This window comes from Bombyx mandarina, chromosome 05 (genome assembly GCF_030267445.1).
Source record: "Bombyx mandarina strain Sakado chromosome 05, ASM3026744v2".
Classification (NCBI taxonomy): Eukaryota; Metazoa; Arthropoda; class Insecta; order Lepidoptera; family Bombycidae; genus Bombyx; species Bombyx mandarina.
The window spans coordinates 5,474,246-5,762,603 of NC_143212.1; the positions used below are offsets into that span (position 1 = coordinate 5,474,246).

The 288,358-nt window shown below is 38.9% G+C and overlaps 9 protein-coding genes and 2 long non-coding RNA genes across 16 annotated transcripts; 7 read left to right on the plus strand and 4 right to left on the minus strand.

Annotated features, from left to right (window-relative positions):
* The first annotated feature begins 425 nt into the window (after positions 1–425).
* Positions 426–4,443, plus strand: LOC114241355 (general odorant-binding protein 56d). The gene is made up of 2 exons (XM_089727587.1): positions 426–584; positions 3,990–4,443. The coding sequence occupies exons 1-2, from the start codon at positions 528–530 to the stop codon at positions 4,344–4,346; spliced, it is 414 nt and encodes a 137-aa protein (XP_089583713.1). The 5' UTR covers positions 426–527; the 3' UTR covers positions 4,347–4,443.
* Positions 4,444–10,067: 5,624 nt separating this feature from the next.
* Positions 10,068–11,680, plus strand: LOC149502919 (uncharacterized). Its single transcript, XR_016323117.1, has 3 exons — positions 10,068–10,652; positions 10,895–11,046; positions 11,403–11,680. It is a non-coding gene; the product is annotated as an uncharacterized LOC149502919 (long non-coding RNA).
* Positions 11,678–13,056, minus strand: LOC149502920 (uncharacterized). 2 transcript variants are annotated; one of them, XR_016323116.1, is made up of 3 exons: positions 12,516–12,860; positions 12,185–12,432; positions 11,678–12,080 (listed from the first exon to the last, which is right to left on the minus strand). It is a non-coding gene; the product is annotated as an uncharacterized LOC149502920 (long non-coding RNA). The 2 variants fall into 2 exon arrangements; XR_016323115.1 differs by having other exon boundaries at positions 12,185–13,056.
* A 7,619-nt stretch (positions 13,057–20,675) lies between these two features.
* Positions 20,676–24,788, minus strand: LOC114252237 (general odorant-binding protein 56d-like). The gene is made up of 2 exons (XM_089727583.1): positions 24,630–24,788; positions 20,676–21,129 (listed from the first exon to the last, which is right to left on the minus strand). The coding sequence occupies exons 1-2, from the start codon at positions 24,684–24,686 to the stop codon at positions 20,773–20,775; spliced, it is 414 nt and encodes a 137-aa protein (XP_089583709.1). The 5' UTR covers positions 24,687–24,788; the 3' UTR covers positions 20,676–20,772.
* Positions 24,789–26,643: 1,855 nt separating this feature from the next.
* On the plus strand, positions 26,644–35,808 carry LOC114250107 (B1 protein-like). Of its 4 annotated transcripts, none has more exons than XM_089727584.1 (2): positions 26,644–26,725; positions 35,355–35,808. In XM_089727584.1, exons 1-2 carry the CDS (start codon positions 26,669–26,671, stop codon positions 35,709–35,711), a joined length of 414 nt encoding a protein of 137 aa, XP_089583710.1. In that variant the 5' UTR covers positions 26,644–26,668; the 3' UTR covers positions 35,712–35,808. The 4 variants fall into 4 exon arrangements, 1 of the variants encoding a protein (XP_089583710.1); XR_016323114.1 differs by lacking the exon at positions 26,644–26,725 and adding an exon at positions 31,638–34,266 and having other exon boundaries at positions 35,355–35,443; XR_016323112.1 differs by lacking the exon at positions 26,644–26,725 and adding an exon at positions 31,638–34,269 and having other exon boundaries at positions 35,355–35,442.
* Positions 35,809–54,725: 18,917 nt separating this feature from the next.
* Positions 54,726–56,905, plus strand: LOC114250110 (uncharacterized). Its single transcript, XM_028183847.2, has 2 exons — positions 54,726–54,880; positions 56,511–56,905. Exons 1-2 carry the CDS (start codon positions 54,806–54,808, stop codon positions 56,862–56,864), a joined length of 429 nt encoding a protein of 142 aa, XP_028039648.2. The 5' UTR covers positions 54,726–54,805; the 3' UTR covers positions 56,865–56,905.
* Positions 56,906–69,366: 12,461 nt separating this feature from the next.
* Positions 69,367–75,182, plus strand: LOC114250103 (uncharacterized). Of its 2 annotated transcripts, none has more exons than XM_089727586.1 (2): positions 69,367–69,484; positions 74,704–75,182. In XM_089727586.1, the coding sequence occupies exons 1-2, from the start codon at positions 69,410–69,412 to the stop codon at positions 75,058–75,060; spliced, it is 432 nt and encodes a 143-aa protein (XP_089583712.1). In that variant the 5' UTR covers positions 69,367–69,409; the 3' UTR covers positions 75,061–75,182. The 2 variants fall into 2 exon arrangements, with proteins under 2 accessions (XP_089583712.1, XP_028039643.2); XM_028183842.2 differs by lacking the exon at positions 69,367–69,484 and adding an exon at positions 71,967–72,122.
* On the minus strand, positions 75,174–83,967 carry LOC114242254 (adenylyl cyclase X E). Its single transcript, XM_089727491.1, is given in 14 exon segments — positions 75,174–76,114; positions 76,220–76,344; positions 76,426–76,687; positions 76,770–76,948; positions 77,241–77,604; positions 77,701–78,019; positions 78,114–78,284; positions 78,535–78,665; positions 78,738–78,815; positions 78,887–79,031; positions 79,139–79,288; positions 79,678–79,814; positions 80,251–80,395; positions 83,837–83,967. Coding segments are annotated over 14 exon segments (2,712 nt in total). The 3' UTR covers positions 75,174–75,739.
* A 1,127-nt stretch (positions 83,968–85,094) lies between these two features.
* Positions 85,095–90,254, plus strand: LOC114242181 (uncharacterized). Its single transcript, XM_089727589.1, has 2 exons — positions 85,095–85,228; positions 89,774–90,254. Exons 1-2 carry the CDS (start codon positions 85,163–85,165, stop codon positions 90,131–90,133), a joined length of 426 nt encoding a protein of 141 aa, XP_089583715.1. The 5' UTR covers positions 85,095–85,162; the 3' UTR covers positions 90,134–90,254.
* Positions 90,250–112,227, minus strand: LOC114250118 (adenylyl cyclase X E). Its single transcript, XM_089727588.1, has 21 exons — positions 112,112–112,227; positions 107,493–107,675; positions 105,484–105,630; positions 104,484–104,649; positions 103,471–103,673; positions 100,032–100,181; positions 99,704–99,822; positions 96,630–96,774; positions 96,054–96,190; positions 95,518–95,667; positions 95,266–95,410; positions 95,117–95,194; positions 94,914–95,044; positions 94,491–94,661; positions 94,078–94,396; positions 93,623–93,986; positions 93,152–93,330; positions 92,808–93,069; positions 92,602–92,726; positions 91,938–92,496; positions 90,250–90,626 (listed from the first exon to the last, which is right to left on the minus strand). The coding sequence occupies exons 1-20, from the start codon at positions 112,121–112,123 to the stop codon at positions 92,122–92,124; spliced, it is 3,561 nt and encodes a 1,186-aa protein (XP_089583714.1). The 5' UTR covers positions 112,124–112,227; the 3' UTR covers positions 90,250–90,626; positions 91,938–92,121.
* Positions 112,228–126,773: 14,546 nt separating this feature from the next.
* Positions 126,774–211,889, plus strand: LOC114250115 (uncharacterized). Its single transcript, XM_028183851.2, has 3 exons — positions 126,774–126,991; positions 186,777–186,856; positions 209,763–211,889. Exon 3 carries the CDS (start codon positions 209,791–209,793, stop codon positions 211,519–211,521), a length of 1,731 nt encoding a protein of 576 aa, XP_028039652.2. The 5' UTR covers positions 126,774–126,991; positions 186,777–186,856; positions 209,763–209,790; the 3' UTR covers positions 211,522–211,889.
* The last annotated feature ends 76,469 nt before the right edge of the window (positions 211,890–288,358 follow it).

Sequence of the window (288,358 nt, forward strand, 5' to 3'; positions counted from 1 at the left end):
TCGCTATAACAGTACAATTGAGTCTTAAGGCGAATTGAAGACACACGGTGATCGTGAGTAGATTCAATTCAGAAAGAAAAACAACATCAATTCTTGCGTGATACTTGAGGAAATAAAATAAAAAAAAAACATTTAAAATTTGACATCCCTCCGCAATCATTAGTGTACTCTTTACGCTTAACGGTTAAATCTAGTTAAACTGGAAAATCGAAAAATTTAAGACAATGAAAATACCATACAATAATTTTCCGGTTTAATTACATAATTAAAACATTATCGAAAACTTGAGAATTTCGTTTAAAATAATCACTTATTTCTCTGAAGTAAGTACGGAACCACGAGAATTTATTAATCAATTTTTATAAAAATACACGAGACTCATTGCCCGATCGACAAAAGTAGCCGTCAACAGAATAGATTGAATCCTTGCAAAAAAAAAGCGGCTTCTAAACCAGATTTCCTTCGTGTTGAACTATAAAAGCGAGTTGTCATCTTGCATTCGATTACTAAATAGTATTCTTTGCAGTATGAAGTCAGTTGTCCTGATATGTCTGGCGTTCGCCGTCTTCAACTGCGGAGCCGATGTGAGTGTATTTATTTTGTCGTTTCTTATACAATATAAGTAAAATAGCTTGTCGTTAACACTTATAAGCGAGAGATAGTCAAATCAAATATTTTATTCCTTGACCAATAATTAAAATGTCGCTTTCCGTAATCATAAAACTTTCGTTGAAAATTATATGCGTTCGATATTTATTTGAAGATCAACATCTTAATTATTAATTATAAATTTAAATTTATTATAAATAAGATGTTGATTTTATTTATAACTAGCTGACCCGGCAGACTTCGTAGTGCCTCAATCGATAAATAAAAGACCTAAAATTCTGTATAAAATAAACTTAATACAAACAAAAGGAATCCGTCCGACGGGGGACACATTAAAGGGAAAGCAGCATTGTTATTTTTATTTAATTCTGAGCATTTTCATATTTATCTACCTTCTAAACCTTCTCTGGACTTCCTAAAATAATTCAAGACCAAAATTAGCCAAATCGGTCCAGCCGTTCTCGAGTTTTAACGAGACTAACAAACAGCAATTCATTTTTATACATAGAGATAAATAAATAAGCTGTGTATATATTACCTATAAACATTGTCTATAATATAGTGTATAATAAATATTGTGTTAATTTTTTACTTTGGGACTAATATTGATTCAAAACAAAAAAAAAACAGTATTGTATCTTATATGTTATATGTATTGCTATTAGAGTCCATAGACATGACACAATGAATACCGCCACCCATTTTGAGATATGAGTTGGTTGTCTCAACAGTATTAACAAGTCATAAGCAGTATTGCTATACTGTTACAAGTTACCCAATCAATGAATTAAAATTTGTCGTAACTAAAATTAAAATTAGCTCAAGTTATGAAGTGGATATTCAATTCGGGATGAATAGTAAATTATGCAACTAGAACGTTCGACGAGGACAGTTATAATGAAACTACCAGTTTATTTGCAAAGCTGTCGATGTTTCACTGGTGTTACTTATAAGCGATTTTAAATTATATTAGTTTTGTTTTTGAATTTTATGTAATCGAATGGTTGAACTTGGTTTTTTTTTTCATTGTTTATTTGGGTGGACGAGCTCACAGCCCACCTGGTGTTAAGTGGTTACTGGAGCCCATAGATATCTATGACGTAAATACGCCACCCACCTTGAGATATAATTTAAAGTTCTAAGGTCTCAAGTATAGTCACAACGGCTGCCCCTTCCTTCGAACCGAAACGATTACTGCTTCACGGCAGAAATAGGCAGGGTTGTGGTACCTACCCGCGCGGACTCACAAGATGTCCTACCACCAGTAACAAATAATAACCAGTAATAATACCTTTTTGTTGTTACATAGATATTATTTAGTAAAAAAAACCCACTAGATACTAATACTGCTACCACCTTAATATTGCCATATATGGTGCACAAGGTCAAAGAATCTCACATGATACTAATCCGCTCAAATGTCTCCTCCATTGTTGTTTGTCCTTAGGGACCTTAAATGAAAAACAATTCTACTATTAGAATTGTACATATTTTATTTAAAGTCACTTAAATGTCTTCGAGTCAGGTATAATTGCGTTTTCTTCTTTTTTTGTTTATAGTTTCGTTAATTTTAAAAGAATAACAAAAAAAACTAAAATTGGAATAGAAATAGAAATTTGACATTTAAAAAATTGAATTTTAAGTTAAAAATCTACATATATAGGTAGTGACATATACCTAGCTATTGTTCTAGAAAATGTTAGAGTACTATAAAAGACTGAGTTTTGACAGATATTTTTTGATGTTAACCCAGCTTAAGAATTTTGAACGGATGCATAGATGAAAATCGGGTGCAAAGTCAAGACTATATAAACTTAACAACTTCTAGACTTCCCAACGAAACTCTCTTAATATTATCTGGAGCTAAAGATATGTGTAGTCTGGCATTATCGTGTTAAAAAACCACATCCTTTCTCTCCACTTCTTACTTGAGGCTCTCATTTGGCGCCGGCAGTGGAGTTTTGAGACGATGATTTTGCTCGGCGGTCAAAGCTTACAATGAACGATGCTCTATCCATCCCATCACACACATTGCATCACTTTTTTGCGAATTAATTCAGGTTCCGCAATAGTCTATGGAATTTGACAGGCCTTTGGCCATAATTATTTTTATTTTATTTTGTACTAGTGTCCCGCTCCGGTTCTGCTCGGGTCTTTAACAAAAAATTCAACGATATTTGACGTTGTTTTAGTTACTTAAATAAAAGAACACTTATTGCGGCATAACTATAAGTATAATAGTTAGATATATGCTGTCGCGACACTTTTTGTAATTAAGAATGTGTTCTACAAATTCGGAGGAAGTACATTCTTTTATTCTATCAATAGTTTTCGTAGGGCACGCCATATAAATAATATTTTAATAAATTTTTTTACACCTTGGATTACATTATTGGAGTTTTAGTAAAGATCCCAATTTTTTTTCATAAAAGAAGCCAATGCCACTCGCGAATAGCTTAACTTCCAAACAGTGAAAGAATTTTTCAAATCGGTTCAGTAGTTTCGGAGCCTATTCAATACAAACAAACAAACAAATCTTTCCTCTTTATAATATTAATAGATAATAGATTATAGGTTACTCGCTTTTCATCACCGGTGTTGATAAAAAAAAGATTCTATTCCATTACGTTTCAATAGACTATCGCAAATACGTACCCGATTCATTAGGCTTCTTTCAGTGAACCCTCCTGGTACCTAAATATCGTGCATTTTTATACATCCATACACTTTAAAATGGGTTAAACCTGATTTGTGGTCAACCATTGATGTGTAATGTGGCAATATTATCATATAAAGTTCATATTTATAAATATTATATTTTTTTAACCGATATGTACCGAATTTTGTCTACCTGATGGTTGTCTGGAGAAGATCGTTGTTAGCCATTATCCTTTTTTTATTTAATGTTTTTAATTTGTGCTTATTTTAGTGTACAAACATACTGTACTGTACTCTACTATGCTCAACCCCTAACTCTTCATTTATTTTGTAATCAATACATAAACAGAGTGATGTCCCTCCACTTTTTTTAAAATTGTACTACTGTTTAATTTTTTTCTCACTATGAAAGAATCGCGAACACTATATATTTCTGCCTATTAAATTTAACTGGTGCTATTTACCTGATTCTGTTGTTAGGCTAGTAATATTAGTTTTGCGTAGGTCATAAACAAGTTCGGAGTTTTTTGACACTAGTTCATTGATAAACTTTATTTTCATTTGTATCTCTCGGTTTATTACTAACTAATAGTAGTACTAGTATTGATTAGGTCTCGATTACCAACTTTTCAAGTTTCCTAATAGTATAGAACAAATTAGATTACGTACAGGGCAATGTTTCTAACACAATACAAATGATAATTATTTTATCATATTCACAGAACGTCCACCTTACTGAAACTCAAAAAGAAAAAGCTAAGCAGTACACCTCAGAATGTGTTAAAGAATCTGGCGTGAGCACCGAAGTGATAAATGCAGCGAAGACTGGACAGTACTCCGAAGATAAAGCTTTTAAGAAATTCGTGCTTTGCTTTTTCAACAAATCCGCAATCTTGAACTCAGATGGTACATTGAACATGGATGTTGCGCTAGCAAAACTTCCTCCTGGTGTTAATAAATCTGAAGCCCAAAGCGTACTAGAACAGTGCAAGGATAAGACCGGGCAAGACGCAGCCGATAAAGCCTTCGAGATCTTCCAATGCTACTACAAAGGGACCAAGACACATATTTTATTTTAATTAATCTCGAAATAAGGAACTATATTGGTCATTCTAAATTACTACACACTGTTTTGAAATAATTTAAAATGTCACTAAAGTAATATTTCCTTTATAACTGTCGTTTCAATTCCTTTAATATTAATCATATTTAAAAGACTAGTGGTGAGCTTTTTTGCTTTGAATTAGTTGATTTTAATCACAGCTAACCCCCATCACTATGGTTTGATGCATTATAAGTTTATCTTTGAAATATCCAATCACACTTGACACGTCCCACGCCACCCATGCTTACCTCAAAATTTGGTGAAGTCGAATTGAAACAAATGTTGAATAATGCGGTATCTATTGGGCGCTATCTGTGATTTTAATAGAGTATGTTTATTGCTAAGCAGCCCTTGACAGAATAAATTATTTCCAAATGATTATCATTTAAATAAGATAAATAGCTATTGAAGTCGTCGTGGCCTAAAGGATAAGACGTCCGGTGCATTCGTATTTAGCGATGCAAGGGTGTTCGAATCCCGCCGGCGCCGGGTCGATACTATGAGTGTAGTGACTTAGGGACCAACTTTGTTTTTTTACATTTTTCTTTATGTAGATAGATAGAGCTCGTTAATCTAAATAATAATTGTTTTAGGCAAAAATTACAAAAACTTTATAGTTTGGTCAGAAAAATGTGTTTTGTGATTTTTTGTATGGAGCGGGTCACATTAAATTAAATTCCTGCTAAGTACCGCGAGGTCCCGCTTTGAAACTTTATTTTCCTTATAACTCGTCTAGTCTACTATCACTTGATGCTATGAACATTTGCATAAAGTTGCAACTCTGCCAAATAAATGGATCGAAAAAAATGAATAAATACATAGAATAAAAACCTTTATATTTTTTTTCGTAAGTGCTTTTAAGTTAAATTTGATATGGATTAGTAAGTAAAAGCACGTAATGATACCCATAATTACATAATACCTAACAACAATACATTTAGTAGGTCTCTAATTAAGCAATCTCTCTAAGTTTTATATATTTTGTTTCACCATTCGATCTTTGGGCCAGAAGACAAAAGAAGATATAAAATATTCTCATTAGTCGACGTTCTACTTATTTTTCTAGAAAGCAACTCTCTGTATATTTCCGAAAATCTTTATTGAGAGCTTCCGCTGCCCCTTCCGAGAGCTTACCTATTTAAATCCACCGGCACCAAAGTCCTTCATTATTGTATATCACCGCCATGAGCCAACAATTTATAGATACAGGAAGGCATATAATACCAGGGATATAAATTAACATACAATTCTGCAGTATATCTACAAAATTCGGAAAAATTGGAAAGGTCCACGCGCTCTCCAGATGCAACAGTCTGAAGAATCACGTGAAACCTCTCTATTCAATCTTTACGTATTCCTGTTATGCGGGCTGTTCCTTCTGCATCCCTGAAAAATCTTCTGGCAATATTGCCATCATTGGTTGTTCCTACTTCTTGTTTGACAACATCTATAAGTAAACCGCATTCTTTTTTAAACGCTTGCTGTATAGCGCTCTTTCTGATTGATATTTTTTCTTTGTCACCCCCCCTTGCAACCCCATTTCTTGAGCTCCAAACGATAAGACGCAAACAAAAAAGTGTCATAAAAAATAATCTCACAGGAAACTACATACGATGAAAAAAATTGTGAAGTAATAAAATTATATTTACCGATATGAAGTAAGCACTCCATGCATCTTATCCAGGCATGTAAAGATGGCATTCCATACTGGAATATTTCTTCATTATTTTCTCTTTGACAAGCAAGTGATTCCAAAAAACTCTGATAGTTTTGCTTTGCAAATATCACAGACAGCAGAAAATGTTTCTGACAAATATGAGGTTATTTTGCCGTCTATCATCGTCATGTGCAATTGATGATTCACTTCAACTTGTTTGATTTTTGATGGCTGAAGTCTTTCTATTTCTTCTGTTATGCTAGCTTTTATAATTGCCACTGTTGACTGCGTTTCTTTTGTAAATTTAAACATTATTGGACGGCAATAAAAAGTTGATTAGGGTAGATGGTTTTCCCAAACAACTGTTCCATCAAATTTCTGAAGCCTTATAGGAAATAGACTGACCATGAAAATAGATGAATCATCAAACTCTGTTTCAGTTTTCTGTTTATAATTACTTTGACCTGGGACTCTATCAAAGCCTATTTGCTTATAAGCAGTAGCTCTCTTGCTGAGTCCAAATTCGAAGTAATCACATCTAAAAGCCTATATAGCGCCAAGTTTAGTAATGCTTGCATTTTAATAGCAGCTCCTTCTTCAGTAATAATTACCTCGTCTTTCCCTGGATAACATTTGGTCTTTTCTTGCTTAATTTTATATTAAGAAGGGTATAAATCAGACCCATTTTCAGTTGCTGCTTTTCTTAGGTTTATATACTGCCACTTACTTAATTTAAGTGAAACTAATAGTGCCTTATCGGGAGAATATGTACTACTTTTCACTTTACTTGTACTTAAACACTCCTTAACTTTTTCTAAATCTTCGGAGTGATTTGACAAGTGGTTCATTATTTCTCCTACATCTTCATTTTCAGTGTTTCGCAAACTAGCAATTGTAGTAGCTTTCATTTCATCCATGGATAACGAAAGCGATTGGTAAATTTGTTCAATGCGTCTTCGTTTTTGCCTGGATCCCAATTCTTCAAAAGGTTTTCGAGGTGTAAAAGTAGATGTCGAGGCTTCTGTAGTACATTTGAGGGTGGTACATTTTCAACATCTTCATTATTAGAAATCTCGAGCCTTTCCTGTGCAGTGTTGATAGCTTCAGGTATCATTCCTACGGGCCAGTTTATTGCACCTTCTAACCAATCACATTTTTTTCTTATAAACTGTGCTAACATCCGACTACTTCGTTTTCATATTGCACTTATATTTGAACAAAAGTACGTACAGAATTTTTGGAGCTCAATACTTTTCTCTTCGGTCACGTTTATTTGATTTTGTAGGAATTGAAAGAGTTTTTTATTATCAGACAGCGACTGTAGTTGCTCTCTTAAAATCATAAATAATTCTAAATTGTTAACAAAATTATTCATTATAACGGAAAAAGGAAGATCACAACGACAATCACGAGATGTTAGTAGTAGTACGAATAAACGAACACTGGTTAGTATATAATAAACATGGTCACTTTATATTCCAGAGACAAACAAATATTTACTATATTTTCTACTACCCAGTAATGGCTGCTTAACTAGTTATCCTCATTAAATAATGTTAACTATCCTAATAATTAGAGAGATTGCTTAATTAGAGACCTACTAAATGTATTGTTGTTAGATATTATGTAATTATGGGTATCATTACGTGCTTTTACTTACTAATCCATATCAAATTTAACTTAAAAGCACTTACGAAAAAAAATATAAAGGCTTTTATTCTATGTATTTATTAATTTTTTTCGATCCATTTATTTGGCAGAGTTGCAACTTTATCCACATGTTCATAGCATCAAATGATAGTAGACTAGACAAGGTGTAAGGAAAATAAAGTTTCAAAGCGGGACCTCGCGGTACTTAGCAGGAATTTAATTTAATGTGACCCGCTCCATACAAAAAAATCACAAAACACATTGACCAAACTATAAAGTTTTTGTAATTTTTGCCTAAAGCAATTATTATTTAGATTAACGAGCTCTATATATCTACATAAAGAAAAATGTAAAAAAACAAAGTTGGTGCCTAAGTCACTAAAATCATAGTTTCGACCCACTGTGCGGCGCGGCGGGTACCAATTTTTCTGATGAAATACGTACTTAACAAATGTTCACGATTGACTTCCACGTAAATAATTAAAAATTAATTTGTAAAAAGATACTCATTTGACTACCATTATTCTTGAATTTTATCCTCCCGGGTAAAAAAAATTATATATTAGATAACTATGTATAATTAGGTAGGCAGCGGCTTGGCTCTGCCTCTGGCATTGCTGAAGTCCATGGGCGACGGTAACCACTCACAATCAGGTAGGCCGTGTGCTCGCCTACAAGGGCAGTAAAGTTTTTTCATACGAAATCGAAAAAAATCGTTACATATAATTATATACATAGTGCCAATTTCCATATATAATTGGATTCATTATTTACCTGATTACGGTATGACGTACGGATGACGGTAACCACTCACCATCAGGTGATTATTGGTTATTACTGGTGGTAGGACCTCTTGTGAGTCCGCGCGAGTAGTTACCATTTATATTATTTTAAACCAAATACTCAAGTTTACGATAATGTTCTAATTGTGTAATTAAACCGGAAAATTATTGTATGGTATTTTCATTGTCTTTAATTTTTCGATTTTCCAGTTTAACTAGATTTAACCGTTAAGCGTAAAGAGTACACTAATGATTGCGGAGGGATGTCAAAGGACAATGCCCAAAAGTGGGCCAACTTTATGTCAAAACTATTTGTACTTGAAAAACTATGCCTTATTTTTTCACGTTGTTTAGTTTATGTATCAACATTTCTTTCAACCCGGCATTGTTTTCCAAAAAAATAAATTACTTAATTGATAACATCCCAAAACTATCCATGCCATAGTTTTTAAATTCGCCAATAGGCAAAGGGCTTAGCCCATACAGCCTTATAGCAAACCTATATGCTGTCAAACGAAAGAGTTGTTTGTGACTTCAACTTGAAGGCTTCTTAGTTTATTTTTGTTCAATTAAATATTTATTGTAATAATAATTATTACTTAAAACCATGAATTATTTAATATTTTTAGATATTAATGATTCCATTAGTAAAAATATCGATGGCCTACCATTACTCTTCTTATTATATACTAGCGACCCGCCCTCGCTTCGCTTCGGAAACATTAAAACACACATGAAACCAAAAAAAAATAAAAAATAAAATAAAAAAAGTAGCCTATGTTCATCAGGGACAATGTCGGCTTCTAATGGAAAAAGAATTTTTCAAATCGGTCCAGTAGTTTCGGAGCCTATTCGAAACAAACAAACAAACAAATCTTTCCTCTTTATAATATTAGTATAGATGACCAGAGAGTTTTGGCAGCAACCCGAGTGAAGCGTCACTTGAATTTTTATTTTAATGTTTTTTTAATAGTTTATTGTGTAATTTGTATTATTTGTATTTGTAATATTGTGTATAAAAGGTCTGCGTAAGCTCATGCTCAGTCAATGTGGTATTCGTCGAGTTGACGTCAAAACTCCCAAAAAGCAATAAAAAGAGATACACCGGCTTTTTATTGACATAAAAAATATATAACTTCGACAGACTAGGCTGTATAGGCTACGCTCTTTGCCTGTTTATTGGTGAATTTAAAAACAACAACAACAATATCGTTGCCGGCTTCCGGATTTCATTTCATTTTATTATTATGATGAGGATATAATAATAATAAAATGTACGTAAGGGCTTATTTCTAGCAACATTAACCACAATTAACTTATTTAATACTGTAAATAATTATGAGAGCGATTATTGATTTCAAAGAAAACAATTAACAACTTAATTTTAGCTGCAGAAAAAAACAGATTTCTCTTAAACCTGGGTGAGAATATAAAAATCGTTTTCTGAATTTGAAACGATATTTCTTTGTTTATCAAATTAAGTTAAAACCATCATGACAGGACAACTTTTTTTAGGGGCCCAAACGCCCATAGAAAATGGGCATTGTCCTTTTAATTGTTTATTTTCGTATATTTTATTTTTTTACGATCGTTCACCAATGAGTACCTAAATGTAATTGATTCACTATCGGCCGTTTTCAATAACCTATCTATCCCTAGTTTCGGTTACTAAAGATAGACAAATCTATATTTTTGTCCTTACTTACGTTCCAATAACCTATCGACGGGCAGCAGTTCCTATCGGATTTATCTATCCATCGTCGGGAGGACGGATAGCCTGCTAAAGATAGAACGCTCATACAAATTGTGCTTACTTCCGTTTCAATATGAGTTTTAAGTAACTCTCCGGTAGGCGGCGCTATCTCTAGTATGGGCATTCGCTTATCTGTCAAAATCGGCCGGTTACATGTTTATCTTTCGAAAGTAAATCGCTATAATTTAATAATTGTTTCTCTTCATATTGGCATATTGTAGCAGTGATGATAGTGATATGGAATTATTTCAAATGATAATGGATTGTGATGCAGATAGTGATAGTGAGGCCGATATCATATGGTTAGGAAAATAAAGATCGTCTGAATTACATGGCGAAGATCAATAATTACGAATTTGACTATAGATTTCTGAGCAAAGGTGTTGTGAATGAATTGATTAATTTAATGAGACCATATTTGAGTGTAACGTCAAAAAGGTAAGATAAATTTTAACCATAAAAGTACTCGTTATTACAACTTATATTTGTTTATAGCAATTGCAAAATTATACCTACTTTTTGTTGTGTTACAAAATCACACTCAACAGGAATTCTATAATACTGCTGGATTCCCATGGTGCCCTAAATGACATTCATATACTAATACAATAACCTGGTAGGCTATTTACCTTCATTCTTATTACACACTAATACCTCTACATTTTATATTTGTGTTACAGATTCAAATATAGGAGAGGAATTTAGAAATAGAAAAAGAGTATTTTGAATGTGTAATTTGTGTGCAATGCATCATTGATGTTTCAAAATGTTGTTGCTTGATGGCCTGGGTCTACTCATGATACAACTATAATTAACCATTCCGATTGAAAAGGTATTTCTTATTTATATTACCTTATTTATATTATTATTATATTTTTATTTATTTATATTATATATTTAGGTGTTTATATGAATTTAATATGACACTATTATAATAAATTATCTACATATCAAGAGAACATTGATAACAAGGTGGACTTGGAAATTGCTATTTGCTTGCCGATAGAGGCTATCCCCACAACCCTATCTTTTAACGTGATTAATTAACCCACATACTCAATCGGAACGATTTAAAATGAATCACATATTAAAACAAGAAATACTATAGAGAGGTAATCTTTTTTTTTAGTTAAGAGCTTGTTATACTATATTGTAAAATAATTTAAGCGAATAATGTATAATTTTCAGATGCATTGGTGTTTGTAAAAGAAGACTCCCTGTATATCATTGAAAAGTAGATTAAAACTAGAAAATATGCAAGCTGTTATTATAGCTGCCATGCTGCATAATATCGTCAGAAGTATGAATTTAGAAGAATTAGAATCAGAAATTTCAGTCGCAGATACATTACAGGAAAATAATATAATTGTTCATAACAATTTTTCAAAACTTACATCTGAAATACAACTATGTACTTATAAATGATTGCTTCCAAAGATAATTTATAAAATAAACTTCAAAGATAATTTGACTATTTTTTATTTTCCAAAATGATAATTACATGGTAGTTAGTACATGCAAGATATTTAATTTAGAATTTGTACATATACTTAAAAAACTATCTAACATAAAATTATTATTGCCTACTTAATTTATGAAATTTAATATTCCTTTTAAGTAATTTTTAATTTTTTAAATTATCTAAATCTAACTTAACTTTTGCTACCCTTTTCTTTATTTTCCAAGTCAAGTCTCTTTTTTGCTATTAGATATTCTGCTAATGCATTGTCCCTATGCTAGCCTTGCATTTCTTTTCTTCCATCTTGTTTCCGCTTGGCTGTAAAAGTGTTAAAAATATTATATGTGACCTACAACAATGTGCATGCTTTATCCAAAATTTCATCTGCAATCCTTACCACCTCCAGCCTGTAACAAAGAGCATAATTATTTCAAATACTACGGCAACCTGAAGAAAAAATCATGTTTATCAATGTGTTATTAGAGACAAACAATCAACTAATTATACTAACCTTACTAAGGTTGTTTCTTATGTTGCCGTAGCGTTCTTTAAGTTTTCCCATTTTAGTCGAAGCTGCGATGGAGTTCGTGGGAAACGACGAATCGACGAATTAAAATCATTTACAAGGGTTTGCCAAGCCTGCTCCTTCAATTTATTGTTTGTGGCATTTGTTGCCTTATTATTGAAATGTTTTTTCGCCGCCACAAGTTCTGCTAGAATCATCGTCTCATCTTTTGTCATGGGTGCTGCCTTTCTTGACTGAAAAAGATATATTTTCTAAACTTGAACTCAAAGTTTTCAAAGTAAAATTATTATTATCAATGTAGTTCATAGATACTTACAGAATTCATTTTATTTCACTGTAACTCTTTAATTATAAACACACTTAGAATTATAAACGAAAGTTTTAAAGCGTTTTGGAGGTAAGTCATCATCTAATATAGTAGGTAAACAATAGAAAAACAAACAAAAGAAACTGATCACTGCTTATTGGCAAACGGACTGTCAAAACGTTTCGTTTCATAATTTCGACTAGGATAAAAATAGCAATACGTCCAATTTAAAAAAATCTACATATGTTTTTATTACTTTTTGTTATAAACAAATGTGTTTATGATAGTCTACAATATGCTGGTTAAATTATAGTTATAATTTAGAATAAAATAAAATAAGTCTTGATCTTGATGTTGTTTCGTATTTGTAGTAGAACGAAACGTATCAAGAGGCTCAGATAAATCAGAGGGAAGAAGCTATCTACTGTTGGTTAAAGAGAGATAGCACTTATCCGTGATTGTGAAACGCAAACTAAGGATAGATACGCTCTTGCTGATATTCGGAGATAGCTATCTATCCGAAAACTCAGATACGTTATTGAAAACGGCCGTATATCGGCAAGTATCACGCAAGAGTCGATGTTGTTTTTCTTTCTGAATTGAATCTACTCACGATCTCATAGGCCAACTTATACCAGAGCCCATAGTCATCACCGCGTGAATTCCATTCGCTTTTTTTTTTTTTTTTTTTTTTTTTTTTTTTTTTTTTTTTTTTTTTTTTTTTTTTTTTTTTTTCTTCCTACCTATGCTGATAGCCTTGAGAGGCTATTTCAGCTTCGCCCTAACGTTAGTAGGTGAGCTCGCGGGGCTCAACCGGAGAGTTGCTAACACTGACCCTAGCAAGAGCAGTGCTTCGCAGAATCTACCACCGGATCGGAAACGCGACCCACTGAGAAGATCCGGCGAGAAACTCAGTGGGCTGTGTCTATGGGTTAGTTCGCTCGTCGAACCCTTCGTCGCAAGCGACGGGTTCGACGAGGACGGTGACCGGTGCTTGTGGTGCCTAAAAGCACCGTTAATGGATCAGGAGGATCCGTAATGACGTGCTTTGGGCGACGTCGACGGTTTACCATTCGGTCTACTGGGTCGGGTATGTAATTTCCAGCGGCTACGATGAGAGGGTTCTCATGTCGTGCCGCCTTCTCAAAATGGCGCAGCGATGCCGACTGTAGATACTTACTAAGGGAGTCGAGCTCCAGGTCGTCGTGGAGATCCACATTCCTAAGGAACCAAGGCGCTCCGACGGCTATCCTGCAGAATCGTGATTGAATAACCTGAAGGGATTTCAAGTTGGTGCGGGCTGCGTGAGCGAACACTACGCTTGCATACGTCATGACGGGGCGTATACAAGTTTTGTAGAGAGTTACCTTATTACGGAGGGACAGTTTGCTTCGACTACAAAGCATTGGATAGAGTCGTCCTAGAATAAACGCGGCGCGGTCGCGTACCGTTTTTATATGGGGACGGAATGTCATCCCTCTGTCGAGGGTGACGCCTAGATATTTGACCTTCGAGACCCACGGAATGGGCTGGCCAAAGAGAGTGATGGGACTAACGGCGGAGGTGTTTGCGCGCCTACTACGGAGTGGGATGCTCGAAGTGATGTTCGGAGGGCGACCCCTTTTGAAGAGCACCGCTGCGCTTTTCGTGGGGTTGATGTCTATTCGCCACTTCCGGAACCACTGTCCCATGGTGGCTACTGCGATCTGGAGTCGCCGATGAAGCAGCGACATCTTCCTACACGAGTAGTAGATAGCCGTGTCATCGGCGAAGAGCGCTAGATGGGTCTCCGGAGACCGGGGTATATCATTGATATACAAACTAAATAATAACGGGGAGAGCGCGGAGCCTTGCGGGACTCCGGCGGTCAGTTGACGGGGACGAGAACGAGTTCTCTTCGTTTCTCTACTCGATATCGAAACGAACGGTTCGACAAGAAGTCTCGTATGATGAGCACGAGTCTGTCTGGCACTCCCATGTTGTACAGTTTATAAATTAAACCGTTGTGCCAGACTTTGTCGAACGCCTTCGCGATGTCGAAGAAGAGGGCGCCGGTCGGGATTTGTTTTCGCCTATTTAGTCCTATCAGAATGTGCTCCGTGAGGCGGTGCACTTGTTGTACGCACGAGTGTTTTGAGCGGAATCCGAACTGTTCGTCTATGAGAATTTTGTTCGCGGTAACAAAATCCCAGAGGCGTTTCCTAAGGAGCCGTTCGTAAATTTTTCCTATCGTCGAGAGGAGACTAATCGGACGGTAACTAGAAGTTTCGTTTGTCGGTTTGCCCGGCTTATGTATTCCGATAACGTCCGCTTCTTTCCACACCGCGGGAAAGATGCAGTGCGTCATAGCGGCATTTAAAATTGTAGCCAACATTGCTATCAGTTGGACTGGCAAGAGTTTAAGCGCGCGGTTGTGGATGCCGTCGGAGCCGGGTGCCTTCCTAGGTTGTAGGTTGTGGATCGCGTCTCTAACTTCGTCAGTGGTAATGGGGGGTAACGCGTCCGAGGGCGGCAGGGAAGCTCTGCGCTCGACCTCCCTGTCGACTAACTCGGTGTGTTCGGGGTCCGCGTGTTGAGTGCTGGTGGTGCACTGCTCTTGCAGTGCATCGGCCAGCAGCTCAGCCTTGTCATCGTCATCGAATGCCGGTGGTTGGCCTGAAGGGCGTACGAGGGGAGGCATAGTAGCGGTAGTTTCGGATTTGAGAGTCCTAGCTAGTCGCCAGTATGCTTGGTGGGAGGGCGCGAGTTGTTCTAAATAACTATGCCAATTATCGTTACGCGCGTCGCTTAAGCGGGAGTGGACTTCGCGTTGTAGACGACGCATCCGAATCCGGTTTGAATGCGTGGGAAGACGATCGTAGGCCCGGATTGCCGCGTTCCTAACTCTTAAGAGATTCCTAAGATCGGGGGACAGTCTGATGCGGTGGAAGCTGTCCTCCACATCGACTTCTTTAGAAGATCTAATGATCGCGGAAGATATGTGATCGGTAATGATGTTTATGGATTCGACGGTGTCCTCGGGGGATAGATTCGAATCCGGGCCGTAAGGGAGGATTGGCGGAGCGATGTCGGCTAGGCACGTGCCCAGCTTATTCCAATCCACCATGGTCCTCGTAACAGTGACTGGGTTGTGGGGGCGACCGAGCTGCATAACGACAGGTCGGTGGTCTGAGTCGAGCTCTGACATTGCTTCGATGGAACGCAAGCGCAGAGTTACGTTCCTAAGCAATGCCAGGTCTATAGTGCTCGGACGGAGCGCGATGTTATATGGATAACATGTTGGAGTTGGGGGACCGACTATTTCAAAGGTGAGGTCGTCTATAAACGCGTCGAGACGCCTACCGTTAACGTTTGTACGATGGCAGTTCCACCTAGTGTGGTGGCAATTTAAATCGCCTGCCAGGATGACGGAGTCTCCCATGCCGAACAGTGACTCGATGTCACTGCTCAGAAGGGGCTTGTCCGGGGGGAGATAAACGGATGCGATGACGATCGGCTGGTGTCCCGTCAGCGAGATACGGCACACTGACGCCTCGATATGTGAGAGCGAGGGAGTATCGAGAGGGACAACGTGCAGGGCCCGCCTATAGTAAATGGCAGTCCCGCCTTTGGAGGCGGTGAGTCTGTCATTCCTAACCATGACGTAATTCGCGACTTTCGGGTCGCGACGCGAGGGCTTCAGACAGGTTTCCTGCACTAATAGAATATCTACAAGATTATCGCGGAGGAATTCGAAAATTTGATCGCGTTGCCGCGCGAGTCCGTTAGCATTGTAGAATGCTAACGTAAGGGAATACGGTTTTTCTCTACCTTTTTGCGCCATTGGTTACCGGTAAAGATTTTATAACGTACGCGACACGGACTCGTAAACGTCCATGTGATCGAAAGCGGCCGCGAGCCGCTGTTCGGGGGTTACCGACCTACGGATAGCGTCAGCGAACGATCGCAGACGGTCGAAGTTGACCGCGGTGACGAAGTCACGCACGAGCGCGAAGTCGTTGGCGGCAGAGGGTTGCGGGGGACGGAACGCGGGCGCGGGGCGAGGTGCGAGCAGGGGCTGGGGCGCGGGGCGTGTCACGAGCGGGGGCGGGGGTGCGGTTTCCGTTCCCGCCTTCGTATACAGCAGCGGTTTTTTCCACGCCGACACCGTGGGAACTGCAGCCGGCACGAAGGCGGGTTTCGGCACTGAAGGCGCCGAAGTCTTTGGGCCGACGGTTCGGGGGGCTGGGTGGGTCGGACGTTTTCGCGGAGCCCTAGGACATCCACGGTAGTTCGCGGGGTGCCCTTGCTTAAGGCATAGGACACAGCTTGGAGGTTCGGTCGCGGTTTCCCTAACACGCGAGCAATCTAGTGTGGCGTGGTCGCCGAGGCACTTTACGCAGCGGGGGCGCGCGTGGCAATTACGAGCCGAGTGGCCGTAAAGCTGACATCGGTAGCACTGCCCGGGAGTGCCACGCTTATGGGGGGCTTCGATCGAGATCCCGGATAGGCCGCAAATTGTCGTGAGACATGCGATCTTTTTTTTGGCCTCCGGGGTGGGTTCTAACGCCACGAGTATCATATTATAGGGCTGTTTGCCCCGCCCGCTGTGCATCCGGTGCACACTAACTATCGGGAGGGCCTGAGCGGTCAGATCCTCCTTAACATAGTCTATGTCCAACTCCTTGGGGACTCCGCGTACTACTACGCGGAGCTCGCGGTCCTCCTGAAGAGCATAGGTGTGGAAACCTATGTTCTCCTTTCGGAGGTATGCTGAGAGGGCCCTATGGTCGCCCGGCGTTGCGACCTTAATCTGAATCCCATGCGCGACGTTACGCGCATGGGTGTAATTAATTTTATTTGCCTGAAGGGCCTGGGACACGCGATTCCACGCTGTCTTCTCTTGAAGTATCAGCGGGGGCGGGGCAGCTACTTTGGGAGCGGGCGCGGGCTTGGGACGCGGCGGCGGGGTTACGCGGCGAGCGGAGTCCGACTCCGGTGTCACGACTACCTGCGGGCGGGAGGCGGTCGCGGATTTAGTTTGCTTCGTCGTGGAGCTCCGGGACTCCACGGCGCGAGTACGCTTTTTTCCGCGCGTTACGGTTTGGAACCCATCCGAAGTTCCAGGCTGAGGGCTTGACGCGGATTCGAAATCCATCTCCGATTCGGTATCGGAGCCTGAACTCGAAACGATCGAGGTCGCGACGGATGAAGCGCGCGATGACGTAAACGACGCGGGCGCGGGGTGGGGGTAGCGTTAGGCGCTACGTGAGCCGCATCGTGGGAACGTGCGCTCGAACTTGACGCGGCGGCGGGGGGCGCGCGGCGTGCCTCCGAGGCACGTTTGAGATACGCGGCGACGGACGCGGGGGGGGAGGGATTGCCACGGGCGGCCCTAAACTCTAGGTACTCGGCCCTAATTGACGGGTACCTATCCCGGAGGAACCCGACAATATCACTAACGTCTTCTTTCTCCATTCTTCGGTCTTCTTGCCCGGGGGGGGCGGCCCCGGGACTTTTGTTGAACTCGCCGAAAGGCGAGGCCCCGGATAGGATTTGTAACCCCCCTGTGCTGCAGGACAGCAAGGAGCAGGGGGGGGAATGCCTATGCCGTGAAAACGGCAATCGGCGGGGAAAAGGAAAGGAACCCGCTCGGGCTGTATAGTGCTACAGCAGGCAGAATCGCGAGCGGGGGTCTAGTCTTGAAAAAGACTGTTGTTTTTGGGAAGGGTTAGGAAATCGCTAGCCTGTGAGTGCCACAGGAAGCTGAACGTAGCGATTGGTTTTGCCTTGAAAAAGGCAGTTGGTAAGGGTGGGTTCGCGGTTACAAAACTTTAGCGCACAAAAATGGACCTCGATACGCAGATCGCAAGCGACCAACGGATCGGCACGTCCGCACTACTGAATTGTACGCACGATGTATTCACGGTCACTACACTGTCGAGCACAACTGTGAGTTCAGAGACGCAGCTCGCAAGCGTCCATTCGCTTTAAAACTCAATTGTACCGTTATAGCAATTGTCGAACCTTTCGAACCAAGTAAATAGTGCAAGGCACAATTGGGTTGACATAAACACTGGATTACAGTTTATGTGACTATAATAAAAAATAAAATACAAAGACAACGTAAATCTACAACGTAAATGCGCCACTTACCTTGAGATATAAGTTCTAAGATTTCAGTATAGTTACAACGGCTACCCTACCCTTCAGACCGAAACACATCACTGCTTCACGGCAGAAATAGGTAAGGCGGCGGTACCTACTCGCGCGGACTCACAAGAGGTCCTACCACCAGTAATAACCAATAATCACCTGATGGTGAGTGGTTACCGTCATCCGTATGTCATACCGTAATCAGGTAAATAATGAATCCAATTATATATGGAAATTGGCCCTATATACTTATAATTATATGTTATGATTTTTTTCGATTTCGTATGAAATAATTTTATTGCCCTTATAGGCGAGAACACGGCCTACCTGATGGTGAGTGGTTACCGTCGCCCATGGACTTCAGCAATGCCAGAGGCATAGCCAAGCCGCTGCCTACCTAATTATACATAGTTATATAATATATATGTTTTTTTACCCGGGAGGATAAAATTCAAGAATAATGGTAGTCAAAAGAGCATTTTTTTATAAATTAATTTTTAATTATTTACGTGGAAGTCAATCGTGAACATATTTGTTAAGTACGTATTTCATCAGTAAAACTGGTACCCGCCGGCGGGATTCGAAAACCGTTGCATCGCTAGATACGAATGCACCGGACGTCTTATCCTTTAGGCCACGACGACTTCAATAACTATTTATTGAGAAAATCCGGCGAGAAACCCAGTGAGCGGTGTTTGAGGAGCCTAAGAGCACCGAGAGTGGATCCAGGGGATCCGACAAGACATACTTCGAGCGACGGCGGCTTTGCGTTGCCCCTTCGCCTGGGTCAGATAGGAATTTGTCATATATAAGTTTTTTTTTGTTCTACTAACAAATGATTATGATTTGGAAATAACTTATTCAGTCAAGTACTGCTTAGCAATAGACATACTCTGTTAAATTCACAGATAGCCCCCAATAGATACCGCATTATTCAACATTTGTTTCAATTCGATTTTACTTTTTTTTTTTTTTTTTCCTACCTAAGCTGATAGCCTTGAGAGGCTATGTCAGCGTAACCTTAACTTTAGTAGGTGAGCTCACGGGGCTCAACCTGACGATGTTGCTAACACGAACCCTAGCAAGAGCCGTGCTTCGCAGAATCTACCACCGGATCGGAAACGCGACCCACTGAGAAGATCCGGCGAGAAACTCAGTGGGCTGTGTCTGAGAGTTAATTTACTCGTCGAGCCCTTCGTCGCAAGCGACGGGTTCGACGAGAACGGTGACCGGTGCTTGAAGTGCCTAAAAGCACCGTTAGTGGATCGGGAGGATCCGAGATGACGTGTTTTGGGCGACGTCGACTGCTTTCCATTCTGTCCGCAGGATCGGGAATGTAGTTACCGGCGGCCACGATGAGAGGGTTCTCGTGTCGTGCCGCTTTATCGAAGTGGCGCATGGACGCCGACTGCAGATACTTACTGATGGACTCTAAGTCCAGGTCGTCATGGAGGTCGACGTTCCTGACGAACCACGGGGCTCCGACGGCTATCCTGCAAAAACGGGATTGAATGATTTGAAATGATTTTAAGTGTATGCGGGCCGCATGAGCGAACACTACACTTGCATAGGTCATGACGGGGCGTATGCAAGTTTTGTAGAGTGTCACCTTATTTCTAAGGGACATTTTACTTCGCCTACATATCATCGGGTAGAGACGTCCTAGAATGAAGGCGGCACGGTCGCGTACCGTCTTAATGTGGGGGCGGAATGTCATCCTACTGTCGAGGGTGACGCCTAAGTATTTGACCTTCGGGGCCCACGGTATGGGCTGGTCGAACATCGTGATCGGGCGAACGGCGGGGGCGGGGGTATTGACGCGCCTAGTCGGGAGGGGAGATTTTACCAAATTTTGAGGTAAGCATGGGTGGCGGGGGACGTGTCAAGTGTGATTGGATATCTCAAGGACAAACTTATAATGAATAAAACTATAGTAATGGGAGTTAGCTGTGATTAAAATCAACTAATTAAAAGCAAAAAAGCTCACCACTAGTCTTTTAAAATTGATTAATATTAAAGGAATTGAAACGACAGTTATAAAGGAAATATTAGTTTAATGACATTTTGAATTATTTCAAAACAGTGGGTAATAATTTAGAATGACCAATATAGTTTCTTTTTTGGAGATTAATTAAAATAAAATATGTGACTTGGTCCCTTTGTAGTAACATCGGAAGATCTCGAAGGCTTTATCGGCTGCGCCTTGGCCGGTCTTATTCTTGCACTGTTTTAGTACGCTTTGGGCTTCAGATTTATTAACACCAGGAGGAAGTTTTGCTAGCGCAACATCCATGTTCAGTGTACCATCTGAGTTGAAGATTGCGGATTTGTTGAAAAAGCAAAGCACGAAGTTCTTAAAAGCTTTATCTTTGGAGTACTTTCCAATCTTCGCTGCATTTATCACTTCGGTGCTCACGCCAGATTCTCTAACACATTCTGAGGTGTACTGCTTAGCTTTTTCTTTTTGAGTTTCAGTAAGGTGGACGTTCTGTGAATATGATAAAATAATTATCATTTGTATTGTGTTAGAAACATTGCCCTGTACGTAATCTAATTTGTTCTATACTATTAGGAAACTTGAAAAGTTGGTAATCGAGACCTAATCAATACTAGTACTACTATTAGTTAGCAATAAACCGAGAGATACAAATGAAAATAAAGTTTATCAATGAACTAGTGTCAAAAAACTCCGAACATGTTTACGACCTACGCGAGAGTAATGTTACTAGCCTAACAACAGAATCAGGTAAATAGCACCAGTTAAATTTAATAGGCAGAAATATATAGTGTTCGCGATTCTTTCATAGTGAGAAAAAAGTTAAACAGTAGTACAATTTTAAAAAAGTGGAGAGAAATCACTCTTATTATGTATTGATTACAAGATAAATGAAGAGTTAGGGGTTGAGCATAGTAGAGTACAGTACAGTATCTTTGTACACTAAAATAAACACAAATTAAAAACATTAAATAAAAAAAGGATAATGGCTAAAAGCGATTTCCTCCAGACAACCATCAGGTAGACAAAATTCGGTACATATCGGTTGAAATAATATAATATTTATAAATATGAACTTTATAATGATAATATTGCCACATTACACATCAATGGTTGACCACAAATCAGGTTTAACCCATTTTAAAGTGAATGGATGTATAAAAATGCACGATATTTAGGTACCAGGAGGGTTCACTGAAAGAAACCTAATGAATCGGGTACGTATTTGCGATAGTCTATTGAAACGTAATGGAATAGAATCTTTTTTTTTACCAACACCGGTGATGAAAAGCGAGTAACCTATAATCTATACTAATATTATAAAGAGGAAAGATTTGTTTGTTTGTTTGTATTGAATAGGCTCCGAAACTACTGAACCGATTTGCAAAATTCTTTCACTGTTTGGAAGCTAAATCATTCGCGAGTGGCATTGGCTTCTTTTTTTAAAAAAAATAGGGATCTTTACTAAAACTCCAATAATTTATAATGTAACCCAAGGTGTAAGAAAATGAACTAAAATATTCTTTACATGGCGTGCCCTGCGAAAACTATTCATGATAGAATAAAATAATGTACTACCTCCGAATTTGTAGAACACATTATTAATTACAAAAAGTTTCGCGACAGCATATATCTAACTATTATACTTATAGTTATGCCGCAATAAGTGTTCTTTTATTTAAGAAACTAAAACCACGTCAAATATCGTTGAAATATTTGTTAAAGACCCGAGCGGAGCCGGAGCGGGACGCTAGTACAAAATAAAATAAAAATAATTATGGTCAAAGGCCTGTCAAATTCCACAGACTATTGCAGAGCCTGGATTAATTCGCAAAAAAGTGATGCAATGTGTGTGATGGGATGAATAGAGCATCGTTCATTGTAAGCTTTGACCGCCGAGCAAAATCATCGTCTCGAAACTCCACTACCTTCGCCAAATGAGAGCCTCAAGTAAGAAGTGGAGAGAAAGGGTGTGGTATTTTAACACGGCAATACCAGACTACACATATCTTTAGCCTTCGGATAATATTAAGAGAGTTTCGTTGGGAAGTCTAGAAGTTGTTAAGTTTATATAGCCGTGACTTTGCACCCGATTTTCATCTATGCATCCGTTCAAAATTCTTAAGCTGGGCTAACATCAAAAAATATCTGTCAAAACTCAGTCTTTTATAGTACTCTAAAATTTTCTAGAACAATAGCTAGGTATATGTCACTACCTACATATGTAGGTTTTTAACTTAAAATTCCATTTGTTAAATGTCAAATTTCTATTTCTATTCCAATTTTAGCTTTTTTTTTTATTCTTTTAAAATTAACGAAACTAAAAACAAAAAAAGAAGAAAACGCAATTATACCTCACTCGAAGACATTTAAGTGACTTTAAATAAAATATGTATGTACAATTCTAATAGTAGAATTGTTTTTTATTTAAAGCCCCTAAGGACAAACAACAATGGAGGAGACATTTGAGCGGATTAGTATCATGTGAGATTCTTTGACCTTGTGCACCATATATGGCAATATTAAGGTGGTAGCAGTATTAGTATCTAGTTGTTGTTTTTACTAAATAATAATTATGTAACAACAAAAAGGTATTATTACTGGTTATTATTTGTTACTGGTGGTAGGACCTCTTGTGAGTCCGCACGGGTAGGTACCACCACCCTGCCTATTTCTGCCGTGAAGCAGTAATGCGTTTCGGTTCGAAGGATGGGGCAGCCGTTGTAACTATATTTGAGATCTTAGAACTTATATCTCAAGGTGGGTGGCGCATTTACGTTATAGATGTCTATGGGCTCCAGTAACCACTTAACACCAGGTGGGCTGTGAGCTCGTCCACACAAATAAACAATGAAAAAAAAAAAACCAAGTTCAACCATTCGATTACATAAAATTCACAAACAAAACTAATATAATTTAAAATCGCTTATAAGTAACACAAGCGAAACATCGACAGCTTTACAAATAAACTGGTAGTTTCATTATAACTGTCCTTGTCGAACGTTCTAGTTGCATAATTTACTATTCATCCCGAATTGAATATCCACTTCATAACTTGAGCTAATTTTAATTTTAGTTACGACAAATTTTAATTCATTGATTGATAAATCAGATTGTCAAATTTTAATTCATTGATAAATCATTGAAAGATTACTGGTGGCTCGAAGGCCTTTCCAGTTTCACCAGGACAGGTGGGCGAGCAAAGGCTCAGCCAGGAGAGGTGGGATTTGCTAACAACTGCTCGAGCGCCTCCGAAGGAGACCTGACAACTCAAGAGCAATTGCTTCGCGAATGAATCTACTACCGGATCGGAATCGCCACCCGCTGAGAAGATCCGGCGAGAAACTCAGCGGGCTGATGCATGGGTTAGGTTGCACGTCGACCTCTTTGTCGAGTTCGACGAGTACGGTTACCGGAGTCCCTAATCCTGTTCCTAGTATTAGAACTGAAGGCGTCTAATGCAAAGGTTATTGGATCTGATGGATCCGTAAGGACGTGTCTAGGGCGTCGAAGGTGACTGGCTCCTGCATGATCAGGATTCGGGGAAGTTAATACTATTGATACAACCAACTCATATCTCAAAATGGGTGGTGGTATTCACTGTGTCATGTCTATGGGCTCTAATAGCAATATAACATATAAGATACAATACTGTTTTTTTGTAGTTTTGAATCAATATTAGTCCCAAAGTAAAAAATAAGGAGACAGTATTTATAGGTATATATACACAGCTTATTTATTTATTATAAATAAAATCAACATCTTATTTATCATAAATTTAAATTCATAATCAATAATTAAGATGTTGATCTTCAAATAAATATCGAACGTATATAATTTTCAACGAAAGTTTTATGATTACGGAAAGCGACATTCTAATTATTGGTCAAGGAATAAAATATTTGATTTGACTATCTCTCGCTTATAAGCGTTAACAACGACAAGCTATTTTACTTAAAATGTCTAAGAAACGACAAAATAAATACACTCACATCGGCTCCGCAGTTGAAGACGGCGAACGCCAGACATATCAGGACAACTGACTTCATACTGCAAAGAATACTATTTAGTAATCGAATGTAAGATGATAACTCGCTTTTATCGAAGGACGATTTAACACGAAGGAAATCTGGTTTGGGAGCCGCTTTTTTTTTGCAAGGATTCAATCTACCCTGTTGACGGCTACTTTTGTCGATCGGGCAATGAGTCTCGTGTATTTTTATAAAAAATGATTAATAAATTCTCGTGGTTCCGTACCTACCTTAGGGAAATAAGTGAATATTTGAAACGAAATTCTCAAGTTTTCGATAATGTTTTAATTGTGTAATTAAACCGGAAAATTATTGTATGGTATTTTCATTGTCTTTAATTTTTCAATTTTCCAGTTTAACTAGATTTAACCGTTAAGCGTAAAGAGTACACTAACGATTGCGGAGGGATGTCAAATTTTAATTGTTTATTTTCGTATACTTAATTCGTAATTCGTATATTAACTACCTTACCTATTTCTGCCGTGAAGCAGTAATGTGTTTCGGTCTGAAGGGTAGGGTAGCCGTTGTAGCTATACTGAGATCTTAGAACTTATATCTCAAGATAAGTGGCGAATTTACGTTGTAGATGTCTTTGGTCTCCAGTAACCACTTAACACCAGGTGGGCTGTGAGCTCGTCCACCCTTCTAAGCAAAAAATAAATAAAATAAAAACTTTTTTTAGACTAGCATACGGCCACCATGTAAGTCTACAACGGTAGGTGTTATTTTTATTTTATTTTTTATTAAAGTCACATAAACTGTAATCCAGTGTTTATGTCAACCCCATTGTGCCTTGCACTATTTATGGAATTCACGCGCTGATGACTATGAGCTCTGGTATGAGTAAAGTTGGGCTATGAAGTCGTGAGTAGATTCAATTCAGAAAGTAAAACAACATCGATTCTTGCGTGATACTTGAACACTTATGTATTGAGGAGTTCATACACATTACAACATGAATGGAAGCGATCAACTGGAGACCCGATTTATTTCCTATAGTGAATCATTACATTTAGGTACTCATTGGTGAACGATCGTAAAAAAATAAAATATACGAAAATAAACAATTAAAATTTGACATCCCTCCGCCATCATTAGTGTACTCTTTACGCTTAACGGTTAAATCTAGTTAAACTGGAAAATCGAAAAATTAAAGACAATGAAAATACCATACAATAATTTTCTGGTTTAATTACACAATTAAAACATTATCGTAAACTTGAGTATTTGGTTTAAAATATTCACTTATTACCCTAAGGTAGGTACGGAACCACGAGAATTTATTAATCAATTTTTATAAAAATACACGAGACTCATTGTCTGATCGACAAAGGTAGCCGTCACTAAAATACGTATAGATTGAATCCCTGCAAAAAAAAAAGCGGATCCCAAATCAGATTTCCTTCGTGTTGGACTATAAAAGCGAGCTGTCATCTTGCATTCGATTTTCCAAGTTATTCAATCCCGTTTTTGCAGGATAGCCGTCGGAGCCCCGTGGTTCGTCAGGAACGTCGACCTCCATGACGACCTGGACTTAGAGTCCATCAGTAAGTATCTGCAGTCGGCGTTGATGCGCCACTTCGACAAAGCGACACGACACGAGAACCCTCTCATCGTGGCCGCCGGTAACTATATTCCCGATCCTGCGGAAATAATGGAAAGCAGTCGACGTTGCCCCAAACACGTCATTTCGGATCCTCCCGATCCACTAAAGCTGCTTTGTACCTCAAGCACCGGTCACCGTTCTCGTCGAACCCGTCGCTTGCGACGAAGGGCTCGACGAGTAAATTAACCCTCAGACACAGCCCACTGAGTTTCTCGCCGTATCTTCTCAGTGGGTCGCGTTTCCGATCCGGTGGTAGATTCTGCGAAGCATGGCTCTTGCTAGGGTTCGTGTTAGCAACGTCGTCCGGTTTGAGCCCCGTGAGCTTACCTACTAGGCTATCAGCTAAGGTAAGAAAAAAAAAAACATTCGATTACTAAATAGTATTCTTTGCAGTATGAAGTCAGTTGTCCTGATATGTCTGGCGTTCGCCGTCTTCAACTGCGGAGCCGATGTGAGTGTATTTGTTTTGTCGTTTCTTATACAATTTAAGTAAAATAGCTTGTCGTTAACGCTTATAAGCGAGAGATAGTCAAATCAAATGTTTTATTCCTTGACCAATAATTAAAATGTCGCTTTCCGTAATCATAAAACTTTCGTTGAAAATTATATACGTTCGATATTTATTTGAAGATCAACATCTTAATTATTGATTATAAATTTAAATTTATTATAAATAAGATGTTGATTTTATTTATGATAAATAAATAAGCTGTGTAATATATAATATATAATAAATAATATAAATATTGTCTCCTTATTTTTTACTTTGGGACTAATATTGATTCAAAATAACAACAAAAACAGTATTGTATCTTATATGTTATATTGCTATTAGAGCCCATAAACATGACCCAGTGAATACCACCCATTTCGAGGTATGAGTTGGTTGTCTCAATAGTATTAACTAGCCTTAAGCAGAATTGCTATACTGTTACAAGTTACACATTCAGTGCGGATTTATTAATCAATGAATTAAAATTTGTCGTAACTAAAATTAGATTTAGCTCAAGTTATGAAGTGGATATTCAATTCGGGATGAATAGTAAATTATGCAACTAGAACGTTCGACGAGGACAGTTATAATGAAACTACCAGTTTATTTGCAAAGCTCTCGATGTTTCACTGGTGTTACTTATAAGCGATTTTAAATTATATTAGTTTTGTTTGTGAATTTTATGTAATCGAATGGTCGAACTTGGTTTTTTTTTTCATTGTTTATTTGGGTGGACGAGCTCACAGCCCACCTGGTGTTAAGTGGTTACTGGAGCCCATAGATATCTATGAAGTAAATGCGCCACCCACCTTGAGATATAAGTTCTAAGGTCTCAAGTATAGTTACAACGGCTGCTCCATCCTGCGAACCGAAACGCATTACTGCTTCACGGCAGAAATAGGCAGGGTGGTGATACCTACCCGTGCGGACTGACAAGAGGTCCTACCACCAGTAACAAATAATAACCAGTAATAATACCTTTTTGATATTACATAAGCGGCAATAACTGCTTTGTACATAAATGATAGGCAATAGCAATATTCGATGCGCAAAAAAATATATTTCAAGGTCTATTAAAATCATTTCAATCCTACAGCTAGATTCATTAAAATATATATTTTTTCAGGTATTTCAACTTTAAATTAGTCTACTGTAAAGTTCACGCATTTTCGCTAAGTCACGTTTGCCTTTCAAGCGTCGATATGTAGGTAGTGACATATACTTTTTTTTTTTTTTTCTTTTTTTTTTTTTTCACAGGAGAAAATCGCCGGATCCCCATGTGGGATGTGGGATGTGGGAGTTGAACCTCACTAAAAACTCCTGCCGCTCACAACCGGCGCCCTAACTCGGACCGGGCCAGAGCCCAGTCGGGGCTATTAAGACGGCGGGACAGGGTTGACGCAGAGCACATTACATCCATCCCACCGTCCCACGGACGCCGGACCGGCGGCCACCAGCGACACGACCACCGGTTCCCTCGTTCAGCGGGCCGAGAGCCCGCCTTGATGGCGCCGCGTTACACCTTCCCCCAGAGCGGTCGGGGGAACGCGGTCTACCATCACCCGGCTTCCTACTGCGGGTGAGCGTGCAAAGCACGCCACCCCACGTCTGGGTCTTTCCCCGCACAAAACGGGTGGGACCCTTAGCTCTTAGGGGGCCAGGTCACGGATACTACCCCGGTCCCGACCCCCAGTGACATATACCTAGCTATTGTTCTAGAAAATTTTAGAGTACTATAAAAACTGAGACAATTAGTTTTGACAGATATTTTTTGATGTTAACCCAGCTTAAAATTTTTGAACGGATCCATAGATGAAAATCGGGTGCAAAGTCACTCCCTATATAGACTTCACAACTTCTAGACTTCCCAACGAAACTCTCTTAATATTATCCGGAGGCTAAACATATGTGTAGTCTGGTATTGCCGTGTTAAAAAACCACACCCTTTCTCTCCACTTTTTAGTTGAGGCTCTCATTTGGCGCCGGCAGTGGAGTTTCGAGACGATGATTTTGCTCGGCGGTCAAAGCTTACAATGAACGATGCTCTATCCATCCCATCACACACATTGCATCACTTGCGAATTAATCCAGGTTCCGCAATAGTCTGTGGAATTTGACAGGCCTTTGACCATAATTATTTTTATTTTATTTTGTACACTAGCGTCCCGCTCCGGCTCCGCTCGGTTCTTTAACAAATATTTCAACGATATTTGACGTTGTTTTAGTTTCTTAAATAAAATAACACTTATAGCGCCATAACTATAAGTATAATAGTTACATATATGCTGTCGGGACACTTTTTGTAATTAATAATGTGTTCTTTTTTTTTTTTTTTTATGATTGAAAGTTTACTGGTGGCCCGAAGGCCTTTCCAGTTTCACCAGGACAGGTGGGCGAGCAAAGGCTCAGCCAAGAGGGGTGGGATTTGCTAACAACTGCCCGAGCGCCTCCGAAGGAGACCTAACAACTCAAGAGCAATTGTTTCGCGAATGAATCTACTACCAGATCGGAATCGCGACCCGCTGAGAAGATCCGGCGAGAAACTCAGCGGGCTGATGCATGGGTTAGGTTGCACGTCGACCTCTTTGTCGAGTTCGACGAGTACGGTTACCGGGGTCCCTAAGCCTGCCCCTAGTATTAGAGCTGAAGGCATCTAATGCAAAGGTTATTGGATCTGATGGATCCGTAAGGACGTGTCTAGGGCGTCGACGGTGACTGGCTCCTGCATGATCAGGATTCGGGGAGTAGTCAGCGGCGGCAACGATAAGGCGATTATCATGACGCATAGCCTTATCGAAGTATCGTTCCGACGCTGACTTCATGTATTTCCGAATTGATTCGAGGCCCAGGTCGTCGTGTAGGTCACCGTTCCTCACGAACCACGGAGCCCCGACAGCTAACCTGCAAAAGCGGGATTGTAGGGATTGGAGGGTGTCTATGTGTGTGCGGGCCGCGTGAGCGAACACCACACTCGCGTAAGTCATGACGGGCCTTATGCAAGTTTTGTAAAGTGTCACCTTGTTCCGAAGGGACATTTTACTCCGCTTACAGATCATGGGGTAGAGTCTACCGAGAATAAACGCGGCACGGTCACGGACTGATTTTATATGCAGGCGGAATGTCATCGATGCATCCAGGGTAACGCCCAGGTACTTGACCTTCCTGGCCCAGGGTATGGGTTGTCTAAAGAGAGTAATCGGGGGTGTGAGATTCCTCCTCCTAATCCGGGAGGAAATCCGTGTGGAGCTTCCCCTCTGAAATAGCACCGCAGTACTTTTCGCTGGGTTGATGTCTATGCGCCATTTTCGGAACCACTGTCCTAGGGCTAGGGCTGCGCTCTGAAGCTTCTTCGCGATTAGGGACTTATTTCTACTAGAATAGTAAACAGTCGTGTCGTCGGCGAATAAAGCTAAATGGGTCGGCGGCGACCGGGGAATATCGTTGACGAATAAGTTAAATAGGAGGGGTGAGAGGACAGAGCCTTGCGGGACTCCAGCTGTGAGAGGTCGTGGGGAGGAGCGGGTTCCCTCGACTCGATATCGAAAAGAGCGGTTCGACAAGAAGTCCCGTATGATGAGCACGAGACTATCCGGCACGCCCATGTTGAATAGTTTGAAAATCAAACCATTGTGCCAGACTTTGTCGAACGCTTTTGCGACGTCGAAGAAGAGAGCTCCCGTGTATAACGGTTTTGGTCGATTAAGCCCCACAAGAATGTGCTCCGTGAGGCGGTGCACCTGTTGAACGCATGAGTGATTTGTACGGAATCCGAATTGTTCATCGATGAGAATGCCCTTGGATGAGACGAAATCTCTGAGGCGCTTGTAGAGCAGACGCTCATACAGCTTGCCTAGAGACATGAGGAGGCTAATCGGGCGGTAGCTCGTCGGATGATTTTTTGGTTTACCGGGTTTATGTATGCCGATAACGTCCGCTTCTTTCCACACCGCGGGAAAGATACAGTTCGCCATAGCGGCATTGAAAATAGATGCCAACATCACGATGAGTTGGACGGGTAGAAGTTTAATAACGCGGTTAGATATACCGTCGGAACCGGGAGCCTTGCGAGGACGTAGGTCTTTGATCAAGTGTTTAACTTCCATCGGGGTGACGGGTGGTAACGCATCCGAGGGTGGCAAGGAGGCTCTGCGTTCTACCTCACTGTCTACTAATTCTACATGAACAGGGTCCACGGATTGAGTGCTGGGCGTGCACTGGGTTTGCAATGTATCGGCCAGCAGCTCTGCTTTTTCGTCATCATCAAAGGCCGCGAGTCGGCCTGAGGGGCCTACGAGGGGGGGCATAGTTACTACCGTATCCGATTTGAGAGTACGACCTAAGCGGTAGTAAGACCTTTGGGAGGGCCCGAGTCCTTCTAAGAAATCAGACCATCTGGCATCTCGGACTTCGGCGATGCGAGACTTTACGTCGCGTTGTAGGGCACGCATTCGAATACGATTTTCCGCGGTAGGATACCTGTCGTAGGCGCGTATCGAGGCGTTCTTAGCTCTAAGGAGTTCCCTAATATCGTCGGACAATTTGAAGCGGTGAAGGAAGTCCTCCGCTACAACTTGTTTCGATGACCTATCTAATGTCGAGGTGATGTGTGATGTTAAGATGTCTATGGCTTCAGCGGTATCCTGAGGAGACGGGGTAGAGTCCGGGTTAAACGGGAGCGATGGTGGATCAGATTCAGCCAGGCTGATGCCCAGCGTGTGCCAATCCACCACAGTCCTCGTGACGGGAACGGAATCGGGAGCGCGACCGAGCTTCATAACGACGGGACGGTGGTCTGAATCTAACTCTGAAACTACTTCGATCGAGTGTAAGCGCAGAGTTACGTTTTTTAATAACGCTATGTCGAGTATATCCGGGCGATGCGCGATATTTAGCGGGTAGTGAGTCGGGGTTAACGGAGCGACGATATCGAAGGCGAGATCATCGACTAACGCGTCAAGCCGCCTTCCATTCGGGGTTGTGGTGTGTGAGTTCCACCTGATGTGTTTGCAATTTAGGTCGCCCGCCAGAATGACAGAGCTCCCCATACCGAGCAGCGCCTCGATATCACTGCTTAGAACGATCTTATCCGGTGGAAGATAAACGGACGCGATAACGATCGGCGCGTGTCCCGTCAGTGAGATTCGGCACACTGATGCTTCGATATTAGCGAGCGCGGGATGATCGAGCGGGACGCAATGCAGGGCTCTTCTATAGTAAATGACGGTACCACCACCACGGGCAGAGAGCCTGTCGTTCCTGACCATGTTATAGTTCGCGATTTTAGGATCACGGCGCGCGGGTTTAAGTAGGGTCTCCTGCACTAAAAAGATATCAATTTGATGGTCACGCAAAAAGTCAGAAACCTGATCACGTTGATTTGCGAGACCGTAAGCGTTAAAAAATCCTATCGTCACGGATAGGGGCTTTATTCTACTTATATACGCCATTGATTACCGGCGGAGTGAGGGGAGGACGTACGTATTTAATGACGCGTATACGTCGGCGTATTCCTGCACAACGGCGATAAAGTGTTGTGCAGTGGAGGCAGCGCGAATGGCGTCGCCCAAAGCGTTAACGCGCTCAAAGTTGATAGACTGAAAGAAGTCGATCGCTAAAGCGAGATTTTCGGACGCGGTCGGAGGGCAAGTCGCGGGAGAGGGACGAGTCGCGGGGGCTGGACGAATCGCGGAGGAGGGAGTTGTAACCGTGTTCGTGTACGGCAGCGGTTTCGCCCAGGCCGAGACACTGGGCACCGCCGCCGGAACGAACGCTGGCTTAGCCTGCGACGCAGAGGGTGCCGAGGCTTTGATGTCTGGGCTGGAAGCTCGGAGGCGGTTTTGGCGGGCGACGCGGCGATTTATTTTCGGGGCTCGAGGGCATCCGCGGTAATTTGCGGGGTGACCCTGTGTTCGACACAGGACGCAGCTAGGCGGTTCCGTCGCGGTTTTTTGATCGCGAGTGCATAGGGCCGTGGCGTGATCGCCTAAACATTTGACGCATCGGGGGCGCGCGTGACAGTTACGGGAAGAGTGCCCATACAATTGACAGTTATGGCACTGGCTAGGAGTGCCTTTTTTATGGGGGGCTTCGACAGCGATACAAGAGAGCCTACAGACGGTCTCTGTGTTAAAGATTTTCTTACCCTCGGGGTAGGCTGGAGAGCGACTAGAACCATATTATATGGCTCCCTACCGCGACCGGTGTGCATACGGTGCACAGAATTCACTGGTAGGCCTTGTTCTAACAGGTCGACTTTTACGAGCTCTACATCTAACTCTTTAGGGATTCCGCGTATTACAACGCGGAGTTCGCGCTCCTCCTGAAGCGTATAAGTGTGGAAGCTTATACGCTCCTTACGGAGGTAAGAGGTGAGGGCCCTATGGTCATCAGATGAATGCACCTTTATTTGGATGCCGTTCGCGAGGTTACGGGCATTCGTGAAATTGATATTTTTGGCCTTAAGGGCCAGGGAAACTCGATCCCAAGCTGCCTTCTCTTGAAGGATTACCGGAAGAGGGGACTGGGTTTTATTGTGTGCCACCGGATGCGGTGACGGACTGGCACGGGCTGGAGGTGCAACGGGAGTCTGGGGGCGGGGGCGCGACGCGTTCGCGGCTTTGCTAATTTTAGCGGCCGCGGGAGCTCGAGACTCCGCGGCACGCTTCTTACCCTTTTGTACCAGGGTAAATCCATCCGTCGATGAGGCGGGGGCGAGGTCGACCTCCATCTCCGAGTCAGAGTCGGAGGACGAGGAGGCGGGCGCAGGTGACCTACGAGCAGGTGTTTTGGAGGGCGCGACGGAGGCCGCGGATGATCGCACAGCTGTAACGGTGGCCACGGCGGACGACGCAGCAGTTTTACTCGCCAGTATAGGCGACGCGGGAACGGCAGGCACGACGGTGGCTGCGGTGCTCGATGTAGAAGCTTTGCACGCAGGTACAGGCGACGCAGGAGCAGCGAGCACGGCGGAGTCTTCGAGAGAGCTCGCAGTGTGATTGGCCTTGAAAGCCAGAAACTCTGAGGCGAGCTGTGGATGACGAAGTCGGAGGAATTCCGCGAATACAGCGTCCATGATCGCTGAGTGCCCAGGTGGGGCGGCCCTGGGTCTTGAAAACACTCGCCTTGCGGCGAGGCCCCAACTTCTCGGACCTGAGCGGTTCTATTGAACACAGGTGGCGATGCGGCGCGATTACTACAGGACAAAGAAAAAACACAACAAAACGAAAATAACAAAAAGAAACAAAACAATTAAACACTTCCAGGAAAGCAGTTTGTCGGCAGATGTATCACGAACACAGAAATAACGAAAGGAAACAAAACAAATAAAAACTTCCAGGAAAAACACTTGGTCGGCAGATGTACCACGAACACAGGCCGCGCGAACAATGGCCGGGCTAACAAAAGCCGGGCGAACAAAGGCCGGGCGATCGAGTGGTCGATGGGCACGTCCGCACGTGACGGGTGCCTCTATCGGAATGATGTGTTCTACAAAGTCGTAGGTAGTAGGTACATTATTTTATTCTATCATCAATAGTTTTTGCAGGGCACGCCATGTCAAGAATATTTTATTTAATTTTTTACACCTTGGGTTACATTATTGGAGTTTTAGTAAAGATCCCAATTTTTTTTTCAAAAAAGAAGCCTATGCTACTCGCGAATAGTTTAGCTTCCAAACAGTGAGAGAATTTTTCAAATCGGTTTAGTAGTTTCAGAGCCTATTCAATACAAACAAACAAACAAATCTTTCCTCTTTATAATATTAGTATACATTATAGGTTAGTTAGTAGCTTTTTATCACCGGCGTTGGTAAAAAAAAGATTCTATTCCATTACGTTTCAATAGACTATCGCAAATACGTACCCGATTCATTAAGTTTCTTTCAGTGAACCCTCCTGGTACCTAAATATCGTGTGTTTTTATACATCCATACACTTTAAAATGGGCTAAACCTGATTTGTGGTCAACCATTGATGTGTAATGTGGCAATATTGTCATTATAAAGTTCATATTTATAAATATTATATTTTTTCAACCGATATGTACCGAATTTTGTCCACCTGATGGTTGTATGGAGAAAATCGCTTTTACCCATTATCCTTTTTTTATTTAATGTTTTTAATTTGTGTTTTTATTTTAGTGTACAAACATACTGTACTGTACTCTACTATGCTCAACCCCTAACTCTTCATTTATCTTGTAATCAATACATAATAAGAGTGATATCTCTCCACTTTTTTAAAATTGTACTACTGTTTAACTTTTTTCTCACTATGAAAGAATCGCGAACACTATATATTTCTGCCGATTAAATTTAACTGGTGCTATTTACCTGATTCTGTTGTTAGGCTAGTAACATTACTCTCGCGTAGGTCGTAAACATGTTCGGAGTTTTTTGACACTAGTTCATTGATAAACTTTATTTTCATTTGTATCTCTCGGTTTATTGCTAACTAATAGTAGTACTAGTATTGATTAGGTCTCGATTACAAACTTTCCAAGTTTCCTAATAGTATAAAACAAATTAGATTATGTACAGGGCAATGTTCCTAACACAATACAAATGATAATTATTTTATCATATTCACAGGACGTCCACCTTAATGAAGATGAAAGAGAAAAAGCTAACTGGTACACTGCAGAATGTGGTATAGAAACTGGCGTGAGCACCGAAGTGATAAATGCAGCGAAGATTGGAAAGTACCCCAAAGATAAAGCTTTTAAGAAATTCGTGCTTTGCTTTTTCAACAAATCCGCAATCTTGAACTCAGATGGTACATTGAACATGGTTGTTGCGCTAGCAAAACTTCCTTCTGGTGTTAATAAATCTGAAGCCCAAAGCGTACTAGAACAGTGCAAGGATAAGACCGGCCAAGACGCAGCCGATAAAGCCTTTGCGATCTTACAATGCTACCACAAAGGGACCAAGACACATATTTTATTTTAATTAATCTCCAAATAAGTAATTATATTGGTCATTCTAAATTATTAGCCACTGTTTTGAAATAATTTAAAATCTCATTAAACCAATATTTCCTTTATAACTGTCGTTTCAATTCCTTTAATATTAATCAATTTTAAAAGACTAGTGGTGAGCTTTTTTGCTTTTAATTAGTTGATTTTAATCACAGATAACCCTCACTACTATGGTTTGATGCATTATAAGTTAATCATTGAAATATGCAATCACACTTGACACGTCCCACGCCACTCATGCTTACCTCAAAATTTGGTGAAATCGAATTGAAACAAATGTTGAATAATGCGGTATCTATTGGGGGCTATCTGTGATTTTAATAGAGTATGTCTATTGCTAAGCAGTATTTGACTGAATAAGTTATTTCCAAATGATAATCATTTGTTAGTAGAGCAAAAAAAATAATGACAAAATCCTATCTGACCCAGGTGAAGGGGCAACGCAAAGCCGAAGTATGCCTTGTTGGATCCCCCGGATCCGCTCTCGGTGCTCTTAGGCTCCTCAAACACCGCTCACTGGGTTTCTCGCCGGATTTTCTCAATAAATAGTTATTGAAGTCGTCGTGGCCTAAAGGATAAGACGTCCGGTGCATTCGTATCTAGCGATGCAACGGTTTTCGAATCCCGCCGGCGGGTATCAATTTCTCGAAAGAAATACGATATGTGCTTAACAAAATGTTAACGATTGACTTCCACGGTGAAGGAATAACATCGTGTAATAAAAATCAAACCCGCAAAATTATAATTTGCGTAATTACTGGTAGTAGGACCTCTGGTCCGCACGGGTAGGTACCACCACCCCGCCTATTTCTGCCGTGAAGCAGTAACGCGTTTCGGTTTGAAGGGTGGAGCAGCCGTTGTAACTATACTGAGACCTTAGAACTTATATCTCAAGGTGGGTGGCGCATTTACGATGTAGATGTCTATGGGCTCCAGTATTAGCAAATTCTCTTAGGTTGAGCCTGTGAGCGCACTCGCTGGTCCGCGAGCAGTTGGAATAACCCCGTGGGTTACGAACGATTAGGTAGGGAACAAAAAAAAGCAAACCATTATCTGTAACAAATAAAATAAATAAATAAAATAACATCCAATATACTTAAGAAGATTAACTTATATACTTAATTAATACCTTAATTCTTTGACTTAGAGAAAACAGTAAGTTCTTGACAGAAAGAAATGCTTGGAGCAAATTCAAATTATTGAATGTGGAGGTTTAATAGCTTTATATAATGTATTTTACTCATTCAGTTCGTGACCTTACGTTTCGTGCTCGGACTTTTATTTTGAGTATTTATCACACATAACTATTATTTAAGAATATTGAACAGTCTATTGATCATGAATACCATTAAAAGTAAAAGTCCGTCACGTTTGTCTATTTGAGTTTCCGCCATTTTTTTTCTTATATGTATTACTAAAAGTGATATTTCTTCTAAATATATATTTGTTGGCACAGGTCAGGGATGGCTGAGCGGTAGTTTCCGTCATCACTCGTATTTGGTTGAACTCAGTTTATAAAAAGTGAATAAAACCTTTTGAATAATAATTATTGAAACTCAACACACACAACTTTCACAATGACAGGATAAACCGACAGTTTCGTTGCACATACCGACAGACCGACTGACTGATTGACTCACTGACTGTTAGAAACTCACTGACTGAGACGGACGGAATGACTGTCTGACACGGAATGCCACGACTCTGTCCACGTACCGCCATTTTATACTGTGGCGTTACGGAGTCTACCCTTCATTTTGTGATATTTATCAAAACAACATTTCATCATTTAAAATAATAATCAAAACCACCGTCTTAATGTTACTAATAGTCGTTATCCACGACAACTAAAAGTCGTTATCCACGACACGGCCATTCTGACACGTCACACGTCCCTGTGTGACGCTCCTGCAAGGAAAACAACCTTTTGCAATATCAAACAGGTTTCGTCTCGGCCAATCCTGATACATTCACGATTGAGGATTGGGATTCCTTTCATTACAAACCATAACGTTAGCTCTCAACAAGATCTTTAACAGACTATGTTAACCTGTGTGAGTAGATAACTTAAGTACCTAATTATTAGTGATACACTATACAACTGAAAAATTTCATTAATGCTCAATAAGCATTAGAAACCCGAGTTATTACAAAACAACTCAATCTGAGCAGTATTTCATCAGTATTCTGTATCAACCACAAACTATCGTTACAATTACTTCCATCTAGTGAGAGTAACTCATGCCACCTATATCGAGTGACGATAACTCAATTCAAGTGCCACCTCCATCGAGTAGCTCTTGACCACTTATTGCCTCCATCCGGCAAATAAGTGGGACCTCCATCCGGTACCCAACTTCAACTCAAAACACTAATGCCTGTATATGTGCAATGCATTTTTATGTTAGACGTATTCAAATTCAAAATTCAAATTCAAAATCATTTATTTCAACTTGGATGTCATCAAAAACACACTTGTTGAATGTCAAAATGTAAAAGAAAATGTTAACTCTACCACCGGTTCCAAAAAAGCCACAGTCCTGAGAAGAACCGGCGAAACAAACTCAGCGAGCTTCTTTTTTTTTTTTGGATTTTATCAAATATTTTCTTTTTTTTTAAATAAGAAAACATATTTACATTATACGAAAAAACAAGTCAAGTCAAAAAATACAATTCAATAAATAATAATAATAATAATAAAAAATGAAAAGGCCAGGAGCGAACGCCTCATTCCCACGTAGTGCCATCTAGTAAAAAAAAAAACACATGCACATTAAGCAGGTCCCTCAGTGAGAGAAAAACTGCTTTGTGCAGTGGCGTAGTTGAAGATTCAGCGCTTATAAGCCATGCCACCCGATATAATAGAAAAAAGATTTTAGTTACATTAATATTATATAAAATATGTATAAAGAAATTGTACAGGATTTTATTGTGAGCTAAGAATGATCAAGTACGACCAACCGAGTTTTGTTTATTAGGTAGGTAGGTTGAGGGTCATAAAAGCAAAGTAAAATTGGGCATCAGATGGTACGGCTTGCGCCGCCCCTCGCAGCCTGCCTCGGGGCTTAACCCTTTTAGCCCTAGGGTTGATATGTCCATGCCTTTGTGCAAGTTCCGATATTGATACCCTCCATTCAGAGTTTGTTTATGTCTTAGACTAGGTATAACACTCTCTTATTAACTGTCAACCATGTTTTTATCAGGTACATCGTGATAAAGTAACCAACCTAGCATTATTTGAAGAAAAAACCATTGAGGGATCTGTCAACGTTCAGATTCATTTTCATTTAAATTAAATTAAATTTCGTATTTTTTTTATCTCTAATGAATATCTATTAATTATTTAATAGCTTTCCGGTTTAATTATCCAATTAAAATATTATAGAAAAGTTGAGAATATCGTTTAAAATATTCACTTATTTCCCTAAGGTAGGTACGGAACCACGAGAATTTCATTAATCAATTTTTATAAAAAATACACGAGACTCATCGCCCGATCGACAAAGGTAGCCATCAATAGAATACGTATAGATCGAATCCTTTAAAAAAAAGGCTCCCAAACCAGATTTTTATTTTGTAAGTTATTTTATTGTTTATAGTTAGTTTATTGAGTAAGTTCAATTTGTCATTTCTTAGACTAGCTTGACTTGTCTTATAAGATAAATTCTGAAAAAATTACAATACTTGTACAATAATTAGAATAATTAATATTACTTTTACGGTTCGATATCGCGTTTTTACTGTCGTCATATTATTATAATATTTCCAATGTTCCGAATACTTGACAGTTTTCTTGATCACGGAGTAATCCGTGAAAGCAGCTTAAAACTCACGCGCGAAAACCGTAATACCCAATCAAAATGGCTCAGTCCGTAGTTCTAAAACATTAGTAATTTAAAATTTTAAATGAATAAAATGTGATATTTTTATCATTTTGGTATTCGAAAATCAAAATGTTTGTGTAAATTACTACAATAATAAAATGCAAATCATAGAAACAAAAAACCAGAAAAAAAAGAAGAAAAAAAGTCCCCTCCCTAGGGCATGATGCAAAGGATGCTGGTTTTACCTAGTCAGGTCATAAATTATGTCACATGTTTAATGTAAAATAATTGAAACAAGTTTATTCATTATGTAACCATTCATATACCAAAATGAACTTAACAAAACATAGATTCTTATGACACTAAAGTTTATTCAAAATGACCTCCGTGATTTTGAATACAGGCCTTCAATCTGCGCGGCCAGTCGTCTATCGCAGCACGAACGAGGTCCATGTCAATATCGGCGGCTGCCTTAATCAAGGATGTCTTGAGTGACTCCAAATTGAGATGAGGCTTTGAGCACGCCTTTTCCTCCAAGTGTTGCCATATCTTGTAATCTAACGGATTCAAATCTGGACTGGAGGAGGGCCAGTCTTCGTGCTGGATGAAGTCGATTTCACGCGCCGCCAGCCAGTCTTGTGTGCTCTTCGCTCCATGAGCTGGCGCCGAATCTTGTTGGAATACCTAGTGCCTGTTATTGAACATGGTATGAGAAACAGGTTCCACAAGGTTCGTCAGGACTGTATTTTGATACACAACTGCATTCGTTTTTACACCCTTCTACGGTAAAAAATTTTTCATCCGAAAAAAGAATTTCCCGATATTTTTTTCCCGCGTACCGCTTCCAGAAAGCGTGGCATCTCTTCAGTCTCAGGTCCATTAGACGAGCATTCAAACGATGTCCTGTTTTTCTTCGATATGCCCGAAGTCCTAAGTCTTCATTTAACACCGTGGTTCTGCTTAACCCCATCTGAAGGGCCAACAGTTTCTGCTTACGTTTGGGATTTCTTTGAATTCGCGCCTTCACAGCTTTTATCACTGCTGGAGTCCTAACAGACCGAGGGCGACCACTTCTTGACCTGTCATCTACACTAGAGTCTTCATTGTATCGTTTGATGGTACGATAAACGAATCTTTTGGTTATATTCAAATTTTTCAGTATGTTAAAAATTTTAATTGGCGCGTAACCGCAATGATGCAACGCAATAACTGCAACACGTTCTTCTTTAAGCGTCCACTCCATATTTAAAAATGAGTAAAATTCTAAAAGTATACATTTTTATTTTCATGAACAATTCGAAATTCGAATTCAATAAACTTTTTTGTGGCCAGCATTCTAAAAGAAAAGTTTTTACTGTGTGACAATACGACCTGACTAGGTATTAGGTCTACGGCGTATAATCGGTTGCTAAACTATAATAGATCCGAGCTTGTGTTTTGACTCTAGTTTATTGACAAAAAATTAGGCAACGCTTAAATCACAACTTTCTGAACTTTGCTAAAGCATAAAAGGAATTTGAGTAGGTAATTATGAAAAGGAAAAATTTTTCGCAAACAATATAAATTACATATTATGTTTTATAATGTCTACAGATCGAGCATCTTACTGAAAGCCAAAGAGAAAAATCACTAACGATATTTTCTAATTAAGCTTACTGTCTGTTGGTCTACCGAGCAATTTTACCCACTCGGTGGAAAATCTTTCGTTTGTCGATTATTCCCAAATATCCAATGATCATTTCTTTTATTAAATTTTAAAGAAAATCTGCGTATAAGCTTTTCTTTCAAATAGATCGGGTAACAACCAAACGGTCTACATATTTTTATGTGGTTACCGGAGTCCATAAACATGACGCAGTGAATGCCGCCACCTATTTCGAGACATAAGGGGGGCGTCTGAATATATAGTCTGTCAGAGTCTCAATAGTATAGTATAGTTGCAATACTGGGCAGATTTAATTAGAATTATAATGCTATTGCAAGTCCTTTGTACTGTGTGGACTTATAGATCAATTAATTATAAATTGGCGTATCCTAAATTAATTGAGCTAGAGCGGTGGAAGCGTATGTTTAATTCGGGATGAACCTTAATTTATGCCTCCAGAACGATCAACGAAGACAGCAGGTAGTTAAACTAAGACCAGTAATTTATTTGCAAAGCTGATTATGTTTGTTTTGGTTTATAAGCAAAGGGAGTCTATGTGTGTGTGGACCGCGTCACCGAATAAGACTCGAATAGGTAATTGTTTGGTGTGGGAATGTGGGTAATTCTGCCGAGGAAAAGATCGACGTAGTTGCAGAGAATCCTTATGGACACCCTCATATTTGACCTTCCTTGGCCAAGGTATTATGGCCAAGGAAGGACTTTAACATGGTCGCATCACCTAAATACCTGGGCATATCAATCAAAATAGGGAAAGCGGTATCAGGTTGCTAGGTGTAGAGGACATGGAATGGTAAGTGCTACTAGAGATTTAAGCAGTGAAAATACTGATGAACTTAATAAATTTGAACAGTTTGTTTGTTTGGACAGATTTTTATCGTTAATAACTGTGTTAATGAATCTAATTAATTTAATTAATTTAAGTGGTTTCAAGTACTTATTGCATATAGAGTTCGCCACGATACTAGGTTTAGCAGTTAAACAATAGATGATTATGTAATGAAGATGAGCTTCAAATCAAACTAACTGAATTCGGAACACGTGCAGTACAAAAATCGAAAAGTCAATTTAACTATTTTTACCCATAAAATGTTACTTAATTATGTTCATTGAACTATAATAGTTGTGTTGTTAGGATAGTAACATTAGTCTAGCGCGCATCATCGATCATTAACCCGTCAACTGCCGTGTAGGTCACCGGTGCCCTACGCGGCGCACTGAAGTAATTATGTCAATTCCTCTCTTCGATCTTTTTACTAAGGCATCGGAATGTCAAGTAGACTCTAGGACGACGAACCTGAAGCTACTAAGAATGAAGCTATTTCTAAAAGACTAAAACGTACGTTAACAAACAAAAGAAGGCAAAGTTAGGCAATCCAGGAGCTTAGAAACAAAAATCGACATGATTACTTCAATGCGCCGGCAGTTAACATGTTAAACAAGCTCAATGCTTTTGAAACTAGTTAGTTCATTGACTAATTTTTTGTCGGATACCACGTAGGAAGTTCGGCCACCTGGCCGAAAACAAAATTTATTCATTTAGCTGATTCTATTGTTAGGCTACTAATATTAGTCTCGCGAGGTCCCAAAACATGTTCGGAGTTTTTTGACACTAGTTTATTGATAAACTTTATCTCCATTTGAATCTTTTGGTTTATAACTGATAGTAGTAGTAGTAGTGGTAGTATTAGATCTCGATTAAGAACTTTCAAGCTTTCTAAAAGTATAAAAGAAAATAGATCATGAACAGTACAATGTTTCCAACACAATAAAAAATAGTATGTTTTATTATGTCCGCCTTACTGAAAGTGAAAGAGAAATATCTAAGCAGTACATCTCAGAATGTGTTAAAGAAATTGGCGTGAACACCGAAGCACTAGCTGTACTGAAGAATGGAGAGTTGTCCGAGGATGAAAGTTACAAGAAATTCGTACTTTACTTTTTCAACAAATGCGGAATGCAAATTTGATGGATTTATAAAAAAAATTGTAGTATCTCCAAGGCATCGATCAAACATAGTTTTTGAAACCTTAAGATGGGGAGAATAATTCTGGGCCTATTTTGGATTAATTGGCTCTGAGAACTCTAAATCAGATTGTAATAAGGCAATCCTTCTCATCACAGCGATTAATTACATCATCTATCGAAGTGAACTATCATGAAGCAAAAAAGGTGTAGGGGCAAGAGGAATTTGGGAAGATGAAGGTAATTGAGTGACGAGTTAAAGGAAATACAAGTTAATGGGGTCTGGGGTCGCCTGATAAGTTGCTTGACAGACTCATCATTTAGGATCCTATCTCATAATATCTACTGCAAAATAATATTTCAAGTTTTATTGCAAGCGCAAGTGAATTATCATACCATACCTTTCGTGCGGTAACAAGTAAACCAGTGTCCAACTAAACTATTTAAAAAAATAAGCGGACTTCCGCTTATATAACTTTAGCGCTTTTGGGTAATGTAAAGAATACCAAATATGTGTTGTTAAACTCACACAGATCACACTTGGGTAATGTTAATCTTTAAGCAAGTTTCAATCGGTAAATCAATGTCATTTACACGCAGTGTTACCGAAACGTCACATTACTAATTACTACTTAAACTTATTAAGTTTATGATTATTTATTACTATTATTATTAACTTATTAATTAAGAGGTTCTGTATTTCAAGACCAAAATATATTTTAAAAACAAAAATATGAGTTTATGTAGACGGAACAATTTATGTAAATATTTTTATATGTATGTATATGACAGAGAGACCGGGGCCATGTCGTTTTTCAAAATGGTGACGTCAGCCACGCTTCGTCACGTCACGTTACTATTTTTAATTTAACGTTAAAAAACTCGCACTAAGCACACAGAACGCCCAATCGCCTCGCAACAGATGTAAGTAGTACACACCGCTCAACCGCTTGACCGCTTGTAAGTCGTCATCATCGTTCATGAACAATAAAATTATGTAATTAAACCAGTGTTTCCCAAAGTGGAATCCACGCTCAACAAGGGGGACAATTTGATAATTAAGAGAGGAAATCGCACTAAATTAATATAGAAAATCTGTAGAGAAAGAGAGAGAGAACATGCTCTATTACACACCAAAACACAATTAACATTACAAAACAGTCAACAAGCAGATACATTTGTACAATAGGCGGTCTTATCGGATGCATAAAGCATAAACAATAAACAAAACTATAGGTGGATAAAGAATGTTCCATCACCATTCTTTTAAAGCAGTTTAAAATTGGGGCACTTTTCACTGCATAGAAAATTTGTATTAAAATTATTTTGAATTTGAGGAGTGCAAGTTTGGGATGGTATGGACATGTGATGAGACGGAATGAAAATGAGGTTGTTAAGAGAGTGTTAACTATGAATGTGGAAGGATTTAGAGGAAGAGGTAGACCTAAGAAGAAATGGATGGATTGTGTGAAAGACGATATGGGTAGGAGGGAGTGAGCGAAGAAATGGTATATGATAGAAGAGTATGGAAGGAGAAAACATGTTGCGCCGACCCCAGGTGACTGGGAGAAGGGCAGGATAATGATGATGAATTTGAATATCTGTTTTTTATTATAATTATGTTTTGAAATATTACTTACTGTGTTTTGATATCAATTTATCATTTATGTTTCTTAAATGAACAAATATCTTTTTTAATATTAAAAATTATGTATGGGGGGTATAAAAATTTTAGAAATGTTTCAGTGGGGCATCGCACAAAAAAGGTTAGGCAACACTGAAACAAGCAATAGCAGAATTATAACCAAGAATCTATTTATAAATATTTAATTTAGATTACATGTATGTGTTTGGGTTACATGGCTTTGTTAAAGCATAAACGGTAGTTAAAGGGTTCATTTTTTTCCCCTACCCATTTGCTGGCATCCTAAGGGCCTATTCCAACTACGCGGACGGGTAGGTGAGCTCACGGGATCAACCTATGAGAGTTTGCTGATGCTAGCCCTAGCAAGAGCAGTGCTTCGCAGAATATACCACCGGATCGGAATCGCGACTTACTGATAAGATCCGGCGGGAAACTCAGAAGCTTGTGTCTATGGGTTAGAGGGTTCATTAGAGTACGGCCAGCTTTTTTTTTCCTACCTAAGCTGATAGCCTTGAGAAGCTATTACAGCGTAGCCTTAACTAGTAAGTGAGCTCACGGGGCTCAAACCTGACGAAGTTGCTAACAAGAGCCGTGCTTCGCAGAATCTACCACCGGATCGGGAACGCGACCCACTGAGAAGATCCAGCGAGTAACTCAGTGGGCTGTGTCTCTGGGTTAATTCGCTGACCGGAGGCCAGCAACACCCTTTGACCATTATGTCAGCGAATTTCGAATACCAAGCGGCATTTACTGATAGTACTGGGCATATTGTAAGCTCGTACGGCTAGATAGCACCACCCTGCCGATTTCTGCTCTTAAGCAGTGATACGCTTCGCTTTGAAGAATGATACAGGCGTCATACAATCCAATCGAGACTTCGGTCTTATGTCTCAATGCGGGTGGCGGCATTCACGTTGTTCATGGCTATGAGCTCTGGTAAGCTTTTATCATCACTAAGATTGTGAATTCGATCAGCTACATATCTACGCAACACAAAAATGAATTCAGTCTTAATGATATGCAAATTGTTCTCATCTTAGATTCAAATTAGGTAGATAGTTACGCGAAAATAATAATTGGCGCGTATAGTTGATATATTTCTTCGAGAAAGAATTCTTAATGGCTTGTATTGTTTCACGAGAAATTATTATAGTAAAAAAAAAACTGAACAATAAATGATGATCATGATGAAACTTTGAAGCTGTAATTATAATTGCAAACAATTGCAATTGGTTTCGTGATTCGCACATATTATTTATTGCCGGAAGACCGTTCAAGGCTTTTTCAGAGTGTTTCTTAAGAATTCTGACAGCATAATATTGATAACAAAATTTCAAGGTCTCATACAAAAAAGTGTTCATTATTAATAGTTAGAGAATTTGATTTGTGCTATTTTAAAAGGTAATGTAAGTAACTTGTCGGTTTTTTATGATAAACTAACTGACCCGACAGACTTCGTAGTGCCTCAATCGATAAATAAAATACCTAAACTTTTGTATAAAATAAACTTAAAACAAACAAAAGGAATCCGTCCGACGTGGGACACATCAAAGGAAAAACAAAATTGTTATTATATTTTTATTTAATTTCGAGCATTTTCATATTTATCTACCTTTTAAACCTTCTCTGGACTTCCACAAATAATTCAAGACCAAAATTAGTCAAATCGGTCCAGCCGTTCTCGACTTTTAGCGAGACACGAACAGCAATTCATTTTCATATATATAGATAGTTCATTGTGTAATTAAACATTAATTAAAAAACAGGAAAGTAATCTAAAAAAATAAGTTGAAACTTGACCACGCTAGGCTATCTATCTTTCAGCACACGCATATTCATTGCCACAACGATCGACCCTGCGCTGCTTCACCCAACTCCCCAAACTACGGGTTCCGCCAACCTTCAATAGGTCGTCAATCCATCTTATGGGAGCCCTACTTACAGTAAATTACGCTAGGCTATGACCAACTTTAATTTATATGTATAGGAGAAATACCAGTTTGTTGAAGTTAGTGACGTGTGTCACTAGTCTTAAGGTAATGGTACTTAAGCAGAAACCGGCAACGTAAATCCACTTTACAATACACGTATCATGAACAATCAAATGAACGACTTAGTAACTCACAGGGAACGAACATAATAAAAAAAATCCTTAAGTATGTTTATTAATATAACATGCGTACCTTACACGGATATAACGATTTTTTTACAAGCTGTTTGTTGGTTGTTTCGAACATCACGCAAAAACTATTGGATCGATGTCTACAAAACCTACGGTAGGTAACAATATATTATCAGATAAAAAAATCGTTAACATTGCAAATAATAACAATGACCATTTTTTATTGCTTTAAGAGTTAATTAACCACATAAAGCATCTAGGTAGATTCATTAGAACCAATAGATATCACAAAAATATATCCCCGTTCATTTCAGGATATAAGATGAAGAGGTGACGCGAGAAACTCAATATAGTAGCAGTGCGACTAGCCTTTAAATCGCACAGAAATGTAGGAAAGCATCCAATAAATAGTGGCATTCATATGTGCCACCTTCCCATATGTCTTAAATATGAAATTGAGTGGAAATTAGGAACAAAATTTACTTGCCTATATCCCCCAGTTAATTAATGAGACAGACTATTATATTAACTGCCAATAGACAATGGCATAATAAAGCCCATTAAGACTGCTTGTATTTAATACGCTATTTTAAAGTGCTATTTATAACAAATTTAATACATATAAGGAGACGTGTCATGCGGTTTCATCGCATATGCGGTTTCATCATTATTTGTCAGGAAGAAATAAATGTTTCATTTTTCAAGAATCATTTTTTGCTCTAAAAGCTACCGTATATAGCAACCATAATATAATTTGGTATCCGTATCTATTGCTAATACGTATGCGATGTAGACGAATCTATTCTGGATGAGATTTATTAATTTTTAATTAATAATATGTAGTGTGACCACTGTTTAGAAAAAAATCGACTACAACCTGTATTGCAGTGGCGGCATTGTCAAGACAATCTCCTCTGAATAGTCCAATTTCCGAACAACGACATTAGGATCGTTGGTTTATCGTTCTAGTGTAATTCAATGGCTCGTCTAATGTAAGTAAGAAATGTAATATAATAAAGCACAGCAACTTTAGTTTTGGTAAGCCAAACTTAGTATCGTTGGAGAATTAAGGAGTGTTGTGTAGCAAGAGTTCGTTCCATTATCCAGTCTGCCAAAGTAAACATGCGATCTTGTTTGAAAAGTGCATAGTTGAGATTTCCACCTTAATTGTCAAGGTTGATGGTGGTTTTCACGTCGTTATTTGTATGGGCTTAAATAACTATATAACACCAGGTAAAATAAAAAAATACAAGTATAAAGCTGGTATCATGCGATCGTCGTGATTATATTACAAAATACCAGACTGAAACAAATAAACTTTAACTACTGATTTAAATAGAGATAGCTTGTTTATGGATTTGCCTAAGCTATATAACTTGAAATTATGTTAAACAGTCACATGCTAAAGCACACCGCTAAATATTGTCTAAGGACACAAGCGCTTCATACGAAAACTTCTCTCATACTGGCCGTTTTTATTTAAAAGTCTGACGCTCCTTGAATTTGATTTTGATAGCCGTCGGAGCGCCATGGTTCCTTAGGAACGTGGATCTCCACGATGACCTGGAGCTCGATTCAGTTAGTAAGTATCTGCAGTCGGCATCGCTGCGCCATTTTGAGAAGGCGGCACGACATGAGAACCCTCCATCGTAGCCGCTGGAAACTACATACCCGACCCAGTAGACCGAATGGTAAACCGTCGACGTCGCCCAAAGCACGTCATTACGGATCCTCCTGATCCATTAACGGTGCTTTTAGGCACCACAAGCACCGGTCACCGTCCTCGTCGAACCCGTCGCTTGCGACGAAGAGCTCGACGAGCGAACTAACCCATAGACACAGCCCACTGAGTTTCTCGCCGGAACTTCTCAGTGGGTCGCGTTTCCGATCCGGCGGTAGATTCTGCGAAGCACTGCTCTTGCTAGGGTCAGTGTTAGCACTCTCCGGTTGAGCCCCGTGAACTCACCTACAAACGTTAGGGCGAAGCTGAAATAGCCTCTCAAGGCTATCAGCATAGGTAGGGAAAAAAAAAAGAAAAATTTGATTAGAATTTTCGTATAAAAACTATTTAGATTTTTCGCAAAAAATTGAAGTTTGATGTATCTGTAGTGATAATATATCGATGTATCTGTATCTGTTTGAAACGCAGGACTTTTCATAGGTTCAGTATCATTATCATAGGTACACTTAATATTTGACAAAACCATAACAATAATGAAGAGTTTGTCTGTAGTTGTAGTAACAGTTTTATTTTTCCAAGTGGAAAGGCAAAGGTGCTTTACCATACAGCCTAATCTTTTATTTATATATGTATATGAAATGAAATTTGATGATATGGAATGAAATATAATCTCAGTAAAATGGTGGTCATTTACTGAGACTTTTTCAGTGGGATTTTAGAGGATCCCGAAAAATTACGTCCAGCGGCTTTGTTTGAGTTTGTCTGTACGTTTTTAGGGGTAAGTGGACTACAGATTAACTAAATAAGTCTGTTATGCTTTTTGTTTTTAGAAACAAATAAGGTTTCTTTGTAATTTTTAGAGAATACAAAACAGGAAAAACTTTAAAGAAGAAATAAACTTTAAATTCGAACAGTGAAGCCGACATGATCAACTGGTACGACAGCTTTTTTTGAAATGAGGGTCGTGATAGCCCGTGCTATTTTTTGTAATGACGTCATTTTTATTGATTTCTTATTGATTTTATGATTGCTAATGCAAGGATAAATCTGCTTAAATATAGAATGTTCTTTTAAGTTTATTTAAGAATCGGTTTTATTTAAAACCGATATGATAATTTAATCAACAGTACAATCTAGTGTTGACCAAAAGCGTTTGTTATTCATTCAAATGAAATACATAATATATCTTATGTCCTAGAATTTAAATATCACATTGTATTGCATTAAATTGTAATGTCTCATCTGGCGGTTAGTTTAGTCAAATGCTTTCTCAAGTAGATTATCTACTTTACAATACATTGAGTTAAGGTAACAAAATTGTGAATAGATTTCAGTGATTTCATAAATTAGCTGAACAATCAGGATAGTGGATCAGGACATTTAAAGTGTTTCTCGAAACATATAGCCTTCCTGATGCACTGAAATAACCCTTTAGGCTTCAAGCGAATAAGTAGGGAAAAAAAGTAACATCTTGGTAGTTCCACTTATCCTGTGCGCCTTCTAAACATCTCATGTTCTAAAAATGGATCTATCATCTAAAATGGATATTCACTCTCCGGCCCAAAAAAAAGATTCGTATATTGAAATTATGTTAATATTTATTTATTTAATCCATGAGAACCAACAATCAACTAACATAGTATAATAATATAACAAATAACAGAAACAAAAAGACAATTAAAGGTCCTACCCAATATAAACAAATTAAAAACAATAGAGAAACAAAGAAATTAAAAACAATCAGCAAGCAAGAAACAACATAAGGAAAGGAGGAAAACACCAGGCTAATTTAAACTTACACTTATGTATAAAAGTCACGTCGATATTAATGTCAAGTCAAGTCGATATTAATGACAATCCGAAGAACTTCTTCTGTGTGCATTCAAATGGCAGTAGCTGGTATTTGGGAGCCCCGGCTATAGGTGGAAGCAGTACTCTAAGCGAGACCGGACTTATTCTTTGTATAGCAAAAGGTGTATAGTAACGCTTCGCTCTGTTGAGAGCTCCCAGCATTTTTGACGTCAATTTGGCTTTGCCATCCAAATGACTCCAATACTGGACATTGCTCGAAACTTCGACCCCAAAAATCCCAATGCTTGTGGAAGGTTGCAGGGACATTCCTATCTTTGGGTGCCATCACAAGCGGGTGTTTGAAGTGAAACCGCAAATATGTCTTCAACAGGTTCAATTGCATGGGAGTTATCCACTGCAAACACAGGATTTGATCAAGTTTCCCCTTTCGTGCTGCGAGGGAGAGCTCTGATGGTCGATAGCTCGCATCTCTCGTGCTGTCATTCGCATAGCAATGCATTTCTTCCATAACTTGCATGTCTTCCATAACTTATATCCAGAATGAAAAGTGTATAGAAGAGCACCGAACCATGTGGAACGCCATCATTAATGGTCAAGGTATTGGAGCAGCAGCCATCTTCACCTATCCAAAAGCTAACGCCCGTTTTGAAATCCCTTTGGGTATTTCGTAAGCTGGTAACTTCAATAAAAGTGTCCTATGCCGAAGCCTGTCGAAGGTCTTCGCAATATCTCTCTCTCGACCAGAGTGAGAGCCTCATCCTTGCTCTTACTTCAGTCTACCTGTGAGTAAGGTATACAAGAAGATCAAGACAAGAAGCTACAAGCTAAGCGACCGTGATCAAAAGCGGACTCTCGGTTAGTGATTAGCTGGCGATGATGTACAGAAAAACATATGTAGATAATTAGTAGGTAAGTAGATATGTTTTTTATTGAATCGTATTTATTATAATAAAATTCTATTTAAGCCACTGTAATTTATTACATAACAACGAAATGTACTTAAAAACCGTGTTATTTCGCTATCAATGAGCAATTTTTCAGATTTGACGGTAATTTATGCAAATTTGAAATAAGAAAAGCCTCATTGATAATAAAAATGTCATAAATCTGTTGGTAATATATTATTTTATTAGAAGTCGGCATATACACTACTTGATGGTATAAATAAACTCATTTCGAAATTAGATTAAAATGCAGGGAAGTAATTTTTATATAATTTTATGTTTATTGATGATGCTCTCCATGGTTCACACCGATAATAAAGTAAGTCTACATAAATAAAATAACTATTTTGTATTCATAAAATATCGACCTTTGCTATAAATTTACAATTTTTTTCTATTGTTTTTCTTTTGATTATGACCTTATGAATATATATTGGTGTGACAAATAAGACAACTTTTTTTATTTTGTATTAGGCGGTTCTTTTATTAAAAATTTTATTTCTACAATTTTCGAAAGCTCTTTCCGCAAATAAAGATTTTGCCTCGAGAAATTTCATTCCTTGAAACCCTAGATTGAGGTGCTCGAAAGAGGGGGTATTCTTTTGAGGTTAAGTATTAAATTTAGTAGAGTTTTCTCAGTAATCGAAATTCAACCATAAACACTGGTGTCTCATGACTTAGATTCATATTATGTGCAATTTTTATTTTTTTTATTTGCATATTTTCTTGTTGAGGTACGAAAAATCATTTTCCATTTTATTTTCATTATAAACCTTAAACTACCTTTAAGCTTAATCTGCCTGTCTAATAGTAATAACTACCTGTAGTTAGCACAATCTTCAAATGTCGACGTATAACAAACATCTAAGTAGTTCGTGAATACGAAAACTGTAAATTTAGTTTTAATTCTGTCTGCGATTAGCGAAAGCCGAAAATAATAATGAAAAATAGATTATCACTGCAGAGAATAAAAAATATATAATACAAAATATGTATTTGATTTTTATTTAGAAATAAATATTTAGTTTTTAATATAAGGTTTTCATTAAATATCATTATGAATGTTTAATTTAATAACATCTATCATTAACTAACATATCGGGGTCATGTTGGTGTCTGTGGATGTTTGGACATACCATAGACAATTTGGAATAATGATACTTATACATATTTATATACATGACATCTAAGCTAAACATTTTAATTTTCTGTCAGTGAGGTCATTAACTCCTATATTACATAAAATGCTGTATTGTTATATAATTATTAAGTCATTTGTATAATAAATCCCTAAGTATAAGTTTTATGATAAATATCTCTAGTCCTGCACGAATAAAATTGAATACGAAAACCAGTACCTTAAGTAGCTTGATTCCTAAAATAATCACGTTTATTGTTTAGTAGCGATGTTGAGTGCTTACAGACGCACGTAAAAAGTATTTTTTCTTTTAAGCGATATAAGGGCTTCTTCACAATGCCGAGATTAAAATAATTACTGGTGGTGGTTATTTTTGGCGTGAAGCAGTAATGCGTTTCGGTTTGAAGGGTGGGGCAGCCGTTGTAACTGTACTGAGACCTTAGAACCTATATCTCAAGGTGGGTGGCGCATTTACGGCCCAAGCTAGGACGGTCAGCTGTGTTATGGGTAATAGAAGTCCACATATGTGTATAGTTGAAGAAAAGTTGATACTCCGACCGGGAATCGAATTCCTTGATATAGTAGTCTTTTGATTTATAACTTCATAATTGTCTTCTGATAGTTTTTGTTGGATTTAACTTATGAAAGGACTTAAGAGTCAACATATAAGTTGGTAGTAGAGTTCCAACTGAGTCACCTTTTAGCACCAAAAACTACTAATGGATTGATGCAAAAAGTAATTAAAAGTATTAAGTCATTCCAGTAATTTCCAGAAAGTTTGTCATTAAGTATAACAAGAATTGTTCTTTAATGCAATAAAAATAAGACATACATTACAGGTAGATTTAAAAAATATATGTTTCTTTTTTTTTCAGATATATTCTAGATACGCTATGGCTGATGGTGATGCAAATTTTAGAAACATGATGGAGGAGTTGTTTCCTGATTATCCGCAAATCATTACATCACTACTAGATTGCTACAGGGAATCGCTGCATTCAGTAGCAACCTTAAATAATTTTGCTAAATGCATACAAGAGAAAACTCAAGTTAAGCTTTTGATTCACTGAACTAAATTCTGTAATAATTGAATAAAATAAATATTAATTCAAAATTCCTTTGTTTTAAATTCATCAGGTGAACACGTAAATTCCCTGAACAATGTTGTATTTATGTAAATGAATGATTTATCGGCGTTGGCTGAATATCATAGAACAAAAGATAATTATTTGACAGTTGCCTGAATCTGGCTGACGACATTTTCAAGATAAGCTTGCATATTTCTAAATTCCGAACAACATTCGCATCGTCTAGCTCGTCCGATTACGCTGGTGTAAACCTATTAGTTTACCAGCTTAGGTGGAAAAAAAGACTGTCTACCGTACTATTTCACCCACTCAGTGGAAGATCTTCCCTTTGTTCCCTCAGTGGAAGATCTTCCGCTACTCCCAAATATTCTGTTAGATATTTTTTTTTTAATATTTTCATCTTAGCTAAAATGTTTGTATGTGGGTGGACAAAAAGAAAATATGCAATAGTATTTGTTGTTGATTAATGAATAATTCTAAATCTTAAAAATCTTATAATTGATCCAAAAACTTCAGACGATTGGCTAGTAATAACTAATTTTTTTCTGTTGAAGGATTCGTAAAGGAATTAATTAACAATTAATTACTTGACATTATTTCTTTTTCGTAAAATTAAGTAGCTTAAAGTAAAACTAGACAAACGTGTTAATATTTTGAACAGTAATGTTTTAGTATAAAACATATTGCTCAGTTTTACGAAACGACCTTCATATTTTGCATGCATTCGATGAGATAATATAAAGTTCAAAATAATTTAATTGCTTCTATTTTGATTATGTTCTGAACTACCTAAAAGAATTTTTTGTGGGTCCACCAAATGGTATTTAGTCGTATGGATTCGATAGCTAACTCCAAATATCATGACATAGTTTCGGCTTAAATTTAGTTTTTGTTCGTGGTTCTGGATCTTAAAAAGTGGTTGTATGAAATATCTCTACGAAATATTATAATAGATATTTTTAAATATAATATAATAATATCATAAGCAGTGTGAACGCATGCGCTTAATACGCTGTATTGTTAAGCTCATCTATTCAAGCTTGTTGAAGTATATGCACACATATCTGTTTTTATGAAGATTTATTTATAAATATAGACGCCGCATTTAGTATAAATTGACTTGCCAATATTATTTTACATTAGTCTGCTATCTGACGCGGTAAAGATCCCAACTAAATTCACAATGACGTCTAAAGTATTATTGTCCTGCGTGGTTCTCGCAGTGTTGGCTACTACAGCTTTAGCAGAGGATTCCAGGGTAAGTGTAAATTCATTATGAACTTAATAAGTCTACGCTACTTTGTTAAAATACTTCATTGCATAACAATTCATTGCACTTAAGTACATCAAAATAATGACACGAAGCACCTAAATAACGACAATTTACAGAAAAAGTGAATGAGAAAAATTAAAACTAAAAAGGCCTACAGTGGGCGAATTTATTGCTAAAGCGATCTATCTCTTCCAGTCAACCTTTGAATAGAGATGATTTGGAAATTGGATAGGTTGGATTGAGGAAATTAAATAGAAAACTTGCATAAATACAAAATATATTCGTATCATAAAAAAGGAATATAAATAAATGTTTTTAGAAATTTACCAATATAATACACATATGAAAAAAGAACATAATGTTCACAATATACTTAATGTTTATTAAGATGACCTTGATGTTGCCAATATGTTACCGTTCTATTTCTAAAGCTGTAAATGAGCTAACAAGCTCATAGCTCACACAGTATTCTGTTTGATGAAGTTGATAGACACAACTTAAAATGCAAATTCACCTTGTGACGTAGGACTCATCCCTCAATTTTACTATTACACGAGCTTCTTCGTCAAACCGAAACGTGTTGAAAGTTTTGAAGTTGAAACGTATTGGACCATGTTTAAAAAGTCGATCGTCGTTGGTCATCGACTATCGCCTCGACGACCCGTCGGTTGGGCGTCCTCGGGGTGGCGCCGCGTGTCTGGTTGTAGGGTTGACCGCGGGAAACCCCTACTCTGACCGGGTTTTGACCCCGGACGGAGATCGGACGTCGGGTGTAAGAGTGCAGGGGAGTCGTTTAGTGGGTGGGCCCTAAAATCCTTGGGCCCGCGGTCTGCTCTCAACACCTGCAGATCGTTGAGTCTCACATACCCCGCGCGCCCCCTAGGCGCGGGGACCTCGTAGGAGGTTCGGCCCCCGGCCCGGAAAAAAATTTGTTTAAAAAGTCGATTAGTTAAGAAAAGTAACAAAGATGGGATTGACGTAAAAAAGTATAGTACACACACAATATTATAGTACACGTAAGGAGGTCCATATCATATTTTCGCAACTTTTGATTGATAAGCCTGATAAAAAGCTTGTTTTTTATAGCGTAAATTAGTGAACAATATTACGACCCACCTAGTGTTGAGGGCTAGGGAAGCTTATATATGTCACATCGTGAATGCTGTCATCCACTTGCGACATGAGGTTTAAGTCTCAATTGTATAATATAACGGCTCATCCTTCAAGCCTTGACTACTTTGCCGCAAAAATAACCATGGCGGAGGTAATAACCATGTAGGCCCTACCACAAATAAAAAGCTTACATTAATTATATTTTTTTATTGCTTAGATGGGTGGACGAGCTCACAGCCCACCTGGTGTTAAGTGGTTACCGGAGCCCATAGACATCCACAACGTAAATGCGCCACCCACCTTGAGATATAAGTTCTAAGGTCTCAGTATAGTTACAACGGTTGCCCCACCCTTCAAACCGAAACGCATTTCTGCTTCACGGCAGAAATGGGCAGGGCGGTGGTGCCTACCCGTGCGGACTCATAAGAGGTCCTACCACCAATTACTAATCAATGTATCGGATAAAACATCTAGTCTAAGGTAAACATCGATTTGTTTGCAGAAACTCGTCAGTTTCGCCCCGGAGGTGGCTAAAAAATTGAAAGTCCTGATTCAGGAGTGTTTGAATGAAAACGGCTTGGGTGAAGACGCGATAGAAGTAATACGTGCCGGTGAATATAGAGAGGACGAACCATTCCAGAACTTAGTTTATTGCGCTTACAAGAAATTCGGAGCGCTCGATGAAAATAATCGAATCATCAGTCAAGTTGCAGCTGCGTCTTTCCCGAAAGACATAGACGTGGTCACTGTTATCGAGAGCTGCGGAAAGGAAGATGGAAATACCCCGGTAGAGCAAGTGTTCAAATACTTCAAGTGCTTCCAGAAAAACTCGCCTGTGCGCATGCAACTGTATTAGTAACAAAATAATTCTGCAACATAATAAAGTGTTTGACGTAATCGTTTTTTTTTTATTCAACTTATTTTTTTTATTGTTGTCTATTATTTCTATTAGGTATCACATTCATGGATCAAGATAGACTAAGCACATTACAATAATATTTTTTATTTTATTTATTGCTTAAATGAGTCGACGAGCTCACAGCCCACCTGGTGTTAAATGGTTACTGGAGCTCCTATAGACTTCTACAACGTAAATGCGCCACCCACCTTGAGATATAAGTTCTAAGGTCTTCAGCAATGCCAGGGGCAGAGCCAAGCCGCTGCCTACCGCTTAATACTCTCCACAAGCCTCTTTTGAAGAAGGATATGTCATAGCGCTCGGGAAACACCGTGGAGGGGAGCTCATTCCAAAGCCGGATGGTACGTGGCAAAAAAGATCTTTGGAAGCGCACTGTAGATGAACGCAGTGGCTTCAGGTAGTATGGATGAACTCTATTCCGGTGCGATGGTAAAAACGAGATGGTGGTATCATCTCAAACAATTGTATCCCATGCGGATAGATGTCATCATCCTGCCTATTTCTGCCGCGAAATGGAAATGCGTTCTAATGTTCTTGTGATGTTTATGGACTTTGGTAATGAGCTAAGTCGAGATTCGCTCGCTTCTGTAATAAATAAAAAATAACAAAATTAAAACGAGTCGTGATTTATAATGCTATTGTATTCGTTTTTATTTCATGTTTTGTTAGCAAATTAATCTACTATTTGCAAACTATAGCTAATAAATGAGACGACGTAGGTAATGTTTTATAAAACTCAACTTGATCGTGATTCTTAAATTAACAAAGAAATATACGGCGATATTTTAATGCTCTAATGCTTACAAGAGCCGTTTTAACGATACAGGCTGATCTATAGTCTCCGACTGACTTATTAAGAAAATTACGAGCCGATTTTTTTTTTGCCGAATGGGATAAATGCGCTCACGGCCCACTCAGCATTAAGTGACTACTAGATCCCATAGTCATCACAATTAAAATACCACCACCACCCAGCATGAACATAAGGTCAAAGTCGCAACTATTTTGTAAAAAAGTCGTCGTGGCCTAACGGATAAGACGTCCGATGCATTCGTGCTGAGCGATGCACCGGTGTTCGAATCCCGCAGGCGGGTACCAATTTTTCTAATGAAATACGTACTCAACAAATGTTCACGATTGACTTCCACGGTGAAGGAATAATAATAATAACATCGTGTAATAAAAATCAAACCCGCAAAATTATAATTTGCGTAATTACTGGTGGTAGGACCTCTTGTGAGTCCGCGCGGGTGGGTACCACCGCCCTGCCTATTTCTGCCGTGAAGCAGTAATGCGTTTCGGTTTGAAGGGTGGGGTAGCCATTGTAACTAAAACATGAGACCTTAGAACTTATATCTCAAGGTGGGTGGCGCATTTACGTTGTAGATGTCTATGGGCTCCAGTAACCACTAAACACCAGGTGGGCTGTGAGGTCGTCCACTCATCTAAGCAATAAAAAAGATTAAAAAAAACACACGAAGTCGCTATCGCCTATTTATTAATGGCCATTACGTCACATTATTTATCCTCTCTTCCACACAATAGTTCTCTTTTAATATATAATTTCAGCTTTATCCTAATCTTTTCAATAAAAGAAAACATACTACTTATTTGTATATTGAACTACATTGATTCACTAAATTTAAAAAAATGTCATTAGTCGATTGTAGAATGTTACGTCAGTAAACAGTAGATCTTATTTCTAATCAAGCTGGCCACCCCTGCCCTAAAGGATAAGGCGCCCGATGCATTCGTATCCAACGATGCGACAGCGCCGGTATACGAATCCCGTAGACAGATACCAATTTTTCGCAATTCGTTCTGCCACCAGAAAATGGTGGTTAAAGATCGTAATATGGTGGTAAAATATCCAGAGCATACTGCGAGCCATTAATTGTGAATCTGCCTTTATGACACCCACAGGAAGAGATGGTGTGGTGCTATAGAGCGATAACTACACAGCTCGACCAGAGAGCCGAAATCTTAAATGGGAATTATTATTATAACACAAACAGTGTAATCTGTGACTTAATATACAAAAGCCTTTTTAGAATATTGAACTATTCAAGCACGATTTTATTGTATTAGAACATTTGTGCAGTTTTAGATATTTTAGTTAGCAAAAACTTACATAAATGTGTATGGATATAAAATTCAGTATGAAATGACTTACCAATATAATTTAGCGTCAGCTTAGTAAAGGTTCTGAGGAAGGTAAAAATGTCGTTCAAAATATCAGTCTTGTGTAGTTCTTGAGGTATGGGCCACTATAACTTTGGCAGATGATTCCAGGGTGAGTTTGATTTAAAATAATATGTTATGTTGTGATATTTGTGGTGAAATTCATGATTAAAAGGATACAGAAAATCATATTGAGACCTTTGTTACGAAATTACTTGTTACTGGTGGTAGGACCTCTGGTGAGTCCGCACGGGTAGGTACCACCACTCTGCCTATTTCTGCCGTGAAGCAGTAATGCGTTTCGGTTTGAAGGGTGGGGCAGCCGTCGTAACTATACTGAGACATTAGAACTTATATCTCAAGGTGGGTGGCGCATTTACGTCGTAGATGTCTATGGGCTCCAGTAGCCACGTAACACCAGGTGGGCTGTAAGCTCGTCCACCCATCTAAGCAAAAAAAAAAAAGAAATGTTGACAACGTTATTAAATCTAAAAAATGCAAACTTAGTTTTATGAAATATTAAGAAGACATGCGCATTTATTCAGTTAATAGTTTTCCTAAATTTTCGTCACTTCTAGGGTCCCATGTTCCAATACCATTCAGTTTGTTTGTTAACTCCTTCCATTTGGACTGTATGAAAAGGTGATCAGGCCTCAGAGGGCTTCAGTTTAAACAAATCTTCATTCTTAAATAGATATAGCAATGCACATTGTATATTTCATTGTTTAACAAATTGAAATAGAGTTATCTGATACAAATATAACTTTAGTACTCACGCTTCCATAAATTCAACCATAAATACGTATGGCGTACGACGTATCAAACATAATTTAAAAGGGCTTGGTCTCATATTTAAAATTTGAACAAGAAGTAAAACAAAAAAGAAACTAAAATAAATATTTCGCGCTGTTGCACTCAAAATAATAATAAACAAGCTTGACCATCGTTTGGCAGTGTTTTTGTTCAGAAACCATAAATAATATAGGTTTTTTTTTAATCTACAAAGTTGTTTTATGTCTTTGAATATAATTTCCATTGTCCCATTGTCTGGCATAGCTGCTTTTGTATTTCTTATTAAGTCTATGCATATTCTAAATTTGATTTCCAAAAATGAAACGATTAATAAAAAAATCAAAATACGATTAATAAAACATTCAATTACGCAGAGATGTGTACGGACACATCTCTGCGAACATTAAGCTGACGTCACTAATCTAACCGTCGTCGTAACAAAAGTCCACAGAATGTGCTTCGTGCTACCGTCATAGATATCACACTTCTTAATGCTCCGTTTTCGAATCGAGGACTCGATACATTTAATTTACGAATATCGAGAGCTTTTCGTGATTAGCGCACAGTTTAATATTAAAAATCGATATATTTGCAGAAACTTTTCAGTTTCGCTCCAGAAGTTTCCCAGAAGTTGAAAGTCAATTCAATTGAAAGAAGTAAATTGAAATAATTCAAGATTGTCGGGCTAACAGCTGCGTGGGCGAAGACGCGGTAGATACAATTCGACCAGGAGAATATAGACCGGACTTTTCAGAACCTCGTTCATGGTGCCTACAAAAATTTCGGAGCTTTTGACGAAAATGGTCGAACATCAGTCAAGTTGCAGCTGCGCCTTTCCCCAAGGATCTGAATATTGTCTACATGATTGAGAACTTTGGAAAAGAAAGTGGAAATAACGCGGTGGAGACATTCTTCGTATTCTTCAAGTGCTTCCAGAAAACTTCCCCTATACACATGCAGTTGTATTAATTACAACGTCTACTATTTCAATGAACTCCATTATGAAGTATCTGGTATAACTGTCATTGTTTTATTTCACACTATATCATTACATTTAATGAAATAGTGTAAATAATGCAGTTAAAGAAGCTGCAGGCGTAAAGCGATCCCCTCGCTGGTTCTCTTCTTTGGAATCTCGAGGCCGAGGTATTGGTTACGGTATACCGGCGCAGGACATAGTCTCTAGTCGGCTGTCGGGCGGTGGAGGCGTACTGCGCGTCATTTGGCGTACGCAAAGTGGAGGGAGCGGTTGCTGGAAGAATTTAATCGAACCTCAGTCACCCGCCGGCGCACCCTCGAGGCCCTAGTGCCCGTGCTGGAGGCATGGTCAGATCGGCGACGGGGGGGCTCTTCTTCCGCCTTACCCAGGTCCTCTGGGGGCATGGCTGCTTCGGGATGTACCTGTGGAAGGTCTGCAGGAGAGAGCCACATCCGGGTTGTCACCAGTGCGGGCATCCGGATGATGACGCTCAGCACGCACTCGAAGCGTGCCCGCGTTGGGAGCACCCACGGCGAGATCTCATCGCGATGCTGGGGAGGGACCTCTCCTTGCGGGCTGTCATCGCCCGCATGCTAGAGGACCAGAGTTCGTGGGAGGCCATGGCCAGATTTTGCGACCTGGTCATGGCGTTCCGCAAGGCTGAGGAGCGCGAAAGGGAGTGGGATTCTTCCTCGGCTCCTCAGCGAAGAAGGCGGGTTGGGCGACGCGGGCATGATGCTCCCGTTAATCTCCCGTAGGGACTGTTGGGTACCAGGTGTGGGGGCGCCCGGTGCTCTACTGTCGGTTCCGTGGAGAGGCGGCGCAAGGTGGCTCCTGTACGCCGCTCACGGTGTGTCTCAAGAGACGACGTCCTGCGGGATCTTCCCGGGGATGGAATCTCGTCCTATTGTCAGGACGGGTACCGGCGACGGCGTGCCTTCGGCGCGCACTGTGCGGGACCGTGGGCTTTGTGGAGTCGGAGTGGTGGAGCTCGATGGGGTTTAGTCGGTAGTCGGTTTTGTGGGGCGGGTCCTGCGTGGTTGACGCCGCGCAGCGCCTCGCGCACCTTTCTCAAGGTGTAGTCTCCCGGTAGGAATTTGAAGAAGCGGAGGACTTTGGCGTTCCTCTTCTCCCTCTTCTTCTCTGGAGGCACCGGAGTCCGACATAACCCGGTCTGTTACCCCTCTCGACCGGGTATCCGTAAACGGATTCCCCAGCGTTAAAAACAAAAAAAGGCGTAAAGCGACCATTGTACCAAATTGACTGAAACTTTATTCTATGTCTCAAGAGCAATTGTATTCTCGCGGTGGTGTGTTACCAAGAACATAAAACATACAATTGACTTCTAAGCTCTCGTTCAATCTGTGGCGAAAAAAAATTATGTTCGCATCACATTAAAGAAAAGCGATGTCTCTGTAATAAGAGAAAACTTTTAATGAATATAAGGTTTTAATAAGCTAAAATTAACAGTAAGAATGTCTTTGGTTACATTAGATACATTAACAAAAACACTAATAAAACAGATTGACAGTAACATTAACTTAGTTTGAAGTAAGAAGTTTACATCATTCTCCTATCATAAAACATTTGGCAAATACTCCGACAAACGTAAAAGCTATGGATTAAAATCGTCCGTGACCACGAAAATCGTAAAATATTACAAATCAGGGATATAATGTAAATAAACAAGGGCTAAAGCGTAAAAATAGTTTTAATAAATCTATCAATTACCAACAATATATTTATGATTTTGGCCTTAAGATCAAATTACCTTGTGATTGTTTAATAGATACTTCTGTTTAATTGGTACAGACTGGTGTTAGAATCTTCTAGTTTGAGATTCCAGTAGTGTTCTTCATTAAAAAACTATTATCTATAACTTTTACTATTTATTATCTTTATTATCTATTACTTTTACTCGAACAAATAATTTGCGATCGTCAGTCCTACGGCATATATGGCCAGCCCACTGCCACTTCAGCTTGCTGACTCTTTGAGCTATGTCGATGACTTTAGTTCTCTGTCGGATAATCTCATTCCGGATTTTATCCTTCAGAGAAACTCCGAGCATGGCTCTTTCCATGGCTCGCTGAGCGACTTTGAGCTGACGGACCAACCGTACTGTGAGTGTCCACGTTTCGGCTCCGTAAGTCATTACCGTTAGGACGAACTGGTTAAAAACTTTCGTTTTCAGGCACTGTGGGATGTGCGATGAAAAGACTCCACGCAGTTTGCCGAACGCAGCCCAGCCCAGTTGGATCCTTCTCTTGACTTCCCTCTCCATGCTGTGTTTACCCATCTGCAGCGTCTGCCCGAGGTATAAATATTTATCAACAGCTTCAAGCGGGCAGCCCTTCACGACGATCAGACCCGGGCTAATGTAACCATTGAACATCACTTTGGTTTTATCCATGTTCATCCGGAGTCCAATTCGTCGCGAAGAATCTGCTAAGCCGTTCAGCATCTGCTGCAGATCTTGCAACGATGCCGCCATGAGAACTATGTCATCTGCAAACCGCAAGTGTGAGATGTACTGGCCCTTAATGTTTATACCCATCTTTTTCCAGTCCAGCTTCTTAAACATATCTTCCAATGCGTTAGTAAACAGTTTCGGGGAAACGACATCCCCCTGTCTCACTCCCCTACGCAATTGGATAGGGTTAGACTGCTGATTCTGTACTCGAACATTCATCGTGGCACAGTCGTAGAGGCATTTCAACACCTGGACATAGCGATGGTCTACTTGGCATCGCCGCAGAGAGTCCAGAACAGACCAAGTCTCGATGGAGTCGAAAGCCTTCTCATAATCCACGAATGCTAAACACAGGGGCTGATTATATTCTGTGGTCTTTTTTATAATCTGCCGCACTGTGTGTATGTGGTCTATGGTTCCATAGCCACTCCGAAACCCAGCCTGCTCTGGGGGCTGAAATTCGTCGAACCTTCTTGCCAGGCGATTTGTGATGACTCGTGAGAACAACTTATAGATGTGGTTCAGGAGGGAGATTGGTCTGTAGTTCTTTAAAAGAGTTTTGTCACCTTTTTTGAAAAAAGGACCACAATACTGTTGTTCCACGCCTTCGGAGTTCTCCCGCGAATGACGTGGCTGAAGAGCTTCTGTAGCTCTACTAAGAGAGGTGTTCCTCCTGCTTTCAATAGCTCAGTTGTTATACCATCATCTCCAGGGGCTTTTCCATTCTTGAGTTGTCTCAGAGCCCATCTTATTTCGTCCACACTGACGTCCGGCAGCTCATCGGTGAAATGGCGCGTGAGTGGGGCTCTACAATCGTGACAGCTCTGTACAGGACGGGTGGTGCAGGACTCGTACAGCTGACCGTAATATTTTCAATCTCAGCGAGAATTCCCATCTGCGACATAATGACGTTACCATCGGAGGTCTTGAGTTTCGATAAACGACTTTTTTTTTTTTTTTTTTTTATTGCTTAGATGGGTGGACGAGCTCACAGCCCACCTGGTGTTAAATGGTTACTGGAGCCCATGGACATCTACAACGTAAATGCGCCACCCACCTTGAGATATAAGTTCCAATAGTTCAGTATAGTTACAACGGCTGCCCCACCCTTCAAACCGAAACGCATTACTGCTTCACGACAGAAATAGGCAGGGCGGTGGTACCTACCCGCGCGGACTCACAAGAGGTCCTACCACCAGTGAACATGGCAATATGGAGACTGAATTAGGAAACAACATTTTTATAACCTGCAACATAAAGTTCAATTTTGTTAGGTGTGATTAAAACAAAAATTGCATAATTACTGGTAATAGGGCAAATTTTAAGCTCGTACGGGTAGGTACCGACTTGTCTATTTCAGATTACGTTAGAATTTGAAACTTTGACCGCATGTCTTAATAAGGGGGTTGGGTTATCTTCCCTAACCATTTAACATCAGGTAGTTGTTACGTCTGTGTAATAAATAAATATAAAAATGTGGGTTGCACCAATTCAAGTGGGACCCCATCATCGCTTTTCGCTAATAGATAATTCTTGAAGTTGTCCTTACGGATCCATCAGGTCCAATAACCCTTGTATTAGACGCCTTCAGCTCTAAAACTAGAAGCCGGCTTAGGGACTCCGGTAACCGTACTCGTCGAACTCGGCAAGGGGTATGTCGTGCAATCAATACATTTTTCTCGCCGGCTCTTCTCAGGGGGTCGCGATTCCGATTCATCCGCGAAGCAGCTGCTTTCGAGTTGTTAGGCCTCCTTCGAAGGCGCTCGGGCAGCTGCTAGCTAATCCCACCCCTCCTGGCTGAGCCTTTCCTCGCCCACCTGTCCTGGTGAAACTGGAGAAGCCCCAGAGCCACCAGTAATCCTTTAATCATGAAAAAAAATTTTAAGGTAATGTCGATCGAAAAATATGTATAACGTGTCTGTGTCTGAGGGTGCCCCTGGGTATGCCGATGTTACATGAGGCCCAGTCGCGTCACTCCCCAAAGGGTGGTCTATGGGTCGAAAGCCACGGGGCCGAGTCGCACCACTTCTTGACACGTTACCACCGGTAGACAACCGGTGAACAGGAGATTCTGTGAGGAGGATCTCAGGGCGCCACCACTTACCGCTCTGGGAGACTTGAACCAATAAAATAAACTAATTAAAATTAACAAGATTGTATTTATTAGACACATAAAAAAGAAAAAATGAGTTAATCTACAATAATAGTTATAAGATACTAGTGAGAGGTTAAGATCGTTACAATATTGAAGTTAATAAAGAAGATGTGTCGGTAGATACACCGAACACTCAAGAAAGTTACACAAACAAAATTAATATAAATAAAAGAAACCGAACCGAGGTTGCTGTATGCGAGCGAGGCCGGGAATGTGGGTATGTCCTGTTTCTACCGTAGTCAAGCAGCCTTCCTTGGACCGAGTTGCTAGAGCTCCCCGCTTCAAACAGCGTCCATATAGGAAAGTGCTATGGGATTCCGAAGGTGATCAGAAGGTCACGCTCCGCACCCTAACTGAAGTACATATTTGTACCAGTTATAAGGACCCTGGTTTAACACACGTCACCAAGGATTAATAAAACTGACTTTGGTAAAGCAATTAACATAATCACCTCGCAGCTCGAGAGATGTTACACGAAAGAGCGCTAGACGAAGTAAACTTGTCCTTCTATAATAATAAGGTGTCGTTTCTCGAAGATTCTGCATGCCAGAGATGTGAAAAGTTTGTCGTCGAATAATCGATACAAAATCGCACAGTCACGACATGCAGTGTCGAGTAACCGAACTTATTTGTGTATTAAAAAGAAGGTATTGAATTCTCCACACTGCGCCACGTGCTCTGTCATTCTGGCGGGTGACCTAAATTGTAAACACGTCAGGTGGAACTCACACACCACAACCCCGAATGGCAGGCGGCTTGACGCGTTAGTCGATGATCTCGCCTTCGATATCGTCGCTCCGCTAACCCCGACTCACTACCCGCTAAATATCGCGCATCGCCCGGATATACTCGACATAGCGTTATTAAAAAACGTAACTCTGCGCTTACACTCGATCGAAGTAGTTTCAGAGTTAGATTCAGACCACCGTCCCGTCGTTATGAAGCTCGGTCGCGCTCCCGATTCCGTTCCCGTCACGAGGACTGTGGTGGATTGGCACACGCTGGGCATCAGCCTGGCTGAATCTGATCCACCATCGCTCCCGTTTAGCCCGGACTCTACCCCGTCTCCACAGGATACCGCTGAAGCCATAGACATCTTAACGTCACACATCACCTCGACATTAGATAGGTCATCTAAGCAAGTTGTAGCGGACGACTTCCTTCACCGCTTCAAATTGCCCGATGATATTAGGGAACTCCTTAGAGCTAAGAACGCCTCGATCCGCGCCTACGATAGGTATCCTACCGTGGATAATCGTATTCGAATGCGTGCCCTACAACGCGACGTAAAGTCTCGCATCGCCGAAGTCCGAGATGCCAGATGGTCTGATTTCTTAGAAAGACTTGCGCCCTCCCAAAGGTCTTACTACCGCTTAGCTCGTACTCTCAAATCGGATACGGTAGTAACTATGCCCCCCCTCGTAGGCCCCTCAGGCCGACTCGCGGCGTTCGATGATGATGAAAAAGCAGAGCTGCTGGCCGTTACATTGCAAACCCAGTGCACGCCCAGCACTCAATCCGTGGACCCTGTTCATGTAGAATTAGTAGACAGTGAGGTAGAACGCAGAGCCTCCTTGCCACCCTCGGATGCGTTACCACCCGTCACCCCGATGGAAGTTAAAGACTTGATCAAAGACCTACGTCCTCGCAAGGCTCCCGGTTCCGACGGTATATCCAACCGCGTTATTAAACTTCTACCAGTCCAACTCATCGTGATGTTGGCATCTATTTTCAATGCCGCTATGGCAAACTGTATCTTTCCCGCTGTGTGGAAAGAAGCCGACGTTATCGGCATACATAAACCCGGTAAACCAAAAAATCATCCGACGAGCTACCGCCCGATTAGCCTCCTCATGTCTCTAGGCAAACTGTATGAGCGTCTGCTCTACAAACGCCTCAGAGACTTCGTCTCATCCAAGGGCATTCTCATCGATGAACAATTCGGATTCCGTACAAATCACTCATGCGTTCAACAGGTGCACCGCCTCACGGAGCACATTCCTGTGGGGCTTAATCGACCAAAACCGTTATACACGGGAGCTCTCTTCTTCGACGTCGCAAAAGCGTTCGACAAAGTCTGGCACAATGGTTTGATTTTCAAACTATTCAACATGGGCGTGCCGGATAGTCTCGTGCTCATCATACGGGACTTCTTGTCGAACCGCTCTTTTCGATATCGAGTCGAGGGAACCCGCTCCTCCCCACGACCTCTCACAGCTGGAGTCCCGCAAGGCTCTGTCCTCTCACCCCTCCTATTTAGCTTATTCGTCAACGATATTCCCCGGTCGCCGCCGACCCATTTAGCTTTATTCGCCGACGACACGACTGTTTACTATTCTAGTAGAAATAAGTCCCTAATCGCGAAGAAGCTTCAGAGCGCAGCCCTAGCCCTAGGACAGTGGTTCCGAAAATGGCGCATAGACATCAACCCAGCGAAAAGTACTGCGGTGCTATTTCAGAGGGGAAGCTCCACACGGATTTCCTCCCGGATTAGGAGGAGGAATCTCACACCCCCGATTACTCTCTTTAGACAACCCATACCCTGGGCTAGGAAGGTCAAGTACCTGGGCGTTACCCTGGATGCATCGATGATATTCCGCCCGCATATAAAATCAGTCCGTGACCGCGCCGCGTTTATTCTCGGTAGACTCTACCCCATGATCTGTAAGCGGAGTAAAATGTCCCTTCGGAACAAGGTGACACTTTATAAAACTTGCATAAGGCCCGTCATGACTTACGCGAGTGTGGTGTTCGCTCACGCGGCCCGCACACACATAGACACCCTCCAATCCCTACAATCCCGCTTTTGCAGGTTAGCTGTCGGGGCTCCGTGGTTCGTGAGGAACGTTGACCTACACGACGACCTGGGCCTCGAATCAATTCGGAAATACATGAAGTCAGCGTCGGAACGATACTTCGATAAGGCTATGCGTCATGATAATTGCCTTATCGTTGCCGCCGCTGACTACTCCCCGAATCCTGATCATGCAGGAGCCAGTCACCGTCGACGCCCTAGACACGTCCTTACGGATCCATCAGATCCAATAACCTTTGCATTAGATGCCTTCAGCTCTAATACTAGGGGCAGGCTTAGGGACCCCGGTAACCGTACTCGTCGAACTCGACAAAGAGGTCGACGTGCAACCTAACCCATGCATCAGCCCGCTGAGTTTCTCGCCGGATCTTCTCAGCGGGTCGCGATTCCGATCCGGTAGTAGATTCATTCGCGAAACAATTGCTCTTGAGTTGTTGGGTCTCCTTCGGAGGCGCTCGGGCAGTTGTTGGCAAATCCCGCCCCTCTTGGCTGAGCCTTTGCTCGCCCACCTGTCCTGGTGAAACTGGAAAGGCCTTCGGGCCACCAGTAAACTTTCAAGCATAAAAAAAAAAAAAAACTGCGCCACGTACAAGCGCTAGAAGGCGTTGCCAGTAATTTAGAAAAAGGTTTAATTAACGAAAATGAAATATTCTGGCGTTACATATGTAGACATATTTTTTACTGGTGGTAGGACCACTTGTGAGTCCGCGCGGATAGGTACCACCGCCCTGCCTATTTCTGCCGTGAAGCAGTAATGCGTTTCGGTTTTAAGGGTGGGGCAGCCGTTGTAACTATACTGAGACCTTAGAACTTATATCTCAAAGTGGGTGGCGTATTTACGTTGTAGATGTCTATGGGCTCCAGTAACCACTGAATACCAGGTGGGCTGTGAGCTCATCCACTCATGTAACCAATAAAAAAAATTACGTTCGTCCGTATGTGAAAATAAAACTAACTTAAAGGTACATCCAACTTTTTGTCATCAGCGATGTTATCGTCCGTGTAATTAATCAAAATTTAAAACAACTATATAAGAGATGATCTAACATAATCAAATACTTAGTGTGTTAAAACCAAGCTCATCAAAATGTTAAAAGTGTTCGTCGTTGTCGTGTGCACGTTGGGCGCATCTCAGCTCTGCGCTGCATTATACACGCAAAAGGTATGTTGAAATTGTAATTTTACATTTTAATTACTGTAAACGGAGGATAAACTCGGTTAAGGATCAGATTCAAGCTTGCAGAAAATATTTCGAATACTTCGAGGTCGTCGTGCCCTAAAGGATAAGGTGTTCTGTGCATTCGTATGTAGCGATGCAATGGTGTTTGAATCCGGCAGGCAAGTACCAATTTTTGTAATGAGTTACGTACTTAACAAATGTTCACGATTGACTCCGCACGGGTAAGCACCACCGTCCTGCTTATTTCTGCCATGAAGCATTCATGTGTTTCGGTTTGAAGGGCAGCCGTTGTACTGTGAAACTGAGACTTGGAAGTCATTTTTCAAGATGGGCGGCAGCTGGTTGATGTCTATGGGCTTCGGTAGCCACTTAACATCAGATGTCCACCCAACTACGCAATAAAAAAAAAAACTGTTTTGAAAAATAAGTCGTTCTAAACAATAGCAACCCAAGTCGAAATTTAGGGCCCATGTTGGATTTTATAAAGTCGGATCTATTTCGGACTTCGACGCTCAAACTAGTCTGCTTTAAGGTAAAAGTAAGCCGAGCTTTGGTCCCCCAAGTGTTACAAATTTTGCGTTTTCAGCACTTCAAGGTTCAAGATAGGATATGATGAAAATAAAAATTAGGTCCTATTTTAAGCCTTATTTTATTGTAATAATTATCATATTATTATTATTTATTTATATTTATTTAAAATCTTATTAATTACATTATATTTTTTAAAAAATATATTAAAAATACAATTTTTAAAAAACACTATATAAAAATAGATTGCCGCTAATGGCGGTGTTTACGACAAAAGCCACCAGTGATTAGGACTCCAGAGAGAGAAACCTCGTCACAATGCGTGCAGTATCGAGGATAACTGCTTTCTGTATTAGGCCCTTAACCCAACTGGATAACGAAAGTTTCTTAAGATGTTGATCGAAACTTTTCGCTATCAAGCCATGTACCGACACAACTATTGGAACAATGGTGGTTGAATCAACATGCCACATGGCGGTAGTCTTGTGGGCCAGGTTTAAATATTTTATTAATTTGTCTTTTTCTGCCTTCACGAGGTTCTCGTCATGAGGAATAGTAACATCAACCAACACTGCTCGACGCGCAGATCGATCTACTATCACAATATCAGGCTTATTGGCAACAATATACCTATCCGTGATAATAGATCGGTCCCAGTAGAGCGTAACATGACTATTATCAAGAACTGGTTGAGGTTGGTATTGGTAATAAGGTACAGCAGAATCAAGAAAACCATATTTCAAAGCAAGTTGTTGATGGATAATCCTAGCCACTTGGTTATGTCTATGTAAGTACTCGCCGTTAGCAAACCGAGAACAGCCAGAAACAATATGTATAATAGACTCTCCCGGACGGTGGCATGCCCGACAAATGTCGACCGTCCCATCCTTTAGTATATATTTCCGGTAGTTGTTCGTCATGATAACTTCGTCCATAATTGCAAAGATAAAACCTTCAGTTTCCCCAAAGAGGTTACTGAATCGTAACCAGGCTACGGAAGCTAATTGGTCTACATCAGGCCCCGTGAGAGCCCGGTAGAACCTACCGTGTAACTCCTTGCTCCTCCATACGGCTATGCGATCTGAAATACAATCTACCTTCAGCCTCTTCCAATTCCCGTTAGCTAAGGATAGTGGAGTTAGCCCCTTATCAACTGCAACCACATCCCGATACATATAATAGAATAGAAAATCAATTCTACATTGGTGACGCATGCATTGTTGTGTTGTGAGTTTTAAATATTAACATGTTCCGATTCATCTTAAGACAGAATATTGAAATCTCAATTTATTTGCTTAACAACAGTTATAGACTCTTCAAACAAGAGCGCATGACTGCTTCTTTACAGAGATAGGCAGAATGGCAGTATCTACTCGTGTGGTATTAGTACTAAGAACACTTGATAGGCAGTAATTACACAAAAATTTATATTTTGTGGATTCAATTTTCATTATACAATATGATAGTTTCCGTAGAAGTTATTCTTTAGAACAAAATGGTACCTTCAAAAGTTGAAAATTCATCTGTACTAATAGTGTAATCATGAATTGGCCGAGATAAGAAGAAAGATAAACATGCTGCAGGACTTAATTAAAAACCATTTGCCTATACGGGCCTGCCTATTTCTGTCGTGGCAGTAATGTGTTTCGATTTCTAGGGTGGGGCAGCCGTTGCACTGTTAAAACTTAGACCTTTGAACTCATGTCTCAAGGTGGGTGGCAGCATTTACGTTGTAGGTGCATATGTGCTCTAGTAATCATTTATCACCAGATGGGCCGTGATGTCGTCCACACATCTAAGTAATAAAAAAAAATGTTTTTTTTTTTACGGATCTCTAAAAAGATTCAAACTCGTTCCCACCAATGAGTAAATCTATTAAAACAATGAACATAGTAAATGACATGGTTTCCCAAGGCCTATAATTACTATAAAAGAAGAACAGAAACAACCATACCACAGTCAGATATAAAATACCTAGTAATCAAACCGCGTGTTAATCAAAATTGTTTAACAATAAATCATCGAAATGTTAAAAGTATTTATTGTAACTTTTTTTGCTTTTCAACTCAGCGCTAGTTCAAACGGACAAAGGGTAAGACTAAAGGACAATGCCCATTTTCTATGGGCGTTTGGGCCCCTAAAAAAAGTTGTCCTGTCATGATGGTTTTAACTTAATTTGATAGACAAAGAAATATCGTTTCATATTAAGAAAACGATTTTTATATTCTCACCCAGGTTTAAGAGAAATCCGTTTTTTTCTGCAGCTAAAATTAAGTTGTTAATTGTTTTCTTCGAAATCAATAATCGTTCTCATATTTATTTACAGTATTAAATAAGTTAATTGTGGTTAATGTTGCTAGAAATAAGCCCTTACGTACATTTTATTATTATTATATCCTCATAATAATAATAAAATGAAATGAAAATCCGGAAGCCGGCAATGATATTGTTGTTGTTGTTTTTAAATTCACCAATAAGCAGGCAAAGAGCGTAGCCTATACAGCCTAGTCTGTCGAAGTTATATATTTTTTATGTCAATAAAAAGCCGGTGTATCTCTTTTTATTGCTTTTTGGGAGTTTTGACGTCAACTCGACGAATACCACATTGACTGAGCATGAGCTTACGCAGACCTTTTATACACAATATTACAAATACAAATAATACAAATTACACAATAAACTATTAAAAAAACATTAAAATAAAAATTCAAGTGACGCTTCACTCGGGTTGCTGCCAAAACTCTCTGATCAAATAATAATAAGAATAGAGTAATGGTAGGCCATTGATATTTTTACTAATGGAATCATTAATATCTAAAAATATTGAATAATTCATGGTTTTAAGTAATAATTATTATTACAATAAATATTGAATTGAACAAAAATAAACTAAGAAGCCTGTGAATTATAAGACCTCTAAATTCCAGGAATTCGTTCGTCAACCTAGTTGCCCGTTTGCAAGCGAACGGCTGTGTGCCGCAATTAATTGCGATTATCATAAACTTGGGGCCTCGCCGTAAGGCGAGTGTGTTTAAAGCCCCTGGGCACACGTCTATGATAATTAAGTCCACGGTCGACCTGTTCGCGGAATTCCTTCGCCTGAGGTATCCAACTCTATCGGTAGAATTCTTAGAATTCAAGATTCATCAGGTCGCGAACTCGCCCGCAGTTTCCGTCGCACCCGTCGCTTTTGCGTCGTCCATCGCGGCCTCCGTCGCACCCGCGTCGTACACCGCGGCCTCCGTCGCAACCGCCGCTCCCATGTCCCCGATACTCGCACCCAAAACTTCCACGTCAACCGTTGCAGTTTCCACCCCAACCCTGCGTTCGTCCGCGGCCTACGTCGCATCTGTGCGTTCATCAGCGGCCTCCGTCGTGCTAGCATCGTTCACTGCACCCGCGCGATCTTTCCGGGCCTCCGTCGCGCCTACCACCTCCACGTTTGCTAAAACACTCGGTTGCAGGTCGCACGTGCCCTCCTCCTTATCCGACTCGGAGTTGGACATGGACGTCGACACTTCCCCTGCCACCCCGACTGATGGATTTACAGTAGTCCAAAAGAGTAAGAAGCTCGTCGCAGAGCTTTAATTGCCGCGCTCCCACGGCCGCTAAAGTAAGCCGCGAACGCGTCGCGTCCCCGGCCTCCGATCCCCGTCGCTCCCCCGGTCCGTGCCACCACGTTCAAAACCTAGAACCCTTCCCCCCTAAAATCATTCAAGAGAATGACGTGGCACCGAGTTTCTGCTGGACCTTAAGGCCAAAAAAATTAATTTCACCAGCACCCGCAATTTCGCGAACGGCATTCAAATAAAAGTGCAATCACCCGACGACCATAGGGGCCTCTCTTCTTACCTCCGTAAGGAGCGTATAAGTTTCACACTTATACGTAGAAACCCCCCACAAAAAGGCACTCCGAGCCAGTGCCATAAGAGCCAACTGTACGGGCACTCTTCCCGTAACTGTCACGCGCGCGCCCGATGCTTCAAGTGTTTGGGCGATCACCCCACGGTCCTATGCACTTGCGATCAAAAAACCGCGATGGAACCGCCTAGCTGCGTCCTGTGCCGCACACAGGGTCACCCCGCGAATTATCGTGGATGCCTCTGAGCCTCCAAAATTAATCGCCGCCTTGATCGTCCAATCCGCTTCCGCGCTTGCGGTCCTGACATCAAAGTTTCGGTACTCTCTGTGCCGAAGGCTAAGCCTGCCTTCGGTGCCCATTGTCTCGGCCTGGGCTAAGCCGTTGCCGTACACGAACACGGCTGCAAATCCGCCCTGCGATTCATCCCGCCGTTATTTTTGTATTAAAAACTACGAATGTTTTGGTCCTGTTTGGAACTGCAATTAATAGTTATGTTACTTAGGTAGCTAATACAAAAAATTGTGGGCATATGTTCACATTTGTAACCACAGCATCTAATCATAGGGTATAGGGTAGCACATTACAACATTTTTCAAAAAAGTTAATGTAACTTTGAAAAAAAAAGAGGGATTTTTTTTAAATTATTTTTCCATGGGTAGCTATTGACCCGACCATACACCGGTACAGAGTTATCATTGAATTTTGGGACACGCTGTATATATATTCTGAAGTCGGATATAGTACATAGATTTAGTTTACTTCTTGACGTATTACTATGATCTAAAAAACGTCCAACATTATCTTGTTTCAGGTTGCAGTGTCCTTTCCTAAGGATAAAACGACAATAGTTGTGGAGGCCATGAAAAGCTGTATCGCGAAGACAGGAGCGAATCCGAACGTTATAGAAGTGATCAGAAGCGGCAAGGTATCTGAAGATGAAAAATTCAAAGAATTCTTTTACTGCGCTTGCAATGATATAGGGGTTGTAAATCCTGACGGACACATAAAGGTTAAAGAGTGTATTGAGCTCTTCCCAAAAGAAACACAGCCACTGGTTGAACCTGTCATTAAGAATTGTGACAAAGAAGGGGTCAATAAATACGATACACTTTTTAAATTTTTAAAGTGCTTTCAAGAAACGTCTCCAGTTCGTGTTACGCTAGCATAAATCGTAAAAGTTTCTAAATTTGCGGATTCCTTTTAAAATATATCAAATTATGGCCTGTTTAATTTATGAATAATTGCAATAATTTATTAGAGCCAAAACACAAAATAAAAGCATTACTTTCATATAATTTATTTTATTTTAGTTGTTAAGCATACTCTAATTGGGTTAGAATCTAATTACTTGATAAGCGTAATTTTTTTTGCGCATACTTATTATTTTTTTTTAACTATAATTTTTTTTCTTGCGCGTGTAGTTGAACAGGCTCACGGCCCACCTAGTTTCAAGTTGTTATTGGAGCTCATATAAGCTTAGAATGTCGTCACACACCTTGAGACATGATCGAAGTCTTAAATATATTTTATAATGGTTCTCCCATTGTTGGAATGGGATAACTTTGAGGTAAAAATCGAGAGGATGGTGATACCCACCCGTGCTGGCTTACGATACGCCCTACCATGTATTCCAGTTCGTGACCGCCCTACGCGGGTATTATACATAGTATAGTATACTCAGATAGCACTATTGTCTCCCGTCAATCCTTTAGTTGCTTTTTATGACACCCGGGACAAGAGATTGTGGTGTAAGGCTGACCGTTCACAGACGAAGCCATTATTTCCATGAACATGTTTGCTTATGAATCTTACATGTTGTATATAATACAAATTAGAAAAAACATAGATCAACATCGAGTTTCAATTATTTCGTCATCTTTAGTAGAAGAGCTTCTTCTTGAAATATCGTTCAATTCAACACTAGAATTGTCACTAAGAATACTAAGATCTCTAACACTAAAAGTAGAATCGCAAGTTTCTGATTCAATATTGTCATTATCTGAATAAGGTTCTTCAAAGTTCGTATTCCTAAGGTTATAATAACGATTCCTATCTTCTAATCTATAGTAATGTAGACTTTGATCCTTTTTTATTAAATTGAAATTTTCATCAAGTGGAACATAATATGTTTTGATGTATCCTGCTCCCTTGACGAAAGTCTCTCCTCGGTAAGTCGTAAGAATGTCACATTCGTCCAGTAATATTGCTGTATTTTCGGTAACCTGAAATGATTTTGTATCAATTATAAATCTTCGAATGGTACTGCTGAGCCACAGGCAAATTTCAGATGTAGGAAATAATGATGAGAGTGAACGGACAGAACTTACTTGAATTTTACCAGTTTGTCCAGTCGAATCCATTCTTGAAGCCATGTTTACTGCATGTCCCCAAATATCATAAAGCGGCTTTAAAGACCCCACCACGCCCGCTGCTACTTCGCCGTGTGAGATACCTCAAGTTTTAAAATGAATTGTTTTACTATTTTGAAATAGTTATATCGTATATGTATTTACAACTAATAAAACTAGCTCACCTATTCTTAAATTGAGTCCTTCAAAGCTTTGAAACGACCCTCGATTAAAATTTTGAAGTTGCATCATCATAGCTGCAGCGAATTCAACCATGGTTAACACAACGGATTTACTATATGGACTGTTATTTGGACTGTTAGATGTACGAGACATAGCATCTGGTGATTCGCGTCTATTTGGATCTAATCCGCATGCAGCCATATAAGTCCAACCTGCCATTTTAATTTTTTCAACTCTATGAGCCGATGTTCCTGTTAGGAGCAACTGCACAAAAAACAATTGGTTTATGCAAGTAATAATTAAAATAAGCGTTTACTTTCACGTTCATGGAATTGTTAATAATTACCCGGTCGAAATCTGAAATTACTTCATCTAATATGCTTAACACAAATTTATCACTCATATCTGCGTCACCTTCTAGGCCCAGTTTGTAGTCAGTGAGGGAGGCGAACATTACTGCCACATTGTCATACTTTTCATAATACAACTCATCTATAGACCTATTCAAATTTAAGTACACCTGAACTGAAAAACAATTTTAAATGAAGTTATTGCATACATGATAACGACTATAGGGATTGTTTACTAAAATATAAGTCTTAAAACATCATCTTAGCTTCTGTTATGTTCAGATATTCATGCTTTAACAATTACAATCCGGTTTGAAGTACGGGGCGCTCATTACTCCAATGCTGTCAAGCCTTTGGCCTCAGATCTACAGATATACGTTGTAACATCTATCGATATCTGGAGATCCGTCATTTGTCGTGAAGTCATTTACCAAAATAGAAAAATCGAAAGTATTCAATTTACTTACCTACATGAGCAGGTAAAATATTCTCCAAAAGCATATTATTAACTTTAAGCATAGTTTCAGCTTCTTGTTGCTCCTCACTTAGTTGCAATTGCCATAAATGGTCTAATCGGTTTCTGTGTTCAGTTGTTCTATCGATAAAATATAAAGTAATTGTAATGAATACAACTGAGAGAGTATGAGATATTCTTGGATCTAATCCAACATTCCATGTTGCATCTTCAGCAAAAAGAGAGGTTTTGATTTCCCAAACAACCCATAGGTAGAACACTGTCATTCCACCCGCAACGATCCACTTAAATATGAAAAAAACTCTGCTGAGTAGGAAATTCAACAGGAGCGCCAGCCCCCAAGATTGTGTGACGTGCTAAAAATGAAATTTAGATAAGCATTATTGACGTAGTTTACATTATTAATAAAAATTATATTATAGCTGTATTAAAAGTATAATGTAATTAATTACCCATGATGGTACACAATTGGATAATACTGATTCAGCATCCACTAATTCTACTTCTACAACAGAACATCCAACAACTGTAATTACTGAAGTCGCAGCCAGACCTAGACTTATCAATAAATACATTATTGTTCTTATTTTAGCAGATCTTATTATATTTGAAGAAATGTCATATATATATCGCAAATATTTGTTTTTCGGTTCATCGATTCCTTTGTATTTTGTCCATAAAAAGTGGAACCACGTGAAGGGTTGCATTATAATTAGTCCGATAACAAGGAATCCAAAAAGCAGCCAAGTAACCCAATGGAAATCATAAAGCCTGAAAGTAATAATAGTACATTGTACTAAATATATGAAAAAAAAGTAGAGTTTTGCTAAAAATAAATTTTCATATTATTAGTTACAGTGCTCACCAATTTGTAGTTAATCCATTGATCAATAAAATCAAGCATAAAATAATAAGACAGCATGTTATGTAATATTTAAATAGAGGGTCCGACAGCAAAAGGAACATTTTTTCAAGACGGAAGTCTTTGAACATTAGCGAACATCGATTCAAGTTTGATTCTTTCTTGAAAAATTCTCTGAAACCAGGAAGGAAGAACAGTTTGTTATTATTGTGCATTGGTTGATTTTAATCGAATCTGTGATTTTTTTGCCTCTGATTGTTTCTGCAATTATTATTTTTTTGCGTTGCTTGGATTACATCTGACAGTTTCGAATCGGGTGGAGGTCAGAACAAGTTCATGTTTATTATACTGCTATTTACATTATATTTGATGCATTATAATAATGTTTTGAGTTTATAGTGTTAAATAAAATGCGAAGGCTTACTTTCCCTTTGTCATTTCTTCGAACTCCTTCGCCATCTGCGCGTCAGCAGCCTTCAACATTTGCTGATATTCCACCAAGTTCTCGTCCATGAACGTTGTTGTTCGTCTCGTTGAATTTCTGTTATCCGATCGCTACTGGAAATACAAAAAAATATTGTAAATTACATACAAGCGTGTCAATGCGACAACGATCTTATCACTTACTCTAGACGTTGAAGTTTTAGTTGTAATTATCTTGTTAAATCCAACGGACGCTCTACGGAAGGGTTTTTATTCTGGAGGCTGAAAATTAACAAAAATATTTGATAATTCCTTGAAATGTTCCTCGATATTACAACTTCACTGTAACTTACTCTGGCTGGTCGTGACAGAAGAAAGGTTTCCAATTTATTTTTTGTGATGAAAAGATCATTTTGAGATTCAAAATTTGGTTCAATAATATATTCTCTTGCAAAATCTATAAGGAGTTCTAGCGTTTGCTTGGTTACGTGAACTTTTCTGAAAACGAATTTGTTTTATTTATGTTTTATCTATAACTTTATTGCTGCACGCTTCAATTCGTTATCGGATTTATACATAAAATTAGTCATATCTATTTATCATACCCAGCTTTTCCGGTGGATTCCATTTTGTTTGCTATGGTAACGTCTTTTGACCAAACATCGTATTGCCATTTTCTGATACCTATCAAGCCACTCAGAATTCTCCCGGAATGTACACCTATCCTCATATCTATGTTTAAGGAGCGTTTTTCTCTGTAATACAATATAAAAATATCTGATGCACTATTATTGGTACATATGAATGGGTAGGGTATTTTGTGAACGTATAGGACTACCCTTCTTATTTTTGCTGCAAAAGAGTAATGCGTTCGGGTTTTATAGGGTCGGGACAGCGGTTGTATTATTCGAGACTTAGACCTCATGGCTCAAGGTAGATGATCACATTCACGTAGTAATGTGTACAATTTCTGTTAACAACTTAACATCAGCAGGATCACTCGTCGAAGCCAAAAATAATATTTTTGTCTTTCTAACCAAACGCTACTTTGGAAATTTCTTTGAATTAGTAAATCAGATTTGGATCTGATGTATGGATTATATTAGAATTAAGGTGAAAAGTTTTGTTTAAGATAATTTCCTACCTGACATCTTTGATGATATGAATCATTTCCAGTCCTAAATCAACGCAGTTTTTCGCATGATAAACAGAAGGCTTAGGAATCCCACTGACGCAGTAGTAACAGTCACCAAGGAATTTTATCCGTAGTACATCGTATTCCTGATCAAATTTGAAAAATATTAAGGTACAGTGTTATGTTTACCAATCGATGGCATAAAACATTGTATTAAAGCTAAATGGTTCAAAGAATGGCTGGATAGAAATATATAGTTAGTTTAATTAATCTCGCTTTTTTTTATTGTAAAATATATCCGTCGAATACTTCATTACAGCTACGAATACAGTTTTCGTGATTAAGGACCACGACAACCATGATAATGATCCTGAGGTTTAGCTTCAAGATTGATAATGGTTTCCAAATTAATAACATATGTATCGTGTCAAACATGGCATTGCTAGCCACTGATCACTAGCGTTGGGTTAGCGTTTGAAAATAGTATCAAATGGCGTATTGTGGAAAAATGTTGCTTCGTCGTGCAATTTAACTATGGATATTATTTTAACGATAAAATTGTTTGAATACGTAGCATTATACCTCTGAAGCCTCGTCAAATCTTCCGAAAAGTTCTTTCAGTAATTCCACCATTCTCATGGGAGATAAACTTGTTGATATCATTGTGTAATTAACGACATCCGCATAAAGAATACTGACATTTTCATGTTCTTCGACGTATAACTGACTAAAACAAAAACAATTATTAACTAATTATTATAATTATTCACAATTTTTACATAATTTAATATTTAAAAAAAATTTAAGCAGCAATTTTTTTTGCTTCCTTTTTTGCTTCATGTGTTAAATATTGAGACGTTTTAATGCTAAGGTTTTCTGAAGAGCTATAAAACTCCTAACGTAAATTTTTAACGAGGTAATCAATCGTACCTATATCTCATCATCATCACTTATATCTCAAGGTGGGTGGCGCATTTACGTTATAGATGTCTATGGGCTCCAGTAACCACTTAACACCAGGTGGGATGTGAGCTCGTCCACCCATCTAAGCAATAAAAAAAATCTTCGACTGCAAAAACACTCGAATGGAAAGTCTTTTTTGCAAGAAGCTTCAGTTGGTGGTTACTGAAATGTCCTCGCACCGCTAACCCTGACCTCCTATCGTTCAAATTGGAGTATAAAAAACAGGTTCAACGCCGCGCAAAGTAAAGTTCTGTCGTGGCTAATATGTATCAGTTTGACGAAGAGTCTGAAGTGTGATTTAGCCCACAAGACACAACCGGATAAGTTTATCTCCGGATCTTCTCTGTAGGTTGCAATTTGGGCGGTCAGGAAAGCACTGCTCTGACTAGAGCAGATGTCAGCAAATTCTTTCAGAATGAACCCCGTGAGCTCGCCTACCAGTCACGGAGGAGCTTGAAGTCATCGTGGACTAAAGGATAAGACGCCCGATTCGTTCGTATCAAGAGATGCAACGGTGTTCGAATCCCGCAGGAATGTACAAATTTTTCTAATGAAATACGTGCTTGGCAAATGTTTACGATTGACTTTCACGGTGAAGGATTAATATCCTGTAATAAAAATCATATCCGCAAAATTTTAATTTGTCTTGTGAGTCCGCACGGGTAGATGTCACCACCCTGCCTATTTCTTCTGTGAAGCACTAATACTCTTTCGCTTGAAGGGCGGAGAAGCCATTGTACTGTTAAAACTGAGACTTTATTTATTTCATTTTATTGTCTATATGTGTGTACGAGCTCACAGCCCACCTGGTGTTAAGTGGTTACAGGAGCCCATGGACATCTACAACGTAAATGCGCCACCCACCGTGAGATATAAGTTCTAAGATCTCAGTATAGTTACAACGGCTGCTCCACCCTTCAAACCGAAACGCATTACTGCTTCACGGCAGAAATAGGCTGGGTGGCGGTACCTACCCGTGCGGACTCACAAGAGGTCCTACCAGTAATTACGCAAATTATAATTTTGCAGGTTTGATTTTTATTACACGATGTTATTCTTTCACCGTGGAAGTCAATCGTGAACAATTGTTAAGTACGTATTTCATTAAAAAAATTGGTACCCGCCTGCGGGATTCGAACACCGGTGCATCGCTATATACGAATGCACCGGACGTGTTATCCTTTAGGCCACGACGACTTTACAACTCATGTTTCAAGGTGGGTGCGGCATTTATGTTATAGATGTTTATTGGCTCCGGTAACCACTTAACCAGGTGGGCCGTGAGCTCGTCAACCTATATAAGCAATAAAATAAAATAAAAAAGAAAGTTAAAGCTACTGGCAGATAGGTAGATAAAATAAAAGACGGTCGTAGTGGAAGTGATACCTTTCTCAATCGACATTTGGCGACAGTGTTGGTACTGCAGTGACCTTTTTAATAATACATAAAACAGTACGAAACTCAAAACTGCTGCCCAAAATTACCTTTACCTCTAAAAAGTTTTGTTCTAGTTAAAGTAATGTTAAGATTTTTTTTTTTTTTCTTCTACCTATGCTGATAGCCTTGAGAGGCTATTTCAGCTTCACCCTAACGTTTGTAGGTGAGCTCGCGGGGCTCAACCGGAGATTTGCTAACACTGACCCTAGCAAGAGCAGTGCTTCGCAGAATCTACCACCGGATCGGAAACGCGACCCACTGAGAAGATCCGGCGAGAAACTCAGTGGGCTGTGTCTATGGGTTAGTTCGCTCGTCGAGCCCTTCGTCGCAAGCGACGGGTTCGACGAGGACGGTGACCGGTGCTTGTGGTGCCTAAAAGCACCGTTAATGGATCAGGAGGATCCGTAATGACGTGCTTTGGGCGACGTCGAGGGTTTACCATTCGGTCTACTGGGTCGGGTATGTAATTTCCAGCGGCTACGATGAGAGGGCGGCTCATGTCGTGCCGCCTTCTCAAAATGGCGCAGCGATGCCGACTGCAGATACTTACTAACTGAATCGAGCTCCAGGTCATCGTGGAGATCCACGTTCCTAAGGAACCAAGGCGCTCCGACGGCTATCCTGCAGAATCGTGATTGAATAACCTGAAGGGATTTCAAGTGGGTGCGGGCTGCGTGAGCGTACCAATCAAAGTAAAGGTACCAATCAATCAACCAATCGAATGTATTAATGGAAGATAAAATTTTATTACAATGCATTCGAAGTCACGAACAGTTGTTTTTAATAATTTTTTTAATGCTTAGACGGGTGTTAAGTGGTTACTGGAGCCCATAGACATCCACAACGTAAATGCGCCACCCACCTTGAGATATAAGTTCTAAGGTCTCAAGTATAGTTACAACAATGTTTTATTTAACTTTTCTAAATTAATTACCCCTTAAAAGGAAGTTTTATTTATTTATTGACAATGAAACTATTGTTTGAAATATTCAAATCGATCGAGATTATGCGATATCGATGACGATAAAATAACTATTGTTTTTTTTTTAATTGACACCGTTATTGAAGTGAAACTGTTTGTTGTTTTTACTAGGGTATATCATTTATTAAAGTTTACTATATCATCTATACATTATTTTCAGTGCAGCCTTTATGATGTCGACCTCCTTACTGTGTATTTCATCTGAGGTAAACCGTGTTATAAGCCCACAGTACCACCATCTTGTCTGCTTCTGCCGCGAAACACTCATGTGGTGGAGACTTAGACATCATGATCCAAGATGAGTGACATCTTCTTAGCAACAAAAATACGCGATACATACCCATGTGAGCTCACAAAATCCCTTACCGCCATTAATCTTAATTATACGTTTGTGGGTCACTGTCATTACGCAGAATTCATGGTCTGTTTACTTACACTACTGTTTTTTTATCTTTTCGCATTTTTGTTGATAATAAATACATATAAATAGGCTATAATAATTGGGTGTTAGGAAAATTCCATTCTTCGATGACTAGTTTGTTTTGATGATGATAGGACACTTTGTGAGCCCGCAAGGATCTAATAGGCATCGTAGACCGATACATGGGCCAGCCTTTTATTAAATAAAACTTAGTCTTCGATGTAATTCCTTAAGGGGATAGCTCACATTTGCCTTGTAATATCCGGGAACCGCTGGGTATCAGGTGGACAGCAGCACGTTCATTCAGTTGCTTGGCCGTATTTGACAGCCGTTGAATTTCTACGGCAGCTTCGAACTGAACAAACCAGAGTCGCGTTTGGTCTGCCCAGAACTCCGGTATCCGTGACGAAACGCTGATGCTTTCCAGTATTCTCTCACTGCCATCGCCTCTGGTCTCTGCTCTCGCGTCACCATCACATGGCGTTTGAGGGTTCATTTTATGAAAAGCTTAGTTAAAAAAAATTCAATGCGTTCACTCACGGGGTCACCACTTTAGGAGTTATTTTAGTAGTGGTCAATAATGGTTCAGGGCGTTGTCGGAAGTGAGATAATTAAAAAACACAACTGTTTAATCGGAGCGTTTATTCGCAACCGAACTTAAAAAATAAAAAGCAACGGAGCTTGCGGGCGCAGCCGCATGTTGTGACTACGAACAATTTTGTTTACATAACAAACTGTGTCCCTACACACTAGATAGTTTTACGTTGGAAGGAAACCTTTCACATACAATGTTAATTTTGAATGAATTTAATATAACATCAATGTCTAATGAAGTTAAGTGCATTTATTTATGGACTAGTCCTATTGAGTTGTTGATTTCTTTTATTATTATTTTTTGTTTAGATGGGTGGACGAGCTCACAGCCCACCTGGTGTTAAATGGTTACTGGAGCCCATGGACATCTACAACGTAAATGCGCCACCTACCTTGAGATATAAGTTCTAAGATCTCAAAGAATAGTTATAAAGGCTGCCCCACCCTTCAAACCGAAGCGCATTACTGCTTCACGGCAGAAATAGGCAGGGCGGTGGTACCTACCCGCGCGGACTCACAAGAGGTCCTACCACCAGTATAAAATATGTCTACATATTTTTCGATCGACATTACCTTAAGAAATTTCTTCATGATTGAAGGATTAGTGATGGCTCTGGGGCTTCTCCAGTTTCACCAGGACAGGTGGGCGAGGAAAGGCTCAGCCAGGAGGCGTGGGATTAGCCTGCCTATTTCTGCCGTGAAGAAGTACTGCGTTTCGGTTTTAAGGGTGGGGCAGCCGTTGCACTGTTAAAACTTAGACCTTAGAACTCATGTCTCAAGGTGGGTAGCGCATTTACATTGTAGATGCCTATGTGCTCTAGTAATCACGTAACACCAGATGGGCCGTGAGGTCGTCCACACGTCTAAGAAATAAATAAAAAAAATTTTTTTTTTTTTACTGATCTCTATAAAGATTCAAACCCGTTCTCACCAATGAGTAAATCTATTAAAACAATGAACATAGTAAATGACGTGGTTTCCCATGGCCTGTAATTACTATAAAAGAAGAACAGAAAAAACTATACCACAGTCAGATATAAAATACCTAGTAATCAAACCGCGTTTTAATCAAAATTGTTTAACAATAAATCATCGAAATGTTAAAAGTATTTATTGGCACTTTTTTTGCTTTTCAACTCAGCGCTAGTTCAAACGGACAAAGGGTAAGACTAAATTTCATTCATTGAAGTTTTATATTTTAATTTTTGATTTTTCGCACACAAAGATATCTATTTCAAATTTTAATTAAAAAATACAAGTGATACGCGACTTAATGCCGATGCATAGTTATTTGAATCAATGGAGCAGTTCTTATGTTTAAAATTATATATTTTAATATATTCGATAGTTAAACAATTATTAACTTTTAGCTAGTAGTCGTAAACTCATTCCGATATAAGCATCCGTCGCGTTTTTTTTCCTACCTAAGCTAAGAGCTTTGAGAGGCTATTTCAGCGTGACCTTAACTAGTAGGTGAGCTCACGGGGCTCAAACCTGACGACGTTCCTAGCAAGAGCCGTGCTTCGCAGAATCTACCACCGGATCGGAAACGCGACCCAATGAGAAGATCCGGCGAGAATCTCAGTGGGCTGTGTCTGATGGTTAATTTACTTAGCTCTTCGTCGCAAGCGACGGGTTCCACGAGAACGGTGACGGAACACGGATGACCGGTGCTTGAGGTACCTAAAAGCACCGTTAATGGAACGGGAGGATCCGAAATGATGTGTTTTGAGCGACGTCAACTGCTCTCCATTCTGTCCGCAGGATCGGGAATGTAGTTACCGGCGGCCACGATGAGAGGGTTCTCGTGTCGTGTCGCTTTGTCGAAGTGGCGCATCAATGCCGACTGTAGATACTTACTGATGGACTCTAAGTCCAGGTCGTCATGGAAATCGACGTTCCTGACGAACCACGGGGCTCCGACGGCTAACCTTTTTTTTTTTTTCGGGTAGAGGGCCGAACCTCCTACGAGGTCCCCGCGCAAAAGGGGCGCGCGGGGTATGTGAGACTCAACGGTCTGCATGGTGTTGTGAGCAGACCGCGGGCCCAAGGATTTTAGGACCCACCCACTAAACGACTCCCCTGCACTCTTACACCCGACGTCCGATCCCCTCCGAGGTCAGAACCCGGATGAGGTAGCGGGGCTACCGCGGTCAACACTACAACCAGACGGCGCGGCTCACCCCAAGGACGCCCAGCCGATGGAGCCTTCGAGGCGAATCGAAGGCTCTAAAACGTCGGCCGTCTCGGTACGGCAGCCCGTCGGGCCGCCCAGACGATGCCGCTGGTGTCCCGGAATACCCCGCTGGACCAGAACCAGCCTGCCGGGGCGGGACGCGATACACCGTCGACCGGTCGCTCTATTCACTCCACGGCAGCGCGCTAGAGTGCTGGTAGCGCGCCGCGCGGCCTCACCCCCTCAGGTCGCCCCTTGACCTTCACCGGGGGGAGGCCGCTACCTACAGGGGCCGGGACGTACGGGCGTATTCCCGCCTCAGGCCCCCGGCTCGACGGCGACGGATCGGTGCGGAAAGGGAAGAGCTCTCCCTCTCTCGCTCCGCCGCCTCCTTCTGCGAGATGGTGGACTCGCAGAAGTCGAGCATCGCCTTCCAGGACGCGTCGCTGCCGAGCATCGTAGCCACGACGCGCGGCAGCGAGAGGTCCTCTCCTATGACCGCGACGAGGGCGGCGCGTTGCTCGTCGCGTTTCGCGCAGTGGTGGTACTGTGCCGTCGGTTCCCTTCCGGCTATTTTATGCAAGTACCGGCCGAAACAACCATGGCTGGTAAGCATCTGCGTTAGCCGGAAGGTGAGGCATCCGCGGTCGCGGCCCACCCAGTCCATGAGAACTGGGCGGATCGCCTCGACTGTTCGGAGGCCGGCCGACGGGTCCGCCAAGCGGCGAGACCATGCCTCCAGCACGGACCGCCGAGAATGGAGCCTCCGCGCTCGAACTACACCTTCGCCGGGGCGCCCTTCCCCCCTAGAGCGGAGGTCGCTACGCCACCTGTAATCGGCAGCGAGCGCCTCCGCCTCCAGGTCCCAGGGTGGCGCCCCGGCGAGCAAGCACGCCACCTCGAAGGAGACGGTGCGGTATCCTCGGATCGCCCTGACCGCGATCGCGCGCTGCGGACGTCGCAACGCCGCGACGTTCTTGCGGGTCAGGGCGTGGCATCATACGGGAGCGCCGTATAGTGCCATTGACCGCACCACCCCCATGTAGAGGCAGCGCGCCACCTGATCGGGACCCCCGACGTTTGGAAGAAGCCTGAGCCGGCCGTCGCCATCAGTCGAGGGCCCAACTTCTCAAAGTGAGCGCGGAAATTCCACCGACCATCCAGTTCGAGGCCGAGGTACCGAAGACCGGTCACCCCGACCCCGACGCGGACGCCTCCGATCACGAGGTGGGCACCCAGAGGCGGCGCTCGTCCCGGCCCGTGAAACAACAGGGCCTGGGTTTTGTCAAGCGCCACCTCGAGTCCCAACCGTCCGACGGCTAACCTGCAAAAACGGGATTGAATAATTTGGAGTGATTTTAAGTTAGTGCGGGCCGCGTGAGCGAACACTACACTTGCGTAGGTCATGACAGGGCACATGCAAGTTTTGTAGAGTGTCACCTTATTTCTAAGGGACAATTTACTGTGCCTGAAAATCATCGGGTAGAGGCGTCTTACTATGAAGGCGGCACGGTCGCGTGCTGTCTTTAAGTGGGGGCGGAATGTGATCCTTCTGTCGAGGGTGAGGCCTAAGTATTTGACCTTCGGGGCCCTAGTCGGGAGTGGAATGCTCAAAGTAGTATTCGGAGGGCGACCCCTTTTGAAGAGCACCGCAGTGCTTTTCGTGAAGTTAATGTCGACGTCGCGTGCGAACGTGCTCATCGACCGTTCGATCGCCCGACCTCGGTTCAAGGCACATCTAGCGGCCAAGTCTTGGCTACTTGTGCTAATTGCGTCGCACCACCATCTGTGAGCGGGCAGACCTCTAAATTCCAGAATTCGTTCGTCAACCTAGTTGCCCGTTTGCAAGCGAACGGCTGTGTGCCGCAATTAATTGCGATTATCATAACCTTGGGGCCCGTAAGGCGAGTGTGATTAAAGCCCCTGGGCACACGTCTATGATAATTGAGTCCACGGTCGACCTGTTCGCGGAATTCCTTCGCCTGAGGCATCCAACTCTATCGGTAGAATTTTTAGAATTCAAGATTCATCAGGTCGCGAACTCGCCCTCAGTTTCCGTCGCACCCGTCGCTTTTGCGTCGTCCATCGCGGCCTCCGTCGCGCCCGTGTCGTACACCACGGCCTCCGTCGCAACCGCCGCTCCCATGTCCCCGATACTCGCACCCAAAACTTCCGCGTCAACCGTTACAGCTTCCGCCCCAACCCTGCGTTCGTCCGCGGCCTACGTCACTTCCGTGCGTTCGTCAGCGGCCTCCGTGGTGCCAGCATCGTTCACTGCACCCGCGCGATCTTTCCAGGCCTCCGTCGCGCCCACCACCTCCACGTTTGCTAAAACACCCGTTTGCAGGTCGCACGTGCCCTCCTCCTAATCTGACTCGGAGTTGGACATGGACGTCGACCTTTCCCCCGCCACCCCAACTGATGGATTTACAGTAGTCCAAAAAAGTAAGAAGCGCGCCGCAGAGCTTTAGCGGTCGCTAAAGTAAACAAAGCCGCGAACGCGTCGCGTCCTCAGCCTCCAATCGCCGTCGCTCCCCCGGTCCGTGCCACCACGTTCAAAACCTAGAACCCTTCCACTTCCTTCCTAATGACGTGGCACCGAGTTTACGCTGGACCTTAAGGCCAAAAAAATCAATTTCACCAGCACCCGCAATTTCGCGAACGGCATTCAAATAAAAGTGCAATCACCCAACGACCATAGGGGCCTTTCTTCTTACCTCCGTAAGGAGCGTATAAGTTTCACACTTATACGTAGAAACCCCCCACAAAAACGCACTCCGAGCCAGTGCCATAACAGCCAATTGTACGGGCACTCTTCCCGTAAGTGTCACGCGCGCCCCCGATGCTTCAAGTGTTTGGGCGATCATCCCACGGTCCTATGCACTTGCAATCAAAAAACCGCGATGGAACCGCCTAGCTGCGTCCTGTGCCGCACACAGGTTCACCCCGCGAATTATCGTGGATGCCTCTCAGCCTCCAAAATTAAACGCCGCCTTGATCGTCCAAGCCGCCTCCACACTTGCGACCCTGACATCAAAGTTTCGGTACCCGCTGTGCCGAAGGCTAAGCCTGCCTTCGGTGCCCAGCGTCTCGGCTTGGGCTAAGCCGTTGCCGTACAGGAACACGGCTGCAAATCCCCCCTGCGATTCGTCCCGCCGTTATTTTTGTATTAAAAACTACGAATGTTTTGGTCCTGTTTGGAACTGCAATTAATAGTTATGTTACTTAGGTAGCTAATACAAAAAAATGTGGGGATATGTTCACATTTGTAACCACAGTATCTAATCATAGGGTTATCACATTACAACATTTTTCAAAAAAGTTAATGTAACTTTGAAAAAAAAAGAGCTGGATTTTTTTAATTATTTTTCCATGGGTAGCTATTGACCCGACCATAAACCGGTACAGGCTTATCATTGAATTTTTGGACACGCTGTATATATATTCTGAAGTCAGATATAGTACATAGATTTAGTTTACTTCTTGACTTATTACTATGATCTACAAAACGACCAACATTATCTTGTTTCAGGTCGCAGTGCCCTTTCCTAAGGATAAAACGATAATAATCGTGGAGGCCATGAAAAGCTGTATCGCGAAGACAGGAGCGAATCCGAACTTTATAGATGTGATCAGAAGCGGCAAGGTATCTGAAGATGAAAAATTCAAAGAATTCTATTACTGCACTTGCAATGATACAGGGTTTGTAAATCCTGACGGACACATAAAGGTTAAAGAGTGTATTGAGCTCTTCCCAAAAGAAACACAGCCACTGGTCGAACCTGTCATTAAGAATTGTGACAAAGAAGAAGGGGTCAATAAATACGATACACTTTTTAAATTTTTAAAGTGCTTTCAAGAAACGTCTCCAGTTCGTGTTGCGCTAGCATAAATCTTAAAATTTCCTAAATTGCGGATTCCTTTTAAAATATATCTAATTATGGCCTGTTTAATTTATGAATAATTGCAATAGTTTATTAGAGCCAAAAAACAAAATAAAAGCATTACTTTCATATCATTTATTTTATTTTAGTTGTTAAGCATACTCTAATTGGGTTAGAATCTAATTACTTGATAAGCGTAATTTTTATTGCGCATACTTATTAATTTTTTTTAACTATAATTTTTTTCTTGCGCGTGTAGTTGAACAGGCTCACGGCCCACCTAGTTTCAAGTTGTTATTGGAGCTCATATACGCTTAGAATGTCGTCACACACCTTGAGACATGATCGAAGTCTCAAATATATTTTATAATGGTTCTCCCATTGTTGGAATGGGATAACTTTGAGGTAAAAATCGACAGGATGCTGATACCCACCCGTGCTGGCTTACGATACGCCCTACCATTTATTCCAGTTCGTGACCGCCCTACGCGGGTATTATACCTAGTCAGGTCATAAATTCTGTCACATGTTTAATGTAAAATAATTGAAACAAGTTTATTAATTATGTAACCATTCATATACCAAAATGAACTTAACAAAACATAGATTCTTATGACACTAAAGTTTATTCAATATGACCTCCGTGATTTTGAATACAGGCCTTCAATCTGCGCGGCCAGTCGTCTATCGCAGCACGAACGAGGTCCATGTCAATATCGGCGGCTGCCTTAATCAAGGATGTCTTGAGTGACTCCAAATTGGGATGAGGCTTTGAGCACGCCTTTTCCTCCAAGTGTTGCCATATCTTGTAATCTAACCGATTCAAATCCGGACTGGAGGAGGGCCAGTCTTCGTGCCGGATGAAGTCGATTTCACGCGCCGCCAGCCAGTCTTGTGTGCTCTTCGCTCTATGAGCTGGCGCCGAATCTTTTTGGAATACCCAGTGCCTGTTATTGAACATGGTATGAGAAACAGGTTCCACAAGGTTCGTCAGGACTGTATTTTGATACACAGCTGCATTCGTTTTTACACCTTTCTCACAAAAATGTACCTCTGTTAAGCCCCAATAAGAAACTCCCAACCATATCATGAGCGAGGATGGAAAATGACCTCGTTGGACACGCGGAATACGGTTGCTCGCTTCTTCACTACTGTGTGCGTACACCTTATCATTTTGTTTGTTGTAGCTCTCTTATAAGGTAAAAATTTTTTCATCCGAAAAAAGAATTTCCCGATATTTTTTTCACGCGTACCGCTTCAACAAAGCGCGGCATCTCTTCAGTCTCAGATCCATTAGACGAGCATTCAAACGATGTCCTGTTTTTCTTCGATCTGCACGAAACCCTAAGTCTTCATTTAACACCCTCTTCACCGTGGTTCTGCTTAACCCCATCTGAAGGGCCAACAGTTTCTGCTTACGTTTGGGATTTCTTTGAATTCGCGCCTTCACAGCTTTTATCACTGCTGGAGTCCTAACAGACCGAGGGCGACCACTTCTTGACCTGTCGTCTACACTACAGTCTTCATTGTATCGTTTGATGGTACGATAAACGAATCTTTTGGTTATATTCAAATTTTTCAGTATGTTAAAAATTTGAATTGGCGCGTAACCGCAACGATGCAACGCAATAACTGCAACACGATCTTCTTTATGCGTCCACTCCATATTTAAAAATGAGTAAAATTCTAAAAGTATACATTTTTATTTTCATGAACAATTCGAAATTCGAATTCAATAAACTTTTTTGTGGCCAGCATTCTAAAAGAAAAGTTTTTGCTGTGTGACAATACTTATGACCTGACTAGTTATACATAGTATAGTATACTCAGATAACACTATTGTCTCCCGTCAATCCTTTAGTTGCTTTTTATGACACCCAGGATAAGAAATTGTGGTGTAAGGCTGACCGTTCACAGACGAAGCCATTATTTCCATGAACATGTTTGCTTATGAATTTTACAAGTTGTATATAATACAAATTAGAAAAAACATAGATCAACATCGAGTTTCAATTATTTCGTCATCTTTAGTAGAAGAGCTTCTTCTTGAAATATCGTTCAATTCAACACTAGAATTGTCACTAAGAATACTAAGATCTCTAACACTAAAAGTAGAATCGCAAGTTTCTGATTCAATATTGTCATTATCTGAATAAGGTTCTTCAAAGTTCGTATTCCTAAGGTTATAATAACGATTCCTATCTTCTAATCTATAGTAATGTAGACTTTGATCCTTTTTTATTAAATTGAAATTTTCATCAAGTGGAACATAATATGTTTTGATGTATCCTGCTCCCTTGACGAAAGTCTCTCCTCGGTAAGTCGTAAGAATGTCACATTCGTCCAGTAATATTGCTGTATTTTCGGTAACCTGAAATGATTTTGTATCAATTATAAATCTTCGAATGGCACTGCTGAGCCACAGGCAAATTTCAGATGTAGGAAATAATGATGAGAGTGAACGGACAGAACTTACTTGAATTTTACCAGTTTGTCCAGTCGAATCCATTCTTGAAGCCATGTTTACTGCATGTCCCCAAATATCATAAAGCGGCTTTAAAGACCCCACCACGCCCGCTGCTACTTCGCCGTGTGAGATACCTCAAGTTATAAAATGAATTGTCTTACTATTTCGAAATAGTTATATCAAAAATGTATTTGAAACTAATAAAACTAGCTCACCTATTCTTAAATTGAGTCCTTCAAAGCTTTGAAATGACCCTCGATTAAAATTTTGAAGTTGCATCATCATAGCTGCAGCGAATTCAACCATGGTTAATACAACGGATTTACTATATGGACTGTTATTTGGACTGTTCGATGTATGAGACATAGCATCGGGTGATTCGCGTCTATTTGGATCTAGTCCGCATGCCGCCATATAAGTCCAACCTGCCATTTTAATTTTTTCAACTCTATGAGCCGATGTTCCTGTTAGGAGCAACTACACAAAAAACAATTGGTTTATGCAAGTAATAATTAAAATAAGCGTTTACTTTCACGTTAATGGAATTGTTAATAATTACCCGGTCGAAATCTGAAATTACTTCATCTAATATGCTTAACACAAATTTATCACTCATATCTGCGTCACCTTCTAGGCCCAGTTTGTAGTCAGTGAGGGAGGCGAACATTACTGCCACATTGTCATACTTTTCATAATACAGCTCATCTATTGACCTATTCAAATTTAAGTACACCTGAACTGAAAAACAATTTTAAATGAAGTTATTGCATACATGATAACGACTATAGGGATTGTTTCCTAAAATATAAGTCCTAAAACATCATCTTAGCTTCTATTATGCTCAGACATTCATGCTTTAACAATTACAATCCGGTTTGAAGTATGGGGCGCTCATTACTCCAATGATGTCAAGCCTTTGGCCTCAGATCTACAGATATACGTTGTAACATCTATCGATATCTGGAGATCCGTCATTTGTCGTGAAGTCATTTACCAAAATAGAAAAATCGAAAGTATTCAATTTACTTACCTACATGAGCAGGTAAAATATTCTCCAAAAGCATATTATTAACTTTAAGCATAGTTTCAGCTTCTTGTTGCTCCTCACTTAGTTGCAATTGCCATAAATGGTCTAATCGGTTTCTGTGTTCAGTTGTTCTATCGATAAAATATAAAGTAATTGTAATGAATACAACTGAGAGAGTATGAGATATTCTTGGATCTAATCCAACATTCCATGTTGCATCTTCAGCAAAAAGAGAAGTTTTGATTTCCCAAACAACCCATAGGTAGAACACTGTCATTCCACCGGCAACGATCCACTTAAATATGAAAAAAACTCTGCTGAATAGGAAATTCAAAAGGAGCGCCAGCCCCCAACATTGTGTGACGTGCTAAAAATGAAATTTAGATAAAAATTATTGACGTAGTTTACATTATTAATAAAAATTATAGCTCTATTAAAAATATAATGTAATTAATTACCCATGACGATACACAATTGGATAATACTGATTCAGCATCCACTAATTCTACTTCTACAACAGAACATCCAACAACTGCAATTACTGAAGTAGCAGCCAGACCTAGACTTATCAATAAATACATTATTGTTCTTATTTTAGCAGATCTTATTATATTTGAAGAAATGTCATATATATATCGCAAATATTTGTTTTTCGGTTCATCGATTCCTTTGTATTTTGTCCATAAAAAGTGGAACCACGTGAAGGGTTGCATTATAATTAGTCCGATAACAAGGAATCCAAAAAGCAGCCAAGTAACCCAATGGAAATCATAAAGCCTGAAAGTAATAATAGTATATTGTACTAAATATATGAAAAAAAAGTAGAGTATTGCTAAAAATAAATTTTCTTATTATTAGATACATTGCTCACCAATTTGTAGTTAATCCATTGATCAATAAAATCAAGCATAAAATAATAAGACAGCATGTTATGTAATATTTAAATAGTGGATCCGACAGCAAAAGGAACATTTTTTCAAGACGGAAGTCTTTGAACATTAGCGAACAACGGTTCAAGTTTGACTCTTTCTTGAAAAATTCTCTGAAATCAGAAAGGAAGAACAGTTTGTTATTATTGTGCATTGATTGATTTTAATCGAATCTATGATTTTTTTGACTCTGATTGTTTCTATAATATTTTATTTTGATGTTTTTTTTAGTTTTTTTTTTACATTCGAATCTGGTGCTGGAGGTCAGAACCAGTTCATGTTTATTATACTTTTATTTACATTATATTTTCTGCATTACAATAATGTTTTGAATTTATAGTGTTAAATAAAATGCCAAGGCTTACTTTCCCTTTGTCATTTCTTCGATCTCCTTTGCCATCTGCGCGTCAGCAGCTTTCAACATTTGCTGGTATTCCACCAAGTTCTCGTCCATGAATGTTGTTGTTCGTCTCGTTGAATTTCTGTTATCCGATCGCTACTGGAAATACAAAAAAATATTGTAAATTACATACAAGCGTGTCAATGCGACAACGATCTTATCACTTACTCTAGACGTTGAAGTTTTAGTTGTGATTATCTTGTTAAATCCAACGGATGCTCTACGGAAGGGTTTGTATTCTGGAGGCTGAAAATTAACAAACATATTTGATAATTCCTTGAAATGTTACTCGATATCACAACTTCACTGTAACTTACCCTGGCTGGTCGTGACAGAAGAAAGGTTTCCAGTTTATTTTTTGTGATGAAAGGATCATTTTGAGATTCAAAATTTGGTTCAATAATATATTCTCTTGCAAAATCTATAAGGAGTTCTAGCGTTTGCTTGGTTACGTGAACTTTTCTGAAATTAAATTTGTTTTATTTATTTTTTATCTATAACTTTATTGCTGCACGCTTCAATTCGTTATCGGATTTATACATAAAATTAGTCATATCTATTTATCATACCCAGCTTTTCCGGTGGATTCCATTTTGTTTGCTATGGTAACGTCTTTTGACCAAACATCGTATTGCCATTTTCTGATACCTATCAAGCCACTCAGAATTCTCCCGGAATGTACACCTATCCTCATATCTATGTTTAAGGAGCGTTTTTCTCTGTAATACAATATAAAAATATCTGATGCACTATTATTGGTACATATTAATGGGTAGGGTATCTTGTGAACGTATAGGATTACCCTTCCTATTTTTGCTGCATAGGAGTAATGCGTTTGGTTTTTATAGGGTCGGGACAGCGGTTGTACTATTCGAGACTTAGACCTCATGGCTCAAGGTAGATGATCACATTCACGTAGTAATGTGTACAATTTCTGATAACAACTTAACATCAGCAGGATCACTCGAAGCAAAAAAGAATATTTTTGTTTTTCTAACCAAACACTACTTTGTAAATTACTTTAAATTAGTAAATCAGATTTGGATCTGATGTATGCGTTAAGTTAGAACTAAGGTGAAAAGTATCGTTTAAAATCATTTCCTACCTGACATCTTTGATGATATGAATCATTTCCAGTCCTAAATCAACGCAGTTTTTCGCATGATAAACAGAAGGCTTAGGAATTCCACTGACGCAGTAGTAACAGTCACCAAGGAATTTTATCCGTAGTACATCGTATTCCTGATCAAATTTGAAAAATATTAAGGTACAGTGTTATGTTTACCAATCGATGGCATAAAACATTGTATTAAAGCTAAATGGTTCAAAGAATGGCTGGATAGAAATATATAGTTAGTTTAATTAATCTCGCTTTTTTTTATTGTAAAATATATCCGTCGAATACTTCATTACAGCTACGAATACAGTTTTCGTGATTAAGGACCACGACAACCATGATAATGATCCTGAGGTTTAGCTTCAAGATTGATAATGGTTTCCAAATTAATAACATAATATGTATCGTGTCAAACATGGCATTGCTAGCCACTGATCACTAGCGTTGGGTTAGCGTTTGAAAATAGTATCAAATGGCGTATTGTGGAAAAATGTTGCTTCGTCGTGCAATTTAACTATGGATATTATTTTAATGATAAAATTGTTTGAATACGTAGCATTATACCTCTGAAGCCTCGTCAAATCTTCCGAAAAGCTCGTTCAGTAATTCCACCATTCTCATGGGAGATAAACTTGTTGATATCATTGTGTAATTAACGACATCCGCATAAAGAATACTGACATTTTCGTGTTCTTCGACGTATAGCTGACTAAAACAAAAACAATTATTAACTAATTATTATAATTATTCACAATTTTTACATAATTTAATATTTAAAAAAAAATTAAGCAGCAATTTTTTTTGCTTCCTTTTTTGCTTCATGTGTTAAATATTGAGACGTTTTAATGCTAAGGTTTTCTGAAGAGCTATAAAACTCCCAACGTAAATTTTTAACGAGGTAATCAATCGTACTTATATCTCATCATCATCACTTATATCTCAAGGTGGGTGGCGCATTTACGTTATAGATGTCTATGGGCTCCAGTAACCACTTAACACCAGGTGGGATGTGAGCTCGTCCACCCATCTAAGCAATAAAAAAAAAATCTTCGACTGCAAAAACACTCGAATAGAAAATCTTTTTTGCAAGAAGCTTCAGTTGGTGGTTACTGAAATGTCCTCGCACCGCTAACCCTGACCTCCTATCGTTCAAATTGGAGTATAAAAAACAGGTTCAACGCCGCGCAAAGTAAAGTTCTGTTGTGGCTAACATGTATCAGTTTCAACGATGCGACAGTTGTATTGACGAAGAGTTCGAAGTGTGATTTAGCCCACAAGACACAACCGGATGAATTTATCTCCGGATTTTATCTGCAGGTTGCAATTCTGGCGGTCAGGAAAGTACTGCTCTGGCTAGAGCAGATGTTAGCAAATTCTTTCAGGATGAACCCCGTGTGCTTGCTCACCGATCACAGAGGATCTTGAAGTCCTCATGGGTTAATTGACAACACACCTGGTACGTTTGTATCAAGCGATGCAACGGTGTTTGAATCCCGCAGGAATGTACCAATTTTTCTAACGTGAAGGATTCATTTCGTGTAATAAAAATCATATCCGCAAAATTTTAATTTGTCTTGTGAGTCCGCACGGGTAGATGTCACCACCCTGCCTATTTCTGCTGTGAAGCACTAATACTCTTTCGCTTAAAAGGCGGAGAAGCCATTGTACTGTTAAAATTGAGACTTTACAACTCATGTTTCAAGGTGGGTGCGGCATTTATGTTATAGATGTTTATTGGCTCCGGTAACCACTTAACCAGGTGGGTTGTGAGCTCGTCAACCTATCTAAGCAATAAGATAAAATAAAAAAGAAAGTTAAAGCTACTGGCCGATAGGTAGATAAAATAAAAGACGGTCATAGTGGAAGTGATACCTTTCTCAATCGACATTTGGCGACAGTGTTGGTACTGCAGTGAGTGACCTTTTTAATAATACATAAAACAGTACGAAACTCAAAACTGCTGCCCAAAATTACCTTTACCTCTAAAAAGTTTTGTTCTAGTTCAAGTAATGTTAAGATTTCGAAGGACATGGAATTTAATCGAAAAATAATTTTCCGTACCAATCAATCAACCAATCGAATGTATTAATGTAAGATAAAATTTGATTACAATGCATTTGAAGTCACGAACAGTTGTTTTTAATTAAATTTTTTTAATGCTTAGACGGGTGTTAAGTGGTTACTGGAGCCCATAGACATCCACAACGTAAATGCGCCACCCACCTTGAGATATAAGTTCTCAGGTCTCAAGTATAGTTACAACAATGTTTTATTTTACTTTTCTAAATTAATTACCTCTTAAAAGGAAGTTTTATTTATTTACTGACAATGAAACTATTGTTTGAAATATTCAAATCGATCGAGATTATGCGATATCAGTGACGATAAAAATAACTATTGTTTTTTTTTAATTGACACCGTTATTGAAGTGAAATTGTTGTTTTTACTGGGGTATATCATTTATTAAAGTTTACTATATCATCTATACATTATTTTCAGTGCAACCCTTATGATGTAGACCTCCTTACTGTGTATTTCATCTGAGGTAAACCGTGTCATAAGCCCACAGTACCACCATATTGTCTGCTTCTGCCGTGAAACACTCATGTGGTGGAGAATTAGACATCAGATCCAAGATGAGTGGCATCTTCTTAGCAACAAAAATACGCGATACATACCCATGTGAGCTCACAAAATCCCCTACCGCCATTAATCTTATCTATACGTTTGTGGGTCACTGTCATTACGCTGAATTCATGGTCTGTTTACTTACACTACTGTTTTTTTTATCTTTTCGCATTTTTGTTGATAATAAATACATATAAATAGGCTATAATAATTGGGTGTTAGGAAAATTCCATTCTTCGATGACTAGTTTGTTTTGATGATGATAGAACACGTTGTGAGCCCGCAAGGATCTAATAGGCATCGTAGACCGACACATGGGCTAGCCTTTATTAAATAAAACTTAGTCTTCGATGTAATTCCTTAAGGGGATAGCTCACATTTGCCTTGTAATATCCAAGGGCTCCGGGAACCGCTGGGTATCAGGTGGACAGCAGCACGTTCATTCAGTTAATCTCAATTATTGTTGTAACAAAATTAATAATATAACAAAACCCGAAGAAGAAATTTTGAGAGCCTGCAACGGTTGATAGTGACAGAGAAAGTAGAGGGATAAACGCAAAGAGGTTGGAGTACAATACGTTGGACGGATCACATATCCCACCAAATATAATTGTCGGCGTCATACTTTAAGAGGATCATAATAAATCTGGTCTATAAAATAGAGAAATACTGATTACAGCACCAACAAATGCTTAGTCGCTAATAGTTTTATTGGGTGTCGTACTTTTTAGGGCACGGATATAAATTCTTTCTTTATTCCTAAATTTAATCGAAATCACATTCGGAAATGCATGACTTTCCATAGCACCGGTTGCTCTTGTGGGAAACAAAAGCGCTTAAACCATTAACACTTCTCAAGAGTCCGCACACAGATCCGTAAACTGTCCTAAAGAGAGCCTTTGGATATGGTCGAATTAAATGCAAAAATGTTTTCATAATATTTTATTATGTTTTCAAACATAATAAAATTATGTAATTATGTTTTCAAAATATATGAAATCAACACTTACTTGAATGATCTCATAGTGTAGCTTAAGTCGCGAGTGTGTAGTCCCAAAAACATATTTCTAATGTCCTGTCTTACTTTGGATACGATGTGCTCTGGTAAAATACTCATCATCAGCCGTTCCTACAAATGAAAATAATATTGTTAAGTAATCTATTTGGGAAGACGGTACATCTAAGTACACAGCACATAGGAACGGAAAGCACCTTAGCGGTAGAAAGAAATGGTAAAAAAAACCTACACGTATATGATTAGAATACGTGTTAGAGTTTTTAATAATATTCAGTTTATTATACATTGGTTTACATAGTCTAAATTAAAAATACTCTTACTTCTTGATCCTTAACGAATTTCAATCTTAACGTACTCTCCACACAGGCTCTTCTGTCCAAAAAGGACCGTCTTGTAATTATTTCGTTCATTAGCCTAAAGTACACGCCCATTAGATTTACGCCGATCAGATAAATTATATCTGATGCTACCTGAAAGTAGTTTAGGTCGTTAGTTAATCAATGGTTGTGTGAAGACCGTGTTTTGATTTCTAAAAGACCTTTAGGTACTTATGATTCTTTTGCGGGGAATTTGTGTGTTTTTGTTCGAATGGCAGAAAAAATATTTGGTGGATTGGCACACGCTGGGCATCAGCCTGGCTGAATCTGATCCACCATCGCTCCCGTTTAGCCCGGACTCTACCCCGTCTCCTCAGGATACCGCTGAAGCCATAGACATCTTAACGTCACACATCACCTCGACATTAAATAGGTCATCGAAGCAAGTTGTAGCGGAGGACTTCCTTCACCGCTTCAAATTGCCGGACGATATTAGGGAACTCCTTAGAGCTAAGAACGCCTCGATCCGCGCCTACGATAGGTATCCTACCGTGGATAATCGTACTCGAATGCGTGCCCTACAACGCGACGTAAAGTCTCGCATCGCCGAAGTCCGAGATGCCAGATGGTCTGATTTCTTAGAAAGACTCGCGCCCTCCCAAAGGTCTTACTACCGCTTAGCTCGTACTCTCAAATCGGATGCGGTAGTAACTATGCCCCCCCTCGTAGGCCCCTCAGGCCAACTCGCGGCGTTCGATGATGATGAAAAAGCAGAGCTGCTGGCCGATACACTGCAAACCCAGTGCACGCCCAGCACTCAATCCATGGACCCTGTTCATGTAGAATTAGTAGACAGTGAGGTAGAACGCAGAGCCTCCTTGCCACCCTCGGATGCGTTACCACCCGTCACCCCGATGGAAGTTAAAGACTTGATCAAAGACCTACGTCCTCGCAAGGCTCCCGGTTCCGACGGTATATCTAACCGCGTTATTAAACTTCTACCCGTCCAACTCATCGTGATGTTGGCATCTATTTTCAATGCCGCTATGGCGAACTGTATCTTTCCCGCGGTGTGGAAAGAAGCGGACGTTATCGGCATACATAAACTCGGTAAACCAAAAAATCATCCGACGAGCTACCGCCCGATTAGCCTCCTCATGTCTCTAGGCAAACTGTATGAGCGTCTGCTCTACAAACGCCTCAGAGACTTCGTCTCATCCAAGGGCATTCTCATCGATGAACAATTCGGATTCCGTACAAATCACTCATGCGTTCAACAGGTGCACCGCCTCACGGAGCACATTCTTGTGGGGCTTAATCGACCAAAACCGTTATACACGGGAGCTCTCTTCTTTGACGTCGCAAAAGCGTTCGACAAAGTCTGGCACAATGGTTTGATTTTCAAACTATTCAACATGGGCGTGCCGGATAGTCTCGTGCTCATCATACGGGACTTCTTGTCGAATCGCTCTTTTCGATATCGAGTCGAGGGAACCCGCTCCTCCCCACGACCTCTCACAGCTGGAGTCCCGCAAGGCTCTGTCCTCTCACCCCTCCTATTTAGCTTATTCGTCAACGATATTCCCCGGTCGCCGCCGACCCATTTAGCTTTATTCGCCGACGACACGACTGTTTACTATTCTAGTAGAAATAAGTCCCTAATCGCGAAGAAGCTTCAGAGCGCAGCCCTAGCCCTAGGACAGTGGTTCCGAAAATGGCGCATAGACATCAACCCATCGAAAAGTACTGCGGTGCTATTTCAGAGGGGAAGCTCCACACGGATTTCCTCCCGGATTAGGAGGAGGAATCTCACACCCCCGATTACTCTCTTTAGACAACCCATACCCTGGGCTAGGAAGGTCAAGTACCTGGGCGTTACCCTGGATGCATCGATGACATTCCGCCCGCATATAAAATCAGTCCGTGACCGTGCCGCGTTTATTCTCGGTAGACTCTACCCCATGATCTGTAAGCGGAGTAAAATGTCCCTTCGGAACAAGGTGACACTTTACAAAACTTGCATAAGGCCCGTCATGACTTACGCGAGTGTGGTGTTCGCTCACGCGGCCCGCACACACATAGACACCCTTCAATCCCTACAATCCCGCTTTTGTAGGTTAGCTGTCGGGGCTCCGTGGTTCGTGAGGAACGTTGACCTACACGACGACCTGGGCCTCGAATCAATTCGGAAATACATGAAGTCAGGGTCGGAACGATACTTCGATAAGGCTATGCGTCATGATAATCGCCTTATCGTTGCCGCCGCTGACTACTCCCCGAATCCTGATCATGCAGGAGCCAGTCACCGTCGACGCCCTAGACACGTCCTTACGGATCCATCAGATCCAATAACCGTTGCATTAGATGCCTTCAGCTCTAATACTAGGGGCAGGCTTAGGGACCCCGGTAACCGTACTCGTCGAACTCGACAAAGAGGTCGACGTGCAACCTAACCCATGTTCAGCCCGCTGAGTTTCTCGCCGGATCTTCTCAGCGGGTCGCGATTCCGATCCGGTAGTAGATTCATTCGCGAAACAATTGCTCTTGAGTTGTTAGGTCTCCTTCGGAGGCGCTCGGGCGGTTGTTAGCAAATCCCGCCCCTCTTGGCTGAGCCTTTGCTCGCCCACCTGTCCTGGTGAAACTGGAAAGGCCTACGGGCCACCAGTAAATTTTCAATCATAAAAAAAAAAAAAAAAAAAAAAAAAAAAGAAAAAATATTATAACACTAAAATATACTTGGACGATCTTGTATATACATTACAGACATTAGAAAATTAAATATGTCATCAATGAATTTTGTGTGCCAATGAAAAAGTCATCGAAAGGTTAGAAACAGTATTTTATTATGGCAATAAAAAACTTAAAAGTAGTTTTAAAACAAAATCTTTGCGAAAGAAAAAAATAGTTAGAAAGCCTTTAAATACATAATATATTATTATGTCACTACGAACTTTCAGCTCGACAAATGGCAGTTCAGTAGACAATATTAAGAAAGAAAAAATCGCATTGAAACATGCATCCATGTCATTTACCTTTAATTTTATCACGAAACAAAGTACGAATAAAGGAATGATTGATTGTAAATTCAAGAATAATTTTCAAATCCGTTTTGGATAATCCCCTTTGATAGATAACAAATAAAATGTGCAATATAAAACATATTCAGCAATTCCGAATATGCTCAATTCCGAATATACCCAAGCTCTCTAAGTAGTCGATATCCTGCCTATTTTATAACATTTTACCAGAACTGACTGTGTGCTACTGAAAAAAGTATATTAATAAATGTATATAAAAAATAGGTTGGAAAAATGAAATTTTCCCGAAATATACATGAGTATTAATGGATTGTTTTGTTGAATTTAGAATTATGTTTATCATCGTGAAAGTGCAACTGAGAAGGCATTAGGTTTTCTCATGCAAATAATAAAATATAACTTACGACAACACCGATCTGTGGGTTCTGCCGATAAGTGAACAAAGCAAAGATCAGTACATAGATGGCGCTGACCAAAACACCCAGTATTATCACCAGGAAATTGTTTCTCATAGGTAAAAATATGTAAATAGACAGCAAAGCCATCGTTGCGTATGCTGGTCTCAACGATATCCCCTCGAACGAACTGTAGATGCACACAGCGATATCTGTAAATTTAATTAGAGGCAACTCAGCTTTTTGGATTGCATTTGATCTGTTGTTGGTGGATGATAAAAAACGTTACAAGTCTACTGTTATCTTCGAAACCGGGTTATAAATAAGATAATGTGATACTCAAATAATTTTTCAGCGCGTTATGGAACACACAAAGCACGGTCAGAATTAATGCATCTCAGCATATATTAATCACTTTTTTTTTTTAAACTAGGCTTTTACACTAGGTGATTTAAAAAAAATATTGGCGATAAAAAATTCGCATTTATTTTTCAATCTAAACATTTGTTTTTTTTATCATCCTAGAACCATGAGAAAGGTCATTATCGATCGTAATTATCGATTTATGCGTAATCGGATAGAATTTAATATATGAGTCTTTAATATTAGAAAACGTTTGAAACACAATGTATGTATCTATCTATCTATTCGGTATTCTTAGTATTTCAATGGGAGTTTATCTAAAACCTCAGACTATCGCTCGAGATACCGTTATAATTTGAATTAATCGATTTTCGGGGGATTCACATGTAGATTAATTTAAAATAGGATGATTTTACTTTGTTTATCGTAATCATGACAAAGTAAATGGATTTTTAGGAGATTGATTGAAATATACGTAGTGTTTGTGTTTAAGCGGTTATTGTTTTGATTTTTGTTTGTTAAAATAAGACTAGTTGAAAATTGAACTAAAATATAATTTTAAGGATTATCACACTTGTACACATATAAAATAATCATTATAATTTCAATCACATCAAATATAAACTTTAGTAACTTTTAATAGCAAATTTTAAATATACCTGTTAAAACTAAGTGCAAAGTAACAAAAAATGTAATAAATATCGGCATCCAATTGCACTTCTTCTTCAAGGGCTCATATACCTTCTTGCAAAGTGATAGAGCTGGTATTGCAATACGCAAAACGTACATTCCCATTGTTAAGTATGTTGACTCTGACTGTATTTGCTGAAAACATTTCTAAATAATAAATTAAGTAAGCCATTATAAATAAAATAAGTAGCTATCATTCGTTTATGCAAAAAGTCTTGAAGATCTATCGCTTAACTGCTATGAACAAAAGTATAAACTGATAAACTAATTTTGACATTCATAAGTTTAAAAACATTCAACAATAAATAGCCAAACGTATTGTAACATTCATCATCACTATCATTTTTAATATATTTTTTCATTTATTAATTTCATTTTTATTGAAAACAATAGTTTTTTAAATTAAACAGGTAACACGTGAACAGGATCGTATGGAGACTACAAAATTTTGGGATTTAATTATTGGTTTCTTATTTATGCTTGTTGGACAACTAAAGTGGCGGATAAAAGGCGCACAGAGATGCGAAGTAACGATAATGGATAGAATACGGAATGAAGATGTTAGAGGAAGCCTGAAAGTGACACCTGTGACAGAGAGGCTGAGAAGTGCGCGTTTGGGATGGTATGGACATGTGACGAGACGAAATGAAAATGAGGTTGGTATAAGAATCTTAACTATGAATGTGAAAGGATATAGAGGAAGAGGTAGACCTAAGAAGAAATGGATGGATTGCGTGAAAGACGATATGGGTAAGAGGGGAGTGAGCGAAGAAATGGTGTATTATAGAAGAGTATGGAAGGAGAAAACATGTTGCGCCAAATCTAGGTGACTGGGAGAAGGACAGGATAACGATAATTGATTTCTGATTTATGTAAGATTTTTCTTCAAAGATGTAAATTTTTTGTCTAAATGTATATACAGTAAGTATAATGTATGTAGATTATTATAGAAAATGATGTTTAGTTCACCTCTGAAAATGTAGATATCACAACTAAAACGATGTGTACAGTCGTAAAGAATACTAGAAGAGATACATAAATATGAATTAATACATCTCTCAGTTTGTCATCGTATTTTCTGTAGAGTCCTTCTAAATCTTTTTGATCAAATTGATCCTGAAACAATAAAGCTAGAGTTATTTGAATTGCCCAACTACAGATACAGTGACCATTGCAAATGAGGGGGAAAATGCTGCGTTTGATTTTTTTTAAAGTGATTTTTTTAAACCCCAAATCTCATTTTCAGATACTTTGTAAATCTCAACGTCCTTGTTTTGTACATACCTTACTATATAAAAAAAAAAACAAAGCTTTATCACCACTTATATGGACAACTTTAACTCACCGCGAGAATGAATGGAGAAATTAAGTAAAATTATTCCCGTGTTTAATAGGTGATAGGTATTGTAGAAATATCATGTCGACACAACTCTTGTTAATGAACTGATGAATAAAATAATCATTACGTTTTCAGTGTCTGTACATTAAATTTAAGAAAAACATTTCGATTTTTAAATGAAATTAGTATAAAGCGTTGTGGCGGTAGCCATCACAGAATACAAGATATATGACAGATGTCTGAATCTCGCTTACGACATTTTCAAGATAAGCTTGCATATATACAAGTTCCGAACAACAACATTTGGACCGTCGGTCTACCGAGCAATATCATCCGCTCGGTGGAAGATCTTTTCTTTGTCGCATACCTAAAGCGTGTTTCAAACCTTGCAAAAATTGGTATTTAAAGCTGCGCCAATAAAGAAACGAATCTAAAATGGCGGCGGCATTCATGCGCTCTCACTCTAAACTATTGTTGTCTTTAGTCGCACACGCCATTTTCGATTCCTTGCTTTATTGACGCGGCTTATATTAAAATATATATTGGTAAAAAATAATAAAATAATAAAATAAATTTCAATGTCATTCATTTAAAATGTATACTAATTTTTATCTAAGCTGTAAAGATTATTTTCCCAAGCAATAGCATTGTTCGTCCTTTTTTTGTTTCATCCATCATTTGATTTGTGTGGAACGAAATGATTAACACCGAGCAGTCTTATCTGTTTCCGAGAATTTGATTAAGTTCGACATTTAATTTAACAATAAAGATGTTTTCCAACATCCAAATTTTGGTCTACGTAGGTTAAACGAATGAATAAATTATAAACAAAATAATAATAATAAACGGGGACACTCGATCTTCTGGCCCCAAATTTAGAATTCTCCCCTATACTGTGTGAGCCAGAGACTGGTAAACCTACTTATAATCGTTAAATATTTCTTCATATAGAAATTATTTACCCAGATAAAGAGCAAACAAACCTGTTGTTGAACAAATGTTTACCCGATGTGGGTATCGAACTAATGACCATCGAATCCCCTTCAGCAGTCAAAAGGGCTAATCACTGTACCAGAATGACTATACCTAAAGCACTTAGAACTGCCGAAGGTGGTGGCTTCGAGGTGGGTGGCGCATTTACGTTGTAGATGTCTATGGGTTCCAGTAACCACTTAACATCAGGTGGGCTGTGAGCTCGTCCATCCATATAAGCAATAAAAAAAAAAAAGGTAGAGACATATGGAGAGAAATTGTGCAACGGGCTATGATAATGATGAGAGAACGGTCATCAGTCTAGATACGACCTTCAGGAATGAAGATGCCGACTCAGAAGAAGAATAAAATGTTACCTATGGTCTGGTAGGCTGAGAGCTTGTCTACTTTAGAGAATAAGAAAATAGAGGTATGTGCTTTGTTTTTTTTCGCTAACCGCTGCTGACAAATGAAAATATTTTCAATTCTTTTTGGTACTCTTATAGAAATAATAATAATATAATCCATTACTTTTTATTTCATCTTTTGTAATGTTCTAAGTTTCGAATACTGTATAAATTTGTGTTTGGCACAATGTTAATAAATTAAATCAAGTCCTTTTAAAAATATAAATGATACTTCATTTTTATCTTTGATCTCATCTTACCCTTAAATACTTCCAATTCCACTGTTTCCCACCAGCCAATTCAACTTCTTGTGTTCTGAATTCATGTAACGATGAGAGAACGCTGGTCGCTCTCCCTGAGTTCGTTGAATACCTTGCTAAGAGCTCTAAAGCGCCTACTTGAAGCACCACAGAGCCCATTGTTCGCGATAAGTCGCGATCCTCCTATTAATAAAAGAAAAATGTTATTGTTAATGAGATTTTTTTAGTAGCTAAGACTGATAGATTGCTTAATGTTACGCTATCACTGCATAGATACTATAACGTGAAATCAATTATATATAATATAATATTTTGGAGTCGTCGTGGCCTAAAGGATAAAACGTCCGGTGCATTCGTATGTAGCGATGTACCGGTGTTCGAATCCCGCAGGCGGGTACCAATGCTACTAATGAAAAACGTACTCCACAAATGTTCACGATTGACTTCCACGGTGAAGGAATAATATCGTGTAATAAAAATCAAACCCGCAAAATTATAATTTGCGTAATCACTGGTGGTAGAACCTCTTGGGAGTCCGCACGGGTCCACCACCTCGCCTATTTCCGCCGTAAGCAGTATGCGTTTCGGTTCAAAGGGTGTGGTAGCCGTTGTAACTATACTGATAACTTATAACTTATATCTCGAGGTGGATGGAGTATTTACGTTGTAGATGTCTATGGGCTCCAGTAACCAATCAATATCAGGTGGGCTGTGAGCTCGTCTATCCACCTAAGCAATAAAAAAAACCATATTGAGACATAAGATTGAACACATAAGTATACTTGGTGTGCTGTTATAATCAATGCTGAGGTTGGTAATGATTATCAAACACTTTTCGTTAGCGATCGTCCATAGGCAAGTTCGATCGTCAGTTGCACAGATAGCCTCGAAGATTTGGATTTCGAGATAAGATTTCGATTTCTGGGCCTCTTCTTTTCGATATCGTCGATGGGTATTTTTTTTTTCAAATCATCCCTCTTTTTAGGTTCAGGAGGCTAACCTGTGCCTGAGATTTCTACTTCTGCGTTGGGGAAAATTTGAAGGGGCAGTTAGAGTTGAATCTAAGAAAACCTTATGCCACTCAAAAACTTGCTTTCGAGCTTTGAATGAGAACTCTATAATGACAGACTGGTGGCAAGATAACATGATTCACCCAAAGTACATTCCTCCCGTGCGTGTAGCGTCGCGAGACATCGAAACAGCCATTGTCAGTGTCATGTTCATCGGAACTCTTGTCGGTGGACTATACTAAGCCTGGCTAAGACTTGACTTCTGACAATGTGTTCCAAGGTATTCAAGAATTTTGCCCAAGCCTGTAAAGTACTGATTTGCAAAGGAATTTTAGGTTATTTTTTCTTATCCGAACGATTAATAGCTTCCTTATTATTAGCGTTTTATTTACGTCTGTCTCAGGTATTTATAATTTCACCTAGGACGGCAGTAGTCCACGATGACTTGATATTATGGTTCAAAAAGTCCGATTCAGCAGACATAAAAAAAAAAAGATAATCGTCACAAGTCTAGAATCTTCGTATGATAGTCGTCTGTTGGGACATAATAATTGCTACTGAAATCTATGAGTAATATTTAAAAGTATGTCAATAATCTGATTGTGTGTTTTGGTCGTGACCCTGAATAACGCGATTGATATATTTCCGATAAAAAAAGGTATGCAAATAAATACTATTATAAAAAAAAACTATATAGTATAAGAGATAATATAAAATTAATATAATTAAATGTACAATACAATAGGTTAAATAGTTAAAATATTTTTATTTTATTGGTTAGATGAGTGGACGAGCTCACAGCCCACCTGGTGTTAAGTGGTTACTGGAGCCCATAGACATCCACAACGTAAATGCGCCACCCACCTTGAGAATAAGTTCTAAGGTCTCAAGTATAGTTACAACGGCTGCCCCACCCTTCAAACCGAAACGCATTACTGCTTCACGGCAGAAATAGGCAGATGGTTGGTACCCACCCGCGCGGACTCACAAGAGGTCCTACTACCAGTAATCATTTTTATTACACGATGCTATTCCTTCACCGTGGAAGTCAATCGTGAACATTTGTTGAGTACGTATTTCATTAGAAAAATTGGTACCCGCCTGAGATTCGAACACCGGTGCATCGCTCAACAAAACTGCATTGGACGTCTTATTCGTTAGGCCACGACGATTTCAAATAGTGTGTTGTAAGCCCGAATAGATATCGTCCTAGACACGTCCTTACGAATCCATCAGATCCAGTTACTCTTGCATTAGATGCTTTCAGCTCGAACACTAAGAGCAGGCTTAGGGACCCCGGTAGCCGTCCTGGTCGAACTTGGTAAAGAGTTCGACGTGCAATCTAACTTAAAAAATCAACCCGCAGAGTTTCTTGTCGGATCTTCTCAGCGGGTCGCGATTACGATCCGGTAGTAGATTCACTCGCGAAGTAACTGCTCCTGAGTTGTTAGCTGTCATTTGTTAGCTCGGGTAACTGTTTTGAAATCCCATCCCTCCTTGCCGAGCCCGTGCTCGCCCACCTGTCCTACTGAAACTGGAATGGCCTCCGGGCCACTAATAATCCTTCAATCACCAACCAACATCCTATCACAATAGTGTTGAGACTTCGAACTCGTGTCTCAAGATGGGTGGTGGCTTTCACCTCATGATTGTGTGAAACAACATCAAGTGATGTTAAAAATCCAGACACACGTGATATGCGTGTAATATGAATAATATTATAATTATATAAATGCGTATTATTATTACTATAAATAAATAAAAATAAATCCTTGTGTTTGTATCCTCTATTTTTCCTAAGTCATTATTAATCTGATTGAGATAAAATTTGGTATATTTGTTGTTGGCAATCTCGGTAAGGTTTCTGTTAAGTGCGATAAGTGGTATGTGTTTAGTTTAGTAGTTTCAAGAAATCAACGATTTTTTAGACAATTAGCAATAGTCATGGTGGAGCGAGACTAGTAGTACACTATACCATAAATTATTTTGTGAAAGACGTCTAAAAAGGTTTAAATAAAAATAAATTCTTCTACAAGAGATAATATATAAAAATAAAACAGACAGAGAGTATTGAACTTTTTTATTATTTAATTCTGATTTCTCAGTTTCTTGTTTCGGTGGTATTTAAAAATTATTCTCACGCATATAAGCGATTCGAGATTTTATTACTGCGTTTTTTGTAATTTTGACGTCAGAAAACGGATTTTCCCTGTACAGCAAATGTTTTTATAGAAGATTAATGATAACAATTAAATTTCCCACTCACTGATTTTGTTAATTAATTTTAGTTTTTTTTAAGTATTTGGGAAACACTTTATCGAGGAAATGGTTAGAATAGTTATGTTGTTGGTGACTGTTTTAAAGACTTTAAAAAGATTAACAAAAGCATAAGTTTTAAGGTAGTTTTTTTGCCTTTGTTTTTTGCTTAGACTTTGCGGGATTCGAACACCGTTGCATCGCTATATACGAATGCACCGGACGTCTTATCCTTTAGGCCACGACGACTTCTGAACAGAAATCGTACATCAGAACAGAACATAGCTTTTACTGTATTATTTAGTACGATCAATCGATAGTAGCGTATCTTTGATATATGAAATACATTAATTTATAGAAATACATAATGTGTATATGTAAAAATGAGTAAATTTTAACTCGCGACAGATTCGTTACGGCTAGAGAGAAAAGATACAATTTAGAAAGAGCGAGAGCGAGCATATAGACAGAGCGTCTCGCCAACCACTCGACCGTGGAGAAAGGGAAAGGACAAACCGAGCTGGGTCGTTTTTCTTATACACAGCATTTCCTATTACAAGAGAAATTTGATTTAAGGATGAAAAATTAAGAAAATCACAATACTAAAACGGCAAAAGGAGTTTTACTTCTTTCACGAGCACCAAGTTGCACATGCATCATTTTTTTTTTTTTTTTTATTGAGTTTAAATAAAGAATAACTTTGTACATTAAGAAAAGTCTGATGTCATCGATGACGTCATCCGATTTAAAAACCGAACAGGGTTTTCGCCTCTCTGTAATTCATTAGACGCGTCAGGAGTATTTACATAGACAGGTGCCACTGTCCTATAATTTTAGTATTCGATATTTACATCTCAAGCGACATTCGCGTTGTCATCCTAAGTCGACGGGTCCGATAACGACTTAAGCCAGGAAGGCCGTAAACACATCGGGCCATCGGGAGGAATAAAAATAATTGCAAAATAAACGTATTCTGAATTAGCGTACATAGGACGGCTACTTAATGTTTATCGATTACTAGAGTCTGTAGACGATGCAGCGGAATCATGCGTGAATGCCGTCATCCACTATGCAGCTCGAGGTCGAGCTGTCAATTACGGTGGAACAATGGTCATTCTGCTCTCCGTACTGGAATAATCGTGATAATAATTAGCAATAAAAAAGTTGATTATTAAATCGGAGCGTCTGTCTAGAGATGAAGAGAACTCGTAAATTATCGCACCGAATCGAATTAATGTGGTACGGTAATCGCACACCTATGTATTTTGTATTGAAATTTAGCTGATGAAACGTAATGGCATTTTCCTTGTGAGATGAAAACATGTGAGCTCTAGAACTTGTTCATTCACTTACCATGACAGTCATCGGAATGTTTTCATAATTCACGTACAAAAATGAATAGGTAAATAAACAAGTGAAATTGTGACCGTTTCACAACAAACACAATAGTAAACTGTCGCGTATCGATGATAATATATTGAGGTGATTAATATTGATAAACGCCACTTAAAGAACACGCAGATTACGAAATCGATTAAAATATTAGCGACTTCGAACCGGGCGAATTAAAATTAAATCAAACTTTGGATATCAACGGAATCGAGATGTTTGTCATTACCACGCAATCGAACATCCATAAGTTTTGTTTACATCAATCGTGAATTACATTAAAATTTGTTTTTATATTTGATTTTAAAATTGTCTTTATCTCGAAACGTCTTCAAATTAAATATAAAGCCTTATTTATGAACCAACTTGAATATTTAGGTGTACAATTAACGAACTTACTCCGATAACTGACAGGTCTTTGTAAAATATTGTAATCATTAAATTGCGCTAACTGACGATGTGTAAATTGCGGTCAATGAACATTCGTGATTTACGAAGTTCTATTTACTAATATACCCCTTCCTATATGCCATCTGTCTAAACGTTTTCGTATATTGTGGTAATTTATATCAAACAGTAGACCTGAAGCTTGCTAACATCAGCTCTAAAAAGAGCAGTGCTTCGCAGAATCTACCAACGGATCCACAACGTGACCCACTGAGAAGCACCGGCGAGAAGCTCAGTGGGCTGTGTTTGTGGGATAATTTACATGACGACACCTTCGTCGTATTCGATGGGTTCGACGAGAATGAAGCCCGGTGCTTGAGATGCCTAAAAGCACCGGGGATGGATCGGAAAGATCCATGGTTTGGGCGACGGCGACTGTTTGTCTTTTGGTCTTCTGGATCGGGTATGTAGTTGGCGGCCACCACGATAAGACGGTGATTGTGTCACGACCGCGCGAGCCGCTTTTTCGAAATGGCGTTCCGACGTTGTCTTCAGATACTTAAATAAATCTAGAGCGATAGCGCGATCTTCGAATTTTGTCAAATCTTATTAAATTGCTTGGCACCACTGTTCAGATCTTCAGAGTAGGTACTGTTTACAACCGTGATGACATACGCCAGTGTGGTGTTCGCTCCCACGGCCCGCACACACGTAAACACCTTCCAATGACCTTTTTGTAGGTTAGTCGTCGGAGATCATAAGGTAATACGTCATAAAAATCGCCTTATTTTTGTCGTCGCTGACGAGTCCCCGACTCCTGCATTAGCAGCAACGTTGATACTCCAAACACATCCTTACGGATCCATCAGATCCATTAACCTCAGCACTAGACGCCTTCAGCTCTAACACTAGGAGCAGGCTTAGAGACCCTGGTAACCGTACTCGTCGAACTCGGTAAGTAGTTCGATGTACAACCTAACCGACACGTCAGCCCGCTGAGGCTCTTGCTGGATCTTCGCAACGGGTCGCAATTCGGATCCGGTAGTGATTCATTCGTGAAGCAGCTGCTCTTGAGATGTTAGGTCTTCTTTAGAGACGCTCAAGCAGCTATTAGCAAATCCCATCTCTCTTTGCTGACCTTTTGCTCGCCTACCTGTCCTGGTGAAACTGGAAAGGCCGGGTGATATTCATGAATGACTTTGACCGTGGACGCGTCGCGGGAATCGAAGCGATCCATTCTCAGGGTCACATTCCGGCTCCATACAAATGTCCCGTATAGGACCATCGTCAGCACAACCGTGTAAAGCAGCGCGTGACCAATTACGCTCCCCAAGACGAGCTGGATGAAATGGTACACGCATTAATCCCGACTTCAATCAGGATGACTAGAACAATGTGGATGTCGTCCAGTCCCACTATGCCACGTTCCTAAGTTTTTTCTTTTACTTCAAGCTCCTGCCTACAATCAAAACGATTTGAAGCCAGTTTCAGGTCTTCAAAAACACCCGTGTGAATTATAAGACTCCCAAATTATAACATGCTTCCTAATTGTCCGTGAAGTTAACTTATTCGTAGCATGTTAACGGTTGTACTTAATTTAATTGTTGTAAGTGTAAATTGAACGTGACCATTTCGTAGGTAGGATGTCAAAATTAGTGGCTATCCAATGTCTGTTCTAAACTTTCACTGGTCAGCGAGTTTTATTGTCATTCTTCATTGTTTTTATTTTCTTATTAGATTAGATAGGTAGATGAGCTTATCGCCAACCTGGTGATTGATGGTAATGGAATAATACACGTATGAACGGAATGTGTGGATGAATGACAGTAATGGAGCATTACTTGCTGCAGTGCTTCTGAGAATCTATCATCGGATCGGAAACGTGACCCGCTGAGAAGATCTGGCGAGAAACTTAGTGGGCCGCGTCTGAGGGTTAATTTGCTCGCTGAACCGACGGGTTTGACGAGAGCGGTGACCGGTGCTTGAGGCACAAGCACCGATAGTGGATTGGGAGGACCTGAAATGGCGTGTATTCAATAGCAAATTAGGATAAAGTAGAAAGAAAAATATAAAAATTCATATAATAACCTGCAAGTTTTATTTTTTTTAACCCGCCATCTCGTAGTACATAGTGGTACTTATACGTTAAAAATTATATGCCTATGTATTTCACTAGAGGGCACTGTTAATAAGACTACATGAGTAGCGTCACTAAATGATATTACTGAATTAGATATTAAATTAACAAAAATAAATTCGATAATGTTTTAGAGGGACAGTACTTATATTATATTAGTGGTTCGCGAAGTAATTCCATGGTTTTTGTTAAGCTCAGAGGTGCTATCTATCAAGTATTTTAGAAAATAGCTCAAGAAATACCAAGCAACGTGGTACTCAATTTCGCAATAAAATAGTTATAGAAGTGACATGTAGATGGCGGGTTTGTAAATTTTCTTAAAATTAGTATGCTAGTAATTTCTGTGTAAAAATAGTGCATAGGACCTAGAAACGGTCGCTTATATAATAAATACACTTAAGACAGTCGCCTAAGATGGTCATTGTTGTTGGTTGCTAACGATCCTAACGCTAAGTAGGTTCATGGTAGCTGTGCTCGAGTTTGTATACCTTTGTGTTATTTTGGCTGTCATAAATAATCGAATTGATTAATAGGGCTTCCTTAAGACGCAATGCAAATACTGAAACAATTATAGCTCACTAGTTCATGTATCATCGGAGTAAGAGGCGTCCTCCGCTTAATAGACCTCTTGATAAGTCTCTGGGATCAACCATCTAGCAGATAAATTACCGATTTGGAAATTTCACTAACTTCTCTACATGCTTTGTGCATAAAAGGTCTTCTGTTACGTTTTGCAGTTTGTATTTATTTAACTAAAATTTGATTTCTCAATTTTGTATTTTTGCGGAGTCTTCTACTTTCAGTTGCGTACGTTATCGATGCTTATTAATGAGCAGTTTATTACTTTTGGTTATTCGTGAATTCAGTGGTTCATGGGCACCCCTTAAGATTCTTCTTCTTTTTCTCCACCTTATCCCCCTTGGTGGGGTCGGCACAGCTAATTTTTCTCTTCCATTCTCTTCTATCAGCCGTCATCTCAACACTCACTCCTCTCTCTCTCATATCGTCATTCACACACTCCATCCATGTCTTCTTCGGTCGACTTCTTCCCCCTCTACCTTGCACTACCATTTCCATACATCTCCGCCCCTTAAGATTGTAAATGAAAATTTTAAATTAAAAATATGTAAATTTTATCTGCTTTTCTACTCGATAGATCACTAAGGAGTTTTTTACACGAGGGCACGAGAATAACTTCGAATCGTGACAAATGGCGTGAGGTCATGCAGCCAGTAACATCTGCCCCTGACAGCATAAGTAGTTGGCCACGACACCCTACAAGGAGCTCAACGACTGAGGCGAAGAAGAGAGATCCTTAATTTAGGACTCATTGACGGATTGACAATGGTACATAGGTGTGAAGAGAGAGATAGAAGTCATTTTTGTCAAGAGAAATTATGAAAAGGATACAACAGGTAGGTATTTTATTTTTATTTATTTATTTAGACACACCAACAGCAATACACACAAAACATTCAAGCTTAAAATTAACATGTATATAATTAAGTATGTTGCGATGTACTATTTATTATACATACGCTTTCCATGATTTCACGGTTTCTGACAGCTTTAACAAAAGCACATTTAAATAAATAATGTTCTCAAGACAAATATTTTTTTATTAGAAAATAGTTTTTATGACTTTCAAAAAAGTATTACGATTGTATGAATCCACCATGAAAAAATAAAAAGGCTCATTCCTAATGGAAACTCTTTACGACTACGCTAAACTAATCATACAAAACGAAAATTTGTAATAGCTCCATTTCCAATCTAACTTTCTTAAACAAAAACAATTGAACTTTTTTTTTGTCTAAGTTGTTTACTGAAATTAAATTACAGAAAAATTAAATTAACTTGAACTGCGACAACGAATTGCATGAATTCTCAGAAAATATTAAACAGCCGGTGTTCATTGTCCTTTAATTTAATATAGTTCCAAGTACAAACGGTTAACTTTTTTTATTTTATTGCCTAGATATGTGGACGAGCTCACAGCCCACCTGGTGTTAAGTGGTTACTGGAACCCATAGACATCTACAACGTAAATACTCCACCCTCCTCGAGATATAAGTTCTAAGGTATAGTCACAACGGCTGCCCCACCCTTCAAACCGAAACGCATTACTGCTTCACGGCAGAAATAGGTGGGGCGATGATACCTACCCGCACGAACTCACAAGAGGTCCTACCACCAGTAATTACGCAAATTATAATTTTGCGGGTTTCATTTTTATTACACGATGTTATTCCTTCACCGTGGAAGTCAATCGTGAACAATTGTTAAGTACGTATTTCATTAGAAAAATTGGTACCCGCCTGCGGGATTCGAACACCGGTGCATCGCTACATACGAATGCACCGGACGTCTTATCATTTAGGCCACGACGACTTCAACTAACGTTCCCACGCATGCAGAATATCGTCAGAGAAAATATTAAACATGTTTCGTTTTATCATATAATGAAAACTAAAGCTAAGTTGTTTCGCTAGTAACACATAAAAGGCACTACAAACAACGAAAGCCTTACTGGTGAATTACTGGTGGTAGGACCTCTTGTGAGTCCGCATGGGTAGGTTACCCTGCCTATTTCTATCGTGAAGCAGTAATGCGTTTCGGCCTGAAGGGTTAGGCAGCCGTATACTGAGACCTTAGAATTTATATCTCAAGTTGGGTGGCGCATTTACGTTGTAGATGGGCTCCAGTAACCACTCAAAACCTGGTGGACTGTGAGCTAGTCCACCTATCTAAGCACGAAAAAAAAAGAGACACAAACTCAAATCGACAAGAAATTAAATAAATTCATATCTTTCATGGCGAATGCTGTCATTATTCTTTCGAAAAGCTAATCAAATCTCTTTGTACTGAATAATGAATAAATTTTCTATGTTGCCCTGTAATTAAGTTTACTTTCAAAAACCGTACTTACAAAGCAGATCCTGCAAAATAGATAGCCCGATATTAATAACGAAATAGTCTAAGAAGTATTTATGCTAATTAAACAGAACTGGACAGGCTGGCAAGGCAGAGGTATTCGTGAGCAGATCCTAAACATCCGACAATTAGTAGAAATCTTGTTATCTTGTGCTTCGTTGACTTGAGGAAGGCGTTTGACTGCGTTGGCTGGAATTGCTTATGGTGGGTCCTTCAGGAACTCGGAGTACCCATGCACCTTATAGCTCTTCTCCAATCCCTATACTATGGCAGTCAGGGCACTGTAAGGGTCGACAGCACTATATCAAACCATTTTAATTTCAGAAGAGGAGTTCGCCAGGGGTGTATTTTGTCACCCGTTCCATTTAATATATACGGCGAATACATCATGCGTAAGACCCTAGAAAACTGGGATGGAGGCATAAACATAGGTGGTGTCAGAGTGACGAACCTGCGCTACGCAGATGACTCCACTCTGCTTGCCACAACAGAAGCAGAGATGACAGAGCTTCTGAACAGGATGGAGCACATAGGGTTGGAGATGGGACTCGCCATCAACAGATCCAAAACTAAAATCATGGTCGTTGATCGCAAAAAAAAGTTGGAGCTTAGTGGAACACTAAACCTTGAGCTTGTTGACAACTTTATTTACCTAGGCTTCAACATTAACAATACTGGATCCAGCGAACCTGAAATACGACGGCGTATTGGAATGGCAAAGGGAGCCATGACCCAGCTCGGTAAAATCTGGAAGGACCGTAACATTACCCAGAAAACAAAGATAAAACTGGTACTCACCCTGGTCTTTTCTATTTTTCTATACGGAGCGGAGACCTGGACCCTTAAAGCGGCTGATCGCAAACGCGTGGCCTTGAGATGTGGTGCTGGAGAAGAATGCTCCGGATACCTTGGACAGCGAAGAGAAGCAATCTGTCTGTCTTAGATCAACTGCAGATCAAGACTAGACTGTCCACACTCTGCCTTCGCCGCGCACTCGACTACTTCGGTCATATTGCTCGGAAAACACCGGATAGCTTAGAGAAACTATTCGTGACAGGGAAGATCGAGGGAAAGAAACCGCGCGGGCGCAGCCCGATAAGGTGGTTCGACCAAATCCGCACCACACTAGAGATCCCATTCCACGACGTCCTTCATGCGGCCAATGACCGGAGGCGCTGGCGGGACATTACAAGGAGTAAAATCATGTCGAATTATAATGGTCACGATCCTCAGCAGTGAGGAAACGATGCGAGGAGGAGGACATGCTGAATTAATGTTAAATAGGAATAAAAAGAAAAGAAAAAAACCATAGGCTTTATACTTATACAATAATAAAAAAAAGCATATATGCGTGTGTCTCCATTACATGGTAGGTTTTTGCGAAGTGGTCTCCATTGGCTGCAATACAGTCCTTTAAACGTTGAGGCCAGTTATCAATAGAAGCACGCACTCTTTCCATGGGAAAAAATTTCACTGTCAATCGTACGGATTGTTTTTGGGACTCCGAATTATCATGGCGTTTAGAACAAGCCATACTCTCTAAAACTGACCACAAATCATAATCCTGCGGATTAAGGTCGGGACTAGACGACGGCCAGTCTTCAGCTCTGATGAAGTCCGAAACGTTCGTTTCCAACCAAGACTGCGTAGACCGAGCTTTATGACCTGGCGCCGAGTCTTGCTGGAAGGACCATTCTTGATTATTGAACACGGTGTTGTTAAAGGGGTTCACTACCTTCTCAAGAATGGTATCTTGATACACTTGTGCCGATGTTTTGATACCTTTTTCACAAAAGTATCGCTCAGTCACTCCTTCACAGCTAATACCCCAACAAACCATCACTGAAGTCGGATAATGCCCACGTTGCACTCTGTCGACTAATTGGGAAGCTTCCTTAGAGCTTTGAGCATAAACACGGTCATTTTGTTTGTTAAAATGTTGCTCAATTGTAAAAAAATTCTCAGCCGTAAACAAACATTTTCTATGACCTCCCTTTGCGTACCGCTTCAGTAGTTGTTTCGATTTTACCACCCTATTCTCTTTTAAATTATCAGTTAAGAAATGTCCAGTACATCTCTTATAGGCTGCAAGTCCTAAGTCATCTTTTAAAATACGCGACATGGTTCTAGGTGCTATCTTCATCGCCCGAGATAAAATCTTTTGCTTTCGGACAGGATTTCTTTGAATTCTTTCCGTTAGTACTTTGACCACCTTTTTCGTACGAACACTACGTGGACGGCCAGATCTTTTTGTCACAAACAGAGGAGGTCTCATTGCACCTATTAATAGGCCGGTACACAAACATTTTACTAATACCAAGCGTATTGAGAGTTTTAAAAATCGCATTTGGCTCCATACCTACTTTGTGTAATGCAATCACAGCGATTCGGTTCTCTTTACCACCTCACTCCATTTTAATAACGCACAATATTGTACAATGTATTGGCGCCAAAATGAGAAAAGTCAATGAGCAATCATATAAAAATGGCATATTCCAAATTCAAATGTAATATTTTGTTTATTTTTAATTGTAACAGTATTTATGGCCAGACTAAGTATAATCAAAATTGATACTAGCTATTTTGGCATTATGATTAACTTTAAGAGGAATCGAGTCAATAAGAAACGAAATTTCGTGATGTTTATCTTTATTGAGAATGAAAATAACAGAAGCGAAAAACGAACTCTGAGTAAATTTTATTGAAATTAAACCGACACAGTACAAAATCGTTTCGACGGCGTACACTCTAGTGTTTTTACATTTTTCAAGAGCTATCTGTCGCGTGGAATGGACGTAAAACTCTCTGAACCGGTCACGGAACTCTATCAATAAACTCTACATACAGTTTATTGATAGAGTTCCGTGACATTTCGATGTTATTTTTGTTAACGCTTTGAACAGGGGGCCGACCGTGAACACTAGTGAAGATGTTTCACATTTTATCATGCTTTTGATTAATTAATTATGTATGCAGGACAAAAAATTACTCACACCATTTCAATTGTTAAATCTACCTACCTTAGTTCAATACATGACCTCAATAAGATGACAAGTTATAATAATCGAAATTATTATAGTAATAACTTGTAATAATACCTAACTTATAATATAAGTACCATCCGACTTTGGAATGAAATCCCCTCCACGGTGTTCCCCGAGGGCTATGAGATATCCTTCTTCAAACGAGGCTTGCGGAGAGTACTTAATGGTAGGCAGCGGCTTGGCTCTGCCCCTGGGATTGCTGACGTCCATGAGCGACGGCAACCATTTACCATCAGGTAGATTGCATGCTCGTCTGCATAATAAGGCAACAAAAAAAGAAAAAAAATATATAACTTGTCAAAAAAAAAACCTAATCTTAGTGGCGAGTACTGTGTGACGTCATATTGAACGGAAATAAAAAAAATAAGGAGTCTGATCACAGTGCATCGAATCTAGTTGTAAATCTATAGTAATAGTAATAATATTATAAAGAGGAAAGATTTGTTTGTTTGTTTGTATTGAATAGGCTCCGAAACTACTGAATCGATTTGAAAAATTCTTTCACTGTTTGGAAGCTACACTATTCTCGAGTGACATACGCTATAATCTATTTTGAAAAAAATTAGGGATTATTACTAAAACTCCAATAATGTAACCCAAGGTGTAAAAAAATTACCTAAAATATTCTTTACATCGCGTGCCCTGCGAAAAGTATTGATGATTGGATAAAATAATGTACTACGACTTTGTAGAACACATTATTATTTACAAAAAGTGTTATAGTTATGCCCCAATAAGTTTTATTTTATTTAAAAAAATAAAACAACGTCAAATATCGTTGAAATTTTTATTACAGACCCGAGCGGAGCCGGAGCGGGCTGCTTGTCTAAAATAACCTGGGATCAAACCACCGCAACACACAAAATAATATATCAAAATGGGTCCGGCCGCTTGAGAGGACTTCAGTGACAAACATACGTACGGGAAAATTATAATTAAACTAGCTGACCCGTCAAACTTCCTACTGCCTAACAGTCATGGTTGTGTTAAAGATTAGCTAAACTAAATATCGCTTTTCCATTACGGTAGCACAATCCAGGCGTATAGTAGCTAGATATATTATTATAATGTATATTATTTAAATACGTTTTTATAATTTGAAGGGAAAGCTTACCGTATCGAAGGGATGAACATAAAATATTTGACAGTTACGAAACTCGAAGTTTTGAATTCGTTGTGGCCTAAAGGATAAGACGACCGATGCGTTCGTATCTAGCGATATACCGGTGTTCGAGTCCCGCAGGCGGGTACCAATTTTTCTAATGAAATAGGTACTTAACATATGTTTACGATTGACCTCCACGGTGAAGGAATAACGTCGTGTAATAAAAGTCAAGCCCGCAAAATTATAATTTGCGTAATTACTGGTGGTAGGACCAGCTGGTGTGAGTCCGTACGGGTAAGTACCACCAACCTGTCTGTTTCTGCCGTGAAGCAGTAATGCGTTTTGTCTTGAAGGGTGAAGAACTTATATCTCAAGGTGGGTGGCGAATTTCCTTTGTAAATGTCTATGGACGCCAGGAACCAGGTAGGCTGTGAGCTCGTCCACCCATTTAACCAATAAAAAAAGTTTTAAGTTATCCTCTATTCGGGACGGTGACAAACACAACAGATCAAAAACTATGAAAATCGGTTCAGCCGTTCTCGAGTTATAAGTGTGCGAACAAATTTGACTTTGTTTTATATATAATAAATGTATAGTTATAGATATATAAATAGTCACAAGACAAACAAAATCAAAACTTGTCGGATCGGAGGATCACGTCAAAACGAAGATCCTGAATAACTAAAAAAAAGTCTCTGTAATCAAGAATCGACATTTAAAATAGTGACTTAAAAATTAAATAATAAAAACTAAGTAAAATGATGAGGCTATACATTTGAATACTTCCTTTCCTTACGAGATATTTTCTACAAATCAATTCTTACCGCAAGGCGCGGTAAGTAACTAAAGCTAAAGCTAAATACTTATATAACATAATATTAATATGGCATGTAAATATGTGTATATTAATATTAATACATTTATTACCTTAACAATGTAGAGCTACTGCTTAAGTTTGAACCTTAAAATAACTGCCATGTAAACTTTACGGCATCTTAATCTAATCGCAGCTTGTGCTTTTTTGAAAGATGCAGCCACTGTGGCCATTGCTGAATTCACATAAAATTTGTTAGTGACCGCGAGGCGTTGATCTTCGACAGGTTCTATCTTATTAATTTATGTATTAACGAATTCATTTAATGTAGTACCTATTTAATTTTATTTTTGATTTATTATTGACCATTTGAAAAAAAACTATCCCTAAAAATGTGGTTAGCGTAAAAATAAAACAAGAGAAAGGAAATAGGTTGAAAATCAGAGCAAATAGTAGTTAGCTGTTTTGTCTTTGCCTATTATAATATGATACTAGTGTTCTCCCAATAAATTAAATTCAGCTACAATGACACCTGAAGATTACAATATTATTAACTATATATTCCTTTTTGTATTGTTATTAACACTTTGAATAAAAAAGCGAATTATTTCAAAAAGCTTAATGATATCACTAACCCTCGACCTCAATAGTTACTAAGCAAAATAAAAAGAAAATCGGTTGGCAAACAGAGGAGAAAATAGTATTTAGCTACATATTTTGTTTTTCTCCAATCTATTATATATTAATACGTGAAGCAAAAACTTTGTATTCCTTTTTACGAAAATTACGCGGACTTGGAGTATGAAATTTTCCACACTTATAGAGAATATAGAGAAGAAGTGCACAATGCTAATATTTTCTTAAAATAATGCATAAAAGATACATGAAATCAATAAAGAAAACATTATACACACTACATACCATGTATTTGACGCACACACGCATGCATACTATTTATTGTCAAACTTTTGTTCTTGACGTCTGTTGTCAAATTGAGAATAGATTAAATATTTTTTGTCTTTGTTAATATTTTTAGTGTAGTCTTGGCGAACTTTGTGATTATAGAAGTATAAAATACAACCATAATAGTGTACAAACTTACAATTCCAATTAATTATAGTCGAATTTCGACTACTGCGGGACCTCTAGTAAATTATAATAATATAGACTATAGTTATACAGTACCCTATTTGTGGTTGTAATTTTCTCACTTTACTTTACCTATCCAAATTATTTTTGTGGCCTAGAAATCGGGTATTCACATCTGGGACAAGATAGAATTTTATCAAAGAATTTCAGATAAGACCTCAGGATTCGAGGCTTGCTTCGGAAGTCACGTTGTACTTAACGTGCCTTGGAAGCTTTAAATCTAGGCAGCGGTGAGGTCCTCTGTCTATTTTATGGTATTAAAAAAACTCAACTGACGAGTATGCACGTATAAGACTAATGTGGTTCAAATACGCTACATATGTGCTTCGAGTGCAGACCCACCTGGTATTTACCATTACAGGTGGTAGGACCTCTTGTGAGTCCGCACGGGTAGGTACCACCACCCTGCCTATTTCTGCCGTGAAGCAGTAATGCGTTTCGGTTTGAAGGGTGGGGCAGCCGTTGTAACTATACTTGAGACATTAGAACTTATATCTCAAGGTGGGTGGCGCATTTACGTCGTAGATGTCTATGGGCTCCAGTAACCACTTAACACTAGGTGGGCTGTGAGCTCGCCAACCCATCTAAGCAATAAAAAAATAAGTCATTACTAGAGACCGCAGACACCACAAATTTGCCGCTGCATATCTTGAGACAAGTGATCGAAGTTTTAATTGTATTGTAAATGTACTCTTCCATCGTTCAGATCGTAATGTTTCGCTGCAGATAGAAGGTGGTACTCACCAGTGCGAGCTGGCTGTACAGTCTACGAATGTTAATATTAAGGACTGGAATTAAAATTTTGTTTTATGTCTTTGTTTTATGGCATTGTTTAGGCGAATTATCTTGAAAGTTGTTATGTCATGGATTATCAAATCGTCTTATGATCGAATTTCGTAAACTATATTCGGAAGTTTTTATTTTCTTCAATGAGAATTTTCTTCAATGAACTTGTAACGCATATATGTACAAGTACCTAATCATAATGTGAACATATCAAAGATTACCTACATGCGAATTTTTATGAATGAAAATTGTAGTAAATGCATTTCAGTAAATTATTAAGTAACATTTATTATTCGTTTCTTATTTGCTTTTTTTTTTCAAAAATACAGTACAATGTAACTACGGTGCTGCGAAGATTTCTGGCTAAAGTCCAAACAGGAGAGTGGCACGTAGAACATGATAAAGAATGATAATGACTCTAGCGATCTGTGTAGTTCATGGACAATATATAACTTTGAAATAGTTCAGTTATGTAAAGCATAAAAAACACTTACTTTTTGATTTGCCTCTTTTTAACATTTGCTATGACAGTAGGGTGTAATTTGAATCTAGTCCGAGCTCTCTTCATTATCCAGGATATTTTTATGACGATTCATATAATACGTTCCGGTCTCAATCATACGATTGAGTTTGATTGGGGCGAGACATAAGAATCAACTTCTCAATGCTTAAATATTCTACCGGGATGAAGGGTGGTATGGGACAGGTGTGAAATATTTACATTGCTACTGCGGATAAGCATCTTAATGGTCGGCACGGAATATCTCATTCGGATACCTTCGGCCTGGAAGTTGACTGTGGCTAAATGATGCGCCCTATAGATGTTATATGGCTGCTATTCGAATTATTGTATGGCGGTGGAAGCCCAAAAGGGCCCAAAGTATTTATTAACATGTATATCATTAAAACAGTCAAGTTATCAAGTTTGTGAATTGTCCTGTCTCTATAATAATAAAATATGTTCTTTGAAGTCTTGTAGTAGAGTTTGAATTCTTGTCCAATAGCATCCCGGAAAGTCTATACGCATTAAACACCCACGCCGCTGTTGAATGGCCAAATCGGATACATAAGAACGACAAAGGGATTTAAGTTAGCTAGGTTCCAAGATCTCAAGTATAGTTACAACGGCTGCCCCACTCTTCAAACCAACGCATTACTGCTTCACGGCAGAAATGGGCAGAGTGGTGGTACCTACCCGCGTGGATTCATAAGAGTCCTACCACCAGTAATTACGCAAATTATAATTTTGCGGATTTGATTTTTATGCACGATATTATTCGTTCACCGTGGAAGTCAATCGTGATCATTTCTTAAGTATAATAACATTAGAATAATTGCTGGATTCGAAACCCGGCACAGTTGCATTGCTTTAGGCCACAACGATTTCTAATTACTTCTTTTTGGAATTTACTCCTCAAGGATCGATTTGATTAAAGCCCCTCTCACTGAAGATTTACCTGCAGCATAATCGGACTTTAAAAAATAATATTGGAGGCAAATGTGAATCAAAGTAAACTTCATTTAATCTTTGAACTGAATTTCATAAATCTGATAAGAAATGAAAGAATATTTATGTGATATGAATTTTGTAGAACTTTTTATTTTTTCCTATCTTTTCTTCAGCAACAATTGTGTAAAAATTTAAAGAATAAACTACAAACAAACAATCACGGGTTGGAACTGATACGCAGATTTTGTCCGATTTTTAATAATTTATATTTATAGTCAAGCTCTACGAAATACCTAGAGATGTAGGTAGCGTTTTTAACGTAGAACAAACTAATTTACAACTCGATGACTTTGATTTGGGGATATGACTTAAATAAGTTTATATTGGTTTAAATATCGTGTTTATTCTCATTGTAATTTAAATTCTTTTCATTATTCTTTAGATCGCAATAGTTTAACAATATGCGTTACTATATTGAAAGAGTGTTCTTTTCTAATAAATTGTAGAGCTTTACAATTTCTTAATAACTTAGAATCAAAAACCCATCAAGAAATTTTCAATTTATTAAAAATAATTTCTTGAACACAACATTAGACCCTTGGCATCTCGTCCAATAAAAATCCTCATTGAACTTAATGAAATCAAAACGTGTGCACCCGTGGCAGAGATACAGTAAAAACAGCTTTTGACAGCTCGGCTTCGCAGCTTATGCGAAAATTTATAGAAAATTGCATGGTATGAGCGTTGCGCTCATAGGGTGCGCGGAAACTCTGGGGGTGGATAGGAGCGTATTTAGAAATAGTAACTACAGCCACTGACTACTGCCAGTCTTCGCTTGGTGCGCGTTCAGTTAACACGTGTCCCGTCTTCCCTTGCTCCGACGTACTCGATCGTAATAAATTGAAATTAATTAATACACTCGTGTGTTCTGTGCATCGAACTGGATTTTTATGTTCCGTGTGAATGTTGAACTGTGGCTTTGGCTCGCTTCAACGCTGAAGGACTGTTTTTGAATGTTAATCGTTTAGTGGACTTAAGGTACGTACTTATGGTTTGTGTTGGTTTAAATTTTAATTAGTAGCACAACGAATATCAAAGGGAATGTCCAGGCTCATTCGCACTCGATTTTATTAGGAAATATTAAGTGTTTTTTTTTTTATAAAATGTAGAAGCTTCGTTTTTGTTACGCTTTAATTTTTAAATAAAAAATTTAATTCTGGCGTTTATAGGATGAAACAACAACATTGTCAAAGTCCATACGAAAACCTGTTCAATTAAAATTTAACTTTGTGCAATTGACCTTTATGAATAGTGTCAACCTTAAGGTCGAATTTAACACGCAATTAATTTCACCTCTACATATTTTGTACTTAACCCAATGTTAAATTAAAAGTTTATTAACACCGTGCACAGTTTTTCTCATTGGAATACGATATTACCCAATGTTGTATACTCATAAGTGATTGCGTGTTATTTTAGGCTTCTTTACATATTCAACGCGATAAGAAAGTTGATACACAGTTGAAGGCAATTTATTATTTCAATAAAACACTCGGAACATCAAATATTAATGAATTATTGCGTCTCGCCGATAAAACGCTGTCTTTAATGTTATTTCATGCATCTTATCTATAACACATTTCCCCTACTACAACATCGTTAAGCTCAAGATCCAAAATATTGGTTACAACTAAATTGATATTCAATTTTACCTTGTTTTTTTTTTAAATCGCTTTTTATAAGTTTTAAAATATTACTTATAAGTTGTTACAATTCCCTTATTACGTCTAACCAGATTTAGTCTATTTGCAAGGAAGATAATTTTATTCTTATTTTTTCTTAGAAGCTTGGTTTCAAGTTTCGTCTTAAATTTCTGTTTAACAGATTATAGATTACCGTCTAGATATTTAAAAGAATATAAGATTGACTGTTCTTATCTAGGGCTGTTTCTAACGTCCAGTTTGTTGCTATTGAGTCCTTAACGTAAATAATTGGTCGTTTCCTGCGGAAATGATATCCTTTTTGGGTTAAGCTTTACGTATTTTGTGCGTCACCATTATTCGATTGGCCATTCAACGATTTTAAGCATTAATGTAATTTAAAATGTTCGAGTATTAAAACAAAATTTACACCAGTTCGCGGAAGATTTATGAGATCTTCATGGGAATTGTCGGTCTCAGAGCTTTAACATACGCGTTAAGTCAACGAGTGAAAATCTATTTCTTCCTGTCTGCTAACTGTAAATCAGTCTTGTTTTATATCGATTTTAACATACTTTTTTTCATGGTTTTAATTGTGAAATCGTAACATTCACACAGAATTTTGTAATGAACGGACAGACGGTCCGTGATATTTATAGTCGCGATAATAAATTAAGTTAATAAGTATGTATTGCTGAAGTCATTAAATGATAATAAGTTTATACGCATCAATGTAAATATCTAAAGTCATAATTAAATAAATAAAATCTTCTAGTACACTAAGCTTTACAAAGTTCGTAAAGTTTTTGAAATAGTTGTTAAGTAGTTTATTTCAAATATTTATCGAACATAAAAGAGCTTTGAGCGTCATAGGACCAACAAGGACCGAATTGTAATATCTGCCCTAATTTATAGAAATTTTTACTGAAAAAGAAGTGCACACGAAGGAAAATAACCCTTTATCAATTTTAGTTTTAGCGATAATTAGTCAACCATGATTCATGCGTTTCTAGACGTTCAAGGCAAGTTAAATAAATTCTAATTAGTTCTTGAGTTCGTTCGAGAACCCACTATAGGGGTATCTCGGCATTGTTTGTTTACATTTTACAACAGTATCGGGGGAGCAGTATATTTCATTACACCACATTTTCTAACGCAATAAATTAAATTATTTCTAATACAGGTGCTTCTTTTTTACGGAAATACATTTTAAGATTATACTGTTTAATAATGTAAGTTCCATATAATTGTTATTTACGACTTCAATACAAAACGTGTTGCCGACAATAATAACTAGATTGCGTAAGAGCGGAGATAATTTAAGTGTGTTTTTTTTTGTTGGGCATGCGGCATGCCCGCTAACACGTAGCTTTCTGATAGATTACATACGAGTAACTAATACAGTGAAATGAAGAAATTTAGGTTCAACTAAGATTAGTACTAGTCGTACTGTTGTATTTATTAGTATGATTATATCTAAAATAAGTAAGTAGGGATAATAACTAAAAAAAGGGTGCGTGTACTTATGTACGCGCGTAAAAAGTTAACTTTATTTTTATAATTTTTTTTTTAATAATAAATAATTAATAGTAAATATTTAACGTTAATAATTTAATAATATTTAGTATGAATTATATTAAATTATAATTTTGTCATTTATAGTAATTACTAAATAATACATACGGATTCTTCTTCTTCTTCCAGTGCCTCTTCAATCCTGAAGGTTGGCCGTTAGCTTTCTGTATTCCTTTCTGTCAGCAGCCAGCTGGAACATCTGTTCGACGGAGGCAATACCGGTCCACTCCCGGATATTCCGGAGCCATGACTTTTTTCTTCGGATTCTTCATACGGATAGTTAACCTCAATTGTATTGGAGCACTTGTGGGCCACTTCATTTCTGTTAATTTTATGTCACGGTGCGCGCAGATCGTAAAATTTCACTCATAAATTTTTTATAACGCGCCTAAAGAAGTATAACTTCAAAAATTCGCTGTTGAATCTTTTTTTTTCTGTTATAATAGCCACTGTACGCAGGTGAACATACGGCCCATCTTATGGTCACCAGCGCTTACGGACATTAGCAACGTTATGGTCAAAGACAAGCCGTTTCCTACTACTTACCTTATAACTAATGGGATACATATTATATTGCCAGAACTACCGTGCCAAATTCACGATTCAAAACTTCTGATCCTTAAAAGACAATTCTATCATCATTTGTCATCGTCTAATTCCATTTCATTGCGATCCGCAATTCAGTTTACTATGAAACAAAATACCATTAGTCATATAGTTAAAAAGTATCACAAATAAAACCGGAAAGAGCCGTATCGACAGACATTATTAACCGGTCAACTAATACGGGAAGGTCACGAAACTTCGTACAAGCCGGCGTCTTGTTTATTGGCTAATGTTTTTCCATGTAGAAACATTAGATTTTCGGTCACCGAACTTTCATATGGCGGAAATACGCAAGGAATTTCCTGTTTGAGTGGTCGAAGTAAAATTTCGTGTTCCGACAGCCTTTGATACGTTTAAGAACATACGAGATTCAATTTGTAAGCAAGTGTGCATTCCTGGCTTAACCAGACCGTACGATAGATTCACTGTTTCACATACTCGGAGATAGATTTACCTATTGCTTTGTCTCGCAACATTGTTTGTGTTACTACTAGTCTGTGGAGTACACTCCTATAACGTTTTCAATGAATCGTGCAGAGTTTAGTTCCGTTGATACGTTTATCAAACCTTATACACCTTTTATTATTCATAAAACAATAAAAAAGTGAATTGTTTTATATTAATTTAATATTACTTAACAACGGCCGTCTGGTGTAGTGGTAAATGACATGATCACTACACAAGGGGGTCGCGGGTTCGAATCCCGCCAAGAGAAGATATTTGTATGATAAATATAAATGTCTTTTCCAGGGTTATGGATGTATATTAAATATATGTATGTGTATAATAAAAATCTTACATTTATATCCGTTGTCTGGTACCTGTAACACAAGTTCTTTACGAACTTATCACGGGACCAGTTAACGTGGCGTGATTGTTAGTAAATATTTATTTATTTATTAATAAAATCTTCAAAATTCAAAATTATTAAATATTTGTTTCAAATGTCTCCAATGTTATAAATAACGGAAATATGCAAATACATTTTAAGTACAAAGTCACCGATAGTCCAAATTCTCAATGTCTTTAAATAAGCTTTAGATTCCAACCGGGAATATAATATGAACCCCATGGTACAGTGGACAGAATCACTAACAACTGAACCAACGAGCCAGTGAAGTCAAATTTCGAAGTAGCCGTCAAATCACTGAATAAATAGCACGATGTAATTCAAAATTAAAAAGCTTATTAAATATTGAGTATTACCCATTATCATAATACAATACGTTATGTTTGTATATCGGTTAAACAAACTAGCTAACTAGTTTTCCAATTAAAATTTCAAAGCGACGAATACGGTAAAACTTTATCGATGAACAAACATGTACGTATAAAATTTCCCTTGAACATTTTGTGGAACTAACTTAATTAAGTCATTGGAAATGCGAAAGAAACGACGCCCATAGCAAACACCGACAAGCAATTATGAAGCAGATTCAAAGTTTCCGTCAATGTATTTATTTTATAATCAATAACAATAAGAAACAATGCATAAAGATTCGTTTAAAGACAAAATTAATCGGTCTAAAATTATAATATTAGTTATAGTTTTATTTGTGTCTTGATTTTTTCGTGACAACTTGAAAATTTCTCACGTGTCACGTCACGTATGTATGTACTATGTACAACACCCATCCCACGTATATCATTTTTAAATACTTGTGGTAGGACCTCTTGTGAGTCCGCGCGGGTAGGTACCACCACCCCGCCTATTTCTGCCGTAATGCGTTTCGGTTTGAAGGGTGAGGCAGCCGTGTAACTATACTTGAGACCTTAGAACTTATATCTCAAGGTGGGTGGCGCATTTACGTTGTAGATGTCTAAGGGCTCCAGTAACCACTTAACACCAAGTAGGCTGTGAGCTCGTCCACCCATCTAAGCAATAAAAAAAAAAAAAAAATACTTTCCCAACACCAAGCCCATGCTTCTTTTATGAACTAAAATCCTGCATTTTTTAACAGTAACATTGAATTTAAATAGAAACCAACGGACGAAGGCAGTTCTCTATTGTACACCATAAAAATACCACAATCTTAAATCACCAATATTCAGAAACCCGAAACCACTTAGATCCAAAGTGGATTGATTCTAAACATTCCCTAATAAAACAACTTTTACTGCCCGTATGTATATCATAGTTTCTATATCGGTACTATAAAAGCCAGTAAGATGCTTTATAACTGTGCTATTAGCGCCAATTAGTCGACTTGAAGCGGTGCGTTTGATGGGCATTTGTTGTAAATAAAATTGACCGATTCGGAACGATCTCCGAGGGCGGGCGCGGTATCAATCTTTAACCTAACATAGTTCAATTTTATGTTTTCTAATTATTAATTAAACGTTATGAATATTTGATGGTTTATCATAGATTTCTTGTTTTTTTTCAAAGTCGTGTCACTGAATTGTTTCGTTGTTACGTCGCTACCAATGAAATTATATTAAATCCTTATTATTTCGATGTGTGCTGTTTGGATGTGACAACTATTTTATTAAATAGCTTACCGAAATTGAGAAAAACAATAAATTAAAAACTATTACAATCTTATTTTGTCAGCATACTTAATAATACAAATTATAAGCAAAGCACCAATAAAATTAAATGTAATTACATTTACAATGTTTTTGTACATTATCTTTTGAATAAATTACATTAAATTTCATAAGGTAAATTACCCTTACAATGCCAAATGCAATTCGATTTGCATTTAGCGAAAAGTCACGTACAGATCTATGCGAAAACACTAAAGCGACTTGGTAACAAAACTACAAAATAAAGCACCTTAAACTGCCCATCCGGTTGGTCCGTCAGCTCTAGGTCAGCGAGGCATGGAAAGAGCCATGCTCGGAGTTTCCCTGAAGGATAACATTCGGAATGTGGTTGTTCGACAGAGAACTAAAGTCATCGACATAGCTCAAAGACTCAGCAAGCTGAAGTGGCAGTGGGTTCGCTATATATGCCATAGAGTTGACCATCGCTGGAGCAGACGGGTTCTCGAGTGGAGACCGCGCAGCGGAAGACGTAACGTGGGACGCCCCCTGGCTAGGTGGTGCGATGACTTCCGAACGATGGCCGGCAAGAAGTGGATGAGGAGAGCCGAAGACCGGGCTCAGTGGTGTGGATTGGGAAAGGCCTATGTCCAGCAGTGGATGACTGTGAGCTGCTCATTATGACACTGCACATCCACTAGTATCATCACGTAGTATCAGGTAGTTGTAAAGCTATATGGTATCTTATATTTTTTACTGGTATTTTTCTTTTATTGCACTTGTAGGCAGACGAGCGTACGGCCCACCCGATGATGAGTGGTTAACGTCGCTCATGGACGTCAGCAATGCTAGGGGCAGAGCAAAGTCGCTGCCTAAAAATAGATGATTATAGCGAATTGTTATGATAGGTATTACCACCATGTCATTTCTATCCAGAAATAGTCATACGTTGATCAGTGGAATATGTGTTTATTAAAATTGAGATTTCGACTTAATAACTAAAGGTTATGTGTCTAAAAGCGAAGCGGCGACGCATAGAAAGGTTAGGAATAGGAATAGGTTTTAAGAATTCAAAAACAGTTTGTTTATTATTAAGCCTATTTAATAAGCCTCTATAAGCACTATATTTTTTCATAATTTTTTATTGCATAGATGGGTCAATGAGCTCACAGCCCACCTGGTGTTAAGTGGTTACCGGAGCCCATAGACATCTACAACGTAAATGCCGCAACCCACATTGAGATATGAGTTCTAAAGTCTCAGTATAGTTACAACGGCTGCCCCACCCTTCAATATACTTAGTCTGGCCATAAATACTGTTACAAAGAAAAACAAAAAAAAAACTATGGGAAATAACTTTTATTACTTTTACAGTGTGTTAGTTTAATACATAAATATAAAGCAATTTAAAGTCTAAAAAGCTTATTCGAAGTGGTCTCCATTGGCTGCAATACAGTCCTTTAAGCCAGTCCTGGCGTTGAGGCCAGTTATCAATAGAAGCACGCACTCTTTCCATGGGAAAAATTTTCACTGCCAATCGTACGGATTTTTTTAGGAACTCCAAATTATCATAGAGTTTAGAGCAAGCCGTACTCTCTAAAACTGACCATAAATCATAATCCAGCGAATTAAGATCGGGACTAGACGACGGCCAGTCTTCAGCTCTGATGAAGTCCGAAACGTTCGTTTCCAACCAAGACTGCGTAGACCGAGCTTTATTACCTGGCGCCGAGTCTTGCTGGAAGAACCATTCTTGATTATTGAACATAGTGTTGTTAAGGGGCTTCACTACCTTTTCAAGAATGGTATCTTGATTCACTTGTGCCGATGTTTTGATACCTTTTTCACAAAAGTATGGCCCAGTCACTCCTTCATAGCTAATACCTCACCAAACCATCACTGAAGTCGAATAGTGCCCACGTTGCACTCTGTCGACTAATCGGGAAGCTTCCCTAGAGCTTTGACCATAAATATGGTCAATTTGTTTGTTAAAATGTTGCACAATTGTAAAATTTTTCTCATCCGTAAACAATATTTTTCTATTACCTCCCTTTGCGTACCGCTTCAGTAGTTGTTTCGATTTTACCACCCTATTCACTTTTAAATTATCAGTTAAGAAATTACCAGTACGTCTCTTATAGGCTACAAGTCTTAAGTCATCTTTTAAAATACGCGACATGGTTCTAGGTGCTAACTTCATCTCATCTCCCGAGATAAAATCTTTTGCTTTCGGACAGGATTTCTTCGAATTCTTTCCCTTACTGCTTTGACCACCTTTTTCGTACGAACACTACGTGGACGACCAGATCTTTTTTAGTCACAAACAGAGCAGGTCGCATTGCACCTATTAATAGCCCGGTACACAAACATTTTACTAATACCAAGCTTATGGAGAGTTCTAAAAATTGCATTTGGCTCCATACCTAATTTGTGTATTGCAATCACAGCGATTCGGTTCTCTTTATCACCCCGCTCCATTTTAATATCGCAAAATATTGTACAACATATTGACGCCAAAATGAGAAAACTCAATGAGTAATCATATAAAAATGACAGATTCCAAATTCAAATGTATTATTTTGTTTATTTTTAATTGTAACAGTATTTATGGCCAGACTAAGTATATTACATTACACTTGGCATTCACTTCGTCGTTTCGATGAACTCCTGTAATGCCGGGTAAGTAGATCATCTACATTCTACATGATCTAATACACCAATTAAAAATAATCATTTCAACAAGCTGAACGCTTTAGGCTATAATCACCAGGTGCAGTTGGAATAAATTGTTGACCTTCCTTCTTCCTCCCCCAACTAAGCTGTTTCACGGTCAGTGTCCACTATAAATCTTTTAATGGTGATTATTTATTGTTCGATCACTAAGAAAGGCACAAATGCCCGCGGCGATCTCTCGTATTACTCAAATTCAGATTCCGAGAAAAAATTACACGTTATATCCGTTTAATAGCAACGAATTAGGCATTTTATCCAGAAGTCGTTTCGGGGACTGTTATTATGTGTAGTAAAATGGATGTATGAGATATTGATGGTACGGATGGCGTGTGGCTAAGATTATAATTCACTTTGGTTTTATTAGTCGTATTCGTGTCTAAAATATTTTGGAAGCGGCGACGTATAGAGAGCAAAAAGCGGCTTTAAGAAATCAAAAGGAGTTTGTTACTATTGAGCCTATTTAATAAGCCCTTATAATATTGTAAGCTAAATAAGTAATAGAATAAAATTTACTTCATATTCCTTCAAATCACACATATGCTTTTTTAAGTCACGAATGACTTAAAAACGCATATAATATGGTAATATACCTAAATAACGACTTTTTTTTTACGTGCTTGGACGAGCTCACAGCCCACCTGATGTTAAGAACCTCTGGAACCGTTTGGAACCTCTGGGTCTGCGGAGGGACTTCGGTTCCCTCTGTATTTTGTACCGTATGTTCCATGGGGAGTGCTCTGAGGAATTGTTCGAGAAGATACCGGCATCTCGTTTTTACCATCGCACCGCCCGCCACCGGAGTAGAGTTCATCCATACTACCTGGAGCCACTGCGGTCATCCACAGTGCGTTTTCAGAGATCTTTTTTGCCACTTATCATCCGGCTATGGAATGAGCTCCCCTCCACGGTGTTTCCCGAGCGCTATGACATGTCCTTCTTCAAACGAGGCTTGTGGAGAGTATTAAGCGGTAGGCAACGGCTTGGCTCTGCCCCTGGCATTGCTGAAGTCCATGGGCGACGGTAATCACTCACCATCATGTGGGCCGTATGCCCGTCTGCCTACAAAGGCAATAAAAAAAAAGTGGTTACCAGAGCCCGTAGACATCTACAACGCAAATGCCGCCACCCACCTTGAGATATGAGTTCTAAGGTTATTATTATAAGTTATTTATGTTACTAAACAAAAACGTTATACTCAAAAAACACAAGCCAACTTTTCTTTTCTTCACATACAATTCCACTTTCTCTCAAAAATGTTTCGTTACTAAACTCACTAGAAAACTAATTCTTCGCGTAGGCGTAGGCTTGCTCACGCCAAGGTCACGTGTAACGAACGCGATCCGAGTTAATAAGCCGTGAAAACTTCACACAATTTTTATCCATTATCGTCCAGCAACCGGCGTTTGACCTAACGCGTTTTTCGTGTAATCCGTCGCTTCCGAACGAAAACCGTTTAAACTTGTGCAATGTACCTACCTACCCTCGAGAACTTTCTTACATTCATAAATATTTTACTTATACAAGTCCGGACTCCGCGGCTTGCCAAACACCTGCTATACTTTTAAAAGACCCGAAAACGTTTCAGCGACTGAATTGAAGTTTATTTTGAAGATAGAATTGCGGGATTGAATTTTTGTTTCGCCAGCCACGAATTGATTTCTTAAATCCATGGAAATAATATTTGTGCTTGAAACAATTATTAGTCTTGTTGAAGAATTGTTTTATGAAATAAAACAAAAATATTTATTTTCACTGGCTCGAGCGTTATATAAGTTTAATTTATTTGAACGTATACGTAACGTATTTGATATAAGTTTTATTTCTTCTTTCACTTAATCTAAGGAATATTCCAGCTTAAAGTCTTTTGTTCGTTAGAAACATAGGTTAGGTAATAGGGTTTGTTTCGCTTTTTTGCTATAAACGAAAGTGCCGCGATTACAAGTTCGTATTTATTTGTTCTATAAAATAATAAATTTATAAAAGAGGCATTCAGTGGAATTCAGTACCAAGCTTAGAAAAAAAACCAAAGGCATTTCAAAGTTTTTTTGGAAAACACTGTCGATGCCGTGACAGCATATTGTTGAGGCTAGACATCTCAATTCGTAACACTAAAACCCGAACTAGAAAGAAATAAGACTTGACCTAAAGGTCTTAGTTACCAAGTCATAAAATCCATTTAAAAAAAAAGAACAAGAAAGAGGGTAGAATTTTTTTAACATTAAACATTCTACCCGCAAGTCAATCTACCCATGAGAAAGACGTTTGCAACAATCCTGAAATAACGAGATCTCAGTAAAATAAACAATCGCGATTAAGTCAAATAATTGTATATATAAAGTAAAATAATTATTCTAAATGTATGCAAATGTAATGGAATGGTGTAGTGCTTTTTTTAAAATTGGGTCACTGACTAAGTGGAAACCTACAAGTTGTGAAAATTTACCAGATCTAAAATATAGTCCCGTAACTAATCAATTGAGGGTATTTTAATCTTTTTTGTGGGAAACATGGAATCACTGCACCACATATGAATTTAATTTGTGTGTTTAGCGATATGATCTTGATATTCGTAAATAATAGCTCTATATAGATCGCATATTTCATTTAGTATGTAATTCAGTTTTAATGTCGTATTTCTCAGACGCTCGTGTTGCAGCCGTAAAAACTTTACGCATAAAATATTCATCGGAAAACAGCGCTGTTAAAGGGCACAAGGAAAGGGTAACAATAGCAGAAAACTTGCCCCATATCCCATTTTATATGATTAGTTCTCAACTCACGTTCGCAAAGTATAGACGTTCTGAATAAGTTATTTATTTTGTACACAAGCCGTCTAGCCTATTTTAGACCGTACTGTAGTCTATGGTTTATAGAACAGACAAGGCTGTATGGGCTTAGATCCCCTTGCCTTTCCTAACAAGGAAAAATTGTAACAAAAAAAAAGTCTATGGTTTAATAGTTTACTACCAGTTGGGTCATTTGCGAATGGTATAATTCCACGGTCTCATTTTTAAAGCATTAAAAGCGTCTTATAAGAAATTTACGACCGACCTGTTGTTTATTACGGGAATAATTGAGATTTTGAGCTATTTAACAGAAATTATAATTGCATTGGAAGGTCGATTAGGAGTACAAAAATAATTAATTATCTCAGACATATTAGTGGTAGTAAAGGAGGAATTCAGATCCGAATACATACTTGTATCATCTAATCAATAGTCGGAAAGGCGAATAGTGTATTAGTGTAAGATACTATAAAAAATAACATTCAGGCAAAACTTTGATAAAAATGATAATTATGAAAATGTTGATAATCTTATGATAATCTAATAGAAAATGAGCCCAAAAAACTTCTTACTTACTTACATTACCTAAAAGATGTTTACCGAGAAATTTTGTCTACAAAACATTCTTAATTTTTTTTTTTAAACTAATGAGACAGTTACGTTCTTATGTAGTACGCCTCTAAGGAATACACGTCAATGTAAATTTGGAAAACAAGCTTAAAGCGAAAATTAATTAGGTCTGTAATAATTCTGCACTCAGGTATTCTCGTTCGCTGTATAACTACGCAAGAGGTTTCTTGTTTAAGTTCTCGGCACGTGTTATGAAAATTTCATGACGGCTGCTTTGTATAATCCTAACGAATTAAGGGCATCGCATTTGTGTTTTGTAGTTTATACACTTTTACGAATGTGTTGATGTTTTGAAACGCTGGGTCTATGCTAATACTGAATGGTAAAATAACATTAATTTGTTATTATTAGATTTGTTCTTTAACCTAGATATTAGAAACAATACGCAACTCTTTTGTTTTCTTAGACACGACCGTGTGAAATTGAGGATAAAATTCAATTTACTATACCATATTTTGTTCTTACTATCTTACTTTCTTACGATTAGTTTATTCTTCGACTTTCACGATTTGTAGACCTAATTAAACCTACTTTTACGATGTAATCTTGCGTTTTTTGTTATCATTATACCTTTGAAAATGATGTGGCCTAACTAAAATTTTTAAGAAAATGTGCTTTATACTTGTAGAAAACGACCAACGTATTTTTTTCTTATCTTTTAAATCAAGCGAATACTACAGAGTATTAGAAAAGAAAAACAAAAAAAATACAATTCAGCAATTATAGTTTTGAGATTACAAAAAAAATATGAGAATTTTGGAATAAAGTACTTCAATTTTAAAGGTCCGATATTATTTGAGACGCTTCGAATTCGCTTCGCTTCCAGTGTTCGTGGTAACGGGCGATATTTTTTCATATGTTAAAACCTTTGTAATTGGTACTTAACAAGCATACTTTTGTTCTTCCATAGCTTCAACAAATAACATAGTCTTTCTTTGTTAGCAAATCTTGAATGGCTTAAAGCAAATTAATGACCGGCTGGGCTGCTTGCTTCAGTCCTGTCGAACATAACTCGCCTGTCTATTTGTGTCCATACATAATTGCTTACACCTGGGTATTAATTCTGTAATTGTCTCGTTTCGAAGACCGGTTCGTAGTCGTGTTTCAGTACGGGTACATGTGGGGCTGTATTCTGATTGTTGTACGAGTTGGTTTGTAATTCTGATATAGAAATCTGTATAATTAACGTATATCGATATTGAATGTGGTATTGTACGCGAAAACCCGCTTTGTGGGCAATTTCTATTATCATAATAATTATTTCAAGACCATATTGTTACTATATTAGATACGTTGATATGATTTCCAAATTGATAACCCTTTGTGATTGATTAATAATTTATGTAAGGAGGCTTGTCATAGCATGGACTTTAAAAATCTGAAGGATATAAGGGTCCTACGGATTTTAAAAATGACGAATCTATAATCTACTCGGTACTGCGTTTTTAATCTATATATTACGTGAATCAAAATCTTTGTATCCCTTTTTACGAAAATTGCGCGGACGGAGGAGTATGAAATTTTCCACACTTATAGAGAAGAGCGAGGAGAAGTGCACAATGCTAATATTTTTTTTAAAATAATGCATAAAAGATACATTAAATCAATAAAGAAAACATTACACACACGCATGCATACTATTTATTGTCAAACTTTTGTTCTTGACGTCTGTTGTCAAATTGAGAATAGATTAAATATTGTTTGTCTTTGTTAATATTTTTTATAGTGTAGTCTTGGTGAAACTTGTAATTATAGAAGTATAAAATACAATCATAATAGTGTACAAACTTACAATTCCAATTAATTATAGTCGAATTTCGACTACTGCGGGACCTCTAGTTTTATTAAATCTGTACGAAAAATTGCGCTGTCATTCTCATGTGTAACAGAAATAACTGATCAACTATTCAGTCAACTAGTCAACTAGACAGATTCTTTGAGATCTCTTTGATTCAAATTCTTTGAAATCTCTTTCCCGTTTCATGGTTGTTCAACTTTTTATTACATTTACTTTCATCCTTATTTTCCATTACAAGAGTTTTATTACCAAATAGGTCTGACGTGATATACCCAGTTTTAAACAACTAGCTAATTTATATTTAATTATTGATCGAATATGTTGTTCTAAATCTTTTTAACGACGCAAAGAGAAGTAATCCATGTAGGTAATCAATCTTAGTCTAACTGTAGGATTAGAAATAAATAAATAAACAAACAAGTTTTTGTTGATTGTAAAGGCTTAGTGGAAGTTATAGAAACATACGCATTTTAAGACAAAAAGCGTTAATTCCAAATATCCTTAGAGTTATCAACGTACTTAATAGTACAATTGATAAATTGACGTGTAACTTTTTATCCCAAAGGACGCGTAACGACCGATACATCAGGGTTAAGGGTTCGCGATCAATATTCAATATCCGGACCGAATTCGCCTCTTCCGATCTCCGGATGTATCTACCAGTACGTAACGATTTATACACGGTACGTTTTATTTGAAGTCGGATCAATTAACGGAATATTAAAAACAAATATTTGAACGTTAAAATTTCAGCAAACACTGAACTTTGCTAGCTGTAGGTACTTTAGGAGGCTTATGTTAAATGTTCATTAATATTATTGATATATCTGTCAATAGTAGAGTTATTTACCTATTTCTGTAACAGTTAAGAGGCTTAATTATAATAAATAAATAAACAAACGGTCTTAGAAGTAAATAAAAAAAATGTGTTATTACTCATTTTAAATCTTTTAATTACTATTATTTATTAGCAACTATTTTGTGAGATAAAATGTGATCAGAAAATCAAATATATTATCCATTGAATATACATCTTCCATTAAAACGAAATCAAATAAACCGTAAAATGTAATTATGTATGATCAAACTGGATTGCCATAGAAATTGAATGTGTAATTAATTTAATTGATTACAAGAACAGAGAATCAATCATAGTGGCATTATTATGCGTATAATAAACAAATATTATTGAAGATAATGATTGGTTTGTTTATTGTTAATTTGCTAGTAAATTTATTAGATTAACTTAAGGTATAATAGATTATCTGTAACAAGTGTTGAATATTTGATACACCAATTCTGAATATTTGAATTTCTACGACCCATTCTTATTATTTTCATTATCAAATTAAAATTTTAATTTATAAATTATTACTTATGTTTATGATTTCTTTAGACAGTGGAGAAAAAAATAAATTCCTGGATTCTAGGATGAAGCAAAATTCTACACAGAGTCTAATCAAAAACGTATTTTGCTAAAAAAAATTCTAATTTTATGTTTCTGAACATTTTTTGGACACAAAAAAAAAAAACAGATTATGAGAGCTTCTCAATGACGTCTTTTCTATTTTAATGATTACAGTTTATCCACTTCAAAAAGTAATCATGAACAGTTATTCAATGCCAGATTTGTTTTCGAAAGTTTATCTTGGCATTCCCAATCAGATTCCTAAGTCAAATTATATCGTTAATGAATTAAACAGATAGTGTTGAACATCGTCCACATAATACTCAATTGAAACTTTGCAGACAATCGCGAAAGTAAAATAAATTATCGAAAGCTAAAACTTTAGAGAAACATTCGCCTAAAAGATTCTAATTGTTAAATGGTATTTTGTCTATCTATTGGATGTTTATTCAATTAATCAAATCCTTGCGTCTTCATATTATTGTAGTTCATTTTTACATTTGTGGTTTATCTTTGAAATTTTCGATATAAATATCTCGATGTTGATTTGCTGGAAGAGACTTCATCTTATTGAGTTGCAAGCGAAGTAGTTTGTCTCTTCATACCAACGTGACAATTTACAAAACTTGCATACGTTTCTTTATGACCTATGTTAGTATAGTGCTCGCTCATACGGCCAGCATGCTCTTAAATTCACTCCAGGCCATCCAATACCGCTTCTGCAGGATAGCCTTCGGAGCACCGTGGTAAGTGAGGAATGTTGATTTTCATGACGACTTAAATATAGACCCAATACCAATAATCTTAAGGTAGCATCAGACTGCTACTTTGACAACGCGGCGCGACACGATAACCCTCTTATCGTGGCCGTCACTAATTATTATATCCGATGAAGATGAAGGGGAAACGCAAAACTGTCGTCACCTGAAACATGTCCGTCGCTACTCGTGCTTTAGGGGTCTTCAAGCACTGGCCACCTTCTTTGTCGAACTCGTCGATTACAACGAAGAGTTCAACGTGCGAATTAGCCCAGAGACATAGCCTACTGGATTCCCCCTGGAACATCTCACTGGGTCGTGATTCGGATCCGGTGGTAGATGCTGCGAAGCACTGCTCTTGTTAGGGCTGGTGTTGGCCAATCCTCTTAGGTAGAGCCCGTGAGCTCATCTACCCTTCCACATGAAGGGGCTATCCCTTTTTTTATTTATTGCTGAGATGTGTGGAGGAGTTTACAGCCCACCTGGTGCTAACTAGTTAAAGGAGCCCATAGACATCTACAACGTAAATGCCACCACCCACCTTGAGATATGAGTTCTAAGGTCTCAGTATACTTGTAGTTATAGCGGCTGCTCCACCCTTCAAACCGAAACGCATTAGTGCTTCACGGCAGAAATAGGCAGGGTGGTGGTACCTACCCGTACCGACTCACAAGAGGTCCTACTACCAGTAATTGTACAAATTATAATTTTGCGCCATTGAAATTGTATAGGCCCAAGTAAATAATAGAAAATATTCTCCTAGGTTGTTTTTCTTTCATAGTGCTTTAGTATTAACTGGTATCGTGGGCGGCGGTGAGTGTTTCTCTCACAGAACTAAGGCTATCTGTCTGCTGAACATGCACACAAAATATTGCAGTCTTCTACATAAAGTAACGGAGAACAGTACAGCAATTTATATTATCATGTTTATAATCTACAACTGATTGAATTGAATTCTATGAAACTTAAATAGAGTATATAATCTGTTAATTATATATATATACCTAGTCAGGTCATAAATTCTGTCACATGTTTAATGTAAAATAATTGAAACAAGTTTATTCATTATGTAACCATTTATATACCAAAATGAACTTAACAAAACATAGATTCTTATGACACTAAAGTTTATTCAAAATGACCTCCGTGATTTTGAATACAGGCCTTCAATCTGCGCGGCCAGTCGTCTATCGCAGCACGAACGAGGTCCATGTCAATATCGGCGGCTGCCTTGATCAAGGATGTCTTGAGTGACTCCAAATTGGGATGAGGCTTTGAGCACGCCTTTTCCTCCAAGTGTTGCCATATCTTGTAATCTAACGGATTCAAATCTGGACTGGAGGAGGGCCAGTCTTCGTGCCGGATGAAGTCGATTTCACGCGCCGCCAGCCAGTCTTGTGTGCTCTTCGCTCTATGAGCTGGCGCCGAATCTTGTTGGAATACCCAGTGCCTGTTATTGAACATGGTATGAGAAACCGGTTCCACAAGGTTCGTCAGGACTGTATTTTGATACACAACTGCATTCGTTTTTACACCTTTCTCACAAAAATGTACCTCTGTTAAGCCTCAATAAGAAACTCCCAACCATACCATGAGCGAGGATGGAAAATGACCTCGTTGGACACGCGGAATACGGTTGCTCGCTTCTTCACTACTGTGTGCGTACACCTTATCATTTTGTTTGTTGTAGCTCTCTTCTACGGTAAAAAATTTTTCATCCGAAAAAAGAATTTCCCTATATTTTTTTCCCGCGTACCGCTTCAACAAAGCGCGGCATCTCTTCAGTCTCAGGTCCATTAGACGAGCATTCAAAGGATGTCCTGTTTTTCTTCGATATGCCCGAAGCCCTAAGTCTTCATTTAACACCCTTTTCACCGTGGTTCTGCTTAACCCCATCTGAAGGGCCAACAGTTTCTGCTTACGTTTGGGATTTCTTTGAATTCGCGCCTTCACAGCTTTTATCACTGCTGGAGTCCTAACAGACCGAGGGCGACCACTTCTTGACCTGTCATCTACACTAGAGTCTTCATTGTATCGTTTGATGGTACGATAAGCGAATCTTTTGGTTATATTAAAATTTTTCAGTATGTTAAAAATTTGAATTGGCGCGTAACCGCAACGATGCAACGCAATAACTGCAACACGGTCTTCTTTAAGCGTCCACTCCATATTTAAAAATGAGTAAAATTTCTAAAGGTATACATTTTTATTTTCATGAACAATTCGAAATTCGAATTCAATAAACTTTTTTGTGGCCAGCATTCTAAAAGAAAAGTTTTTACTGTGTGACAATACTTATGACCTGACTAGTTATATATATATTCGTTTGTCCAATTATTAATGTCACGTCTGTGCTGGTTTTTGTTATAGATTTATCGACATATGCTATGGTTATGCGCTTTCTATTGCACATTAAGAATAGTAACAGAAGCGCGTCTGTTTTGTTACGATTTACATAAAAAATAGCCTTAGTTTATGCAGAATAGATCTCAAATAAATAAATTTTTTTAACCTTTTTAATTTATTGGTTAAAATTGGTTTTTTTATTCACTTAAAAATTACCATATTTTTTCACAACCAAGTGCACATTTACTCATTTAAAATTTCGCAATTAATAGCATTTGCTAACATATAGACTATTGTTTCAATTCGATCTTTAAATTTATTAATTAGTTGAATTAACAGAAATTAGTTCAAATTTCTCCACTCAAGAATTATATACGATTATCGACAATTAATCGTTTTTCTGTAACCTTCTCATTACAATTATTTATTTTAATGTTTATTTGTATAGATTAGCTAATAAGCACGAGGCCCAACTAATGTTAAACTGATAACAATCGCTGAAACAAATCGATAATAAACACGATGTGTATGCCCACTTTGAGACATGAGGTCGTAATCTCGATTCAATTGAAATAAAGTCTATTGTGTTCTCCAAGCCGAAACGCTTAGATGCCTCAAGCTGATGTCTGCACGAAGCGTTCAGTTGAGAATTATACATTACTAGTGGTCCCCTGGTAGTCGAAATTCGACTATAATTAATTGAAATTATAAGTTTGTACACTATTAAGATTATATTGTCAAAGACAATAAACAAATAGCATGCGTGCGCGTGTGTGTGTGTCAAATGCATGGTAGTGTGTGCAATGTTTTTTTTTATTAATTTAAGGTATTGTTTATGCAGAATTAAAAAAAGAAATTAACATTCTGCACTCCTTCTCTGTATTCTCTATAAGTGTGGGAAATTTCATACTCCTTCGTCCGCGCAATTCTCGTAAAAAGGGGTACAAAGTTTTAGCTTCACGTATTAATATATAAATGTTATCTGTAGGGATTGAACGGATCGGCGGGTTCGACGTACTCGCGATCTCATCTCGCTTGACCGCGCCGCAGGTGGATGCGATGCACCTGCCCGGCTCGCCAGCTCACCATAAAATGCGATTGAAACCAACCCCGTTGAAACAAAACTTCATCTCTGTCACTCTCATCGTACAGAAAGAGACGACCGCAATCACCGCCGACATTAAACATCGGACGGAACGCTATCGTACGGAATATCAGTTCTTTTACTGACGCAAAAACTATTGGAATTTCAGGGTTAGCCGCCGAGACGTAATCACTTGCTCGGAGTCGCTTTTAAAACAATATCCCTTTTGTGTTTCACCGGGGCAGGTGTTTTTCGTGGGACGTTCTCATACGCTTTTTTTTTCTTCAAAAGTTTTTGATTTTTTTCCCGCTTCAGTCTTGAGGGCATTCGTTGCCCTCTCGGAGTTTTGTTTTTCTTCCGTCTACCTTCTGTCTCCAACGTATTTTGAAGTATTTACTTAACTCTCGAATTGGATTTCTTTTTGCCATGTACTTCAATGAATACAAGCAAGAAAACAATTAAAATAATAATGTGGCGTACGAGATTGAAAACATGTTTTCATTACGGGCTCGCCTTTTGTTGTTTTGTATTAATAGGTATTCTATTCGGTATTCTATCCTATTGCAATATCTTAACACCAAATCGACGTAGAAGCGTGTCTGAGCTCCTCATTTAAAGACGAACGGTTCGATGTTTAGATTATATTAGCTTTTTATTTTATTGCTTAGATGAGTGGACGAGCTCACAGCCCCCCTGGTGTTAAATGGTTACTGGAGCCCATAGACATCTACAATGTAAATGCGCCACCCACCTTGAGATATAAGTTCTAAGGTCTTACTATAGTTACAACGGCTGCCCCGCCCTTCAAGCCGAAACGCATTACTGCTTCACGGCACAAATAGGCAGGGTGGTGGTACCTACCCGTTCGGACTCATAAGACGTTCTACCACCAGTAAAAGCTTATAGTTGCGCTTCGAATTCTATTATATTGAAAAAAATGATCACGCGAAAACACATTTCTATCATTATCAATGATAGAAACTAGATAGAAATCAGATATTAAACAGCCTAACGAAACCCAAAAATGTTCTACACAACACATAAACTAAATTAATGTGGATAGGACGTACGCATGTTAGATGGAGGATGTGAAACGTGCCGGGTCCAAGTTTTTAAAAGCAAAGTCACGCTTCGGTCTGTTGAACAATACATCTTAATTAAAACCGTAACTACAACGTCAGAAACTTACTTACATTCCACATAATTACTTAATTATGAACTCCGGCACTGACGATCAATAATGGAGTACGTACAAAGTTTATTCCAGCCGGGAAGTACTACTGTCTTTGTGGGGCGTAAACGTTTAAATATAAAATGAATACAAGCCACTACAGCGCGCGCAAAAGACGACCGGAATAAAATGGATGACAGCAAGGAAAGTTATGTTTTTTACTTTCTCTCTTCTCTTATCCAACCTGACTGTAGATCTCTTTATATCGAGGGATGAAAGGTCATTTGGCTTAATACGTGACATTTATTTTTGTAGTTAAAGGTGCACATTATTTGGTATTAGCGTCAACAGTTCGATGTTTTTAATTGAACTTCAATTATATATTTTACTGGTGTAGGACCTCTTGTGAGTCCGCGCGGGTAGGCACCACCCTGCCTATTTCTGCCGTGAAGCAGTCATGTGTTTCGGTTTGAAGGGTGGGGCAGCCTTTATAACTATTATTTCTTGGAACTTATATCTCAAGGTGGGTGGTGCATTTACTTTGTAAACGTCTATGGGCTCCAGTAACCACTTAACACCAGGTGGGCTGTGAGCTCGTCCAATCATCTAAGCACAATAAAAAAAAAACCACTCCATTTACATAGCCGAAGAAGTAATCATATTTTTTCCAAAATTTAAATGAGTCTCCCGTAAACCTTCCACCCCTCGATATGCACTCAATTCTTTACGGTCTCTTGCCATTCACATCCAGTCCTTACCAGTTATTTTGACCAGGTTGTCAGTCCACCATAATGGTTGTCTGTCCACGTTACGACGTCCAGTACATTGTCATGCAAAATTGTTAATTAATTACACGAACGCTTTTAATATTATTGTGATATCGACATCAATAATTACCGTGGCAACGATACGACCAGCACAAATCAAGATTAATTTTGCCTTGAATCTGTTCGGGAAAGCATTGATATATTTATGGCACTGTACCGAGTAATTATTGTAAATAGATGAGAGGCGTCGGTTGTTTGTAAATTTATAGCGACACGTCACGCTAACAATAGGTCGGACTGTGGAGCTACAGTCCGGTGCATGTTCGTTTTGCTCTCAGGACGTTCTCATTGGTCTAGACGCGATTATTCTATATATAATATATACTGTAATGCGGACTTGACAGTTTGTCACATAACTCTAGAATGCGACCAACGTATCGACGGTCTTTGATATTTTCGCCTTTTATTGTACTTCTTAATTGTTGTTTAGAATATTGCTTAACGTATAAAACCTTTCAATTTAATGGTATATAATAGGAGACAAATAATTCACGCTACACGGAGTTAATAAATATTTCTGTTTTTCCGTCATTTATGAAATGCGGTTTAATATGTTTTTCAAAATTTGGGACGATGCGGAGGGGTACCCTAACCGGGAAAAAACGTCCGTAACGTAAGATTTTTCATAGTAATGCACACAGCGTACGACTTAACTTTATAATAACGTGCAAAAAATAACATATTTGTTTATCATTCATTTACCACGATCTCAGAGCGTTCGTTTGCGCAATACACTAACTCTTATGCAAACAACCGTGAATGAAGTGTACCACAATAAGTTCGCACATTACCGAATGACCGTGGGTTGTTGCAAAACCTCCAGTTTTATTTTCTTTATACCTCGAATAGAACTTAAAATTAATACTTTTCTAATAAGGGACTTCGTTCCTATCCACAGTTTTTTTTTAAGGAGTTATAATAACAAAATACCAACTTACTCATTTTCAATTCCAGCGAGTGCGGCGCCGCTCCTTAATATTCACAGGGGCGACCGCGCGCGGTAGGTGTATTTAATCTGAATTACACCGAACTGACTGACAGAATGTCTAAGCGAGAACAAACGAAAAAAAAAAAAAAAACAATAAGTTCCCAACCTAAAGGGGAAAAGTTTCGAATAAAGAGAACGAACGCCTTGTTTGGCGAAGAATATTAAAATGGCGGGATGTCTTTTGCATCGTGCCGCTGTGCTGAGCCTTCGGTACGCGAATATTAACCGATCCACTCATTCCTGATTAGAAGAAAAGCGATTTTGGGCAGGACGACTGATGCGCACGTGACGCCCACGAATAATGTTGTTTATTAAAATATGAGCGGATATTTAAACTGCGTGATAGGAAGGGCCCGAGCGTTCTACGCATACAAATTACTGTACAAGTTTAAAATCGAGTAAAGAGTGTATTTAGTCGAGATTTATAGCCGGCGGCTGATTTATGACGGCGATGTTAACGTCGCCTACTACTTTGTCACTTTCAGAATATTGAACTAGGGACTTTAAACAAGTCCTGTAGCGATGACTAGCTCAGATAAACTGAGTTCCGCCTAAGGCTAGTGTTTGCTTGAAGTATTATTATTCTGTATTAAGCGAGCCATAATAGGAGTCCGGCTAACGAAGTCGCCCGTCCCGGGTAATGTTTCGTAACTGGAAGGTATATTTTCGCCTACGAATACGAAAACGGCTCACGACTATTAATGTTGGATATAATGACGACTATGTTGTACAAACGTGAATACCCTTTTATAGAATAATACGTTCTGCTTAATAATATAATATTAAAGTAATATTCGTCTTACATTTCCCAGCGTGTGGCTATTTAAGTTTCATTTTTGAAGTCAACGATCAATTCTTCGAAGTCGTTTCGACAACAGTGTTATGCTTCCAGTAAATGAAGTGCATCTACATATTAATACGCGAAGCAAAAACTTTGTATCCCTTTTTACGAAAATTGCGCGGACGGAGAATTATGAAATTTTTACACACTTATAGAGAACATAGAGAAGAAGTGCACAATGCTAATATTTTTTTTTAAATAATGCATAAAAGAATAAAGATACATTAAATCAATAAAGAAAACATTATACACACTACATACCATGTATTTGACGCACACACGCATGCATACTATTTATTGTCAAACTTTTGTTCTTGACGTCTGTTGTCAAATTGAGAATAGAATATGGTTTGTCTTTGTTAATATTTTTTATAGTGTAGTCTTGGCGAAATTTGTGATTGTAGAAGTATAAAATACAATCATAATAGTGTACAAACTTACAATTCCAATTAATTATAGTCGAATTTCGACTACTGTGGGACCTCTAGTATAGTATATAATGGGACGTATAACGAGGGAACGGAGATGAACAGTTTGCACCTGTGCAGTCACTAATCAAGTCTAGTCTCAGTCCTAAATATTGAACAGCATAATCGAAGCGTCGATTGTCCTATCAACGAGTCGTTAAGGCTCAAAATCGATATTTTATTTATTTATCGATCCTAACAATGAATGTATTAAGTTTTTACGTTTGTTTGAGACACGCCTCGATCTTCCTACCAGTAAGATGTCAAAGCGTCACCTATTGTGAGTCTACAATGAAATTATTTATTTTTCACGAGCCCCCTCCCCGAAGATGCCACGGCATTTATCTTTCTCAATATTAATGTGCTAAAATCGCGTCGTCCCGTTGTCGCCATAAATCATTATCATCAAACAGTATTCTGTCTCGACGATGTCGGCTTTCATCGGATGCTTTCAATCCGGTCCTCCTTTATTTCATTACAATAAGCAATTCACTCGCCTACCATTCACTCTGATTTCGGTAAACATTCCCTGAAATTGCCAATAAATTTCCTTCTAAAATCGCCTCGAGAAACGTTCCGTTAACGTAACGTAAACAATAGTTTTATTTAGCTGCAAGCCCGCTGCCCACACGCCCTGGTTAATGGCCAGAATTGTATGAAGATGTACTAATAAATGGCCCGATTTATAAAGGGCCAAATATGAGTTCTCATGCGGCTGAGATCGTGTCTATTGTTCGCTTTTTTTTTCTTCTTCTTCTTTGTGTCTGTAGAGCGTCCCGTATAATAGGGAAGGTGTCAATCGTGGCCGGGCAGGTGTAAGTTCCACGGTCTGGCCGTCGCGCCGTGAAATAAAAATGGTCATAATTTAATTCTGCAGCTGCCCGTCAAGGGAATGTAGAGGCGAGTCGTCGGACCAACCCACGTTCGTACACAAATATAAACGAAAACAAATATTTTATTTGCTCACGCTAAGCTTGACTTTATGAATCTTTATTCAAATGTTTTTTGACATTATAATCGAGACTGATCGCTGTGAACAAAGTCACAATTGTAATCGTAGTTCGACAATGCAATCTCATCTTATGATTATTGATGCTATGTAAAATTTCTCTAATTAGCTCAATTACTGTAAAGTTTTTAAACAACCGAAGACATACATATATATTATAGTTAATTAAAAATCTGACGTTTACTTGTTTAACTTAGATGTCTGGTCTGTTAGTTTTGTGAACTTAAATATGACTTCTAAACTTATAAATTTTTGAGCTATAAGAACAAAGTCGTGAGTATGATTTTCAATTTAAAAAAAAAACAGTGTTTATATTGGGTAACTGTATCGAAAGAATTATTTAAACAAACACAGTTTAAGAATTCTAAAGTTTTGTTTGATTTTCATTTAATTTTAAGTATAGATACTTAACGACTTTAGTACTTAAAAATGAAAATTAAAAATTTCACGTGTACCTTAATTAATCTTGTTCATCCCTTATCCATAATTCAGAGTAGGGATTCCTGATAGAGACAGAGAGAGTTCTGCCTCAGATTATAATAGAATAAACGTTGCGTGACTGAATCTTTTCTACTACATTTTCTCATCATGTAGTGGTGGTCTTTTCAGTGGTTCTAATGAGTAAATTTGCTTCTTATTGGCTCAAGATTTAGTTTTAGGGTGTAACCAAAATAATGAAAAATATCAGTATGCTGTAACATATGCTTACTCGTTTATAGCTAATTATTTACTCAAATACAACTCGGTGTTACGTTTTGGCATAAAAGTAGAAAACACTATATTGTAAAATCGATAATTTTTGTTAATTAATGAAGATAGGCAGATGAGCCTACGATCCACAACAATGACAATACCGCATAAATACCGGCACTCTTCTGTGTAAATAAGCAACACGAGGGTGATTCTTAAAATATAAGCCAAAACGTATAATTGTTTCGCAGCGGAAGTAGGCAGAGCTGATGATTACTAACGCTAGTACAACGTGTGTGTGTGTGTGTGTGTGTGTGTGTGTGTGTGTGTGTGTGTGTGTGTGTGTGTATGTGTGTGTGTGTGCACATGTGCGTGTGTGTAAACAAGCAACCTGAATCATACCAGATACGCGTCTAAGCCACGACGCGCCCAACACTTAGCTCCTTTGAATAATACATAAGTTATTCGATAACGTACTATTAGGTTAAAGCTCATTTAATACACATTTCCATTATCTGCCAATATGAAGGCTTTAGGCAGTCGCATTCCGTAATCCCAACGCACGCGTGTCTGATGTATCATCGCGACCAACACTTCATTAAAACTATGCTACGATGTCTGTGCAAATGTAATATAGATTTAGCGACAATCAACGCCTCATCTGCTATTACGTGCCCGTTTTTGCCAATCTTAATTGTAGGTAATATTGTTTTATTCGATATTTTACGCTTATGAAAAATCGATTATGGGGGGGATTCATGGCTCTACTTTAGTTTGCATGTAAAATCTCTATATTATTATTACAAAAGTGTTTACACATTACTTTTCGTTGTTTATTTCTATTCTTGTCACTTATGAAAACCTGGTATTGGCTTTCAGTAATTTAATCTAATCTAAATCTAATACTACAATACACTAAATTCATTGGTGATTAACTCAACAATCAAATGCAATGAAATGAGAAAGTATGAGAAAATTTATTTTGATGGTTTTTTAACAAACCAGGATTGTGAAACCGTTTGACTGAAGTATCGGTTTTAAATTCCTTCGTCTTTTTTTTTATTAGGTATTATCGGAACATCCTTACTATTTAGAAAAATGTGGTCTCCCACAGTCTGTTTAAATCTAGAATGTAGTACTTACTCTGAAATGTCACCTCCCTCTACGCTTTTTCTGGTTTTCTTTTTCTGGAAGGTCCCTCTGCTAACGATACTTGAAGAGATAGATATCTTAGCTGTAAACATTAGATAGTCCTAGTATCACTGATATTTATAAATCAAGTCAAATAATTATTATTATTTTCAAGACTAATTTAAAACACGTACTTAATTTTTTTTATTTAACACTAAAATCTTTTTTATCGCCGTTGCAAAGCTAAGCTAAGCCTATGGACCGGTGGGTGCTGTGGCCCATTGGCACAAAAACAAATGCCTTCTCTCACCTTGGAATAAGAGGTCAAAGTATCAATTACATTGCGTAACGACTGTACCATTTATTTTAAACAAGAACAACGACACAAGGAACATGATTTGTTTTGTTGAGAAGGTTTGTTCCCTACAAGGATTGAATTTAAAAATCCTTTTTTAGTGCACGTCTAAGAGAATATTAGTCTAGGACTGCTTACCGATATATATGAGATACGAAAGCAACCTCGAGGCATCGCTCCGACTAATGTAGAGTTAAATCCGTTGTAATTACTCTCAATCTCAGTTAGTTAAACACGATTATATTGATTTCGAAGCTTTATCCTCAAGTAATATGTTTAAGATAATATTGAATATGCGATATTGTTTGCTCGAGTTTGAATCTGTGGAATTATAATGTTGTAATGAAGAATCACGACGTAAAAGTTTTGATTCTGTCCGTTTCGTATGAGGCTTTATCAACGTAATTATGCGCGGAGGGGTTTAAAAGGGGGTTATTAAATATTTATATATGAGCGGCGTCGCTTGCATAATCTCGTACTATCAATTAATCCGCCCACTTGCCTCATAAACCCACAATGTCTTGTCTCTATTCTTTCGATTAAGTTACTTTATCAAACTTTTTTATTGCCTTCGAAGGTATACGAGCGTAAGGCTCTACTGATGTTGAGTTGCGACATCCATGCCTTCGCATAATGCACAAGATTATTTCCGAGTCTTGTTTGAAGCTTGTAATATGTTATAGCGCTGAAGATCTCAACGTTTCAATATGACTTTTTAACTCACATAGACGGGAACATAAGCCCAGATCGCATCGTTTGTTAAGCGGCTAGGGAAGCCCGTAAATACTACAACTTGAATGCAGCTGTCCTCGTCGAGACATCAGTTCGAGGCCTCGTTCGAATTGGAATAACTTCTATTGTGACTTCAAAGTAGAGCGCAGGGATCCTTCTTGGCAGATGACAGTACAATTATACTAACGATATAAGTTCAAAATATGCCCGATCATCAGTAAATCCAATAAAAAAATTTGAACTAATTAAGTACGTAGCCTGCAAGGATAAATAACCTAAATTTATTTCTACATAATTTCCACTATGAAGCAGTCGTGCGTTTTGATCAGAAGGATTTGAACGGTGCTATACTATTGGGCACTAAGACCTTGTTTCTTAGAGTGGGTAACACCAGCAGGCCATTTTCATTCCGTTGTAGAGATCGAATGCGTTCTCGTAATAGCTAAACAAAAATAGTGTAATCAGTAGGCTCGAATTTTGAAACGGAATGACCAATAAGAATCGTATGCTTGGTTCATTAACAGATACTTTTTTCTAACGTAAGTACGTGAGTTTACGGTTTGTTTGATTCTTAGTAGATTCGGAGACTCGCGTATTCCAGCAAATCAGGCTCCTTGAAGTAATTCTAATGAAATACGTACTTAATGAGTGTTCACGATTGACTTCCACGGTGAAGGAATAACATCGTGTAATAAAAATCAAACCCGCAAAATTATAATTTGCGTAATTACTGATGATAGGACCTCTTGTGAGTCCGCGTGGGTAGGTACCACCACCCCGCCTATTTCTGTCATGAAGCAGTAATGCGTTTCGGTTTGAAGGGTGGGGCAGCCGTTGTAACTACACTGAGGCCTTAGAACTCATATCACAAGGTGCGTGGCGGTATTTACGTTGTAAATGTCCATGAGCTCCAATAAACACTTAACACCAGGTCGGCTGTGAGTTCGTCCACACAACTAAGCAATAAAAAAGAAATAAAAAAGCAGTTTACTGCAACAAAATCTAGAATTTTATCTTCAAAGAGAGCATTAAGGAAGGGAAAGTTAATATTTTGAAGACCAATAATTCGCGCGATTGGAATCGAAAAGTTACCCGAAATCGATTTGTAAACTAAACAATGGCCTTAAGCTATTTATTGAGGTAGCACCTCGCTTAAACAGCGACGAGATTCGCTTACACGGAAAGGAGTATTTCATTTGTAGTTTGCGGCACTTATTGATATTCTCGGGGCATCGTTTGAGATATCAGCGGGTGGATATAAAACTTTGCGTGAGTTTGGGATGCGGTTCGAGTGCTGGCGGTTTTGTTGTTAATACGAAATATCGACTGAAATTATCAGAGATAGTTTTGGTATCGTTATTAGCATTGGATATTTGCACGTATTTCAACAAGTAAGAATCTTAGTTAACAAATATTTGGCTTGGTACATATTCTATACGGAATAAGTGTGCTATATACACATAATTAACTTATGATAAGTGGCTTTAGATTCGTTTTGAGTAATGCTTTATTATTTTCGATTAAATTGTAGAAGGCAAACACAAAATAAATACCTCCTAAAGTTAAGCAAACGATAAAGATTTTTTATGAATTAACTTTCTTACCGAAAAAATCTAAAGTCACTTAGAAAGCCTTTATGTTTAATACGACTCGATTCACCTTTTATCAGATGACCGTAATAAGCAAATCCTTTGAAAATTTAATTGTACTAGAGGCCCCGTAGTAGTCGAAATTCGACTATAATTAATTGAAATTATAAGTTTAAGCATTATTATGGTTCTATTGTCAAACAATATTATAATTCGATAATATAATCACAGTATTTGCCAAATCCACACCATAGATCAATAATATTAAAGATAAACAATATTAATCTATTTTCAATTCGACCACAGACTTTAAACAATAACAAAAGTTTCCCCAATTGACAGTAAACAAAGAGTATATTTATATGTATGTGTTGTGTCAAATGGTAGTGTGTGTAATATTTTCTTTATAGATTTAAAGTATCTTTTATGCGTTATTTTAAAAAAAATATTAGCATTGTGTACTCCTTCTCTATATCTATACTAATATTATAAAGAGGAATAATTTGTTTGTTTGTTTGTATTGAATAGGCTCTGAAACTACTGAACCGATTTGAAAAATTATTTCACTGTTTGGAAGCTAAACTATTCGCGAGTGACATAGGCTCCTTTTTTGAAAACATTAGGGATCTTTACTAAAACTCCAACCTGGGTTACATACCCAGGGTGAAAAAAAAAAACCTAAAATATTCTTTACATCGCGTGCCCTGCAAAAACTATTGATGATAGAATAAAATAATGTACTACGACTTGTAGAACACATTATAATTATTTACAAAAAGCGTCGCGACTGCATATGTCTAACTATTACAACTAGAGGTCCCGCAGTAGTCGAAATTCGACTATAATTAATTGGAATTGTATGTTTGTACACTATTATGATTGTATTTTATACTTCTAAAATCACAAATTTCACCAAGGCTACTCTATAAAAAATATTAATAAAGACAAAAAATATTCAATCTATTCTCAATTTGACAACAGACGTCAAGAACAAAAGTTTGACAATAAATAGTACCTATGCATGCATGTGTGCGTCAAATACATGGTATGTAGTGTGTGTAATGTTTTCTTTATTGATTTAATGTATCTTTTATGCATTATTTAAAAAAAATATTAGCATTGTGCACTTCTTCTCTATATTCTCTAGAAGTGTGGAAAATTTTATACTCCTCCGTCCGCGCAATTTTCGTTAAAAGGGTTACAAAGTTTTTGCTTCACGTATTAATATATAGATTGAAACGAAATCTCGAATCGCTTGCACTGGCACCGCTAACATTATATTTTATAAGGAGGTTCGCTTCATGACTCGCTCGTGGGCGGTGTAGCTCCACCAGCGGAGGGTGGCCTACGACGATTCAATGTTCTCTTTGTTTAGTCAACGTTTCCGGTATCAAGTGGCTCACCACCGATTAAAGTTGCTAATGCTGAACACATATTATGCAGTACGCAATTATCGATGCTCGCTTCGCTTTAATAAACAAGCAAACCGGTTATCATAATCACGAATAATTGAAAGGAACAGGCAGAGGAGGGAGCTATGAAAATTATTTCGTTTGTTTTAATAGTGATAGTTATACGAGTACAAAACAAAGTCGCTTTCTCTGTACCTATATCCATATGTATGCTTAAATCTTTAAAAGTACGCAACGGATTTTGAGGCGGTTTTTTTAATAGATAGAGAAATTGAAGAGGAAGGTTTATATGTATAATAACATCCATTAAATAGTGGAGAAATCAATAATAAATTACAGTTTCCGAAGCGAAGCGAGGGCGGGTCGCTAGTAAGACAATAAACGTTAATTGTAGTAAATAAATTCGAGTTACAGTTTGGAGTTGAGAAAGATTGAATATGCTCTGAGTTGAAGAATAGGACAAGTGTTTTTTTATTCTACCTACCTACTTAGCCGCTGGTAGCCTAAGAGGCTATTTCAGCTACACCTAGACTGTTAGGTGAGCTCACAGTTTCAACCTGAGAGAATTTGCTTGAATCCGACGAAGATGGTAACCGGTAATGTAATCCTAACGTAGTATCTTCGATCTTTGGTTTCAAGGTGAGGGAAGTCCTACTCCTGTTATTACGTTAAAAGGTTCTTGTGATGGCTTAAAAATTTTTTTTTACTTAATCTCACCATCTATTAAAGTAAACAAAACAATTTAATACAAATGCGATGCGGACATGTGATGCGTAGAGGGACATGTGATGTGTAGAGGGACATGTGATGCGTAGAGAGAAGGTGCATGTGACTAGGAGATGTATGGAAATGGTAGTGCAAGGTAGAGGGGGAAGAGGTCGACCGAAGAAGACATGGATGGAGTGTGTGAATGACGATATGAGAGAGAGAGGAGTGAGTATTGAGATGACGGCTGATAAAAGAGAATGGAAGAGAAAAATTAGCTGTGCCGACCCCACCTAGTGGGATAAGGTGGAGAAAAAGAAGAAAACAATTTAATACAAAACACTCAAAACGAGACTTCATTTGAAATTCTATATGATATCACGTCCTGTTGCATTGTGAGAACTCTGACTAAACAGCATATCGTGCCGGAATTCGTACTAAAAGAGGGAGTTATCTTTGTAAATTGTATGTAAATATGTGGACACCTGCTGAATACATTTGTGTAAGCGATCGACCACGAGGCGTGTTTGAGAATGCTCAATGGAACACTTGACTATGTAAGCCTATTAATATGGACACACAATCGTAACCCGGAGAGGTGTTATGTAAATCACTCTGAGAGAAACGTGTGACAAGTTATTAAAGTAGGTTTTCTCGCTTACCATTGAATCCGCCCTGTTTTTGAAATGTTTTCATTCGGGTTTCAGTATTTATTTATTTAATGTGAAGCGTGTAAAGCACATGGCGAAATTAACTCCATTAGGCATTATCTACATGATATGCTTTGGGTTTTAACATATACCTATTGGTAATGCCTAAAGATGAAACGAAGAGAAAATAGACGAAAAATAACTCATTCTAATTTAATCGGAAATGCAGCTAAACCAAACTATTGTCGAATGTACATAAATTAAATACATTATGAAAACTTATTTATGCATACATACATCCTGTGTATCTCGTACATGCACATGCAAACATAAATCCAATGAATGCATAAGTTTTACATAAAAATACATTAGGTGATATTGATGATGATAAAAGGATTTAATTAAAAGTTAAATTTAAGCTTTTCTGATATCGCGTTTCCATCTTTAAGGACGTAAATTTGAAGTTATATGGTAAAAAAAAGTTTTAATAGTTTTGTCAATCAAAACCCATATCCAAGGTATCAAAACAAAAACCTTCAATTGTTACAAAGGCGAAAGTTTCTGGCACTTCTTCATTGCTGTGGCACCTACAAACAATATACAAATAAAAAACTCTGCAGTTCGTTTATATGTATTATTTTATTGTTTTTTGAAGACATCCGTTGTTAATACAGGCCACTTCATGTTTACTCCCCACCATAGATATATCCGTTGGAAAAATCTCGTAACGTATTCTGTGTTACAAAACTTGGCACAAATTTTATTCAAATCACGTGTTGTTGAACGAAACAATTAGCTTCTGAAAACAAAATCAAACATAATGCTACATTATAGAGCAAAGAAATGAGATAATGAAACGCGGAAAGTATGTTTGAGGAATATCTAAAAATATCTCGAATAGCATGGATCCGTAGCAGAAAGCACATTAGCAAACAAAAGAAAACTCATTACGAATGTTTTGGTATAAAATTTGCGGAGGTTCGGTCCGTAAATAGTGGGCTCTTTGTACAAATAATTGTTATTCCAACAGTATCCCTAAAGTTTGCGTACAATAGAAAGTAATGACTCGACATAAAATACAATACCGGGATTTTTAGTCGGCCACCGCGATGCATTAATAAAAACTATAACTTACCTTCCGATCTATAGAAATAAAGTACATGAGATATTCATGTTTGGGCCAATAAAATACATTCATTATCTGAACGAGGAGCCTACAATATCGTTAACTAAGTCCGTGCTGGTGTAGGAATAATGATATCGACAAGAGTTTCTTTTATCGTTCGCTTCCATCTGGACCGGCCGCTGATGCGATTATCGTACAAGAAAAAAGTTTTTAACTTATCGTCGCTGTCAATGTTACTAATCTGGCATCTCACGGAATGCCCGTAATGTGACGTTTCGAAATCGTCACTAGACGAATTATTGGCCGTTAATGTTAAGTCGTAACGTTTTACCGGTTTACGGCCAAACCACTTAGGGCCATAGCTCAAATTACTCTAGCTCCGCCAAGTTATTCATTTGTTATCGAATGCACGTAAAAACATGACAACTTTCGTATTCAGTAAACAAAAGATAAACGCTAAGTAATTTTATTGATAAAGCTTATTAAACTTTATTGATTTAGTGTTGTTCTTTTTAACTCGCCGGTTCCTCGGGGCCATAGAATATTTTTATGGAAACAGATACAATTTTTTTACGCACACATAATAAAATGCCCAGCCCGCTGAGTTTCTCGCCGGATCTTCTCAGCGGGTCGCGATTCCGATCCGGTAGTAGATTCATTCGCGAAACAATTGCTCTTGAGTTGTTAGGTCTCCTTCGGAGGCGCTCGGGCAGTTGTTAGCAAATCCCACCCCTCTTGGCTGAGCCTTTGCTCGCCCACCTGTCCTGGTGAAACTGGAAAGGCCTTCGGGCCACCAGTAAACTTTCAATCATAAAAAAAAAAACAAAAAAAAAAAAAAAAATGCCCAGAATTTATTAACTGGCGCATGGACTATAGCATCGTTACGATGAATTGAATCTAGTATTAATAATTTGTCCATAGCACCGAGCCGAAATTACCGGGATTACCGTTACGGATCCAGTTGATGACCAGATAGAAATCTATTAATAGCATTCGGTCGCCGACAGATCTATAAATGATGAGTTTCATTTCAGATAAGATCACATCCGATATCTTGGATGATTGATGGCTCCCTCTTAATATTACTTTGGAATTCTATTACACTCTGTATTGTTTAGTGGCGGCCATTATAGTGGCATTAGCATATCACGTTATCAGTTACGTGTTTGTTCCTTGTTTGGTGCTCAGTGTGAAGTTAGTTGAAGTTCGGGGAATTTGTATTCCGGTGGTCGAGCATTAGGATACACCTCAGTTGGTGCATTTCAATTTATTTTTGTATAAAACCAAAATACGTAAGCGACGTGAACGGTTTTGTTAAAGTGCAACACGGCTTCATTTTAGTATTGTCTACATTAATTAGACCTTTAATACATATTGTATGGATGTATTGATTTCTTACAGATTCCATCTCACTCGCATTGTTTTACCGTATTCTTGATTATATAAAACGATCGCGCTGTGGGTCACAGAATCTTTGAATTGCTAACACTCATTGGTTCAGTACTTTTTAAAAGTATTTAGACTTAGAGTTTATTAGATTCATTTTTTTTTATTGTTTAGATGGGTGGACGAGCTCACAGCTCATCTGGTGTTAAGTGGTTACTGGAGCCCATAGACATCTACAATGTAAATGTGCCACCCACCTTGAGATATAAGTTCTAAGGTCTTAATGTAGTTACAACGGCTACCCCAGCCCTCAAACCGAAACGCATTACTGCTTCACGGCAGAAATAGGCGGGGTAGTGATACCTATCCGTGCGGACTCACAAGAGGTCCTACCACCAGTATGAACATATTAACGTAATTTAACCATTATTAACGTAACAAACATTAAATACACGCTTTGAAAAACACATTTATTAGTTTAAAATACTAAATAAAATTACAGTTGACTGTGAAAAGGGTACGTTTTCATTCGACAGCTTTCATTGATATCTGATTTTATTAGTTGCTTATGTGTTTATGTTTATATTGATTGCTTATGTGTGTTAATGAGCTTATCCCATAAAGTATCCATTAATCTAAACCTTAAGGTAGAGTTAACATTGTTATTTATATTTGGACATTCAACAAGTGTGTTATTCTGACATCTAAGTTGAAATAAATGATTTTGAATTTGAATTAAATTGTATTGTATAACGATTGTAACAAACTTCAAAACCAACCCTCGACGGCTTCGCGACAGGAATAGGTAGAGTAATGGTGGCTTCTGCTGGAAGTTTAAATCACACCCTACCTCTTGGCGATCTGAGCATGCTGGTACTCGAGAATACTGCTGCAAGTTTTTCGATGAATCCCTTAGACGGACGCCTTCCATGAAACTCACGGAAAGATGGAATGCTGCAATTCTCGAGACGAGGCTCCCATAGACACAGCCCACTGAGTTTCTCGCCGGATCTTCTCAGTGGGTCGCGTTTCCGATCCGGTGGTAGATTCTGCGAAGCACTGCTTCTTGCTAGGGTCAGTGCTAGCAACTTCGCCAGGTTTGAGCCCCGTGAGATTCACCTACACCAGTTAGGGTGAAACTGAAATAGCCTCTTAAGGCTATCAGCATAGTTAGGAAAAAAAAAAGGAGACGAGACAGTCAAATGGAAGAACTATAATTACGTATGCAGATAATTTTGTAAAACTATTCAAATTCAATTCAAATATAAGTAAAACTATTAAATTGATACTGAATTAAACATGATGCGTTTAATAAATCAAAATAAATACGATACGATAATAGCGTTCATTTATTCTATGTTAATATCCGCGTCTGCTTGTACACCAATAAAAAAAAAAGAATAAACAATAGACTATTTTAATGCAACGGATACGTCAAATATGCTTCATCATTATGTCAGAGCTAAGTATTGTTGTTAACATATTAAAATGAAGCTATTATTTCAAGCAACTAAAGAGAGACAGCGAGCCAGTACCTACTAAACATATCTATATAATAAAATTTTTCCAGTACTTTGGATCAGGTAGACCAAGTTCTCGTTCCAGCTACGCAATATATAAATAAAAATATTACTGATTAAAAAAAATAGCATAGATGATAGACAGAATTATCATGCTAAATGATTCATTGTATAAGTATATAGATAAATAGTACCAATACTACGGTACATACTACAGATCCATATTTACAGTGCGTATACAGTGTCAATGCAGATAAATATTGCACATCAACTTTTGGAAAGAAGCAATCGGCTAATTCTAATGTTTGCGGCTATGACTTTTCATACGCTACGCTGTCAATTGTGAGCATGTGTTAAGTACCTACGTATGGCATTAGGAAAATTGCTACCTGCCCACGGCAATCGAACACATCACTCGATACGAATGCACGGGTGTCTTATCGTTTAGGCCACGATTTGAATAAAATTACTATGAACTGAAATGACTTAAATTAATAAAATTTCATCTGGTAGGCGGCGGCTTGGCTCTGCTCCTGGCATTGCTGAAGTCCATGGGCGACGGTAACCACTTACCATCAGGTGGGCCGTACGCTTGTCTGCCTACAAAGGCAATAAAAAAAATCTCAAGTCTCGTTTTCGAGTCCTAATAAAATAAATAAGCCCACATATTCACCACAAACACTAGGAGAGAGTCACAACATTACAACATTTTATTTTACCGAATGAATACCACAATCATTGCGTCACTATCTGAATGGCCGTATCGCAGCACCTCCGAGGCAATAAACCACGAGTGGGTCCTGAGGCGATCCCTGTAATAACTATCATTTTCTTAATAGCTGTTAATTAATTAAAGGCTTCGTTCCGAATTTAAGCCTTCGTTTAATGACCGAAATGACTTAAATAGCTTAAACGGCCGTAGGCTATTAATTGATACAAATAAATGAAAAAAAGAAAAACTAGGAAACATCGGACCACACATCGTCATTGTTGTAAAGACATGTATCGCTAATGATATGTGTATTGAGTTGATTTTTAATGTTCGGCTGCATTCGATCGCATGGTCGTGCTCAGGAGATAATGACGATATATAAATACGAGTATATATATATTTTAAATAAAGTAGTTTGTCACATGTCAATTGTGCGTAGCATAGAGAATCGGTCTGGTTTACATCTGAAATAGAATCTTTAGAAATTTCGAATACTTCAAACACAATGCTACTTCAAAGCTAAGTAATAATTTAAGAATAATCTAGAGAAATGCGTGCAATTCCACTAAATCACGCGGTCGCAGCTAGAAATCCGCGCTGTACTTTTGACATATAATGATTCCCATTCTTTTAAGAATGATTATCGTTCGGGCTCACGTGTACGTATTTATCGGAATCACGGTTGAAAAGGAACTTAGTTTTTAAATTGTAAGCTGTACCTACACGAAAGTTATTCGAATGCAATAATCTCAAAACTCGATTATATTACCGGTCTGTTTTCTACACTAATAAATCATATCGAAGTCGTGGGTTACTTTAGGTGTTTGAAACGGTAATGCATAATAATATAATCGATAATGCGTCCATAACAAATGAGCACGACAAATGTCAAAGAACACACGTTCCACAACTCACTAGCTCTAGATAAAGAAAAGGTCGATGCCCAACTAATAAATATGAATCGATGTTGGTTGTTAATGTTAAGAAGCTTCTAGATTAATTAATTATTGATCTTTTAAATTGAATCTTACATTAGGAGTAGAGCGTGTATATGTAGTGAATAAGCTCTCATCGCGTATTTTTTACTTGTATTGTGATTTGTAGACTACAAATCTGTTTTTGTATCTAAAAATCATGTCATTTCATCAGGGCGTGAGAGATGAACAACTTCACAAAGATTTAAAAGGAGAATATGTGAAAGCCGTTTGCCTATGTATAAGCCTAAATACATTTGGTGTTTTTAATGTAAGAAGTTATTGGAATAGAATAAGTATACCTTTTACGATTTTGTATTCATTGTATAGCACTTAAAGTGGAATGATAAAGTATCGATTACCGAAACTTTCAAGATATGTTTTAATTTAATATGTGAGTCTATATTATTATGTTTTCTACATAAAAAATATATCAATAAAAAAAATTCACAGAAGCTTGCAAATAAAGACGTACGGCTCACAATTATAACAAAATCTTCCTGGAAACGGATAATAACACAACAATTTCTCATTATAATGCGGTGATGGATGATTCCCCAGGTAGACGGGTGCCAGTTATATTATTTTCTGAAGTCAAAAAAAAAACACCCAAACATAAACACTCCTATTATATCAAGCACAATGGTTGGTCGAACTGCCGTACCGAATTCCAATCGGTTACGCCAGTTTAATACATTTAATCATTATTTTTATGCAGCGTCTATAGTCGTTAATAACTGTTTCATCTCATTAACGAGCAGTCGAGCGAAAGAGAATGCATTAGGCTGTACACGAATACATATGGCAACATAAATAACGGTTAATGTTTTATTCGTATTGTCTATGGTTCAACAAAAGTATGCCGGCTATTGCTCCAATACATCTATGGATTATGGCTATCAAGTAGAGCAATGTTTAAAGTCTACGTGTACTAATGAAAAGCCATTTCTTTTGGTTAATTATACCCTTTGTTCGTCTATTGGGATGCTAGACTATAATAAATATTTGTCGAACAATTTCACGGAATAGAAACGAAATTTTTAATGTTTCTCCCTCTATATTACAATGGGTGACGCTAATTTATTTAGACATTGAGTACCGATGAGGGTACGCACCGTTATAGAGAATCAAGTTATTCATTCGGCTGAAAGGGTACTGTTTGTATCTGACGTAGAAAAAAAAACTCAGTATAGAGACATCATTCGGAATGGGCGCGCTTCGTTGCGTCCCTTTCCATACAGGCGGCCGCCGCCGGCTCGTTCACTCGATGCATTTTTATTTCGATGCTTAGATAAGTCCCTGCGGTATTCCGCTCGTTTTTGACATATTGTTGGCGAGTTAAATTGTCTCCGGAAAACCGAATTATGCATCACGTACGCTGGTTTCCGTTGGCAAAAGAATGTGGCATTCGTTATACGTGTTTCGTTAAGATGCTTATCAACTTAACGTATTTGTATGCATAATATCGCCTTTTCACATTAAAAGTGTACAATTTCCACATATATTCGAAATTGAGTTAATATGCGGAATCATTTGGTATCATTTTGGTCATTGGTCAGTATTTTTCTCATAAATACTGTCAAAAGAGCGTAGTTTAGTTTTTTTTTTAGTTTACCTATGAGTTGATTACTATTAACAAAATTAATACATAATTTTATCTTACTTTAAAAGATAGATAATGTAACTAATAAAAAATAATTGTTGCAAAGATGATTAATATTAAGAATGTCACACGTTAAGCCTTTAAAAAACTCTCCTGTAAAATTAGTAAGTTTTGAGATTATACAGTTTTAATGCGAGACGACGATATATGGCTATTACATGACCAAGTTATGGAAGAGAGGGGGACGTTGTGTCATGAAATTTCAATACGTGATAAGGTCATGCGAGTAATAGTGGAAAATGGCATAGCATCAGAATTTCCTTGTTCGTCATTGCCACATGAGTGTTGAGCAAGCAAGCCCAGCGCTAGCACACGTAATGAAGATACGCTAGTACACTCGAGCGTGCAAACAAACGTACCCGGAGGCGCTTTTTCTGTTTGCTCCCGCGGGATTAGTAATTTAAAAGTCAATGCGGACACTCCAAGGGGTCAATCGCGCTGTACGCCCGAGTATTGAAAACAGATACCCTTTTCTGTATTCCGGCGGTAGCCCATGGAAGTTATAAGGGCTGAGTTGTTGAACTATGTAATTGACTCGGTTCTGCGGTCGTAGGCTTTGTTCTCCCCGGGCGGATAATCGAAAACGCCTCTGGTTAGTCCCAAATGATGGGAGAGAAACAATGCGAAGTTGATATGTGGATTTGGCCAGACGGTCCCCTGTTTGATTTGCAAAGAGCTATTTGCTTGTCGAAGACCGCGGCCGACACAGGAAATTAGAGCTCGTCGCCCGTTTTCGGGCAACACTCACTCGTGTCCTGTTACTTCCTTTCGAACTCATTAAATAGCTGTACCACTCATTTTAATAAAGGACGCTAGTAGCCGTTTAGCCGTGCATACTTTGACAGAGCAATTTCCGTGCGACACGAATAGTTGTCCGAAAAACTAATGCGTTACACGAAAACAAAAGAGGAACGGCTGTGAACGATGTGACGCCGGTTATAAAATAGACAAAAGCGTTTAGCTGGTGCACGAACAGTGAGCTATTTAAGTCTGGAGCGTTCCCGTGCCATCAATTTTATTTTCTCGCACAAAACATGTCGGCTGTCACTACGCATTATACCGGGAGCGCCACACGCAACATCGTATGAAGTTTTATTTTAGGTAAGCGTGGCCGTTTCAAATGATTGACTTATCCGGAGTAACTTGAGAGGGTCTCGCGATCCGCACAGCGTTCGGCGACCGCTCGGCAAGCGACATCCAATTGATCCCGTACGACGGTAATCCTACACTACAATCTTCTTACGACAAACAGCGCTCGCTCAATACATGACAAGTAACTTAAATGAAATTGCTTTCACAATCCCCAAAAATAATCCAAGCCCACGAAAGTTTATCTTAATTTTTTTTTATTGCGACCCTCCTGCTAATGATTGGTTATCGTCGCCCATGGACTTCAGCAATGCCAGGGGCATAGCCAAGCCGCCATCTACCGTTAATGGCGGTTATGTTAATTATGTTTATGCGTTCCGATATGTTGAAGGTTATTAAAACAAAATTGACGTCTTTAACTTCGTGTGTCAATGTTAGTGGCGGTAAACAAGTAGTGTTGTCCCTGGGCTCTGATTAGCGTTAAACGCCAGTTGCGCCAAGAAGTCCAATGCCCCATAATGCAATTTCACTAATATAACAACGATTATTCTTTTTTAATTCAAAAAGTGAATTGTAAAGATAGAATTTAAATGCAGAAAACACGAACATTTAGAATTACAGAATAAAAAGAAATTAATACAATTACAAGAGAGCAAAGCAATGAAATATTGTGCAATAAAACTTTCAGTATTATTTTTAACGGAAATACTTCAAGATTTATGTTTTCAATCGCACTGTTAGAAAATAGTCTTCCATTAAAGTTTATTCCTTTCCTTGTTTTAGTTAGAAAAGGAAATATTGATGATCCCATGTGATTCAAATGTTTTAAGAGAAAGCCAATACGGATGTGAGTACCATGTGCACGTTGTCTTCTTCAAATGGACGGGACTAGAAACTCGATACGCCGCTCTAGACAGGATGAGCGCGTGTAGCAAAATAATCTTATTGTATTCAACCGAACAAATACGTGACTTCGGAGAACACGAATGTAATGACACAGACGCTTCAGAAGGGGATTAGCGCGAAATGAAAAGAAAATAAAAACTCCGGATTCCGGCTAAGTTTGCTGGCTTAACGCATCACCATAATTCAATCGAGATCCGTTCCTTTGCTACCAAAAAAGAGCATCGAATTTATTACTGCGCTCGCATCGTTCGGGAACCCCTACTACCTATTATTTATGGCACTGGGTTGGTCTGTCACAAAAAACGGACGGGTGCTTCGTATATCTCAGCGGGCGACTACGAAACATAAGCTGCAACAACACGCACTTCCTCCAGCCTGGAAGCAAAATTCTAAGCCACGGTTGCACATTTGGTAGCTGCTTTATTGAAATTTAAACCTTCTCACGACCGCAAACTTATCATTTTAAAATGTGTTCGGCGGCGGCTTCCTTTCTAGGTTGTGCTTAAATAAATGATAATCCGGATTTATTGAAAGTAGGCTGCAGTGCATGATATTTTTCGATGCGAGCCACGTGGTAGCGAATGTGGGAACCCCGCCAAGATGTTGTCCGACTAACGACTTTGTTACTTCATTGTTGTTTGAGATATGTTTATTTTGAGAAGTTTTATCGTTGTCAAAGTATTAGCATGTGTATTCTAGCAAATGATTTCAAACAGAGTGCTTATTTTAATCACTGATTATAAATCAGTATAATACTGATCAGAAACGACCAATTAAATAATATTGAAAGCCATTTAATACCACTTTTAAGATAATCTTTAGAAATCCCACGTGCGAGTCTTTTACGGTCATGATTATTTTGCCTTTCTTACGGAACACTTTATCAAATTAAGCCGGATATACATTAAAAAACAGAGATTCGTATTGCAGGAGCTCGCGAGATGTCATTGAAAGGCCCTTGGGATGCGGACGAAGGATCCCTTCCGAATACTGTTATAAGCCCTCTTTTGTCATTCGAGTACTAAAGAACGAAGCCATTTTGTACCGTGTCTAATTATACCAGATTCTTGAACATCTCACAAGATCCGAGACGAGCCCACTGTGTTTATTGTAAAAGCGGATTGAACAAACAGAAGACGTTGCTCGGCTGTGATCAATTTTAATCCCCGAAATGAGACAAATATCACGAACCGGGTCAACGGCTATCTCACGTTTGTTGACGACTTAAAGTGTGATAATATTTATTAAACGGTTCGTTTTGAAACGAAAGAAAGCGATAAATAAATAAATAAATAAAAAACCCTTAAAACCATTATGCGTCACGCAAGATTTATTATGTATCCCACCGACTACACTTCGAGCCGAGTCATTGCGGCATTATAATGCAGAGAATTTTTTGGTTGCGATGCTATCGCGTTATTTTTACTAGTAATTAGTATTTTTTTACTAACGTCTTCCAGTATCTAGTATCTGTTGGTGTGAAAGCAGTTTATCGTGAATTATGTGTTCACGGAACGGACGAGTTAAGCAATTAAAGTTGTTTTTACGTAAACATAGGATAGATGCGACATGTGATAATGTGTAATTTATGAACTAGTAAGTGCTGTTGATAAAATAAATTCGGCCTTTTTAAAAGTAAATTTTTTAATTAATTAATATTTGATCTAACTAGGTTTCTTTTAGCTCACATTTCTGTTTTTTTAATTAGCCGTAAGCCACAATAATTCCAAAGATAATATCGCGATAGTCAATATACTGCCATGAAATCCATGAATTTTTGAAGTTATACTTCTTTAGGCGCGTTATGAAAAATTGATGAGAGTGAAATTTTGAAAATGAACAGAATGAAGTTGCCGACTAAATCGCTCATTACAATACGACCGACGTAACTTGGCGAGTCTGAATATAGCCGCAGGTGAACTTTCCGAACCGTACCGAGAATTACGGAATTTATACGATGTGAAGAAAAGGGATGACCAATATGCGTGTTTGAGGATGTTGTTTAATCGATTTTTTTTCAGATTGATTAAAATTTTAATAAAAAAAAAGAAATAAATTTAATAAATTAAAGTATAACTTCTTACGCGCGTACATAAGTACATGCACTCTTTTTGATAAAATTAATTGACTATTAACTAGTATTATTCTGATTTTTATTTCTCTATTATACATTTATTTATATTTACTATGATGCTTGTACAATTGAATGATTTATGCATTACAAATATTTTAGACCGTGGATATCAAATTAAATATCACCTCTAATACGTGGACAAAGTAACTTTGGCCCACACAAACCGGTAGCGTGCTAACAAAATACATAAAAAGTGGAGCTACCGTTTTGTACACCATATGCGTCGCGTCGGCTATACGATCCTCGTGATCCAACAGTAAATGTTCAGTCTTCCGCTCTGTGTAACTTGCACTCACAACCCGACTTCGAGAATAAATCATATTATAATTGAATCATATGCTGCGTGTCAAAAGTAATTAACAAGCACTGCGATACGCATCTCCACATGTGCATTTTTAATAAAGTCGCCTCCCGGTTTCCTCTCACACGCGACTCACGCACGAGATACCATCGACAAAGAATTTATTTAATACTCGCATCAAAAATTATAGCTTCCCGCTCGATGTGCCGAGATGACTTTATATTAAAGTCATTGTTAAAATAAATTGATCCGTAGACTTTTCGATGGGTGGAAACGCGATACAAACTTTATGAATTGGTGTGACGAACAATTTATTTCAATGTACTAACTTATACGGAACGTCAACAATTTTATTAAAAATGAATTCCAATTACGTTAACGTATACGATAAACTATTGATTTATTTATTTATTTAATACCGTTAATTGGAATACACAGTTCAAACTGCTGATATAATAGTCCGGAATAAAATATGTAACAGTTTAATACAAAGAGGAAAAAGAACTTAGATTTTACTGGTGGACTGGACTTTTTACTGGTGGTAGGACCTCTTGTAAGTCCGCACGGGTAGGTACCATCGCCTTGCCTATTTCTACCGTGAAGCAGTAATGCGTTTCGGTTTGAAGGGTGGGGCAGCTGTTGTACTGTAAAGTGGAGACCTTAGAACTCTTATCTCAAGGTAGGTGGCGGCATTTAGGTACGTTATAGATGTCTATGGGCTTCGGTAACCAGTTAACATCAAGTTGGCCGTGAGCTCGTTCACCAAAGCAATAAAAAAAAGATATAAGATAAAAGAAGTAAGATAATAAGATGAAATAATGTTTACATATTCTCCAAACAAACCTTTTTGTTTTTGAATAAATCTCGAGGAGCAATGTATTCAACGGGTGCTTAAATTCGTTTCATTTAACATCGAATCCCGTATTAAATTTGGCCGGCGGCGAAGACTGACAATGATTGGCCTAGCGCAGCCCCAAACGACCGCTGCGATGGCCCATAAAAGTGTTTCGCAGCCGTACAGCAATTACCTTAATGTAACTACCATCAAAACAACCTTTTTAGCGAATCGTTCTTTCGTTCTTTCCCACGGAATGTTTACTCTTAATTAAATTAAGAGCAAATATCTCTAGCCAAGGAGAACGCGAACAACGGCGTCACGATGGGCGTTTTATGAAAATGAGAAAACTCTCAAGAATTTCGTGTGTCGTGTTTGAAGCTGTTTCTCGGAGTGGCGCATCAACGGGAGCCCTCTACTAAGGATGAAATATTAGAAGCGTCGGTCCCCGCCCGTTCTGTAATGAGACCCTTAGGAATAAGGAGCAATATCTTAATACCCATCTTTTGGCGCGGATGATAAATACATAATATTTGAGTGGAAATTGTTTGCCATTTTCCATTGCTCCATCGAAAGACAACAGACTAATGAAAAAGCTATATCTTGTGTGCGAATAGTTATGTACGTTATAAAGTGTTGACGGCAGACTGGAACCATCGTAATTTCGCTGTATATTCAAACATCAAAGCGACTCCTCCATTGGGTAATCGTAAGTAATATTACATGCTTAACAAACTTACGGTTGACAAATGTAGTCATGAATAATTAAATATCAACGATGTCGAGCAAATCAGTCACTATTCGAAACATCAAAGGCGATGAAGCTTCGGTTTACATCAAAGAACAATAACTGAGGATAACGTGAGACAAAGCATAAAACAAAACACATTAACGAGTCGTCGTGCATTAATTTATTTTGTCGCGGAAACAATTACGCTTCGCTTCGCCTTGAGGGGGTTGTGACCGAAAGACGACACATGAAGACACTCATAAACCGATCGTAAAGAACGGCACGTACTATCGTGTCCTTTGAGTGGTTCGTAGACGCTTTGATTTGTGTTGAACAGCTGCCCGACGCGTTAATAACTTAATTCGTCAGAGTCGGTACGGGAAGAGGGTTTTAAAGCTAAAAGAGATCAGGCGTCGAAGAGACGTCTTATGTAGAGGGAGCGTCAAAAACTGTCGCGGCTAAATGTCGCTCTTTTGAGAGCGTGCGACGAACGATTTGTGTATCGACACCCACTTGACTTGGAGTTCTCATGTTAATCGGACTTCTAACCGTAAAAACTATTAATCAAAAGACACCGGAACGTAAACTGTGATGCTCTTGATCATGAAAAACATTGATGACATACCAAACGATACAAAAAGTTCCTTAGCAAAAGATTTCAGAAAAAAAAAACTTGAATAATCTGTAACGTATTAAAGTGTTGATTTGTTTGAAATTTCGTTTATAATCACGTTTTGTTTGCTGTTGAAAAATTAATACTTTGTGATTTAAAATATCAGCGCAATGGTTTAGCATCGACGAAATAAAAAAGGGTGCGTGTACTTTATGTACGCGCGTAAGAAGTTATACTTTATTTTTATTAAATATATTTCTTTTTTAATTTAAATTTTAATCAATTTAAAAAAAGTCGATTAAACAACATCCTCAAACACGCATATTGGACATCCCTTTTCTTGACATTTAAATTCTGTAATTCTCGGTACGGTTCGGAAAATTCAGACTCGCCAAGTTACGTCGGTCGTATTGTAATGAGCGATTTAGTGGGCAACTTCATTCTGTTAAATTTGTGTCACGGTGCGTGCGCATCGTAAAATTTCATTTTCATAAATTTTCCATAACGTGCCTAAAGAAGTATAATTTCAAAACTATGAGTTGAGGATATATAACAGTTCACATCATTGAACTGGTCATAAGGTGCTAGCAATAATATCAGAGAATCCAAGATCCTGTAAAAAATCAGTTCTGTTATTGGGTCAGTTCACACATAGATCGCAAAGTCGCGGAATAGAAAATAATATAATAATTCCAACGATCTTTTGAATGCACACTTCGTCATCTCAAGGGCCGAACGTAATAATTATTTGTAAACATAGATGAGGATGCAGCCGAGTTCAACGATGAGAGATGTCGCCGTTGAAACACTACTTCAGAATTTAGATGTGATGTTCTCATAATAATTCATATCCCGAGGCGTCGTGCTGGTGTAGGAGGCACTTCACTACTTGTTAAGTGTCGTCGATGGCTCACCTCAGCATTATTTTTATGCGGTTCATTCGGGTCGGGAAATCAGAAATCTCGTCGTCACTTCAATTCATTGCGTCTTTTGTAGTTTGAAACTTGAATTGTTTTTGCTACTAGCAATATAGTTAGTCTGGCCATAAATACTGTTACAATTAAAAATAAACAAAATATTACATTTGAATTTGGAATCTGTCATTTTTATATGATGGCTCATTGAGTTTTCTCATTTTGGCGCCAATACATTGTACAATATTTTGCGATATTAAAATGGAGTGGGGTGATAAAGAGAACCGAATCGCTGTGATTGCATTACACAAAGTAGGTATGGAGCCAAATGCAATTTTTATAAGTAGATGGTGTATTGTTTGGCTTGGTGTTTTATAGTTTTCTTAATTATAAACACCGTTATTTTAAGGGTTTGGTAAGAAGAACTGATGACAAATCTGTCTACAATCATCAACGATTGATAGTTTAATGAGTTCTCGATATTTAGGAATATCCGCAAGCTAGAAGGAGGGCAGACAGATTTATCCACGGCTTACCTGTGATCATGCCGTTTCCAACAGCGCTAAAATATCATTAAACCTATAAAACTAAGAACCGTGGTAAGAACCCGTTAATTGATAATGCTTGTAATGTAGATAGCCGCTAAAGTTTAAAACAAGATGTCTTAATATTCCCGTAAAGGCACAGGTCATTGACCTTACTAGCGTCAAAGGAAACGAAAATAATGCATAAATTTAAATAATTGTATTATTTCAAATTATTTGTGTATTCCGTGAATGTACTCTATAATTGGAGACACGCTTACAGTTTTAGCTCTAAAATCGATAAGTAGTGTTTGATTGCACGCCGAGGGAATATTCAACGTGACTTATTTCATACTCGCTACGATTCAATACACGATGTACCAACGACACACCGACTCCGTTAATTAATGGATTTGCATAGGTGCCATGTGCTGAAAAACGTTGGAGTGTAATGTATAAAAGTTTGCCTTAGTTCACATAAGCTTCATACTGTATTTTCCGAAATGATGGATCAATATGAAACAAAAAAAAACACGCTTATTTCTTTTCATTTTATTTTTCTTTCAGATTATTTTCATTTTTGTAAGATCCTTTTAGACTTTTAATTTTTGATATAATTAAAGGTTATTTCTAAAAACGTTCCATAGATATTTATAATGTTTTAAATTTAAAATTGTTGATACTCGACGTAATATCCCCTCAGACACAGCCCACTGAGTTTCTCACCGGATCTTTTCAGTGGATCGCGTTTCCGATCCGGTGGTAGATTCTGCGAAGCATTGCTGTTGCTAAGGCTAGTGTTAGCAAACTTGTCAAGTTAGAGCTCCGTGATCTCAGCGCCTTGCTCGGTTAAGCTGGGATAACTGCTAGAGGTTACCAGCATAAGTACACAAAAAAAAAGACGAAAAGTAAAAATTTATAGTATATAGAGTATATATAGAGTATAAAATATTATTATATACTTTCAACATGGTATTTAATTACATTCATTATTTTATTAATAGTATTTATAATAGTTACTTGCATTTTTGTAGAGTAAGATTAAGGCTTAACTAATTGTTAAAATTGTTAAATTGGAGTTTTAATATGAGCTATTTGTAATGTGTAATTCGTATAATCTGTCTATGTGGGTGCCGCATTTACGTTGTAGATGTCCATGAACCCCAGTAACCACTTAACACCAGGTGGGCTGTGAGCTCGTCCACCCAACTAATCAATAAAAAAAAGTCAGTGAAATTTTGGATGTCTGATAGTGACGTTCATAGGCAGATAATTAATTTTTTTATTATTTTATTATTAAATTTTACTGAATTAGAATACCGGTGGTCTGAGATCATGTGACCGGCGTACTATCTCTTCGAATATTGTTTTTGAGAGTCAACAAATGTAACTCCATTAAAAGTTTTCTTGTTTTCTAAGTAAGCACGGAGACTTTCAAAGGAAGTCCTTAAAAATTAATGGAGACATCCTGATTACTGTAAAGGACGCCCGAAGTATGCGCTATGTTTAGACAGTTCCAGTCTATTTATGTGTAGGCATTTTACGATGGAGTCTCCCTTGTAATTCGTTGTTTCGTTAAAAATCGGCCCGTTGTTTATATTTTGTTAATCGCTCCCAGTACAAATAAAAAGAAATATGTATGACACCCACTAAAGAATTGTATAAAAAAGGGTGCGTGTACTTATGTACGCGCGTAAGAAGTTATACTCTTTTTTTTTAATATTAAATAATTAATAATAAATATTTAACGTTAATAATTTAATAATATTTAATATGAATATGAATAAATGCTTAAATAATAATTTTGTCATTAAATGAACGCTAATAACACTTTTTTTCACGAGTGTACATGCGCAAAAGTTCACCTGCGGCTATATTCAAACTCGCCAAGTTACGTCGGCCGTATTGTAATGAGCGATTTAGTGGGCAACTTCATTTCTGTTAATTTTGTGTCACGGTGCGCGCGCATCGTAAAAGTTCACTCTCATTAATTTTTCATAACGCGCCTAAAGAAGTATAACTTCAAAAGAAAGATGTATGACACCCACTAAAGAATTGTATATAAAAAAAAAAAGGAATTTAAAGGTAATATTGTGACTATCGCATGGATCGCGCGGTTAACATTTGATTCCCACAAAGGGAAATAAAGAGCTAATTCGAAAAACGAATAAAAGTCTAGCGAGCGCGCCGAGCGTCAGATTATAGGCATAAATTATTAGGCACTTTTGTTCAAGTCAAAGAGCTGCTCGCGGGCCATTCAATTACGGATCAGCCTTACAAGGAGTGCCGAGTCTTTTTCAGATGTTTGTGTAAGGGATTAGTTCGGGATATCTGTGCCGGTATCTCCGTGAGATAAGTACGAATATACGTCAACGTCGGACGGCTAAGCCGATTATTTTAAATGTATTCACTTCCTTAATGGAGGTCGTTTTTCACGTCTCGCGCCCCGTGGGCTCGTTCACTGACTTACCGAAGATTTTCGGTTATGATCCGGTCAATGACTGACTAGGATTAATGGGCACTTATCTGACATTTATTAAATTGTCGCCGAGCTACCACCATAAGGATGATGAGAATGTCATTGTTGATAATTTAGGACGCATTCGAACTTATAGACCTATTAATGCAGAGATGTATTCGAATCGTATTTTTTTCAATAACAAACGTAATTCAGTCTAAATATTAATTAATTTTTAAAATTAAGTTTCACAGTTTACAGAAATGCCTATTTAAAATCTAGTTTCCAAGATTTTTTAACCCTTTCTATATATATTCAAAAATAAAACTTTTGTACTTAGCCGAAGAGTTATGGGACCACACGCGAGCTCATAAAGCCAATTTCAAAACGTCCAACTCCTCGGGAGGTGCTTAGGAGCAGCTGCGGAGCCTATAGGATGGTTTAAAAAAAAAAAAGTAGTAACAAGATCATTGGCCCACCTGCGCGGGCATTGACAAATGCTGTTGTTACCTACAGCTCCCTCCGCTCACGGCCTTTGGGACCCAAATAATATACATATCATTATTTCGCTCGTGCTCTCATAAATATTACTTACAAATTTGCCCATCCAACGAGGCTACGCCGCCGGCAATTTTTCAAGAAAATAACGGAGAAACCGGGTAAGTGAGCGCGAATAGACGGCATGCAATTGTGTGTTATTTTGTTTGCGCTGCTAAAATAGAGACTATTATGGAATAAAGAATCTCATTCTTATTTTGTTTAGTATGTTAACTCCATCGTGTCGTGTTGTCGATGGGAAATATCAATTCATTATTAACTGAATATTATGGTTTGAGTTTTTTTTAATTGCCCTTGTAGGCAGACGATCATACGGCCCACCTGATGCTGAGTGGTTACCGTCGCCCATGGACTTCAGCAATGCCAGGGGCAGAGCCAAGCCGCTGCCTACCGCTTAATACTCTCCAGGAGCCTCTTTTGAAGAAGGACATCTCATAGCGCTCGGGAAACACCGTGGAGGGGAGCTCATTCTATAGCCGGATGGTACGTGGCAAAAAAGACCTCTGATAGACAATATGGATGAACTCTGCTCCGATGGCGGGAGGGAACAAAAGTGGAAACAAAATGAAAAAAATATTACGACTATTTATTGCAGACGAAAAACTGTTGTAATTTTATTTAGCCACAAACGTAGCCGCAACAGCGTGTTTCGTGTAGCAGGTGCCCATTTAATTAATTAGTAGGTGGTTGTCTATCCCCCTCGCGTTGGGACTCAAACATTAAATGTTTATTTTGCATTTTTTTCGACCCCCATAAAAGCAGTCGCATGCCGTCACCGACGCGTGTTAATTAATAATAATCAAAAAAAATGGTTCAGTAATTTTCGTTACAACATTTGTTACTTTGCACAAAAAGTGGTGGTTGAGGAGAAAGTTTTATCAAACAGTTCGTTTTCTTTTTGTGACTGAATATAATAATAATAAAAAATGACTTACAAATTTAAATTGTCTGAAACTTAACATATATTTGATAAATTAACCCATTGACTACTGTGTAGGTCACCGGTGCCCAACGCGACGCACTAAAGTAAAGTTTCAAATTCTGTTACTAAGGTGCCAGAATACCTAGTAGACTCTGGGAAAGACGAATCCGAAGATACTGAGAATGAATCTATTTTTACGAGACCTAATAGACTAAAACACTCATTAACGAATAAAAGAAGGCAAAGTTACGCAATCCAGGCGCTTAGTAACTGAAATCAACATAATTAGTTTAGTGCGTCGCGTAGGGCACCGGTGACAGTCAACGTGTTAAATTAGTTGTAATACATGTTGAGCGACTTTCTTTACTGCAAAGATAAACAAAAATATTGACAGATACTAACAATTTATGGGACTGTAATTTGCTTTCGTCAAAGGTCTTAAAGGAACAATAATATAAAGGCTGAGCAGTCCGTACACGCCAAGTTGTGCATCGCATAGTACAGTCAAGTGGAAACACGTTCGCTATGTCACGTGAACGCGTAAACCTAACACGAAACGAGGAAGTAAGCCGGCCTTACATCACTTTTGTACATCATATTACCGGGTTATTACAATTCACCACGAATACAAGCCAACCCACAATTTTGGGGCGAGCGCTTAAACGAAGGGCTGCGAGCTAAAAATTGTTACGAACACCTATTTAAATTTTTAATTTTACCTTGTTTCCGGTGATTTATGTTTAAATTATTTAGAATTAATGGCATAATTTTTTGTCGAAATATAAAAACTAGCGTTCCAACAATGCCTTAAATGTCTTAAGTTCTTTAATTTGAATTGATTTTATTCTACGAACAATATAATAAAATTGTGATAGTTATGTAGTACTTAACTAGTAATTTAAGAAGTCAATATTTGAGTTTTATGTTTGGCTTTCATGCGTTTTTTTTATTGCTTAGATGTACATAAATAGTACATACTATATTACTGGTGGTAGGACCTCTTCTGAGTCCGCGCGGGTGGGCACCATCACCCTGCCTATTTCTGCCGTGAAGCAGTAATGCGTTTCGGTTTGAAGGGTGGGGCAGCCGTTGTAACTTACTTGAGACCTTAGAACTTATATCTCAAGGTGGGTGGCGCATTTACGTTGTGGATGTCTATGGGCTCCAGTAACCACTTAACACCAGGTGGGCTGTGAGCTCGTCCACCCATCTAAGCAATAGAAAAAGAAAAAAACTACAAATATGAACTGAACTGTTCGTGCAGTATTGCAAGTTATATCGATCGTTTTTGCAGATTTGCTTGTACTGTAGTATTTTTAAAGTGACATAATGAGTATGTACATCTTAAAGTTTTTTTATTGTAACGAAGTTCCTTATGGGACGATGCGGATGGGTACCCTAACCGGGAAAAACGTCCGTAACGTAAGATTTTTATTAGTAATGCACACAGTGTACGACTTAACTTTATAATAACGTACAAAAAATAACATATTTTTTTATCATTCATTGACCACGATCTCAGAGCGTACGTTTGCGCAATCCACTAACTCTTATGCAAACAACCGTGAATGAAGTGTACCACAATAAGTTCGCACGCTACCGAATGACCGTGGGTTGTTGCGAAACCTCCAGTTTTATTTTCTTTATACCTCGAATAGAACTTAAAATTAATATTTTTATAATAACGAACTTAGAACTTACTTTTTTTAGCCGACTTAACCTAATAGGTGTATGGCTCTAATAAAGAATTAAAAAAAAAAACAAATAATAATAATAATAAGGAACTTCGTTCCTATCCGGTGTCCCACGACACCACACTTCTTTTTTATTCATTTACATTACAAGGTACCGTTAAAGATCTATGTTTATGAAAATTAATAACCGTAAATTGATTACGTATGAAATATCAAACGGGAACAAACCTTTGTAAATAATACATTACAAATATTGTGAAAATCATTTGAATGAAATAATTTATAACACGAAAACAAGAATGTGCATGTTAGTGCTCGCATTATCAAAATTATGAATTACAAATGGCCACTGCGACCGTCCGCTGTGGGCTAATAAAATTAAATTACACAAAACCGTTTCAGTTCTGATCATTTATAATTATTTCAGTGTCGGACTTTACATACGGCCTGTCTGGATGCGAGATTGGACAGATGACTGACGCGGGACAAAAAGACCGAGTGCGAGAAAGGATGTCGGTTGAAAAACGAATTTAAATTACGCGGGAATTTTTTTTTATTTTTTTTTTATTGCTTAGATGGGTGGATGAGCTCACAGCCCACCTGGTGCTAAGTGGTTACTGGAGCCCATAGACATCTAGAACGTAAATGCGCCACCCACCTCGAGATACAAGTTCTAAGGTCTCAGTATAGTTACACCCTTCAAACCGAAACGCATTACTGCTTCACAGCAGAAATAGGTGGGGGTGTAGTACCTACCCGTGCGGACTCACAAGAGGTCCTGCCACCAGTAAAATTACTATTACTAATTACGAAGTTCCTTCATATAAAACAGACTGCGTCATTTTTTATTTAAGGTATTAGATTTTAACAGACGTGCATGTGCTAAATCGTATTCAACAACACAACAGGATAATTTTTATCTTTATCATACGAGTATTAGTCCTAATGCGTATTGTGTGCGGCATTTTTTTTTGCTTAGATGGGTGGACGAGCTCACGGTTCATCTAGTGTTAAGTGGTTATCAGAGCCTATATACATTGACAACGAAAATGCCGCCACCCAGCTCGAGGCATGGTTTCTAAGTCTTAGTTTTATAGTGCAATAGCTGCTCCACCCTTCAAAACGAAACGCGTTACTGCTTCACGGCAGAACTAGGCAGGGCGGTGGTATCTATCCGGTACACAAGGCTATTCATTCCTCGTAGAAGATGTTCGTGGACATTTGCTAAGTACGTATTTCAATAAACAGTTTGGTACCCGCTACCGGAATTCGAACTCCGGGACAGTGACATCGCTCGATACGAATGCACTAGGCGTCTTGTCCTTTAGGCCACGACGACTTCGGTCTTGTTCGGTTCAAGTTAGACGTGAGGCCAGGTACTCGTACGATCAGACTTCATTCCTTTTCCTATTCACATACTAATACCTATTCACATATTAAGAATAAACGTTCTATATAAATCGACTCAAGTTAAGTGGGGTTGTAATATACTGCTGAATTGCCGAATAAGTAAATGCGGCATCATTATACCAGCTGTTTTGGGTAGCAAAACAGTATTCATGGGCTTCGCTAATCCCATAACAGCAATTGGCACGGGAATTCGTTTGCTCATATATATAATTTTATTTTGCAAAATAAATAAATAATGTAGTGGCACTAAAATGTCACGAGTGCCTCTTAAAGCATAAGATCACCCTTCGCGTTTAGAAAAAGAGCTCCTACTCGGACGTATTATATGTACATATTATGTAATATCCATTACTTTGGTTTAGAAGATATAAGCGTTTATTCTTCAACGAATATGTCATTCAAAAGCACATTCTATCTTTCTTTCAGCCCACAGACTTGGGCTTCCCCTCCTCCAAAGCTTTCAGCCCACGGACGTTCACTGCTGGACTGAGGCTTCCAAAGAACATTCAAAAGAAGTTGTTTTCGTGAATTCAGATAGGCGGTAAACGTAATCTCAAAGCAATTCGCCTGTCGCTCCCAAACTTAGCTTTTGTAAGCAATCAAACAACTTGAGCTACGTCGAACACCTGCTCGTGTCCACGTCTTTAATTAAAATACTGGTTCTTTGCATTTATGATTGCTTAACATCCAGTTTTGTGTGTGTCCCTTGACAACTAACGTCCCGTGCTCATGTTTTTAATCGTCGGAAATAGGGACTCGTTTTCTTTTGCCTAAACGGCTACGTTATAAATGTGCATCGAACTAATTATTGTTCATAAATTATTATTAACGATTTCCTGTCTCGTTTTGTTAATGATTGTCGAAATGTATTCAGTATTTATTTTTCGGTTTGCACACCCCTAAACAGTTTCTTGCTTATCAAAACTGGACTTTTTGACGGGAACGCGAGGAGTGAAGTTGTGTGATTTGTTTTATTTTGTCTATTTAGTGTTTCTTCAGGTTTAAATGTGTAATAACGGTGGTTTATTAACTGTTTCATATCTGTGAAAGTGCACAAATTTGGGAAAATTAAACAAAGCCACTGAAAAAGTCTCAGTAAATGACCACTATTTTACTAAGATTATAATATTTCATCCCATTTCATCTCATAATTATCATTATATTTAATTTCATCCCAGTTGATTAATGTCTCAAATGAATCATTTTCATTTCATTTCACTCCATACTATCATTTTTCATAAAAATAAGAATATAAATTAAAATAAGACATGACTTAAAGGTCTTAGTTACCAGGTCATAAAATCCCTAAAATCAACTTATCAAAACTCAGTTCTCATTGAGGCTCAAATTAAATTCAGAAAGAGACTTAATTTATTAAGTGAAATAGCATGATGTAAGTAAAACTTAGCTACCGTATTTCTTAGTAAATTATAGAAAACAATATGTTCATTTAACGAAGAAGATAACTCCGAGCGGTATGCACATTCGTTACTTGAGATTTTATATTATTTGACTAATGCTCGATTCGGAATCTCGAATAAATACAACATCTAAGTATTAAGAGTGTTTTCTATCACTGCAATCAAAGTAAAACTACCTGTTCCACATAGAAAAGATTCTATACGCATTCTGAACGACAAAAGCGCCTTCGACAATGCATGTGAATAAATAAACCGCCCACGTCAACTTTAACACAGACCCACGCTTTACAAAACACTTAATACCCATCGCGGGAATAAATCTATAAAAATACAACCCAATAAAAATGTTTGCCTCCACCCGATGTACAACGTATTAAGTGCCGTTAAGCTCAAAGCTCTTTATTACGTTTTAAAGAAATATTCAAAATAAACAGAGCAGAGCGCAAAGCGTTGACACAGTTTTCCTGACGTTGAATTTTAAGGGCGATGCAAAATTTCAAAGAGTTTGAAAAGAAAATTAAGGAGTCGGTGGACGGCGTCGATTTTAAAAGCTCTGCGAAGTCGTTGCATCGCGTAACTTAGTTAGGCACGGCGAGTTACCTCCTTAACGGGCGGCCGGAATATTATAGAAGTAACTCGAATTAATCTTGGAGTTTTTTCTTTGGTTATGCAAAGAAAATTCTCGGCACTAATGAGCTAGATTGTTAGCTCAGACTGACGCACCTTTATACAGGTGCGCCTGTTTTGTTTAACGTTTCTAGCTTCATTTGGGCCTGAACCTCGCTTGAGGATCGTATGAATTCACTTCCAAATTTAATTTTCCAAGTTAAACTTTTCATTTTATCTAATTAACAAGGTTGATGTTTAGATTTCTCCACATCAGATAAGTAGAAATACATTTTTTACTGTGTAAAATTTATATTGAAAGCATGAACTAAAATATTTTAGTATTGTCTGTTTCGAGAAACTTTAAATACTAATATTTTCTCAAAATGTTTGGTTTAATACATAAATTAAATATAAAACTAATGATCTTCTTATACATATATTATTTATCTCGACTTTCATCTACGAATAAAAGTATAATAGAAAATATTTATTTATATTTTTCAGTTTCTATTCCGTGACCGCCATTCCCTCCTGTGGGGCGATTTATACCGTGTTATTGTGTAATAAAGACATAAAGACCGGTGGCCCGTCCCCTACAGTCGCTTATCTAACAGCAATCGATTGGACATCTGTATAACCATACATTATTTTAACTCGATTAATCGCAGGAGAACGGGTGGTCTCCGTAATTTGGACATTATGATTTAAATGAGGCAATTTCAATTTAGTCATGGAATTTGTGGTACGTCACTCGAATTGGCTTATAAATGATCATACAAAATAATTGTTTTCATTGAAATTGCTCGCCAACGTTGGCTTAGTGATGACCCTCAGTACGGTGCTTTGGGAGTCCGATGTTGAGTTGCTGTAGTTATCCTAATTGGAGATATTTGATGACCATGCTCTGGGTCGTAGTACATTATAGTATGATAAGTGTTATCATTCATAAACATGAAAGAGCTAAACCAATCTCTAAATTTTATAGACTTAGAGAACAACTAAAAATTTTATTGTAAATTATACATATTATAGAAACCGTAACCACGCTACACGCCTGTTTAAAATCTCGCCCGCGACGGGCCACTGAGTTCGAACTGCGGCTATGCATCCGATACGTTCCAACCAACTTGTACAGTTCAGTTCATCGCTCCATTTATCCGATGACCGTTGATAGACTCGCTCGTTATTTTAACTCAATACGAACAAAACTCTGAGATAAAATCATCAAATTTATTAACAGCCTTCGAATGACGTTTTACATAACAAAGAGTGAAACGAATAATATCATTCCTATCGCGCGTCCGTATCATTTCCGTCCGTAACAAAATCGTTCGTTTCTCTGTTCTCGTAACTTTCCATTTAACTATAGAGAACGGGTTAAAATAGATGCTGGCCGGTTGCGATACACGGCTCAGATAAATTCCCTTCATTTTTCTTCAAGTCGCGGACCGTCAGCGTATAAATGCTTCCTCTGTCTTTTTTGTGCTCTCAACCGATGGAATTACGGTATTAATCAACCGAAATGAACCTTTTAGCGAAATGTCAAAAGGTTTACGAAGATCTCTTCGGTGATGCGGTCGGTTAGCCGTAATGAAAACAAAAGAATACTCACTGCGTAAGGGCTAAAGATTGTGTAGGGGAAATTATGTGGCAAAAGAAGTGTGAAATGAATGGACACGATGACTCCTTCAAGAACGATTATATTTATTTTCAATTCTATGTTTCAAATAATCACCCTTTATACAAAGCCATTTTTACAATCATCATCACTCTTTTATTGTATTAAATAAATTATTTTACATGGCTTTAGTGCAATCATTCTTAGAATAGACAGGCGTAAGTTATTTGCTTTAGGCACAATCGACTAAAGGTTGAACCAAGACAAGTCGCTTTCTCTGAGATAAGAGTTTCCTCTTTGTTTATCCCACCACATTAATTCGAGACTATTACGTAACCGCTTCGAGAATTGTTAAATTGATTGTAACATAGCCTTTTACTTTTTTATCACAAACTTACCTTACCTTAATCAGCTTTGCCTCGAATGAATGTTAAAAATTAGAGAGAAAGCAATGAAACTTTTTTTATTTCTTATTAGCTGACCCGGCAGACTTCGTAGTGCCTCAATCGATAAATAAAATACCTAAACTTTTGTATAAAATAAACTTAAATCAAACAAAAGGAATCCGTCCGACGGGGGACACATCAAAGGTAAAACAAAATTGTTATTTTTATTTATTATAATTTCCACCATTTTCATATTCATATTATCTTTTAAACCTTCTCTGGACTTCCACAAACAATTCAAGACCAAAATTAGCCAAATCGGTCCAGCCGTTCTCGAGTTTTAGCGAGACTAACGAACAGCAATCCATTTTTATATATATAGATAGGTATAGATATAGATTGCCCGTATACGCAGACGTAAATACGGACCACCTGATGGTGAGTGGTTACCGTCGCTCATGGACGTCAGCAACGCTAGGGGCAGAGCCAAGCCGCTGCATACCGTTTAATACTCTCTACAAGCCTCGCTTGAAAAAGGACATGTCATAGCGCTCGGGAAACACCGTAGAGGGGAGCTCATTCCAAAGCCGGATGGTACGAAGGAAAAGGAAACTCGGGTAAAGTGAAGAGCAGCTCGTAATGGAATCTAAATTTCCTGTTAGAATTGACCAAATATGAACTTGATTCGAATTCCGTCCGGCAACGGATTGTAGTGTTCACTTGGGGCGCTGTCCGGACTAGCGCACAGTCCGGTCACCCGAGCACATATTTCCGCTTGATTAGAGGACGAGCGAATCGCTCAGGACATCTGCGCCATCTGTGTGTCGACCTTTCGGTGCGTTTTGTTTTCGAATTCGGAACGAGTCTCTCCGGATAACTTTTATTGTCGCTTGTCTACTGATGCGGGCGCTTTCTGACTTCCACTCGACACGATCGTTTCGTCTATTTCGTTTTTGAAGCCAATTTTGCTTACGTCTTGATATTTATGATGATGAAATGCTTCTTGACCCGTGCCTTCTTTTGAGAGTTCAGTCAAACGGCAATTAAAAAAGTTAGGTATGTATTATCATATATTTTTTCCGAAACGAAATTTTATATTTCTGTTATTACCTAACGCCGATATTCATGAAAGATGGAAGGAGGGATATTATCAGAGCTAATAAAAATATGACTGTTATAAAAATATTTTTATGGGAATCTAAGGGTTTATTTTATTTATGTGTTGAATGACATCTTAAAATTCTTCAGAGACGATACAACAATTAAAAAAACAAAAATTAAATAAAAAGGATTTAATATTTTAGTACAGGAATATTATGATACTTACTTTACTTTACCGGTAGGACGTCTTGTGAGTCCGCGCGGGTAGGTACCAACCACCCTGGCTATTTCTGCCGTGAAGCAGTAATGCATTTCGGTTTGAAGGGCGGGGCAGCCGTTGTAACTATACATGAGACCTTAGAACTTATATCTCAAGGTGGGCGGCGCATTTATGTTCTAGTTGTCTATGGACTCCAGTAACCCCTTAACACCAGGTTGGCTGTGAGCTCGTCCACCCACCTAAGCAATAAAAAAAGACTTTTTATATTCTTATAACATTTTATTAGGTACTACCTATATAAATTTTCATAAATACTTTACTTGCATCTTTCTATTAAGTTTTCAGATTTAAACTACATTCTATTTTATTTTGTTCAGCATTATACAATATATTCTATAAACATTAAAATTAAATTTAATCATAGACGTACCATTTATTTTAACTACCGACCGCTTACTTTAGTAGCGAGGGACCACCACTACTTACGCTTCTGTTAATAAATTTATCTTTTATTGTTTCAGGATGCTGCTAGACTGACGATTACTTCTCATGTTTCGGATTAAGTCAGCGTTATAACATCAAACTCCCCGCCTTCACTTAGGTAAGCAGCTTTTACGAGTTTCTTATCATAAAAATTGCTAAGTACCAGCCCTATCCTTTTTGTGGGCTGCTTGAAAATACTAAATGTGTAGGTAAAATAAGGTTAGGTAATACAAGCTTGAAGTAAAATTGATGGGTTCCTATGTTTACGAAACAGCGGCTTTATTGTTCGGGCCAAAAGTTTATTATTATATTAAAATAAAGAATCTTTGATCCTGGAAATTATCTTCAAATATTTTCATTATACAGAAGATTTTGGCCAAAAACCATACTAAGTTTGTAATTTTTCACGCATACTCGAATTAAATCGTACAATTGCCAAATTTGAATGCTTAAGTTCAATTTAAATACTAGATGACAAACATAAAAATAACATAGAGAGATATCAAGTATTTTGGCACAAAAGTACCAAAGTTAAAACAATTGACGTAACGTTTATTTCCGACGGTAGCCATTTCTCTTTCGAATCGCGCGGAAAGGGGTAATTTGTATCTTTTTTCAATAAAGCAACACCTGTGGCCCGCCATTTGTGTTGTTTCCCTCTAAGCTTCAACCATTGTAAATGTTAGTCCATTTGTAGCGAGATTGAAAAAAACTCTGTCGTCGTATGTGTTCGTAGTTTAAAGGTTTTTAGCAATTTAGAAGCAGTAGCAATAGTTTGTAACTAACAACAAAAACAGAACGGAAACCGCAAACCGAAAATCGCAATTTGTAATAAGATTATTCCTTGGAATCAGAACGCATGTATGGTTTGGGGGCAGAAATGGTTACATATTTATAATGGGTAACTTCAAATGAACTGGTTGTACTAAATAATGTTCAGCGGCTCTTCAAGCGGATTTTTTTTTTAGAAATCGGTTAGAGAACTAGCCCGTAATAGATACAACCCAATGATTTTCTCGTCGGATTTTAGTGTGTCGCGATTCCGATGCGGTGGTCGATATTGCAAAGCACTGTTCTTTTTTTTTTTTTTTATTGCCTTTGTAGGCAGACGGGCATACGGCCCACCTGATGGTGAGTGGTTACCGTCGCCCATACCGTTCTTGCTAGGGCTAATGTTAGCAAATTTTCTGAGGTAGCCCATGAGATCACCTACTAGTCACCGCGTAGCTGGAATAGCTTCTTAAGTTACCAACTATTTCGTAGGGGAGAAAAAAATACAACAATTTAAAAATCACAGACGCTTAAATTTTTTCCGAAATATTCGCTGGTAATCACAGAATATTGCTAACCCTGACTCTAGTAACAGCAGTGCTTCTCTTAATCTACCACAGAAGATTGTTGTCATAATAATATCGTCCTGCAAGCTGTATTTATATTTCTCTTTAGAACTGCATTTCTTATCATGTCTAAATCTTCTTATGACACTATTAATAAGTTTTTATCGCATAACGCCATTTCAATGTCAGAACCCAATGTTCTGTAAAAGTTTATTGAGCACGATATTTTGTTGGTTCTAGTGATATTATAGTTTCGGATGACAAGAAGTTAAGTGTCGGTTGTACGCACGATCTATTTCTGTTAACTACCTTTATCGTAACGGGTATCATAACACATAAAGTTATCTTACTTTATTCTTGTCTTAAGAGTAGGAGAATCATTCAGGCTTGAGTTGTGTTAAACATTCTTAACTAAGCTTACAAATTACGTTTAAAAAGCATTGTGGATACCGACTTTGTGGTTATATGTATATTTTGTTTGCATAATGGGAATTTCAAATAGTTTTTTATTTGGTACTCAGTGATAAGGACTTCATTAAATCCTACTTCACGACTGAATGTACCAATAAATGCCATTCCTATTTCGGAGTGCAAAACCAAAACAACCAAAAGTCCAATCAACACAAAATAATGTCTCCCAATTTCCCTTGAATGTCCCCAACTTCGTGCTATTGGTCACGGCAAGCGTCTTAACGACACAAAATCACCGCGGAAGCTGTGTTTCTCCCCCAATTTCATTATCATACAAATTTTAGCTGCCCCCTATTACTTAGCGATTTTCCTGATTAAGGGCGAACCTATGCGTTGGCGACAAACCGGAAAATACGGCCAAGGTAATGTTGATTTTCTATTAACACATTGCAGCATACGTTTATAACATGTATGTATGGATGACAAATTTACGCTTTATAAGTATCGCAAAGTATTCTAATTAGTATATGAGATACAGCTGTTTATTGAAATATTGAAACTACTCAGTCGTGCTTTGAAGGTATTTATTATAATTAAATGATGTAATAAACCATGTATGAAAGATGAACAAACACACAAACCAAAAATATTTATTTCATTTCTTTTCTTGACTTTGATTGATCTTGCTGTACCACCTTATTTGAGTACAGCACTTCTTATTGTTCGAAGAAATAGTATAATTTTCTACATTCTAATGAATCCTGAATATATATTATTTATAGCAAAGTGACTTGCTTCGTTGTTCAAGGCGGCCTCTGAATAGGGACATGCGGGTTCTAAATTGACGCTTCGATGGCCGGCCCGACATTATGTTCTTGCATCGACGTGCTTTTGTCAGAGCAATTCAAAGGTGGTTGCCCGTAAGTGGGTCAGAGGGGATTTGCGATCGCCGTATCCAGTTATGTGGACCCCGAAAGCCTCGAGCCATTGTGGCTTGCTCTGCTTTCTACGCGACAGCTATTTTGCCCGTTTTGCATACCGGCTTTGTTGGACGTCGTTGCTAGTCTACAAACGCTGTCAAATAGCTGACGTCTTTCCTTATTTATGGGCTCGAGCTTGTACGTCTTGACAGTTTTAAGTAACAGAAGTTCCGAGAGCAGGGAAACTGTCTAAAGTACGCATCGATGTTCTGCTCTAGACGTAAATCACTCAATGTCGTTCCTTTGCGAACCTATGAGCTTGGACTTGTTGAAAACTTTATTTCATACCGCGAAGGTGTCTTAAGCAGTATCTAAGTTCCCACAAAATGAAAATGAAATTTAGGGTTCCCAAAACTTCAGGCTTTAAGAGGCGATCTTCAAATCAAATGACCGGTGAATAATACAACGGAACACAAACAAAGACTTGTTCGGTTGTAGCCGGTATAAGTGGAAGGTCCTCATTTCGTCAGGCGGATAAGTGTGGCCGTAATCTGTACTAAGGCTCGTGTAAATGCAAATCGTCCCATAAAGTCATCGCTCCCTCCCCACTCGGCGCGCCCGCTCTCTCCTAATGAAGAGCATCTCGGACGTCGAAACCCACGTCCGTCATCTCGGTATACATAGCTTGAGGCAACATTGACTAATTAAATTCACCCCTTAAATTAGTTTGAACATGCATGTGGGAGTCAGTATCTGTGTTTTGATACAAGGTCAGTTCAGTTTCTAAAATAAAAATAGTACATACTTAACGGACTTTAAACACAATAAAATTTTTAGTATAATTTAGCGCTTATAACTACTGATTGTAATGCTACATAAAAATATGTTCCAATATAATTCAAATCTGAGCCGCTTCCATGAATGCTGTTCAAATTTAACTTGGGGTTATCATGGTTATTGGAAATTGATGGTTTATTGTAATCAGTGTTAGGCTCAAACCTGGCTACTATAACTGCCTATTAAGTTAACGACTATCTTCAATTTAATAACTTGGCTGATTTGGGGAACGAATGTTTCGTTATATTACCGTCCCCTGCGTTCTTGTCTTAGATTTTACTGTCAATAGTTTGATGCGGTGAAATATACACGAAAGTCATGAAGTAAACAAAAAAACCGTCGTACTTTTCTGTCATCACTTATTTGTAAGTTTGTATATTTTTAAGGCGAAGGCACTATATATGTACTAAGTTTTATTACATTACTGTGTATTTTATTCTTCTATAGATTCTATATTATCTATTTTACGCTCATTTTAAAGTTTCTGTCTTTTATTTTCATTTAGAAGAATGTCGATAACTTCATTGATTATATGAGTCTATAGATCCCATAATATATAGGTACAGTGTGTGTGTGGTGTCAGACATCTCAAAGATATGAGATTTCAGTTTTCATTGTCATCTAATTGCCGCTGTCTATATTTCACACTGGCAAGTGTTTCACGGCAAAAATAGGCAGCATGGTGTAGATTAGAACATTCGGCAATAAAGCAATCGATGCTTTTAAACATACCTATTATCTTATTCATAATTGTTCCATTTACACCTTATAAAATATAGACGTCAAATAGTATGACTATTATCAATGTATACAATAAAACCACCTCATCAATCTTCAATTACCTATCTCACAATTGTCAATTTCGTGATTTCAGTAGAAAGAAAAAAAACACAAAAATACTTTATTACGAAAGACGATAACAATGGATAACGATTAATAACGACAACTACCTTCGCTTCGTCAACGACAAAACCTCACATTGTCGCTTAATTATCGGATCTCATTACTGTCGATTCCAACGATTACGAGTCACAAAACAAGAACAAAGAACGACGTCGCCTTAAGGCTTCGTAGGTGAAACAATACGTACGCGTGGGGACTCCCTGTTGAATTACAAATACGTATACTTGACGTGAATTCGAATAAGGCGGGACACACGCTCACGACACACTAGTTTTATGTTCCTGTGTATCGGTTTATGTACAGTCGCTTCATAGCGCTTGGCTTTGTTCTCGCATTCTATTGCGATGAATAAACGTCAATAACATTAATTTTTTTTTATCTAAGCTTGTGTGACGTGTCTTTATATTGTGATCTTTTTTGAATGAGTTCATTTCAACATAATGAATTATTTTTTTTCGTGAAAATTTGTTTTTATTACGTGTTGTTTGCATTAACTTTATTTGAGAATTATGGTATTATATCGATTTTACGCCAATACATAAAGCCAATTACTTTACCTTAATTAACAAATGGCCGTTATAAATTAATACAGCATAGGAAATTAACTGTTGAAACACAAAAAAAAGGGGTCCTTAATACGAACAAAATGACGTACCTACCCATCGTTGTTTTTAAAAGCCAATTTAAATCAAAACTACCGAACTGTTTTGAATGTTTTGATCAATTACACGAAATGAATCCGTGATGGTTTTTACAGTTGGTATTATAAGGGTCGATTTACTGAGATCGTGTCGAATAGTTTAACTGTTGTGTTGGTACACTAGGAAAATAATCAAGGCTTTAGCGCTATATCCAAGGGCGCTGAAGCGTAACGGTGAGAATATTTCGAATCTACATAATACAGAACGGAGCGCTTTGTGGCTTTTTGTACCGCAAGATTAGATTAATTTACAAAAAAAAAAAACAAAGTCTCGTCCGATATTGCTTTCGAATGAACGTATTCATTTTGGTTATTTGATATTGAATCTGGAAACTAGAAATTGAATTGGCTTACGCAGCTGGGTATTTTCACTCGTGCCATCCCAACTCTGCCAAAAAGTCTATTAGTCTTCTAATATTACCATCGACTTTATGAATCCATCCACGATGAACTGGAGCTCGATTCAGTCAGTTAGTAAGTATCTGCAGTCGGCATCGCTGCGCCATTTTGAGAAGGCGGCACGACATGAGAACCCTCTCATCGTAGCCGCTGGAAACTACATACCCGACCCAGTAGACCGAATGGTAAACCGTCGACGTCGCCCAAAGCACGTCATTACGGATCCTCCTGATCCATTAACGGTGTTTTTAGGCACCACAAGCACCGGGCACCGTCCTCGTCGAACCCGTCGCTTGCAACGAAGGGCTCGACGAGCGAACTAACCCATGGACACAGCCCACTGAGTTTCTCGCCGGATCTTCTAAGTGGGTCGCGTTTCCGATCCGGTGGTAGATTCTGCGAAGCACTGCTCTTGCTAGGGTCAGTGTTAGCAACTCTCCGGTTGAGCCCCGCGAGCTCACCTACAAACGTTAGGGCGAAGCTGAAATAGCCTTTCAAGGCTATCAGCACAGGTAGGGAAAAAAAAAAAATGAATCCACGGTATTTTGCTCGGTAGCCTATAACTCAATCACAACCTACTAGGACTGAAGCTTGCCTCAAGTCTCGATAGTAAATTGAAATTTGACAAGTAATAATAAACATTTTAAATTGGGTTTAAACATTTTTATCCATACCTAACGATCTCTAGTATGGTCCAATAATCAATAATTTTAGTACACTAGAGTATTATGATAGTTCACTGCGCTAATGAGAGAGAGTTCAAATAATGGTCTCTATTTGTCGTCGCTATTAAAATTATTAGGAAATGTTTGCGAAAAATAGTCCGCAGAAAAGTTGAATACACTATTTGGTTACAAATTTTATCTTAGAGATATACGAATCACTGTATAAGGAGACTAAATGTAAGGATGTGTAAGTTACTACTGTTAGTAAATTACCAATCCAGCCAAAATTCGTCTAATGAAAGGAATGAGGAAATTTTGTGTCATCTATATCTATACTAATATTATAAAGAGGAAAGATTTGTTTGTTTGTTTGTTTCGAATAGGCTCCGAAACTACTGGACCGATTTGAAAAATTCTTTTTCCATTAGAAGCCGACATTGTCCCTGATGAACATAGGCTACTTTTCTTAATTTTTTTTTATTTTATTTTTTTGGTTTCATGTGTGTTTTAATGTTTCCGAAGCGAAGCGAGGGCGGGTCGCTAGTAATTAAAATAAAATGGCATAATCTCCCGTTTCCGTGTAGTTCACTTTGGTATTATTTTCGTAGGCAGATAAAACAATGACGTTCTTGACAGTAAACAGGCAATAGCAGAGCATATCTAATCCAATACCTATACAGAGCCTATAGACGTATTGGTTCAAGTAACTATCACTCGAGATGTCTATTCTAGTATTTTTGAGGCATCGAATTCATGAAGTACATGTGTTTCAGTGTTTCTGTTATTTTCATCCATTTCCTGAAACGCATCATGCGCCACCTCCGTACATCGATATTTCAAGCTTACCTTCAACCCCCTTAAGTACCAACAACTATGCAAAGCTTAGTGTATTTTGATATAAACGCAGAATATGCAACGATCAAGCTACAAATTTACAATACTTATAATGTATACTACTCAATTTTCAACAGTAGTAGTAGTAGTAGTAGTAGTAGTAGTAGTGGTGGTAGTTTTTTTTTATTGCTAAGATAGGTGGACGAGCTCACAGCCCACCTGGTGTTAAGTGGTTACTGGAGCCCATAGACATCTACAACGTAAATGCGTCACCCACTTTGAGATAAAGGTTCTAAGGTTTCAAGTATAGTTAGTAGTAGTAGTAGTAGGAGTAGTAGCAGTAGTAGTGCCCTGCTGCTACATAGGGCCCTCACAAGTTGTCTCCACTTCACCTTGTCTTGCGTTGGTTCCGTAACATCGCTCAGGTCGGGCCGGCAGTCCTCATCTCGCTCTCCACGGTGCGTTACTTACTAACATACATACATACTTTAATACTCAAAAGTCAAACGCTATTAAATTCTCATCAGTAAATGATTCATATCGATCAATTTGAGTCTCATAAGCACCCAAGCGCCGCGGTTTCACGCTCCATAGAGCCAAGTCGGTGTACGTTTAAAAAATATTTAGTTACGTGAGACCGAACTTGATATTCGATATAGTTCGATAATAGTCTGAACCGATTGTCGGATAACGGGCTCGGACGGCCACTGTGGTAGATCAAAACCCCGAAATGTCCGTGGGATCGTACTCAAAAATATTTTATAGACTATTTTGACATATTATACCACCATTTCATGGGAACAACATTTCGATTTCACACGTGTCTGATAGCTTAAAAACTTAACTACCGGTACGCACGTTACCTTGTTAGGCCGCGACGACAGAAATCCAATTTTATGTAATGTTATTATAAAGGTTTTGTTTATTGAAATTGCACTTTCGGTGCAGACATTAAGGCGCATTAACAGCTCGTATTTATTTAGTGAAACTCGATTATTGCTTTCGAATCGTGTGGAATTTAATGCGTATAATAATGAATTTAACGAAATTCGATGTAGTTAGTTTACCGTTTAATTACATTCGAAGCATGTGGCGACAAGTTTTCGATTCGATTTGTAATTTATTCTCTTAGGTGAAAAGCTATTTGACTTGAAATAAATGATGTTTTAAATTTAATTATTTACGTCATTATAACATACACGAAACAAAAGTTTATACATAGATTAGTTATGATTATAAAATGAAAAACAGAATTTTTGTAATTCTTGAATGTTAATGCTATTAATAGTTCGTGAGGATAAATCACGAATATACATCATGCTGTTTTTGGTGCTTTACTTTTTTATTTATTACATAGATGAGTGAACGAGGTCCCTATGTGAATGCCGTTACCTTCGTTGGGTCTTGAGGTTAAGTCTAGTTTAATGACTGTATCTTCTTGTATCAGGATGATATAACCTACCCTTGCAAACTCACAAAACACCCGTGGTACCACGAGCAAAACTAACGTTACGCTGTAACAAATTTAAAATTTTTGAATATTCACATGTTTTTATTTTTGAAATGCAAAAACTCTGTACAATAGTACGAAATGCGTAAAACATTTTTGCATATCCATTTATTTCAGTACCTAGGTAAAATTCATATCTATGTACACAATAATCGGTTCGTATCGATACATTCTTTATTTTCTGAGCAGTTATTGAAGCTCAATAAAGTAACGTGCAAGCCAAGCAGTTAAGTGCGAATGTTATTAGGCCCAGTTGTCAATGTAGGACTGCAGTAATCCGATGCATTTGCATAATGCGACATTCAACTACCTTGCCATAATGCTCTATAAACATTTGACTAACAGCCATAAATCAGGATCTCTCACGATTTGCCTAGTGGCTTTCATTTGAAAATAAATTGTTTGTATCATTGTTCAGGATATACTGTGCTATTGCTGGATTAGAAAATTGATCTGGGTTATCAACTCATAACACATATTAATGTGACCGGAAGTGGGCTTTTTTGTGGCGGATGAGAAAGATCATAACGATATTGGATTAACCAGGACGGTTCAGGTAGAACACATTCCCACTGGAAATAAGTAACTATGAAGTCCAATAGCTTTTTTTTTATATTGCTTAGGTGAGTGGACGAGCTCACAGCTCACCTGGTGTTAAGTGGTTACTGGAGCCCATAGACATCTACGACGTAAATGCGCCATCCACCTTGAGATATCAATTCTAAGATCTCAGTATAGTTACAACGGCTGCCCCGCCCTTCAAACCGAAACGCATTACTGCTTCACGGCAGAAATAGGCAGGGTGGTGGTACCTGCTCGCGCGGACCCATAAGAGGTCCTACCACCAGTAAAGTTGGTGAGAGGCCACCGGAGCATCAATCGAAATCCGTCGCGGCGCTTAAACTTAGATAAACTTATTGTGTCTTATACAGGCAGGAGAACTTATAACCTATCTGTTTTTAACGCCGGAGCGTACAAAAAATCTTTAACCACCACAAAAGTATTGCGGGTTAATGTCATCCCTAAATTTAGATTACGCATTCGTTCTATGGTATTGAGTAAAAAATATTTGCACAAGCAATCAGCTAAGAAGTTTATTACCTGTAATTGCTCAAGATTGTTGAGATTGGCCTCGTATAAAAACTGGTAGATGTAGGTGGTCTCTCCATATCTAGCATCGAAGCAGAAATGCTAGCTAGAAACATTTCTGGAATGAGAACGAGCCAACGGGTTCTTTCGTTAACGGATTTCGAAGATTCTTTACTCAAAATAAATCAAAATCACTAAATTATTTCACTTTTGACTTATTTATTATAGATTATTCGATGTCCGAGCTTATTATTATAGATATTTCGTTGGTGTTTCACACATTTTTTGTAGTTTAGATAGGTGGACGAGGTCACAGCCCACTTGGTGGCTCCGACAGCTTTTTACTGGTGGTAGGACCTCTTGTGAGTCCGCACGGGTAAGTACTACCACCCTGCCTATTTCTGCCGCGAAGCAGTAATGCGTTTCGGTTTGAAGGGTGGGGCAGCCGTTGTTACTATACTGAGACCTTAGAACTTATATCTCAAGGTGTGTGGCGCATTTGCATTGTAGATGTCTATGGACTCCAGTAACCACTTAACACCAAGTGGGCTGTGAGCTTGTCCACCCATCTACGCAATAAAAAAAAAGCATCACTATGAAGTGCCACCTTGAGATATTAGTTTCAAGTCTCCGTTTTTACTATAAGATTCTCTATAGGGAACTAGTCGGAACTAGTCGATATGTGAATATGAATGTATGTTCCCTTTAAGGTTAAATGGAACATACATTCATGCACACATCGACTTTTATAATTATCGATTTATGAAAGAAAATAAAACCCAAGCAACAAGCAACAAGAAAACAAAATTCAAAAGCAAGTTTAACCCCGCAAGTTTTATTCCAGGAAAGCAGAGGTTTACAAAGCTTCCTAAAAAATGTATAACAAAAATATGTTTATTTCTGAACGCCGATTCAAAAGAATAAGGAAAATCGATATTCAATGAATTTAAAAGCTTGTTTAAAAAAGGCTTTCGCCTAGGTACATCGTGACCTTTTATTTTCCTAGTCCTTCTAATTAATGTCCGTTGATCAAAAACGGTCCTCTTTCCGTTGCATTCGCAATCAAAGCGACTGAAGGAAAATCTAATGAATGTACTCGACTTTATTTTCCAAACAAACACGGGTTTCAATCTTCGATATTGTAAAATTTCAATTCAACAAGTGTAAAACGAGGTCAGAGATTCATTGACCTCGCTCTTTTTGTTGAATAAATGCTTTTTAATTTTAAAAAGATCAAAGATATATTTTCATTTTTAAAATACTAGTAATAGCGGTAAATTTAATTTAAGGGTATTTTGTTGAAAAAGAAAGGTAAAAGAAAAACAATGGTGGTAGGACCTATTTTCAAACTTTAAGTCTAAGGGTTGGTTCTTGTAAAATACAATCGAGCCTTGGCCTCTACTTTCCGAGTTTTTTTTATGATTGAGAGATTACTGGTGGCCCAGAGGCTTTTCCAGTTTCACAAGGACAGGTGGGCGAGCAAGGGCTCAGCCAGAAGGGGCAGGATTTACTAACCGATCGGAATCGCGCCCCGCTGACAAGATCCGGCGAGAAACTCAACGGGTTGATGCTTAGGTTAAGTTGCACGTCGAACTCTTTGCCGAATTCGACGAGTACGGTTACCGGGGTCTCTACTCCTAGTATTAGAGCGGAAGGCGTCTAATGCAAGGGTTATTGGATCTTCTGGATCCTGCGTAATCAGGACTCGGGGAGTAGTCAGCGACGGCAACGATAAGGCCATGGATTACCATGACGCATTGCCTCATCGAAGTAACGTTCCCACGCGGACTTCATGTATTTTCTAATCGATTCGAAGTCTAAGTCGTCGTGGAAGTCGACGTTCCTCACGGACCACGGGGCTCCGACTGCTAACCTGCAAAAACGAGATTGTTTGGATTGGAGGGTGTCTATGTGTGTGCGGGTCGCGTAAGCAAACACCACACTCGCGTAATTCAGGACAGGCCTTATGCAAGCTTTGTAAAGTGTCACCTTTTTTTTTTATTGACCTTGTAGGCAGAGTGGTTACCGTCGCCCATGGATTTCAGCAATGCCAGGGGCAGAGCCAAGCCGCTGCCTACATACCTTGTTCCGAAGGGACATTTTACTCGGCTTACAGATCATGGGATAGAGTCTGCCAAGAATAAACACGGTACGGTCGCGGACTGATTTTATATGTGGGCGGAATGTCATGGATGCATCCAGGGTAACACCCAAGTACTTGACCTTCCTAGCCCAGGGTATGGTTGGCCGAAGAAGGTGATCAGGGGAGTTTCCGATTCAGTGACGGCATTCACGTTGTGATATCTATTGGCTCTAGTAATCGTAAAACTATATGAGCCGAATGCTTGTATACCCCCATAGAACATCAAAAAGTTTTTACCATTTCACATGATTAAAGATGCACAAACTACATAAATGAATACTTTTCAAAATGAATATAAAAACTATACATTTTTTCATAGATGTTTCCATGAAAAACTTTTCAAACACCCTCGTTGAAGTTCTAGGATATAATAAGAAAAAGCTAATTATTTAAATAAGGCTACAAAGTCTAATTAAGTAGGTGTTCAAAATTCCCGAGCACGATGCAAAAATTTAATCAAAATAAATTTAGGACGAGCACAAAATACGGTCCAGTGTAAACCTTTGCCTCGTGGTAATATTTTGAGGATAATTTGGCAGCTTCGTTGTTCATAAACGCTTAGATTTTGACCTGCTCTGATGCAGTATATGAGTAAAAATCGTATTTATGGATGGTGATATCGGAGCGTCATGGCATGTCCTTCTTCAAAAAACATTTGAAAATAACCAATGACTTGAAATTATTTAGTATTTGGGTAACATTCTATTTGTCCTTTACCATAACTTATCCACGATATCCATTATTCACGATGACCACTCACTATCAGGTCAGACGCTCGCTCATGTTTCTACAAAGACAAGAAAATAAAAGTCTACCTGTTTACCATTTTTTACAATAAAAAGTCGCCTTCGAATTTTCACTGTAAATAAACCCATTGAATCCGTCTTATCGTTACACTAACACAACCATTTCCGAGGCGTAGATCCCGTAAAAATCCCGGATTGAATGCGCTTTTGCTCAAACCAATGGTTAGTTTGAAGTGAAATCCTCCCATTCATTCGTTCATAAAATGCATTACCGCCTAGCCCTACGGTCTCGACTAACGTAGAATAAGTTAACCGAGAACCGTACACTCCAATATAGGAAACCGGTGACTGAGGATTTTGCTTCAGGTTGCGTTTGCAGACTTGATAGTAATCCGGCTTTCGTGCAGCTTTGTTTAGCACTCCGTATGGTGGCGAAAGCAAAACGTTCGCCTTGCACACACAGCGAAAATGAATTCCTTATTTCGTTCAGAATATATATTTTGATCTTTAAGATAGTAATTGTAGATTTCGACTTTATATTTTACGGTGAATTTAATTCAATTTGGTTGTTTGGTTTAGTTCTAGTTGGAATCTAATTCAAGCTCAAAGCTGCAGTTGCTGTTTAAAACATAAGCAAAAAGCACCAACCGCCTGACATAAACCATAAACGAGAAATTAAAATAGCACATATAGTACCGTGAAGCAGTAATGCGTTTCGGTTTGAAGGGTGGGGCAGCCGTTGTAACTATACTTGAGACCTTAGAACTTATATCTCAAGGTGGGTGGCGCATTTACGTTGTTGATGTCTATGGGCTCCATCCAGTAACCACTTGACACCAGGTGGGCTGTGAGCTCGTCCACCCATCTAAGCAATAAAAAAAAATGTAGTACATATTTACCTAAGATATACGAAATTGTCTTCAGTTAGAATTTAATTTCCTTAAAATGTTCTTTTTCATAATCATAATATAACAAACATCCTGGTGGAATCTCAGTACCGGAATAGACAGTTTCCCGTAAAGCTTTTAGAAATAAGATCTCACAAACGTACATTGATGTGGTCACAGTAATAATTCTGGCTTTGTTCATATAAACAAAACAAGTAAATGTTAGTAATAACTTCCATTCTCCTTATTGGCAATCCTCCCATGCGAGCTCGGATTTTTATCCGTCCGGCTAACGCTTTTATATGCCTCAATGAAGACAACATATGAGCACATCTAATTTATTTCATGGGCATCGTTTATTTAGTTACTGGAAACAGAGGAACTTGCGATACCGAGGGATAGCGGATTTATTTCTTGACTCGTTTCCCTAAAACCCACTTCGCTTAATAACCCTAAAAGAGGCCAGATATCTCACACGGAATCCTCGGGATTTTCGCCAATGCTCGGTCGGCGCGATCGCGTTCCAATGGGCTTGGAGTGTCGATAGCGTCTACCCATCGTCTCAACGAGCTATTTCATTATTCAGCTTCGGCGCGTCCATTGAAGACGGCGCGATAGCATTGACTAATTTTGCAATAAGCTGTAGACGAACGTCGCAGCGTGCCTTGATTTCGGTTCGAATAATTTTCCTGTCTTCGAATTTTTTTATTTTTTTTTTATCGCATAGATGGGTGGACGAGCTTACAGCCCACCTGGTGTTAAGTGGTTACTGGAGCACATAGACATCTACAACGTAAATGGGCCACCCATCCTGAGATAAAGTTCTAGGGTCTCAATTATAGTTACAACGTCTGCCCTACCCTTCAAACCGAAACGCATTACTGCTTTACGGCAGAAATAGGCAATGTCAACAATAAAGAAAGCGTTTTCATTCGATTTTTGTAAAGCAAACGTTAAACACGTTCACCCCAAATTTAACCCGCCGAATACTACGCAAACGGTAACTTTTAAATTTATTATAGACTCAATTTCTCAAAGGAAAAGTTTTAATAACACTCAAACAATTCATAGGTACCGGTTGCTGAGTTTTTCTCGTCGCGGCTAAAGTCAAAGTTTTGCAACGTGCCACAAACCGTACGCCGCGTACAAATTAAGTACTGTAGTCGTTAATGCGGATGTGAACTTAAATTGTAACCGTCTTCAAATATTTTTTATGATTAATCAGTTCTTTACGAGTTATTCGGACGCTTCCTTTTTTACGAGTAGCAAAGGCGATGAAGTTTGTTTGTAAAGTCAAACCACATTTAATATGAAAAAAAAAGAATGCAGCTAAACCTTTCAGTATCTCTGTTTTATTTATAACTAGAATATTGATGTTTATATTTATATTATGACCGTCTGTATATATGTATTTTCCACGAAAGCACGAAGTTACGATTCCTTTTGGAAGTAACTATCTTTTGGGTAAATTCGCGATTAAAGGGCCTATCTTAATTGTTTTGTTGTCATTCGTAAATTTATTTGTTCGTATTTTTTTGCGTTTGTTCATGAAATTTCTTGAGTAGGCTTATGATATAGTACCACTAACATACACTATAGTGCGTGAGTTGTCTCAAAATATATGTAAATTTCTTGTGCACAGAAGTAAATAAAACATTGTTATCACAAGTACTGAGGCTTTGTTTTTTATTGCTTAGATGGGTGGACGAGCTGACAGTCTACCTGGTGTTAAGTGGTTACTTGAGCCCATAGACATCTACAACGTAAATGCGCCACCCACCTTGAGATATAAGTTCTAAAGTCTCAAGTATACATTGGCTATCTCACCTTTCAAACTGAAACGCATTACTGCTTCACGGCTGAAATAGGCAGGGTGGTGGTACCTACCCGCACAGACTCACAAGAGGTCCTACCACCAGTAATTACGCAAATTATAATTTTGCGGCGTTTGATTTTTATTACACGATGTTATTCCTTCACCGTGGAAGTCAATCGCGAACCTTTGTTGAGTAACGTATTTCATTAGAAAAATATGTACCCGCCTGGGATTGGAACACCGGTGCATCGCTCAAGACGAATGCACCGCACCCCTAGGTCACGACGACTTCAAAATTATTCCAGTAACTTATTTCCAGTAACACTGTTTTTTTTTTCAATATGTAAGTACTTAATTATGAACACAATTTCTAAAAAAACCTTTGGAGTTTATTTGTTAACCTAAATTCGTTTGCCATTCAACCGAAACCTTGCCCGTTTGGGTAGAGCCAATTCTAATCCACATTGAATGAAAGTCAAAGTGAGAGCGAGTTGGTGTTCGCTAAAAGCCCTTTGGCGAGGCAGCGATGCAGCGATGATGCGTGCAGCGGCCGGCGCGCCTCGCTATTATAGCCAAGTGGCAAGTTTTGTGCTCGGCTCATGGACGATTCATCGCCACCTCTCGTTAGGGCGCGCGCCTGAATGCCGCCTTAGCACTCCTCATTATTGCGTTTATAAAGGCTTTCATACAGAAGACTGATTCACTAAGGCTCGTTGTGTTGCTGTAAAAGAAAATGGGATTGTGTAGACGTTTTGTTTGGGGATTTTTTTTCTTTAGTCGAAACTGTACGATGCTCGAGCTATTTCATAGTAATAAATTATTTAGCGTAACAACCTAATTTCTATCTTTTTTTGGAACGAAGTTCCTTATGGGATGATGCGGAGGAGTACTCTAACTGGGAAAAAACGTCCGTAACGTAAGATTTTTATTTGTAATGCACACAGTGTACGACTTAACTTTGTAATAACGTACAAAAAATAACATATTTTTTTATCATGCATTGACCACGATCTCAGAGCGTTCGTTTGCGAAATACACAAACTCTTATGCAAACAACCGTGAATGAAGTGTACCACAATAAGTTCGCACGTTGCCGAATGACCGTGGGTTGTTGCGAAACCTCCAGTTTTATTTTCTTTATACCTCGAATAGAACTTAAAATTAATATTCTTGTAATAAGTAACTTCGTTCCGATCCGGTGTCCCACGATGACACCACACATCTTTTTGTTAAAATAATCAAATCACAAGAAGCAATAATATATTTAAAATACATGTTTTTTGCAAGTATGTAGTTAGTGTATTAGTATAGTATAGTGTATTAGTTTTTGCCTAAGAAACGATAATTTAAAAGAATAAACTCAAGTGTTTGTTCCTGGATTGTTTAGCAAACATTATTTGCATGCGAGACTGAGCGAGCAACTTGTTGGAGTAATATCGCCGTTCATAAACTAATAAATCTGGCTTTGAACGTTCGAAAGTCCCATAGTCCTCTAACCGGGCTTTGATTGTAAAATCAATAGAGGGAGCGCTTGCTACTACCGAAAGGTGCGGTTGTTAGATTAAATTTAGGTTAACACATTCATGGTCCGATAAGGGTATTTTATTTGTGACGTTTAAATTTGAATTTGGACAACGACTAATATTAGGGCGTGAGTATGGTGAGCTTATACGGGCAGAGTAGGGGTACCCTGCCTATTTCGGCCGCGATGCAGCCACGTATTTTGTTTGAGGTTTGGAGGGACCATAAGCTTGTTTGGAAATTTCAAACTCGTCGTTTAAAGAATGGGTATTATGGTAATCCGAAATATGTTTTTCGTATCCGGGTCGTATACCTATACAAAATGCCTTTTCATTTTTACGTTTTTAATTTAAATAAAGCCGTCATTTCTTTTTACTAAACTAAACGTAAATTACATTTAGCATTTCCTTGCTAGTAACGGATTCGTAATTTAAAATTCTAAACTTGCTCACATTGTCTCAAGTGGTAATGTTAAAATGAAAGCTTCTCGGAACGAGGAAGACGCTAAAACGAGACTTGAAACTTTAAATCAGCGACGTTTTCTACCCGAGATCAAATAAAAGTTTACTAAAAGTTTTAATCACCTTCCATAGCGGATTATTATTCATAAAATAATGGGTATTAAGAAAAATATTAGGTAGAAAATAAAGATGTGTACATACAGACGAGTACATAGGTTAAAACATCCGCAGACGATATAAAAATATTAGCAGTAGATCAAGAATTTTGAGAAGATAAGGACAGGTTATTTATTCTCTTATAAGAATTATACTGTTTCTTATTATTTTCTCTCCTTAGGTCTATTGTTTACTGGTAGTAAAATGTACTATGTAGAGGGTTTGGGGTGTGCTTGTCTGGCTGATGGGTGAATGTCCATTTATGCCTTCTGGCCAAGTAGATATGCGCCTGCCCTTTAGGCCTAAGCAACTATTATACATTAAAATTGAAATTAAAACTTTTCAATCAGTAACGTTAATCATTTATAATCACAATGCATTATGACGTCATACGAGGCCACTCGGCGTGTATTAGTTTATGTCCTATGTTTGATTTGCCGCTTATTAAGTCCCAAATAATGCCGCTGGTAATGAAGTTAGCTGTTATAAAAATAATTGGACAAATAAAAAAATAAAAACGAGCTGTCCACAGCAGCACGTAATAGGGGAACCTTTCTGTGGTTTATCAGCCGGTGTGACGGTCACGATTTAATCTTGAAATATTTTAATCTAAATTTTGATTAAACTTCTTTGTGCTTTATCTCCGATTTAAAGTAAAAAGGCGTTCGTGTCTGTGGACGTTTACCGTGAAGTTGCGAATTTACAATCGAATCAACTAGTCGCTTCGCTCGGTTTTTGTCCTGTCTAAGATGTAGACGGGCACTCGGTACGTTCTCCGCCGGCCAAGTTTTCTCATTATGCCCGTTAACACCGCCTTTTAGACTATACCTTATAGCCGTCAACGAGGAACATGTATTCTCGACCAATCCCATATAACTGAAACTCACGAAACAATTTTCTCGTTTTACGTCGTCCACTTTACTGGTGGTAGGACCTTTTGTGAGTCCGCGCGGGTAGGTACCACCACCCTGCCTATTTCTGCCCTGAAGCAGTAATGCGTTTCGGTTTGAAGGGTGGGGCAGCCATTTTAACTATACTTGAGACCTTAGAACTTATATCTCAAGATGGGTGGCGCATTGACGTCGTAGATGTCTATGGGCTCTAGTAACCGCTTAACACCGGTTGGTCTGTGAGCTCGTCCGCCCATACAAGCATTTAAAAAAAAACGTAGATTTCCATAGTCTTCGTTGTAGTAGTAAAATATTTTAAGAGTAAGAATACATTTAAGCTCGGCTTAAGAAAGGTCGTAAATGCGGACTGAGATAATACTGTATTGGGGCGAGAGGGAGGAAGTGGTAAGCGGACTTTTACACTGGTTTTATTGTGTCGCCCCTCGTGAAGTGTCATTTGTGTTAGTAACGTCTTAACTTGTATTAACAGCTGGGTAGCTGAGACCTCGATGAGAGCGATCGCCTCTGTTGACTTTGAGTTGCTTGTGTCAAACTTTAGTCAATAAACTACCAGTAAATCTTTAGATGCGTTGGTAAAAGTGTTGGTGTAGTCGTCGTGGCCTAACGGATAAGACGTCCGGTGCATTCGTGTTGAAGCAATGCACCGGTGTTCGAATCCCACAGGCGGGTACCAATTTTTCGAATGAAATACGTATTCAACAAATGTTCACGATTGACTTCCACGGTGAAGGAATAACATCGTGTAATAAAAATGAAACCCGCAAAATTATAATTTGCGTAATTACTGGTGGTAGGACCTCTTGTGAGTCCGCGCGGGTGTGTACTACCACCCTGCCTATTTCTGCCGTGAAGCAGTAATGCGTTTCGGTTTGAAGGGTGGGGCAGCCGTTGTAACTATACTTGAGACCTTAGAACTTGTATCTCAAGGTGGGTGGTTACGTTGTGGATGTCTATGGGCTCCAGTAACCACTTAACACCAGGTGGGCTGTGAGCTCGTCCACCCAACTAAGAAATAAAAAAAATTAAAAAAATCACGAATCAGCGAACACAGCTTTGTATTTATTATAGATAGCGACCCGCCCTCGCTTCGCTTCGGAAACATTAAAACACACATGAAAACAAAAATAAAAAATAAAATTTAAAAAAGTAGTCTATGTTCATCAGGGACAATGTCGGCTTCTAATGGAAAAATAATTTTTCAAATCGGTCCAGTAGTTTCGGAGCCTATTCGAAACAAACAAACAAACAAATCTTTCCTCTTTATAATATTAGTATAGATGTAAGCTTCACCTAGATAATTTCATTAACCATACTAAACAAAATATCCTATCTAAGCTATAAACTATGTTTGTGCGAGATTTGAAACAAATCCGTTTTGCCATTTTTACATGATCGAGTAAAAATCACCTGTCATATAAATTTTCACGTTTGTAATTTTAGACTTATGTTTTCGTGGCCTGTTTGCTTTGACTGCTCAAATTTCTTGAAACTTTATGTATATATTTTTTTGCTGCTAATATAATAAATTATGTATAATATAGGCACGACATTATCATTTGAACAGTTTTTAAGTATTAGAAAAGCCATGGCATCAAAATATTTGGATACAGCCTTTAAAATTGTTTTCCGGAAGTACAATATTGGGTTGAATATTCTCGAAATGTGAAACTAATACTCAGGACGTGTTCCACATTGAGGACAGGAAATGATAATTCTTGATTACCAATTATGTACCTAAATGGAGTTCATTATGACTTACGAACATAAATGAATGGTAACGAACTGGGGATACGGAATAATAAACTGTAATTATACACGGCAATAATTAATTTCGTAACGAAAGCGTAACGACAAAGCTTACTTTGTAAAAGTTTTGTTTGACGCAAAAAATAACTCGATAATCCTTATTCGCAGACAGTTTCAAACAAAGTCCGTTACGTTTATTAAAATGTCGCATCTAAACATTGCGAAGCTTAACTTTTCAATAAGGGAATGTTAAATTTCCATTTCGAGATTTCCTGCGGAACGAAAAGAATACGATAACTTCAAAACGTATAATACTACATTTATTAAAGACTAGCGGCCCGCTCCGGCTCCACTCGGGTATTTAACAACGATATTTGACTTTTGCGGCACAACTATAATAGTTAGACATATGCTGTCGCGACACTTTTTGTAAATAATAATGTGTTCTACCAAGTCGTAGTATATTATTTTATTCTATCATCAATAGTTTTCGCAGGGCACGCGATGTAAATAATATTTTAGATAATTTTTTTACACCTTGAGTTACATTATTGGAGTTTTAGTAAGGATCCCTATTTAAAAAAAAAAAAGATTATAGCCTATGTCACTCGGGAATAGTGTAGCTTCCAAGCAGTGAAAGAATTTTTCAAATCGGTTCAGTGGTTTCGGAGCCTATTCAATACAAACAAACAAAGAAATCTTTCCTTTTTTATAACATTAGCATAGATAATAGGAATGTTTTTGAGAAGCAATTATAGCGGTTATTATTAAAATTAATGAATATTAAATTTTACTATGGTGGGCTTATTGTTAATATTGTGTTTATTTTAATGTACATAGTGCCCTTTTCTTGAAGCATTGAAGCGTTCCAGTTTGAATACTACCTTCAAAACGAGCACTTAACAGTCTGTGAACCAGACAGCGGTCTATATCAAATATAATAAAATAGTAAAGTAATAACCTACTAAGCACACAACGATTCCATTGAACATAATTTGCGGTTTCGAGTCGAAGAAATTATAAGACAATCGAAAAACTAAAGCACAAGTCAGCAAAGAAACTGTGGGTGCGACTCTTTCAAAAGTTGTTTTCAAGCAAATAAAGCTAATGTAATATACGAATAGAAACATATATGCTTAATATTTCAATTTCAGATTCAGGAATGACACAGCAGTCATTAAAATTGCATCATTCGGTTCAGACGTCGCAGAGTACACTCGGAAAGGCAACGGAATTAATCCGTCCTAATACTGGGATCTTTAATGTGTATCGGATATGTATGGTTTCTGTAATTCAGGCGGGCCCGGGTAATCCGTTCGCGTTGAATGATATCTGGTTACCGAGGGAGAATAGCTCATCTTCACTTATCATGCCGGTCGAGTTGTGATATCTTCATTATGTTTACGAGTAGTTGTTCCCATCTCAGAGTAGAAATAATAGTTTAAAAAATTGGGGTGCATGGTGTTAGTAGAGTAGAGTAGAAGAATTATTATTTCAATAATATCTTAAAAAGCAACCCACGCTTTTTTTACAATAAAATATATATTTTTTACACTAATTTAAATTTATTTTCTATTTTTAGTTTAATTTTATATAAAGCGTGTTTTTTTAGTTTATTTAAACTATTATTTATTTTTCAATTCTTTTTTTCAATAATTTTTTAATATTGAAATGTCATCGCGGTCCTCGATAAATCTACAAAGTTTAAATGCAATCTGGCTATTTAGAGTGGATCAAAATCGCGTCTAAAAAGAAGTCAGTTACAAACATACAAACATACATACAAGTGAAGCTAATATAAAGCGTGTAAAAATCAATCAGTTTCTTAGACGTTATTTGTCATAGACAACGTTTTCCCAACATGATCATTCGGCAATACTGAATTATAAATTTAATTAAATCTCACCATATTTTTGCATTTTGTATACGGCTGTTGTTAATTTATTTGGCGTATAACCAATAATGACAAAGCTGAGGAAGCAGCTCAACATTCAGAACTTTGTTATCTAATTCAATTTGCATTTCGAATCAAAAACTTTCCGTGACACTGTTTTGCATTATTAATACTTTATCATGGCGTGATCTCCCTAGAGGCGCACTAGAAGCTATAAATTGAATTCCAACCTTCGCAATTAGTTATTCCCGCGCGTGAAACTTTCTAGATCGTTCGCCTTCGTTAACAGATGTTACGGTGCTATTCATTATACATTCCGTCGAATTGTAAAGCCGAACATTTAATTTAAAGTACCTACCGAATGATCCTTTGTTAAATTGTCGACGATTTTGGGTAGCATTGTTAAGAAAACGTTCAGGTCGCAAAAGCGTAGCGGCGTGAATGTTGTTCGCTAGTTTCCCGTTTACGGCACATTCGTCTTGCAGGGAAATGTGAAACGATAAATAAAGACGCAATAAGCCTTGACGAGTAAAGGAACTAGCGGACTGGGGGCCTCGCCGCGAGAAAACGCATTAACCCTCGCACCACGTGCCTCCACAACGTGGCCGCCCGCTCGACAAAATGACAAGCGGCCCTAATGTAATGGCATATTGAATAACAAATCGAGGACGTTAATGCTTCTCATGCAATATGTTGAAATGGGACTTACCCCCGCGTCTATGCTGGGCTGTAACAAAAGATAATAAAAAAGTTTTTGTGGCAAACTACCGTTCCGTCGGCGCGGCACGTCTCTCTTATCAGTCTAATTTGGATCAAACAATTCCATTCCCCCATACAAATTGGGGAGAGGCACATTTGTTATCTGCAGTTTTCGCCAGAAATTATATTAAGATTTTGTGGTGCGATAATTTTGTGTATTTTGCTTTTATTTCTTTTTCCATGACGGAAGATTAAGAAAAATAAGAGAAACAGACAAAATTTTACGATAGCAATAAATTGCACAAGATAACAGAACAGATTTCACATGAAATGAGTTTTGGGGGTCCCTTGTAACAAAACAACTTCTGCTTTTCTGTACAGATAAAGCTGAGGTCATGCTATTTGAAATATAGACTTTAAACTTTTCTTTTATTTACAGATCACGAGTGGCGTATACATGAGATGTTATGGGCTCCCGCGTAGTGAAGTGGCGCTGTTGGATGGTGCTGTTTGCATGGACATGGAGTGCTGCAGCAGCGAAAACGCTATGTCCGGTGCGGTGCATGTGCGACGACGCCTTAAGAGCCGCCTCCTGTGCCAACGCAAACCTAGAAATAGTTCCCATACAACTCAATCCAGAGGCAACGCTTATGAACCTTACGCACAATGCTATCGACAATCTACTCTACGCGTTCAACCTCTACACCCAGCTCACTGTTCTAGATATTTCTTACAACAAGATATTAGATTTAGGTAGTGAAAACTTCGAAAGCAACAGTGAAATGAGACATTTAAATTTAAGTCATAATTTCTTAAAGCGTCTTGATAAAGACGCCTTCGTCGGATTGAATAGTTTGGTTGATTTGAATCTATCAAACAATGAAATATCGAACATACACGTGCAGACATTTAGAGATTTATCTGCTTTAGAAAGACTTGACTTCTCAAACAATAGACTGGTTACTTTCGAACCGGAAACATTTGAGCCCTTGTCGTCATTGAAGATTTTATCACTCAGAAACAATTCCATATTAGATATACCATCTGCCAATCTCGGATTCGTCATTCATCTTGAATATTTGGATCTGTCAGAGAATTTGATACAGCAAGTCTCCAGACACGGTTTGCCGTTCTTAAAAGAATTGAAACATTTGGACTTGAATAATAATATAATTGAAAGCGTAGATCAATTAGGTTTTCATAGTTTACCTTCATTACGTCATTTGGACCTCAGTGAAAATAATATGACTTTAATTCCAACGTCCGCTCTTTCAAAACTATCAAACTTGTCCCATTTGTACTTAAGTGGAAACTTTTTTCAAAACGTTTCATCGCTTTCTTTCCAAAGTCTTTTCCTCCTGAAACACTTACACTTGAGCAGACTTTACGTACTCGAAAGAATCGATTCGAGAGCTTTCGTTGATAATATAAATCTGCAAAAAATATGGATGAATGATAATGTCAAAGTGAGGGAAGTTCCGCCGAGATTGTTTCACGGAAATCCGAAATTGACAAATATTTATATGAAAAACAATGCCTTAGAGACACTGGAAGCATCTCATTTTCCGATAGACAGATTACAAGAGCTAGAGATTTCTGGAAATCCATTCGCGTGTAATTGTTCCCTGCTGTGGCTGTGGAAGCTGGGTAAAGAAAGTGAGACCACTACTAAGAAATCAGGGAACTCCAGTGAGTTTCTCAAAATAGACTACGAAGACGTAAAGTGTTCAGGTCCGTTGCAATTAAAAGGCATGTTGTTCGTTCAGATTCCTGAATCTGAATTTGGGTGCTCAAGCGGGTGGGTGATAGATGCTGTTGTGGTGCTAACCGTTAGTATCATTATAAGCGTTGTGTGTGCCGTTTTGTATTTTATGGGACCGCTTAAGAAATGCAAAGGAGATAAATCGAAACAGATAATGACTAGTGTAATGATGAACGGTGACGTTTCCAAATTGGGAAACGGCCTGGGATATTCGAGTCGCGGTCGGGAGCAAGATAACAAGCGTGACGTGGATCGGTATCTAATGATCGGCTCTTCGGTAACTAATAACTTTCACTCATTAAATCCCCCGTGGAATAGTGTCGATAAGAACCCTTATTACCAAGAAGAGAGCGAGGAGCATATTTACCAGCAGTTTGCCTACGAAACTATCCCTCCTCACAGAACCCCAGAGAAACCACACATAGTGTATGTTTAACAGACATTTTAATTTATATATTTTTATTGCCTTTGTAGGCAGACGGGCATACGGCCCTGATGGTGAGTGGTTACCGTCGCCCATGGACTTCAGCAATGCCAGGGGCAGAGCCAAGCCGCTGCCCACAATTGCAATGAAAGACAATTTTGCAGACTGCTATTTCGAAAAGTTATACGACAAATAAGTGTCATTGTAAGAAAGACAGACACTGATTCGCAATAATGTAAATAGTGATAATAATAATGTAATATGTGATAGCTTTGTATATAAACGTGTAAATATATACTATGACGTATAGGAACGTACCTATTATAGTATCGGTTTTCTACCAAATTATTTTTTTCATGATTAAAATCAAACATATCGACGCTTGAAAGGCAAACGTGACTAAGCGACAATGCGTAAACTTTACAGTAGACTAATTTAAAGTCGAAATACCTGAAAAAAAAATTATTTTAACGAATCTAGCTGTAGTAGAATCTAGCTAGTAGCTGCAGGATTGAAATGATTTTAATAGACCTAGAAATATATATTTTTGCGCATCGAATATGGTTATTGCCTATCATTTATGTACAAAGCAGTTATTGTCGCTTAGTAACGTTTGCCTTTCAAGCGTCGATATATATTATCATGTTTTCACTAAATAGTGAATGTAATGTATATTTGAAATATTTCGTTTCATAGTTACTCGGATGTGGGTACTGTTATATTTAAGTGCTTTGTAAATTTAATTAAGGAATTCTATATTATAATTGTAAATCGTATGTACTTGTATATTACATTTATATATTTTCAGAATTAAAACACCAATACTTGAAAATTTTGTACAAACATAAGCAATATAGAATTAACTTAAATTAATAAATCGTTGATTTTATTCAGGGACTTGTTATAGTATACTTATTAGTTTAGGAAGAGTTTTTCCGTAATGCTTAGAACATTGTAACGTTTGTTAAAATAAAATATGATTAATACAATAGAAATGGTTATCATAATTGATTTTAACCCGCACATGTTAATCTTTGGCAATTTTTTGTTTCTTTTTTTTTTTTGTTTGCAATTTTATCGCTTCGATGTTTTTAGTGATGGAATATGGAATAGCAGAGTTTATAAAAGATTTAAATTTCGTATCTGTGATTCGAATTTAGAACAACACTTTTTTCAGAATGACATAGTGTCAGTTTGACGTGTGCTGGTTAGATTTGATGTTTTGAATGCACAAAAATCCAGCTGCTCTGATGGAATCGGGTACAAAATATATATTTTTATTCGTGTTGTTCCGTTTCTTGTCTTCGATGAGATTAATTAATTACTATTACACGATTACGTTAATTAGATGTTCTGAAATTAATATTTTTGTACTTAGTGATATGCAAAGGTCGATGCTCTTATAGAGCAAATAATGGTTCAGTTTTAGTTGGACAATTTTCACGTTGTGTTTTGATTTTTAAATCATAGTGAACACTAACATATTTCCCGTCACCACTACAGAATAAGGTTTAAAATTACGTTGAGGTCACCATTATGAAAATGTAAGAGAAATTATTCTTTAATTAATTTTTTGTTTACTATTTTAGCTCTTTTATTTGAGGACCGTATTAATTAATATATGTAGCTATGAATTAAATTAATGATAATTTTATAAAATGCATTTAATCCTACGAATTTCTAGTTATATTTGAATAACCGAAAAAGCAATACCTATGTATGCAATCAATAATACCTACAGTTGTATTGATAGTGTATGACTATTTATACTTAAAACTTTAAATGACTTTTGTTATCATACTTATTTAAAAACATAATGAAAAAATAAATGAAAAGCAAATATACGATTTTGAATTTTATTTTAACCACCACGAAGCTACAGAATTAACTAACACCCGGGCTATGCTTCAAGATAATTAAATATGCATCGGAAATTAACATAAATTTACAAAATAATTTTATAATACAAGTAAGAAAGCATTAAATCTTGTGGTACAGTTATTTCAGAACTAATAAAAATATTGCATGACATATTTTCTGTCGAAAGAGGAGCAGTTACTTCATTTACTAAGAAAGTAATATGTAATGAATTTAGACACAAATATGTAACAATAAAAAAATACTACGGGATTCTAGTGTAAAAACTATGAGCAACTGAAATAATAGTTCGATTATCTTTTAACATTATTGCTTAGTAATTATTTTTATTAGGCAAACCAACTTAACAGAGTGGTATCAAGAGTCCAAAAGCATCAAACCGGAGCGAATTACTGCTCCGTGACAGGGTTGGCCTACCCATTCGGGCTCACAAGACAACCTTAATATCAAGAATTATGCAAATTAATATTTTTGCGGGTGCGATTTTTATTACATTCATCATGAACGTCATTTGTGTGTTAAGTAGGTTTTTCATCAGAAAAGTTGGTACCCGTCTTTTTTTCTTGTTTTCGGAGAGGGGGCTGAACCTTATACGTAGTATCTACGCCTAGAGGATACGCGGGGTATTCAGCGGCCTGCAGATGTTGGGAACAGACCGCGGGCCCAAGGATTTTTTTAGGCCCTGCCCACCAAATGTCTCTCATTGCACTCTCTCATCCGATATATAATCTTCAACCTGGGTAACAAACCGGGTAAAAGCAAGGGTTTACCGTGGTCAACAATACAACCAGAGTCACGGCGCCACCCCTAGAGCGCCCCATGGATGGGTCGTCAAGGCGATAGTTGACGACTCTACCTCTTGGTACGGCAGCCCGTTAGGCCGCCACAGGAGGTGTCGCTGATGTTCAAGAATACTCCGCTCGACCAGATCCAGCCTGCCAGGTTGAAAGGTAATACAACGCAAGAGCGGTACCCACTTGCGGGATTTCAACACCGCTATAGTCTCAATAAGGTCTCAATATAGTCTTAATTTTTAAGGCAATGACGACTTTGAACTTCGAGATAAGACTGAAATCAAATTCAATTTAGAAACAGTACAACGAGATTTACGGCTACTTCAAAGAAAAACATCGTCATAGTCTTTAGTAAAGAAATAACAGTTTCTGAATAAGTTAGTTAAATAGAGTTAGAAAATAACAACTCTACAAAATTATTATTAAAGTTGAAAACAATTAAAGTTGATAAAATAATAGTTACAATAGTATTACAACTCAAGATGAGCTATTACGTATAATAGGATGATAAGGCGATACTGAAAATTACGACAGAATCTTATAACCTTAGAACTCTTAGCATTGTACAAGACATGTAGGAGTGAAATGAAAATAAAACACAAATACATGTATATTCTAATTTATCATACTCATTAGCACATACACAAATTCTATAAAATTATATAGTACAAAAAATATGTGTGCCTGTAAGAATTGGGTATGAGAACTTGCGAAGCACGCTATTAACATAGATTTTGTTGATGGGTTGGTCTACGTATTAGACGGGAGGACGTACTCGTGGGCCACATGTTATCAAACTGCTATCAGAGTCCATACACTTTGAGGTTGAAGTTTCAATTGTATGGAAGAAAGACTGCTTTTCAAATCTCAAATACACGTCTGTTTTGCGACAATATTCGGTAAGATGGTGCTACAGACAGCAAGGCATATTGCACCACTCGATGCAATTAGATATGGAGCTTATTCTTTCAACCAAGATGGCTTTGAAATAGGTGAACAAACCGGCTTAAGAACAGACAGAATATCTTAATAAGAATCATTAAGTTTAAAATTAGAACTACGATGTCAAAATTGCCAATCTTATAAAATTGGCAACAGAATCCCATATTAAGTTAGTGCTTAAAGGTTGCAATTCCCAAATGATTAATTGGAAAAGATTGCAGAGTTCCATAGACGGAATGAACATTCCCTTTTTAAAATTCAAGGTACATAACTACATTTAAAAAAAAAGTAAATAAAAAAAATTAAGCTTAATAACCAATGCGCAACACCTTTTCAGTGTTAGATTCTGTGGAGTTGTGAATTTTCAAAAATATTCATTAATTGTTAACATTTCGATGGATAAGACCCTTGATTCGACTTTGAAAGAGTACATAGTACTCATTATTAACATAAATCTCATTAAAACAATCCATAAAAAGATTTAGTATCAACTCTATAATGAACTTATCGTTGGTTCAATATTTCGAAAAGAAGGCCAACTTATTTGTATCTCAACTATTCCTGATTGGTGATCACAGGAATACATTCACATCTGTTCACTCCCAATAGTCAAGACTTTTAATTTACAAAATGTACTGACCCAAATGAATTTCGACTGGCTTGTAGCAGACAACTTGATAAAGTAATTTCATTCACTATGACTGACAGTCATTTGACATCCAATGAGGGGCGTGAATGGATGGTGACGGCTACCTACGCCTTTTTATCATGCACAATTAACTATCAATTTCGTTGTAAATCGATTAATTCCGAACCGTCATATGGAACCATTAAAAATCAATGACGTTTATTAACGTAATAATATACATTATACGTAATTTAACTGAAAACATTTTTGTAACTGATTGGTATTTTTTATGATTCTATTCTCGATTCTTTTTCTACTTACCCCTTAATGTAATTTTTATAGTACATAGTATATATGCATTTTGCGTATATATAGATATCTACGAAAAGATGAATTTAATCTTTAGTATGATCTGCGGCCTAATACTTAGTATTTCAATAAGGCAACAATGGTTCTTATAGCGATAGCTATATAGCTCTTCTATGAAGAGAAGATATTTGACAAATGCCTGAATTACTCTAACGACATTTTCAAGAAAACATTTCATAAAACACAAGTCATCAATAACATTCGCATCGTCGATCTGCTGGGCAATTTCATGCGCTTTGTAGAAGATCTTCTCTTTGTCAATTCATCTAAAGTTCAAAATAGAGGAGGAATAAAATATTGGTTGTTGTTTATTATTCAAAGACGAAAGAAATTGTCTAAATCGGCTGGCGAGCCTATGCCCGATCCGACCCTAAAATATGCACAGTCGAGTTGCTACTAGCTGCAAATAGCTCTTTTAATACCACAATGGAGACGAGTTGGCAGATATTCTTTTGAAATTGTTGAGCAGGGCCCTGATGGATATAGGGATGAAGTTGTCACCTCAAACAGCTCCTTAGAGCTTTGCGTAGGAAACATTGCAACATTGAACAAAGCATAAAAAGAACTTAAGTCCCGTCCCATAGGATGGAGACTCCAAACATTCTGTTACAATACTATTGGCGTTAAACTTCAAAACTATGGACGCACAACAAATATTGTTCACCGCTCTGCCTATTTCTATAGAACAGCAATATAGCCTTTTGGTTTGAAGGGCGGGATAGTTCCTAAACTATAATATAAAATTGAGACTAAGGCTCTCCGTGCTTTAGTCTGCCTGACTGCTAAGCCCGGCTGTGGTAAGCGAAATATTTAATTAGCTACTTCGACACCCATTTCTGATCCTTACGTAGAGCGATTAGGGCTTTATCTCGTAAAAAACGCAAAGCAAAGAAAAGAAACTGGATTCAAGCTCTTTTTCTAGAACGGCACTCAAAAGGCTTATTCTATAACTATTTTAAAGATGTTCATACATACCCAGACCGGCTTTTTTTAAATACAAGAGACTGTGCAAGCATGCTGTGTCATATAACTAACATTTGGCAAAACAAATATGCTTTTCAGGTTAATTTTAGTTTGATTTAGTTTTAAATCACTACTTTCATCACTCCATATGGGCATCTAAGTCGGTGACTTTGAAAGGTTTTAAAGCATAAAAATGAAAAGTTAGGTTTCTATACTAACTAATAAATGACATTAGTCTTGATATTATTGACTTTCTAAAAATTCAGGACAATAAACAAAAACGAATAAATACTTATAAATTTAATATTAAGTAGACGGGCGTTAATTGGTACAGTTTCCCGTCCGACAAGTTTTGCGACGATCGATAAATACCGGAATAGATAACTGTGATTGCGTTAATTGTCACATGTCACAGAATAAGTACGAATTGTTTTTCATTGTATCAAGGCGCATGTTGCATGAATAAATATATTCTGTGATAATATTCTGTAAATATCATAGATGATTTAGGACCTACAAATGAAATAACTGTTCTTAAAATGCGCTCGTAGTGTCGTCCTTCGTGTGTACTGTGTGTGTACTTTTTTATTTTTCCAGATAGATGGTAGAGCTTATCGTCCATCTGATCTTAAATAGTTATGTGAGTTCGCAGAAATCAAAACAAACCAACTCTTTGACCACATGTCCACTGGCATGAGGTCAAAGTTGCTGAATAGCGGTACAAATTCGTTCGGGACCACACTACTTCCTACAACTATTACATGTCTTTTTTTCTGAGAATCAAACCTACATACTTCGAAGTGTGCGTAGTCGTGTTAAGTTCTCGTTTAGTATGCTTTTTAAATTTCTTAATGTCAAAAGAAATAGCAGTGTTTAGGCGGTTAATTTTTCACAGTGAACCAAAAATAAATTTGTCAAGTTTTTTTTTTCTAGCGTCGATGGACAGTCGCTTCGTCTTTAGCAGAATAATCATAATAAAACCCAGTTGTTTGGTAGTTAAGATTGCCTACCTAGAACTTTGAACAATTTTTTTTTGATGCAATGGAATAACAGATTTCCATATGTTGTAAGATTTTTTTCGATATACTATAATAGTGTGTAAACTATAAAATCAATCACAGAAATAAAATCATACATAGGTTATGAGCAATACTACAGAAGGGAATAGGAAATGTTAAAAGTGAGAATACATTGAGAATTCTATTCTTTATAAATCTTTACGGCTGCCCCATCCTTCAAACCGAAACGCATTACTGCTTCACGGCAGAAATAGGCGGGGCGGTGGTACCTACCCGTGCGGACTCACAAGAGGTCCTACCACCAGTAATTACGCAAATTAAAATTTTGCAGGTTTGATTTTTATTACACGATGTTATTCCTTCACCGTGGAAGTCAATCGTGAACAATTGTTAAGTACGTAGTTCATTAGAAAAATTGGTACCCGCCTGCGGGATTCGAACACCGTTGCATCGTTATATACAAATGCACCGGACGTCTTATCCTTTAGGCCACGACGACTTCAACATTTTGACCTCGAACGATAATTCAAACATTAATAGATCTTAATAATCGGGCTAATCTTAGGGTCAGCTACAGAATTGCATGGATACTTATAAATACTTGAATGCAAGTTAATAAACATAAACTAGATACCGTTGATTCCTTTATTCATTAAATATATAATAATTGCTTAGTGAATAAAGTACCCAGAATAAAACTAGTTGGATTTTTACCTAAAAATTGTTTAATATAAAATAGATTTATCCATGCACTTTTGCAACTCACTGTACTTACCTACATAATGCCTTGTAAATATCTATAGGCCATGTTATCCGAAGGTGCATTACTTATAGACTGCTCGCAATGTCGTCTAAGGGTAGTTACACACGAGGGACTCATTGCGTCCGTTTTACCTCCGCAGATCAGTAATGGAGATAAATGAATGTCAAAGCACTCAAATTGCTGACCGAAGTAAAATTGTACGGGTTATACACCCCTTGTAATGGAGTAAACGTGTAGAGCATTTATTTCACAATTAGACCTCGTTTAAAACGGTTACATTTTACGTATGCTATTAAATATTTTGTCCGGAATGGAATTGTCGGCTGTATCTTAATTAATACGTTAATTTAGAGCGGGACTGGGAGGGCCTGTAAAAAAAACGATGTCTATATTTGAAACATTACAAAAAAAAAATGACATCTAATTTTAAAACAGAAATAACGGTATGACGAGTGGTTTTATCCACTCAAATTATTCATGGTGGAAATTCATCAAAAATATAACACGACAATATAACAAACCAGTTGACAATTATTTGAAGACTAATTTTACAGTTTATTAATATATTTTATTTTACAATCGAGTGATTCTCTGTTTTCACAATCGCGGGCAAAAACCGTAATAATCTAATCCTTTTTAACACATATCTTTAAACTGTAAGATGTCATTGTTATGACTGTAGATGGTTTTTGAAAAAAACATCAGCAACAAGAACTTCTAATTTAGATCGATTAGTAACGATTCAATTAGACCCGACAACTGACGCCCGAACCTCCAGAGATACTGTCTAAAATAGAAACTTATATTGAAAATCAAAGTGCCAAGTTGTGTCGCTTCGAATGGAGACAAAACAATTTACTTCAAACTTAAAAAAAGCCTTTCTCGACTACATTATTTCAAGTTAGAGTTAGTTATAAAACAAAAACGATTTTTGTGTATCGTGTGGGCTTATCGATATTCAGATTTGAAATTTTACGCAAAAGAAGTAAAAAAAGGGTTTATAAAATTATTCAAAGCACTAAAAACTTTTTTACTAAAGCTCACAAACGCTTTCAACTAGTCATTGCTTTACCATGGATTCCAAATACGACTTCACCACTGAAGAGAATCGGCATAAGCTTATGTTTCTTGTTCTTGTTGCTTTCATGCACTTGCGATCAAAATCTATTCAGTACCTATTGGTGCATTGAGGAATTTCAAACCGTAACTTTGTATGATTAGGTAGTTCTATCGTCCTGATTTCTTTCCTTGATATGTTATAGCTTGTTATACAGTACAATTTCGACTTTCATGTTGTGATGTCTATGGGCAGTCACCAATGAACGCTAGGCGGGCCCTGAAGTTTTATAGTATACTATGGGTATGGTACAAAAAAATTGCCCCGGTGGCCGGTGCTAGGTGAGGTTGCTCATCAGGCTCCGCCGGCCGAGCGTCCTTGGTATAAGCCGCGCATCTGATAGCAGTGTTAACTGCGATAGCTCCTTTAACCCATCCGAGTTCTGACCTTGGGGGATCGGACTCTTCGGCGAGAGCGCAAAGGGGTTGCTTAGGGGTAGATACCATCCTTGAGTCCGTTGTCCGCTCCCAACATCTGCAGACCGTTCAGTCCGACATATCCCACGCGCAACCTAGGCGCGGGGAACTCGTAGAAGGTTCGGCCCTTGGTTCAAAAAAAAAACGGAGGTTGTGCATATTTGCGAAAGTAGATTCCGTAAAGTAAGAAATCAATGGAATAGAATAGTACGCCTCATTTTTTTTTATCTTTAGGGGCCAATTCCATGTAGTCCTTTAAAAAATACGATACTGGCTTATGGATAACAAAAAATACGGTAGCTTTTGCAAACAACCACCTCCACTTAACAAGTCAATGAAAAATAGACTTTAAACACGGTTCTTGCCCGCGGCTGTGAACCGGAAAATCGGGAGTGATAAATGTTTTTTGGATTCGTGACAGTGGACCGTTTGGTTTAAATCTGCTAACGGCTGGACGCACCGCTCTAATGGTCTCGGTAAGGGAGCGAAACAGTAGCATAAATTGTGATCACCTTTTCGATTCGGTCCGTTCCAATTTTTGGAACGGCTTACCCGCCACGCGCTCTCTATTGGCCTTTAATTTATACGTCTGTGCCAAGTTCAATCGCCTTCGTTTCGTTGTCTGTCTGTCAATCTTTTCTGTTGAAATGAAAATATTGGATGTTTTTGCAAAATTATATTCAGTTTGCAAGATAAGATTAATTTACGGATCACCGTGGTCTGATAGTGTCATAAACTAGTCGGAGTCTTGTTGGTCGTGTTGTTAATGATGGATCTCCTTCATTTTGGAGTCAATATACGAGGGTTTTACTTATAAAATTGTCGTTCAGTACACAAAAAGATAAAGTCGTTTTTACAGAAACTTTTTATTTATTTATTTGAAGATATTTCGTATTCGCGACATAAATGAACTTGATTTTGTCTCGAAGTGTTTCCAATATCCTTTTAACACCGGAGAAAACTCTAGTTTGAGGCCCTATATTCTTTCCTTACTGACAAAATCGAATATGTGTGTTCATTTCATCGAGATTCATTTCGGGATAAAAATGGAACATCTACAAATGTTCTATGTCGTTTTCTGGCTGGCCAAATCCTGTGGATGTACACATATATTTGTAAATTAAATAGTGTGCGGTAAACGACAATCTCGGCCCTTAAAAATTCTTTAATTGCAGAGTTAACCAAGATGTTTCGACGTCGATACTCGTAGAAACTCTTCTCTTACTGCTTAATAGGCATAGTGTGATTTAATAATATTACCATTATTGTATCCCAATTTTCGGGATGACACAAAAAATGACACCGAATCAACAATCAACGGACGATAAAATCGAACCAATCAAAACACAAGACGTAAAAGGGATTCGACGAGAAAAAATAAAGAGCTTTTATCCTTGTACTGAAAGGCGGCTGAAACGGCATTACCGTTGGGGTGGCAAGATTTATTTCACGACGGTACTCGTTATGGCACCGAAGGGATGCCGGAATGCAGCCTGCAGCAAACTGGGTCCAATAGACCCGGATCGAGGCTATGGCAGTTTCGTGATAACCTCGCATTGCTGCGACCCTTTTTGACTGTTTGTGGTAAATTATTATCCTATAAAATTTTTGTTGTTTTTGTAAATTCCTGTTTTCGGCCATTAAGTGTTAATTACATTAAAACCATTTGCATATTCATACAAGTTTTTTTTTAAAACAAATTCAATACGTGAGATCACGCAACACTTAACTCAACAAATAATGTTACGATCTAATAAAACCATGTGATGGTTAAATTCTGATACGTGTAATTAATTTTTTAACAGTATTAATTTAAAATAGGTAATTGAGAACTAAGAACTGTTAATTAACTTTACAGTTACTCAAAAATGGCCAGCCAAATAAAAATTACGTCTAAGCTGTAAACGGATATATCAATTAGTCGATCAGGGAATATAAAATTACATTCAAACTAAAATGTTAAGAAGGCAAAAAAAGGAACGATTACTACATTTATTTGTGAATTGTGTCATTTATTCTGTGAATGAGAATATGAATATGGTAGATAATAAATATCTAGTGAATATTTTTATGGTACTTTTAATAGCTTTTTAAACTCAACAATTTATAAATTCCCGTTTTCCAATATTGTACTGACCGTTGAAAAAAATACATGTCAAATGACATTTGGATAATATGGTGCCAGAGTAGATACTAAAATGGGCTAGACATATGGTAAAGATGGAACGTTGACCTACACGACTATCTATCCAGAAATCTATCCAGAAATACATGAAGTCAGCGTCGGAACGGTACTTCGATAAGGCTATGCGTCATGATAATCGCCTTATCGTTGCCGCCGCTGACTACTCCCCAAATCCTGATCATGCAGGAGCCAGTCACCGTCGACGCCCCAGACACGTCCTTACGGGTCCATCAGATCAAATAACCTTTGCATTAGACGCCTTCAGCTCTAACACTAGGAGCATGCTTAGGGACCTCGGTAACCGTACTCGTCGAACTCGACAAAGAGTTCGCCGTGCAACCTAACCCATGAATCAGCTCGCTGAGTTTCTCGCCGGATCTTCTAAGCAGGTCGCGATTTCGATCCGGTAGTAGATTCATTCGCGAAGCAGCTAGTTACTTACTTGAGCTGTTAGGTCTCCTTCGGAGGCGCTCGGGTAGCTGTTAGCAAATCCCACCCCTCCTGGCTGAGCCTTTGCTCGCCCACCTGCGCTGGTGAAACTGGAAAGGCCTCCGGGCCACCAGTAATCTTTCAAACATATAAAAATAAAAAAAATTGTTAAGCTTTTTTAACAAACAGAAATGACCCTTAATAGAATAACGTTAAAGTTTACTAAGGATTGTATTACTATCCGTATGTGTGTCCGTCGGTTATCATACCTCATTTTATTCAAAACAAGTACATCTCTGCACCATCGTGTGCTCCTCCAGTAAATACCATGGGATCGCATGACCACAGATCGGAATAACGCAAAACCTATTTTGTATAATATATTGTATGTGGGAATTGAGACGATCTAGTTTTGTTCCCTACTTGTTAATTAAATTCGCTTTTGTAAACGTGCGATACAACACATTGAAGTAGATACGAACGTGCATTGTTCTCGGAACGTCCAGAGAACAGGATAACAACGATTGCAGTTACAGTGAGAGCGAATTGGGACGAACATTTATTGGAAATGGTTTTCATTATATTGGTTTTTATTTTAACTCTTTTTAACTGTATTTAAATTAATGCGGTGTTACATTTCGCAATGATTTTTTTTTGCTAGTGTGAAATGATTTAAGCTCTCTTTTATTATATTTGCGTGGCTGGTTCGCGCCAGAAGTATGCAGAATGGTAGCGCCAAAGTAGCAGGGTACACATGACTCCAGTGGAAGTAATGGTGGAAATAGTCCTGTGACACAAAAACAATATTATAATAATGATAGTAGTGTGATATGATGTTACGTCGTAATTTAGTCAGTGGCTATCAAATCGGAATGTTGACTGAAGGGTGGTTTTCGGCTTCTTTCTTCTGTGAGCGGTCGGATCGATCAAATTAGACTTATTCAGCTAATAACAAAACTACTGGTCCAAATTTTTTTTTTATTGCTTAGATTGGTGGACGAGATCACAGCCCATCTGGTCTTAAGTGGTCACTGGAGCCCATAGACATCTACAACGTAGATGCGCCACCCACCTTGAGATATAACTTCTAAGGTCTCAGTATAGTTACAATGGCTACCCCACCTTTCAAACCGAAAGGCATTACTGCGTCACGGCAGAAATAGACAGGGTGATGGCACCTACCCGTGCGGACTCACAAGAGGTCCTACCATCGGTAAAGAATGCTAATTGCATATTTTGCTAATTTAGTGATTTATAAAAAAAGGTAATTATTAAGTTTTCTCTAACTTCTGGTGTAGGTATGTAATATCAATAATTGAATTAACTTGACAAAAATTACTTAAATTGGCCTTAAGTGCTCGATCCATCTGTTATGGCAGCATATCATATTTTCCGTCCGTTCTTTAATGTCAACCCGAGCTACTACTATTATTTAATTATTATATTATTTACATATTATTTATTTAATAATATTACAAATCTCAGTGATAAAAGTACATAAAAGTACCAACTTCTGTTGAGTATCCGGCAGATATAGAGAATCTGGCATGTCAGTCAGTTTTAAGTATGCTATTTTTTTTATTACGTAGATGAGTGGACGAGCTCACAGTCCACCTGGTGTTAAGTGGTTACTGGAGCCCATATACATTTACGACGTAAATGCGCCATCCACCTTATAAGTTCTAAGGTCTCAAGTATAGTTACAATGGCTGCCCCACCCTTCAAACCAAAACGCATTACTGCTTCACGGCAGAAATAGGCGGGGTGCTGGTAGCTACCCGCGCGGACTTATAAGAGGTCCTACCACCAGTAAAGTTATATCCGATATGTTATATCCGAATTACTAGCTTTAATGTCGAGATATGTTGTCAGAAAATCACATCTCTATCCTGTTTACACTCGAACTAAAAACCCGAGCGTCATATTATTATATACGAGGCACTTCTGACAACACTGGTCCCCGAACGTGGTTTATAACTTCTAAGAAAGATATTGAACTAATAGCATTAGTTCTTAGAACGGATCGTGACTCGATTTCGTACTTGATAGCTGAAATTTATATTACCTTAAACCATTTTCCATCAAAACTTGACTGCATTATAAAAAAAAAGCACGTTATAGTGATTACAGATTCTAGATTTGAGTCGGACATTTTTCATTTGTTTCATAGTTAGACTGAGTATCACTTGACTAAAAAGGTTTAATTATGTCGTTTTTAGATGCCTGTTAGTATATTATATTTAAAAAAAAAAACTTAATGTATCAATATATCCGTGAAAAACATATTTTATAACTAATAAAAATAGAAAGCTCCCCGTATCACTGAGCTCATTGACTTTCAAGTGATCTGAAAAAATAATTGTGTTATATTGCGCGGCAAGTTACTACGGCTGGATAGTTTTGCCACGTGCTTTTTTTTAAATCCCTAATATAAGTTAGTAATTTAATCAATTTAGACAATCTGCAACTGTTTGATAGATGCGATCGATGCAGCAGTTCAAAAACAGCGTAGAGATTACGAAGGGCTAACCCAAAACGAGCGTCACAATATTAGTTGGCGCACTAGTCAAATGAATTTTCATATTGCACTCGTAAATATTTTGAAAGTTTCAGTCAAGCATAATCTAGTGCTTTTAACAAAGAAATATGCAAAAAATTGTTATGAAAGAAACTATGTATTATTACGGCACTCGAAGACTTAGATAATACGGAAATTACCTCCAAGTGACAGCTTATTCTATGTTTATGTTTATGTTTACCAATTAAGCGTCAGTCGCGAATAAAACTAAATTTATATAACATAAATATCTGCTTTCATTGCGCCTTAAGAAATGAGACTCGTATAATGTATTAGTGGATGTGTAAATAAATTTTATTGTCCAAGATAAACCCTATTACGAATGGTTTACGAGAGGCGCTCCCCTATATATATTATGTAGGGGGAACTTTGGCATATAATTTTACTGTTTGAATTTCCGTACAGTAATCCGAATTTAATAATTAAAGTGGTTTTCATTTTCTCGTAATACGCATATTAATCTAAACTCATACGCTAACGTAGATAGATAGATTAACGATAAAATCCCTGTAATCCTGTTTAATACAATCAGACGTCTGAACACCCGCTACTTTCTTATTACTTGGAAGTACATAAAATAAATTTACATTCCTGTATTTCTAACAAGATAAAACCTTCAGTTTGATCAATAAGAGATTTTCCACAGCTGCATTCTATTTTGTAGGCCACGGATTTATCAAATTCGACATTACACTGTTGTTCTGTAAAAACTGAGATTTAGAGCTCATGTCTCAAGGTCGGTGGCAGCATTGACGTTGTTGATGTCTCTGAGTTGTGGTGACTACTTAGCACTAGATGGGCCGTGAGATTGTCTGCCCATCTCAGCAATAAAAAATGTTCCAATTTAACTAGAAAGAGGTTAGACAGGTTTGGCTGCCTCCAAAATCCTACCCATAGTTTTAAATATTTAGCTAAACGGTTACATTGTCAATAGAAGCTAAATAAAAAAATCAATACGCTACGAATACATTAATTACGCTTTACCAAAAACTCAATCATGAAATTAAGTAATCGTAAATGAGCGCCGAGATAGGCTCAGTGCTGATCAGTGTGGAGAGAAAAGAACTCTGCCTTGACCCTTCGTCGGTTCCTTCTGCGAGATATGGACATGCAGAAGTCGAACCTTTAGAGATTAGCCTGAGATTAGTTTAACCCGGAGTGACTTCTTCGAATACGAATTTCTTCGCCAAAAGCAAACACCAGCGAGCTTCAAGCCGGAATGTAAAACACGCCCAATTTTAACAGAAAAAGAAACAGTACTGGTGTTTGGTTCAAACCTACCTAAAAATCTTCCAGATGTGCCATCTGCAGTGCAAACTTGCATCCATAAAAATGTGCCTTGAATTAATCAAAATGTATCTGTACAAAAAATAATAATATTATAGTGTAACTAATGTTGCAAATGAAGTGGTGCATTTAGAGTAAAATAAGCTAAATAAAAAAAAATATTAACTTTAAAAAAAAAAACAGAAAAAAATCTTCATCGAAAACACAATAACACGTAAAGACTTTCATTAAATCTTGTTACAACACGCACCGCTGAATGAAACTTGATAAATTTCCCCGGCATAATGGAAAATGTAATAAGAATCGTAATTTATTTCTTATTGAAATGAGGAGAATAGACGCTCAGCCGCCCTAAGAACCGAAATTGTTCCCAACAGAGCAAAGGAATCATGATATCAACGCTATAATCCAATTTGCGGCTTCGACCGAGGTGAAACTCATTAACGAACTTCCTGCGTTATTGCATCTCGCATTAGAACTACAGAGCGTCTAATCTTCAGTCTAAAATGCACTTTATATCACACGGGCATCAGTTAGGCAGACGTTATCCTCTTGGGGTAGCAGTAGTAATAAGATTTCGCGCTTCGCATTACTGTCAGTATGAAATTGAATAACTTTTCGAATGAAAATTCCAACGAATATATTGTTAAATGCTAATTTTGTTATGTCTAGTGCATATTTTGGTTAAAATATTTTGTTTATTTTTTTTGACAGTTCATTAGTCAATGTAGAGCTGAACTGGGCATTGAATGAGCATTGGGCTTATTTCAGTGGTAAAGATTAGATACCATTACTGCATATCTCGTGCGAAATCGTCTTATATTATCAATAAAATAAATACCTACACTTGTACACATTCTTTTTTTTTTTATTGCTTAGATGGGTGGACGAGCTCACAGCCCACCTGGTGTTAAGTGGTTACTGGAGCCCATAGACATCTACAACGTAAATGCGCCACCCACCATGAGATATAAGTTCTAAGGTCTCAGTATAGTTACAACGGCTACCCCACCCTTCGAACCGAAACGCATTACTGCTTCACGGCGGAAATAGGCGGGGTGGTGGTACCTACCCGTGCGGACTCCCAAGAGTCCTACCACCAGTGATTACGCAAATTATAATTTTGCGGGTTTGATTTTTATTACACGATGTTATTCCTTCACCGTGGAAGTCAATCGTGAACATTTCTTGAGTACGTATTTCATTAGAAAAATTGGTACCCGCCTGCGGGATTCGAACACCGGTGCATCGCTACACACGAATGCACCGGACGTCTTATCCTTTAGGCCACGACGACTTCGACACTTGGAATATATACTCTGTTTCTTTCTTATTTATAGACATTGAAATGAATTGCAAAGTACATAATTCACTGAAGACAATAAACGCACTTATATACTTACTCTTTATAGTGTTTTTACAACGTACCCTCTTAAGTCTTTAAAATAATATCTTAGAATTTTCTGTACACTTTCGGGGAGCAATAAGTGGATTACAATGTTAATTTTATTGATGCGAACAAACGGAGCTTCTTATTAGTATTCTGACGGTAGTACAAGATAAATCTATTTGCGGTACATTTAATCTTGTGATTTTTGCACGAATTTAAAAGTAAAAAACAAACAATTTTATTTGACAATTCAACAAAAAAAAAACAGTGAATCATAAGGTTTTCTATTTTTGTTTTGAATCGCAAATTTTAAAAAATTTCAGTTTCTATTTTCCTTCAGATTTCAGAATAAGATGGCACTTACACAGGTTATGGATTAAAATAGGAATTTAGTAATAATAATATAAAATATTTTTACAACCCAAAAATAATTGAATATCGCGAAGGCATATAACAAAGTTTGTCCGTCATGGTTTAATGTGCAAACTGTACGACATGGGGTTGCCAGACAGTCTCGTGCTTATTAAATGAGACTTCTTGTTAAGCCGTTCGTTTCAGTATCGAATAGAAGGAATTCGCTTTCTCACCGCTACTTTTTAGTTTGTACTTAAACGAAATACCCCGGTGGCCGGCGACCCAGTTGGCTCACTTCGCCAATGATACGACTATCTACTCTCGAGTAGGAAGATGTCGTTCATTCACGGTAAACTTCAGATCGTGACCACCAATTTAGGCTAGAGGTTCCGGAAGTGGCGTATCAACATCAACCCCATGAAAAGTATAGCCGTGCTCTTCAAAAGGGGTCGCCCTCTCTACACCACTGCTTGGCCAATGCGTGGGACTAAGGCTAAGTACCGAGGTGTCACCCTCGACATCGACATCAGCACGAATGTATCTATGAAAAATGTATGCATTACCTAAAATAGGAAAAAAATAGGCTCAAATACGTATCCATAGATAAAACAAAGAAATGATGCACCAAAAATGAATCTATATTTTCATCTGTACCCTTTTGTAGGTAAATGTACGTCTATACATACCCCTCTGAAAGCTTATATTGGTGCAAGCCAAGCTGCTCTCTCAATATCGCGTTGATCCAACGTTGCCAGCTTAAAACACGCCCGCATTTTGCATTATGCTTTTTAAAACGGTGAAAATCCTAAAAAACTCTTTGCTCTTGCTATGGACACTGAAAAATCACATTAACCTTCATTTAGTTTCAAAATGGTGCTGGATTTCAAATTTATTTTTTTGTCGATTTTATAGGCAGACGAGCATACTGCTCACCTGATGGTGAGTAGTTGTCGTCGGCCATAGACTTGCCTGCTGTATATGTATGTGTTCACGAACTACGTGTATATTATTAAGGGAAAATATTATAAAATAAAATAATTATTGGTCATAATACGCCCTGTTGTGATCCCGGATGGATCAGCGGCTCATTTTTTGGGACGATGGTTATTCAATACAATTATTCGCCTTCTCATTGACTCACACTTCCACTTCTGGTGTAGTATTTTTACTGGTGGTAGAACCTCTTGAGAGTCTCCGCGGATATGTACCACCACCCTGCTTATTTCTGCCGTGAAGCAGTAATGCGTTTCGGTTTGAAGGGTGGGGCAGCCGTTGTAACTATTCCTGAGACCTTAGAACTTATGTTTCAAGGTGGGTGGCGAATTTAGGTTGTAGATGTCTAAGGGCTCCAGTAACCACTTAACACCAGGTGGGCTGTGAGCTCGTCCACCCATCTAAGCAATAAATAAAAAACATCTCAAGGTCAGTTGACAATCATATTTTACGTTGATTTCTTGGGAATAAAGAATAAATATAAATTTTCAACCTTTTTTTATGGTTTAATTATTTTCAACAATTTATTATTTCTGACGTTTTGCAAACTGCATAGGCTACGTCAAGGATGACTGAGCTCATATTCACCGACAGTTTGAATGTCGTCCTAACTACAGTAAAACTTTCAACATCGTCAAACAAAAAAATGCACAACGAAAACTATAAGATCTTCCAATTTTCCTAAATAATAAAATTAGGATGACGAACGTGATTATTTTAATTATATCTACAAGTTGCCAAAGCTAAAAAAAAATACTACAGTGAGCAATCCCTCGTTAGCATAGATCAGCAGTTCTACTCGCAGAATAGTAACTCAGACGCATAATGAGAAAGCTTTTTATGTTTCTCAGTTTTTGTTGGCAGATAGTCTCATGGTTGAACTAAAGTTAAGCGACTATAGTAACCCAATGGTTTTTTAATCATTGTAGATAGTTTTAAGTACTCACGAGGCTAATCTATACTAATATATAAATCTACAGTGGTTTTTACGGATGTTCCGTTATAACTATTGAACCATGCATCCGATTGACTTGAAACTTGGTATCCATGTAGAAAATACACGTACTTAATAGATAGGCTAATATTTATATGAGTGTTGGACTCCCTACACCAGTTGTGGGGGCGTTAATGATGAGAATCTTTGTGGGGGTGAGAATAAATAATGATGTTAATTTTAAATGCCCAGCGAAGCGGACAGGTACAGCTAGTCTGATATAAAGTGGCTACTGGGGCCTATGAACACTGCAACGTATTTTCCTCCAACCAATTTGAGGCCAAGTTGGAATCTAAGTGGATGCTGACTTAGAAGATATAGGCAATTAGTACATCTAGCGGGCTCACAAATAATCTTACTACCGGTAAATACTTACTGGCACTCGCAGTATGGTAGTTAGTATAAAGCTTAGCTGTCCGTCTCCATTTACGATACTAATGGGAAGAGGTGGTCATCATCATTATCCTGCCCTTCTCCCAGTCACCTGGGGTCGGCGCAACATGTTTTCTCTTTCCATACTCTTCTATCATATACCATTTCTTCGCTCACTCCCCTCCTACCCATATCGTCTTTCACACAATCCATCCATTTCTTCTTAGGTCTACCTCTTCCTCTAAATCCTTCCACATTCATAGTTAACACTCTCTTAACAACCTCATTTTCATTTCGTCTCATCACAATATGTCCATACCATCCCAAACGTGCACTCCTCAGCTTCTCTGTCACAGGTGCCACTTTCAGAGGTGGTCATATATTATATTATTTTAGTTTTTTTTGCTGATAGCCTTGAGAGGCTATTTCAGCTTCTCCTTGACGTGTAAGTAAGCTCACGGGGCTCAAACCGGGAGTGTTGCTAACACTGGCCCTAGCGAGAGCAGTACTTCGCAGAATCTACCACCGGATCGGAAACGCGACCCATTGAGAAGACCCGGCGAGAAACTCAGTGGGCTGTGTCTATGGATTAATTTACTAGTCGAGCCTTTCATCGCAAGCGACGGGATCGGCGAGGGCGGTGACCGATGCTTGAGGTGCTTGCGATAATCACTTAATACCACCAATAATCACTTAACACCAGGCGGGCTGTGAGCTCGTCCACCTGTCTAAGCAATAAAAAAACGTATCTAAAAGCACCGTTAATGGATCGGGAGGATCCGTAATGACGTGCTTAGGGCATATTTTAGGTTATGATGACAAAGTACTATAACATAAATGCTATTTCCCTCTTAGAGGCAGATAATTTGATTGCATTGGTAATGAAAAATAAGATCATTTTGCGGCAATGACACAAGAAGCGTTTGGAGCCTCTGGGTCTGCGGAGGGACTTCGGTTCCCTCTGTATTTTATACCGTATGTTCCATGGGGAGTGCTCTGAGGAATTGTTCGAGATGATACCAGCATCTCGTTTTTACCATCGCACCTCCCGCCACCGCAGTAGAGTTCATCCATACTACCTGGAGCCACTGCGGTCATCCACAGTGCGTTTCCAGAGATCTTTTTTGCCACGTACCATCCGGCTATAGAATGAGCTCCCCTCCACGGTGTTTCCCGAACGCTATGACATGTCCTTCTTCAAACGAGGCTTGTGGAGAGTATTAAGCGGTAGGCAGCGGCTTGGCTCTGCCCCTGGCATTGCTGAAGTCCATGGGCGACGGTAACCACTCACCATCAGGTGGGCCGTATGCCCGTCTGCCTAAAAAGGCAATAAAAAAAATAAAAAGAAGAGGAGGTTTAAACTACCCCTCCACGGTGTTCCTGGCATTGCTGAAGTACATGGGCGACGGTAATCACTCACCATCAGGTGGGCCACATGCTCGTCTGCTTACAGGGGCAATAAAAAACGTACATCAGGTTCAAGTAATTATTTGCATGAACTAGGGGATTACGAAGTTAGGGTTAAGAAGAAAAAATCAAACTACAATATAATCATCACAAAATTAAATAGGAAATTTTAGTCTTATCACCGTTCGGACGAAAAATCAACTACTATGATACTTCTATTTTAAGCTTAATTTGCTACACATCAAGTACGGGGGAAGCTATTCACATAATGTAATAGCCGCTTGAGGCAAACTAGCAAATTTTAGGGTTGGCTTATTAAAGCATAATGCTGATGGAATTTCGTTGTCATAGTGTGCCCGTCCGCTTTCAGTACCAAAGGCATAGCCTAAAGACTAGCCAGGAAATGTCTGGTATTTTCGATTATTGAACTTTTTTATTTATTACATACATTGCGTATGCACTTTAAGCGATAAAACCGTGGATATAGTTACTTATAATTACTTTTCAAATTTACTATAGACTTTATTAAAAGATTAGAGGCTTGATTACTATAAAAGTTTTCTTATATACATACATACATACATACATACATACATACATACATATTATTATATTAACTAGAGGTCCTGCAGTAGTCGAAATTCGACTATAATTAATTGGAATTGTAAGTTTGTACACTATTATGATTGTATTTTATACTTCTATAATCACAAATTTCGCCAAGACTACACTATAAAAAAATTAACAAAGATAAACAATATTTAATCTATTCTCAATTTGACAACAGACGTCAAAAACAAAAGTTTGACAATAAATAGTATGCATGCGTGTGTACGTCAAATACCTGGTATGTAGTGTGTGTAATGTTTTCTTTATTGATTTAATGTATCTTTTATTTATTATTTTTAAAAAAATATTAGCATTATGCACTTCTTCTCTATATTCTCTATAAGTGTGGAAAATTTCATACTCCTCCGTCCGCGCAATTTTCGTAAAAAGGGATACAAAGTTTTTGCTTCACGTATTAATAATTATATAGATATGCCAAATATACATCGCCGAATTTTTTCCATTTTCGTGAGTGGTAGACATAATTAAAACTACTGTTACCATTTCATCTCGCGTTAATCTTTTCATTTCATCATATCAGACTTTACAGTCTTTATGATTAAGCTCACAATCGTAGAAATTTGAATATGGTGCCAACTAGTTTTTTTTAGTGCCGTCGGGTCGACGAACTCACGGCCCACCTAATGTTAAGTGGTTACTGGAGCCCATAGACATCTACAATGTAAATGCGCCACCCATCTCGAGACATGAGTTCTAAGTCTCTGTGTTTACAGTACAACGGTTGTTACACTGTTCAAACTGAAACGCATTACTGCTTCACGGCTGATATACGCAAGGCGGTGCTACCTTCGCTAGGAACTTACAAGACGTCCTACCACCAGTAAATGCTTAGCTTAAGTGCCTAGTCCTTCTTCTCTGTTCGATATTATGACAATGAAGGTACGCCAAGAAGAAAGACATTGTGAACTAAGACATAAATGGAGGACCCCAGTTGGGATACTCTACCAGTTTTATTACTTAACTGGGATTATTGAGGTATGTAAATATCGAGCTGTGAATACCGTTAATCTATTTCAAATAAAGGATCGAAGTCTCAATTGTTGAAATGGTTATCCTACCAACGCGTTAGTACTTTCCGTGACAGAAATAAGCAAGCGAATCACATCTGATGATCTATCCGTGTCTTTGTCAAAGACTTTGTTTGCACAAAATGCAAGCCCATAGTTGCTAGAATAACATCTTATTATTATATAACATACATATAAAATTCTCATGTCACAATGTTAGTTCCAACACTCCTCTGAAACGGTTTGACCGATTTTTATGAAATTTTATATGCATGTTCAGTAGGTCTGAGAATCGGCTACTATCTATTTTTCATACCCCTAAGTGATAAGGGTTGTCGACCCCTAACATTAATTTTTATTTTTGGACATTTTTTTGTTATAATGAGACATTACCTAGGTATGTGGTTTTGTTATTTTTATACTCCCTAATCGTTCACAACCTCTTTCACTCATTTACCATTTATTTTACCATTTATACTTACACACTTACAATAATTTTTTTTTCTACACTAGAAATTCATATGGCAAAACAACGTTTGCCGGGTCAGCTAGTAACATATAAAAATGTGTTTTTCATGATATTGAAAATTTTAGTCAACATACAACTTTGAACTAAAAAATATGCATAAATAGTCATTCATTCACACAATACTAAAATCAAGTCATAAGAAGAACATATCTTATTTCATACCAAAGTCTACGTAATGCAGTACAATCTACTAAATTACTAATGTTCATTCTATGATTTAATTTCAGTGTGACCATTTACTAACGCGCGACAAAAAGCAATTCACCGTCTTAAAATATGTACTGAGCGCGCTACGTAACGTCATTATGAAAGGATTAGAAAGAACCATTTGCCTGTATAATTTGCGTTCACCTCTCAAGAGACAGGGGCAAAATCAATTTAATTAAAACAGTAATCCTTTGATTAAAAAAAACGGCTAAATTTAAGGGTACGCCTTTCCTGATCGAAAATTGCTGTCGTTAATGCTTGCTATTATTTCCGAAAGTGGTTTTACAAATTTGGCGTATACATTTTTTTGGTAGCCACTCAAAAGATCTATTATTTTGCGGAATGTATTAATTTTATAAGAACGGTACTAATAGTTTTGTTCTGGCCAAGTCGAATCGTACCTTACTCTTTGTGGACTTTAACAATGGATAGTAAATCTTACTCGACGCTTAGCATTTGTGCGGCTTTCGAAGCGTGCTGGGTAATGCGTACAGTAAATTTACAATTACTCCCCGATAACGAAAGGTAGGTATGTGATTAAAAAAAAAAGCTAATACTGTTAATATATTTATATTTAACTTACATCGTTTTGGTCATAGTAGATTTTTTATTTTTTATTGCTTAGTTGGGTGGATGAGCTCACAGCCCACCTGGTGTTAAGTGGTTACTGGAGCCCATAGACATCCACAACGTAACCACCCACCTTGAGATACAAGTTCTAAGGTCTCAAGTATAGTTACAACGGCTGCCCCACCCTTCAAACCGAAACGCATTACTGCTTCACGGCAGAAATAGGCAGGGTGGTGGTACCCACCCGCGCGGACTCATAAGAGGTCCTACCACCAGTAATTACGCAAATTATAATTTTGCGGGTTTCATTTTTATTACACGATGTTATTCCTTCACCGTGGAAGTCAATCGTGAACATTTGTTGAGTACATATTTCATTAGAAAAATTGGTACCCGCCTGCGGGATTCGAACACCGGTGCATCGTTTCAACACGAATGCACCGGACGTATTTATTATCCGTTAGGCCACGACGGCTACAAAAGACTTGGTAGTATACTTAAAATATTATGGCAAATGACTTTCGCCCAGGTTTCTTTTTTGGCTTAGTTATCTTCTACGAAATTGCTAGTGCAATTTAAGTTTTGCAAAATCAAATTTGATAGCAGAGATCGAGTTGAAATATAACCATCAAGTAATATTTTGAATCGAATAAACTTACTAAGTTTAAGGTATATTTGTACAAGAGCAAATTTTCGATAAGTTGAAGAATCTTCGTTAACTTCGATTAGTTCGACAAGGTTTTGTGGTAAGTAAAATCTTGCAGGCCTATAGCCCTGAATAAAGGTGGCGTTAAATTGAATCAAGTTTATTGAGTTTTTTATGTGTTTTATTTAAGAAAACGTAGATTTAGTTAACTTAATAGTCACTATGCTCTGTTCCATAAATTTTTATGTTTTCAAGTTAATGCATTTTAATACTTAAAACCACCTATTAATTACGAATGCATTTTTGATGGTTTCTTTTTAAGCTGACAAAGAAATTAGTTTTATAGCTAATAAGGATTAGTAGCAGCATAACAATCAGTAAATAGGTTTTTTTTTTTTTTTTTTCCTCCCTATGCTGATAGCCTTGAGAGGCTATTTCAGCTTCACCGTAACGTTTGTAGGTGAGCTCGCGGGGCTCAACCGGAGAGTTGCTAACACTGACCCTAGCAAGAGCAGTGCTTCGCAGAATCTACCACCGGATCGGAAACGCGACTCACTGAGAAGATCCGGCGAGAAACTCAGTGGGCTGTGTCTATGGGTTAGTTCGCTCGTCGAGCCCTTCGTCGCAAGCGACGGGTTCGACGAGGACGGTGACCGGTGCTTGTGGTGCCTAAAAGCACCGTTAATGGATTAGGAGGATCCGTAATGACGTGCTTTGGGCGACGTCGACGGTTTACCATTCGGTCTACTGGGTCGGGTATGTAATTTCCAGCGTCTACGATGAGAGGGTTCTCATGTCGTGCCGCCTTCTCAAAATGGCGCAGCGATGCCGACTGTAGATACTTACTAAATGAGTCAAGCTCCAGGTCATCGTGGAGATCCACATTCCTAAGGAACCATGGCGCTCCGACGGCTATCCTGCAGAATCGTGATTGAATAACCTGAAGGGATTTCAAGTGGGTGCGGGCTGAGTGAGCGAACACTACGCTTGCATACGTCATGACGGGGCGTATACAAGCTTTGTAGAGAGTTACCTTATTGCGGAGGGAGAGTTTGCTTCGACTACAAAGCATTGGATAGAGTCGTCCTAGTATAAACGCGGCGCGGTCGCGTACCGTTTTTATATGGGGACGGAATGTCATCCCTCTGTCGTGGGTGACGCCTAGATATTTGACCTTCGAGACCCACGGTATGGGCTGGCCAAAGAGAGTGATGGGACTAACGGCGGAGGTGTTTGCGCACCTACTACGGAGTGGGATGCTCGAAGTGATGTTCGGAGGGCGACCCCTTTTGAAGAGCACCGCTGCGCTTTTCGTGGGGTTGATGTCAATTCGCCACTTCCGGAACCACTGTCCCATGGTGGCTACTGCGATCTGGAGTCGCCGATAAAGCAGCGACATCTTCCTACACGAGTAGTAGATAGCCGTGTCATCGGCGAAGAGCGCTAGATGGGTCTCCGGAGACCGGGGTATATCATTGATATACAAACTAAATAATAACGGGGAGAGCGCGGAGCCTTGCGGGACTCCGGCAGTCAGTTGACGGGGACGAGAACGAGTTCCCTCTACTCGATATCGAAACGAACGGTTCGACAAGAAGTCTCGTATGATGAGCACGAGTCTGTCTGGCACTCCCATTTTGTACAGTTTGTAAATTAAACCGTTGTGCCAGACTTTGTCGAACGCCTTCGCAATGTCGAAGAAGAGGGCGCCGGTCGGGATTTGTTTACGCCTATTTAGTCCTATCAGAATGTGCTCCGTGAGGCGGTGCACTTGTTGTACGCACGAGTGTTTTGAGCGGAATCCGAACTGTTCGTCTATGAGAATCTTGTTCGCGGTAACAAAATCCCAGAGGCGTTTCCTAAGGAGACGTTCGTAAATTTTTCCTATCGTCGGGAGGAGACTAATCGGACGGTAACTAGAAGTTTCGTTTCTCGGTTTGCCCGGCTTATGTATACCGATAACGTCCGCTTCTTTCCACACCGCGGGAAAGATGCAGTGCGTCATAGCGGCATTTAAAATTGTAGCCAACATTGCTATCAGTTGGACTGGCAAGAGTTTTAGCGCGCGGTTGCGGATGCCGTCGGAGCTGGGTGCCTTCCTAGGTTGGAGGTTGTGGATCGCGTAACTTCGTCAGTGGTAATAGGGGGTAACGCGTCCGAGGGCGACAGGGAAGCTCTGCGCTCGACCTCCCTGTCGACTAACTCGGTGTGTTCGGGGTCCGCGTATTGAGTGCTGGTGGTGCACTGCTCTTGCAGTGCATCGGCCAGCAGCTCAGCCTTGTCATCGTCATCGAATGCCGGTGGTTGGCCTGAAGGGCGTACGAGGGGAGGCATAGTAGCGGTAGTTTCGGATTTGAGAGTCCTAGCTAGTCGCCAGTATGCTTGGTGGGAGGGCGCGAGTTGTTCTAAATAACTATGCCAATTATCGTTACGCGCGTCGCTTAAGCGGGAGTGGACTTCGCGTTGTAGACGACGCATCCGAATCCGGTTTGAATGCGTGGGAAGACGATCGTAGGCCCGGATTGCCGCGTTCCTAACTCTTAAGAGATTCCTAAGATCGGGGGACAGTCTGATGCGGTGGAAGCTGTCCTCCACATCGACTTCTTTTGAAGATCTAATGATCGCGGAAGAGATGTGATCGGTAATGATGTTTATGGATTCGACGGTGTCCTTGGGGGATAGATTCGAATCCGGGCCGTAAGGGAGGATTGGCGGAGCGGCGTCGGCTAGGCACGTGCCCAGCTTATTCCAATCGACCATGGTCCTCGTAACAGTGACTGGGTTGTGAGGGCGACCGAGCTGCATAACGACAGGTCGGTGGTCTGAGTCGAGCTCTGACAGTGCTTCGATGGAACGCAAGCGCAGAGTTACGTTCCTAAGCAATGCCAGGTCTATAGTGCTCGGACGGAGCGCGATGTTATACGGATAACATGTTGGAGTTGGGGGACCGACTACTTCAAAAATGAGGTCGTCTATAAACGCGTCGAGACGCCTACCGTTAACGTTCGTATGATGGCAGTTCCACCTAGTGTGGTGGCAATTTAAATCGCCTGCCAGGATGACAGAGTCTCCCATGCCGAACAGTGACTCGATGTCACTGCTCAGAAGGGGCTTGTCCGGGGGGAGATAAACGGATGCGATGACGATCGGCTGGTGTCCCGTCAGCGAGATACGGCACACTGACGCCTCGATATGTGAGAGCGAGGGAGTATCGAGAGGGACAACGTGCAGGGCCCGCCTATAGTAAATGGCAGTCCCGCCTTTGGAGGCGGTGAGTCTGTCATTCCTAGCCATGACGTAATTCGCGACTTTCGGGTCGCGACGCGAGGGCTTCAGACAGGTTTCCTGCACTAATAGAATATCTACAAGATTATCGCGGAGGAATTCGAAAATTTGATCGCGTTGCCGCGCGAGTCCGTTAGCATTGTAGAATGCTAACGTAAGGGAATACGGTTTTTCTCTACCTTTTTGCGCCATTGATTACCGGTAAAGATTTTTATAAAGTGCGGGTCACGGACTCGTATACGTCCATGTGATCGAACGCGGCCGCGAGTCTCTGTTCGGGGGTTACCGACCTACGTATCGCGTCTGCGAACGATCGCAGACGGTCGAAGTTAACAGCGGTGACGAAGTCGCGCACGAGCGCGAAGTCGTTGACGGCAGAGGGTTGCGGGGGGCGGAACGCGGGCGCGGGGCGAGGTGCGAGCAGGGGCTGAGGCGCGGGGCGTGTTGCGAGCGGGGGCGGGGGTGCGGTTTGCGTTCCCGCCTTCGTATACGGCAGCAGCTTTTTCCACGCCGAGACCGTGGGAACTGCAGCCGGCACGAAGGCGGGTTTCGGCACTGAAGGTTTTTTTTTTTTTTTTTTTTTATGATTGAAGGTTTACTGGTGGCCTGGAGGCCTTTCCAGTTTCACCAGGACAGGTGGGCGAGCAAAGGCTCAGCCAGGAGGGGTGGGATTTGCTAACAGCTACCCGAGCGCCTCCGAAGGAGACCTAACAACTCAAGAGTAGCTGCTTCGCGAATGAATCTACTACCGGATCGGAATCGCGACCCGCTGAGAAGATGCGGCGAGAAACTCAGCGAGCTGATTCATGGGTTAGGTTGCACGGCGAACTCTTTGTCGAGTTCGACGAGTACGGTTACCGAGGTCCCTAAGCCTGCTCCTAGAGCTGAAGGCGTCTAGTGCAAAGGTTATTGGATCTGATGGATCCGTAAGGACGTGTCTAGGGCGTCGACGGTGACTGGCTCCTGCATGATCAGGATTCGGGGAGTAGTCAGCGGCGGCAACGATAAGGCGATTATCATGACGCATAGCCTTATCAAAGTACCGTTCCGACGCTGACTTCATGTATTTCTGTATAGATTCGAGGCCCAGGTCGTCGTGTAGGTCAACGTTCCTCACGAACCACGGAGCTCCGACGGCTAACCTGCAAAAGCGGGATTGTAGAGATTGAAGGGTGTCTATGTGTGTGCGGGCCGCGTGAGCGAACACCACACTCGCGTAAGTCATGACGGGCCTTATGCAAGTTTTGTAAAGTGTCACCTTGTTCCGAAGGGACATTTTACTCCGCTTACAGATCATGGGGTAGAGTCTACCGAGAATAAACGCGGCACGGTCACGGACTGATTTTATATGCGGGCGGAATGTCATCGATGCATCCAGGGTAACGCCCAGGTACTTGACCTTCCTGGTCCAGGGTATGGATTGACTAAAGAGAGTAATCGGGGGTGTGAGATTCCTCCTCCTAAACCGGGAGGAAATCCGTGTGGAGCTTCCCCTCTGAAATAGCACCGCAGTACTTTTCGCTGGGTTGATGTCTATGCGCCATTTTCGGAACCACTGTCCTAGGGCTAGGGCTGCGCTCTGAAGCTTCTTCGCGATTAGGGACTTGTTTCTACTGGAATAGTAAACAGTCGTGTCGTCGGCGAATAAAGCTAAATGGGTCGGCGGCGACCGGGGAATATCGTTAACGAATAAGCTAAATAGAAGGGGTGAGAGGACAGAGCCTTGCGGGACTCCAGCTGTGAGAGGTCGTGGGGAGGAGCGGGTTCCCTCGACTCGATATCGAAAAGAGCGGTTCGACAAGAAGTCCCGTATGATGAGCACGAGACTATCCGGCACACCCATGTTGAATAGTTTGAAAATCAAACCATTGTGCCAGACTTTGTCGAACGCTTTTGCGACGTCGAAGAAGAGAGCTCCCGTGTATAACGGTTTTGGTCGATTAAGCCCCACAAGAATGTGCTCCGTGAGGCGGTGCACCTGTTGAACGCACGAGTGATTTGTACGGAATCCGAATTGTTCATCGATGAGAATGCCCTTGGATGAGACGAAGTCTCTGAGGCGTTTGTAGAGCAGACGCTCATACAGTTTGCCTAGAGACATGAGGAGGCTGATCGGGCGGTAGCTCGTCGGATGATTTTTTGGTTTACCGGGTTTATGTATGCCGATAACGTCCGCTTCTTTCCACACCGCGGGAAAGATACAGTTCGCCATAGCGGCATTGAAAATAGATGCCAACATCACGATGAGTTGGACGGGTAGAAGTTTAATAACGCGGTTGGATATACCGTCGGAACCGGGAGCCTTGCGAGGACGTAGGTCTTTGATCAAGTCTCTAACTTCCATTGGGGTGACGGGTGGTAACGCATCCGAGGGTGGCAAGGAGGCTCTGCGTTCTACCTCACTGTCTACTAATTCTACATGAACAGGGTCCACGAATTGAGTGCTGGGCTTACACTGGGTTTGCAATGTATCGGCCAGCAGCTCTGCTTTTTCGTCATCATCGAACGCCGTGAGTCGGCCTGAGGGGCCTACGAGGGGGGGCATAGTTACTACCGTATCCGATTTGAGAGTACGAGCTAAGCGGTAGTAAGACCTTTGGGAGGGCGCGAGTCCTTCTAAGAAATCAGACCATCTGGCATCTCGGACTTCGGCGATGCGAGACTTTACGTCGCGTTGTAAGGCACGCATTCGAATACGATTTTCCGCGGTAGGATACCTGTCGTAGGCGCGTATTGAGGCGTTCTTAGCTCTTAGGAGCTCCCTAATATCGTCCGACAATTTGAAGCGGTGAAGGAAGTCCTCCGCTACAACTTGTTTCGATGACCTATCTAATGTCGAGGTGATGTGTGACGTTAAGATGTCTATGGCTTCAGCGGTATCCTGAGGGGACGGGGTAGAGTCCGGGCTAAGCGGGAGCGATGGTGGATCAGATTCAGCCAGGCTGACGCCCAGCGTGTGCCAATCCACCACAGTCCTCGTGACGGGAACGGAATCGGGAGCGCGACCGAGCTTCATAACGACGGGACGGTGGTCTGAATCTAACTCTGAAACTACTTCAATCGAGTGTAAGCGCAGAGTTACGTTTTTTAATAACGCTATGTCGAGTATATCCGGGCGATGCGCGATATTTAGCGGGTAGTGAGTCGGGGTTAGCGGAGCGACGATATCGAAGGCGAGATCATCAACTAACGTGTCAAGCCGCCTGCCATTCGGGGTTGTGGTGTGTGAGTTCCACCTGATGTGTTTACAATTTAGGTCGCCCGCCAGAATGACAGAGCTTCCCATGCCGAGCAGCGCCTCGATATCACTGCTTAGAACGATCTTATCCGGTGGAAGATAAACGGACGCGATAACGATCGGCGCGTGTCCCGTCAGTGAGATTCGGCACACTGATGCTTCGATATTAGCGAGCGCGGGAGGATCGAGCGGGACGGAATGCAGGGCTCTTCTATAGTAAATGACGGTGCCACCACCACGAGCAGAGAGCCTGTCGTTCCTGACCATGTTATAGTTCGCGATTTTAGGGTCACGGCGCGCGGGCTTAAGTAGGGTTTCCTGCACTAAAAATATATCAATTTGATGGTCACGCAAAAAGTCAGAAACCTGATCACGTTGATTTGCGAGACCGTAAGCGTTAAAAAATCCTATAGTTACGGATAGGGGCTTTATTCTACTTATATACGCCATTGATTACCGGCGGAGTGAGGGGAGGACGTACGTATTTAATGACGCGTATACGTCGGCGTATTCTTGCACAACGGCGATAAAGTGTTGTGCGGTGGAGGCAGCGCGAATGGCGTCGCCCAAAGCGTTAACGCGCTCAAAGTTGATCGACTGAAAGAAGTCGATCGCTAAAGCGAGATTGTCGGACGCGGTCGGAGGGCAAGTCGCGGGAGAGGGACGAGTCGCGGGGGCGGGACGAATCGCGGAGGAGGGAGTTGTAGCCGTGTTCGTGTACGGCAGCGGTTTCGCCCAGGCCGAGACACTGGGCACCGGCGCCGGAACGAACGCTGGCTTAGCCTGCGACACAGAGGGTGCCGAGGCTTTGATGTCTGGGCCGGAAGCTCGGAGGCGGTTTTGGCGGGCGACGCGGCGATTTATTTTAGGGGCTCGGGGGCATCCGCGGTAATTTGCGGGGTGACCCTGTGTTCGACACAGGACGCAGCTAGGCGGTTCCGTCGCGGTTTTTTGATCGCGAGTGCATAGGGCCGTGGCGTGATCGCCTAAGCACTTGACGCATCGGGGGCGCGCGTGACAGTTACGGGAAGAATGCCCGTATAATTGGCAGTTATGGCACTGGCTAGGTGTGCCTTTCTTGTGTGGGGTTTCGACTGCGATTCCGGAAAGGCTACAGACCGTTCGGATGTTGAATATTTGCTTACCCTCGGGGGTAGGCTGGAGGGCGACAAGAACCATATTATATGGCTCCCTTCCGCGGCCTGTGTGCATGCGGTGTACGGAGTTAACCGGTAGGCCTTGTTCGAGAAGGTCGGCCTTGACGAGCTCGGCATCCAACTCTTTAGGGATGCCACGTATAACGGCACGGAGTTCGCGCTCCTCCTGGAGCGTATATGTGTGGAAACTTATACGCTCCTTACGGAGGTAAGAAGAGAGGGCCCTATGGTCGTCGGGTGTTCGAACCTTAATTTGAATGCCGTTCGCGAGGTTACGGGCATTCGTGAAATTGATATTTTTGGCCTTAAGGGCCAGGGAAACTCGTTCCCAAGCTGCCTTCTCTTGAAGGATTACCGGGGGAGGGGTCTGTATTTTATTTTGTGCCACCGGACGCGGCGACGGAGTGGCACGGGCTGGAGGCGCAACGGGAGTCTGAGGGCGGGGGCGCGACGCGTTCGCGGCTTTGCTAATTTTAGCGGCCGCGGGAGCTCGAGACTCCGCGGCACGCTTCTTACCCTTTTGCACCAGGGTGAATCCATCCGTCGACGAGGCGAGGGCGAGGTCGACCTCCATCTCCGAGTCAGAGTCGGAGGACGAAGAGGCGGGCGCAGGTGACCTACGAGTAGGTGTTTTGGAGGGCGCGACGGAGGCCGCGGATGATCGCGCTGCTGGAACGGTGACCACGGCGGACGACGCAGCAGTTTTACTCGCCAGTATAGGCGACGCGGGAACGGCAGGCACGACGGAGGCTGCGGTGCTCGATGCAGAAGCTTTGCACGCAGGTACAGGCGACGCAGGAGCAGCGAGCTCGGCGGAGTCCACGAGAGGGCTCGCGGTGTGATTGGCCTTGAAGGCCAGAAACTCTGAGGCGAGCTGTGGGTGACGAAGTCGGAGGAATTCCGCGAATACAGCGTCCATGATGTCTACGTGCCCAGGTGGGGCTACCCTGGGTCTTAGAAAACACTCGCCTTGCGGCGAGGCCCCAACTTCTCGGACCTGAGCGGTTCTATTGAACACAGGTGGCGATGCGGCACGATTACTACAGGACAAAGAAAAAACACAACAAAACGGAAATAACAAAAAAAACAACAAAACAATTAAGCACTTCCAGGAAGACAGTTTGTCGGCAGATGTACCACGAACACAGAAATAACAAAAGGAAACAAAACAAATAAAAACTTCCAGAAAAAACACTTGGTCGGCAGATGTACCACGAACACAGGCCGCGCGAACAATGGCCGGGCTAATAAAAGCCGGGCGAACAAAGGCCGGGCGATCGAGTGGTCGATGAGCACGTCCGCGCGTGACGGGTGCCTCTATCGGAATGGCACTGAAGGTGCCGAAGTCTTTGGGCCGACGGTTCGCGGAGCTGGGTGGGTTGGACGTTTTCGCAGAGCCCTAGGACATCCACGGTAGTTCGCGGGGTGCCCTTGCTTAAGGCATAGGACACAACTTGGGGGTTCGGTCGCGGTTTCCCTAACTCGCGAGCAATCTAACGTAGCGTGATCGCCGAGGCACTTCACGCAGCGGGGACGCGCGTGGCAATTACGCGCCGAGTGACCATAGAGTTGGCACCTGTAGCACTGCCCGGGAGTGCCACGTTTATGGGGGGCTTCGATGGAGACCCCGGATAGGCCGCAAACTGTCGAGAGGCATGAGATTTTCTTTTTTGCCTCCGGGGTTGGCTCCAACGCGACGAGAATCATATTATAGGGCTGCTTGCCCCGCCCACTGTGCATCCGATGCACACTAACTATAGGGAGTGACTGAGCGATCAGATCCTCCTTAACATAGTCTATGTCTAGTTCTTTCGGTACTCCGCGTATTACTACGCGGAGCTCGCGGTCCTCCTGAAGAGCATAGGTGTGGAAACCTATGTTCTCCTTTCGGAGGTATGCTGAGAGGGCCCTATGGTCGCCCGGCGTTGCGACCTTGATCTGAATCCCATGCGCGACGTTACGCGCATGGGTGTAGTTAATTTTATTTGCCTGAAGGGCCTGGGACACTCGATTCCACGCTGTCTTCTCTTGAAGTATCAGCGGGGGCGGGGCAGCTATTTTAGGAGCGGGCGCGGGCTTGGGACGCGGCGGCGGGGTTACGCGGCGAGCGGAGTCCGACTCCGGTGTCACGACTACCTGCGGGCGGGAGGCGGTCGCGGATTTTGTCTGCTTCGTCGTGGAACTCCGGGACTCCACGGCGCGAGAACGCTTTTTACCGCGCGTTACGGCTTGGAACCCATCCGAGGTTCCAGGCTGAGGGCTTGACGCGGATTCAAAGTCCATCTCCGATTCCGTATCGGAGCCTGAACTTGAGACTACGGAGGTCGCGACGGACGATACGAGCGATGACGCAATCGACGCGGGCGCGGGGGTAGCGCTAGGCGCTTCGTGAGTCGCATCGTCGGAACGTGCGCTCGAACTTAACGCGGCGGCGGGGGGCGCGCGGCGTGCCTCCGAGGCACGGTTGAAATACGCGGCGACGGACGCGGGGGGGAGGGATTGCCACGAGAGGCCCTATATGCCAGATATTCGGCCCTAATTGTCGGGTACCTTTCCCGGAGGAACCCGACAAAATCACTGTCACTAACACTTTCACTTGTTTCTTGCATCTTCGGTCTTCTTGCCCGGGGGGGGCGGCCCCGGGACTTTTGTTGAACTCGCCGAAAGGCGAGGCCCCGGATAGGATTTGTAACCCCCCTGTGCTGCAGGACAGCAAGGAGCAGGGGGGGGGAATGCCTATGCCGTGAAAACGGCAATCGGCGGGGAAAAGGAAAGGAACCCGCTCGGGCTGTATAGTGCTACAGCAGGCAGAATCGCGAGCGGGGGTCTAGTCTTGAAAAAGACTGTTGTTTTGGGAAGGGTTAGGAAATGGCTAGCCTGTGATAGTGCCACAGGAAGCCTGATCGTAGCGATTGGTTTTTGCCTTGAAAAAGACAGTTGGTAAAGGGTGGGTTCGCGGTTACAACACTTTAGCGCACAAAAATGGACTCCGAGACGCAAATCGCAAGCGACCAACGGATCGGAATGTCCGCACTACCGAATTGTAAGCACGATGTATTCACGGTCACTACACTGTCGAGCACAACTGTGAGTTCAGAGACGCAGCTCGCAAGCGGGCCACGGATCGGAAAGCACGTCCGCGCACGACCGAGTCGTGAGCGAGAATGAGTAAATATTTTTTTTTTTTTTTCCTACCTAAGCTGATAGCCTTGAGAGGCTATGTCAGCGTAACCCTAACTTTAGTAGGTGAGCTCACGGGGCTCAACCTGACGATGTTGCTAACACGAACCCTAGCAAGAGCCGTGCTTCGCAGAATCTACTACCGGATCGGAAACGCGACCCACTGAGAAGATCCGGCGAGAAACTCAGTGGGCTGTGTCTGAGAGTTAATTTACTCGTCGAGCCCTTCGTCGCAAGCGACGGGTTCGACGAGAACGGTGACCGGTGCTTGAAGTACCTAAAAGCACCGTTAGTGGATCGGGAGGATCCGAGATGACGTGTTTTGGGCGACGTCGACTGCTTTCCATTCTGTCCGCAGGATCGGGAATGTAGTTCCCGGCGGCCACGATGAGAGGGTTCTCGTGTCGTGCCGCTTTATCGAAGTGGCGCATGGACGCCGACTGCAGATACTTACTGATGGACTCTAAGTCCAGGTCGTCATGGAGGTCGACATTCCTGACGAACCACGGGGCTCCGACGGCTATCCTGCAAAAACGGGATTGAATGATTTGGAAGGATTTTAAGTGTATGCGGGCCGCGTGAGCGAACACTACACTTGCATAGGTCATGACGGGGCGTATGCAAGTTTTGTAGAGTGTCACCTTATTTCTAAGGGACATTTTACTTCTCCTACATATCATCGGGTAGAGACGTCCTAGAATGAAGGCGGCACGGTCGCGTACCGTCTTGATGTGGGGGCGGAATGTCATCCTACTGTCGAGGGTCACGCCTAAATATTTGACCTTCGGGGCCCACGGTATGGGCTGGTCGAACATCGTGATCGGGCGAACGGCGGGGGCGGGGGTATTGACGCGCCTAGTCGGGAGGGGGATGCTCAGCGTGGTGTTCGGAGGGCGACCCCTTTTGAAGAGCACCGCTGTGCTTTTCGTGGGGTTGATGTCGATGCGCCACTTCCGGAACCACTGTCCCATGGTGGTAGCTGCGGTCTGAAGTCGTCGATGAAGCAACGCCTTCTTCCTACACGAGTAGTAGATGGCGGTGTCATCGGCGAAGAGCGCCAGATGGGTCTCCGGAGACCGGGGTATATCATTGATATACAAACTAAATAGTAACGGGGAGAGGGCGGAGCCTTGCGGGACTCCGGCTGTGACGTGACGGGGCCGGGAACGCGTTCCCTCGACTCGATATCGGAACGAACGGTTCGACAAGTAGTCTCGTATGATGAGCACGAGTCTGTCTGGCACTCCCATGTTATACAGTTTGTATATCAAACCGTTGTGCCAGACTTTGTCGAACGCCTTCGCTATATCGAAGAAGAGGGCTCCTGTCGGAATGGGTTTCCGCCTGTTCAGCCCTAGTAAGATGTGCTCCGTGAGGCGGTGCACTTGATGGACGCACGAGTGTCTGGCGCGGAATCCAAACTGCTCGTCTATCAGAATTTTGTTCGCGGATACGAAGTCCCAGAGGCGTTTAGGAAGGAGCCGTTCGTATAGTTTGCCTATGGCCGGGAGGAGACTGATGGGGCGGTAACTCGCGGTTTCGTTCTTCGGTTTGCCCGGCTTGTGTATGCCGATAGCGTCCGCTTCTTTCCACGCCGCGGGAAAGATGCAGTTCGTCATAGCAGCATTTAATATGGTGGCCAACATCGTTATCAGTTGGGCTGGTAACAATTTAAGCGCGCGGTTGCGGATGCCGTCGGAGCCGGGAGCTTTCCGTGGTTGTAGGCTATCGATCGCCTCCTTAACCTCGGAAGTGGTAATGGGGGGTAACGCGTCCGAGGGCGGCAGGGAAGCTCTGCGCTCGACCTCCCTGTCGACGAACTCGGTGTGTTCGGGGTCCGCGTGTTGAGTGCTGGTGGTGCACTGCTCTTGCAGTGCATCGGCCAGCAACTCTGCCTTGTCATCGTCATCGTAAGCCGGTGATTGGCCTGAGGGGCGTACGAGAGGCGGCATAGTGGCTATAGTTTCGGACTTGAGGGTCCTAGCTAGTCGCCAGTATGCTTGGTGAGTGGGCGCGAGCTCTTCTAAATAACTATCCCAGTTTTCGTTTCGGGCGTCGCTTAAGCGGGATTTGACCTCCCGCTGTAAGCGATGCATCCGAGTCCGGTTTGAATCCGTGGGATATCGATCGTGGGCCCGGATTGCCGCGTTTCTAACTCTTACGAGGTCCCTAAGATCGGGGGAAAGTCTGATGCGGTGGAAGCAGTCCTCCACATCGACTTGCTTTGAAGATCTTATGATCGCCGTCGAGACGTGATCAGTGAAGATGTTTATGGATTCGACGTTATCCTCGGGGGATGGAGTTGAATCCGGGCCGCAAGGGAGGATTGGTGGAGCGGTGTCAGCTAAGCACGTGCCCAGCTTCTTCCAATCCACCATGGTCATCGTATCTGGTTCGCGGTTGAGTGGGCGACCGAGCTGCATGACGACAGGTCGGTGGTCTGAGTCGAGTTCTGACATTGCCTCGATGGAGCGTAAGCGCAGAGCTACGTTCCTCAGCAGTGCCAGATCTATTGTGCTCGGACGACGCGCGGCGTTGTACGGATAGCACGTGGGGGTCGGGGGGTTGAATATTTCGAATGTGAGGTCGTCTATGAACGCGTCGAGACGCCTACCGTTCACATTCGTGCGATGGCAGTTCCACCTAGTGTGGTGGCAATTTAGATCGCCTGCCAGGATGACCGCGTCCCCCATACCGAGCAGTGTCTCGAGATCACTGCTCAGGAGGGGTTTGTCAGGGGGGAGATAAACGGATGCGATGACGATCGGCTGGTGTCCCGTCAGCGCGATGCGGCACACTGACGCCTCGATATGTAAGAGCGAGGGAGTATCGAGAGGGACGCAGTGCAGGGCCCTCCTATAGTAAATGACAGTCCCGCCCTTGCGGGTGGAGAGTCTGTCATTCCTAACCATGACGTAATTCGCGACTTTGGGGTCGCGACGCGAGGGCTTTAGGAAGGTCTCCTGCACCAGAAGGATGTCGATGAGATTATCGCGGAGAAACTCATATACTTGATCGCGCTGACGCGCGAGTCCGTTAGCATTATAAAATGCTAACTTTAAGGAACGCGGTTTTTCCCTACCGTTGTTGGCCATTGATTACCGGTAATCAAGCCAGCGTACGCTGGACGGACTCGATGACGTCCATGTGGTCGAACATCGCGAAAAGGCGGTCATCGGCCGTGACCGCCCTGCGCATGGCGTCGGCGAACGAGCGCATGCGATCGATGTTAATCGCGGCGATATAATCACGCACGATTGAGAAGTCGTTTACGGCAGGCCGCGCGGGGCCGGGGCGAGGCGCGGGACCGGGCGCGGGGGCGGGGCGCGGCGCGAGCAGGGGCTGGGGTGCCGGTGGTTTCCCTGCCAGCGTGAGCGGCAGCGGTTTTGCCCACGCGGAGACGGTGGGCACCGGTGCCGGCACGAAGGCAGGTTTCGGCGCGCGGGGCGCCGAAGTCTTTGGGCCGACAGATTTCGATGGCGCGTTGGCCAGACGCTTCCGCGGGGCCTTGGGGCATCCGCGGTAGTTGGCCGTGTGGCCCTGCTTCTGGCAGAGCACACAGCTCGGCGGTTCGGTCGCGGTCTCCTTGACCCGCGAGCAGTCGGCTGTCGCGTGGTCACCGAGGCACTTTACGCACCGCGGACGCGCGTGGCAATTGCGCGCGGAGTGGCCATAAAGTTGGCACCTATGGCACTGTCCGGGAGTGCCTTTTTTGTGTGGGGCCTCGACGGTGACCCCTGATAAACCGCAAACGGTGCGGAGACTTGAGGCAATCCGTTTGCCTTCCGGAGTAGGTTCTAGCGCGACGAGATGAGTAAATACGAAATCTCTGTGCAATTTATAACAGCTTTAACTTAAATCACTATTTATAAAGAAAACTATGAAGTACGCCACGTCGGAAATTATGGAATGCGTTCAAGATTTTTTTCTCTCTCGTAGAACTCACGGCTTATTCTGGGCTAATTTTATCTTTAATAGTTCCAAAATTTTAAAACGTTAATCATTTTTCGATTTACGGGTATTCTATAGCATTAGCTTTACGATTCTTGTCGCTACATTTATATGACCTACATTTATTTTTACTAGTGGTAGGACCTCTTCTGAGATCGCACGGGTAGGTAGCACCGCCCTGCCTATTTCTGCCGTGAAGCAGTAATGCGTTTCGGTTTTAAGTGTAGGGCAGTCGTTGTAACTATACTGAGACCTTAGAACTTATATCTCAAGGGGGGTGGCGCATTTATGTTGTAGATGTCTAAGAGCTCCAGTAACCACTTAACACCGGGTGGGCTGTGAGCTCGTCCATCCATATAAGCAATAAAGAATAATACCAAGTAGGGTGCCTGGGATGGTCCGAACCTGCTAAGCTCTTGACTTTGTCGCGATGCTCGAGTGGTATCAATTTGCATGCACTCCACTGAAGAACGTTCCGAGTGTTGTCCTCTTCGAAACCGATAGTTTTTGCCTCTTCGTCCCTATATTTGAAAAACATTGCTTTGCGAGATATATTTGCAGCTTACTTCACTATACACAATAATCGAGACAGTGTAAGTAAGATATCAGAGAATATTTAGAGTAATTACATAGACGAAAACATTATAAATTTGATCCTATTTACATTAAAGAAGTTAATGTGAAGTATATTTATTATGTTTATTATATTTTTTGAAATGTTTGTCAGTATTGTAAAACAGTAACTTCATAGGTAACCTATTATGCAGCTCAGAGCTGGAATAATCAGCACTTTGAAACATAAATGAGGATTTACTTTGAAATATTTGGGATCAAGCAAGGCCTATTTCTACATTGTCTTGTAATGATTGCTTTGGTAACAAAGTTCTCAAAAAATAGGCTTTCTATTTAACATTATATTTCTATTTTTATCGGTCTTGTTACCCGCCAGCGTTTATGTTAATAGACAAAGGTTCATACTGACCTTGGGCTATGAGAAATAGGAGAATCCAACATTATGCGTCACATTTCACATCTTATTATAAGTTATGCTCAAGAGTAAAATACCGAACAAAACTGGAATTTTCATGTTTGTTATTTCGTTGTATGTTTTTATCAATCAAAGAGGAATAAAGAACGCTTTAAATGGTTTTTATATTATAGACTAGCTGATCTGGCAGACTTCGTAATGCCTCAATCTATAAATAAATGACCTAAACTTTTGTATAAAATAAACTTAAAACAAACAAAAGGAATCCGCCCGACGGGGGACACATCAAAGGAAAAACAATATAGTTATTGTTATTTAATTTCGATCATTTTCATATTTATTTACCTTTTAAACCTTCTCTGGATTTCCACGAATAATTTAAGACCAAAATTAACCAAATCGGTCCAGCCGTTGTCGAGTATTAGCGAGACTAACGAACAGCAATTTTTTTTTTTGGTATAGATAGATTAAGGTCCAATAATAATTTTGAAACTATTGAAAAAATGCTTGAAAGCGGAAAAAAGAGCATTACTTGTATGCGATATGATATATGATAGATTTATAAATTTATGTATGCGATAGTATATTATAATATGATTAAAAAAAAAATAATTATGAAACATATTTTCGGTATTTGGCTGGTATCTCTACATGTTTTTTTTTCGTATGTATTTTCAAAATGCTATAGCGGAGATGGTTTTAGTCTTAAGTTGATCAGCGCCACTCACATCGCGGAAAGCTAATGAAAAATGAATACATAATTGTAGTTTATGTGGTTTAAGCACATCCTGGTTGTCTTACCGCACGTGTTTTAGTTTATTTTAATAATTGATTTGTGTATTTGACTAACTAAACTAAATCGCTGGACATGCTTCTCGGGTTTTCCACGGGTATTGCTGAGAAAATTATTCTAAATAATAAGGAAAGTTGTATCGTTATGGCTGGTAAATACCATTAATAAGAAACAAAATACATTGCAAGTTATATTTCTGGCGTAGCGGGTACATAGCTGAGTCACATTATTAAATGTATTTTTAATACATAATTCCAATATAACAGATATATAATAATAGATACCAAACACACAAAAACAAATACCAAAGATTGTTTTTAAAATTACCATGAAAACATCTAAATTTAGCACCATAATAGTACAAGTTCATGATTTCATATTTTTTACAATAAAAATCATCAAAAACACTGTTAGCGGGTTTTATGTTTAAATTTTATTTATGATTTGAAACAATTTACATACAGACATAAGCCTCATAATGAATCCCGACGCATTAGTGTGTCGGTATTTTATTCGCGAAGGGAACAAATTTCGTAGGTTTACTCATGCGTGGAAATGCGCTGTGTCAAAATATTTAGGGTACTGCAGTAATGAGAATATTGTGATTATGCAGGGGCCCGCACCTAAGTAATTATTGTTTTAATTAGTCCCGCTGTACGAAGAAGGGACCGAGCTCATAAGTTCGTTTGAGAGAAAATATAATAATTGTTTATTTTGTATCCATTTTGATGAAATCATTGAAAGACCTTTTTGGTTTAAATATAGATAGATCTATATCTATCTACTATCTGTAATATCTATATAACTAGCTATATCTATATATCTATACTAATACAACTTATAATTAAAACATAATATTTAATATTTTATTATATATTTATATGTGGATGTGGAATTGCTCGTGCTACTGTTATCATAACTAAATCATCTCCCGCAGCGCCTTCAATATCTGCCTTAAGTAACCTTCTGCTCGATCTTTTCCATCTTGCAGTAGTCTCTTCCTCATTCTTGCAACAAAGTAATCTTGTGTTCTCGTTTGAAGGATTCAATTTTATATTACATATATGGGTGAACGAACTCACGGGCTATCTCGTGGTTAGTTAAGTGATTACCGAGGCTTATGGACATCACAACATGATTGCCGTCCGTCAAATTTTCACTCTCTCACTCCTCATTCATGTAGCAATAATAAAAAATATATTTAAAAAAACACTCTCCTCATATTTCTCTTTTTTATGTTTCTGTATTACAAGTTTCTTGTAGTTGTTGGTAATAATCGTCGGAAGTATATTAAAACAAAGCGAAAGCACTATAGTTCAGTTTTAATTATTTTGAATAACGTATGCTCGTGCTCGACGCATGAAAGTATTTTGTGTATAAAGGACACGTAGCCAACGTAATTCGTCCGTGCCCATAGCGGACCAGGAATGCAATCTGCACAGGAATGTACCATGGATGAATTAATTTAAACAGCCTCAGTACGTTGCAACGGCGTGCACGATTTTAGAGGTTACACACGAACCCTAGTTTTTTTCAGTTTTTGTTAAACGACTGCTTGAACGGCAAAGGGGAGAGCTTTCTCCAATTGTGTAGTATTGCTCGATAGGTCCTCGGTGTGGGTGCTGGTGTTCGTAATTTGTATAGCAACAAACTTATCTTTGAAAAGCCAATAAAATACCATAACAGAATTGCGATTAAAAATCAACGAAATACAATTCACTCTTTACGAAATTGAATTTCAATCATTGAAATCAACGAAATACAATTCACTCTTAGGTAACTAACTGTAACGGCAGTTATTAGAGAATAGATGAAAACTAGCAAAAACCCAAATCGCAATTCTGTTAAGTTCATTAATGTTGTAAAAATAACAAAAGTACAGTACAGTCAAATGTGAGTAAATTGCTATTAAAAATACATATCATTAGTTTATAAAACAAGTCCGCAAACCGTAACTTAATTTAGCTGTTTACTTTAGTTAACAGATGAGAACATACCTACGCAAACAAGGGAAGGATTGAACAGTAATCCTTATCTTGTATACGCCTCGAAGTTTCTAGAAGTTAGCTTCTTGGCTTGATCACCACATAAATTTATTAACTCTATTCCGTTCCTAGCACTCCCGAAGAAGAAGCAAGGGTGTGAAAAACTGAACGCCGAAGACTAATTTTCCGATTTGCAAATAAAAAAACAGTCTGTTTTCATTTTTATGTCTTTGCTATGCTTTTCGCTTGTAAACCCTAAGGTTATTTATTCCATGGTACTTCATTATCAATAGTTTTTGTCCAAGACGTTTCGTTGAGGCTCGGACGTAGCATCGCACGTTTTATTTCCAAAGGATTAGCCATAAATAGTTCTAGCTCATTACATTTTCATGAAGGCTCCCTCTAGTTGTGGAATTTATGCGGAGAAAAGTTTGAGCTTTACTGAATAAAAGATATCTATTTGGTTGTAACGCTGGAGCCGCGCCAAGAGACACTTCGCGCTCGAGTTGGAGTTATTAAATGTGAGATGGGTTAGGGGGAGTTCAGAAATATTATGGCGAAATATGGAGTCAATATGATTCCACAATATTTATCAAGGCTAAGCTTCATGTATTTTTTTTATTGCTTAGTTGTGTGGATGAGCTCACAGCCCACCTGGTTTTAAGTAGTTACTGGAGCCCATAGAGATCTACAACGTAAATGCGCCACACACCTTGAGATATAAGTTCTAAGGTCTCAGTATAGTCACAACGGCTGCCCCACCCTTCAAACCGAAACGCATTATTGCTTCACGACAGAAATAGGCGGGGCGGTGGTACTTGCCCGTGTGGACTCAATTGTCATAGGAGCTGTGTTACCTATTGATCTTTTTTTTATGTTCGCTGTTCGAACCTGCAAGCTGTGAACTTCAAAATAAAGTGATGCTCAGCACATAAATTCACCATAATACATGTAATGGTGTTATTAAATAGTTTAATTCTGATTTCAGTCTTCCTTGATATAAATTAAGTTTCAAAAAGAGAGAGAATGGAAGTTTCAAGGAAAATTTGCGTTTTCGTAATAGTTTCCGATGCGACCGTATCTTTTGTCGTTCGTTAACTCGCTCACAGGAAACAATAGAGTCTGTTTAAACACCGACTGATCCCGTTTTTACTTTCACATAAACTGAGAGATGAGATATGGATTTCAAACTTATTCTTAATAATTATTTTATGTTGGATATAGTTTCTATTTATTTTCAAGGAAAGGGAATTCGTGAACGTAATGCTAAAAATATTTAAGTATTCGTTAACGACTTATTTAAAGGTCTATTAAGCTTTGATAACGTATACGTATCTATTAGCCGTCATAAATAACATGGTAGAATTATTGAATTTATACTTCAGCTGATGCGAATCATCACAAGGTGAAATGAAATTGAAATTTAAAAAAGACGTTCCATTTGATTGTTATTCTCATTGGCGTGGAAAAAACGAACTATTCCAAAGTTTCGGAGGGGTACAACAAGAAAAATAAAAAGTTATATATGATGGTCGTCACTGATCTAAGTCATTCACAAATCCATATTCAATGATTGTACACTTATATTGTATGACTACCTACATTTTAACATGATTTAGATACTAAACTTTGCCCCAATCAAACAATTAGTCAATTAACAAACATAAACCCTCGCTAATTTTGGGTATCTAATTCATATTTCGAGGGAAGAAATTGATCCTATTTGGATATTCCATAAAAAATCCATTCGTAATAATACATATGTTTGACTTATCTTAAATCTTCTTCCAATTGTCTTAACACTATCTAGTTGGATATTACTTTACTTTAAAGCTGCATATAATTTTAGTATTTTGAGAAACAGGTCCACAAAAAACTGTTTTTCTCTTATACTTTTATTAATATAATGTATAAACTATACATTTATTTACTGTTTTTATTTTTAAATTATTATTAGTTTAAATACCTTTTATTTGTGTCATTGTATACAAAAAACTCAGGTTGGGGAATTTCATGACATTGCTCATTTCTGATTAAATGAGTTCCGTTTTGAAAGGTCCGCGCGTGGTTACAAAATAATACTACTTTAGATGTTGACTTCACATCTTAAGATAGGCGGCAAAATTGCCGCGCCGTAGTACCAGTTGACGATTAGGCTTTAGCGACACCTAAATAATATATATGAGCTGACCTGCTCATCTATTGAAAAAAAGAAAAAAGATACTAATTCAGTAACACGATAAGCAGACAAAAAAATGGAGGCCCCATTTTGAAATAGAATACACGGGGTAGAAGTGACCGTGCCTCAGGCATTATAACCGGTACGGGTTTTTGCTTTGGGTCCACCGTAAATACAAACGCTTATCTTGTTTACGATATTATTGTTGAGTCGGCAGCAGCACGGTCTTTCGGGAAAACTTTGAACATTTGTTATGACTAGGCACCGACCTAATTCAAGATATATCGCTAAATCGGCCCGTAATTTACATACTGCCTGTAAACCTTGAATGCAAAATAGCAATTATTATTATTCACCGTTTGTACTTTTTATATTCTTAACAATCAAAAATTTTCAGTAGTGATCTGATGTATATTCTTCTGTAAATTAGTATGCTTTAGTATAAGTTGTTTATAGTACCCATTACCGTAGTTTACTTTCTAAAATTATATAGGTATGCGTTTTATTTTATTTTTGTGGAGCACGTTATATATTATTAACTTATATATGCATACAGTAACTAATTTTAAAGCTCTTCTATACGACTTAGATCGAGCTTCAAGAGCATTATGATACTTTACTAAAACGGGATTATATTCAACGAAAATTTAATAAGCCAGCTTGTTAGGAAACAGTTTTCCGTCCTAGATATTCCCAGTGTAGGTATATCCGGAGTTTGGTTTGGTGGATGTGGATTTTGAATAATATGAAACATTTCATTTATACACTAGTAGCTTTCAGTAGTAGCACTTAAAAAAAATCATTTAGTAAAAAAATTCAATCACAAAGTTTTAGAATTTTACTTCTCAAATAAAACGGGATAACAATCGGAATTAAATTGAACTAAAGAGTAATAGTCTTAAACATGTCATTTACAATGTAACGACTTCTTCAAACGACGCTTGTGGAGAATATTTAACGGTCGGCAACGGCTTGACTCTGCTCCTGGCATTGCTGAAGGCTACGGGCGACGGTAACCACCCACCATCAGGAGGGCCGTATGCTCGTCTTCCTACAAGGGCAATAAAAAAAAGACTTCCACTGTAACGGACTTGCTTGGTACATGTAAAATGCATCTGAAAGTTAACAGATTTGTGTAAGTACTAATAGAAGGTAATAATTAGTACAGCGGTGCGGTTAGTTCCTATTTATACCCCGGAGAAGAAGTAAATATTTCGGTTTAAAGGGAAGGTTAGCTGATATCCCGAGGTCACTAGCAAAATTCTCTCTGCGATGTCTATTGTTGTCTATTTTTATTCTCCAAGTGTAATCTTATGATGATAGTTTGAAATCATTAGAGTGACTTACTAGACTAACCTTAAATAACAACTCAAAACTAATTTGATTTAATTTTTACAATAACTAGCGTAAGCTTTCCACACATGTTGTTGTCCTCTTCCCGATACTATTTTTCAATTGTATTTGCCGTTTTATTAGTATAATTAGTACTTAGTCTTTATTCGCGGCTGCTATGCTGCAACTGCTTCATTTCAATGCAGTCGTGAGTTTGATAAGTAATTAACTTAAAGATAAAGAAATTATTTATAAAATAGGCAATATACATATTCTATTCCTTTCCTTTCCTCCTCCTTGTTGGGGGTGAGTCTTGGTGATACTTGGAACATGCAGAGCAAACGTGCGCGCAAGTCCGCGGGGCGTGGGTTGCTGACGGGGGTATAGGGAGACCCAGTGAAACGGTGCCTGCCGCCGCCCGCCGGTCAGTAGGGGACCTGAACCTGGGTGTCACAACTAAACTCCGCCCCAGGAAGCTGTCCCGCCAACCGGTGCAAAATCCTGTCATGCGGTCGTCGTGCCGGAGTCGGAGACCGGAGTGGGTCCCGGCGATCGTATGCAGGGTGGACTGGGGGCCCTTCCATGCCCTGCGTCAGCTTCTCGCGCAACCCCGGATCGAGTGTTCATTGTGCCCTGCGCTTTATTCAGGTATTGCCTTGATCTCACCTCTAGCATCCTATCTCTCCAAATCCTTACTCTCCAACTAAAATTATCATGAAAGTCGACAAAAGAAAAAGAGTTTTTTCGGCGGATCCCCATTCCACGTTTAATGTGGATTTCAGCAATGTCAGGGGCCTACACAGTAACCTTGACGCCGTACATCACCACCTTGAGACGGCGCAGCCTGCCCTCTTTTTCCTGACTGAGTCGCAGATATCTGCCCCGGACGATACGTCGTACCTCGGATACCCCGGCTACGCATTGGAGCACACCTTCCTGCGTAAAGCCGGGGTGTGCGTGTTTATCCGGGAGGATGTCTGCTGTCGTCGGCTTCGGGGCCTCGAGCAACGGGACCTGTCCCTCTTGTGGCTACGCGTGGACTATGGGGGCTGTACCAGAGTCTACGCTTGCCTGTACAGGTCTCACAGCAGTGATGCGGGGTCAGCTCTGTTTGAGCATGTACAAGAGGGGACTGACCGCGTGCTTGAGCAGTACCCATCTGCGGAGGTGGTGGTCCTTGGTGACTTTAACGCTCATCACCAGGAGTGGTTGGGGTCCAGAACCACTGACCTCCCGGGTCGGGCTGCCTACGATTTCGCCTTGTCCTACGGCCTCTCACAACTGGTGACACAGCCCACCCGTGTCCCAGACATTGAGGGGCACGAGCCTTCTTTGTTGGACCTTCTGCTGACCACTCACCCAGCTGGATACAGTGTGGTGGTCGACGCTCCACTTGGATCGTCTGATCACTGCCTTATCCGTGCTGCCATACCACTCTCTCGTCCTAGTCGTCGAACGACGACCGGGTTTCGAAGAGTTTGGCGGTACAGGTCAGCAGACTGGGATGGATTGCGTGAATTTTACGCATCCTACCCATGGGGGCGGCTCTGCTTTTCCTCCGATGATCCTGACGTCTGTGCGGACCGACTTAAAGACGTGGTGCTTCAGGGAATGGAATTATTCATTCCTTCTTCTGAGGTGCCCGTTGGGGGTCGCAGCAAACCCTGGTATAATAAAGCCAGTAGGGATGCTGCACGCCTCAAGCGGTCTGCATACGTCGCATTTAATGTTGCTAGGAGATGCCGGGATCCTGATATCTCGGAGAAAAGGCGGAAATTTAACGCCGCCTCTAGGTCCTATAAGAGGGCTATTGCCAAGGCGAAGTCGGAGCACGTTGCCAGAATTGGCGAGCGACTGAATAGCTATCCCTCTGGGAGCCGTGCTTTCTGGTCGCTAGCTAAGGCTGCAGAAGGTAACTTCTGCAGGTCTAGCCTTCCACCACTGCGTAAGTCCAATGACAGTCTGGCTCATAGTGCGAAGGAGAAGGCTGACCTTCTGGTCAAGCTCTTTGCCTCATGCTCGACTTTGGATGACGGAGGAGCCACGCCGCCCAACATCTCCCGGTGTGACAGCTCCATGCCTGAGATTCGCATCACACAGCGTGCGGTCAGGCAGGAGCTTCGGCTTCTTGATGTTCATAAGTCGAGTGGGCCAGATTGCATCCCCGCAGTGGTTCTAAAAACATGCGCCCCTGAATTGACACCCGCGCTAACGCGTCTATATCGCCTCTCGTACAATACCAACAGGGTTCCGTCTTCATGGAAGACTGCTCATGTCCACCCTATCCCCAAGAAGGGTGACCGGTCGGACCCCTCGAATTACAGACCTATCGCGATAACTTCCTTGCTTTCCAAGGTGATGGAGCGAATCATTAACATCCAACTTCTTAAGTATCTTGAGGATCGCCAGCTGATCAGTGACCGGCAGTACGGTTTCCGTCATGGTCGCTCAGCTGGCGATCTTCTTGTATACCTCACACATAAATGGGCTGAAGCCTTGGAAAGCAAGGGCGAGGCTCTCGCTGTGAGCCTTGACATCGCGAAGGCCTTCGACAGGGTCTGGCATAGGGCACTTCTATCGAAGCTTCCAGCATACGGGATCCCTGAGGGACTCTGCAAGTGGATCGCTAGCTTTTTGGATGGGCGGAGCATCGCAGTTGTCGTCGACGGCTGCTGCTCCGATACCATGACCATCAACGCTGGTGTTCCACAAGGTTCGGTGCTCTCCCCCACGCTTTTCATACTGCATATCAATGACATGCTATCTATTGATGGCATGCATTGCTATGCGGATGACAGCACGGGGGATGCGCGATATATCGGCCATCAGAGTCTCTCTCGAAGCGTTGTACACGAGAGGCGATTAAAACTTGTGTCTGAAGTGGAGAACTCTCTGGGGCGGGTCTCCAAGTGGGGTGAACTGAATTCAGTTCAGTTCAACCCATTGAAGACACAGGTTTGCGCGTTCACTGCGAAGAAGGACCCTTTTGTCATGGCGCCGGAATTTCAAGGAGTATCCCTGCAGCTTTCCGCGAGTATCGGGATTCTGGGGGTCGATATTTCGAGCGATGTCCAGTTTCGGAGTCATTTGGAAGGTAAAGCCAAATTGGCCTCTAAAATGTTGGGAGTTCTCAACAGAGCGAAGCGGTATTTCACGCCTGGACAGAGACTTGCGCTTTATAAAGCGCAGGTCCGACCTCGCGTGGAGTACTGCTCTCACCTCTGGGCCGGGGCTCCCAAATACCAGCTACTTCCATTTGACTCCATACAGAAACGGGCTGTTCGGATGGTCGATAGTCCTGCTCTCGCGGATCGCTTGGAACCTCTGGGTCTACGGAGGGACTTCGGTTCTCTCTGTGTTTTATACCGCATGGTCCATGGGGAATGCTCTGAGGAATTATTCGAGATGATTCCCTCATCTCCTTTTTATCATCGCACCTCCCGCCATCGGAGCAAAGTTCATCCATATTATCTGGAACCGCTGCGTTCATCGACAGTGCGTTTCCAAAGATCTTTTTTGCCACGTACCATCCGGCTTTGGAATGAACTCCCCTCCACGGTGTTTTCCGAGCGCTATGACATGTCCTTCTTCAAACGAGGCTTGCGGAGAGTTCTTTATGGTAGGCAGCGGCTTGGCTCTGCCCCTGGCATTGCTGACGTCCATGAGCGACGGTGACCACTCACCATCAGGTGGGCCGTATGCTCGTCTGCCTACAAAGGCAATAAAAAAAAAAAAAAAAAAAAAAAAAGCGTGGTTACCCTCAACCGACATCATACCGATTTAACTTAAATCCGAAAAAAGCTTTTTTTTAAATAATTTTATTTCAAACGGTCTCGTTATTTTGAAATTCAAAAACTTCGCAACGCAGCAATAAAAGCGAAGTTTGTATTAATTACCTTCTACTTAAAGAGTTTTCCGCTTATATCTCGTTAAAATTCGGACATTACTCGTAATGTTTCAGGAAAACGGACTCTCGTCAAATATAAGGCTTATGGATGTAAAGGGTGAGTACGTGACGGTACCGAAGGTTGCGACATAGTCATGAATTTTGGATTGAGAATTTATGACATCGACCACATGCCAAAGCAAAACGATTTCAGTGGAGGACCCCGTAATTTTGCACAAAAAACCGCATTCATACGATTTTTATGCTCTTAGTATGGCAGACAGGATCGTCGTGTACCTGGTTTTATTTTTGGAACGAAGTTCCTTATGGGACAATGCGGAGGGGTACCCTAACCGGGAAAAAAACGTCGTTTTTAACGTGTAGTAACGTAAGATTTTTATTAGTAATGTGTGTACGACTTAACTTTGTAATAACGTACAAAAAATAACATATTTTTATCATATATTTTTTATAAATCATTGTGAATAAAATAAAGTTGATAACATTGTAAAGTAGTTTTTAATTATTTTTATCAATGAAAAAACCATAGTAAAAAATGTATACCCGAATAATTATTTCCTTTACACCTCGAATAGAACTTAAACTTAATATTTTTATAATAAGGAGCTTCGTTCCTATCCGGTGTCCCACGACACCACACATTTTTTTTTTTGTACTGAAATATTTTTTTTGCTTATACGATTAAACGAGCTCGAGGCGCACTTAGTTTTAAATAGTTACCAGAGTCTACAGACATCAAATGTCGCCCCACACCTAGTTACATGAGTTTGAAGTCTCCGTTTTAAAGAACAACGGCTGCCTCTCTCTTTAAACCGAAACTGTCTCACGACAGAAAGAGATAGAGTACTTGCCACCAGTAATTACACAAATTATATTTTTTGCACGTTTAATTTTTATTACACGATATTATTCCTGCAAATCAGTTGTGAACAGTTGTTCAGCACGTATTTTATAAGATAAGTTATTACCTAAATGCTGGATTCGAACACTGGCAAAGTCGCGTCGCCGATACGAACGCATCGGCCTTCTTATCCTTTAGGCCACGATGACTTTAAGAACGAATTTGTCCGAACGACGATGTTCTGGTCGATTCAACAACGAAGCTTTTGATATTATGGTAACCTGTGTCTTTATATGTGCAGTAGTTGGAGTTAAATTGGTAATCAATTACATATTTCGGTACATCCGCTGCCAATGGTTCCTTAAAAGGCATTCTAATTCATATAAAAGCGGAAAAAAACCTTGAATAATGTCAACCGTGTTGCAGATAAGAATAATGAGATTCGGGGGTCTACCTTATTTTAAACAATTTCCTTTAATTAAATAACATATATACAACACTTGGAAGGCATCATATCATCCCCTTAACGATATCCTTACCAAAGGAAAAGATAACGAACTTTATTCATTCTTAATTTAATTAATTATTGTCGCCCTCTTTCGCCGATTGCGTGTCTTTGTTCTGAAATCTATCGATAACTTTCATGTAATTTAATTGCTTTGTAAGAACAGAAAATGCCTTTGTAAGTTTTTTTAAAAGTTTTCATAAGTCTTTTAATCTATATAAGGTAAATCGAATTCAATACATGTCATTGTGTTTTCAGAGAAACAATAGCTTAAATTCGAAAATCACCGGACTTCCGCCCTCCACTGGGGATGGAGGGCGGGGCATGTCGGAGTCGAACCGACTAAAACCTCCTGTCTCTCAACAACCAGCATCCAAACCTCGCATGAGACAGAACTCATGAAAAGACAAAGGGGGGAAAGTGAAGCGTTTAGTGCGGAGCACATCTCTCCCATCACCCTCCCCCTCGGGACGCCGGACTGGCGGTCGTCGGCACCACGACCACCAGTCCTCTCGGTCGGCAGGCTATCCGAAGCCCGCCTAGATGTCGCCGGTTAGAATGGTCTACAATCGGAATACCCCGCTGATTCAGAACCAGCGTGGGTTGAGGATAGCCGGCGTTCCATCACCCGGACGCTCTTGCATAAAACGCGTGCAGAGCAGCTTGCACGTCGTCTTCTTAGGTCCCCTTCGCCGGTCCCCAGGCCGACATGTGAGAGAGACCCGAAACACTTAGAGGGCCAGGGCTTGGGCGAAATTCGCCTCCCTGGCACCCGCTCGACGGCGGCGGGCCTGCGCGTCTCGCACGCGCCCCGCCGCCTGCCGCCTCCTTCTGCGAGATGGTGCACTCGCAGAAGTCGAGCATCGCCTTCCACGACTCGTCGTCACCGAGCATCGATGCCACAACACCCGGCAACGACAAGTCGTTTCCTATTTTTGCGACAAGGACACGGCGCCACCCCTCCCATGCGGGGCAGGCGACGAGCGTGTGCTCCGCCGTGTCCAAGTCGCAACCACAATGGTGGCACTCTGCCGTCAGCTCGGCTCCAATCCGGTGCAGGAACTCACCGAAGCAACCATGCCCAGTGAGCACCTGCGTGAGCCGGAAAGTGAGGCGTCCTCTGTCACGATTCACCCAATTCACAAGAACCGGGCGAATCACCTCGACGGTCCTACGACCAGCCGAAGGATCGGCCAGCCGTCTGGACCATGACTCCAGCACGGACCGCCGAGATTGGGCCCTCCGCGCTCTGACCACACTGGGGCTAGCTTAAATTACTAGTGAGTTTTTAATCAGATATTTGTAACAGACACCATCAAATTATCTTCCATCTGCCTTAGTAGTACCCTTAATTTATTTTATTTTGAATCTAACGCTGATGGAAATCTTTTTTGGCTAATTCACAAGAAGAGTCGACTTCAAGATCCGTATAGTAGTATAGAAGGCTATGTATAAGTTGCGCATTTGCAAATACTACATACACATCACTCCATCGTTTTTGAATCCTGTGTAAGGATCAGACGTTTGTTTGAAAAAAATCTTCATAAAAGTATCATCATCATCAGTACCATGCTTACTGTAATACACTGTAGGCTTAGTCAAATAAAAACGCGATAGTGGATAACAGAATAATAATAAAATAAAACAGTTCATTATATTTCTCCTTAATTCTAAACTTTCATGTAAATAAAGGTTTTTTTTTAAATATTACAGCCTATTCTCTATTCGATATTGAATAAAAACTTTCGAGAACGATCAAGCACCGATTTCAATTACCTGAATATAAATCAACACAGTTTTGTCCGTTTCACACTTTGAACTCGCTCAAAGCTCTTCAATCAATTTCGTAAATTAATAGCGAAAGTGTCGACATTAAATATAACATGGGTCCCTTTAAAATCAAATCTCTATTCGAAATAGGAGGCGAAAACATGAAAATAATTTACTAGGGTGGATATTATTACTAAAAAAATCTTTCAATTTTACAATTTTCATAAGACGAGAACGAGGGCTGTAATTGAAAAGGTCTTCAATGAATGAAATAAGGGAAAATTTGGTATAACACTCCCAGTTTCCGAAAGAAAAATATCAGTGAATGCCTATGTATTCATAAAATCTTTTGTGAAAAATCATTAGGTAATCGGGTTACAGCCGCTTTTTGAAGTTGTTTGTGCGCGAACGTATTTTGCGATAGTAATTTTAATTGAAGTATAATATTAATGTAAACGATTTCTTATTGCTTTAGATCGACTGATAACGTCATGATCAAATTGATGTACACAGTTGTTAAAAAATAAATAGACATCAGCAGGTAAATACCACCACCGTCCCTGGGACATTCAAACAGGACTGTATCATTGCAGAAATAGGCTGTACTCTAGTACCTGTCTGCGTGTGCGAGCTTAACAAATGTCCTACCACCATCTATTACGCAAATTCATATATTCATGTGACATATATTTATACTACGGAGTTTCATGTTATTACACGATGCGAATGTGTTGGTAAAGGGGAGATATGCACCTGTTTTTACATTATGCGGATGATTATCTGAGGTGAAAGGAATAATTGTTATATTTAGGTTCCAGTAATTAAAATATCAAACAAGCATTTCTTTAATATACTTTTCTCGTTTACATTACTATTAAAGGTTTTGTCAATAGCTAGAATTGGCTAAGTAATAAAGTCATTTGCATATGACCTGCGGTAATAGTCTAAGAAGATTTTGATGGTCTTGGTTATTATGTAAAAAGAAGTGTAATACAATGCTCAGTGCAATCGGATTACGAATATGCGAGTTTAATTTGATAATTGAGTATATATTGTACAACAACGTAAATCAATATTCCCATAGCGTTGATCAGGCCTTCGTGTACTTATTTTTCCTCATATGCTCAAGAAACAAATAAAATGAAAGCCAATAAGATTCGCAAGCTCACAAAAACAATGAGAAGCATTACAGAAGTGACACATAAAGAGAAATCATGCCACGAAAATATTAATTAACTTATGAACGAAGTTTACTTCATCGTGAACACAAACTCTCGAATACCTGAGCTGATGACAAAACTGATCTAGGAATAACACAAAAAAAACAACACAAAATATAGGAAATAGGTGAACAATTTTCCCACTGGCATTATAAATCTAAACACGACCTTTGATGACACTGTTTGGTAATATAATACGAATTTATTGTTCCTGAATTATTGAGCAAAATAATTTGAATTTCAAATGTCATAACACTTTTAGAAAACGGCTAAATTGAAATTTATTATTAAATTAACAAAAATACTGTTACGCGCTGGGGTTCGGGATAAATAACCGAATTCTACCGAAGTATAAATATTACCAAAGTATTGACAGTTAAAACAATTAGCGAACACTTTCGAATTCTCAATTCACTTCTTCCGCTTCACTTCACGTCATCCGTTCGCTGTTTCGCTTCGAGTAGTTCCGATAACTAACTGACTTCGTGCCATCTCTGCAACGCTCTTTTAGTCGATACGACATCTCTAGATTTATCGAGAACATTCTGGACAAGTCGAGTAGCTTCGATGCGTGTTTTCGCTATCGGAGAATAGATGGCGTTGTACTTCTCGAGCGTTCTAGATGTTACTAAATCTTTTCATATTCGTTTAGGCTATTCGGCAATAGATGGCGTTACTCTTACCGGCGTAACAATACTTACCATCCGAACATTTATCGCACACTTTAAATGCTCGTTCTACAGTTTGTTGATTCTCTTAACCGCACATAAACAATCATCCAGGTGCCGCCTGAATAATGTGGCCATTAGTGGGGATCTACACATGGGAAGTTCATCAAGGCTTCAGTGAATTAATGCTGTCTTAAGTACCGGAGAACACCGACGTTTTATATAACGCTTTTAATTAAATTACATCGCGTGCCATCAAAGCCACTAGGACTCTGGGTACATTTGAGCGTTTTAATTTTCGTGAGGCGTTTACGAATATTATGACGCATAAAACAAATGACAGATATAGGTACATTATACAGATATTAAATTGTAGACTTAAATATTTAGTCTTTATATGTTTATAATCATATTATTTAGTATTGAAATATCGTGTAAAAGTGCGTGGCTCTCGGAAAGATAAAAAAAATCAAGACAGTTTCCTCAAAGGAATTATTACTTTAATTGAGTTATTCGTGTGCCATAGGAGACGCGCCGCCCCTTTCAACTTTCAGTAAGAAAGAAAAAAAAATGAAAACTGTTAAGGCGGAACGTAACAAGGCTGTTTAGTGCAGTGACCGAGCAGAATCGACCCCATCGACAAACCCCTCGACCTAAATCATGAAATAATGGACACCGCAGAAACCGATCACGTCGCAAATAGCTCACGCACAATCAAATTAATTAATCATGAGAACGTTCGGAGCGAAGTTAAAAAACTTGTCCAAGTCGGCGAAGTTTTAAGGAGAAGCTAACGAGGAATGGAACTGTGGTGTGAGAGTCGAAAGTTCACACTTCGGGAGTGAGAACGCAGCCAGACAAGAAAAGCTGCAATTTAAAAGTCGATTAGAATTTGAAAATTGTGGTGGTTATTAAAAATCTCCTGATACCGGTCGAAGTTTGGTTTCGTGTCGAAATAAGCTTCGAATGCAGGCGTTTTGTTTTATTCTTATTTTTGCGACGTTTGGAAACCGAATTATTGTTAGAAACGAATGAACCCCGGGTTCGGAAAACAGAAAGAAAAAAAATACGTAAAGCTACCTTTTTAAATTATATCTACATAATAATATATAAATATTGTTTGCTTGTGCTTATAAATTCTTTATCGTTTCTTAATGTTCAGTGAGAGTTAGCGATTGATTTTCTAGTTGAATAACTAGGTAATTTACTAGATGACCTGTTACAAATGTAACAACGGTCTGTGATACAGCGAGATAGGACCGCTGTTAATATAATATAGAATATTCTTCAATACTTAGTAGAAATTATTTAATAAAAGTTATTGATTATTTTTTCGCTTAGGTGATTACCGTAATTAAAAAGCTTAAAAACGTAAATTATCGCTATCACTCATAGTTTGATGTGGGAGCTCGAAGTTTCAATTGGATTTTGATAGCATCTGTCCTTTGAAAACCGAAAGACTTCGTGGCAAAGATAGTCAGGTTACCAATGTAAATGGTAATGGAAAATACACCGTACTACTAGGAATAAAGAAAATTTAAAAAGGAATCTAAATTATTTTCGTACACAATACAGTGCTTCCTTCATTGTATAAGTTCTTTGTTAGCAACTATTGGTACCTACGTGTAAGTTCACGGACATATTATTTGTTTGTTTCAGATATCGTTGGTTACAGAAGTGATGTCGAAATGGACATAGGTCCAATAAATTAGATACTATAATAGTCTAGGTTTGCATTTGCTTTATTACTGCAGCACTACAACAGTCTTGCCTTCGTAGACGTGTCAACTAAACATATCACAATGGAATTGTTGAAGGTACCTACAGCATTTGGTATACTTATAATTTACCTTACCACAAGTTATTTGAGACGCATAATGCTTTGCGTAGCTCGGCTATGCTATTATGTGTCACAAAATTACTTCCTAACACTTTTACAGATACAAATGATGTTTCTTTAAAATTAACTTAAGGTTAGAGCTTGAGAATAACTAACAATCGGATTAGTTCATAATTCAAAACGCAACACTTTTTGGTGTCTGAACCTATTTTATATGATAAAATTTATCACAAGATACACCGACTATGGAATTCAATTTTGCAATTTATATGGCTACTGACACCATAAAGTCTCGCGTTCAGCAGAGCTGTCACAAGCTACTTTGTCTCCGCATAAACTAGTGTATTCAAAGGAATCAACATTTATATTGTCTCGAGAGCAATCGCAGTTCGAATACAATACTCTTTATGGCTACTATCATTTGCATGTAGAGAGAAAACCCTATAGAAAACATGGTGCAAAACATTATTTACCATAAACTACCAAACGAGAGTAGCAGAAGTAGTCCGTATTGTTTAGGAGCTATAAAATAAATCGAATAAAATCGTTACTTGAACTGTGAGCAGCCTGATTGTTAAATGTTTACGAACGTATGAGGGAAACATTAAACTAAATAAATCAAAACAGTTTCATAGTATCGGAAAGTATAAAAACTTTCGTATATTTGATTGATACCAGCGATATCGGGACACGTATATGAGACTTTATAGTTAAAACGAAAAGCATTAAGTGATATGTTCAGGGTATAGCGTAGAAGTTAGGCAGTTCAAAATTTTTCAACATAAAACTTTTTTACCGAGGTTTGAATAGCCGGATCAAAATCACTACTATTACGTAAAGGTGACATGTTATTATAGTGGTATTTTCAAAGAATAACATCATCCACGTTCTCGTCGTACACATCGAATACGACAAAGAGTTCGAAGTGCTACTTAACCCATAGATACAATCCACGGAGCTCCTCAACGGATCTCCTCCATGCGTCGCGATCCTAATCCGATGGATGAATCTAAGCGAAACGCTGTCCTTACTAGGGCCAGTATTAACAAGTTTTCTCAGGTTGCGCCCCGTTAGCTCACCGTTCGTACATAATCGGCGTAATCTCTTAGGCTACCAACGATTAGGTAAGAGAAAAAAGAGGTCGAAATACTTTAATATCAATCTCGATCCCGATGCGCAACCATGACTATTGGAGAGGAGGAGGAGATAGGCATTGTTGATCATTATTCTATTGATAAGACCTCAGAATTCTATAATACCATCTCGATAATCAACCGCCTCATTTTTCGGACGACGGACAGAAAGAGCTCCTTCAGTGTGCGGTAAGACGGGCAAACTCACATTAACTTTAGCCCAGAGTACGACATTAACGCGTTACTGAATATTTTAAAATTATCTAAGTTAGATTAAAGCTAGTGTAAATCAAAGTAGGAAAAACCTCTTAGATATTATATAACTTTATACCACCCGACAATCGAATAGAAGTTTAATTATGAACATATTTGTGCTCTGCAAATAAAAAAATTGGACTAATTTACAACATTACTGTAAACCAGCTTTCATTGTTCAACGGAAATTACGTTCGTGTTTTCGATGTGCTAAAGTACAGGCCACGATTAAATTATAATTTACCAATCAACTCTAATAGTTCAAAATACAGATAGAAACGTAGAGCGCCAATCAAAATTGCAAATGTGCAGAATTCTGCTTCGTTAACCGTTCGAACGCGCATTAACAGGTATGTCGTTACAATCAAACGATAAGCTATTTTAATCCGGGATAATATGGTGTTCGAACTATTTTATAAAATTTCGAATTTAGTTTAGGTAAATGGCTGATGAAAATTGTGTAGAAGGAATAAAAATTTCTGAGCTGTATTATGTGAATGAAAAACTTGAAGTTTCCAACGAAATATTTCTAATTTGAGAGGGAATGTGCATGCGTGCTAATACAAAGCTTAGCTTTTTTATTTTGATTGCTTGAAAGACGATGATGTTAGTGGTAATTTTATTGCACTAAGGGGTGTTTTTGGACTAATATTTGATGTAAAATAATAAAACGATTTGCTTAGAAAACAATATGACTCAGAATGTCTATCTGAACTACTGAGTTTGCATATCCGTCCTAGACAAAGGACGGATATGCAAACGGAAAGGAGGCTTTAGACCAGCCTCAATCCTTCCATCCGAAAAATATCCAAGTGTGAATATGTTTTGAAGTCCTACATTCAAAGCCTACCTTGGCGACTTATTGTTTGTAGATGTGACCTTCATTACTATCATTCACTCCTTAAGTTGAAGCACACCCGCAAACTTTATTATCTGTTTACCCGCTTCTGACGAACACACTGGAAAGAGTTGGGCTTGAGCCTATCAGTGTTATAGATGTATATCTTTATATATATTTCTTCTGCGCGTGTGCTTGTCACTGAATTCCTAAACGGCTGGACCGATTTTAATGAAATTTACTGTGTACCTTCAGGTGGTTTCGAGAATGGTTTAGAATTACAAATCAGCGTGGTAGATGGCGATGCAGTCGGTATCTAGGTTATTTATCTTTCCTAGAAATATTTTATATGGCAAAATAACGTTTGCCGGGCCAGCTAGTCACACCAATTTTACCAATAACTTACTTATTGACAAGACATAATATGATACAGTATAAAATAATGGCATAAATACATTCATTTTCCCACACAGGTGTGTATGCATAGCATTACTATTCGATGCATCACACAAGTTTTATAGCTTGTCGGTTGTATTAAGCCTTTATTTACGATTTTTCGAGTAATAAACCCTTTTAAACTACTTGATACAGCACGCGGCGACCGGTTATGCTAGCGTTTATAATGAATAATGATCAATAAAAACCAAACAAACGCGACCGCGTAATACCAAACAGCTTTCTGTTATGTTCGGGACTTGGAAACGATAGCTTAATATTACGTAGGTACCTACACGATTTCTTTCATAAATTTGAATTATACTTTGATCCCACAGAATTAATATTTAGCGAAATTACTCTGAGGGTCGGTAATTAATTAAATTTGCTTCGGTATACGTTACGAACAAAGTTTGATGCGGCTACCGGCGACTTGTTAATGGCTAGGGAGATGATCCCCTGGTCTGCTACTCACCATGCGTGGTCCCTCGGTCCCTGGGGTGTCCGTGTGGTCTCCACACCCCGAATGCTAATAGCCAATCATATTCTGTTTACATTCCATCACCGAGTATGAATAATTTGTTATTGTCTCAACAAACATGGTGGGCTGCGTCATACCATGCCTGGTGGATTAATTTGCTGTCCGAGGGCGCTTGCACAATTCAATGTCAATCAGAACGAAGAACAATTGTTGTCGTGTACAGAAATATTTAAACCGCAATTCAATTTTTGGTAATACACTAGCTCAATAACGTATGAAATATACTAACAGATACTGATACTATAAATGTTGATATTATAAATGTACTAGCCGTACTCGCCGGCATTTAAAATTAACTTTACTATTTATTATTAGGGAGTCCAACACTCATATAAATATAGGCTATCCATTAAGTACATGTATTTTCTAAATGGATACCAAGTTTCAAGTCAATCGGATGCATGGTTCAGTAGTTATAACGGAACATCCGTAATAACTACTGTAGATTTAGTAGATATATTAGTATAGATAAATGTGTGTAAAAATTACTGATATTATAAATGTGACAGATTGAATGTTTGGAGATTTGTTACAGAGTCACACAAAAACGGATGAACGAATTTCTATGAAAATTTGAGTAAAGGTAATTTATAATCTAGATTAACACAGGACATTTTTTTTTAATGGTAAATGATATGACCCTGGTCACGTATTTTTACTGTAATAAATACGTCCATGTCTGCGGTCGTTTCCAATTTTATATACCTTCGGATATACAAATCGAGTGGCAATGTTTGCTACGGAGAGTCAAATTCTTTATCCCGAAAAAATGCATTTTCGTTATTTCTGAATAACAATTTTAATACGTATGAAACAATATATATGTATCAATTGTATTTTTCAGTTTTACGCGTGCAGCTACAAATTATAATATTAATATAGAATGAATATACTGTAATACACGTTCAACAAGTTTTAGTAAAATTACTCTGTTTATTATTTCTGTAAATTAGCGAACTCAGAGCTCACCTGGTGTTAAGTAGTGAGTGGAATCCTTTGAAATCACATACACCATAAAGTTGATGGTCCCACGCATTCTGACAGATGAGATCGTAGTCTCAATTGTATTGCATAATGCCTGTCCCATGATTCAAATCAAAAGGTAATATGTAATTGGTAATGAGTAATGGGTAATTGGTAATGAGTAATGGGTAATCGGTAATGGGTAATAGGTAATGGGTACTGTTTAATGGGTCATTGGTAATTGGTAATGGGTAATGCGTAATAGGTAAAAAGCACTAGGTAATTGTGACGTTTACAAACTTTGGCTGCCGATTAATACCAGGTGGATCGTGAGCCTGTTTACCCATCTATATATAAGTGGTAAAATGAATTACTAAATTCTCAACAACTCCCTATAAAATCATTATGCAGCTGACTTTACAAGAATTGTTCATTGATCTTTAGGAGAATCGTATTAGATAGCGTCCCTTAGTCTAGCGTGGTTTGAAGCAATCAATTTTGGTTAGGCAATATTGGATTTTAATTAACTGTTCCGTAGGTCGCGCCCGGGCTGGCTAATCGATGCGCCGTACTATGCTGTCAACGGTTATTGTGGCCAAAGCCATTAGATTTATTATCAAGAACCGTGGAGCCATCTAGTTAATTTGTGCAGCTGCAAGAAAATTACTTTAGCAGTTAGGTAGCATTCTATCGACTTTTTTTAATTTTGCTTTAATTCTGCGGCATTGTTTGTAATTTGTATACGCTGAACGGTGATGCCTGTGATATTTCATAAACTATTTCTGTAGATCTTAAAATATTTGGTTCTTGTTATCGTGGCATGCATACATATATATGATTATGATTGTTTAATTGCGATAATGTTTTTGATGACCTACTGTACTAAGATATGGTCGCAATGGCCCAAAATACATTTTACAGGTCTATGATCGAAAACTCCTTGGGTGACCGAATGATGTGACACAAACAGCTTTGCATTGTATTCAAAGTTGTATATGAGCATTTATCTAGGCATGGCGACTTTTATATGAGGAATACGGAATCGGCGATCCACGTTTCGCCACGACCCAATATGCGACTAGATTAATGGGCATTTTACATTATCGAAATCGAACAATTCAAACGCAAACTTGATTTTGAATATTGTATAAAACATGATTTATTTACAAGTATTTTTACCAACAACATTACTTTAGAACTATACAAAATTAGAATACATTAACATATAGTGTAGCGATGCGAATTAAACAAGCTTGGATGGACTTCAAAAATATTTAATAAATATATAAAACTGCAGCATCGTTCTCCGGAATAGCGTTATGGAGAAATAAAACGATCGACGAACGTGCATCGGCAATAAAATAAAACGGTATATGCGACGACAAAAATGAAATATTGTTAAGCTTGCAAAACTAACGAACGGTTAAAATGGTACGGGGGCGCGACGAGGCCAGATTAGATATTATTTTGATGTGAGATTCGCAAAATGAATCAACCATTCATTAGCACTACCTAAGAATCGTTGAAAATATATCCATACCTATTTAAATACGAATAAAATTCATTCAGCTTTTATTTATTCTTATTTATTACTTTATATCAGTTAAATAAAACCATAGCATTTTGTTAGTAAGAATAAATTTTATCTATGTTAGTAAATAAAAAATCTAACACATATCCGTGGGGGTCGTCGCGTCCCCTTGCGAGGACGCGGAGCGGGCCTCTGGGAAACCCCTCTGCCCGGGCTGAATCTCCCTGCCTATTGAGGCAGGGGTGATGCACTGCGGGATGATGTGTGACAGGCTTGAGGTTGAGATGGGTGGGATCAACTTCTTTCTTCTCTTCCCTCTTCTCTCTTATCTTCTCTTTTTACTTCTTTCTTCGTTCTTCCTCTGGGGCGGCTGTTTCTCTCCTCCATTTTTATTTTTTTTCTTTACTGCTTTTTTCTTATTTTTTTCTTTTTACAATATAGTCTTCACCTAACTTAACCTAAAGTAAACCTAACTATGAGACATACATTATATATCATTACGATTTTTCCTTCCAAGTGCCTCTTGCAAAGGTTATTAACCAGCAGTCCCTCAATCTCGATATGATGTTCAGAAGACTGTTGCCACTGTCACGTACTCGATGTAATAACGATGCACTTCTCTTCCGCATCATTGCAAAGAAATCATCTGTGTAAGATGTCGCAAACATTGTGGATGCGATACAAAAGCGCGGCAGTGACAACGTCATCCTAAACGCATTATTATATTGAACACGTAGGGCATTGTAAGCTCTCCGCGTATATGTGGTCTACAGACTACTGGCGTAAAGATTCTGGTGATAGGCTTTAAAAAGTATAACTTTGACATAGCTATCTATTATATATTTTATTTGTGACATCGATACTTTTTCGATATTTAACTTTTTTAATGCTTAGATGAGTAGACGAGCTCACAGCCCACCTGGTGTTAAGTAGTTACTGGAGCCCATAGACATTTACAACGTAAATGCGCCACCCACCTTGAGATATAAGTTCTAAGGTCTCAGTATAGTTACAACGGCTGCCCCACCCTTCAAACCGAAACTGCTTCACGGCAGAAATAGGTAGGGCGGTGGTACCTACCTGTGCGGACTCACAAGAGGTCCTACCACCTTTTTTATTGCCGTTGTTGGCAGGTGAGTGCACGGTCCACCTGATGGTGAGTGGTTGCCGTGGCTCATGAACATCAGCAACGCCAAACCGCGGCCTATAAATTTCCATGTTTCCAATATTTCCGTTTTTCCGGCACTTAAACATAGTAAATATTTATTTACTTCCCCAGTTGAGCTCCCAACTTAAATGCCACCACCTACTTTAAATATTTAAAATGACAATAGTTATACAGCTAAACGACTTATTAGTACTAAGGCGTATCATAAGGCCCTTGGAGTAGGTACCACCATCCCGCATTTTTCTGCGGCGTAGCAATCACGATTTACGTCATGCAAATGAGATTATAAGTGAATTAAAAATAATCCGGGTATAATTTTACTATATTTATTCTATAATATTAATTTTGCACGTTTATTTTTAAGGTCTATGAAAACGTTTTGACTCGGTTCTACGTTTTGACTTAAATTAAATAAAATAAAGAACAGGACACGCTTCCATTTAATTTATATTATTATTTTATTCTTCACTACTTTGTTCATATTTACATATTTTCACTACGTAGGCAATATAAAAAGTTCCATGTGTAAACTAAAAGTCGAAGTCATACTATATTTATTGAAACAAATAAAATCTTAATGAATTATATTTGAATTTAAATGAAGATACATTTTCTACAATTGAAAATATATGAGTGGGTGGTATCCCTAATATTGTCGAAGTTGCCACAATTCTCGGAGGACACGGAGGAGGAGTTTCATCTTCCGATTTTACATACAAAGCTATTGGTAGGTGAGACACGTAATGGAGTATTGAAGAATATCTCAGGTTAATGGAAAAAGTACACGGAAGATATTTAAAAATATTACATGTGACTTATTAAATTTAGTTTTGTATTCCAAATAATGAATTTTTTATTCTATGTATGTACCGTATTTGTTTCCATTGTAACAACATACGATTAAGTTTTACTATCCTTTTAGCGCGACATAAACTTATGTTTTGCTGTGACGGATGTAACTGATGATATTGATAGCGATTATTTAAAGGATACAGTATTATATTTTTTCGAAGATTAGCTCATGGTTTACGTGAAACTAATTAGCCTCGGGAGCCAAAGACATCAGTATGTAAATTCACAGCCCTCAGGTTCTGTTATTTATAGCGATTAACCCATCCTTCAAATGGTGACGCATGGATGATTCATTGAAATTCTTCTAAAGAATTGGCCTCGGGGTATTCTCCTGTGCGGGCTTGATCTCGAAGTATATCACTCATTAATAAATACTTATCAGACTTACATCGTCCGTGTATCCAAGCATGCGCATCGTACGTTTACGTACTCTTACTGGTGGTAGGACCTCTTGTGAGTCCGCGCGGGTGGGTACCACCACCCTGCCTATTTCTGCCGTGAAGCAGTAATGCGTTTCGGTTTGAAGGGTGGGGCAGCCGTTGTAACTATACTTGAGACCTTAGAACTTGTATCTCAAGGTGGGTGGCGCATTTACGTTGCGGATGTCTATGGGCTCCAGTAACCACTTAACACCAGGTGGGCTGTGAGCTCGTCCACCCATCTAAGCAATAAAAAAAAAAAACGTTTTACTCACATTAACACTACAACTATAAGGTTTTAATAGACACGCCGAAAAAATGTTTATGCAACACATAAAATTACAATGGACCAATACAAAAACACGCGTTCCGAAAATCAGCAAGCCACTTTATTTGATATAAAGATTAAATCGTTGCCGGTACCGTGCTTTGCATTTTTAACAGCGCTCATGTGTGAAGGGTACAATGCAGGTACACGCAAGTAGTACCAATCGAAATTGCAAATTTGTGCAGGGGCCGCCTCGGTTCGTTAGCGACTTGTGTTTACGCGTTACCGAGCAGTAGGGTTGTCAACCGCCGAATTAGCTCAATACTTTTTGTTGAGCTTTGCTTCTAAATAGCAGTGTAGGATAGATTGTAATTTCTCGAAGCGCACCTTCCATAGTAACATCGCGTATATATGTATAATGTCTAAGACGATTATCAATATTTCATTAACCAACCCTATGTTGAGCTCTAATCACTTGAATGACATTATTGTGTGTACTTAAAAAACAGTTTCAAATGTTCCGTTATCAAATAAATTAAATAATGAATCAAATGATAATGTGAATTATTTAAATCGTTTTAATTGGCCAAAAAAAAGCTAATAAGAACTACTAACCATAAAAAAATTCACTTATATTCACAAGTCAAACGTCATTCTACTGAATTGTTTATTTAATCAATTGGATAAATCAAAAATTCTTTACGAGTCTTCGAATAACTCCTTTATATTAGGTATTCTAACAATCACTAAATAGTTTCAAATTAACTATCGAGCGACATCTGGTAAGAACCTTGTGGCAAGTAGCATCTACGAAACGTTATTTTGTCAACAGTGATAGTATTTGTTTCTGAAATGAACGGACTCAGTAAATTGCAGACTAGTAAAAGTCCTTGTACATTAGAGACGTCAAACGATTTCACGTTTGAATAACCGTAGAATTCATTCAAATTAAATGTACAAAGGTAAAATGTTTATTTTGGTGTAATAGTTAATTTATATTAGAGCTTGTTAAAATGTTTAGTGGAATATTCGATGTACAGTCCGTGTATTTTAGATAACTTTTCATAATATTCGTGTCTGGTTTAGACGTAGCAAAAACTATTCTTTATCAAGTGTACTATATTAAATTTTACTGTGTGCTAAAACTAAAAGTTTTAAAAAATCTTAACATTTTTAAGGATAAATCATAACATAATCATGTTTAAACTGAGTGGCTAGTTGAAAACATTTGTAGAATGTGTGTAATATTTTTTCAGTAAACACGTTGTTGGGCATAAACTTACTTTCTGGTCTTAATATCAAATTTTTCGCATTTTTAAAAGAAAGCAATAGTGAAGTTTATAATTCCGTTAATAGTTACCTACTAAAAATAAAATTTACCATCCCTACTAACAAAACACTACGGAATGATACTTCTTTTGCGGAACGTTTTAATAATAGCTAAATTCAACCATTTGCATATTTGTGGGGCAATCCATTATCCGTGTTCGCCACCATTCGTGGTGTGCGACGAAGGCACATTTACATAAGTGTGGAATATTGTGTTGTATGCTTATGTACTAAACGCTGAACTAATATTTCGTGGTAATTGCGCATTAAAACGTTTAATTTTACGTCGGTTTAAGAATTAAATGGAAATGAAAATTTTCCACTAAACTTTTTTTTTTGTTGAAGTCGGTTTTTCGTTTCTATTTATGTAAGGAAATGATTTTAGGTATGCTTGTTGTGTAATATTGTCAATTTTAAAGGAAACATTTAAGTTTATCTTTTTACCGAATAAATTTTTTTACTGGTGGTAGGACCTCTTGTGAGTCCGCGCGGGTGGGCACCACCGCCCTGCCTATTTCTGCCGTGAAGCAGTAATGCGTTTCGGTTTGAAGGGTGGGGCAGCCGTTGTAACTATACTGAAACCTTAGAACTTATATCTCAAGGTGGGTGGCGCATTTACGTTGTGGATGTCTATGGGCTCCAGTAACCACTTAACACCAGGTGGGCTGTGAGCTCGGCCAACCATCTAAGCAATAAAAAAAATATCAGATTTTAATTAACTAATTATTTAAAGTAATTATTAAATCTGACACAGCGGAGCACACGTTCGCGATCCTCCTTGGATGATTTAGGAAACATCGTGCTCTAGTCGTACAGATTGTAATTGGCTTACGGATGGCTGCTGGATGCGACGAACTGGCAATTGATTTTCGACCTTTGCATTATCTTGCAGAAACAAGGAGCAGGGCGATAGTGAGAGCACTCTACTGTCACCAAAGTCACTTTTACTGTGAAACAGAGGGCCGGGGTGGAGATTATTCAACTCTTGACCCCTTAATTGTTTGAGATTCTTTCCGTTACCGCTTTAGAGACAAACAAAAAACCAAGAAAAACCCCTGTAAGCAGCTCTACACGCGATTTTCAAGAAAGTGAAAGTCGCGTTCCGACCTACAAGGCTATATCGCGGAATGTATGTGGGGCGATCTAAGCATTGCACCTTAATCTCGTCTTTTTTCCCTTTTTCTGTTCTATATCATTTAAGAACGCCACTTATGATAAGAGCTTTATAGTACACGCAGCTAACCGTGAAAAAAATTAATACAGCTTTATGGATAAATTACAAACCATAAAGAAAACATGGAGGTGAAAACATTTGGACGGAACAGTTTTGGTAAGTCTAAAACTTTACAAATTTCACGACTCTAAAAACACGTGCCGCCTTATAATTGTCCTTGATTATCGCCAGATTCATTCATATAAGCTTTTGTCATCATATAAAGGCCTGATCATACAAAATGCTCTCGCTGCCTGTAATGGAGAAATTCTCGTGTGAATCAGCTCCCAGTTTGCCTGTGACGGAGAGATATAGGCATTAAGAGGGTCTAAATACTTTCAGGCGACTGTGCAAAAAACTCGATCACAAAAACGTGTAAATAGACGTACGTATGTACATATAGACATTTCATAGGCAGATTTTAACTGGTTGCCATTCGTATGCAAGTTTTTTTTTTATTTAATGACTTTCAGAAAAACTAAGGTACAAGCCTATGGGTCTCAACCCATGCGTGTAATTCTATTGGCGTGTAGCTAGCTAAGAGGCAGTCAGGTCATGTCAATGCCTCCTCCCAATTTAAAATGTAGGTTCGAAATACCGGTTCGTTTGAGTGTAACGCAGCGAGATCAATAATGAGGATGGCACTAACCTTAGAGCTTGGTACACCCATACTGGTGAATTACAGACGCTCTCGTGCCGAGTGATACGTCTATGTCAGTATTGAAATCCCGGAGGTAGGTACAAATTTTTGTAATGGAATAGGTACCTAAATGACGTTCAGATATTACTTCCGCGACGAAGATAATATAATCGTGTGGTAAAAATCAAACCCGCAAAAATTATAGGTTGAGTTTTTACTATTCATTGAGATATATTTCAAGTGATTGGCAGGATGGTCGTAGCTCTCAATGTGGCTTATAATACGATCCCTACCACAAGTATAGAGAGGCTCTCGGGCTATCAACATTAACCAAGACCTTCTGGCCTCAAAGTGCTCCAATTCGTTAGAATTCAACTGCTTATGAGATAACGAGACTATTCATAAAATACTTCAAAACATTAAGGAGCATCTAAAAAGCACAGTTCGTCAATATTTTCTCAGTATTAAGGGTTTTTCTACCCGTGAAGAGTGAATAAAATTACATTGTAAAATACGAATAGCGCGCCAGTGACTGACTTTATAATTTTCTTTACGACTGTACAGGGGAAACGTATTTCATGATTTCTGACCCTCGTTTATAGCCGTAATATTTACGTACTAATAACTACTGTTGATTGCCTCAACGTTGAAAATAGGGCTTTATGTTTTACACTCAATTTAAATTTGTTTTGATAATGTTTGAAATTGTAGTTCATATCTTCTTCTTTTTTCTCCACATTATCCCACTAGGTGGGGTCGGCACAGATAATTTTTCTCTTCCATTCTCTTCTATCAGCCGTTATCTCAACACTCACTCCTCTCTCTCTCTCTCTCATATCGTCACTCACACACTCCATCCTCGATCTCTTCCTCCACTACCTTGCACTACCATTTTCATACATCTCCTAGTCACATGCATCTTCTCTCTACGCATCACATGTCCATACCACGCTAACCTACGCTAACTAACGCTAACCCTAACGCACGCATTAACTAACGCTAAAATGTAGTTCATAATATAATTTATGTAACTGTTTTTGATCTGTCGCTTTGTTCTATTTTGTTATTTATTTGCTGTTATGAGGCATATTTTGGTTCAAAAGGAAATTACTGGATTACAACCTTACGGCAGCCGGTGCACTGGCATTGTAGGAGACAACCGCAGCCCCTCTCGTCCAGTACTGGCTTAATATGACATTTTGGCTATTCATTCGGTACACAATAGAAAATGTAGATCGCGAAATGCCAATATTTCAACTGTACATCAAGTTTTGTACCCTTTGACCTGAATTTAAAGGAATTAAGTACAATATAAAACCAAGGCTTTCACAGCTGTAGTTACGACTTCTATGGCAGTTCAGTTTTATATCTGGTTCATGGGCAGTCAACTATAAACTTTACTGTTCAAAGTTAGCTTGAATGCTAGTTTTAAAACCATTTTTTACGTCAGCCAATGCTGTGTACAAACGACAGAATGTTTATTGGGTTTTAGCTTTCGTATTTTTATTTTCTCGTTGAGTCAGACGTGTATATTGCGGACTATTGCAAATGGTTTTACAAGCTGAAATGTCATCAGTAGTGGGCCTTAATACTCTTTGTGTATCATATCACATATCAACTACGCCACGTGCTATTCGTTGGTACATTCTGTTTCCCTGTAACGTGTTTATGTCACTTCTGAAAACAATTGTTCGTAAAGTTTATTATTCCAACAAAGGACATTTGAAATGTAATTTTTAAAATAAGGGCGCGTTACAGTAATGCTGTTTTATTACACAATATATTATTCGTTTATCGTTCAAATGTAATAATATGTAAGTTGAATTGCAGAATCTGTAAGAAAATATACTTTTAATATTATTTTACCACTCTATGAGTATATAGGATAACCCAGAAGTAAGTTTGAATTCTAGTCACCATTGTACTTTCTATTATCTGAAGTCTCCTGAGAAGCAACCGCCTTGAGTTTATCTACATCATACTGCAGTAGGATTGACGCTGAATACATTTGACTCACCAGTGACTTGAATAATAAGCGTGCATGGTACGAGCTTTAGAAGGAAGTCGTATAAATAATAAATTTACCATGCGACGTTAGTATACTAGTTAGTACAATTACACTAGACTAGTTAATACAATTTTGAGGTTTTTAGTCGAAAGAGGCCTTACAGCTCGGGCAGTTAGTTGCTTGAAACCTTAACTCACGGTAAAAAACCAAGAAGAAACTCCGACGGCCGATGCTAAGGGCGCGCCTCATATTTAATTAATATTCTTCTTCTTCAACTTATGTCCAAAAATGTTGAGTGTAGGTCTGTTCATATGCATTTATTTCTACAATAATATTCATTCAAATATATTATAAAGTTTCTATTTACTTACATGTACATGAATATTGTATTAACGAGTTCATGGCCCACTTGAAATAAATTGGTATCTAGAGCCCAAAGAAATCGCAACGTATATGATTACTTCACTACCGAAATATGCACCTACCCGTGCGGACTAACAATACATCTTGCTACAAGTAAATTGTTGCAAGCGATCGCAGTGCTGCACAAAACTTCACGACACACATGGAAAAAAGTAGAGTGCCAATGGTAATGCATAATTATCCACATAATCTCATTACAAACCAGAAAGACTATTATTAGTATTTATATTGTTACGCCAGTAAGAGTAACGCCATCTATCGCCGAATAGTGGAACGAATATCGAAGGATCTAGTAGCGCCCAGAACGCTCGAGATGTACAACGCCATCTATTGACAGATAGCGGAAACTACTACTAGATATGTGTAGAATATTCTGGATAATTCTAGGGATGAGGTATCGGCTATGAAAGTGTTGTAGAGATGGCACGCAGTCAGTCAGTAATCGGAACTACTCGAAGCGAAACAGCAAACGGATCACCTGAAGCGAATCGGAACAATCGAATTGAGAGTTTTAAAGTGTTTTAAGGTGATTAAGTGTTCTAAGTGTTGAATACAGTTTTTAGTTGTACTTTGGTGAAATTTTATTTATCCCGAACCCAAGCGCGTAACAATATTTTATTGAATATATATTAATGTGATAAAACTGGACAATGAAGCGGGTACATAATGTTCAAATTATGCTAAGTGCATTACGATTCAGCAGCTTGTTGATCATTACTCAGGAGACAAGAACATAAATTACGGTATTGTCCAATATTTAGGTGCATGGTAGTGATGCAAGTCGCAACAACGAGGCATGATATTTGACTTAGTGTGCGTGCAGGTACCTTTATAAGATTTTCGAGTACGAGTGTAATTTAATAAATGTTGGGAAGCGTACTATTAAAATTTAGTTAGACACTTCAAGACTAATAATTAAAAAGATATTCCTTCCTTCGAAGTTCCTTATTATAAAAAAATTAATTTTAAGTTCTTTTCGAAGTACAAAGAAAATAATTTTTCGGGTATACATTTTTTATAATGATTTTTTTATTGATAAAAATTAAAATAATTAAATTGATGTCAGAAAAATTAAATATTGTTATTTTAAACAAAATTTAATTAAACTCAATAATCTCATAAATAGAAAAACAAAAAAATATGTTTTTTGTTTTTTTTCTAAATTTTCTATTATAATTATTAAAATAATAATAACCGTCATCACGTAGACTACACATTAGACACTGTATAGCTATCATACTAACACTATACATAAATAATAAAAATCTTACGTTACGGACGTTTTTTCCCGGTTAGGGTACCCCTCCGCATCGTTCCATAAGGAACTTCGTTCCAAAAAGAAGTTAATGAAATATGAATATAAAATACATGACCTTTTCAGCTTGTTCTTTTAAATTAAATATACATATTAACTTTCATTCATATGTAAATATATTTTTGCTCAATGCTTTGTTTGAGATAGTTTGACTAGTACTTGACTATTATGGGGCGGTTGCAAGATTGCACTCTGAAGGCGCCAAGGGGCTCCGATCTCATAACAAACACAAATAAGCTGACGTGATCCTCTTACTTCTGTAGATTAGGTGCGGAGAAAATATTTGTACGCTTCGCGAACCACGAGAACGAATTCACGACTACAGCTCACAATATTATCTTATCGGTATGAGAAATTGTTTACATGTAGATGCGGACTTGGTTATTCGTAATATATTTCAGTGATTCCGTGTAAAGTTGCACAGGCAGCAAACCGGAACGGTCTCTTAAGGCTCCCTGTATTGAGTTGTGTCGCTTTATTTGCAAGTTAGAATAGTTATTTTAGTGCTGAATTGTGTTACAGATGGTATCGGGGATGGAGTAGGTGTGAATTTATTTTGTTCCACCGCGTTATGCAAATGTTGCTTGGAGCTTGGCATATTTGAAACTCGGTTTTGATTTGTCTTTCTGGACGAATAGAGTATGTTTGTATCTATTTCATTGATATGAAACATAATAAATTCTTTGATACCAGTTGATTTTTTATGATCAATTTAAATTATCATTAGTATAAAGCTCACGAAATTGTAACGGATGTGTGACTCTGATTCCAAATCAACGGTATTTAGATTTTCTATTTATTACCTCTTTTTCAGGTCGGGAAGAAATAATGGAACTTCAACTTTTTAGGAGACATGCACCAATTGGATTCGAATGACCGTCAGATACCTGTATCGCTCGTTACCCAAATTTCAAATTCCCATCAATTCAATAATAGGCTCTTAATATTAAAATTAAAAGATCAAATTATATTATCTGGTTAATTTGTGCTACAATTGCGCATCTCACTTTAAAAAAAAACTTGATTTTCCCAAAAAACTCGCTCAGTAATCAAACGAATTCAACTCACAAGGCCAAATGACAATTGTCATTATAATTATTTAGTAATGTTCGTAAACACAACAGCATTACATGCACAGTTCATAAATACGTATTATCGAGTTTATCTTCGAACTAGAATACTGTAAACCTGCTTTATAACCTGAATAAACCAGAATCGTACGCGGACGGAATACTGTGAAGGCCGTTTAAGACAATGGATTTGTTGGAGTCTCGACTTCTAGCATTTACTTTTGTAGTGACAGAGGCCTGCTCCGCATAACCTCGTTAGAACTCGTCAAATAATGTTAGCTATAAACGTGAATGGTTTTGTAAAGTTTAATTTTATTTCTGTTTGGTACATACATGCATTGGACATAAGTTGGAGAAGCCTATGTTCAGCAGTGGACAGTAGACAGGCTGATATGATGATGATGATGACATACTTAGATCATCCAATGGATCTTACACGACGATCTTATAGCTAGCATCTAATTACATAGTACTGTTGTCGATACAAAGACTTTAATACTGGTGGTTTTACCTCTCGGGAGTCTGCACGGGTAGGTACCACGACCCTGCCTATTTCTGTGGTGAACCAGTAATGCGTTTCAATTTGTAAGGTGGGGCAGCCGTTGTAACTATACTTGAGACTTTAAAACTTATATCTCAAGGGAGCGTATTTACGTTGTAAATGCCTATGGGCTCCAGTAACCAATTAATACCAGGTGGGCTGTGAGCTCGTCCTCCCATCTAAGCAATAAATAAAAAAGGGTGCGTGTACTGAAGCTGAGGGTACAAAAAGCCACAAAGGGCTTTCAAGGACACGACCTTCAGCAATGAAGTATTCGACTAAGAAGAAGAAGAAAAAGTACTTATGTACGCGCGTAAGAAGTAATACTTTAATTTTATTTTTAATTTTTTTTTAAATGTTAAATAATAAGAATAAATACTTAACGTTAATAATTTAAAAATATTTAGTATGAATTATATTAAATAATAATTTTGTCATTTATATTACTAAAAAATGAATGCTAATAAAACTTTTTTTACGAGTGTACATGCGCGAAAGTTCACCTGCGGCTATATTCAGACTCGCCAAGTTACGTCGGTCGTATTGTAATGAGCGATTTAGTGGGCAACTTCATTTCCGTTAATTTTGTGTCACGGTGCGCGCGCATCTTAAAATTTCACTCTCATCAATTTTTCATAACGCGCCTAAAGAAGTATAACTTCAAAAATATTTTCCGCCAGTAATACGTAAATGGTATTCTCTGGTATTTTCTTACCTAGTATTTGACTTCCTGATATTTTAATTAATGTCATAAAAACATTCGCAATTCAGACCTTAAAAGTATGACTTAGAATGTCTGATGGCCATTTATGATCAGTTAGTTCATAAGTACGTCTGCTTTTATTAGGTTATAAATAAAATAACGTAAAACGTTCTTGATAGACCTATCAAGAGACGCGGCTTAGTAACACCGGGCTTCGTTGCCTCGGGCCACAGGCAAAATCAATTTCGAGTCAGTTCATCTTATCGATACTTTCATTCCACCACTGACATCGTTACCGAGATATAGATAAAGCCTACAGCGGGTATAGTTTGTTTATATTATTGAGCCAGTTCCAACAGGGTAGTGCGAAGGGATCAGAGTAAATTATTTACTTTATGCAAATATCGGTCTCGGATCGTTGCTTTGGAATTATTTTGTGGAGGAAAAATAATGATATTTATTTGGTTTTTGTTTTTGTTTCAACGTTATAATGAGAAGTGGTATTTTTTCCCCTATTTGCAGGGTCACTCAGTTTTTGCATTCACATTTGTATAATGAAGACTTTTTTGCATTAAAGTTATCGCAGAAGAAACGACTGTTTACCTTTATAAATGCATGGCGCAATGTGTAATATGCCATATAGATTATGCCTCTTGTCGAGCTATCAGACAATTATTTCATCACTCGGCAGACTTGTCCGTATACGACTCATTTTTACGGTTACATTAGGTAGTCGGTCCACTTTGCATGACTATGCCGAGTTTTCCTAAATATGTACTAAGCACGTATTCAGTCCTAATGGATTCACCTGATCCTCTTTCGATGCTGTTGGGCATTCATTATTACCTATAATACTAACAGCAGCCAAAGTCTAAATCACCATACTCGTCGAACTCGTCGAAGAATTCGATTGATACTTAGCTCATAGCATAAGCCCACTGAGTATCTCGCCAAATCTCCTCAACTCCGATTCTAAACGCATTTGGCAAGCAGTGCTTTCGAGATCATTATCCTCCACGGAGGTACTCCGGCACATATAATTCCTCGGATTCAGTCACCCGTCAATGCCAACAAATGAATAAATTATAGTATGAAAAAGGTGCGTGAATAGTACTTGTTAAAGCAAGTCTTATATCTCATGAAATCAAACTGAATGAGTTTTTCAATGTTACGAGTCCTATTACCCACCATCCAGTTTCATTATCAGACATTTATTATATTTTCATCAGAAAATAATGAAATTGCGAAGTTTCTGATAAAACAAATTACATGTCGGCGATAATTGAATTCAAAGATTCTATTACACTTATTGGTTACACATTACGGTTTTTAATTAAAATGTCATTACAATATGTACGTATAGCTTTATCATAAGCACGATAATATTCGGTTACTTTTAAAGCGTCAGGTAATACGTGTAAATCAAGGTAATGTGACGTTTGCCATCAGCCCGCCGCATTACAGAACTCGCAAAGCGTATGGCGGGCAGATTATCATTTGAATGTGCCCACAGACGATTGTTGGATTTTCGTGACAGTCGTACAATGGGGAAAGAGACCCGAAGCGAAATATTTTTACGTAATAAAACCGATGTTTTTGGTGTTCGTTCGGTGAAATTACAATTTCACCACGAGTTACATTTTGCGTTACCTCTTCTTTGTGTTAAGGTTTCATTGTTTCCTTGATTTATTGAAGATTTGGGTTTGAATGGCTTTGATTTTTTTTTAAATAACAATTTTGAATCGTCGTTGTCTAAACGATAAGACGTCCGTATAAGACGTATCTAGCGATGCACCGGCGATCGAATCCCGCTGGCAAGTACCAATTTTTCTAATGAAATACGTACTTAACAAATAAATGTGTACGATTGACTTTCACGGTGAAGGAAAACATCGTGT

What these genes read in the sequence shown, in the direction of transcription:
- LOC114241355 (XM_089727587.1), top strand. Translation starts at nt 528, where the DNA reads ATGAAGTCAGTTGTCCTGATATGTCTGGCGTTCGCCGTCTTCAACTGC. An exon ending in TCTTCAACTGCGGAGCCGAT is followed by an intron (nt 585 to 3,989) that starts GTGAGTGTATTT and finishes TCATATTCACAG; the next exon opens with AACGTCCACCTTACTGAAAC.
- LOC114252237 (XM_089727583.1), bottom strand. Translation starts at nt 24,686, where the DNA reads ATGAAGTCAGTTGTCCTGATATGTCTGGCGTTCGCCGTCTTCAACTGC. An exon ending in TCTTCAACTGCGGAGCCGAT is followed by an intron (nt 21,130 to 24,629) that starts GTGAGTGTATTT and finishes TCATATTCACAG; the next exon opens with AACGTCCACCTTACTGAAAC.
- LOC114250118 (XM_089727588.1), bottom strand. An exon ending in TACACTATGAGATCATTCAA is followed by an intron (nt 96,775 to 99,703) that starts GTAAGTGTTGAT and finishes TTTTTGTTTTAG; the next exon opens with TCAGCTATACGTCGAAGAAC. An exon ending in GAATCCACCGGAAAAGCTGG is followed by an intron (nt 95,411 to 95,517) that starts GTATGATAAATA and finishes ATTTAATTTCAG; the next exon opens with AAAAGTTCACGTAACCAAGC.
- LOC114242181 (XM_089727589.1), top strand. Translation starts at nt 85,163, where the DNA reads ATGTTAAAAGTATTTATTGGCACTTTTTTTGCTTTTCAACTCAGCGCT. An exon ending in CTAGTTCAAACGGACAAAGG is followed by an intron (nt 85,229 to 89,773) that starts GTAAGACTAAAT and finishes ATCTTGTTTCAG; the next exon opens with GTCGCAGTGCCCTTTCCTAA.
- LOC114250115 (XM_028183851.2), top strand. Translation starts at nt 209,791, where the DNA reads ATGGGCTCCCGCGTAGTGAAGTGGCGCTGTTGGATGGTGCTGTTTGCA.
- LOC114250110 (XM_028183847.2), top strand. Translation starts at nt 54,806, where the DNA reads ATGACGTCTAAAGTATTATTGTCCTGCGTGGTTCTCGCAGTGTTGGCT. An exon ending in CTTTAGCAGAGGATTCCAGG is followed by an intron (nt 54,881 to 56,510) that starts GTAAGTGTAAAT and finishes ATTTGTTTGCAG; the next exon opens with AAACTCGTCAGTTTCGCCCC.
- LOC114250107 (XM_089727584.1), top strand. Translation starts at nt 26,669, where the DNA reads ATGAAGTCAGTTGTCCTGATATGTCTGGCGTTCGCCGTCTTCAACTGC. An exon ending in TCTTCAACTGCGGAGCCGAT is followed by an intron (nt 26,726 to 35,354) that starts GTGAGTGTATTT and finishes TCATATTCACAG; the next exon opens with GACGTCCACCTTAATGAAGA.
- LOC114250103 (XM_089727586.1), top strand. Translation starts at nt 69,410, where the DNA reads ATGTTAAAAGTGTTCGTCGTTGTCGTGTGCACGTTGGGCGCATCTCAG. An exon ending in CTGCATTATACACGCAAAAG is followed by an intron (nt 69,485 to 74,703) that starts GTATGTTGAAAT and finishes ATCTTGTTTCAG; the next exon opens with GTTGCAGTGTCCTTTCCTAA.